This window comes from Pseudopipra pipra, chromosome 5 (assembly GCF_036250125.1).
Source record: "Pseudopipra pipra isolate bDixPip1 chromosome 5, bDixPip1.hap1, whole genome shotgun sequence".
NCBI classification, from domain to species: domain Eukaryota; kingdom Metazoa; phylum Chordata; class Aves; order Passeriformes; family Pipridae; genus Pseudopipra; species Pseudopipra pipra.
Genome location: NC_087553.1, coordinates 35,820,470 through 36,068,065, shown reverse-complemented (window position 1 = coordinate 36,068,065; position 247,596 = coordinate 35,820,470). Strand labels below are relative to the sequence as shown.

At 37.9% G+C, this 247,596-nt stretch overlaps 2 protein-coding genes across 9 annotated transcripts; both read right to left on the bottom strand.

Moving 5' to 3' along the window:
• Window positions 1–24,084: 24,084 nt before the first annotated feature.
• PAWR (pro-apoptotic WT1 regulator) lies at window positions 24,085–103,733 on the bottom strand. Its single transcript, XM_064655594.1, has 7 exons — window positions 103,579–103,733; window positions 102,605–103,229; window positions 65,205–65,333; window positions 44,298–44,332; window positions 34,948–35,095; window positions 33,459–33,563; window positions 24,085–28,975 (listed from the first exon to the last, which is right to left on the bottom strand). The coding sequence occupies exons 2-7, from the start codon at window positions 103,073–103,075 to the stop codon at window positions 28,889–28,891; spliced, it is 975 nt and encodes a 324-aa protein (XP_064511664.1). The 5' UTR covers window positions 103,076–103,229; window positions 103,579–103,733; the 3' UTR covers window positions 24,085–28,888.
• A 13,991-nt stretch (window positions 103,734–117,724) lies between these two features.
• On the bottom strand, window positions 117,725–229,273 carry PPP1R12A (protein phosphatase 1 regulatory subunit 12A). 8 transcript variants are annotated; one of them, XM_064655587.1, is made up of 26 exons: window positions 228,866–229,210; window positions 190,818–190,948; window positions 173,262–173,380; window positions 164,727–164,886; window positions 162,769–162,913; window positions 160,166–160,240; window positions 159,663–159,751; window positions 159,388–159,536; window positions 156,704–156,825; window positions 154,120–154,335; window positions 153,194–153,288; window positions 150,829–150,951; window positions 149,144–149,305; window positions 148,520–148,696; window positions 145,028–145,118; window positions 143,333–143,530; window positions 142,988–143,156; window positions 140,860–140,978; window positions 139,600–139,665; window positions 133,912–133,928; window positions 132,644–132,785; window positions 131,861–131,965; window positions 130,983–131,030; window positions 127,499–127,529; window positions 126,399–126,449; window positions 117,725–119,872 (listed from the first exon to the last, which is right to left on the bottom strand). In XM_064655587.1, exons 1-25 carry the CDS (start codon window positions 229,100–229,102, stop codon window positions 126,418–126,420), a joined length of 3,018 nt encoding a protein of 1,005 aa, XP_064511657.1. In that variant the 5' UTR covers window positions 229,103–229,210; the 3' UTR covers window positions 117,725–119,872; window positions 126,399–126,417. The 8 variants fall into 8 exon arrangements, with proteins under 8 accessions (XP_064511657.1, XP_064511661.1, XP_064511663.1 ...); XM_064655591.1 differs by having other exon boundaries at window positions 127,517–127,529; XM_064655585.1 differs by lacking the exon at window positions 127,499–127,529 and adding an exon at window positions 124,587–124,748 and having other exon boundaries at window positions 119,762–119,872; window positions 228,866–229,273.
• Window positions 229,274–247,596: the final 18,323 nt, after the last annotated feature.

Genomic DNA, 247,596 nt, shown 5'->3' with positions numbered 1-247,596 from the left:
TTACAGAACTGCTAGGGGTTGATTGTAAGACCCCAGGTTTGAGCTACAAGCTCATCGAAGAGGTTTTACTTTTAAAATGCACAAGGCTCCAAAAGTCCGCTCGCCAGATCTACTAAAAGAGCCTGCAGTTCCTTTAATACCATGAAAGAGTACACAGGAGAAGACACTGCACACGTTTCTCAGGAGGTCAAATAAGACACTTTTATGGCAAACTTTGGAAAATAAGAGAACTTGGCAAAAGTTTAAAGGGCAACATTCAACCAAAATAAAGCATTCCACAAAGTATTGACTTAGCACATGCTAACACATGCAACTTGGCAAAATCCAACCCATCCAGCTTTAAATTACTCAGAATATTAAGAGAGGAGATTAGGAGAAGAAGTAAAGAGAGAGAGAGAAAAGGAGATAATTATAGCTACCATCCCAGATCCAGCATAGATCCAGCTACCAGGAGTCCAGGAGATGGCAGAGCCACAGAATGGCCAAACAGTGCTGGTTTTATCTGCTCCGGCCCCCTGTGGCCACTGCCCCCCCAGGTGGTACCTCGGTGTTCCAGCTGATCTGGGGCTGGGTTAGGGCTCCAGGGGGTGGGATGTGGGCAGTGCTCCCGGTGTCCAGTGACTGATGGCTGCGCCCGGGCTGCCTAAGGAGGCTCCAAGGGGATGGAGTGGGGCAGGGCACCACCTCACCTTCGTGAAATTTGACCTGTCCCTTCCCTCCCCAACACGCACTTGAGTTGGTCCAAGCCAATAATTAATATAATAATCCAGGGTCTCACCGTGATGCCTGCTTGCTCTGCAGGAGCTGAGGTAACACTCCTGTGATGCACAGTAATTCTCCATAGATACAGGCAGGTACCATATTATGGAGGTATGAGGTGCTTCTGCTCCCTTCTTCACCATCTAAGCTGTTGCATGATCAGACCAAGCACACACTTCCATAAGAGGAGCAATTTGCTTAAGAGCAGACCCAAATCTATCAAAGACAATCAATAAAAATACATTGAGACAGGTTCTGTATGCACCAACATTTTTTGCAGATCTTGAGAATACCAAAGAGACACCTTTGTCAATCAAAACAGTTCTTTCAACAGAGTAATCAGTTGAAGTCAGTCATTACAACTAATGTAAGGAAAAATGCTAAATATGCTTCATATAATAGCTGTTACTAAGTGGGGAAAGCAGCAAAAATTACCAATTTTATTCAGCTCATTTAACCCCTAATCAGCTGTCAAAAAAAAACATTCTTCCCAACTGTCAGACTGTTACCCAAGCAAAGTATCTGTCTCTCCATCACTTTTCACATCATGAGTCAATGAAAGTTAATTGCCTGTTAGTTATGCAAAGCAAGAATTAAAACATTATATTTTTTGATTACTCTAACAGTCAGTTCCCTTATTTATTTATTTACGCTTTAACATTTTCACTCCAGGCTGCCAGTTCAGTTTGTTGTACGCATACTGACTTGTTTTCAGAACATAAACCTACCAAATTCATGTCCAGCCCCTATTTTCAGTGTCAGCTCAAGTGCTGCTGTTCATCCAGGCATTAAAGCATGGAAAAGGATTTTTCTTGACATACCACAAAAGGTTTTATGCAGCCTTCATGACATTTACCTTATACGTATTAAATCTTTATATTCAATACAGAGAATACTTTTAATACTGCACCAAAAAGTAGTTCCAAAAGCATGTGACAAACTGGTACAGAGAACACTTTATGTGGTACTTTGTGACTGATACCTGCAGCAACATTTTAAGACAAAAGGGCCACACAACGAGATCTACATCAAGATTATGCTGTATTCAAAATAAAGTCTACTAAGCAGGGGATGATACAGATGTCCTTAATGGAGCCTATAGAGGCCAAATAGCTTGGGGAAGTGAAGACAGTTCTTCAAGGCTTCTGGGCTAAAGGGGGAGGGTACAGCTAGTACAGTATTTTTGGTCTATGCATGCACTGTGTGATAACATGCTGAGATTTTGAACAGCCATTTAGACAAAAAAATCCCCAACCATACCAAAGAGTTTCATCTTCTGACAGAATCAATCTCATCAGTTTGACAGCTCACATTTAATTTCAGTCAACCATTTCATATCTTCGTACTCTGTCTTATTACTTACAACAAGGAGAGCACACCGTGGGCGATAATGCACTGATGTTATACACCAAATGGAGCTGACATCAGTTTTCCTCATAAACAAAAGACCAATGCACAAAAGTGGCAAAATATTCTCTGCTCCACTAATCAAGATTATCCCACAGTCCTGCACAGACCTAATTTTGCTTGCATTCTCCCTGAGCCCAGGGACAGTTCTTTTATCTATTGTGTTCACAAACACGTACCTTAGCCTAGAAGATTTCTCCTAAGAAGGATCAGTGCCCACTGGCATCAAGAAATTGTTCCAAAAACCTGACGTGGATCTGTCATTGAAGAGCTTAGGTTATATTTGTCTTCTCCCTTGGACCATTCATCACAAGGACGAGGATTCCTGGCTGAACATCCTGATTGAAAGCCTGACAGGTTGGAACCCAAAATGGAATGCTGAAGTCAATTATTTCACGCTTAGTCAGAAACATTCTCATCCACTTGTCCTGGTGAAAGACAGACTGAAGCTCAGTAACTTGCATCCTGCTCAAGATGGTTTTTTCCTTCATGAAACTGGCAATATTATTAAACTTTTTTTTTAAAGATAAGTCTGTGGTATTCAGACTTATATATTTTCTTCTTTCAAATGCAAGGTTGTTTCTATTGTTTAACTCAGTTTTAAGAATTTTAAAGCCAACTCGCCAAAGAAAGTAAGTGGCGGAATTGTTTAATTGGCTTTAACTCCCAGCTTTATCAAACCTCAGTTTCACTCACTCCTCTCCAGCCATACACCATGATCTGACACTGATTAATAGAAAAAAGCTCTGATGGAAGCCTATCAAGGAAATTTAGTAATCAGAGTGACTTAAAGAACCCTTTTCATAGATTAAATGAAGATTAAATGGTCAAATTTCAACATAATGTATTATTAAGGGTGAGGGGCTAAAGATGTTCATTGTTGCAGATGAACATTTATTAACGATCTAGAAAACAGATGAATGAGGTGCAAAATTTACCTGTGCTGTAAAATTGTTTTAGCTGGAACAGATCTAAATTATGAGGCCATCTCTAATTTCATAAATTGAGAATCCAGTACCCAGACAGGCACTTCAACTCGAATAATACCAAATATTGTGAAGAGATCTGTGAACAGCAGTACAAAAAATGTCATCTCAAATGAGAAGACAAGGTAAGAGAGCTAGTCAAGCCTCTATGGAAAATGAAGGCAGAACCTCTTTTTTGTACAAGAATTCCTTACAGAAAAATAGATTTGTCTTCTCAGTAGTCTCTAAGGACATAATGAAAGCTTATGATGAACTGGTAGTACACAAAGGATGTTCAAATTACAATCCTCATATATATATTTATATATATAGTCTTCATATATGTTATTTAGAATATGTTTATTTGTAGACACACTTCACACATCCAGAGAACATGCTCTGTGTCTCAGTGCAGCACATGTACAGATGCCAGGATGTTTCCTGACTTCAGTATGGGCATTTGTCCATTACAGTTCCTGCTGCCACTGAGACATAACACCCTCCATGCAAATGTCTCAAAGTACTTTTCGAAGATGAAACTAAACCTTGGAAAATACATACTGGAAAAGCTGAAAAATACTGCCCCATTAAGAGCTGTCATGTGGTCTGGTATAGAGTAAAAAGCTTCCATAGCAGCTGAATCAGGTAAGTCTTTGTAGTTGAAACACAGGGTATATAAAAAGGATTTAAGGGAGTCCTTAGCAGGAAGTTCTGAAAAGTAAATCTAAGAAAAGCCAATCTTGAGGGAAACAAAGACATTTATGGAGACTATATAAATGAACAGTAACAAGAAAAATGTAGGGTAAAGTAAATATGTATCCCAGACTTCTACTATACTACAGAAAAAGTATGCACCTAGAGATTTGTACCAGAGCAAAGATGAGTCCTACCTTGTGTTTGAGCCTTCCAAGTCTCCAGAATAAAAATCTGAGAAGGTTCAGGTTATTATTGTTGCTTTGCTGCATGCTTCCAAAAAGAGCCTTTTCCCCAACACAAAGAATCACCTCTCCCACTCCAGCCCAGTGATGAGGAGAACTGGTTAATGCTCTTATTCCTTGGATTTAACACAAATAGCTGCCTGAAAGGTTTGAGCACCATGACCATAATCAAATCTGCAGTAATTAGTAATGCAACAACAGCAAGCAAGAAAAGCAAGCAAACTTCAACTGACATTTTTTGAAGAACAGATAACAGAGAGGAACAAAGTGGCAAAAATGCAGGAAGAAAAAGAAATTGCTTGCAGACCAGAGGACCAAATCTCTATCTCTTGCCATATAGCCCCAACTCATGGTCATTACCTGTTTTTGTCTTTCCCCATGTCACTGTTCTGTCAATAGAGCCTAAAGATCTCTTCTGATCCCATATTTGCTACTGTTCATGTTATATTTACCGTGTTCCCTAATACAGCTGAGTACAAGCTGTTTCCTTGTTGATTCTTCTCATGCTTCCCTTGCTCCACTTCTGCCTAGCCAACTTTGTGAAGTTTTTTTCAACCACTCTACAACAATTGGTGCCTAATAATCTCTTAGGAACATGGGTTCAGGGAAAAACACCAAGTTGCAGAAGCCTTTGCAAGCAGTTAATACTTGTTTCAGAACATAAACTACGAAGATGCTACAGTGTTTAATCAGTTCCCACAGCATAATACCACTCTGTACATGTTCCTTGTAAAGTATACTTCTTTCATGATCTTATTCTATAACTTATTAGCAAGGATGAGTCACACCAGCACTTGAAAGAAGTGTAGTAGCACGTTTAATGGAGAAGAAATGTGATGGACTAGGAAAACCAAGGGCTATTTTTTCCCCCTTCATCAGAAATTCTAAATCAGTTCCCACCACGATTTTCATCATCTCAAGTGTCTTCATCAAACCTCCTGTCACGTCTTCCCTGAGAGAGAGAATACTCTCCCTGCCTAGCACCATAATGCAAGCCCACTGCATTATAACTAAGGCAGCTGAACAATCAATATGGACTGCACACGAGCCTCACCAGTCTCCTCCCAGTCTTTTTTGAGGTTGGCAGCACAAATACTTCTCTAATCACATGCTAAGAGGATTGTCTCTGCTCTTGACCTGACTTAGGCTGGTTTGACTTACATTCTCTTTTTAAGGCATCTCATGAGGAGCAAACTTGGTCAGGCCACTATCCTGTACCCACTCTCAGCTATCTTAAAGAAAAATTTACATGATGCAGAGTAGACAGCAAACATTAAACAATGTCAATACAGGTGACATGGAAGTGAGCTTCATGGAAGTGAATCTAGATTTTAAAATGCATTGAAAAGATCAGCAAGTTAAAAGCACTATTGAGAAAGTCCTTCATTTTCCTGCCAGCCAGGCTAAGGGTTTTATAGCATCTTCACTCTTTTGTATGTGTGTGCATTCATTATCTCCCAGGTGACAGCTCTATAAATCCTCTCGGACTCTTGATATGTTCAAGGATAGATGAGGAGCTTCTTCACGACAAAATATTTCACATCCCCACACAATTACAGAGCATGTTGCTTGACTAGCGGCTGTTAAACACAAGTATGCACTGGCACACTGTATTCCTCAGCATCTCAAATAGGGCAGGTCTCCACATGCAAGTAGTAACACACTATTCCTTGATGAGTATATTACATGGCATACATACCACATTCCTACTTCATTTACACTCACGTTGTTGCTATGTTTGCTTTTCCTAAGGTTTGTAGCACACAGACTTCTGGTCCACAATTTGGGCATCTGGGCACTACTGCATTGCAAATACCAGCTATTTAAATTCCAAAGCCACAGCAAAGGGCTTCAAGATCCATAGCTTTTAACATTGCAAATCTGAAATTACCATTGATGTAATTTGATAAACAATCATATTATCATCAACCAAATCATCTTACTCAAAAGTGTCTGGATTTGCATATCCTTAGAGATTGCTGTACTCTTCCTTAATTTTTTTTTTAAAAAAGAGAAGATTAATGTCATTTTCTGATCATCTCATTAACAATATGTTTCCCATATAGAACAGCCACTTACTGTGACGTGTTTTGTAGAGCTAGATAATTTTTAAAATCCTGCAAGAATTATATCCTTTTCATCTGAAGTATTTGGAACATAACGAAAACATTTGATCCTGTTAATTATCTAAAACAGTTATCCATAGAGTGAATTTGGTCTTATTAGCAGAAACACAGTCTCTTCCTTGTCGTGCAATATGATTCAACACGTCTGGTAACACAGACGTGATGAGTAGCCACAGGCTACTCATCAAGGGGGGGGGGAAATCCCTGCACTGGAAATTACTGATCTGGATAATACCATGAAATAACTGATTCCTAACACATGGCTCCCAGAAACTGCCTGGAGAATACTGTCCAGACTTAGCTCAAGGTGTAATATCAGAAACCAAGGACTTTGTAAGGAGCAGTGAGCTATTTCCTCAGTGTGCAGATACAGGCAAGAAGATTTCCCATGTTTAAAAAGTCCAGTGCTTAGCAAAGACATAAAGTCAGGTCTTCCTCTTCACCAGAAGTGCAGAACGAAACAAGGAAGGTCCTGATGAGGAGCAGCTGACTTCAGCTGGTGCAGAACTGGATTTTGCACCTCATTCCTCCCTACTTGGGCTAAAAGGCATACAAGAGAGTGAGATCAGAAGTTTACTGGTAAACGTAACAGCAAGAAGCCAGGGTATTTGTAGAGCAGAGATGTCCAGCATCCTTCTCTCTAAATTGAAGAGATACAGATTTGACGGATGGTCTGGTAGGAGGATGAGGAACTGGTTGGATGGTTGCATCCAGAGGGTAGTGGTCAACTGGCTCCAGCAGGAGATCAGTGACGAATGGTGTCTCTCAGGGGTCCATACTGGGACAAGTGCTGGTTAATATCAGACAGACAGTGGGATTTAGTGCACCTTCAGCAAGTGTTCAGATGACAACACGCTGAGCAATGCACTTGACACAACCAAGGGATGGGATGCTATCGAGAGGGATCTGGACAAGCTTGAAGAGTGGGCCCATGGGCACCTCATGAGGTTCAACAAGGCCAAGTAAAAGGTCCTGCACCTGGATTGGGGTAACCAACTCCCAGTATTAATACAGGCTGAGGGATGAGAGCAGCCCTGCTGAGAAGGGCTGGTGGATACTGGTGGATGAGAGGCTGGACATGAGCTGGCAATGTGTGCTCACAGCCCAGAAAGCCAAATACATCCTGGGCTGCATCGCAAGCAGCATGGTCAGCAGGTCAAGGGAGAGGATTCTGCTCCTCCACTTAACTGTTGTGAGAGACCCCACTTGCAGTACTGCATCCATCTCTGAGGTCCTCAGCACAGAAAGGACATCAACCTGTTGGAGTGAGTCCAGAGGATGGCCATGAAGATGATTAGAGGGATACAGCACCTCTTCTATGAGGAAAGGCTGAGAAAATTGGGATTGTTCTGCCTGGAAAAGAGAACACTACAGGGTGACCTAGTTGCGACTTCAACATTTAAGGGGGTTGTAAGAAAGATGAGGACAGCCTTCTTAGCAGGGTCTGTTGCAATAGGACAGGGCAGTGGTTTTACACTTAAAGAAGGCAGATTCAGACTAGACATAAAGAAGAAATTTTTTACTATGAGGGTGGTGAAAAACTGGAACTGGTTGTTCAGGGAGATGGTAGATATCCCATCCCTGTGAACATTCAGGGTCAGGTTGGATGGAGCTCTAAGCAACTTGATCTAGTTGAAGATGTTCCTGGTCATTGTGGGGCAGTTAGGTTAGATGACTTTTAAAGGTCTCTTCCAACCCAATCTATTCTAGGATTCTGTGTTTAGTCCCATCAGTCTCATGATCACATCACCCACCGTCTTTCACCCCCCAAGCTTCTTCCCTTCAAATCAATGAGCATCAGTTCATACCAAGATAGCCAACCCATCTTCTGTCTTATTTCTGCCGATAAAAAGTGGGGGAAACACTGCCTTTGCCTGTGCCTCACATTTGGATGTGCCCTGTATTCTCTCTTTGGCTTTACAGTCTGTGGCTGCATTTCCCAAACCTTCTCTGATTCCAATCACAGCTGCAGCTGGGTTTTGGTCAGGTTTACCATCCTGGTTAATTGAAGTTCTTGTGTGCCTAGGAGATAATTACGTACTTGATGGCCTGACTGGCAGAATGCTACATTGTGATGATCAGGTTTTACTTCTGACTGGCTTTTTTTCAAGGATTCTTATGTATTTTACTTAGCATGTCTGCTCCCTCTGATCCCATGTATGCAATCAGGAAACTAAAATCTTTCACTCTTTGAAAAGTTGAGGAAGAGAGTTTTGTAGATACTATGTAACGGAGTTGTATATTAACGATGCCATTAATTCCCTAATTAGGAACTCGTTTTCAATTTGCTGTATAAACCTTGCCCATCACATCTAAAGCATTATTTCAGTAATGAGTTGGTAAGCATTATTACACTTCTGTAGGCAGAAACCAAATGCCATTTATCTGACCTCAGGTCATCAGGGCCACACAGAGCTGCAGCAGTGATTAGAGTTTTGGTACTGACACAGCTCAAACCTCAAGAATATCTGGGCACTCTCACTCAGCTGTAAAGCATCACTGAGGAGTTCTTAGAGATTTCACACAGCTGCTTGCACAGTATCTTGAGGGTAGTTACAGTAGAAACTAGTCACCACTACTCAGTGTTGCAGTACGTGCCACCACACCTTTCCACCTGCAAATGAAATGAAAGTTTTGAAAATTAACCATTGTTTTCCACAAGAAACACATCCTACCACTCCCCAGTAAGGTTTGCGCCAAAGTAAAGAAAGGGTATGCCATGTGCAAGCTGTACGGGCACTTCACTGCTCACTCAAGATGGATTAAGATGAAAAGCCTTTATGATTTCTGGATCTAGAGCACTACAAAGCTAGACTGATGAATTATCTCTCCTTCACTTTCAGCTGTCATGCTTCAACTTTTTTTCACTGCAGAATATTATTTCCTGATGCTTAAATTGTTTTTCCACATTCCCTTCTCTCAGTGCAGCTGTAGCTCCACTTTGTGGAAGATGAGGAAAGCAGAGAGCAACCCAGGTGTGTTAACTGCAGAATGGTGCAGACTTTTTGAACCTAGCAGGTGTATAAAACATGTGGGTCTTCAGGATCAGCCAATAACAATTAGTGAGGACTAATAGCATTTCTCATTCAGTTCAAAAGTCACTCAAATCAACATCTTGCTGTATTACTTCCTCCTACCTAGTAGTAAACATACAAAAAACAACTGTAAAATACAGCATGCAAAAAACTGAAGGGAAATGTATTTCCTGTATATCTACATACGCAGCCATGGAAACTACCTGACCACAGATTCATTTTTCCTAAAGAAGGTGGAAAATTTTTCAACCTGTTCATGATGATGTTAAGTATTTTGAGAGAAATTAATGTACTACAACTCTCAGGAAATTCTCCAGTCCTACAGTTCACTTTGGAGTTGAACTGACATGGCTTTGAGTGTCCAGAAGCTACAGTTATGAATGTTTCAAAGGTACTAAATAATTATTAAAAATATTTCAATTACATTTACAAATTCTTTTTTAAATTTGTTTTTCATACAATGGAAGGGGGCTGGATTTCCAACAGGGCTACCTACTGACCACACAGAACTAAAATGATTTTTCAAGGAAGGCGATTTGGAACAGAATTTCTTTAGAAAATGCTGGTACTTCTGGATGCTGCAAAATGAAGATCACTTTGTAATGAAGATGGGGATTTGGCTTAAGACATCTGACTATAGATATCCACATATCTGCAAATGTAGCTGCTGCTTAATTCCAAGTAGAATTTTGGTCAATGAAACGACAATTCCATGCACAAGGTGTGTGCATTAGGGAGCAGCACCATTCTCTAAATGAGCTCCAGTGACTACACTGGACTTCAGGCATAAGAGACAAATTTTAAGTGGGCACCTCAGTTTAATGCCAGTTTTGAAATTAATCTCTCCCAAACCATTCAGACCTGCCCTCCAACAAGTTGGCCCTGCACAGGACAAAGCATTACTTTGGCACTTAGCTGGGAAGTGACTGTGAATGGGTTTAGGAACCCCTCTCACTGCTGCCGTGTTCTGCACTTCAGCACAGCATGCTCTCAATTTCAGGTTCATGTGATGTCAGACTGTGGAAAGAGCTGTAAAGTCTCACTAAGTGCTGGTCACATTAATCTGATCAAAACCGCATCAGAATAACACAAAGAGAGAGGAGATGGATTATCCTTTTACTAGGTGAGGGCATTATCTTAGCTTTGGATTTTAGGGCCAATGCTTTTAATGCTTTTTAGGTTGTACTCAAACCAGACCCAGCACAAAAAAAGTGAAAGCAGCCAAAATTATTCTTAATGTTCACCCATGACTCTGTTGCCTCAGTAATTAATTTCGTTTCAGGGAAGACCTTGTCTGAGAAGAAAGCCTCAGGTTTCTGTGAGGAGCAGAAGACAGGCTTGTTCTGAACAATCTTCACAAGGCATTTGAGGACTTTCAGGAAGGCAAACAGTAAGGGAGGAAAGTAACAAGATTTTTTTATATGACATGGAAAGTACTGAAAAGGGCATTTCAACTTCAACTATGTATGGAGCTCTGAAGACTACACTACACATAACATCAAGGGAAGGACACCTTGCAGCAGTGCAACAGGCAGCTCCCTCTGCTTGGGCTAACACATGCAGGGAGAACACTCAAAAATTAATGGTGGCTCAAAGGAAGAACATGAGGTTTAATACCTCACTTACTTACAGTCATGGAAAGCTCTTGCAGGACAGTGCCAGAAGGCCTGAAGCTTCCTTGTACTGCAGGACAGCAGAGGCACTGATGGAAACAGGGAACCACACAAAGTTCTGGTTGGGACTGCCTGCTCAAAAAGTCGGAGTTGGGAGGAGAAAGTGTTCTAAAATATTTAATTTACTTTAAAGAAATTCAAGGAATGAATACAGCTAGTGAGTGGCTATGGTGTGTCCCAGGCCCAAGGACACCATATCCTCAACCACATTAAGAACCAAGCAGTCATCTGGAGCCTGAGCAACAGCCCTTCTTTCAGGACTGCTTCCAAACACCCCACGCTAATGCTGGCAGTCTCAAGTTTTAAATTCCCACCAGCTCTCCACACAGACTATTCATCTGGGAGGGGGGTTTCCCATGCAGACCTCTCTGGAGAAATCATCTTTCTTTCCAGGGTTTAGCATAATGCCAGGGAAGCGGACCATGTAAACAGTCTGAGTTCCTGAATGAAAGGAATGCAGAAAGGAATGGAGATGAAGGACTAGAATGTAATTTCTGTAAACAAAACCATCAGCTTCTTTTAAATTAAACACATACCTATCTTCCCACTACTTTGTGCATATATGCATAGAAGCCCAGTAAATTCCTGCAAAATATCAGATGCAGTGGTCTAGCATCAAAAAAGCTTTACTTAAGGAAATTAATTTTTTGAGAGTCTAAAGCTTGTGCTGTTATGAGGCTCTGCTGTTACATGACAGAAGTCCCAAAGCTGCAAGTTAGATGCTGAATGCATTTTAGAAGTTCACTGGACTTCACAATACAGTTACAATGCATCTTATCTATTTCATACTTATTTTTAAAAATATGCCCCTTCCCCCCCTTTCTTTTAATGTCATCAATCTCAAGAATTCTGCATAGGAAGCCTCGAGGAATAACTACAAATACAGAATTTGTGTGAGACTTTGCATACATAAATAAGGGGATGAAGCAGAACGCAATGACAGTGATTCTGATGGTTATGAAAAAACCTTAGTATGACAATTTCACAGAAGTAGTTATGGGGGGGTTTTAAGCTCTGGGGCCCTATAAAGTTCCTCAATAATTGCCGTACAGGCTACTGTGCAGTACAGAAATGCAACCACAAGATGTCAGGCATGGACCATGAGCAGGGTGGGGGGCAGCAGGGGAGATGTCTGAGGAAGCCAAATCCACAGAAATAAACACTCATCTGAAAGGCACTGGCCAGGTACAGATGTCATTGCTACTACTGTGTCATTACTTCATATTTAGGGAAAATGCAAATTTGGGAGAAGTAGAACCCAAAATTTCTAATGTTATTGTATCTCAAAATTAAAAGTAAAAATAAGTTTCTCATTTACTCTTACTAGTTCTTTTAATACTTCAGAAGAGCAACTCCACTGAGACCTGAATGTAGATTCAAACCAACCTACCTGCACGCAGGCCTGTGTATACCCAGGCACGCACACACAGACCCACCCACAACTCTGGGATGAAGCATGGCATCTTTTTGGTATGTGCTACAACAATGTCCTGAAGCTAAAAGTTGTGTACTAGATATTACAAACTCCGTAACGACTGAAAAGGTTTTGATGCAATACATTAAAATGCAAGAAACATGGAGCAAACTCTGTTTCTGTTGCAGCTTTTACGTCAGCAGATTCCATTCAAGGTGCTCAAGAAAAGATATTGATTACGAAAAAGAGAACCAAGTTCAGTATATTGTAGACCTAAAATTTATGATTATAGTCCTTATCTACTCTTTGCCTTTTGCTCTTGCTACAATACGTTATAACTCTAGTAGATTTTTATGACTTCTATTTTCTTATACCCATCCATAATCTTTACTGAGTACTGGGATCACAAATGGAGCAATAACAACACACTGGTGTGGATTCTTTTCTGCCCAGTGGCTAGCACTAGGCAGGCAGCAGCCAGTCGTCTGTGTGAAGACATTCTGAAGAAATATAATCTGTCCATTTTCAAATACCAGATGGCAAGTCACATTTTTTATTTAATTTTACATCATAATTGGCGCTGCAGAAACAGCAGGTTTAGTCCCCTACAGATTTGAGAACATGTGATGGGAAGGACCCTCTTGCCTTCTAGCTGGCAATCCACAAATGGTTCAAGTTCACACAGAATCAAGAAACAGAACAGTCTGGATTTCAAATGAAGAGCCACTGCCCTTTTTCAGTTCCCCAGCACAGAAAAGTTTTGCTGTCTCAGTCTTCAGCAAAAGGCAGGATGGGGTGGAATTGATTTTTGGTTCAACTGTTCTTTATGAATGTAGATCTGAAGACCTCTACCTGCAGCATTAAAAACACAGAGTGTGCAGTAAAAAGGGATTGTCTTTAAAATGTTCACAGCCTTAGAAATAAGACACAGGTACTGTTTACCACTGAGTTATGAAAATTATTTACAAATGTATGCTAATTATCTTGGAAATCACTGTTCACTTAAAGGTTGAAAACTGATCCAGCTACAACACCAATTTCATTAATGTTTTAGCTTCCTGTAACCATAATTTTGGCACTGACTGTCCATACCTCACAATTACAATTATATTAGGATATTTCCCCATCATTTGTTTTACTTCAATTGAGTAAAATCAAGATAAACCACACCTAACTTGAGTATGATTCAATCACACACCCCTATCTACTCCCACAACAAACCAGCCTGGAATTACTTAAAACCTTTACGCCACCTACTGACCTGCAGCACTGGAATTTGTAATGGAGTTCACAAACTACCACTGAAGGTCAAGAGAAGAATGCTGAAAATGGGAGACAGTAAACAGATTGGTCAAGGGACGTGACTTCAACCAAACTCTGGCTCCTAAGGAATTTGGAGGCTGGGAGAGCAGCACGGTGTCCTTGCACATCTTCAGGACTCTGCCTCTAAGGACTCGGAAGAACTGTCCAACTTCTATTTTATAAAATATATTCTGTGAAATCAAGTTACATTAAAATGTTCTGTATAGGAGGAAAGACAGACAATTAATTTTTATTCCCCTTTGAACGGGCATGTGAGTCATCATCTGGGCAAAACAAGGCGAGTCCCACCTCTTCCTTCTCAGAAAAACTTGCAAGTTCCTCAATTAAAAAGCAGTCTGCTAACTTCTTTAGGTTTGGGTATTTTTGGTCATTGTTATTGTTTTGGTATCTTTTCTTTTGACATAGCTCTAGGAGCTCTATATATATGATGTAAAAATTAGAGTAGCTGTTATGACTGCAAAAATAAAGATGAGAGATACAACAAATTATCTTGAACAGCAATTCCAAGAGACACTGCAATATATGTAATGTGTGTGCAAGTAACTTTCCAACACCTAGTGCCAACACATACAAGTTTTCATTCAAGATGTTTTGGTCTCTTCGGGCCTTGTGAAATGGCCTGGCCTCCAGCCAAATAACTCTTTCTTTTCCCTTTCAGAATGAGAACACAGAAGGAAAACTTCCACTACAAATAGAGCTGGACACTTGGACCTCATCAGGTGCTTTAGTCTCTTACCCTTATCAATGTACAGAGGCCCTTTACACTCACTACACAGCTCCCGTTACCTCACCTTGTACCACGAGCAGTGACAAGGGTATTCTATTAGATCCCTTTTTCCTCATGTAGGGACAGGGCTTTTCACACCACCAACTCCATTTAGGTGTGTCCCCTTCAGCCTCAGCGGGGAAGAAAGCTTGGGACATTACGTGCAGGAAGCAGTTTGCCAGCGACTTTTCCTCCCTTTCCTTTTCTTGGCCTCTGCTTTGGCTCTCTCAGAAAGCTCTCAGCTGGCTCATTTGCTTTCTTTTGAAAAAGTGGATTGCTGAACTGGCTTCTGATTTCATTCCCCAGCTGGCTGCTTCCCACACTACAATTCTTTGATCCTAGCCTTTCCATGAATTTATCATTATGTGCTGCCCAGCACTTCTGCCTTCAGCGAGGCTCAGAGAGTCCTAGCAGCCCCAGCCCCATTCTGCACCTTAAAGAAGGTACAGGCAAGGTCTGCAAGGAGCAGTTGCCTCTAAGAAAACAGCTGACTGAAACATCTTGACCTGAGAGATCTAAATATCTCAATCTAACAAGTTACCAGGCTACTGAAAACAGAAATGTTGGTTCAAAATGAAGTTCATATCACCTGTTCCAGCAGGTATATAATCTAACAATAAATTGGATAGAGATCCTGTTTTCGTCACAGTAAGTTAGAGAGCGGGGCAAAGAGTTATCAGAAAGCATCTATAATTAAATGTCCAGGGAGATCAATGTTTCAACTAGAGTTTGAGAGATTTAAGCAGCCTGTAGTCAAGTGAGCTATAGGACTTCTCTCCCCTGCTCCTTAGCACTGCATCCAGCCTAGTCCCTCCTGAAGGCTGTCATCATGCTGCTGAAAAATATTTCATGAACAACTTAATACCAGTGGTTTCCCAACTATGGGCCACAAATCACATGCCCTTGATCTACAGAAATCTGGCTGGCTCTGTCGACTCCACTCATTTCACTCAGGAAGAGAAACAACAACTGAGAAAATGAGAAAAAACTGTACTGAAGAGAAAAATTAATTGTATAGTTGTATCTGTATTAGATTAACAGAAAAGGAAATGAAACCTTACAGAGAGACAAGCTAGAAACACAAATGCTTTCCTACTGTTGCTTTTCCATGTTTTTCAGTAATTGTTGCAGAATGAGTTATGCAATCCTGAAAAGATCCTCTATTTAACATGATTGTATCTGTGAAGAAACTTGGGAATTAGGTTTTGTTCTTGTAAAATTAAATTGCTTGTGGTGAGACTACCCTCTTCCTGTCTTTCTGGCATACAGCTCTCATAGGAAGACTACATGATGACAAGGGAAAGTACATGAAGACTAATTAATCTTGTGCTGCATCTGGTTTTAATTCCTAATTTTTGAATATATTAAAAACAGGTTCCAGAATGGCCATCCAAAGTATGGGCATGTTTTCCAAAATATCCAGCTCTCCAATAATACCAAATCCCATTAAACTACAATCTTAGTAATGACCATCAAATCCACCTCTCCCCTTCTAAGAACTATTTCAAATCCTTTCTCTACCATCTTACACTAATTGAAAGGGGAAGGAATGAGAAGTGTTTATCATATCTAGATAGCTAAAACATTAGTTCTCTTGAATACTAAACATGAGTTAAAAACCACAGAAAATTCCTGAGTTGAGGAGTTCTTGTGGAAAAACTTACACTAGCTGATCTATCCCCTTTATATGAAAAAAGTCTCTATTAAATAAAATCAAAGTTCTTCATCAGACCAGAGATGAGAAAGGTAAGCTCCACTTCCTACAAACACACCTGGTGCTATGAGTGTCACAATGGCATTTCTCTTTTCTTTTAAAGGATCTTTTCAAAGGATATTGCCCAGGTGTTCAGGTTTTGTTTGTTTGGTTTTTTTTACACTGAGCACAGAAACCACTCCATGCTAAGATCATTCTGTGCTATTCATTAGTTTCTTATTTTGCTAGGATTCAAAGAAACAGGTTATTACTGCTAGCAACACTGGTATGTAGGGTTCACAGTGCTCTGTCCTTACTACTGCTGCTCGTTGCCAAATTCCTCCTTTCCTCATGAAGGAAGTCCCATCACAGCCACTCTGGTATCTCTTCATGAACTTCTAAATTCTGTCTGGTTCTTGCAGAGCTTGCAAACTCCCAGATTTTTTGATGCTTCACTGAACCAACCTTGCTGTCTCTTAAGTATCAGAGACTCACCCACATGGCTACTCAAGAAAAGGCCTATCAGCACACAATGCACACACACACGCAGACAGCTCTTGCTCTGAAGTTGCTACTGCTTCTTCTGAGCCACCTTCATTGCCTACGCATACTTTCTTTTTCTTGCATATCACTGAGACAGCTGTAAAAACTATATATGTCAAATACACCTTCAAAATGTATCTGAAAATACATAGCAAGTTTTAAGCCTTTTCCTGTGATGTTTCCCAAAGATCATATAGGCTTAATAACAGCATATATATTTTTTTATCAGCTGAAAACTGACAAAAGCAGTAGCTTTTAAAACTTATCTGCCTAAAAAGGAAGAACCTCACAGCTCTCACCTTTCACAGCCCACAGTCTGGATGCCTTTCTGAGTTGACTGGATGCCTTTCTGGTTGACTGCTATTATTTTGCTGAGTGCTGGGACAGGCTGTCTGCTGGCAAGAGGATTCCAGCCACCTTCCTCTCGCATTTGACTTACTGTGCCCATTTTGTTTTTAAGCCTTTTTGCAGTGTCCTGCTCTTTTACACTCTGACCTCTCTTCTGTCCCTTTCTACTTCCTCTGCACCCCATAGTTATTGCTCTCTATTGCACAAAAAGGTAAAACTGAATCAATATGCATGAGGACTTACCTTTGAATAATACCATTTTCCACAGGTTCAGCACAGCCTAGCTACTGTGGTAACTATTTCATGTCAACATATCAACAAAAGAACATTGTCTTTTCCCCTCCCAAGCCACATATCATGATCTCACACAAACATACGCCTTGCAGGCATACTTACCAGCACCACAATCCAGCACCTGCCATCCAGCCTGACCTTTGCTTGCATTCTGACACACCCTAAATTCTTGCTGTGACGCACAAACAAAAAATACTGCAGCAAACCTCCAGTGAAGTCAAGTTTCATAAAACATGTAGTTGGAGGAAGGAGAAAAGACTAACAGAGTCAGCCATTTCCCCCATGACACCAAATTTGAAGCAGAGGCTTGCCTTCCTTGGCCTTGCAGCTTTCCATCTGGGCCTCGGATCCTAGAGCTGTGTTAGTAAGAAGTGTAGCATCACACGTGTTCAGTCTTTGCAACCCACCAGGCAGAACACAACTCTTTCAGAACTTGTGCTAAATAAAAGTGTTTCCCTTTTCTATTTTGGAAAAAGGCCAAATATTTAGTTAAATTCTATGCTCACTGGGATAGTATTCTATAGAGATCTCATTTCTTAAGTACCAAAAGAAATATTCTTCATTATGCCATGTCATCTCTTCTTACAAGTGCCAAGAATGCATAACAAACTAAATAATGTAACATAACGCTGGGGGGGAAAGTTCCTCCTATGATTTCAGATTTGGATGTTTTATTCAAAGTGATTTAATTATTTCTTTACTTAAGAGATTACTGAAGTCCATTAAAATCCACAGAAACACTTGCCAAGATCCCAAAACAGGTTACTAATTCTTGCATAATGATGAGAAAAAATATGTTTTGTTTCAATCTCTTTGGTGAGAAGATATGGCACTTTGCCAGATTACAAGGAGGAAAATTCTCCCAATGCCTAGTAAACCGCATCCTGTGTTTCACTGTTGCTGCCGAAGAAGGTTGCTGACAAATCCATCGGTGACTTGCTTTAAAACCTTCCTATTTCTGAATATCAGAACACACCATTATTTGCAAAAGAGCAGTGAGAAAGACAGGTATAAGTTTCATAAAGGAAGAGCAGAGGAAGAACATGACATTTTGCCAATTTGCAAATAAATGGAAGCTGATTCATCCTGTCCAGTGGGTTTTCATATCAGCACTCAGTTAATGACACTACCCTGAAATATGCTGGTTCAGCTGTCTAGCTGCAGCAGCTTAGTGGACAGCATGGCCCGAGAGAGGAAAAAACCAAACAGAAAGTGCTTACCTCTTGCTCCTTGCATAGGTACTTCAGTTGTTTACTTTCCGTAATCACACAGCTCTGACTGCAGCACAGTGCCAGAAAAAGAGTATTAACCCATTGTTAAATAATGGGTATTGGCACCATCATTACAGTCATTTCCTGAACCCTTCAGTTAAGTGGTTTTGCCTCCACGGTATTAAAAAATGAATAAAATACATAGAACACTCCAACTGCAGAGGTAAATAGTAATCTGCTAGGATAACCTTCCTTAGATTTAGAATGTAAACTGAACTACATTTCAGCTTAAGTCCTGAAAATCTCAAGAGGTATCAATAAGGCAAAGGATAACAGAAGAAAATTAAACCAAGAAAAAAGACAATTGCAGTCTTCTACTGTAGAATCCTCAAGTAGACAAATGAGATATACTTGTCTTTGTTTAAAGTATCACAAACAATAATTCAGTTGTGTTGAAGAAAAAAAAGATAGTTAAGTGACAGACTTGAAAAGCTAGTCTTTATTTACCTATATATTAGACGCACCAAAGTAAAACACCTTTGCTTACCTATAAAATAGACAGACCAAAGACATCCAGCTTTATTCATCCATTTCAATAACATACTTTTGGACACAGGAGTTAGTTTCTACTTTGAATACTTTGACCACTCATCTGGGGTCAATTTACCACCTTAAAGGTGGACCCCTTAACAAGCTTCAGAAGGGTGTATTGCTCAGTGTTACAGAGGCAGCCCTGTGAACACCTGCCAGTCACTGCTGCCTTTGAATCAGTGAACATTTCCACTTCTTACTACAAACCCCAAAGAGCAATCTACTTTCTTCTACTGCTGGAATAAGTTCTTGGCAGGAACAGTTTACAAATATTGGAATACACCAAGAAAGAAGGCAGTGCAATTCTTTCTGCTCTCAACTGCCTCAGCTTTTAATTTTTTAACAACATTTAAAAAGCCATGTAAACTCAGTGGATAGGGTTCCAAACAAAAACGATGTGGTTCCTAAACAAAGAATTTCTCAGTGGAGACTTGATTCAAAATAAAAACCTTTCTTGAGATCCATATCCAGTTCTGGGCTTTTACAATCCAGTGCACCCAGAAGAGTATCTTTCCCCTGATGCTATGCAGATGAACAAAAAATTAGACATATGAAATCTCAGTGAAACAGGAGAAGTTAAGAAAGTGAGTAATGAATGTTACTGAATAGTAAAGAAAGCAGTAAAATGTAAATCATCTTTTAACTCACTTTTAAGTGGTTTTAGGTATTAGTTACAATACAGTCAGTAATCATTGCAATTCTTGCAGGAACATGACTTTCAAGCCATAAATTTTTGTATTAAAACGTTCCATAGTAAAAAAAAATGATGCATCATTGCACCAGCAGCAAACTGCTAATTCTAGTTAACGTTTCTTGTAACAAAGCCGTCAATTTTTCAAACGAGTACAGTTATTTAAATGGATGTAAAGGAAGCACCTGAACACAGTTTTTCAACTACAAAAAATACCATTCTAACCTTATGAACATAAATCTATGATACATATATTTATAATTATTCTAAGCTTTTTTTAAAAAATTCATGCAAGCACCACCACTTTAAGACAGGCACAGTGAATTACATTAAAATGTACTAAATGACCTCTCTCGGTAACATTATATTCAATGTGCTTTTTAAAAGACTTTTTAAATTACTTTGTTCCACAACATCTGCACACACCTATCTGGCCCCTGCAAAAGCAGGGACTATTTTGTTTCAGGGTGTTTTTCATAATTATCTCAGCAGTTGTTGAAGTCAAGATTTTTTATATTTAAATCTGCAGGATGCAGCAGGAGGGCTCTCAGATACAGGCAAATCAGAAGTCCTCCATACAGTCCTGGCATTTTAGCAAGTGGCTCCCACCTTATCCTGAGAACCAGCTCTATTACATTTTTACTAGACCTAAACGTCTAGAGTTAGCCCTACACAATCCCCAAAATATCAGTCATACCAACCAATATTACTATAGTAGTATCACAAATTATGAAATATTTGAAAAGCAATGTCCAACATTTCTGCCCACTCATCTACAACCTAGCATAGTCTAGGAAAGATATGATCACAAGTCTGGGTTTAGATAGTTATTTGCATTTTTTTCAAGGCTAGAAAGTCATATTCATCTCCTTTTTAAGTATTTGTGCAAAGGTGAGCAAATGAAAAGCTGGAGATTATGTTTTTCTCCTAAAAACACTTAACTATACTGCAGTGATAACTAGAATCACTTTCAGATCCTTATAAAATACCCAGTTTGTCATCCTTTCCTTGTTGAAAACTATGTGAAAAAAATGCTGGAGAAAACCTAGATTTTCTTCATCTTTACACACCAATTTCCTCTCCCTAGTATCCAGTACTGCACAGTCTCAATGTTTTCTCCTTATTTTCTCTCTGCATTAAAGCATCTTTATGAATCCTAGAATCTTGAGAGTGAAAATTGAAAGTGACCAGTCATTTTTAAACATTGCTTATCATACAAATCCAAAGCAACACAATTACAGGGGAGTTTAAGTGATATTTTATTACAAACCATAGTGAGCAGAAGCAGCTAAATCCTAAGAGAGATTCATTTGGGAACAATTAGCATTTCCTCTGTAATTGCTTCACAGAAAAATATGAGAGTTATTTCTAGAGAGTTTCAACTTGCAAAGCTTCAGTAGTTTTATTATCCCCACCCATTAAATATATTTGGTAGCTGGCTGTAAACACACATACACTGTTGCAATCAAAATTTTAAACTTTCTAAAATATATAATTGTTATAACGAGCCTTCAGGCAAAAGCAGAGAATAACAATTCTGAGAGAAAAACAAAGATTTCATTCCACAGACTATCAGTCTACAAAATTTGATTTCCAGAGATAAATACTAATGGAGAAAGTGTCAAGATGCCAATTATCAAGCTCCAGATTTCTAAAATAGAATCTGGTGTAAGAGAAAAACATTACTTTTCTTTTAAACTTTGCTATAGGGTTCTTAGAAAATACTTTGATACAAAAGAAAGGCAATAGTTAATTTACTTTGTTGTATGAGATTATGCAATAGCTTGTTGAATGAGCCTGTAATACCTAAATATCTTCAGGTAAACCTATAAAAATTGCTCGAGTTCCCATTCTAAAATACTAAGAGGAGATTAAGTTCTCATTTTTGCTGCTGCCACATTTTAAGTGCGTCCTTTTGCTATTTCAGAAAGCACAGGTTTTATTAGCCGTAACACCTAAAGAGGTCAACAATGAGACAATCAATCATAAAACCTCTTCATTTTCAACAGCATTTCTGTTTACCAGAAAATATGCATACGTTTCCATTGCCTCCCTTATTAAAGAAATTCTAGATCTGAAAACACAGTTTGATTCCTATGTTATTTAATATTCTTTAACATTTATAGCATATTGATTAAAAATCAATGTAGACTTGGATTATCCCTGCAGTACAGATAAGGCTTTTATCTTTTGTTATCTGTAACAGAGCTTTACCACAAAACAATACCAAAGACTCAAAAGCATCAAAGATACCAAAGATGGCACTTAGTACCTCGAAGTTTCTTTCTAAAACTTACACACAATTATTGCCAAAGTTCACTGTTCAACCTCTCAACAATTATAATCACAGAAAGATTTCTTAACAGAAGTCTAAAACACAGATAAAAAAAGCAAAACTTCTCCCACTCCTTTATTAGCAACATCCACTATAATCCCATCACTAATTACTAACCATGTTTTACACCATTTGGCCCAAACTACTAGAAAATGCAAGTAAGACATTTCTACAACTTTGTTGCTATTCTTTGCTATACTTGCAGTACTTCAGCCTGCAGTGACAATTGTGTTCCCTAAGAAGCCCATCAATGACTACCAAGGCAGTCACTCCGAAACACTCCTGGGTGTTGTCTTTTTAGCCAGATTTTCTTCAATAAAGAATAACAGAATGGTTTGAGTTAGAAGGAACCTTAAAGGTTATCTAGTTCCACTCTCCCTTGTCATGCAAAGGGATGCCTTTCACTAGACCAGGCTTCTCAAAGCTCAAAAGAAAACAAGGAGTTACAGTTTTCTTTTTAAGTGCTTAACGTTCAAATCTGCTCCTAGAACTCTTCCAAAGACATTTTAACTTCCAGTGCTTGTAAAAAGATGGCCTGGATGTTTTGGGTTTGCTGAGGTGAGGACCCTTGTCAGACTATAAAATGAAACCAATTTAAAGGTGTTGAAAAAAGTCTTCTGGAGGCAGCAACTTTCACTTTAAGAAAAGGCCTGGGAGACTTGACATTGCTTAAGAAAATAAAACATTCTCTTTTTATGTGGTATGAAATGCTTTCCGTACATCAGCATTACTCTAACACGTGATATTCCTACAAGGTTTCACTTTTAACAGTTGGAGACTAACAGAACTTTTTATGGTACAACAAGTGCATCGGATTGTCTCAATATCCTGTCAATGTTCAATCCCTCTCAAACCCCTGGTAAGCTCTTGGTGTCCCAAAGCAACTTCCAGCAGCGGAATGCTTCTCAGTGTAATTCTTCACCGCATGAGAAAATTTTTTCACATAAATATTTGAGGTCTGTTTAAGAAAGGAGAAGTATCCAGCAAGTAGATTTATGGACATTGTTACACTTTACAGATACCACTTTAGGTTTCTAGAAGAATAAGGGAAAGAAGAAGACACCAAAATCACAAAAAAAGAAAGAGATGAGCTGCAAGAGAAAAATTAGAACATCCACAGGAAAACATACCAAGTGCTAAGATCAGGTAGCTATTGTATGGCAAATCCAATGACTAAAGGAAGAGCACAGAACAGACACATGCACTTGGAGCTAAAATTTCCCAGCAAGACTGAGAAATCTAAAATGCCAAAGCCAAAAACTGAGAAAGGACATAATTTTGTATTTTAAAGCAAAATCTAAAAGCCACCATGATTTCATAAAGGAAGTCAACTGAATTTAAATGAAATTCACCTAATATTTTAAATTTACTAAGTGAAAATGCTCATAATGTCTTATCCATAAAGTAACCATGGTGTTGAATGCATGGTTGCTTGTGGTATTCATGTTTCAAGTTGTTCTAAAACAACAACATTATAAACTTTAGGATGAACTGTGATATATACAGTAGTTATCTCTCTGATGTTTACCGATTATTCACTTGTCCTCTTTATGTGCAGTCTGCAGATACGAATGAAAAGGACGTTGTCTTTAATGATTCTGCTTGTGCAGGAGAAGAGAACATGTATTTATACAGAACTTTCAAAAGTTAAATCAAGTTAAATCAATTCACTTCATTTGTGCAGAAATTGCACTGTAGCATCCTTCCTTTTCCTGGGAAGGGTTATACTACTATGAAGTAGGGGAAAGGATCATTTCCATCTAACAGATGGAAGGATACTCACTACATTCCTGAAGCAGACAATTACTCTCATGTGTCTGCAAACACATTCACACTTGAAAACTCAAATGTGAACGTAAACTAATTCTAGCAGTTCAGGCTGGGAGCTTCCCAGTATGGGTGACAAATCCAGTCAGAATTTTAGACAGACAGTATTAATTCTCCTTTAAAGACAATAAGTAGTCAGCCTGGATTAAAAAGGATTTTGTTTTATTTGGAAAAAGGCACACACTCTTTATTATTAAACATGTATCTTTTACCTGCAATACTAAGAATCTCAACATCATTTTTAATTTGATACCACAAGTATCACCATAGCTAGTCAATGCTCAAAACTTAAATGGATATCATTTATTTATAGCTTAATTATGCTTAAACTTTCTAAACGCACAAAACGAATATTTTTTTTAAATTACTCCGCACTGTGAGACTATTTTCAGAGGAAAACTCAACTATCACAAGTCTTCCAGAATAGAAAAAATCACAACTAGCCCTGAACAAGAACAGTTACATTAGAAATACAGAAATAAAAGCAAAAAGATTAAATTACCAAGGTAATAAACATCTGCTACAGTACAAGGAGAAACAGTTGACAGAGATTTGCTGCAATAAGTCAACATACTTGGAAGATCATCAGTTATATACACACACCAATGCTCTTTTTGTCCTGGATATATTTAAGTAGTCCTAAAGAAATGCTTAATAACAGAAGTAGAAATGCTTCTAAAATTGCTGGTGTCAATACCTCTTGCAGGTACTTACGCCAGACAGACTGTCATGGAACAGATCCGTAGTGAACTTCTAGATCAAGTTAAATTACAAGATCCAGAACTAGTTTGTTTCCCTTTAAACAAAATTTTTAAGTATAATCCTCACCTCCCTAGTCTCAGCAGCTACGAGTACTTAAAAACGAAGTCATGGATTGCAGTGGCAATTTCTCCAACTAAAACAGTTGTTTCTTATTAAAAACCTCAGATGTTTATGATTGTTAATACTGACGCACACGAAGAGACTCAACCGACATCTTCATAAGAGGTCTGCAGTCCGAGAAATACTAACACTCAGTAATGGTATCCTTATTTATTAATTGGGTATTTGTTTTCCAGTAATTAATTACCTTTATTTTGGCAACTAATATTGATTTGTTGCAATTCAAGCTGAAAATAGCCATACAGAACATACAGAAAACCATAAAACGTCTGGAGGCATGTAACTCTGCTCTCCTAGTAAAATGTTAATAAGTAATTTGATCTCCAATACTACTTTTGGTATCCTTTAAGGTTGCAGGTTTCCAAGGTGTAATGATATGATACAAGTTGAAAAGAGCTTTGATGTAGGTTTATCAGTTGTTTTTGACATACAAAACCCACTATATCTTTTGTAGTGCTTATGCCAGTCACAAATTTTTCCACAGCTAATTCTCAGTACAGCTGGATAAGAAAAAAAAAAATCCTTAATTAGGTTGTACTTCCCACTTTGGAAGTCACTGATTTATTTCTTGTTATCCTCTTTTCTCATTCTACCGCTCAAAGTCAGAGCCAATATACAACAGAATTAATCTCCAATTGTGTCAATACAAATCTGGCAATTAACCATGCAAAGTTTTGCTTTAAAGACAGAAAAAACACTCAATTGTAAATATAGACTGTATATTAACTTTCAGTTAATATACATATCAAGAAACACTTGATATTATTTGAAAAATGAAGAGAGAGACATTTTAATTTCATTATAAAATTCACCAGTTTCTAAATATGGTTGAAATGCTTTTTTAGGGAATAAATCCCTCAACCATTAGTGCACATTATCAATGATAAAAATATTTCTGGACAATTTTAACCTTCAATTCTGCATGTAGTTCTGCTTTTCTGTACTACAGTATATGACCATAACAGAACCACCATTGTGCATTATCAAAATAGGAATTATGTGATGTTCATAGTAAAGTATCATGAAAATAATTTTCTCTTATTTGCTTTAGTCAATGAGAGTACTTTCCTGTTTAGATTTCCTAGATGACTCTGGTTACCCAGAAACACACATGGTTGACCTAAGCAGTTTGGCATGAATTTTAAGACATGAAAGTTCAGAAATCTCCAGAGGACTTACCCATTCACTTAATATTGCATAGTAACATCCTCCTCCCCTCACCCACCAAAAGAAGACCCCTAGTAAATTAACTTGGCCTAGGTATGTTAATACCAGAGTCATTCAGGAATCATATAACCTTCCCAAGAGACACGGGTTCCCACTTCCATCAGTCTCTCTGCTTTTAAATCACAGAATTGAGAACAACGGAGATGTTGGACTGGCCATGGGTTAGTGAATTGCTAGTAAGGTAGTAACTTAACACCTTTAAATCACCTGGGATAAAAACATATCCTATGTTTGAGCTTGACTCTAAAGGTACCCTACTGAAATAAAAGGACAATGGCAAGTAGCAACTAGACAATCACTAACACTCTATATAATACATAGTTTTTCCTAGAATCTACTAAATTTCTCACAAGAGTGATAATGAATTGTTATTGACACATTTTCTTCCAAAAAAAGCCCTCTAAATCTTCCAAACTGTCAGCAGAAGTGTTATGCTTCACGATACAATTTGTGGGAACTTTTAAAATAATGAAGAGTTTTAGACTTGTATAATAACACACAGCAATAATAAGGTCCCGAGGCACTTGATGTGTGAGTTCACAATGGTTTTGTTCACATGTTCTGCCAGAGAATTATACTGGTTTCAAATATTTGCAAACTTCCCTTGCTAGTGTCTCTTCAAGGCAGGGTATCAGAAGCATTTCTGCCAAATACTTCTGTCAGTTGTATGTCCAACGTAAAATAAATAATTCTAATTTTGGCATTACTGTTGCTAATTTTTAGTCAACACACATGCAAACCGAGATAATATGAAGACAAGTAACTCTTGTTTATGTTTTGTTGTTATTTTTCTTTGGTTTAAAATGTATATGAAACACAGTTCAGGAAATATCTCATTTACAACTTCATATTGCTATCTGTGTGTTCTGCAGTAAAACCTAAATGTTGCTTCAATATGTTTGACATCTTATGCTGTACATCAGTGTGTGTATTTCCTACCTAGTAAACAGAGAAGGAAATCAGATGTTCTTCCAGAGAAAGTTTCATATTTATTCAAAAGGCATACATCTCAACTGACTTTTTTATTACTTGAAATTTTCAATTTCATGAAACTTAAATTGAGGGACTTCTTACTGTTTCAGTAATATTACAAACAATACTCATTAGTGTATATTCTAGGGCCTATACAAACCCTCATACCATTTAACCGCCTGAGTAAAGGTTTCAAATGATGTCCCATGAGATCTCATCTACTGTGAAGGAAAACACCGAGGCATCCTGGACTCTACGTGTCTTGAAAAATATTTTAAAGCTTTGAAAAGTTCTTCCTCATCAGAATGCACAAATGCAAAATAACCTATCCTATATCCAAAACAATCCAAGGTGTAATAGCTGGATTTTAAATTTAAGAAACAGTCATTAAATACACAATATGAAAACAACTGGAAAATCTGAAAAGGTGATTGTTATATATATTATATATATAAAAATATAACAATATTGCTATATTGTTATATTTTAACATTGACTTTAAGTTTTAAAGTGACAAGAACTATATTCATGCAACTTTCTGACACCAAACTTCAGTACTGTAAGAAAAAGACTGGACTCTCTGAAATATTTTTATTTCTAGTGTCCTGACTCAAAGGACATGTACATTTAATCTGATCCAGAATGAAAAATACGCTGTATTAAGATGACAAAGTACAAAAAAAAATTCAGTGTAACAAAAATTTTAAGAAGAGAGTTGTTAATTGAGGTCTGTGGTTAAAGTCTAATGAAAATTTTGTCTGTTATCATGTTATAGAAGAATAAGTACAGTCATAACTGGATTGTAACATCTAACCAGGTACTTTTTAAACACCTTGTTTGTTTAAAATCAAGGATAAAAAGGGGGTCTTTATACCATTCGATGTTTCAGAAAGGCATGAATCACTAGTATGCCCCTCTACTTTTGTTATGTACAAAAATTTTCACTCAGCTTAAAAAAAATGAATCAAAAAACTCATATTGGTTATGATCACTACAAATTTTAAGATGTCAGCTTTAAGCAGGAGAGTATTGCAAAAGTGTCTGCTAAAATGAAAGCTCCAGGCTTTGTCTAAATTCTCAACACAGCAAACAAATTGTCTGACTGCAAACTTGCATTTCATTGCTAACGCAAAAGCTATAAAATAAACTGCAGTGCACAACTTCAATATGATTCTAAGAACTTATTAATGCTGATACCAGAGGTGATTTATTTGGCTTTTTGGTGTTTTGTGTTTGCTTTTTTTTTTTTTTCAATAAAACCTTCCCCTCCTGACAGAATACTGTTAAACACAGAAAAAAAATTGCTACTTTCTACTACTGTCAATCTTTCAGATACAGTAAAAAAAACTTCAACATACAAGAGTTCTAGAGCAAGTCATCAATCTGCAAAATGTTATACATCAGTAATAAGGCATCCACTTTACAGCTGTTTAAACAAAAAAGGAAGCTTTTCCCAAAATATATATTTTGGACCTCTGTAAACAAAGTTTATATGTATTGCTTCCATTCGTTTAAAAAATATACACCCACATGGATTGAAAGTGATCTTGGTGCTATGAATCTTAAATTATTGCAATTTATGCAGATGTAATCTGAAGATACAAAACCCAAATATTTTTGAACTTAATATTTTGAAATACATCAAAAAATTTAATTATGCTTATGTGAAAAGAAAGCTAAAAATATACCCCAAATTTTATGTCATTTCATTGAACAAGTACTATGAAAATAAACATTCATCTGGTTTCCTAACAATAAATATACAAACAGTTATTATAACATACTGCAACACACAGGAAGTATTACTACATTGACCTTAATGTTCACTCAGTAGTTTTTAAATCTTTCCTCATTGAGGTCTGAATCTTCTACCTTGTCAGCTGTCCAACAACTTTTAAGAGGGTTTTATTTTCTTGTTTCAACTGTTCATTTTCATCTTCTATATCATCTAGGTCCTGTGCAAAAAAAAAGAAGAAGAATCATTTCCCAGAACATAAACTCTCAATTAGTAGCAGTAGGAATTTAGCATCTTAGCTCTGACATGAAGAAGATGGGGTAGGGAAGAATTAGTGTCACAGTAGGTACCCTTACAACTGTTAAAACCGGCCAGTTTCCAAGTGTTACTGTAATTACAAAATATTAATATTATATTCCCACATACAAGTACCTTTAAATAGAAATACATTCAGACTAAAGCTACAGCAGGAATTAATGAATAAAGAAACCAAAATAGGATGGGTGTGATTATTTTTCTGGCATATACAGAGAGAGCATTACTCAGATATTGCCTCTGCTCTCCCAGACTGTGCTTGTCTGCAATTATCCCACTCACATATACACATCACTCATTATTACTGCAAGATCTGCTTTGTGTTTTAAATTAACTAACAATATTTTCAGAAACAGATCTGCCTGTCCATTTTTTGTTTTCTGTGAAAAAAATTAAAATGGATTCTGTAACTTCTGTCTAAACCGCTGAAAGACCCAACAGCACACACAATAATAATGAGCGCTCTAAATAGATTGCTTTCACCCCAAATGTTTGCCTCTTTTCCACAAATTACCATTTTTATCCAGTTCCCATTTTACTTCTTCACTTCCTACCAAGTCTTTTCAAGCCTTTAAACCGAAAACCAGTGAAAATGGCTGCTTAATGCAAGTATTACTTGAGCAAAAGTAGTTTTACTCTATAAAAAAACACATGGAAGAAACAGAACGTGAACAAAACAAAGAAAGAAAAACAGAAAAGTGGTATCAAGAACAGCACTCTAAGGAGAAAAATTAATGAAAGGCAAAGGAAAAAGAACCAGAATTCTCATTGGAAATCTTAATGTCTCTTGATTCAAGTCTGCAAAACTCTCCTGTTGCTTTAAGTAGTAAAAGATTTTCTTTCTCGTCTCTTTAAGTTGTTAAGTAGCATTTGACATATGAAGCCCAGTTTCTTATTTCTTTTTAGTGAGGTCACTCCAGAAGTGCATGCTAGAGATGATGTGTTTAATTGGTATAATCATTTTTAAAAGCCTCTTCAGTTTGTGAAGCCAAAATCCATACCACAATACCTCTGCAATGACTTTATTGTTTTTCTAATCGGAATCAAGAAATCGCTAGCAGAAATTCCTCTTTGCTTCACAGAAGTAATGCTGCGTCACAGTATGAATGACTTCCAGGAAAAGCATTTGACCACTCCAGCATAACAGATACAAGTGGCTTAAACAACAAAATATGCAAAGTTTTGATGCTATAAATACAGTTTAATATAAAGAAACACACTTTATATTTTCAATAAAATGTGTGTTTTGTTTTGGTTTGGTTTTTTAGTTTAATATACAGAATACTTTATTTGAACTTGTTAACCTAGCCATTGGATGCCTCAATTAAAGCTTACCTAAAGACCCTCCGTTTAAAATACCGCAACTGACTCAGAAAAAAAAAAAAATTACAAGTTTGTGAAATGCTTATGCTGCAAAAATAACATTCCAAAGATTACTACAAGTAAGAGACTCTTGAATATGAGCCAGGAAAAATAACTGTTGCAGTTTAAATATCTACAGAAACAATGGGCTGAGAGATGCAGGGGATTTTGCCACTTTGAAGTTTAAAGTTTCTTATTCAAAATTACACCGCTAATTTATGCTTATTAGCAAAAAAGATGCAATAGCAGGAAAGTTTGGACTTCACATACCAAAAGAACCAATAACTATACAACTGACACTAACTGGACTGTAAATCCTCATTGACAGACCCTCTCCAAACACACTTTTAACTACAATGACATCTTACTGAGGTCAGAGATGACTAAGTGTAAACTAGTCAACAGTTGAACTTTGCCTACAAATATTTAAATAGTTTGAGATGCCTTTCCCTTCAGACATTTGAAGTTTTAATGAAGCAATTACCCCTTTCTTACAAAGAACATGGCAGACATACTTTTAATGTCTAATGTCTAATGTAATGGAATGAGAGAATGCCATTTATGGCCTTTTCTGTTCCTCAATATAAATGCAGCTCAGGATTCTTGGAAAAACAGTTTTTCAGTTGCAACACAAGGTCTTAGACAATCAAGGATTCATCCATGGTCATCAACTGACTGAAACTTGTAGAAAGAGCATTTCTTTAATATGCACTGAGCAGTCAGAAAGCTATGCAGTAAAATGGCTTTTTAAGAAGTTATTTAGAGTCTTTGACATGAAATTCTTTCCATACCCATGCATCTCAACATGCAATAACTATATATTTTGATGAACAGAAAATCTGGAGAAATACCATGAACATGTAGATGTTCAAATTTAGACACCTCTATTTAGGTTGCCTACGAGCAAAATTTTTAAAAAGATCTCTGCATAAGGTCCCTAAGGTAAGTTTAGTCCTCAGAACATCCTTCTATCTGAACAGAAGGCTGAAGATCACAACTGTTCTTCCATGCAAAGCATCCAAACCTAGTGCTAGGTCTACAGACTAACACTCCCCAAAGAACATATGGATGTCCAAGTGCTGGCTCTTGTGTTCTCAGTTATGATAATAAACCTGAAGCAAATATAACTGCCCTATTAACTTCCATAACTTTCTATCATCAGAATGATGTAGTATTTCTACGGCTTTTCTCTTTCTAAATCCACATGGATAGCCAATATAGAAGAAAACATATATCCAAGAGTTAATAAACAAGAAAGTAAAGCTGAATCTGTTTTAATGGAAGCATCTCTTGAGACATGGGTTCAAACTTTTTAGAAAAGACAAACTATGCTGGTCACAAAGACAAAAGGCAGCTTTTTGATCATTAAGAAAAGCCCAAGAGACATGGACATAAATAACTTGCACTCAATGAAGCAAACAGACAGTGTTAAAGCTATGAAGAATGCTGATCTCATGGAGAAAAAAAAATTCCATCCTCTTCTGCGCTTAAAAGTATCTACCAAGAAAGCATCAATAAGATGGCTTTGTAGATCTCATGGAAAGGTACAGTTTTAGTCATAGTATAATAAAGTGGTTTTTGAAAGGACTATATTCTGTTCAATGTTTACTTTCCTGTAACAAGCAGAAATTGTCACTGTCCTTAACACAGGCAAGGCACAGACACTGCCTGACTTTACTACAAATGTTCAAAGATGGTTTCTAGCTAGACACTTCATGGATTTAATTTAGGACATCATACTTCAAATATAGCAGAAAAAAATAACATTGTTTCTGGAACAGCAAACCTCTGTCATAGTCCTAAACCACAAGATTTCAGTGATTTAGGTTACTTTGATTTGTTCTTTCTGACCTTTGAGGCAGGAAGTAGGACATGACTAATCATATTAAATAGCTTTGCCATCCATTATGTAGAAGGAATGAACACCTGCCTTGACTGTAATAATGTCATAATCTTAGATGTGACAGATTCTTTGCAGAATGAAAAACAGCATGAAGACCAATGCCTCACTTAAAATAGAAGTCTCTTCAAAACAGGCAATACCTCATTTATCCTCCAGACTCACTTGCAACTTTCTTCATAAAAAAATCAAAATATATGTTTCAGAATAATCTCCTTTCATTCTTAGATTAGTTTGCAAACCTGTGAATGCTGTCCTTCTTTGCCATAGATGAAGAGATGCAAAATGAGATTCTGACATTGTTCATGCAGAGTTATTGCCTCCCTTCACTGCTGCATTGACCAAAGCCATATCTGCACTGGACTAGAAGACGCATATATCCCTCGTACATCCAGGCTCCACACCTGAGCCAGGACATGCAAGATGAGGTCACTAATCCACTCTACAAAAGAATTTCTGTTAAAATTGGGGCAACTTTCTTCTATTAACTTTTAAATTTCTCATCCTGTTCCATTTCCAAGCATGTCTCATTCTTCTAACCCCCTCTTTTCCTGCCTTCATACCTTGCCTGAGTGATGCTACCTCAGCTGTCCTGCCTTCTGACTTGTTCTGCTTTTACTTGGGATCAACTATAAAGAGTATGAGAATATGTGTCAGAACATAAAAAACTTGCTCCCAAGTCTTTTTTAAGAGAATCTAAATTATTATTAGTAATTAAAAGCTGGCTAAAATGAAATTAAATTTCTAATTACTTTGAAAAAGTCCTGTGTAACAATTTATTGAGAAAATTGTCAAAACCCCAACTTAATTGTTTCTTGGTATTCTACATACTGAATCTGAAAAGGGACAGTCAAGTGCTTTTGCTTTTATAACCTTGCTCTATGAACACTTAGAGCAACAACAAAATCAGGCACTCCAATAACACAGAACTCAGAGAAGTTAATCATGACAAACACAAGTTACCTGGAAAAAAATATAACTTATGACATGCCTCTTGAGATCTATGCAATACAAAAGATCCCTCACACTCCACTCAGTGGATGCAGGTGTCTGAAGAACAGAACAGAGAATGCAGAGACTTTTATCCCCTCTTTCTAAAGAACCTCATAAGAAAGTATTTGCTTACTCTGTTTAATAAATCAATTTCTTCCTTCAGCTTTCCAATTAGTTCCTCTTTGTCCTGCGTCATCTTCATTAATCTTGCATTTTCCTGCCTTTCCTTTGCAAGTTCCTAAAACCAGAATATTCAATGAAGTTGAAAATGTTATTTTTAAGAGACAGTTTAAAGTTTAATACCATTTAAAACAAAGAAAGAAGAACCCACACACACTTAGTTATAATTCCTTTCCTACAGCAAGTCAAATCCACATCTTCAAGTCCTTTTACATTTTAAGTAGCTAAAGAAACGTTCAAGATAATATTTTACCCACAGCAAATCTGTGTGATACCTGATTCAAATGATAATGTTTTAATTAATATTTAACTTAAGCATGAACCCAAAATTGGATAGGGGCCCAGAACAGAAGAAGTAAATGTAAAGTATGAGCTTCCAAATTTCTTATACTGGGAGGCTTAATCTTATTTATGGTTGGTTTTTTGGTTTTTTGTTTGTTTAACTACCATTAGCAAGGAAGGAAGACTAAATGTTCGATCTATGGGCCTGAATGTGAGAAAAAATGAAAATGTTCATTAGGAATTCAGTAAGTCAGGATTCAGGATACTGAAAGACAGCCCTCAAATCTTCCTCTGTTTTTCATGTTAGTGGCAATTTAAGTATTTCAGAAAGAAGCTGATTTAGAAGGGAGGGTTATGGTGTACTTCACTCAAACCCAGGTTCCTCAAGTCTTAAAAAAACAGTAATTTCTACAAAATACGGTTTATTTTCACCCGTTCCAACACCTATTCAAATTGTGTTTACTTAGTAACTGATCCATACAATTAAAGAATATTTGGCAAGGTACCCACAAAAAAATCTACTTCAGAGGAAGACAGAAAAGCTAGTAATAAATTACACAGGTGACATTATTTAGCAAAATACTGGCTTACATGAAAAACTCAGCTTTAACATTATTACATTTTCCCAAAACTGTTTGTATGAAGTTAATCTGAAATAATGAAAACTGCTTTAAATATGTATTTTAAATGTTTAAAACTTTAACAACTGGATAGCAATAAATTTTATAATATTTTGATACATTAAAAAAATCCAAAACCATAAGTAGATCAGAAACAGGTTTGCTAATTTTCTGAACAGCCAGTGAGCCCCTTCTTCCCTCCCCCAAGATATTTGTTCTTTCTTGGTGTGTCATGAGGTACGAAAGAGAAATACACAGAGCACTGCTGGCTCTGTTATCTTTACCTCAACTACTTCTCACTTACATACCAAATGAAAACTAAACATCCATGATTTGAAAGTTCACATTCTTCTCAGTCAGCCTGACTCTTTATACATTTTTATAGACATAACTATCTGTACTTCAAGCATTTAGCATTTATCAATGCTACTCCAAGCATTCATAGCATTTATCTATGTATTTTACTTGTAAATTTCCCCACAGACTTTTGAAAGTACTTTATTTCAGACGTATGCCATGGAGAGGTTAGTTGGCACTTACCCTTTCAAGTTCCTCAATCCTCTTTTCCAAAGTGTTACTTGGTAGAGAACTGCCAGAAGAATTTGCATCCCTGCTGTATCTGCTGTAAGTTGTCCTCTCTGTTCGGGAATATCTATTTGGAGCGTCATCTTCTGGTGCATTAGCTGTGCTATGAAAGTCAAAGAGCAGACACACCTATTTATACATTTAACTAAATGGAAATGATAGCAGTAACAAAACTGTTTTCCAAAGCACTCAACGGGTCAGTCTAATAAACTGCAGAAAACGTGTGGCTGAGAACTCGCTAAATTCGCTGCCTCAAAGATTCGAATACCTGGATAATGCAGCTCTCATCCACATGGGTAATCGACTTTAAACACATGTTTATCCTATCTTACTTTTAAAATTTCATGAACTGTGCACATTAAAAACCAAGCTAAATAATTTTATTTCAAGGAGTAAAGTTTGAAACCAAGCATACATAAAGGATGAAAAACAAGTACATGTCCAAAACGTAAGAAGAATATCAACTGACTTTTCAGGAACTATGGATTTGGCCTGTACTCCACTATGGTTGCTATATACAAAACCAGTGCTAATTTAAAAATATATATAAGAAGTCAACCATTTTCACTCACAAAACTAACAGTGCTCTTCCCATAGCTGTTTTCTTCCTAATCGTAATATTACTTACCTTCAACACAGAACCTAATGAAAAATGAAGAACAACAGAACAGAGTGCCCTGGGAACAGGTAGAGATACTGATCTTTCCCTCTCCAATTCACTAAAACTATACTTCTTAGACTTTGAAAATAAACAGTCAAACTGCCAAAGACCAAAAAAAAAAAAAAAACCAACCCAAAAACAAACAATCCCCTCTTCTATCTTCACCAGGGAACTCAAAAGCCACATAGAGATTGTCCTCAAAAACCAGCTGTCCCTGTTTGAGCAGAGGACTGGACATGCTGGACATGGACGAGGTCCCTTCCAACTTCACTCAGCCTGTGATTCTGCAAAATCACACAGCTGAAGTATGTATACAATGGTTTTCTAGAACACTTAGGAAAAGAATGAAAAGAACTACAAGCATCCCTATAACATTTCCTTCAAAACAGAGAAGAGTATATGATTAATGCGTTCATTTAACAGTTTTGCATTTCATAACTTTAGAAAACCCTTGCTGACCACGTGCAGATTTAGATGGATATAGTGCAAATCAAAAGCAGGAGTATCTGGCAAAGGCATGTCTTTTCATGGATATAAATATTCTTTTGCTCTAGTACGTGTGAAGTTTCCAAGGCACACTGACACAATTGTAAGGAATTTTGTAGCTTAATGTTATTACCATATTTAGCACTGTTTATTCTTCATTCAGGAGATTTTTCAAAAAACGTTTCTAGGACCGGATATGCATGTTACAACACAACATAAGAGAAATATTTTAGCTTAACTCTATAAATTCTAGATTATTTAGCTTTCTGGAAGATGTGTAGTTGTATTCTGCTAATGTCTAAAGGATAGACCACACAAAAAAAAGGCTCAATTTTTCATCACTCAAAAATTGACCCTATTGTCAACATATTGGAGTACCTCAACTCAGCTCTAGCAAGTGATATTGGCAGAAGCTCCTACATGAAGATGAGAAGAAAGAATATCTAGACAGGAAGGGTTTCATTAATACAGAAAATGCCTTAATTTTTCAGTATTTTCCCTGAAATTTACACCCAGAAATTTCCTCGCCTATTCCACTGGGCAGCAGACCCTACTGAACACATTCTTTTTCACTGTTAGCATGTACAAATGACATATCAGGAAGAGTTCTAGGAAATGGGATTTAAAAAAACATTTAAGGAGGCATCAGCCCATAATCTAATATATGGAATGTGACAGATAAAAATTTCATTATTTGTGCTGTTATAACCAATGTCTAGTACACAGCAATGGAAAAAATGTACCATCCAGGACACAACAGGCGTATCTTTAACAAAGAATGGAATTTTAGTCTTCAGATATGTCACTTTATGAGCATTAAATGTGAAACAGTCATAAAATCATAGAATATGCTGCATTGGAAGAGACCCATCAGGACCGCTGACTCCAACTTCTGGCCCTGGATAGGACACCCTAAGGATCACACCATGTGCCTTAGAGTGTTGTCAAAATGCTTCTTGAACTCTGCCAGGCTTGGTGCTGTGACCACTGGCCTGGGGAACCTGTTCCAGTGCCCAAACACCCTTGGGGTGAAAAACCTCTTTCTAATATCCAATCTAAACCTCCCCTGACTCAGCTTCAGGCCATTCCCTTGGGTCCTGTCACTGGTCACCACAGAGAAGAGATCAGTGCCTGTCCCTGCTCTTCCCCTCATGAGGATGTTGAAGACCGCAGTGAGATCTCCCCTCAGTCTCCTCTTCTCCAGGCTGAACAGACCAAGTGACCTCAGCCACTCCTCATACGGCTTCCCCTCAAGGCCCTTCACCGTCCTCATGGCCCTCCTTTGGGACACTCTCTTATAGCTTAATGTCTGTTTTATATTCTGGCACCCCAAACTGCCACAATATTCAAAGGTGAGGCCACACTAGGTCAGAGCAGAGTAGGACAATCCCCCTCCTTGACTGGGTGGTGATGCTTTGCCTGATGCCCCCCAGGACATGGTTGGCCCTCCTGGCTGCCAGGGCACTGCTGACTAGAATAACAGTATCACTGAACTTGGTGTCTCTCTACTAAGAGAAAATACCTATTAAGCACCACCACCAAAGATGAGTCTGTGGAATTATACCTGTAGATTAGATACAGATATATAAACATATTTCTAAAAGATTTCTCCTGGCTGTACTTAAATAAAAACCATATAGCAAAATCAACTCTCATTGCAGTTTGACTACTCTTACAGGGAAACAGAAATTCTGTTTTGGAAAAATGTTTCTAGTTATTTCCTTTACAGTAAAATCAGTTATTCAGAGAGGCAGGTTCTAAAGCATTATTACAGAAAGGTGAAATAAATCTTGCTCCTTCCAATGCCTCTTTGATTCTCTCAATGTCTTCCTAAAGCACTGTCCAATTTGCCATTTCATCCAATTAAAATCACCCTATCAAAACTGTATTTCAACCACAACATGTTCAATTACTACAGGTTTATTTTCATTGCCAGAATCTTGTAACTATACTCGATTTGAAAATGCCTAATTACTTATTTCTCTGCAATCGAGTCAGTTGCTAACAGATTCTTTGGAAGAAACAGCAAAGGACAATTTTTTCTAAATAGGCCATCTTGGACTTTTGTTACTGCTTAAGCCAAATTTGTGGCTTTCAGAGTTGAGCTAAGGAAAAGAAGTCTTGTCTTCTCTAAAGCTGCATGTTCCTAGTCTGCTCCATTTTTCCCTTACTCTGGCCTTCAGGTGAGTGTGAAACCACTCAAGGAACTGATGCAGCAATCCAGCAGACAAGTAAAAGGAAGCCATCAACTTTCAGCCAAGTGGTTGGCTTCTTGAAGTGGTACCTTGTCCAGCTGCATGAGCACTGGCACAACAGGCAGTGAGAAGTTCAGCTAGTACAACTTCGACCATGAAAATCTTCTGCAGAAATAAAACCTAAGTCTTTAGCATTGATTCAAGAGGGGCTAGAAAAGTCAAGAAAAGCATCTTGAGTGATCCCTGTCTAAAATACACTGTTCGTATCTGCACAGTAGTGATTCTAATGTAACAAGCTAGATGAGACAATGCTTCCACAGCAAAATTCCCAAACACAGGAAGCAAGCAAGTCTGGGCATAGCTTTATGAAACAGTATTTTGCAGCTGTGGTTTTTCTGAATTAGTGAGACCAAGGTTAGTGTAATGGAATGTAAATTGTTATAGTTTAAGTCTTATAGTTACCTAAAAAACACTGAGCAAGATAATTTCAGCAGTGCTCAAACATTTCCTTCAGAGCCCCTTCGATTAACGCTCTGAAGCACTGGGTTCTTCTCTTCTTATGGTCTCTACTTCCCCATTTATTTTTCAACTCTTGCATGAATGCTAAACTTGAATACAATGTAGTCTTCTGAAATTAGTGCTAAATGGTTCTAGCTCTACGGATCCAGGTTAACATGTTGTACTATCCAAGAAGAAGGGGAAATAATCCTCTCTGACATTTTGACTGGAAGCCATAAAAGCATACTATATTGTATTCATTTCTGCTAATAAACAAACTTATAGAGGGAATACATCCCTGAACTACTAAGAGATTTTAATCTCTTTCTGTAAACTGATCCAGCTGATCTGTCTGATCCATGAACCATGCAAAAATCTTCTGAGTTATTTTAAATCCTGATCTGCAAGGTTTTTTTTACAATTTTTTAAAAAGAAACTAAACTGGTTCAAAAGCTAGTAGACAATCTTAAAAGTAAGCTGCTAAAACAAATTCTCTGTGCTTATAAAAATATTCCTCTGTCCACATACATATCTTGATTTACTGCTACTTGCAAACAAGCTTTTTGGTTCACAGAATGCAACAGAAACACAATTTATGTTTACATGTAGATTACACTCAAATATTTCAATAAACAGAATACACTTTGTCATTCTCCTGTTTGAGAAATCAGTGATAACACCAACTATACTGACAGCATCAGACCTAAATCAGAAAACCATTCTTACTAATGGCAATGTGCTTGGTGCTTTAAAATAACTCACAAAGCAAGGCAAAAACTGGCAGACCCAGTTTCAGGAACAGTAGTTTGGAATGGCCAAAATGAGGCATACCTCACTAAGAAAAGCTTAGAGAAAAATTAAAGAAAAGGAAGTTGATATGGGCCGTTACAACTGAAGTATAACTATACATTTTAACACGTGAAGCTCACAGTTAGGACACACAGCTCATCACAGCTCCCATGCACATCCTGTGGTCTTCGTGTCAGCATGACCTTGCAGATTCTGGTCATCCTTTTAATAGATCTCACAGTATCACTCCAGATCACAACAAAACCATCACTTTCTTTTGAAAATATTTTACATGGTTAATCATGCAACTACAAAGGAACCCCTCCACAAACTTTTAGGGTGTGTGAAAATTTCTGAAGTAAATTCAAAAGACAGACTACAATTATAGAGTAAGATCCTCATCACAAACTTTTATTTAAGTGCATGAGGAGACAAGTTCAGTTTGTCCACGTCAGCCAGAACAGAAGAATAACACACAGCAGCCAGCAGAATTCATATGTAAACAAGTCTTCCAGTCAATGGACACTCAGTGAAAAGGGTTTCCCAGCAATGTCATATAAATGTTCAACCATGGATTGCTGCATCCATATAAGGCAAAGTAGCCAGTGTGTCTGATTAAATAGGTAGTGTAAAATCTGTGCAATTCCTTGAGTCCTACAACATATTGAGAAAACAATGATTCTATGAGAACACACATCACAGAAACTTCTCTGCTCTTAAGTCTCTCTTCTGTTGCTAGGTACAGGAGGCTGGGTATCTCAATGTAGACACAATCATAGAACTATTGAGGTTGAAAAAAACCCTCCAGGATCATCAAGCCCAACTGTAAAAAATGAGAACAGCTATATGGAAAGGCAAAAGAAAGGTACTGGAAGCCAGGAATGGTATCAGTAACCCAGGACTGGAAGTCAGAAGAGGACAGAGACGAAACAGAAAAAAAAAACCCAAGTAATCAGAAAAATAACAAACAGAAGACTAGGACCTCAGTGATTAAATATAAGGATGTAAGAGAAAGGGGGAGAGAAGGGAAAGGGTATGTAACTAGCCTAGAAAATAGAAACCAGCAAAGTGAAGAAAAATGCTGAGATGAAGAAATGTCATGTTTGATGAGGAACAATAGGGGAAGAGGGCAAAAAATGAAGAAGCAGGAGTAGTAAAGATGGAAAAAACCAACCTGAAAATTTCTAACAAATAATTCATTCTTTCAATGGGAAAGAGAGTCTACAACAGAACACAGAATTTTAGGAAAACATATTTCTATTCTTGCTATCAAATGTCTATAAAGTCTAGAAACAACCTCTCTCCCACGAAGTACTGACCACCTGCTGTCAGAGTAATGCAAGTAACAGTTTCAAATGGGATTGTCCCTATGTGAGAACATGCTTTGCTCTCACAGTTTGCTTTGAAAACCTAAGGAAGTACACCCAAAACTGTTAAAAGCACATTAAGCTCATTTGAACCTTGAAGCAGCTTCTGATCTCCATTCAGCCTTCACACACCAACAGTCCAGTTCTAGGTGTAATCACAGAACAGCATTTTCTGTTTCCAAAGGACTTCTAACTGTATTTGGGACTTCAGTGGGGTCCGAGTGATTTGGATAAGAATTACTGGAGAGAAGGCTGCTTTCTGTAAGACCTTCACCTACTGCAGATGTTGGAAGTGGCAAACAAGCCCAGAACGACTCTGGTCCTGACTCCTTCAGCATTCACACCAGAAAGTGAAGTCACTGGGAGACACACTTTAAGTACCCTTAAGTGAAAAATTACTTCAGGGGAGGTAAAAATTTTCAAATATAGAGGAAAATTAAATAGATACTATAGACTCTAATCACAGCGGGCATTGTATGCCTCAGGAAGTACAATTAGAATAAAACCCACTGAGTATTTGTGAGCACTAGGCACTGTGCTGACAGTAGAAAATAATCCTTTGCTTTCAACATGAAGTTTTGAGACTGTGCAACAAGTAAGATAGATGGCAACATGCATAAAATATTGAACAGCAGCTTGCAGCAAGTCAGATTCCTCCTAAATGTGATGCCAGTCCTGATGGGGAAAGTTGACAGTGACCTTACATCCCACATATAACTAAAGCTGACTGAGGGAAGACTGCACAACCAAGTCTTATTTAGCATTTTCTAGCATTGGTGCTTCCTATTTTTGCAATGCCAATCAGATGAATTAGCTTATTTTCAAATAAGTTACGAATGTGGCTGTGCAAACTTCTATTTATTACTCCCCCACGCTGTAAGGGGGGTACTTTTGAATTAAATGATCAATGGAGCATAGAGGAGTGAGAAAGGAATCATATTAGGATGTGAAACCAGCTGGAGTATGGTACAATGTAACTTCATGGCACAAGATAATTGTAAGGTCCATTGTGCTTTTTAGCAAGTCAGCTTGATATCCCCTATTATCAGAGCTGAGTTCTTCCTTGGTTTTGCTACATATTGCAAGACAGATACATCCACCCTTGAAACACAATGGTAGAGGTCATACATGGGGATGAGAAAGATGATGATGGGAGGAAGATTATGTGGGCAGGGGTCGCTTGCCCCTTGCCCTACAAGTAGGGCATGCACAGACTGTTGCCATTAGGTAATGATTAGGTGGTGTTTGGCTGCCATTCAGGGATCACCTTATACTGCCTACTGGCCCTACGTAGTGTAATGTGGAACTGATAAAAATGGGGTGTCAGGACTGCTGAGTTTGAGCGATACTCATCCTACCACCGAGACTGTGTTGCTCCGCGGGGACGCCCGCTAAGCACGGGCACCGACCAGCTGCTGCAGATCCTGACAGCCCTGGCCTGTCTGTGTGGGTAAGCACAGTTTTTTGATAGGAAGCAACTGAGAGAACAAACTTTTTAATATCCTTTTAGTGTTCCTTTAATTCCCCTTTTATGTTTATAGTATTTTTCCTTTAGTTTCCCTTTTTACTAACCAATATCGTGTTATCCATAATATTGTGTTAAGATCCTTTTTTGGTATCCCTTTTCACTAGTCAATACTGTATTAAATGCTGTTCGTAGTATTTGCCACCTGATAAGGCAGTTATTTTGTATCCTTTTTTAGTTTTTAATTCCTCTTGCTAAGTTTATTACTATTATTATTATTCTCCCTGTAATAAAAGATATTTTGTGTGTTTGAATATTTCTGGCACTTGTCTTTATTCCGGATATGTATCCAAACGAACTGTTACACATGCACAACCAAGTTTTTGCAAGTGAGTATAGAGAGCATGTGAACAGAGATAAGGTTTATGAAAAGCCACAAAAGTATGACACACACCACTAAGTATTCAGCAGATACAAGAAGCAATACAAGTCTGCATGGGAACCAAAAAGGAAGTGAAGACTGAACTAAAACATGCTTGATTAATAAGAAATGAATCATGAAATTATACAGTTATTAAGGTTGTGACAATAAGTCCACCCATTCTGCAGTGACAAAGTGATTTTAAAAAAAACCCCTACAACAATAAAAAGCATCACTCAACTAAGTTTACAAGAACCCAGTAATATAAATATAAAAAACAGCAGCACCATGCTAGGAAAGCTAAAGCATAACAGGATCAGTAATTATTTTTTACAGTGAGGGAGGTGAGACTAGAGAACAGGTTACCCAGAGAAGCTGTGGATGCTCCCTTCCTCTAATTGTTCAAGGCCATGATGGATGGGGCTGTGAGCAATCTAATTTAGTGGAAAGTGTCCCTGCCCATGGCAGGGAGGCTGGACTAGATGTTCTTCAAGGTCCATTCCAATCCAACCCATTCCACGATTCTATAGGCGAACAAGTTTGAGGGTGGAAAATACACCAGTGATGACTAGATAATTGGTAGGTGCTCTTTGCACTTTCTTCTACAGCCATGAGATAGATATATGTATATATATACACACATCTAAAAGATAGATAGATAGATAGATAGATAGATAGATAGATAGATAGATAGATAGATAGATAGATAGATAGATATCTAAAAGAGAATGCATCCATGTATCAAATAAAAATATGTTTACAAAAATGTCTTGCTTCAGTTGACGTGTTTTAGACCCCGTGTTACCATAACATTTTCCTAATAGTTGTGATAGCTGTGTTGGTATTAATTCCACATGGGAAAATATTTCACACACTGGTCAGGTGCATCAAAGGCTTCTGAAATATTTTTCTGACTAAAGAACTGGAGTAATGACCAGAGTCATTACCTTCTTGACTCAAAGACAAACAAATAACAAACAGGACATGCTACATGTGGGCAGCATCTGCTACAACTGAGACAGTTGTATGGACAGTAGTATGACAAAACCATAGAAATTTCTTTCAGTATAACTGTGGAGAACAACAACATTATTTTCTTTTATTAAATTTCAGAATAAAGTGGTTCATGAACTAACTGTGAAAATACTGGCCCCTAGGCAATGTGCCAAGTTAGACATTTGCTTGGGAAAGTATTCTGCACTAGTAGGTCCCAGCAGAATACTAGCTGAATTTATTTGAAAATAGTAACATAATAGGGGGGTTTGGCTAAGTTTGCTGCACCTTTCAGGTCCTTACCCCAAAATCAAGCTATGTATCTACAGTAGCAGTACCATGATCTCTACTACAAACATCCATTTAATCAGCTTTATTTCTGGCAGAACTATACATGTAAAGAAATTTGCTGTGTACAATGATCTCATACCTTTTATACCTGCTTGAAACCATCCTGGAGGAGTCCTAAAAGAAACAAAAAGGAAAAACTAATTAATATTTTTTCTTATATTTATACTGCCAAAATACTTTACCACTCTGTAGAAAACTAAGTCTACAGTTAAGAGCAGTCCCATGCTGCCATACAACTCAGTTTTGCACTATTTTGCTGTCAAAGCGTAGACAACACCGGGATTATTGTCACCATGTTACTGCTTCTGAACACCACATCAGAAGCCTTAAATGTCTGCCTCTGGTTAGTTACACCTGAAAACTGGATACATTTACTCCATCCCCCAGCATGCACAACAGCACACAACCTGCCACCAGCATGCCTTCACTACCACTAACAGTATGGAAACACTTGTGCACTTTGATAGCTCTTCATCTACTTGTCTAACAGAGCAAAAATGTTCCAATTTCTCAGCACCACTGCTGTCTTTCTGGATGGGAACAAAAACTGAAGCTGGCAAGTAGAAAAATTTAAACATGTTTCAACTGCTCAGATTTGACAGAGTAGAGTCCACAAATATATTTTAGGATGTTGTAAGAAGAAGAGGAACCAATTATTTTATTACTCATAAACCAAACGCCCTCCAGCAAATACGTAAAAAGTCTGGAAAGAATATTTAAGGAGTTAATGAACTGAACAACTGCCTTTACCAGAAAAAAATAGAGGTAAAATATGAAATTCTGTCTATCTAGGATACTAACTGCAGGCAAAGAAATAAATGAGTTCTCAAAACAAGATGCAAGAGAAATTCCATCCATTCTGAAAATTCTTGAAGATATTACACTGCCTTCACTGATCAGCACATCAGTGAGTCTGTAAGTAAATAAATGAGCTAAAAATTAGGATACAAAGAATGTTTATTATTTTACTACAGAAAATGAAATTGACAAAAATATTTGTATTACTGAAAAAAAACTTGACCTGAAAGTGCATTTTATTTTATATAGCATTTTCAACTTCTGCCATATGTGCTACACATTCCCTAATATAAACAGAAGAACAAAATTCAACAAAGGGAAGTCAGGGGAACTATTTAAAGAAACCCACAAAGTGGAGAAAAATTGCTATTTTAACACTGATAACCATTTTATCATTGTTGACAGCATCTGAAAAGTAGCAATTCACAGCTGTAAAACAGTCACCTAAATTCACCTTTAAAAGGGCAAGGATATATAATTTGAAATGGTACCACCACTATTTTTCAAGTTTATTAAGGGTATGTTATCTTTGAAAGGTCACTGGCATCAGGCAGAGGTTTCTGAGGACTGGAAGGAAGTAAATGTCGGTCCTTTCTTCAAGAAGGATCATCCAGGGAACTACAGCACAGTCCTTAGCTCAGTCCCTGAGTAGGTAATGGATCAAATCCTCAAGGACAAGAAGGTGAAATCAGCATGGATATATGGAGAGAAATCACGCTTGACTGACCTCATAGCCTTCTATGACTAGATGGCTTAGTGAATGAAAGAAGAGCACGTAATGTTTATCTTGATTTTAGCAAAACTTTCAACACCTTCCCACATAACATACGTATAGGCAAACTGCTGCAATAAGGACCAGGTAAGTAGACTGTGAGATGCAATGAAAAGTGACTTGACTACTGGGCCCAAAGTATTATATACAGCAGCATTAATTCCAGCTGGATGACAGTCTTTGAAGGGGCCAATACTGTTTAACGACTTCATTAATGACCTGAATGATGGGACAAAGTACACTCCCAGCAAGTTTGCACACTACAAAGAACTTGGATGAGAGGTTAACAATATGTCAGGTGGCTCTGTCACCATGGAGAGAGACACTGATAGGCTAGACAATGGGCTTACAGAGAATCCATGAAGTTCAAAAAAAACTTGTGTTCAAGTTGAACACAAGCCATCACTGTGTCCTTGCAGCAAAGAAGGCCAATGGCACCCTCAGGATGCACTGCCAGCATGTTGAGGAACAGCATCCAAAGGAGAGCAACAAATATATGGAAGGGTCTACAGGGAAGCCACACGAGGAGCAAGTGAGGTCACTTGGCTTGTTCAGCCTGCAGGAGACTGACGGGAGACCTCTCTGCAGTCTTAAACATCCCCATGAGGGGAAGAAGAGGGATAAACACTGATCTCTTCTCTGTGGTGACCAGCGACAGGACCCAAGGGAATGGCCTGGAGTTGTGTCAGGGGAGGTTTAGGTTGGATATCAGAAAGAGGTTTTCACCCAGAGGATGGCTGGGTACTGGAAGAGGTTCCCCAGAGCAGCAGTCGTAACACCAAGCCTGACAGAGTTCAACAGATGTTTGGACAATGCTCTCAGGCTCATGCTGTGATCCTTGGGGTGTCCTGTGCAGGAACAGAATTTGGACTTGATGATTCTTGTGGATCCCTTCCAACTCAGGATATTCTATCATTACCCTCTTCTCTGCCCAAGTGAGACCACAGCTGGTGTACTTCGGCCAGTTCTGGGCTTCTCAGTATGAGAAAGATATACTGGAGAGACTCCAGCAAAGGGCCACACACATGATTAAAGGTTTGGAGCATCTGACACACACGGAAAAGCTGAAAGTGCTGGAAATGTCCAGCCTGGAGAAGAGAATGCTCAAGAGGTATCTTGCCAATTTGTATAAACACCTCATTGGGTAAGATATCAAGACATTTCTATCCTTGGAGATAACATAAAAACCCATTTACAGTCCTGAGCCATTTCCTATAATTGATCCTGTTTTGTCTGCAGGGCTTGGACTAGAGACTTCCCAAGATCCCTTACAGTGTTAATGATTTCTAGCTTTACGACAGTCAGCAATGACTGTCAAGGTGATTTGACTCTGATGTATGTGAAGAGATTCAAATTGTTCCATCTAATACATTAATCTAATATATTCACTGTATATGAAACTGAAATGCCACATCAGTAATATCAGACACAGGTCTTGGTGATGATGGTCTCAGAAACATCTCGGCTGTCCCATTAGCCATAGACAAATGGTTCAATTCCCTTTCTAAGCTTGGATGGAGGGAGTTACATAGATTACTGGGTCAAAATTTTGCCTGTCTGCAGAAACAATAAAGTAGGAACTCCAGGCTCTAAGCTTCCTCAGTTCTTATTTTTTTCACAACTTTTCCAAGGAAATGCTGAAGCCATAGACATTACGGCTATGCTTCTTAGTGAGCATAAGCCTCTGTTTACAGTGAAAGGCAGAAATTGCATGTAACATTGGAGTCCAATGAAGCACACGTACCTTTGTACGAAGAAATCTTTGGATCTCGGATGCTTGTTTTGTACTCTAGACGCTTAAGGGATGCAGCGAATGCACCATATAACCCCAAATTTGCTAAGACTTTTTCATACAAATTTGCAAATATAAGCTGTAAAGAAATTTATACACATAGACTTGTACATTTAACTCAATGGGACACTTAAAAGTTTGGCAGTACTATTAAAAAAAGCCAGTTCTTCAGAAAAAGCTGGTAAAGCCAACAAATGCTTAGAGACAAAGTGCATGGCAAATACACTCATTTGCTACAAATTACAGCTGTTAAAACAAAAAACCCCAAACCTTTAACCAATTAACTAGCCCTTTGTAACAGATGTTTCTACAACAAGTATTAATGGGTTTTATTTTTGTAGCTAAAACTAACTACAAGCAACAGTTAACAATGCACATCTGATGTATAAAAAATAAATTCTTCTGACCAACGAGTTAATACTGCAGATTTGGTAAATTATTACTTTTATCACTTTGAAATCTCTAACGTAAATGCAAACTAATCATTTTTTCAGGTGATGATGCAAGCACTTGAAAAATATATTATTTATCTCTGTTCTCACCTTATGAAATTTATTTTGTGTGCCTTCTTTGTCTGAAAGCTGCTGGTAACATGAATATATGTAGTTACACTGTAAACAGCATTATGTGTCTATTAATCAAAAATAATCTAGGCTTTCAAACTACGCAAAAGATCTTAAAATGAGGCAAATATCTATAATTTAAGCTCTTGTCTTCATCACCACTTTTGCAGAAGTGAAGGTTGGCAAAAAGTGAAGAATGGGAAGGAGAAAGGAAGGACATCCTTGTTCTGCAAAGAATTAATCTAAAAGCAGATGATTAGTCTTGTATATAAATATTAATTTACAAATCTTGTTTATATTCTTTAGTATTTTTTAACTTTGTCTTTTAACCCATGTTTAAAATACCTAGTCATTACTACAGAAATGAATGATTTGTCATGAGAAATGACAAGATCAGTTTATTTGACTTCCCTGTAAAACAGAATTCTTTTTACTGTCTGTGGAAATCCTGAATGAAAAAACAATCAATAAAGAAGTAATCCACAACAATTATGCTAATGATTCCTTTCATACTGGTGAAAAAATATTGCTGCCAAAGACATCTACTAACATTAGTTCTTCGTCTAAGGTTGAAACAAAACACTCATTTCAATGCAGTATTCTGAACACAGCTTTAAAATTATTTTTACTTCTTGCACATATCTCAGGCAGCTTGCATTACCTTTTAACAGTATATATTTTGCTAGTCATCTAATTATTATGTTAAAAAACACTGCAGACTGACATACATCAGCAGTGTGCCAGAAAAATGGTCATGCTACCTTTCTGTCTAGTGTACAAAAGTGATTGTGCGGACCAGTATTAACACAGGTGTGATCTGTGTGAAAATAACCAAGGAAAAAGCAAAGATTTGTCTCATTCCGCATGAGCTCCTTCATGTGATTCACTGAAAAGACTAACACAAAGACACACGTACCTGTTGCACAAGAGAATGTGTAAGGGCAGGAAATGCAGCTGAGACCATTTCAACTAATGCAACCGTTTACCGCCAATTAAATTTATGTCAAACTAGGATGCAAGGAACTTGGCTAATTCCCCTCTTCGGCCCTGGCTCATCTTGGCATTTCATCTGGCCAACAGAGAGATTAAATAAACAAGCTGGTCATTGGGCTTTAAATAAATAGTTGTCTGTGTTTACAAGTGTCTGACAAAGATTTCCAGATGTTAAACCACCCTACCATTACTAATTTGCTAGTTAAAATGCACTAACAAACACTGTTTTTAAACAACTACAAGCTCTGGAGTCAGCTGGACTATGAAAATGGTTCAGTGGAATCCCCTGAAACACTACTTAGAAGTTTTGTAAACAATTAAAGCAAACACCCTGGATCAAAGGCTGGTACGGCACACTGGTATATATACTGGCATGTAGAATACGTGCACTGTTTTGAAATTTGACCATACATCAGTGCAAATTATGACTACATAATGATATTCCTGCAACATGCCAGGTTAAATTTTTACTGAAATTAGGCCATCAAAACAATTTTTTTTTCATATGTAACTCAAATATAGGCTTCCTACAAAGTTTCCTATATGTTCTTCAAGATGTGAGCAAATACAACTGCACTACATGGAGGAAGGAGGTCTGGTTACTAGGGTTTCTTGCCTTTTTACATATCAAGGAACATGTAGATTCTATTCACATCCAGCAAATCAAGTTAATTCCAATTTCTTCATAAGTCACATCCTGATTAACTACAGCTACTTCTCACATTCAGTGCACCTTTGTTTTGAGATTTGTTTGGAAATGGCAATTGCATATCTTCTGCAACGCAGACGAAATTTCATTCAGATATAAAAGTGAGATAACATCTGAACGCTTAACAACTGAACTAACTGCAGGTGTGAAAATCAGCAGAGAGATTAAATAGCTTTCTTCTCCCTCTCATCAAAATTCCCCAAAAGCAAATGTCTCTTGGGAGTCAGTTTATCTTCCATTCCTGAATCAGAATATGCTGAGTTGGAAGGGACCCAAGAGGATCCTGGCCCTGCACAGGACACCCCAAGAATCACATCATGTGCCTGAGAGTATTGTCGAAATGCTTCTTGAATTCTATCAGGCTTGGTGCTGTGACCACTGCCCTGGGAAGTCCGTTCCAGTGCCCAACCACCCTCTGGGTGAAAAACGTTCTCCTAATATGAAACCTAAACCTCCCCTGACTCAGCTTCATGCTGTCTCCTCGGGTCATGTCACTGGTCACAAGAATGAAGAGATCAGTACCTGTCCCTCCATTTCCCCCAGTGAGGATGCTGTAGACTTTGATTAGGTCTTCCTTTAGTCTTCTCTCCTCCAGGCTGAACAGACCAAGTGACCTCAGCCACTCCTCATACGGTTTCCCTTCAAGGCCCTTCACTATCTTCACTGCCCTCCTTTGGACACTCTCCAATAGCTTAATACCTTTCTTATACTGTGGTGCCCAAAACTGCCACGATATTCAAGGTGAGGCCACCCCAGTGCAGAGCAGAGTGGGCCAATCCCCTCCCTTAACTGCTGGCGATGCTTTGCCTGATGCCCCCCAGGACACAGTTGGTCCTCCTGGCTGTCAGGGCACTGCTGAGTCACATTCAACTTGCTGTTAACCAAGACCCCCAGGTCCCCTTCCATGGCACTCATTCCCCAGTCTGTATGAACATTCAGGGTTGCCCCATCCCAGGAGAAAAATCCGGCACTTTCCCTTGTTGAACTTCACATGGTTGGTGATTGCCCAGTGCTCTAATTTGGTCGAGGTCTCTCTGCAGGGCCTCTCTGCCCTTGAGGGAGTTGACAGGTCCTCCCAATTTAGTGTTGTCCCTTTGAAAATTTCTAGAGATGTTTTTCATGGAATGCAACACAAATTCAACTTTGAACAAAAATGCTTTCACCACAGAGGAGGGGAAAAAAAATCTCCACTTGTTATCTCCACAGAAACCATTCTTTCCAGAAGCCCTCAAAAGTGCTTTCAATAAGTTTCAAGCAGCAATTCCGTCACTCAACTACTTGCACCTCTTGTAGCTATGCACTTTCTAGATCTCTTCTTGAATAGAATACTTGTACATACAAAACCACCCCAGGCTCCTTCCCCTCCTCTTATTCTCCCAGCTGCCAAGGTTTTACATCTGTTTCAAAGGTTCATTATATTTTGGGTTTTTCCTGGTGCGGATTTCCTAGGGATGACCTTAAACACTCTTTACTCACCCAATAAATCTCTTTTATAAGCAGACATTCTAAAAATGAGCTTTTATTTCTAAAACTGTTAAGAAAGCATGAAGTTATCACCACCTATTAATCAGTTACAAAATAAACTGAAACAGGAACCTGGTAAGATTAAACAAAAACAGAAGCTTTTAAATAGCTTTGCAACATTTTTCATATTTTGATCTTCCTTTGAATTGTACTCTTGGCAAGCTGGAACAACCACATATTTAAAGAGCCTTGTTTAATTTACATCCACCTGATCTTTTTTAAATATGCCATAACAAGTAAGACGTAACAGAAGAGAACTTTAAGCAGGGAAGAGACAATCCTGTATTCTGGATATTAAAATTCAACATGCACAGTCTCCTCATAGGTTGGTTTTGCTTTTCTAGAAATCAGAGCAATGAAGACAACCATGTAAAGAATGCCTCTTCCCAAAATCTGCCTGGATCCAAGGGTACCTATAAGGTCTGGCTCAGCAACAGCCTCATCCAGCTGCTGCAGAATGATTTAAATGTTCTTACTCAGAGCCTGCCTGGGCACCACACCAAGCAGGCACTGGCACACCCCATCTGAGCCCAGCCGGGCAGGAAGCACAGTGTGAAGGCACTTGAGTGCCACAGAGAAGAGCCAGCCAGGCTGCGGCATGGGCAGCAACATCGAGTCTGATGCAAAGTTTACATTCTATCCTGACCTCCCGAAATATATTTGCACCATGTTTCCAAAAGTATTCTATAGTGCACACATTATCTGTCACTAATTACTTCACAGGATGAAATCCAGCTATACCAACTATTTATTACCTGTCATGTTGTGAAGAAAAATGTCAAATATATTGGTACATCAATTATTAAACTGTGGCACAAACTAAGGTCAGACTTATTTAATATAATGGCAGTATAATTTAAAAATTTTAACATAAGGGGTTTTATCTGCTCTTACATAATTCCATAGTTGCAAAGGTATGAATGTTTTCTATAAAGAAAAAAATCAGACTACGTAAGTTCATGGTGGTTCTTTGCCTAAAAACTACTATGAGCTAAATCTAATGTCTTACATTTTGGGTTACTTCTTGGTCAATATGGTTTACAAACCTATCTATATTTTGACATAAACAAATGGAAGACTTTAAAGTTTATTAGTTTTTACAGTTTACCAGTACCTTTTAATCAGCTTTAAAATAGATGTCAATAACACAGAATCACAGAACTATTATAAGGCTGGAAGGGACATTATATTTACATTACATGTATTACAGACTTACGTACTTTCGTATAAGTATTTTTATATAATATCTTCTCCTGTTAAATTGTAGCATGTTATTTTATGTTGATTGATAAACACAGACATATGATTTAAGTAAGACTATAGTATGTTTACAATGTCCCAGAGATTTCAAAATTATTACCTATAACTTGTAAAGAAATATAAACCACATTATTACTTACAGATGAAAAAAAAGGAAACAAGAACATGGGAGGAAATAAAAGAAATGGTGAAAATATTATTTCCAGATAGTTATCAGCCTGTGCAGTGAGCTAAATCCCAAAGGCGGAGGGGGGGAGATGAAACAACAAAAAAATTAAAGAAAACCAGATTGGATAAATGTATTTCAGTCAGGAAAAAGTTCAGTGTCCTTGATTCAGTCCACTTATTTAAGTGAACCTTTTTTTTTACAGCCTCATCTATTACCTTCAATTCATATGTAATTAATAGGACTTCAAACAAGAACTAACAGACGTGCTAAAATGCCTGGGTGCAAGTGATACATATCATTCCTGCGAAGCCAAGGGAGTTATGATTCATCTGCCTGTTTAGATAGAGCCAGGAGGCCACTGAGAAACACTGCAAGAACACCTAGGGAATCAAATCAGACTTCTAAGAGGAAGGTAAGTATCCTCAATTCCTACCTATGAAGAAATCTATTAAGGACATAAGGTGAGAGAAAATAATTAAAGAAACACTTGCAGGTAGCACAAGCAACTCCCAGGCAAGTCAAGCATCATCCAGAAGAAAGCAACTCCCAAAAATAAGGAAAACAGAAACACTCACTAAAATATATGAACAGAGCTTTTCCTTTACTTGTTATTTTCCATTTCTATATCCAAGCAATATTTAATACCAAAGAGTCAGAAAAACAGTTCAGGACAAACAGCTGGGCACTCAGAACAAAAGCTGTGGAGGAATTGATTAGATCAGGCTGACAAAACCTGACTTAGATGACTCACAGAAAAAGCAGAGCTGGAAAAATTATCAGGAAGACAATGATTATAACCAACATATGACCTTCGTGGATCAGTGTTCAATAGTCATAAACTGAAAATGTAGGCTTCCTAAAACTCACAGAGAAGAAACACAACTTGGAAATTCTTGTACAGAGGTCCCAATATGTCAGTCGGTCATAAAAAAACAGAGAATCAATATGTTACCAGAAACCTATGGAACACCTCCAATACATAAGCAAACAGCACAGGATCTAAAACACACAACTTGATGCTGAAACGAAGGTATTTTAAAAGAAGAGAGAAATCAGGTGGACCTAAAACTTTATGGCTCAGAGAAATTGAGTTGTGTCAGTTCTTAAGGGTCTTTTCCAACCTAAATGATTCTATGATTCTAGGATCTCAAGTCACAGAAGAGCTAAGTCCCAATATGAAACCCACAGCAGAGATGATGACAGTGAAAACACAATAGAATTTGCAGAAGTAATTTATAGTGTAAATATAAAATCCTGCATGGAGCCATATGCATAGCTTCTTCACAAAACACTACTCTGTTTCCAGGCATACAAACCAAATACAATTTCCCAAAATTCTTTTAAATGACATTTGTCTAACATTTTATAGAGCATTATAACTTTTTCAATCTCATTTTAGAGTGCCAATTTGCTTGTTGACTTGTCAATACAGTGCTTTGCACGCCATGTACTAGAAACACAACCAGTGATTAAAACCAGCTTCTTCAGTGGAACCAGTTTAAAACAACCAACCATCCTGCCTATGGCTACTAAGTGCTGGTTCTCAGAAAAGAAAAGAGAGATTATTGACAGTGAGTTTACCAGCAAAATGGACTTGATAGCTCCTACTAACAAAACAGTAAATGGAGGCAGAGAAGTCATAGGCTACTCCATGGCTCCGAAGCCAAGTGACACAGAGTCGCCACATCCATACTCCAAAGCCCTTGATGATGGGTCTCTTCCATGTCCCATGTGGTGTACCTAAGAAATAATAATCTGTAGGTTCCCCTCAGTCAGAAGTATCTGAAGTAACACAAAGGCTGAACCAAAGCAGTGTTTTCAGAGTGTGAAACCAAGGTTTGCGTTGCACGCCCCTGTGTGTTAATTGAGGGTATGCAGTTGTTTTTGAGCTAGCAAAGCCTAATAATGTCCTTGTAGCACTAACCAGGCAGCCAAAACTGGTGTTGTGATGTTCATACTACATGTGAGGACTGGTTCCTAGCACACTATTCCTCAGACAGTCCCCAGGGTACGATATAGGAGAGCATTAGGTAGCATGAACAAAAACCATGCCAAAAAACGTTGCTAATAATTAAACCACAGGCTCTATCAGCAGCGCAGCAGTTGAGCTCACACCCAGGTCTTGCACTTTTTAACAGTATAAACATAGTCAGACTGTCTCCACCAAACAACTCTGAATTACAGATTCCTCCTCCCTCCTGAGCCATCAGAATAATTACACCAGACTACAAGGATGTAGAGACAGACTCCCCCACCCCTGCCATCCTCATACCATTATGGAACTGGAGTATGCAGCTTCCAAATGCACAAGCACATCTGAACAACTACTGCTACAACATTCTCTAACTTGGTATTAATAACATGAATGTATGATCCATGTTTTAAAATTACTACGTGTATTTGTGCAGAGCTGTATACATTACTGAGCAAGTTGCCTCCCCTCTCCACCTTGCACAACGACACTCAGCAGCAGGAATCCCCTTGGTCCACGTTGAAGTGTCCTCCCTTTCTGTACACATCGAGCAGGTACTCATAACTTTTATACACGCTTCAGACTTGTTCCTGGCATGAAAGCAGTAGAATACCAGAAAAGAGCAGGACTCAGCAGTACTACCATACCTTACAGAAGCTTTTGGTATCAGTCAGGCTGGATCATCTATTTGTTCAAGTACGTATGTCAGGACGACCTTCCTTTTTCAATACATTTGTACGTGCCCTAGGCACAAATACTCTTCCTCTCAAAGAAATCTCAACTATAGTGTACCATTCTCCTTCCAGGATTGCTTTTTCCACACACAAATAAATTTAAGACTGAGAGGAGATACCCACTGTAACCCAGCTGAGTTAAGTGATGCCAGTCCAAAAACAGAAAACATGTGGGAAATAAATTTCTTAGGCTCCTTTAGACTGCTCAAAACATTTGGGAAACTGCTTCCTATTCCTTACAGCTGTATAAAGGCTCCAAACCAGTGTAACAACAGCTAATGCACCAGCTTATGCAATTCTGGAGCACAGGTTCATGAACTCCACAGTGAAAGAAACAAACAAGGTAACAAGAAAACAAACTTAAGTTCATACAGGCTGAGTGGATAGCAGCAAGATATCTAGACAAGAAAAAATTATAATAACAGTAAACAAAGTCCCCTAGAAATTAAATCTTAGTTGAAGGATCACAACCAAACTTGAGAGAAACTACAAGGAAGAAATCATAACTTCCACGCTTTGCTTCACACTTGCTCTGCACAAGGATTTAGAAAGTACCTGAAAAGCAGGCTGTGCTGAAAACCCTGCAGTTCCTAGGCACAACTGTGAATTTAAAATAGGAACAAGACACCTTTACATTGCCTTGCCTTCACAGAGAGGGGCTTGATTCAGTTTTAGTTTTCATGCAGGTCCTGTGATGAATAGCTGTGCACATGAATAGGCACACAAAACCAAATATTCAATTTTAAGAGACTTCATGAATACACAACTATATTTACTGGAAGTAAATGCATTCTTGAAACAAAATTTTAAGCTTAAACCACTTGTCCACTAAATTAAACTTTACTGAATACAAAAGTTAAAAATGTTAGTAATTTTGCATTTCTTTCTAAGAAAAGCAAAGTTTGCTTGAAAATTTATGCTGACAATGATCAAGCACTGAACACAAATAATGTCCTCCACAAACAAATGGAACTATTTTTTTTTTTTGATCAGTTGTTATGAAGACAGATCTTGATACTCATGTATCAGTATTTTCCTCCAAGAGTAGAAGTCAGACAAAGCAAAGTAGGGACACTGAAGCCGCATCCTCAAGGCTACACATCGCTGGCCAAGCAACTGTATGTGGCTTGTAGGCAATTTGCAGCCCCCTGCCTTCCCTTTGCTCTCACATTGGTAACTGCTAGCCCTCAGCTTCCTGATTTCTTAGGGGTAAAGGGACTGTGATTTCACTTGTAAGCACTTTCCAAAAGCAGCAGTGTTGGATAGTGCACACACAATATAGATGAATTGGATTTGCTGAGCATGTGCAGATCCTTTGGGAAAGTAAAACCCACTGAAAATGCATGGATCAGCAGCACTACACCATGGGCATATATTTACTAAATTTGCTCACGTAAGAGAAGAGGATGATTTTGGCAGAGAAACCTATGCTGCTACATCGTCTCATTACATAGCCCATTCTGAAGAGAAATCCAGGCTCCACTGTTTTAAAACTTACGTTTGATTAAAAACACACATACATACATACCATGTAACTAAAAACTAGCAACCTCGATTTTTCAAAACACATAATTCCCTCCACTTAAAGCCTCCAGTTACACCAGACAAGACCACCATGCAACAGAATTCAACTTACCTTGCAGATTAATTAAAAAGTTACTACATGGAGTGGGTTTTTTTCCCAATCTTCAACAATATATAAAAAAAGCATTTAAGGAAAATTAAGACTTCAAAGTCAACCAATTCAGAACAGAATGTTGTTGACTTATGCAACTTGCATTAAAACTCATGATACTGCCCTTCCTGACATCACCTCAAAATGTATTTTTCCGCAAGATCTCTTAGGTGGAACACAAGGAACAGTACTCTGTGAGTAACATTCAGTATTTTGCATTTCCTTGTTCTTCACAAAGTGGCAACCAGTGCCTTCATTACTGCTATTAACATACTCAAACTGCTCTGAATACAGGCCTATATTACTAGAAATTACTTGAGTGATTGCCTGGTCATATATGATCACGAAAAGATGGAATTCCTGTGTTCCTGTTTCCCTTACACATATCACAGAAATGATCTGGGTCTCCCAAGCCACAGCAACCACGGCAGATGTTTATCTGAAGCCCTGGTTCATTTCATGAACTGTACAGGGCAGCAAATTCCCTGGAACTAGTGTCACTTCCTTTAAAACCATGGAACACACAAGACTGACTTAAAGTGCAAATATATTTATTAAAAAATAGCAATCTTTTAATACTTAACACTGAATTTGAATATTTTTAAATGCATTTTTATGGGAACATTTTTAAACATACAATAAGATTTCCTCATGAGTCGTCCTATTGCACTCACTATTATTACTTAAGTGCTTTGTGGATACTACTGACTCCTTTCGTATCATCTCTGTGAAGTGCATCACACTCCAAATCTGCAAACAGAAAACCTAAGATGAATATTATCTGGTAGTTAAGTCAAATTTTAGAGTCCCACAACCTGATCTGGCAGAATTATTTAGGACTTCACATATGCAAACACACCACCTTCTAATTTACATATTTCTATATTTTAATCACATTTTTATTCACTTTTTAAAACAATACCAATATTATAATCATGTTACTATGTACAATAATTCCTGGACTAACATCTAAAGAAATGTAGCACAGAAAAGAAAGCACATGTTTAACACATTCGGGCGTGCCTTGTATGTAGCACAACTGCATCTTCTCTACAGACAGAAATTAACACAAAGCAACATCATGGCAATATACTCATAAAAGATGAATTATTACCCTTGAATGCATGCACACAGTTCTTCTTTGTAAGAACTACCTGAAACCTAGATGCCAGATACCTTTGAAACACTGTGGTCAGGTATGAATGGATACGAATATTATTATCACATACTTTGGATAATGAGAGTAATTAAAATGATGTTGTATGATATAACACTGCTACACAAAGTGAAAAGCCAAAAAAGGCAAACTAGACAGGCAAAAACTGCAATGCATGATATTCAAGTATAAAACTCTGGAGAAGCTTGTGTCAGGCAGTTTTTCAGCTGTGTTTCCTAACAGAGATGCACGCAACAGTTCAGATCCCTGCATTTCTCGCAGTCTGCCACACAGCTAAGAAGTCACTAGGGAATTTTATTGCCTAACTTTATTTACTGCTTTCAGCATAGCTCATAAGCCTCTATTAAACATTTACAGCTTCATAACACTGACATATATCACTGCTTCCAAAAATTTCAATGTGCTAGGTCTCACTTAAGAAAAGGAATGGCACTGAAGCAATCAGAACTGCACTTCTATGGAAATATCTTTGGACTGCATTCCTTTCAGACAGTGTCTGCAATGTTCTAGTAAAACATTAAGCTTTTTTTGAACAAAAGGATAAAAAAATGACAGATACAGTTTTCCTTCAATTTCAAGAGATGACTTATGACTAAATGCACAAGGCATAACTAAAGGGTCACGTTAATAAACCAAGTTCAGATGACTTCACCAGCCACCTAACCTATTCACTACTGAAGTTAGTACGATGAATCCAATCTACTGTGAAACCATTTTGTAATTATGCCATTAGGTGAGTGCTGATTATGTAGACATTTCATCCTATCCTCGCCTCTAATCAACAAGGATTTTTTCAAAGGTACTGGGTAATTTCTACACTAAACTGAATGATCATCCAAGCATCTATCATAAACTAATCTCTTGCAGAGAACAAAAACCTGCATCACTGCTACAGAGAGGAGTGAAAGCAACCCAAGACATGGCAATGCTACTGTGTATATAAGTCAGTGCTGCAAGTTGAAAACTTGGGAAGTTTTGTCTTTCCTTGCCTTGGATTAACAGCTCCACAGCATTCAGTGCTAGGATCAAGCTAGTCTGTCTGCTAATGCACATAATTTGTGCTTACTACAAGAATATAATACAACTTACAGCCTAATGACAAGGTTCAGTACTACAAACGAAGTGACATTTTTTTGTCTAGCAAATCCATCCAGTGTCGTTGACTGTGATTCAGTGTGGATGTTTAACTGTATAAATGTATCTCACAAAGCTGCATCTTGTATAAAATAATTTGGTAAGATTCAATATCTTTAATTTCTTGAACTTCTTGTTGATGCACATTCTAAGAGCAACAGAGGGGCACCAAGAAATGTGCATTACAGTTGTAAACACAAAACAAATTAACGGTCAGAACAAAATGATCGCAATTTCTAACTTGAGTCCAAGGGTCTTGAATGAGGCCCTGGGCTTTGCAATAATATAAAATACACAATTAGGTACAGCAAAACAGTTAGTGTGGCTTAAAGAAAAAAAGGGTGAGTCATGTCTCCTACTGGGGTCCCAGACTTCAGAATGCTTGAGAAGCAAAATTCCCCTACCAGTTTCATGCCAGCGGTACAAACTCCAAAGCAGGTTTCCAGCAGATGACTGCAGAGAGATCTTTGGCAATCAGTACAGACACAAAAGGTATTGGTAACTGTGATAGTTATGATCTGTAATTTCTTAACATGGAATTAAGAAATACACTGGAAAAATTTTGCAATTTGTGTGGCAATAATAAAGATCGACATTCCCTTTTTACAGTAGGACACTCTAAATCAAACTAGTATTTTATAAATCATTACTGAATCCTGAATCTGAAGGATTCAGACTATTTACTTCAAAAAGGCTGAACCTCATTTTTTAAGTGACTCTGAGCTTCCCCTTTCCATGCTCACAGGCAAAAAACCCATTATCTCTCACTCTATTAATTCCTATTTTCAAGTTATGTTAGTAGCAAAAATCATTCTGACATGCTTCATTCAAGTTTGCCAGGGAGAGGAAAGTCCATCTAAGTTTATTCAACTATATCTGTTCTAGCAATGACAAATATTTTTAAGATCTCAAACATGTTGTTACTTGATGCTTTTGACAATACATATTGACTCAACTCCCATATCTTAAATGTCAATTGTTCACAGCTGACCAATTTTTTTGCAGCATGCTCATACAGTGCCCAGCACAGCTAGCATTCGCAGACACTACAACATTTGAAATACAACGCAAGCAGAAAGGAATCAAAGATAACATAAACCAAAGGATTTCAAAGCCCTTCCAAGGTATTGAGAATGATACTTTTGTGGTATTATAGCATAACTGCCAGAAAAAAGGCCAGTTGTGATTTGAAGGTTTTAATGGATGGAGGACATATACATATGTCTCCCACTGCAAGGCTTTATGTTAACTTTTAATTAATCCTCTCAGCCTTCCCAATTTACCCTCCCAATTTCCAGGAACATCATAAGGTGACATACAGACATCACAACATGCTACCATGTTCAGATATCACTTCTGTAACAATACAAAAGTTATGTCAACCCTACTGCCACAAGACTACCCAAAGAAGGGCACGTATTTGGGAAATATTTTAGGAGACCAGATACACAAACAACTGAATTCAAAGAGGTACCTGATGATGGTATCAACACAACTGGATGCTTTAATACAGAGCAAAAGCCTTGAATATGGCAGGGTCTGGTGGGGTTTTTTTGAGCAGTAGCCAATAATAGCATTTTTTTCATGTTCTGGAACTGAGCAAGTCTCCTAAAAGACTTAAAAATAAATCATCATTAAATTAATTGGGTTTTCCAGCCAAATTTTGTGGGTTTTTTGATGCGACTTATCTGTACAGTACGTACATACCAACACCTTCTTCAAATAAGAGATGTTCGCTACCCTGAATGTATCATTTCTCTCCAACTGCAAGAAAGACATTGCTATGTCTTACTATATCTTACTATATCTAAGTAGCAAGTTTTGTGCTACTTTCAGTTTTGCCATCTCTGCTAAGTAAGAGCTACATTTCTATAATGACTAGACTCTAAAGATTTCCATTTAAAATAGTAACTTTAGTTAACTTTGAAATAGTAGCTTTGACTACAATTGTCCTTAGCACGACAAATTTTTAGCTCATTTGTAAGGGTTCTAAGCTTCCTTACATATGACTTATCACTCTCAGTCTGCAATCCCTGTGGAGTAGTCCACAGCACTGTAACTCACAAGATGAAAACAACTGAATTGCAGCATTAAAAATAGGAGGAAAATCAAGCAAGAAATTCAGAGCCAGATACAGTACTTATATCTGGGAGTGGATTTAATGTTGATTCACCTCATGAGGTGTGGCTTTCCACACTATCTTTTGCTAAATTTAACAGTTCTGATTGGAATTGTTTTTCAATGCTTATAACATTGCCAGACTTACGTCTTTCATATTTCCAATATAAAACAATTCTGAAGACAATTTCAGTCAAACAAGTCTGCTTCATGGAAAACACTCCGAAGTCTGCTATATTTTTAGATCTATTCTTAAACAAATCTGGTATCTTTGTGCTTTGGATCAAGAACTTCAAGTTCAGCCAGAGTTTTCAAATAAATGTGTGTTTTGCCCACAAAAAGGAGAACAGCAACTTATGACAATGTTAAAACAGAACTGAAAAATCAGATTAGGGATTGGAAATAAAACGTTATTCAGCAACATATTTGCCCATCAAACATGAAATCAATACTGTCTTGTTTACTACAGTCGCAGGAATTAGAGATTTACAAATTTCATGAAACGATAATAAGAATGAATAAATCAGTGAAATGTCTGTAACTACTTAAATGTATTTATTCTGCTTAGTACACAGACGTAAAATGCATACTGGTCAATGGCAACTCAAATTCTTACATCTATAACATAAACTCTACTTTTAAAAACAGTATTATTCTTAACTAGCACAGTAGAATCAAAAGGCAGCTAAGCTATAAAAGCTGAAATAACACTGCTGTCAAATTCTGTTCAAACTAGGCAACTTCTAAGTCTTATAATAAAAAGCAAGTTGACAGAGACAGTAATAAACTGATTAAGTCTTAGCAGCTACAACTTTCTAAGGTTCCATCTGTTCTGTACATGTGCCACCCTGGGTCTTTGCCAGATTTGAGGCCTGAGTCTCTTATGCATTGTCTGTGACAGGACACTCCTGCTGTGCTCTGTCAACAAAGTAGTGCCTGTTGGAATACAGAGGTGACAAACTTGGAAACATGTAGGATACAATTAATACAGACAGTTTGGTAAATAAAAACTGAGATTGCTGGTCAAGAAGAATAGAAAATATGGATGAAAAGAAAGGGGCATGGGACTATAGCCAAAGCATTACATAATAATACCACTAGGGGAAACTAAAAGTGACAACTTCTGGAATATTTGCTGAAGAAGTGAAAACAGGGTGAACACTGTAAGAAAGAGTCTAACAAACAACTTGGAAAAAACATAAAAACATTTCAGAATGATGAATCCTGACAAATCTACAAAGACAAACAGATCCAGTTCTGTGAGGCATACTCAAAGGAGACAGTTTCTCTGCAGAAATATTTTTGTTGGTCTTCACCAAAAAAGCATGGTAAGAGTCTCACATCAGAGGACTCCCTCATGGAGGACTCAAAGGGTCTACTTCCAACAGAAGCATGTGTAGAACATGAAAACCAATTAATAAAATAAATTTTTAAAAAGTTACTTGCCAGAATGAGGCATTAATTTACTCCTTTAGCTTTGAAGAAACTGATGTTACTGAAAAATGTAACAGCTAAACTACGAGAGATCATATATAACCTCATTTAAAACTGTCCTAGTACCAATGGGTAACATAATCACCATCTTTAAGAAGATTCTAAAACAGATCAGACAACTACAGATGAGTAAACTTGATACTTATACTGGATAAAGTGGTGCTAGGAAGCCTAGAACAAGTATGGAATGAGTGAATAAATACAATATCATGTAGAAGAGTCACCAGAGCATTTGTAGAATAGCTATACTTCACAAAGCTAATACAGCTTTTTTAAGTTATAAAAATGTGTCGCGGAGAGAAATTCAACTGACAGCCTAGTGCATTTCAGAGACATTCCCCAAAGCCTCTTAAAGAGCTTAAACTACAGTTAGAGTAAGAGCTAATGTCCTTTTGTGAATAAATCACTGGAGAAAAGACAGAAAATAATGGTGGACTCTGATGGTCAGCTTTTACAGTGGATGGAGCACCCAGAAGAGTGTCATAGGAACCCCTGCTGGGACCTGTGCTTTTCAATATATTTAGGGAGGAACTGTCCAGAGATGCTATTCTGAACAGAAAAGATATGGGTCAACTGTGAAAACACGCAGGATTTCTTTACTGGGAGTGGCAGTGAGGTGAAACAGGAGATTAAATTTAGTGTACATAAGCATAGTGTACACAAGTGAGACAAAAGGCAAATATGTTTCTGAATTTACATATGCATCAGCCTCTAAGCTTGTTATTATCACTCACAGATAACTCCAAAATGTTAAGTTAGATTAGGCATACACAACATAAGCAGTAAATGCAGTACCCAGGAGACAAACGGGCAGATATCAGAAATTATCAGAAAAGAAACAGAACAAAACCAAACCCAACACTAAACCACTCTACAACTGCATGCTGTACTGAACACTTCATCGGTTCTGTTTCCAGGTACCAAACAAAATACAGTCAAACCGGAAAAGTATAGAACATTACTGAGTATCTCCTGTACACGGAACAACTAAATAAAACAGAATTCGTCAGCCTAAGGAACCAGCAGCTGAGAGGAGCCACACTCTCTCTGCAGCACTCAGTCATATAAAAAGGGAGCAGCTGTTCCCTGTATCTTTCACTGGGACAACTTGCTGAAATCACAAGGAAAAAGATTGCAAATGACAGATTCAACTTAAACAAAAGGAGACTGATCTCCACATTGCAGGCAATTAAGCTGTAGACTTCTTTTCTTAGGCTATTCTGAATGTTAAAAGCACTCATGAGCATATGAAAGACTGGGTAAAATTTTAGAAAGAAGGTTCATCCAGATCCAGCAAATCCAGCAATGCCCCCTCCGGTTATGGGTGGTGTGAAACCATGTGCCTGGTTTGTCTGCGTATTTTATTCCCTGTGCACGTGCTATTGACTCTGTTGGAGTCAAGGGGCAGAGCTGGATGGCCTCAGTTTGTACAGCTGGGTTTGGACATGCTGTTAGGTATCAGAAGAGGAGAAAAAAAAAAGACTCGCTTAAGAGACTAAGGGCACTATGTGGAAGAGACAGAATATTTGCCACAGGTAGTATAAGTATGGAGGGGTGTACTGGGCGTAGTTGGCAATGTTTTGATGTTGGGGGAGGGGGGCTGCAGGAATGAGTCTGATCAGGGGACTGGAGAGCAAAAAAAGGGAGAAAAGGTTTCACAGAGGCAAGGTGTTTTCCCTAGGAGGTTCTGTGTTGCTTAAATCCCAGAATCTATAATTATAAGTTTGTTAATTGGCAAAATAAATTAGGAAAGTCTGTCCTGATTTACAAGTCTACCTCCATCTAAATATTCTAAACCTGTCAGTATTTTTCACTTGAATCTCCCTGTTTTTCTTCCTCTCATTACACAGTAAGTTCTACCATGAACATCAACACCATTACCTTCAATGCCTCTACAGAAGAATAGGATTCTGTTGTCAGAACTGGGGCTCAGCAGTGCTGAGTTTGAGGAATGGAACCCAATGCTCCATTTTTAGTAATGTGTCAATTCCTAAACTTTTTTCATGTTGGGTATAATCTACTGTTAAGAAGTACAAAAAAGAAGGTGGTATGAGTTTTAAAACAGAGAAAAATATCAAAATGAACAAGTGTTAAGATCTCACCTGGAGTAAGTATGAGCTAGAGGTATCTGCAATGGAACTCTCATTTTGTATCGTATTCTGTTGGGTAATAGCATCCTCCTTCTTTCGTTCCTTCTGCCCTGCTTCGTCATCTTCGTACTCATCAAGGCTCTAAAATGAAAAATATTCACTTATCAAAAAGTCTTCCTATGTTGCTTCGCATACTTCCCATGTTTCACAAAAAATCATGCATTAGTGAATATTTTCAAAGATTAATTTCATATTTCAGAGAAGTTTAATTGTTTAACCGCTCTTCTTTCCAACTGCTTTTTCTTCAACACAAAAGTAAGAAATAATCAAAACAAGATCCAACTTGACAAGAGCTTCAGACAATGCTGTGTGAGTTCAGTGCTAATCCTTCTGTGAGTAGGAGCTTGGACTACACCTGAGGGTTCCTTCGTTAAAATGATTCTACAATCCTGTCTGTCACATACAATAGTATTATCTTTACAAGTAAGAGGTTTTGAGGCAGTACAGACAAGGAAAAAACAAGAATTAATCGTATTCTTCACTCAACCGCTAATCTTTTTTGACACAGCGGCATCTGCTGAAATTGAAGCGTCAATCTCAATCACCAATCGTAATTTTGCCCTCGTTTTTAGTTTTGTCTTTGAAAATTTACCATTGAAAATCATTTTTATTACTTGATTAGTCATTAATTACTAACAATTAACACCTATATAACATTTTGACTCTTGAACACAAATGTTTCATATTTGATTTGCTGAAATACTTGGTTTGAAATGATTAAGCTTTTAGAGCACTGACTGCTGACAGACAAGAGACAGGAAAAGTAAGTAGGTAAATAAATTAAAAAAATAAGTAATCGGTATAACTGCCTCTGTCTAGCTCAAAGTGATATTAAGGCCATGGCAGAAATGTAAGGACTCAGCTAGGTTTGGACTAAATCAACTATGTCTAGATCAGTCTATTAATTTAACATACGCAAGTTTACGGAACAAAAAACTCCCACTATCTTATGTTTAAGAGACCAACCTGAAGTAGACGAAGTTAATTAAAAAAAAAACAAAAAAAGTGACATCAGAAGCTGTTTGCCGACACTCTACATTAAAACAAGAGATGTGTGAAATATTGTTACAGAAACACAAGGAACTAACCAGCCTAGGACATCAGAAAAAGCTTCTAGATTAATGTAAAACACCTTAAGAAAAAGAGAACAGGCCTACCAGAGAACAAAGACGAATTATGAATTTTAAATTATTTCAGTTGACATTTCTAATGCACAAAAAACAAAGTCACCATTCTGAGGTTTACATACTGACAGTCTCTGGCATCAACTCACCCAAAGGGCACAAAACTAGTCAAAAGCATATAATGAGAATGCTGGAATACAGTAACTTTAAAAGTAAAACCAGTTTTATTTACTAGCTGAAAATAGTGCTAGTATATCAAAAATTAATTTCAGCTCCTCCAAAGCAAACACTATGGTGATACAAGTGCTGGAAAACTGACCAACTAGAAAGGTATATGTTTCAGAAAGTGAACGTAATAAAGTGAACAAAAGTGAACCTGAATAAAAGCCATTTAAACTCTCTACAGAGTGCTCATGACAGCAATACTAATGCAATTTCACCAGTCTACTTCTAACTAACCTGTCAATGCAACTGATGCAGACCTGTCTACTTCTATCACTAAGAAAAGACACACTTAAAAGATTTTTGAAGGTATAATGATTCAGCCATGATAATCTTTTAATAAGTCTTTTCTAATAAAATAATTATAAATATTTAATTTAGTTCTCCTGGATCCATTTTTAACAGAGCGTTTAAAAACACTGTCATGGCACATTCTAGGAAATGATCTTTAAATCAACATCCTCTACCTTTTATAAACTGTAAAGCTTAAAAATTTTGGTAACATAAACTTAAGTCCGTATCCTAATTTATCCCATTATCGTACTAATCCAGTATAAAGTGACACAATAAGAAATAATGAGCCCCTACCGCAACAAGAAATGGAGTGATCTTCAGCTCTTATGAAGCCAAAAAGAAGTTCTTTCTTGTTCAGAAAGAACTATAAGGTTCATATCATTTATATGATACTAGAAGGTATCATATAAATTATGACTAATGTCATGCAGATGAAGAATGACACTGTGTTAGAAAACAGGAAATGCAGAAAGAATCGTGCCTTGCAGAATATACCACCTAGGGAGTCCTTCTGCTGTGCCTTTTGCAACCGGACACGTCTTTCTCGTATTGGCCTTTTTAGCCACCAGTGCACTTGTAACAAACGTGGGTAGAGCCCTCCCCAAATCTTCGTTCGCGATGCCTAGCCACGATGATGAGAAAATAGGAAAACTCATATTCTTTTTCCAGTCTCCAAGTTGTTCATGTCAGAGAACAGAGACCCCAGATAAACTCAAAGAAAAGAGATCCTTTGAAATGAGTTTGGAAGAGCAGCCTCTAAAAAGCATAGGATAAATCCAACTCAAGACAGAAAACACTAGTAATCTTCACACACCTCAAAAAATCTTTGCATTTTCAAGGAACGACATCCTTTAAGGAGAAGAATGAAGCTAAAATATCAATACTCTAGGTAAAAAAATAAAGTCTTAGTAGTGACTAAGTGCTCCTTTCTTCACAAATTCTCTCCTTCTTCAGATACATGCTTCTCATAAGCTCTCCAGAGACCAGTAGAATTCCACAGAAATATTTTTCTCTGAATACAATTGCATCTGTGATGAAGAATGTTCTGTTTTAAAATAAGATCACCTGTCACTAAATGTTCTCTTAGCAATGTTGGACAGGAACAAAATGTCGTCATCTGATATAAAAGTTCTAGCCACAAAATTTTAAACTAAATACTTTCAGCTAGGATTTGCCAGCAATGTCCATTGCCATCCTTTCCCTTCTTCTCAGGAACGTCCAAGAGCCCAAAGTCTGCTGATCAGTACCAGTATTCAATCCCCCCAAATAATTTGTACTTCCAAAGTTAAAGGCCTTCTTCCTAAGCATAGAACAGTTAGAGTTTATGTAAATCTAACTGGGAGCCTATAAACCTGTTTTAAACATTACTGGGGTTTGCTCCCAACTCTAGTTCCCTTCACTGGAGCAGGCACCTCCACCAGCCAAGGCCAGCACAAGTTTGAATGGCAAGAAACACAGAAGCAGCAGGTTTTTACTACTTGTAACAGATGAGGTGGAAGAGTCAAGGTACAGGTTGATCCTCATCATTTGCAGCCAGTGTGGTACATTTTGCTTGGGGTTGCCAAAGCCTTCCTGCCCTAAAGCAGATTACAAGACAAAGACCTTCCGTGCTTTCCCTAACACAAAGGTTACATTCCCCTCCCAAACATGCAGATATGCATATACCCACACATCAATTTAAACCATGCCTATGAAATGCAGGCAGAGTACAAGTGAACATGATAACAACCACATAATGTAAACATTTTACCGCTTTTTACTAAAGTTATTAAGTTTTGCTTCAATAATGATTAAGCTTAACAAGGAAATCCATTTGACTCATGATCAAATAAGCTTTCCTATTGAAAATATCCTGTTTATGCACTTCATCTTCAGTTATTGATCACCAGTATTGCCATTTACATTCTAAGCTAACTTTTAGAGTAATAAAAATCAATAAACCCAAGTTTCAGTTGACACATTATTACTGAAAAAATTAAAAATATCCAAAGTTTTGTTACACACTTTAAAAACTGCTGTATTTTTTTTTTCAAACTGCCCTGCAGCTGAAACTGCCTCAGCCCATAGGACATTTCAATCAGATGGATTAATGTGTTGCTTACGTTGCAGGCTCTCTCACATACTACACTTCCCTTTAGAAACTAGTTTCACGTTATTGAAAAAGACATAAATGCAGCTATTACTTTCTCTGTCAGCACAGCAGAGAAATGGACTTATAACAACCAAGGTGTAATTCTGAGCCATTACATAATTCTCTCTGTCCGTTCCCTTTCCTTGCCTTTTTATTTTGCTGCTAGGCACATACCATTTCAGATCTTTATTTTCCATTAAAATCATCTGAGTTTTGTACAGCAGATATTCAATATGACATTCCCACATCTGATCTTAATATAAGGAATCCACAAAAATTCTTTAGGTTTTCTAGTGTTTCAGTATATGTTTGAAGCTGTAGTATAAACATTTTTCTGTAAACCTCTAGTATGGAAAATACAGAATAAAATGATTTCAAAAGAATCAGACTGATGAAAGAAACAGCCACAAAGATATCCCCACATTCCAGCACGCCACCAGCCTGCAGTTAAAGGAGACATTGTATGAAGAACACTTCTAATGATTCACTGGTTTGCTTTCTATAAACATTTGTGCATTGCTAAGAACAAGCAAAAACTGGGGAGGGACTGTCTTCTCCCTGAAAATACGGGGTATTCCTGCGTGCAGATGGTCAGTTCCTGAGCACACACAAGCTGTTCTCACCACAAGAAATGGTGCTGAGTCAAAATGTCACTATTCCAATCCCCCCTTCCCGCACAACCTGCTTCTGCCTTGCAGTTCTGCTGGCCGAGCACATAACTAAGAGCTTCCCAGTTCCTTTCATGAAAAGTCAATCAGGTTTGTTTCAGCAGTTTTAATTAGCTCAATTGATTATGCCTGGACCAGAGACGAGCCCATTCAAACTCTTTATTTTGCAGAACTCCAGGAATGGTTGTGCTAAGTCAGCTTTTTGAAAATGATGAGCACTTGAGATAAGAACATATTTAACCAGTACAGCAAGATGTGCAAGCAGATACACACTCTCAGCAAAACCCTGTGCTCAACTTCACACTGGGCAATAAAAGGAAACTGTACATCACAAGCACTGCCAGCTATCTTGACTTTTTTAACTTAACCATGTTAATAATCTAGGAGATGAAACAAAATCAAGGCTTCTTCTTACTTCCACAAAATTACTCTGAAAAATTAAGGAAAAAAAAATCAATTTTACAAGACACTTCCCATGTTTAGAAAAAGTTCAAAGTGCAGTATCACAACTTCATCTCAAGATGCTGTAAAACTGCAAATGTTTCTATTAAATGTAAACATTTCCTAAAAGCTTCCACAGTAGAAATACAAGACAAGAATTGCTTTTAACTCTGAAAAAAATGTACCTAGGCAATTAACTATGGCAATATAGATTTTGGGATTCAACAATATCTTTCCCTTGGTTGACCATTCAGAAAAGCCTAGAAAATTAACAGCAAATAAAAGATAACTATTTTACACATTTCTCTATCATCACTCTTCTTACTGCAACACTGAAAACCAAATGCTTCCTCACTTTATCACACACAGCTCTCTTACGCCTAAATATGATCTTCCTACCTCTTTGTCATCACTTCCAAAAATACCCAGCAAAACCAAGCAAAAAACCCAAACTTTAGTGATTTGAGATTATATAACCTTTCCCCCTTGGGAACATTGATTTTAATCATACTTTAACACACTTCTATTACAATGTCCAGATAGCACCCTAGATATTTAATTAAAACAGATTTAGAGTAATAAAACCTTTTATTAGAACAACAGTATAATTGGAAAATTTGCATCTTTTTCACTACGTAAGCCTTTCATCACATTTAACTTGCCTTGATGCTTTCCTTTACAAGATGAAAAACATCCTAATAAAGGTGAAAAGAGCTAATGCTATTCCTAGGAACTATCTAAAACCTACAAACAGTTTTATGGATTATCCAGTAAAGTATTTTATTTAAGAACACTTGACTTCAATTCTCACATTAAGACTGCCCAAAAAAGGATACTGAACTCCAACATCTTATCTGCATGATCTTTGTGCACTTCTAAAAGTCTATGTATCTAAATGGAACAGTCCAATATCAACAATTAGTATGATCACAAGCATGGATTTTTAACACAGAAGAAGAGGAAAGGCAGGAATCTTTGGTATCCAAGATCAAAAGAGACCAGAAGACAGTAATGGGTCAGTGACCAGCAGGTGGGCCAGCACACAGTTGACTGCAGCCATAGGATGCGCCCATCCTTGACCAATACTCCCACAAAGCAACCCAAAAAGACAAGCATCACTTAGAGATCAGTGAAGTGCACATCTCTTGCTCTATGAAATTCACAGCATTCCTGATTATAAGTCATATGTATATTTTGTTTGAACTCTACCCTTTTCTCACCCATAATGAGAATTTGTAAGTACCTACTTTGTACATTCAATTATATTCCAGAGCAAATGCAATTTGCCGTCTTAAAATCCTCTTAGAAATGCTTCTGGAAAAAAAACCAACATATTTGTCTGTATTAGAGCAAAATAACAAAGTATTTCAAATTCTTTTAAAGCTTTAAGTAAAACATCAACTAGATCAACACCAGAATGTCAATTATCCCTCATTATAATAACAAAAAGCAGCAGTGTTTGCAGTTTGTTTTTCAGCAAAATAAACTGTTTGGTCACCACTGTCTTCAAACATACCATAAGAATGAGTTCAAAAGTCAAATGTTTAACTTACGCTAATCACCAAAAAATCCTTTATCACAAGGCTTGTCAAGAATGATTGGTGGAACCGCTTAATTTAACTACTTAGTACACGATATTAAAGTCACAGAATAAAATTCCAGGGATACAAGAAGCTTGCAAAACACAAGCTATCTAGCATTATTAATAACCTTTCCAGAAAGAGAAAGACGGATTAAAATATATGGATTGGCAAGCTATCAGAATTAAGCACCAAACTATTCAATACCAAACTCAAGGTTAGCATTTTAGAGTTTCTTACTGATCACCATCTAAGAACAGAAGTACCAAACAGCACAACTGACTGAAGATCCTTTACAAAGACATCACACTGCTGATACCTGTTCCATGGGGAAATTCTTACATGATTATAACAATGATTCATCCAAAAGGAAGTCCCAATTCCTTGCTCTTAAAAAGAAAATATAAATCAACATCAAATAAAGGGGCCAAGATAAAAGCAGCCAAATCCTCTTTATGCTGAGTATGACCCACAGGCAGTTCCAGGCCACTTGACTTCCAGAATTATAGGGCCCTGATACAGCACATCTCTATGTATTAGAAATTAGACACCCCATCCCCATCCTCATTCAAATTTTGCATACTGCTCTTCTTACTTCTATTTTGCTAGTAACAACATGTCTTTTCCCTCCTCTGCTAATGGTTTACTTCTGGTACAGAGTTAATAAAGGCTATATTCTGTACACAGAAATCACTAATAGCATTTAACACCTGAATCTAAAAGTAACAGAAATGTTCCCAAACATCACGCATACATACAAAAGTGGAGTCAGTCTCTACAGCCTCCAAATCAACATTCTGAAATGATGCATCCTATCTGAAACAAATATCGCAAAACAGTGGTCGAGCAGAAGAAAGCTGGTAAAACCAAGTTTGCCTGTTTCAGCCAGGAGGAAAAAGAGAGAATTGTTGAAGATATTTGCACTGTTCACAGAAGAAATATTTCTCAGTTTGCATCATGCCACAGACATTAGGAAACAACCACCACAGACTGCAAGAGAAGAGAATTCATGTATAGAAAACAAGCGATGGTTTGTTTAGCATAAAACAAGCGATAGTTTATACACTTAATGCCCACCTACACTGTTTTCCTATTAAACTTGCTCCTGTGTTAGGTAAGATTCTGGGACATACTGGTATTAGAGGGCACGTAAACAATGGCTGAACAAAAGCCACGCAAACAACAGTTAGACAATGGAGTTAAAATGTCTCTAGCTGTCGGTGTAGAGTCGTGACGGCCGATAAAGATACAAGGAGTCAGTTATGTGCAGAAAAGATGTCTTTATTTTCTCATCTGCTTTTTTATACCCCTTGCTAGCAGCAAGCAGTATCCTTATTTTAGGTAAGCAAGCAACAGCGTTTTCATTGGCTAGGATCTATGGGCGATACATTTGGCAAAGCTCAAGGCCTTATTGCAGTTCCCACATCCTAGGCCTACTAACTTTACAGCCTGCCTTTGTTTTCTCCATTAGGGCTGCGCACTGACTTCCTTATCATCAAGGATACACCCGAAAGTTTTCCCAGTCGATATCTCCATCCTGGGAGCTCATAGCCACCACTATTTTGACTTTCATTGCCATGTATTTCTGCCAAAATTAACAAATACAAACAATATTCCGAAAGAGAAAAAGATGTATTGTCATGCAGAAATAGACATACAGACTAAGCACCCTTCTCTTTAAAGCCAGAAAAACAGGGAGAGAAACAAATCTTGGAGATTAGCACACTATTTTCAAATCAGAATTATCTCTTTTAATGTGACCATTTAATATATGTTTTCTTCCCTAGTACATCTATGGTGCTTCTAAAAGGAAATAAAGATGAGATCAGTACTTGAAGAATGTTCTAAAAGGAGATCAAACAGGTTAATTAGTGGAACTGTATTTCAACTGTCCTATCCTCTGAAGCATGCAGCTTGTAGCCATTTATATTGTCTGAATATCAAGTCGAATTTAATTTCTTTTAAAATGCAGTGCCTTCATAGGTTTCTGCTCTCTTGCTTAATAGGCTAATTGTCATTTTTCTTCTATTCACTGAATCTCATTCACTGTTTACACACAGTAGGTGTGGGATTGGTCAAACTAAACAAAGCCAAAGAGGTTGATGACAACCAAGCACAGACAAGCCAAGACAATATACTCAGAACCAATTCCAAGGGAAAAAGAAATCTATGGCACAATACTTTCTTGAGACTTGTACAACACTTCTCATTTCGGAGTGGGATATTCTGAATCCATAGAAAAGCTGATAAAAATATCAACCAGATTTTCAGCTCCACAGATGCTTCATTAGATTTCTAACATTAGTAAGTGTTCTAACCAGACAGACATAGACTACCTTCCACTGAGGGTCAGAAAGGGAGAAGCAGTACTGAAAAAGCACTTTAAACAGGATAGACTCATATTTGGATTAAAAAAAAAAGTTGAATTTGACTTCCAAGGCAATAAATAAGTACTTTTGAAGTGTTCAGCACTGATTTCAGGAATAGACAGCATTGATTAAAGCTGTGCAGGCAGGCAAAGCACAGACATGGTACTAAAGCCTGGTAGGACAGCAATAACCAGGTAAGATCAAAAAAGTTTAAAGTTGTTGCAGAAGTCAATATTGTAACTATTTCTTGGGAAAACATTTTGTAACTACAAATTAATCCTAGTGACAATTCTGAGAAGCTGTTTCCCAACCTAGACTTCTGAAATCACTCTTTAGTGCTGTACTTGGAGGGAAGTCCTCTTCCTCAGGAGCTTTTCCAACAATTTTATTTTGATAAATACATCAATGTCCAAGGCTCCTGATGGAAACCCAGCCTAGGTTCCCATAGTGCAATCTCACATATTAACAGCATCAAAGTCTTCCGTCACCATCACTTGTACTTCTGCTTCTTATGGAAACTGCTCAGAAATCACAGCTCTTTTGTATCCATATCTTTCCAAAGTCACTAGTGATGGGGGGGGATGAGTGTTGTGTTCCAGACAGTAATAAATACTTAATAATATATTAGTATCTTTAAAATATGAAGTTGCACAAGCGTGAGGGGGTTAATTCAAGTTTCCTAAAAGTGAAATATGCAGATTAGCTGCCACAGTAATTCAAGGGCTAGACAAAACAGGCAGTTACCCTTATACCTGAGCAGTCAGCACTGTACACAGACTTGAGCCAGCCCAGCAGGTGTTTGACTCTTCCCATTAAAAAGCTCAGTGAGGAACTGAGGGAACTATAGTATTGACTTAGGAGTGAGAAGGAGAAAGCGTGGGAGACAGAGCTGTGGGAAAGCTCACAGAAAGAACATGTAGCTGATGCCTGGTGAGAGAGCTACTCAAGTAAACAGAGATTACAGCAGCAAAAATAAGCAAGGAAGCAAAGGGGACATCTGTTTCAATCGGTCTGAGAAGTAAAACTACACATTGTACCTTTTTGCGGTCTTTCTGTCACTGTCGGAGCGAGCTGCCTAACTTCCCCCACAGCACGCATCCAAAAACTTTGACATTTTGATTACCAGGTCTAAGACAGAGCTGGACATACTCCACTTCCAGTAGGTAAGAAAAACTAGGACTTCAGGATGGGAACATGCAGACAGACAAGACTTTGCTGCTAAGGAGTATTTCATGACCACACTTTAAGTCCACAAAACAGTACCAGCAAGTTCAAGTAACTTACTACAAAACTAGCATTTGAATATGGTGACCTCAGAACATAGAACATGCACAGACACAAAACCAAATCAATCCAGGTGTGAGGAAATGTAGTATTGTATCGTAATGGGAGGAATTAGTCACGTCACACAGTTTGTTCAAAACAACTGCACTCACTGGAACCTTACATGACTGTAACTTTGCGTAAGAGAGCAATGGTATTCCTACAGAAATTCAAACCAGAATAAAGCAAGAATAAATAAAGCAGGGAAAATGCTGGATAAATAAAAGCTTATATTCACAAGTGCAGGAAGTGTTTGCCATCATCATCATCATGGCTAGGCTTCACGAACGAAGATTTAGGAAAGCTCTACCCACATTTGTTGCAAGCACGCTGGTGGCTTATGAGGTCAATACGAGATAGACATGCCCGATTGCAAAAGGCACAGAAGAAAGACTCCTTAGATGGTGTATTCTGCAAGACACACTTCTTTCTGCGTTGTCTTTTCTCCTCGAGAGTGATCCTGTGTGCGTTCTCAAAGGAGACAGCTGTGTTATAGATGGTGTGTCTCCAGGTCTCCCGATTGGAGGCCAGAATAGACCAGTTATGGTGATCAATATGGCCAAGGCTGAGATGTTGTTTCAGGGAGTCCTTGTATCTTCTCTTCGGGGCTCCTCTCTTGCGGCAGCCGGTGGCAAGTTCTCTATAAAGCAAGATCTTAGGGAGGCGGTGGTCCTTCATCCTGGAGACATCTGTTCTAGAACAAGCAGCAGTCACAAGTATTGAGGCCATATTGCTGAGAACACAGTTGCGATGGGCAGGGCAGGAAGTGTTAGTACAAAAAAGGTAATTTTCTATTACTGTTACTTTAATTGTTGAGTGACTCATCAAGTTTTGGGGTTTTTTTTTAGCTACAGAGTTACTTGCATACAATATAGTGCAAGTCTTGGCCAGGTCTTCCACAATCAATTATTTGTATTTCACCATATCTACCTTTTTAGACCAGACAGCTCAAGCAAATTAAGATTTCAGCTTATAAGGCATTTATTATCTTAATTCAAAACATCAACTGTAACACGCGTTTCTCAACAGTAAAACAGGAATACTGGGTAAAATTCTCTTTTCTGAAGTACTCCAGAATCTGCCCATTAATGATGATGGGGAAACTTTGCCACACGCTGACATGGATTTGCTCTGTGCTTCAGACCCAAGGCAAGGGTCTGCCTTGCTGAGGGATGGAAAAGGGCTATGACACCCCTTCCCCTTCATTTTCTACTGTGTAATGAAAGCATGAGGTCAAGGTTACAACTGATACACAAGTTAGCACACATCATCTACACCATGAAAACTGTTCATATGCATTGCCTTCTGTACACCAAACTGTGGTAAACACAAAGTAGTTCAAGTTTTACCATTCCCTGGCGAAAAGAAAGGTAAACAATTATATGCATACTGTAGGTACCACGGGTCAGGAGCATTCACTTCGTTACCATGGAGCAGCCCTGAGCCATTCCAGTGCCCAACTCGGCAGCCTGTCACAAGGAGAGGAATTCTTATGAGCTGACAACACTGGAAATGGGATTCAGAGCTCAATTCATCTCCTGTAATTACCTATCACAGCCAAATAATACTTAAAACCAGATTTGTTTCTCTTCATTTAAAGAATCTCAATGACAAAAAACCCTTTCAAAGATAAACTGATGCCCCAGTAGGGGTCTTCATGTTGTAAACAGGAGAACACACACATGCACAGATACGCACAAACCAAAACCAACAAAGTAAATCTCGCTGCCATTGCTACACTTGTACTCCAATCCAAGCCAGAGGAACACAAGTGAAGAAGTATCCAAGGAGGAGTCAGGAATGAGGATTCTGTTGTTCATGTTCATGTTATTAAAACGTGTTTTTAATTTCTCAGACTACAAGCTAAAGCCTGTAATAATGTCGCTTGGAAAACAGATGGCTGAGTGAGCATCTGAGGGTGAAAAGGAATGTTTTTACAGGCGCAGTTAGTAAATACCACTGGCTCCTGCAGACATTCTTCCTTAAATGGAAATTACCATTTCTTTAGGTTAGAAAAAAAATATCCCGATACAATAGAAGTCATAGACTAGCTATGAACCTTTTAGCACCTGCGCTAAGCAAAACAAAAATTAGCAGAAGGTTTTATATATATAGCTCTCTGTTCAGTAAATATTTAAAACTCTTCCCCTTCCCTGCCACATGATTCTTGTCTGTAGATTTGGAAGAGCAAGGAATCCTCAAAAACAATATTAACACTTTGTGGAAACACAAAGTCTCTCTGCATGTCTATGACTAACTGTATGAGGACACTAGACAATTTAAAGAAAGGAAACTACTGCAGATACAATCAGAACTGAACCTTCACCCTAAAGTTGAGCCAAACTTTATTTCAATACTGAAATTAAGTCTGCATTGCTTTGATTTTATTTTTATGTCCTATTTTTTGTTTTCACATGTCCCCCTGCAGTTGCTTTTTCCAGCCAAGAAAACAAGATTTCTCCCTCCCCCAGGGTTCCTAAACTTAACAACATGATGGGCAAGGGTCGAGGTTCTGCAACAGCTTAAATTAGCGTGTCCATTTAGCCATACTCCAACTCTCCCTCTTTTCCTGCTCCTGCCCATAGGCATCTACCAGCCCCTCTGCATCACCTCCCCTGACACCTGGGAGTCATGTCAGGGTAATTTACTAGCAGAAAGCTACTTCTATAAAAAGTGAATAGTATTTTGTACATCTTAGTTTAGCTAACTACAGGATCAGCACAGGCAAGACAGGTAAAAGCACAGATCTAAACTCTCACAAAATTAAAACTCCAGCAATTCAGACTGGACAAATAGTGAAGTACTCATCTAAAAGCACATACTAATATTTAACATTATTAATTATTTTGGAATATAAATAGTGTCCCTGATAATAGTAAACACCATCTATTTTTAAAGGGAAACAAACTGATTCAGATTCCAGAGCTCTGACACATGGCCAAGGTGACTTCTAGAATCTGCAGGCTGTAAGAGCTACAGAATCGTTTGCCCCTTGCAATCTGCACAGCTGCTATTACTCTGAAGTATAAACAAGAGGACTACTACAGAGCTGAAGAGCTCATCCATCCAACCACTGAGTTTCACCACCATGCCTCATGATGGCACAGCCCCATTCCTTAGGTAAAAAGGCCCATCAGGAGTCAAGGACAGTGGATTAACGTGCTCCTTCTTGCAGCTTGGCTTCTTGCAGCTGGGCTATTGCAACTGAAAGAAAACTGCAACATAAATATAAATAAGCAGAATGGAGAGACAAGACAAATTGGACTTAATGTGGCTTGTCCACCACAAACAGCATAAATTCAGAAATACCTACAGACAGCCCAGTGAAACAGCCCAATCTCATCTTCTACTCATCCTGGGGCCTGCACCGCCCATCCTTCTGTCTTGGCACAATGTTTGCCTTTGCAGGAACCAATCCTGCTGTAAATTAATTCAATAAATCCCAAAAAAGCCAATTTTCAGACTTGCCACTTCCCCTATTATTACAACAGGTGCATAAACACAACACAAGGGACAGCACAAGGACAGGAAACATTAGACCTGGCCGAATTCCTTGTGAAATTTGTATTGAATTACCCCCTCTTTTGGCACAGATATACAAAAATGCATTAAAATATGTATAAAGCATTCCTCACATTAGTAATTTCTCCTGCTAACATATGCAAGTAATTTTAGGATAAAATATCCACTGAAAACAAGACCACAAAGGATCATAACACAGCTATGTCCTATGTTACTAGGGCTTTGGTATTCTCTTATCACTGCTTTAAGCAAAATTTTCTACATTTTTTAAAAGGGAACTCCTTTTTATTAAAATAAGTAGAGCTCTGGATACACTTCCATGCCTTTTTTTGGTGTTTGTTTTTTTGTTGCTGTTGTTGTTGTTGTTGTTGTTTTGTTTTTTTAACTGTACTTCTGACATGGATTTGTAGTAAGATAAAAAGAAGGTACTGATAATTTAGCTGTAGTGGTTTATGCCCAGAATATAAGTATGGTCTAGGATCTTTTCTGGCTAACTTTTTTTCTATAAGTGGAATCTTATTAAATGGAGTTGGGATAATAAAAGGCTCTGACTCTCCTCTGTATCTCCTTTTCAACTTGGGGGTTGTGTTTGAAGACTTTTTAAAACGCGGAGAAAGGGAAGCAAGACATAAGTACATTCATGCATTGTCATTCTGAACACCCACAAAGGCTTTCACAGTCATACACTACTGATACAAAATGCTGTAAGAAAGGATTTCTCCCAGAATCTCAGTTCATATTATAAACTACCAAGTAGGTCAGTGACAACAAAAATCACTTTGCAAATAGGATGTAGACTGATTCACTTACACATTTCATTCAACCTAAGAAGATTTTGTTGCAAAAACAACAATTACATTACAGGAAAAAACCCAACAGCATACAAAAAAGCCAAAAGAACACAACAATAAACAGATAAACATCGAGAGTAACGCAGGTGCAAGGATCCTGTTGGAACAAGATGACAAACTACATGGTTCTTCAAGGCCCCCGGCAGCCTTATCTTCTAGGGTTTTGTAACAGCAAACTCTTTGCAGGAAGAGTTGCAGTGGCAACACAAACAACAAATAAGGATAAAAAAACTGCACTAAGGACATATTTCTCCCCACCAACCTTCATGCATACATTCCACAGAAACCGCCTGCAGTTGCACAGCAAACTGGAAGAAGGAAAATAAGCAGGAGGGCAATTCTGCTCTCACACCATCCAACATGTATGGGACTACAGCACTCTGGCTCTTCATCAGAAGACACAGCACATGCATCAAGAACTCCCCTAAGCAGAATATAGTTCAAATCTGGGAAAGTAACAGTAAAAAAAAAAAAAAAAAAAAAAAAGAGAAAGAAAAAGGTTCTTCCACACCTGCTTTGCTTTCAAACTTATTCCCACTCATCCCTGCCAAGAAAGGTTGTTGGGATGGTTGAAGTGTTTCCCATGAATGAGGACAACTTGCTCTTATGTCATTTCAATGTACAGGCTCTTTTTTTTTTTAAGCACAGAATATCAGTTCTTAAATTATACCTTTCCCCTCTTGACCTTATCCAATTATCTGCACCATAGTATTAACTTCAATTACTATTAGTCTATCATATCTACTAAAGAAGCTGTGATCCATATCCATTTTCCAGGCTAGTTAGTCAGAATTACTACCTTTCTTACAACCCCTGCCTTCCTATTAACACGAGCTATTCGTGAGATGACTACAATAGTCTTCTGTGATGGTTTTAGTTAAAATCCTAGGAAAAAAGATCAGCTAAATTACACTGCCTGTTTATTAGTCAAGAAAATTAAATAAAGTAGATCTCTCACTAATTCACCTGGAACTGACTCCTATCCTGCTAGCATCTACTGATCTAGATTTATGCTCCTGGAATTGTTTTAGTTATAATCATAATCTTATACTCAAATTTTCTGAAAACCTCTCTAGTATTCCAAGGTTTCTTAGAAATCAGTATTACCGGACCAGAGACTACTCTGGACAACTGCTTTAAGTTATCTGGACATGATCATTTTCAAATGTTTATCCTTGCTGAAAATGAATCAAATCCCTAGAAAAACCTTTTTTGACATGAATACTTACACTTTCCACAAGGCAGAAAACAGAAATATTCTGGAACATGTACTCCTAATGGCAAGCACTCATCTATGTAGCATAGTAACACCAATCTAACCAGAAAGACAAAACAACATGACTTAGATTATGACCAAAAAATTGTTTGAAGAAAAAAATGGCACATTTAAGTGAGATGGGATCCTCCAAATGAAATGTAGCACTTGGCCTGGTCATGCTACCACACCTCGGAACTGAAAGGATTCATTTGAAGTATCCAAACCGTTTGAAACAATCCCCTTAGTTTACACTGTAATGAGCTAACAGCACACCAGTAACTCTACCTTAAGTGAGATAGGCAAGCAAGAGGCATAAACCCACATCATCATAGCTGATGACTGACCATTACCCCGAGCCTAAAGCACTCAGTGCCTTGTGGATCTTATTTGGCAGATGAATCCAGCTTCTACTGGAAGCAGGACACGTCCACCCCAATCTGCAGTGGTCACAGTTCTGGGCAACAGATGCTGCTGAGCACTAACAGAGGAAAGATCTGAAAACTACTGATTGAGTCATCTATCTGTGTGTGGAAACAAGTGTTGGAAACACTGAGGATTTATATGACTATGCTGGCCTTGATACATGATTTATTTACAATCTTTTAAAAGAGAAAAGAATTGTAATTTTTTTGTTTTTCTTTATAGTCAATCCAATGGTTTGTTTTATTTATTACACTACTACAGCTCTTTAATTTGTGGTTTTCTTCACATGCCACCCTCCACTGAGCTGCAGTCCTGGCAAAGCTCACCATGCTGAGCTTTCAGTTATTCAACAGTGCAGACTAAACACTTACCTCTATTTGCCAAAAAAGCACATGCACTGTTATAGACTATTCTTAAAGAAAAAATTTTAATAGAAGTATTTGTAAAGAATGCCTATTTTGAAACACGGCTTTCAACTGCTTGGTGAAACCCTTTGGCAAGGATAGTCTGCATTCCTAGGAGGATTTAAATTAGTTTGCTGCAGAACAAAACCTGGGTTACGGATAGTAACTTGGATACAGTCACACACACACACAAAATAGTACATTCTCATTCCTCCTGATCTTTTTCCTTGAAAAAACACAACCATCAACATGCAAAGTCCGTTTTAATAAGATAATGTGAGAGGGGTTTTGGTAAGTGAAAAATACTGATTGCAATAAGGTCTCTAAACCAAATTAAACCTGTTTGTATTTCTCAAAACTACTATGGAATGCAAGTTTGTAAAATCCTACAATATTAAGTTGAAGTTGCTAGTTTTACATTTGAAAAGACAATTTTACATTAAGGACTAGAATTGTACATCTCAAATTGTGCGTTTGAAATTTGATTCCTGATTTGTTTTAAAAGGATTTGATACATGCTCGCTTATAATAATTTCTTAGTTGTTCAGTCAAATCTCACTTTTCTGCTCAGCTTATGAGTAGGGTATCAGAATAAACACATGCCTTAACATAAAAAAGAAACTTAAAACGGTACTATTAAAACAAATCTTCTCAACATTCAGTTCCCATCTTCTAGGGAATCTTAATATACATGATAATTAGTTTCCTGAAAGGCTAAAGCTTAAATGTCATTTGTGTTGTAAATTCTAATTACTCATCGTAAATAAATTAGAGATACTCTTTTATTGCTTAAAGCAAGGCAGAAGTGTGAAGTAATCGTACAACTGGCAAAAATTAGAAGTTCCCAAAAAGGGAAGTAAAACTTCATTCTTCACATTCCCGTACACTTAAAAAGGGCTCCATTAACACTAACAGGGAGAGGGCCAGTGACCTAGAACTTTACTTATGGTCTGAAACTATTAATGAAGTCTGAAGAATAAAGAGTAATGGGTATTCAAAATCCCAACTCCTGTGATGTAGCAGGAGAATGAATAAGCTGTGCTCTAATTTACTCTGACACGCAGCACATAGGGCTGTAGAAGCAGTATGTTAGAAGAGACCATCTTTCAGGAGTCGCTTTCTTGGGAAATGACTGATTCCTGGGAATTCTCACAAGATCTTTAGTTTAATAGCAAAATACTTGAAAAAACCCAAAACAACTATTTATCTTACATAGAAGTCATAAAGAAGAGTTGAGGGGGGAGGAACATGTTATGTAGCCTTATTTGAGGAGACAACCATAAAATCAAACAGACTTTATGACTACTCTAACGTTATTACTATTATTATTATAATTGTTGTTGTTATACACTACTGAGCCTTATCCCATCTGCAAATTTTAGATTATGGAAGTCACAATTGTACACTACTGGAAAATACAGCCAACTTGAGGATACCCCTTGAAAAATTCCCTCAAACTGTCAAAGGAGAAGACTTCTAACTATCAGCTCTTACTCCCTAGCACGTTTTACTGAAAAATAAACATAGAACATTAACAAGTATTAGGATGACAAAATTACTTTGAACTTTCCCCAATTGCTCAAATTTGGGCCCTAAAACTAAATCAAGCACTTTATTCACAAACAAGCCATTCCACACCGCTCTGATTAACAAAGCAAGAGCAGACTATATTTTTGTATTGCTCACGTTTAAGTTTCATATCAGAACAAATAAAGAGTCAAATCAAAATCAAGGGACAAACCTCATTTTCAATGTAGGAACAAAGAATTTCGTCACCAAAAAGTACATTTTGAGGATTAATATTGCCCATTAAGGGAAGCTTAAAAAACCCAATAAATTTCTCTGGACACACAATTGAGAATTTGGCTTTCTGAATGGAAACCAACAAAATAAAACACTATTCTTGGAAACGCTAAGCTAAGCGATACTTCACAAACAGAGTATCATTCAGCTTCCAAAGCCATCCTGTAAAAAACCCCACTATGTAATCTATTCTATCACTAAGCATGTCTTAACACTTTTAAGAAAGAATATATATTCTTCTTAAAGTAGTGGAGTAAGTATTTTTTTTTATCAGCATATAAGCAACAACTAACTTTTATCAAAACAAACACTATCAGAATGATTAAGATATGAAGATGGATTTGAAAAGTTATGAATTTTTTCTATTAGTCAGAATAAACATTTAATGCTGTCTTCAAATTTAAATTATCTGTAACAGATACATTTGTATGTGCATTCCATAATTCACCAAGATTATAAGTCTCCTAGAAGGCTGCTGTAAGCAACAGCAGACTTCTTTAAAATAACAGAAATATGTGAATACATATCTATTCAAATAAACATTGAGTATTTTTGTTACTAGAAATACTTCTGGTTCTGTTTGCAATTAAAATGCTTCAGTTTGAAGAATGAGGAACAACCTAAAAAAATATGCTTTACTTACAATTACTGTACTAGACATATCCTTTTTTAATTCATCTTGATTTCATTTTTGAAAGAGCAATTGAATTAATTAAGGTCCCTAGGCCCCTGAAATATCTGGAAAGAAAAGAATCTAAGAAAAATGTAAACTTTTACTAGCTTCTGAGAAAGAATGATCTATGTCTCCAGGTAACTTTTGTTTCTTTTTCTTTAAGTAAAAATGCAAACAAAAAACCAAAACAAACAAACAACACCCCCCCACCACCACACCAGCAGGCACTCTCTCTGATATGCCTCTGATGACCAGGAATTCCAGCAAGGAGAACCAACAGAAAGACACTTTTCTCAGGTATGCTTTATACTCCCCGTACTCATATTAAAACATGACTAAACTACAAAATCAGAGTAAATTCTGAAAATAGGAAAAGAAGTGAACAGGAGGAAAAGAAACTACAGAGGGTCTAAAGAGCAAGAGCACATGAAGAAGGGCTTGTTCAGTCTGCTGAAGAGGAAGTCAAGGAGCAATTTAATAGCATCCTAGAACTATTTCAAGGTTAGTTACAAGAATGAGGGAGCCAGGCTGCTCTCAGAAGCAGCAGATGATATACCAAAGGGTACAAAATGCACCAACTGGACACTAGGAACAATATTTCAGTAAGAGAGCAGCAGTGCAGCACTGGGTCAGACCACCCAGAGAGACACTGGAACCTCCATTCTTACAGTTTTTCCAACCTCAGCAAGACAAAGCCATGGTTGACCTGATCCAAGGTTGCTCAAAGTACTGCTCTGACATTTCCAAATACCCTATTCAATCAACATTTCCATGCATTTACAGAGCCAGTAGGGCTACTTTTTTTTTTTTTGTGCCCTGTCCCCCACTTCCTCCCAAACTGGAAATCTCAGGGTCCACTTGACTTTTATTTTTCTTACATTTGAGCAACAACTAAGATTAATACTTCCTTCCTAAGACAATTTGAGGCAAAACGTTCTGTGATTTAAAGCTCGGTGCAAAAAAGCACTCAAGCACAAGTCCAAAGATACATCTTAAAAAAGCATGCAGAAGTAAACATTTTTTGGGGGGGAGAGGGGGGAAATTCATGCAAACAAGTAATCAGATGCATTTGAAAGGTTCTCCTAAAATATGCAAAAGAAAAGCTTTAAAAAGCCAAAGTTTCTGGTTCTGAAACAGCCAATTGATTCTCTATTATTCACTAAGGGAATGAAGAAAGATGGACTGTTCAAAATTCACATACTTTATCTGGACAGAAGTATACTTGTTCTTGTAACATTTGCTTAAGTTACCCACCTCCAAAAAGTGAGCTGCCCTATCCAAACGTACCTTTACTGCTTCACTGTTCCAGCTGTTACTCTACTGGCCATACAGACAGATATACAGTCAAGTCACAACTCATATTACACACCACATGATAAAGACTGTATATCGAGCAAAGGTGTTCTGAATGCACCAAACTCAAGGAAGGTCATGCTCCAACAGATTTGCGATCTGATGGTTCACTGAAATCAAATCAAACTTGACAAAATCAGAAATCTCTCTCCTTTGCATGAATTATTTTCTGCTGTTTTCTGTCAGTGCATTCACTTACATTTCATTCTGTTGTATACTAATTGGATTTCTTCTTGGCCCTTCACTATGGAATTTGTAACAGCTTTGTTATTACTGAGAGCGGCAACTTTCTCAGATTTAAGGAAAAGAAGAAATGGGGACTCATGGGTTAAAAGCTGTAGAGGAAAACGAACTACAAAATATTACTTTTACCACTCCCTTCCCAGTAATGAAAGGAGTTATCAACCCATATAGCTGCTAACCCTGCTCATCTTCTAAGATAAGAGGCAATATGCATGGCTGTCATCCAGATACTCTACAAATCCTGTTCCTTGTGTACTGCTGCATGGTCTCAGTGAGAAGCCAAGGGACAGACAGGTGCAGCTTTTAACTGCATTATAAAGTAACTTCTCAAGATGATTTCCCCAAACGTCCCACTTCGATAGGAAAGGACTATCTGATGAAACCAAATTTCCAGTCAATAACTGCAGTAAGCAGTGGGTGTACTGACAAAGGCCATGCTGGAAATATTCAAGCAAAATTAGGAAACAAAGACAAAAATAATTAAAGTCTTTTACTAAATCATAGCAAAATATAATAAAGTCCGCCTTGGGAATTAAGGCTGCCTTCAAATTAAGCTCAAGTAAAAAAGCACACAGCTCAGTGTATTTTAATTTTATTCAGTTCTCAAAAAACCCTGCACTTAGCCCTCCTAACCGACATTAACATCTGGAAGGGATGTGCCCACTTCTGTTACAGTACTCCACCAGTCAATACAGAACAGTGATTTGCAGTGTCTAAGCTTCACAACAGCTTTTCTCCTTGCTATCTACTGTCAAGGGATCACTATCAAAGGACTTTTCATGGGGACTAACCAGGCAGCTGCCAAATACCTGAAATGCGTAAGCAGCCAACGACAATTCCTTCTGCCTCATTACAGGCACATTTAAGTATCTTGTAGCATGAACTAAAGCTTAAAACAAAAATCCTAAAGTCTTCACTTAGCTTTGTAGTTCTCTTTCCAAATACTTTAAAACAGCTGAGTGGAGATTGTTCCTTCTTGTTATCTTTTGTCCAGATTTTGGTGCTGTTGCTGATGACACACCTACAACATGTAAGTCGCTCCAACAGAGAAGCAAGTTGAAATATAACATGAGGGCTGAATTCCTGACAAGTTCTAATTGGATCAGCTGATTTCAACAGTGAACATCTAGCCATATTTCAGCAAGAACTGACTCAGCCACAGAACTATCTTCAAGTCCAGTATTCCCTAAAAATCAGGGAATTCAATCCAACTGCTGTATATAAAACACTCTGACTAACAGATTAAATATTTAGAGGACAGAACAATACATTCTGAACAATAAAAGCCTTCTGGAGATAAACAGCTTTTTACAAATCCACCTTTCAGGGACAGTTCTGTCTTTTGAAGAGGATTGGTCTTGAAAGTAAAAAGCTCTCATCTATAAACTCATTTAAATTATAAGCAGCAAATGCATTTAAGCAGAAAATAAGTACATTCTTGAAAAGCTTCCCAAATAATAAAAAAAAAACCTAAACATCCACAATTACACTTCCACTACTGCAGAATTTCAAAAGTGTTAAAAACATTTGAACAAAATTAAGAGCAACAAAAAAACCTGAGCAGCAGCAGCAAACACTAATTTTGTTCAAAACCAAACCATTCTGCAACTAATAAAACTGTTTTTTAATTTAAAAGCAAAATATACTTTTTCATCCCAACACCACCAGTTCTGTGGTCCCTTGTCTGTTCTGGGTGAAGAGCATTTAAATATCTGCAAAATATCCTCCTCCCTCTTGCCACATTCCCTTCTTCCCTTCCTCACATTTTCAACTAATACCTTGACATTACTGGCCTCAGTAAACTCAATCCTGCAAATTCCTGACATTCATGGCTTCTTAATCTGAAACGTAACTTGAGGAGATGGTTAACATTTGACCTTTGCTCTACCTCAGACATACCTGGAGACAAAAAAAGTCCAAGGCATGCAATATGCATTCACAGTCTGAAAGGATGTTTTATTTTAAAGTTCCCAGCACACAGTCTTTAAAAAAACCAACTCATTAAAACTTCAGAAGGTAATTTAATAAAAATTCCCCTACAAGCACAGCTTTGCATGAACATTACAAACTTGTACTAAGAATGAAGACATGAAGCAATAAAAAAGAAATAAATCCTAAAAGTATACACCCAAGAGTCATGGTGACTTTAAGGATTAAATAGGTACCATAACTAATGAAAACAGTCAGTCTCATATAATTAAATTGGATACTATGCTAGAAAATGAACAACAATAAATCATACATTGATTACAGAAGTGGACACAGTACCTAACAGGCTATTAAAAAAATTAGTCAGAAACAAATTACTAAGACAAATGGAGGATCAGGCTAAGAGATAAATCAGAAATAAAGTAGCCAGCTACTTTGCAAAATAGAAAATCTACCTGCTTGCTCTAAATGAAGCCAAGCAAAGGCTCAAATACAGTGTGAGCCTTTTTTCCTTCTACCTTTTTTCCCTCTTTAAGATAAAGTTTTACAACCAAACCTTAAAGATTATTCTGGCTTTTTATCCATCCTATTACTTTTCTCCATTAAACACGCACACAAAAAGAATACAGACTTTTGAAGCTTGCTAGCTGCGTTTTACACGGGTGCACTTTAAATTGGGTTTTTCATTGTTGTTCTATTTTGGGAAATAGATTTGCTACAAATTAAATACTCTCAATGATCAATGAGAAATGTTGTTTAAGGTAAAAACATGTGATACCAATACAAACTTGCTCAGGCATATAGGCTTCACATCCTTTCTCCTCTTAATTACTACAGCATATTACTGACAGTATCTGGCAGTGACAGAATTTTGAGGGAAGAAAGAAAAGAAAGGGTTGGAACACCAGGGATGAACATGACTGTTTAATGAGCCAGTGTCTCTTCGCTAGAAGACAGTCCCCATTTGCTGTTATCTCAATTGGCTTCAGGCATTTTGTTTGTCATACAGTTAAGGCATGACTGAACATGCCATTTTGAGAGTGTTCTCGTTAAATAAAACCTGTGGCTACAACTGATAAAGGGAATGTCCTCTTACAGACATGATGTATGACACTTAAAATTTTCATCAAGTTATGAAAAATAAAAAGTGAGAAAATAAAGGGATTAATTTTCCTTTGTTCTCAAAAAATTTTCTTTTCACTTACAATTGTGCCTTTCAACTCAACCTCTACCAGCAGCTGCTAATTCATGAAAACACTGATTAGAAAATTCATCATTTTCTCAAGAGTAAAATATTTCAAGGTACAGATTTCCATAGCTGCAAGCCAAGTAAACTGCAAAACCTTTGTTTTCAAACAAGCTTTCCCTATATGTAAAAAAAAGGAGTAGAAAGAAGATATTATTTGAAGTTTCCCTTGGAAGGGCTGTCTTGTCGCAGAGAAAACATGTCCTTCCTTGTACCCAAAGCTGATTCAAAGCCAAGGCCCTCCAAATCAAACTAACTGCACTTAGTTTGGTGCATGCCTAGATGCAGAGCTGATTTCAGAGTGAGGCAGCCATCTCCAGGCACAAACATCTGTGACCTGTCACCGAATTCTCTAAGCTTCTTTGTCTGGACAGGCAGCTTCCCAGTACACTCTTGCACATCCCATGCAGTGTATGTGGTTCCCCCAGCCAGTCCCGTTCCCTCTGGCTCACTTCTTACATCCCATCATCTCTGACACTCACAGCTGCTGGCTTACAAACAGCCCAGACACGTGAAGAGAGCTAGAGAAGTATGGTCCAGGCTACGTTCAGGTAGAAGGCAGCATCTGGAATCCCTGACAGCAGCCTCTTTACAGTGGTACACAAGCTCCCACTTCTATGCAATCTCTGAAGCTGTGTCCACATGCAAAGTTAGTCTTCCAAAGCATACAAAGTAAATCAAATAAAAAACAGGTATTTTGAGCTTTTATCAACTACAAGATCCAATATTAACTTAACAAGATCCATTTTAACTTAAAGAGAAGGTAGTCTTTGCTATGAATGCATGGCTAACAGAAAATGCATTTCATAATTCCCCTGTCAGATACTCCTCCAATATTTCCCTAGTCTCTACTTTTGTGTTGATGACTAAAGTCTACCTGCTTTTAAATAATATATTTGCAAAATTAACATCCTAAATTTATTATTTTAATACCAGTAATATCTAAGCTGCACTTAAAAACAAATGAAAATGTTTTCATTTATTTTTCAAGCTTTTCTTTAAATACAAACCCTAATAGTAAAAACATACAGTCCCTCTTCCCCACTATCCTGTGATATTTTAGGGGAATCACTCATGATTAATGCACCTTCCTAATAAACAGTGTTCAAGTGCAAGAACCATCCCTGCACAAAAGACAGAAAAATCTGAATTCCTTAAGGTGAATAAAAGCAGAGGATAATGGAAAAAATGCCACTTAACACGGTGGGAAAATATTTTACAGGCCCTACTTTGGTTTTGCTAATCAGTAACTTTTGATACTGACCAAATATTAGTGTAGCCACAGATTCTGGTTCAGACAGTCCCTCTGAAGTTCCACTGGAGTCCTGCTATGCAGAACCAATGACTGTGGTGAACAACCAAAAAGAAAAAAAAAGACTTCTTAGCTTTTACTTTCAGATATAGATCAGTATCCTGAACTATTGATTATGTAAATTATACCAGTTCGATTGTGTGGGGAAATAAAGAGGTATATTTAAAATTGTACATTTTAAATACTGGCTCATATAAACAAATATTTTGGTCACCTGCATTTCAAGAATGGTTGTAACATGCCTTCCATTTCAGAACCTATAACTAAAAAACATGGTATACCCAACTTGACTGGAATACACTTCTCTTTCTCCCTTTTCACGCTCAAATTGTGCCGCTCTACTTTCTCTTTGCCATGTGCTCGTCTCTGTTTTTCCAACACAAGTTTTGTCTACCCCATACTCATTTTGGAGGTGTTTTAGAAAATTAAGGGAGAATCCAGTCATGTAGTCATCACTGCAGATTTAAAACAGTTACTTACTGCAATGCTAGGGTTTTTTTCCCAGGATTCTAAAAAAAAGTTTATCTCAGTTTCAGTATATTACAAAGAAATGCAAAAGGCTCTACAAACACCATCTCACATGCAAATACAGGCACTGGATACAACATGGATTCAACAGACAAAGAGAACAAAATAAAATGCAGATAAAAATAAGCCAATGCATGGCACAAAAGAAAATCATACAGGAAACCACTATCAAAAAACCAAGTCTTCTATATGTTAGGTTATTGACTAAAGTTTTGATGGTCTAGCAGCAAAGGGAATTTAATATGAATTAATATGTTCTAATCTTACATTTCTTCACTTTACTTACTATGGTAAAGATTATGGCACTTGAATATTCAGTAGCTTTTAGTCTGCTTGTTAATAAAACTTTTTATAACTGAGGATGTTGATAGAATCACAGAGTTACAGAATGGTTAGGACTGGAAACAACCTTAAATATCATCTAGTTCCAACCCCTCTGCCGTGGTCAGGGAACCTTCCACTAGACCATGTTACTCAAAGCCCCATCCAGCCTGGTGTTGAATATTTCCAGGGATGAGGAGTCCCCAACCTCTCTGGGCAACCTGTTCCAGTGCCTCACCACCCTGATAGTAAACAAGTTCTTCCTAGTATCTAATCTAAACCTACCCTCCCCTCCAGTTTAAAACCATTCCCCGTTGTCCTATCCATACATGCCTTCATGAAAACTCCCCCTCCAGCCTTCTTGTAAGCCCCCAAATAAATAATCCATTCTTATACCTCTGCTTAGTGAGCCACTTTTTATTTATCATGTTCATCAGTTCTCTCCAGACAGTCCAACCTGTAGTACTAAACTAAACGAAAATCCACAAAATGGTCTCTAAGCTATGTCTATAGTTAGCTATCTTTCCTCATAATCTGCTTTTTCAAATATCAGGACATTTGTCATCTTTGTCAAAGTTCTGTTACATATCACTGGATAGCCACATCTTGAATTTATCCTTCAGTTTAGCCTCTTTTTGTTATTTACTACGACTTCAGTAAAAAATTCCTACTATTAAAATTTTAAAAAACCCAAGCATATTTAAAGAAGGTTTTTTCAGGTATATTTTAAAGGGACAAAAGCACATTCTTTTTAATATTGCTGCATCCAAACTAAGGTCTACAACATGCAGATCTCAGGCACATGAATCAGTGCAAAATCTGCACTGCTTTAAAAACAACTGTATTTAGGCAATGTAGTGGCAATCAAATACTCTTGGAAGTGGGAAGCAATATTGACATCCAAAGATCTGAGAGTCAGCTTGAACATCACTGAATCACATTTGCATACCCACATTTCCCAGTACTTCCAGACAGAGCCAGGTAAAATCAATGATTTATTAACCACAAGTTCAGCAGTGCACAAGCACCATCACACTGCTTCCAGATTGATCCAACCGGGATCTTAAAGCAAAACAGCCATTCTCAGTCTAAACTAGTAAGATGTACTACCTTATAAAAAGCTGTAAGGATGCCTACACTCATACATAATTTACTGATAGCTTGCATAATGAAGGTAATTCAGGCTTCAAATCTCATTTTCTGATCTGAGGAGGCCAACAATAAGTGCTGAAAGCTTTAGAATATATAAACATACAAACTCCAAATCATTCCAAATAAACAACACAAAAAATGTGTGAAAAATCAAAAAGAGAAGCAGAATAGTAGCTGAGAATATTTTACACATGCAAAAATACATCAATATAGCCATTTCGAAATTCTTGGTTTGATTCTCAAACTTTCTTGCATCTTATAAAAAATGTAACATGCTATGAGAAGTGTTTTTTAGTATTGAGCTGCTTAGCAACACCTGTGTTCAAATAGCCTCTGGTTAAGTTTGACAAAAACTGATTTGACATCTGAGGAGTCCCTTTTTTTTTAAATGAAAGGAAGAGGCAAACCCACAAAATCGGATTATATTAAAACACCCATTTATGTTTTAGACTAAAGAAGACTGTCAGATAATGAGATGTTCCTCAGTTTCTGCCTCAGGATAAATATAACTCCTACATTTTGCTGTAAAAGTCAACTGCCTGAGGCATCTTTATTTCATACAAGATAATTATAACACACATTATCTTCAAGAGGATACAAGTATCTCTATGTGCACTCACTGTACAAGCTTTTTTAATTTTTGGTTTATTTCCCATTTCAAAAAGAATTACCTTCAGTGTGCCTATGTCTTTCCAGCCACAGAAGTACTATAGACTCTGTCCTTTTTCAATTCTTACTAGCAGGAACAAATTAAAAGAGTAGAGAAATATTCTAAACAGGAAATTCTTTCACAGATGTGTTAGAACAAACTAAACTCTAGTTATGCTATTATTCAGAAGTGTCTGAATGCAGGTCCCTAAATATTGGGTTGTCAAGGACAGGTCCCTAATTTAGTTGTTAAGAATGCTGAAATGCCCGATTCCAATATACTTCACTGGAATGGTTCATCAGAGTACTTAATACACCAAATATATGCTACTTACTTAAACATTTAGCTGTAGAATTCCAAATCTGAAAAGCTATCACATTTCTGAGTTTACTATAGTATTTAATACCTTTGTGAAAGAAATGTGACAATTTTTTAGGCTCAAACATCTGGGAAAACAATGACAAATCTGTAAACTAATAATTTAAGCTCCAAACATATCCTTTATCTCTTCTCAGCATTCTACAGCAGAAATGAATATAATTTAAAATACGAAAAAATAAGGGGTTTGGCATCAAATATAATGTGGAGCATCTCAATTCACCCTATCTTCACCCTTTTTTCTTAAAGAACAAGCCCAAAGGACTGCTGTGCCAAATGTCTCTACATTCAGTTTTTAAATCTTTCAGCATGCCTCAGCATTTTACACGTTTGTAGCTTTTGTCTAATTGAAATGACAGTGTCATACAATTATCCTTTGAAGTACTGCATTACAACACACACACACAAATTCTTTCATCTTGGAGTTAGCACATTAATTTAAAGAGAACTTTTTACATAAGGACCTGAGAGCTTTTATAGGAAGGAAAAAAATCAGTAACCCTAAATATGGCTGTGTAACAGACTGAAGTTAAGCAACTCATTTAGTACAGGGCTAAACCACAATTTGCTGTAGGACCAAGCACTTCCATATTCTGCACCAACTCCCACATTCCAAAATCTTTACTCAAAACTATTCCTCCAAAGAGAACAGACAACAAAAAAATAAAGATCAGTTTTTGAGTTTTTGTTCTAGAGGCACCTCTAGCTGTTACCACCTTCAAGAAAAATTACTTATCATTAAATGGTAAAAGAGAAGATACAAAGACTCCCTGAAACAAAATCTCAGCCTTGGCCATATTGATCAACATAACTGGTCTACTCTGGCCTCCAACTGAGAGGTCTGGAGACACACCATCTATAACGCTGCTGATGCTTTTGAGAAAGCACGCAGGGCCACTGTTGAGAAAAGACAACACAGAAAGAATCATGCCTTGCAGAATATACCTCCTAAGGAGTCTTTCTGCTGTGCCTTCTGCAACCGGACTTGTCTATCCGTACTGGCCTCTTTAGCCACCAACGCGCTTGTAACAAACGTGGGTAGAGCCCTTCCCAAATCTTCGTTTGCAAAGCCCGGCCATGATGATGACCTCTGAAAAGATAATAGTTACTAAACCAGTATAAAGAACAGAACAGTCATGCATGGAATCTTTGCTGGGTAACTATTTTTCTACATTGTAAAGAATGTGTGCCATACGACACAGAATGAGGACTGTTCATCGGTTAACTAAGGTATGAGTAAGGTATTGCTAAGTACTATTGTCTGACCAGAGATCAATATGAATTTTGATACCTGACTTATTGAAAATATGAAGTTATGGTCCTATTTCAGATTGGATTTAGTCTACAAAATTTAATAAGCCACATCACGACAAAAGAAAAATATACACAGCACATCTCGATCTGTGATTAACAGTCCGGGACAAGGACTACCAGCACAACTGCTGCCCAGCTTCAAACAACTACAGCTAAAAAGGCACTGGCTGGGCAAAGCATTGCTTAATTGATTCATATTAATAATAATTCCTAGTTCAACCTGTAAAGACAAAAAAGCAAGTTTATGTAAGAAACTGAGATTACACTTCACATCATTCAACTACTCTGTTCATTGCACCTTGAAAGAATTATTAAGATTAACTTAGTTTTAAGACCTCTAAGAGCAGACTAAGAGTTCTTAGAGCTCTTTTGAAATGGCAACACATAACATTGTCAAGACCTTTTTGACATTCAGTTTGTTTAATAATCTGTGTTAGAGTACCAGAATATTAGTTAGCACCTAAACTTTGCAGTAAACTTTGCAGATCTTTCAGAATCTTGAGAAATATACAAAATAACTAGTGAACAAGAATCATTACATGCGACTTAATACCACACTAGATTTTTGCAGGGAAGAGGAGGAAATAAGAATCAAAAAGAGATCTAAGTACCATCATATATGAAGGTTCTTAGAAATGGGGACCTCGCTGCCAGATTTTTTGTATGCTAAAAGTTTACACAATCTGAAGAGGAGACTGAATGAGTATTTTGCACATAAATTCATTTCATTTCTATCTATTTAGCAACCTTCATCTGATGCTGAAAGTCTTCGAGATGAAAACTGACAAGTGGCTAGAGAACTATTTTACAGGAAACACTGGACAACATTTCTACATTCTTTATCCTGACTATGTGTCTGACTATGGCCATGGTAGAAGGACACTGAACTAGGTGGCTCCTTAGTGAGACCCACTACAATTAGTCTAATCTTACAGTAGAAAAATAAAAAGTTAATTACAGACTAATTTCCTCTTAGCTTTGTAAATAAGAACTAGAATACATTTTCATTAGAAACAGTCAAACCTAAGTCAAAATGAGAAAGTCTCAAACGTATACAGTTTAAAATTTTTTCCTTCTATTACAGAAACAAACCAAAAGTCTAATTTTATCATAAAATACATTTTTTATTTCATCATGTATTCCAATTGCCCCTTTTCTGATGTCTACAGTAAAGGAGTCTCTCAGTAATTAGTTCCAAATATTCATGTTTGAGATGAATCAGGATCCCAAAGTCACAAAGGCATCTTGAAGATATGACAATTCCAAACATTGAGTTATAAGAAGCAGGAGCTTTGGAGTGCTTCTCCATTTATTCTTTCATTTTTTCAACTTGCAGGGTTTACTCATGAAGTTATTATTTCTTCCACAACTAACTATATCAGTACTTAGTTTTGAAAACACTGTTACAAATACCCAAGATTGCTATTTAATCCCATTATCTTCAGAAGACAGTTCTAAATAAGTGTTATAAGAAATGAGATAGCAAAGGTGGATTCTACTGCAGAATGAAACCAAAGCAGCAACTCATTATTCATCCTAGTCTCAGTAAACCATTATCATTTTAAAGGTTTATAATATTAAATACTTAAATATAAAAATATCACAAATTTTCCACAGAATTACTCTTCAAAAATATCAATAGCTTCAACTACCTGAGACAATACTACAGAGCAACAAGGACTGACCCCTTCACAGAACGGGTAAGGTTGGAAGGGACCACAGTCGGTCGTCTGGTCCAACCTCCCCGCTCCTGCTGTTTTTCAAACTACTTGTTCTTTTGTTCTGCTGCTTTCGAAAAAGTTAAAGTTTTGCACCACTTCCACCACCAAGAAGAAACTAGAAAATGCTAAACTATTTCCCTCATATATACAATTTTAACAATTCAGCTTCAACAAATAGTGTATACAACTCTCATATTAGGGCCTTCTGTACCTCTAATCCCAGAAACACTGAAAGTTTCCTTCAAGGATGAGGAATTGTCTTTGACTTGGTCTCCCCATAGTATCCCTCAAGACAAACTGGTTAAATATGGCTCACAGAAGTGTACTATTAGGTGATGAAATACTGGCTGCATGTTCAGGCTCAAGAGGTTGAAATCAATATTACAAACTTCCACTGGCAGCCAGGTAAGTGGCAGCCCTCAGGGGCTGATATCAGTGCTGATAATATGCAACACCTTTATTAGCAACCTGAACAATGGGATGGGAGCAAGTCTGTGGCTGACAACAAAATGGCAAGGACTGGCTAAGAGGTTGGAAAGCAGAGCTATTTATACCAATCTCAACAGGCTGAATATATTCAAAATTTTATTAGCCAAGACCATAAGCAATGTGACCAAAACTGGCTCCACTTTGAGTAGGACATTGGACCAGACAACTTTTTCAGAGATCCCTTCCAATCTCTATCAGTGTTATGATTTTCAGCCTACTACATACTATACACCAATGCTGAAAATAACTTCAAGTTATTTTCACATTCATATGCCACTACATTCAAACAGCCAAGCAACACAAGTTTCTTTCTTAATTGTAGGAAACTATCATTTAGGCAGAGCATTTTCAATGTGAAGCTCACACTAAGGCATTTTTATAAAACAACAATCAAATATTTTCAGAGCACTTACTTGTTACAGTGAAGATACATACAAACTCTGGGAAAAAAAATTGTCAGATAAGTCATTTTAATGATACATAGCAGTGTGTTCATTTCAGTGAGATAACTGGTCATATCAACACTTCCCTTGCTATGCCCTTCAATGAGACTGGTCAACTGATTTCCACTGGAAGCAAGATGCTCGATGTGTTCATTTCAGTATAAAAGTAGACAAATGTACAGCTGACAGACTGTTTCTACTCTTTAACCTATAATACTTTTTCTTCTAGATTATCTTGTCTTTTAAGTGGGCTGTAGGAACAAACAACAATGGGACAGACAGTGCTTCAGTCTTAAGCACTAGAAATAGCCTAGAAGGCACACAAAGAAATATTTATCTTGAGTCAACTAGTGTCTACATTTATTTGGGGTTATGGCCTACATGACAGATTGGCAAGAAAAGGCAGTAACTGGCAAAGCCCAACAGTAACAACATTCAACCACCAACTACAACTTACACTAAATACTTCTCTTACTTGCTGTAGAATTCAGTACTTAACAGAAAATACTTTACTTACACTGCATTTCTTTTCCACGTAGTTAACTCTATCATCTCAGATGATTCATCCCAAAAAAAGGAGAATGAGAAAAACCAACCATACACTTATGTTTTCCAATTATCCCCAGGTACTAAAAGATCATTTTAAAAACCCACCTTCCCAAAACTGCACTTCGAGATAAATGCAGACTCAAAAGAATTAGAGAAGAGTCAAAAGAATTAGAGAAGAGTCAAAAGAATTAGAGAAGAAATTAATAGCATCTCCATCACCATCCTTCCCATTCCAGTAGAAACAAGGGCTGGAACTGAAAAGAATTAAGTATGTAAAAGAATTAGTACTTTCTAGTAGAGTCCTGTGGATTCAAGCTGCAGGTACTGGCCTACAATCTGTCCATATACAAAAACACCCCTGTTCAATTAAGTAAGAAGTGATTCTTATCGCCTCTTGAAGAAAAATTAACACAACTTCCGTGGGTCTTTTCCATTGGAAAGCTACTGCACTGCCCAGCCTTAGTAACAGGTCACCAGTCTGATGTTACCCCATTCACTGTTACCCTCTGTGCTCAACCTGTGAGCCAACTGCTCACCCATCACACGATGTGTTTATCCAGCTGTGCGCTGGACATGTGTACAGAAGGATCCCGTGAGAGACAATATTGAAAGCTGAAATCCAAAAAACCCACATCAGTTGGCTTCCCTTGATCAATTAGGTGGGTTACCTTGTCATAAAAGAAAATCAGGTTGAATAAGCAGGACTTTCCTCTTATGAACCTGTGCCGGCTGTGACTGATGACTACACTGTCCTTCAGCTGTTTCTCGGTAAGTCCCAACATAACCACCTCTGTAATTTTACCAGGCACCAAAGTGAGACTGACCTTCATTTTCCCAGGGGACCTTACTCACTAGTTCCCTAAGCAGCCTGAAGTCTGCTCTCCTCATGTCCAGGGTTCAAGGTACTGGCCATTCAGGCTGGCACTTTTCCTCTTGTCAACAGAGATTTTAAACTCGATTGCTTTGTGGTCACTGTGGCAAAGATGGCCACCAATCACTACTCCACTCACAAGACCCTCTCTATCAACAAGCAATAAATGAAGGAGGGCACGTTTCCTAGTCAGCATCCTCAGTACCTGTACCAAAAAGTTATCAACAAGACATTCTAGAAATCTTCTGCAAGTCTGTCTGTACCAGCTGTGCAGTGTTCCAAGTTAACATCTGTCAAGTTGAGGTCCCCCCTAAGAACAAGGATGGTCTATTTAGAGGTATCCCTTAGCTCCTTAAAGAATAATTCATCACTGTTGTCATCCTGCCTATAGCAGAACCCCCCAATGACACCTGTTTGTTTGTCCCTTAATCCTTACCCAGTGGCTCTCAACTGCGCCATTGCCAACTGCAAGCTTCGTATACTTCAGCCCCTCTGTTACATAAGTCACCCCTTCACCTCGCCTGCCATATTCATCCCTCCTCAAGAGCCTGTATTTGTCCATTGTATCATACCAGTCACAGGTCTCATCCCACCAGGTTTCACTTATGCCAATAATGTCACATCTCTAGGACTGGGCCAAGGCTCCTAGCTCCTCTTGCTTGCTCCTCCTGCTCTGTGCATCGATCTAGGAACATTTCAAGTGCAGTTCATTATAGCCAATACCTTATGGAGAGGACTGAAGGACCTCATTAGCGCGCAGTCCTTCCAACTTTGCCATGAAGTTCCATTGCTTACCACTGGCAAACCCGGTTTTCTCCCAGACTTGCCGGTGATAAGCAATGGGATGGCATGCCAGGTTTGGAAGGTGCTCATGCAATGACTTAGAAGCTCCCACATGGATTCTGGGACTTCAATTTTTCCAGATTTTCAAGGGGTTTTCGTGGTTTTTTTTTTTTTACTAAATAACTTCCATTACACAGCTAAGTGTCAGGATATTAAACCATACTCCTAAACAAAACAAAACAAAAAAAATAAGAAAAAAAAAGGCATAATCTTATGCGCTAAAAAAAGATGGAAAGAAGAAAATATGCTCTTTGAATGAGTATTGCCAGGAGATTTGGTGAAAATCAGAATTCACAAAGGCATTAATGGGAAAACAAACTGGATGTTAACAACCTCAAACAATTCTTTTCTCGGAATCTAAAAATGCTTGTATTCACCCTGTCACATCTGAAGGATGAACCATAATGTGATGTGTTCACTAGACAAAGCAAGCAGAAGGATGGTGTAACCTATCATGAATGGCTGTCCAGGTCTAATAAATGTATTTCAGATTTCCATTATAACAGTAATACATCTGCATGAATGTTAAGGGTATCACTGGTCAGAAATAGGGGTTTTTCCCTAGTACTTTGAACAAACACTTACTGAGGTTTTTTTCCCCCAACACATGCAAAAAGAAGCAAGTTGTTTTACAGTAAAATAGATGTTAAGACTATGCAAAGACATTACCTCATTAACCTCAAGATATAGCAAGAAGAAGGAAACTTAATCCTCAGGTAGGCAATCACTGAGAAAGATACTGCTGAAAGGCAAACTTCTCGTCAAGAGTAAGATACTGCTGAAAGGCAAACTTCTCATCAAGAGTCCAACAGCTAGTACAGGATTCCACTGCTCTCTCTAGTTTCCACCCATTCAGAGAAAGATTTCAATTCCTTTACAAGGCACCCAGTAATTGTTATGCTTGACACATTTAACACTTAAATTCTCTTAAAGTTTTTCCAACTGGAACACAGCAACTTTCTGTCAGTCTGCTCAATTCAGCATGCTGGACTTCTCTTGTAGCATGAACCCTTTCTTACCCCAGAGAAAGAAAGAGCTCATTGCTCTCTGCTTACTTCCAATGCTGTTGTTCAGTATGACACCTACCAAGTACCACACATGCAGTGCCTTCTAAAGAGACAGGCAGACTCTTGGAAGTAAGCCATCAATGGGGTTTCAAGATGTCATATCCTTACTGCTGTCCATAAGACAAGAGATGAATACTGACTGGCTGAACATCCTATGCAGATTCCATATTTTAATCACTTCTACCTTTCACTCCGGTATTTCCCACAAACAGGTCAGGAGACTGTTGTATCTCGAGTCTGGCAGCCTCAGGTGCAAAAGACACAGATCAGTGTTCCTTACATCTTTCTAAATCATTCATTACTCTGTTATTAACAGAAAAACACTTCTGAGTTTAGGAGACTCAGCAGTCCCGACACCCCATTTTTATCAGTTCCACATTACACTACGCAGGGTCAGTAAGCAGGATAAGGTGATGCCTGAATGGCAGCCAAACACCACCTAATCATTACCTAATGGCAACAGTCTGTGCATGCCCTACTTGTAGGGCAAGGGGCAAGCGACCCCTGCCCACATAATCTTCCTCCCATCATCATCTTTCTCATCCCCATGTATGACCTCTACCATTGTGTTTCAAGGGTGGATGTATCTGTCTTGCAATATGTAGCAAAACCAAGGAAGAACTCAGCTCTGATAATAGGGGATATTAAGCTGACTTGCTAAAAAGCACAATGGACCTTACAATTAGCTTGTGCCATGAAGTTACATTGTACCATACTCCAGCTGGTTTCACATCCTAATATGATTCCTTTCTCACGCCTCTATGCTCCACTGATCATCTAATTCAAAAGTACCCCCCTTACACTTGTTTTGCTTGGAGCAGGACAGAATTACTATAACAATATAAAAGATAACTTCACCTCAAACTAAAGGCTATGCAAGCAATTATTCTCAAAAAACACAGTTATAAAGACTTCTGCTGTTCCTAAAACTCATTCCTCCACCTTCCAAGACCTTCTCACGTGAAAGTGTGTGCTCTGAAAGTGCCTAGGATGTCACCAAAAAAAGTGTTAGTGATTTCATGTGTGGAGAACATGATTTTGTCTTCTCCTGCCATTTCAGAAAGAAAGATCTTACTTTCTAGTGTTACTTTAATAATCTATAATGTTAACCAAAAGAACTACAAGGGGTTTCCTACAAAAACATGGTGGTCATCATTATTAGTGCAAAACTGAAGACAAAAATCCATCTCTCTTCAAAGTTTCCTGTGGCCTGTCCTATTAATGGCAAAAAAAAGCTAAAAACTTAGTTATCATTCTTTTAAATTCCTCTAGGAGTATTACAAATCAATGCCAGATTTTTATACTAGTAGCAAACCGCAGAGGACAGTCGTGTTGGCTGATAAAAATATCTTCCTCTGCCCTCAAAAAAATGCTCTTTAAACCACTACATTTTTTCCAGTGCAGGAAATTCTTCCGGGTTCCAAACTGAATAATATTTACACCTGAACATCTATTCCGAGCTGATAAATCAATTTTCTTTCATTACTATTGTTTTGACCGTACTTTAACAGGCACATGTCTGAGTTTGATCCTCCAAAAGCCCTAGAACTTACTCTCTGTCGACAAGAAGACCTTAAAAGAATAAAAAAGGCGCGGGTCGTGACAGGTCTAATTGATTTAGGGTGAATGACACCTCATCTGCTCCTCTGTTTGGATGCCGCCCTGTAATGACCGCTGTGGTCGCTCCGCCCGGCGCGGGCCATCACGCTTCGCCCGCAGCGTGCGGAGAGCGCTTCGCCAGCGCAGCCCACGCGGGGAGCGCGGGCACGGCCGGAGCGCTCGGGAGAGCGGTCCCGGGGCTGCGCCCGGCGCCCCCAGCGGCTGCTCCGCGGCGGCCGCACCCCCCGTCCCCGCTCACCTCGGCGGCCGGGATGTTCACCACACCTGTCGACCTCCTCTTCTCCCTCAGCTTCCTCTTCTCGATCTGCCCCTTCCCCTTCCTGGCGCTGGGGCCTGAGCTCTTTCCCTTGGCAGCCAGCTTCTCCTCGTCCTCGGGGGAGTCCGGCGCGGCGGCGGTCTCGACCCCGCGGCCCCCGGCGAGGGCAGGCGGCGGCTCCTTGGCGGGGGCGGCGCGGCCCAGGGCGGCGCTGGCCAGGCTGACGCAGTTCACGGCCCCGCCGGCGGGGGGCGCCGCGCGGTCGGGGGGCAGGGTGTTGTTGTTGCTCAGCTCGGCGGAAGGGCCGCCCCCCGCGGGACGGGGCTCCCCTCCGGTCGGTGCGCCCGGGGCCGGCGGCGCCTGCTTTGCCCGCATCTTCTCCCGCTTGGCTTTCCACTCCTCCAGAAAGTCCGTGGTGCTGCCCCCGGCGCTGCGGTAGCCGCCGGTCGCCATGTTCCCAGCGGGCTGGACGGCGAGAGCGCCCCAGCAGCACCTCTGCCGTCGCCCGCCCTGAGGCGGCTCTGCTGCCGCCCGGAGAGGAGAGGTCCCGGCGGGGCGGGCGGGAGAGTCGGGGGCGGGGAGAGAGGCTCGGAGAAGCACAAACACCCTGGAGAGAAACAAAAGGGGGGACGTGAGCCGTCCCGCCGCACTGCCCATCCCCGTCCCGCTGCCCCGCCAACTCCCTGGGAAACCACCCGGGTACGGGTCTCCATCACTGCCCGCTCTCACACGCTCGGCTCCCACGGCTCGGACCGCGCCGCCCGAACCCGCCGCGGTGCCCCTCGCTCCCCGGGGCTCCCCTCATCCCTCGGCGCAGGGCCGCCCGGCGGCGCCCGCCTTCCCCACCGCCCGTCCGCCCACCGCGGCCACGACGACCGCACAGCGCCGTCCCTCGCTCCCAGCCCGGCGGGTGCTGTGTCCCCGATCCCGGTGCCATCCCCCCGACGCCCGCTTGCCTGCTCGGAGAGCCGCGTTCCCGCGCGGAGCGGGGCGGGGCGGGGCGAGCGCGGCAGGCGCTCACCTCCCGCCCGGCGGGGCCGCGGCTCGGGCGCTCCCCAGCGCCGGCGGCACCAGGTGAGCGGCACCGCCTCCCGCCGTCCCGGAAGGAGCGGCGCGCCCCCGAGGCTTTCCGAGCTCCCTCCCCTTTCCCCATCCCGGCGCGGACGCAGCCGAAGCCAGGGCGGAAACTGCCGAGATGGCCTCGACAAAGGGGTGAGGGCGGGGAGGCCCCGCCCGGGCCGGTGCGCGCCGCGACCCGACCGCCTCGGGTGCTGGCCCGCCTTGGGGCCGCGGCACCTGCCCCAGGCAGCGGGAGCGGACACAGACCTCGGCGCCTCCGATGAGCAGCAGCCAGGGCTGGAGAGGGCGAGGGGCGCCGCGGGAGAGCGGGATGAGCGGGACGGCCGCCGCCGCCAAACACTGCCAGCCCCGGCCCGCCCTCCACACCCCGGGCAACTTTAACGGGCGGCGGGCGGGGGCTGCGGGAGCACAGCGGGGAGGGGCCGGAGGAGGCGGTCTAGTGTCACCCCTCTCCGCAGGGAGCTCCGCCGAACCCGCCCCGCACCTGCCGCGAAGCCTCGGGTGAGGGGCCCCGACGTGCGGCCGCCTCCCGCGGGGCAGGTGCCGGGCTCGGCCCTCGGGCGGGGCGGCTCCCGGGCACCGCCGGCCGCTGTCGCCGGCGCCGAGGCAGGAGCAGCGTGTGAGCCCGGCTCGGTCAGCCCGCGGCCCCGCTCCCATCAGGGACACGCCGCTGGGACGGGAGCGCCCGCTTGGCCTGGAGGCGTGGTCCGCCGGACAGCGGGGCTGTGCCCGGGGGGAGGAGCCCGCGATTGGTGGCTGCCGCGGCATTAATGACTTCCCCGGGGCCGCTCCAGCGGTGGTCAGACCGCAGCAGCTGGTGGAGTTCGCTCCCGCGGGCGGAAGGTTGAGAAAGAGCTTATGTTTTCCTGATGTGACAAGAAACAAGAATTCAAGGGGTTTCCTTGAGTCACACTGCAAAGACTTGAAAGATGTCTCGTTTATAAATAATAACAGCTCTCAGTGGGGAAACTTGACTGCGTTAAATGTTGGGGAAAACGAACATGTAGGGATCGTGATGGGAGTGTGCGTATCTGTTAAACAGCTTGTGTAGGTGTTAAGATGGCTAAACTTGCACGGAAAACTCAGCTTTTTTTTTCGTTTGCCCGAACCCACCGTATCTTAATTGCACTCTGAAAACTGATTGTGGTACTTTTGGAAATCACTGATTTCAATAGACTTGTGGCTTGCCTAATCAGCTTTATAAGGTGTATGCTGAGGAAAATTAATGGATCGGTGCTACCTTTCCAGCATCAGGACAAGATAGAAGTTTACATCAGTCAGAGGAAATACACAGCCTGGGCTTACCTAGCTGAGGGGACGTGATCACCTTTTCATCACTTTTTTTCCCTTTTTGAGATTCAGTCTTGCTTTAGTCCACCTCGTTAATAAAATTCAGTATATAAACTTTGCAAAGGTTTTTGGTTTCTTTTTACAGAAAAAAAAAATTCTAGGTGCTACAGGTATGGGTAAAAAATATCCAGCAAAATGAGGCTCCACATCTGACGCTAGGCACTCTGCACAGTGTAAATAACAGGCTTAGCCCATGTAACCACTTTCACCTTAGGTCTCTACCTTGTTCTCTTTCACAGTAGTGGGCACAGTCTCACCCTACCAACCTTCTCTGCCCTTCTGGTGATCATTCATTTACTTGGACTTTTCACTGAACTCGTATCTGATTTCTGCTCTGGTTTGGGTTTAAGGGTGTTTTTGGTGTGGCAGTTGGTTTTGAAGGGGTGTTTAAATATTTGTATATGTGGAAGTTAAGGTACACTTTTATCACTGCAGATGAAATGTTTTATATTTCAGGCTAAGGGAAAATCCCCAAACAAAACTGGCTAGTTGTTCTGTGTTATGTTGGAAAGCTGTAAAGAGGAAGAAAAATAGATAGTGAAAACATAGTTTCGTACTCTTTACTACTCAGTAATACAAAATTAGTGAAGTTGGTTCCTAAAAAATATTTTGACTAAGCACTCTCCTAAAAAATAATTTTTACCTGCACTCTTATCTGTAGAGTTTTTGAGTTAGACAACTACTCAATTGTATTTCTAGAAAATATAATCTAGAAAAAGGATTCCTCATGTGAATTCTTGTCTGCCTTTCCCTCCTGTAATTTTTTTCCATTTATAAAATGAAGAGCTTTTCTTGAAAGAATCATGTAACCGTGACAATAATAGTATTTCGCCCTCACTTTTACACACCATGAGCAGCACAGCTGACCAAAAATAAGTAAAAAAAGTCAGGTTAGGAAGTTGTTACTTATACTATGTTATGAATATGGAGAAATACAACAATGTATTTTAGTGTTTAGGGCACCTTCAGTTCTCTGTTACCCCAGGTCTCGCCAGCTGCTCCCGGGGCCCCTCTCTCTGGCAGTGCTTAGCAGCTGGCAAGGCTTAGATGTGCATGCCCCACTTCACATCTGATCTGCCCACCTTTCTTATGTGTGGGAGGTGATGTGTCCAGGCTTTAGCTGCATCTACCAGTGCTGTTGGATTTACTTTTTTTCTGATGTAAAATACATTGTGCGGTTTGAGATTTTTGGTTTGGGATTTTTTTAGTGCCAAAAAGGCTTTGTGTGCCTTACAGTCTGTTATATATTAACAGAAGTTATGTTGTGGTGAGTGAGGTTGGGTTTAAGTGCCCAATACAAAAATGCTGACTATCAGATGTTTGCATCTCAATAAGGTTGTCTGTGCTGGAGAGCTTTCAGGGATAAAGTCCCAAATAGTTTAAGTATCATGCTGCATGTTTTCCTCTGCCACAAGGGAGTACAGCTTAATAGCTTGCGAACGTTTTTAGAACAGCACTTTTTTCTTAGAAAGAAAAAAAAATCTTCAGGATATCCTTAAGGCCTAGAAATACAATTCATTTTATTAGCTATGGCATAATGACAAGGGACCTTAAGCCTTAAGATACTGCTTTTTATATATTCAATATTATGGAATAAGATTCTCCCCTAGAGGTAAAATTACCACCAGGACTGGGTAGGATGATCTTGATCTCCTTTGCTATGCAAAAAATACTTCATTTTTCAATTTAGACTAAAACCCATAATTCATTCCTAAAATATCAAGGAAATGAAGTGTGTTTTGGGGTTGGGCACTTCAAAGCTCCTTCCTTTGTAAAGGGTTGCAAGCTGCTTGAGTTCTTTTAATTTATTCTAGAGATTCAACCAAATTATCCAGCCTTTTTAAGGTTCTGCTTACAAGTTTATCTGAGCCATAATCTTCTCTGAAGTGGCAATTTTCAAGGGCTGGAAAATAAACCAGTGAATATAATAACATATTACTTGCTGAAAAATTAAGGACAACATCCAAATTCCTGCCCAATATCTGTTTGCTTGTTACTATTGTGCTCTGAGCTTACACTCTGCTTTTTACACCCATTGATGCCTGTATGTTCTGTACTGAAATTCCCTCCCTCTCACCCTCTTCAGCAGCTCTGGAAGTTCTCCCCAAAGCCTCTGTTGAGCTTACTGTATTCTCCTCCCTGTTTCCCAAACACACATACTCCTCCTTCTGCTCATATTTCTTTAGGCCCCTGCTTGTCTTACCTGAACTTCCATGAAACTCTTTCACTTTGTGCACCTATCTACTGCTTCCCATATCTGATCCGCTTTGAAGTCCATTTAGTCAGCAGTCTTCATGTTTCTTCTCCCAATACAAATTTTTTCAGTCACATACTTGTTCTACCTGCTTTATTAAACTAGGTTTATTAAGCTTGCTCTGGTGATGTCCCATTAAATTTTCCCTCTCTGCTGCTTTAAATTTTCCCTGCTGGATAATCCTCACCCACATCACTGTACCATAACTAACCTACCTACCTGCTTATTTCTGCACTATCTATCCAATAATGCTGTTGCTTAAAATTGCTATGACTTAGTGAAATCTTACTGCCATCTTTTTGTAGAAATCTCTGTCCCTCCTTTTATCCATAAAATTTCAAAAACCTCTCTTTAAATCTTTCACTTTAAATCTCTGGCTGTAACTTCCATCTAATCTTCCTGTAAACTTCCCACCTATGCTCCATGACATTTCTAATGTTAAATCTCCCCTGAAAGTAAAATAATCCTTAAGCATAGCACCATTATCCCTCTTGATTCCTCTTCTTTAACCTTTCATTACTAATGGTTGGGTATTTTGGTGGTTTTGTCTAAATAGAGATGAACTGCTACACTTTTCAATTTAACACTGCTTTCTGCTACTTCTGAGCTATGCATGCCGTTCTGAGAGGCTTAGCCTATTATCATGGATTTTTTTTATTTCCTAAACTTTTCTTGCAGAAATTAATTAAATTATTCTTTTTCTCCCCCCTCATTGGAGCTTTGTGTCACAGCACTTAACTTTCTGGCAAGATTTTCCTCTGTAAGGTTCTAACAACTGATTATGTTCTAATGATGACTGGATTGCTTTCTTACGGTTTGTGCCTGCAAACTCATACAAAGCTGACAATCCCACTTTTACTGAAATGCGAATTTTATCATATTTGTTGTGCTACTGAATTGGATGCTTAAACCTTTTTTTTCAATTGCTAGGGCCTGATTTAAAATCTTGTATGTAAATACAGCAGAGCTTTGTGAAATAGCTGGATTTATCAGGAGGCATTAGCTTTCAAGATCAATCCTAGAATGCATCTTCTAGTCTGGTTTCTGTATTTGTTTTACTATTCTTGAACTCTGGTATAATTTAACCAAAAATAACTAGTTTCTTTGACTGGTTTGTTTTGACAGACAAACTAGTGTTGTTTCTTGCAGCAAAGTTCATTCATCTGGCTGATGGAGGAATGCAGTATGAAAAGGCAAAAAACAAACTTACAGAAAGAAGTTTGCTTGATTTTTTTAAGTATTTCATCTTACAGTATGAAAAATGAATGCAGAGATTGCCATCTGTCTCCAGCTGGCAGTTGTTGGATAAGAATGACAGTGGGGATGGGAATGCATTCAGTATCTGTGCAGATGACTTCAAAGGCATGATGGAAACATTTTCTGCCACAGTTTACAGTCTGACTCTGTAAGATGGTCTGTTGCTGCTGCTCATGTCCTGCACAGTAGGAGGGTACAGAGCCATGACTTAGCTTGTCTTACTACTCTTTGCTATTTGTGATGAGGTTCAGTCAGCATAGCTTTGAAAGAGTTCATTGAGCAACCTCTTTTTTTGTCCAAACAGGTCCTTTGTAGGGCCAGATTTGAACAGTGAACCAGGCGAGTGTGCCCTGGAGCAACTCGTTGAGAAGTGGGGAAGGAAAAGTAGACACAGAGTCAAAATGTTACACAGTGAGGTATAAGGAGGTAGAGAAAATCTGGTGCTGATGGGAAAGAAGGGAGGAGAAGGTGGATGCTGTGAGACAGGCTATAAATATGCTTGAGGACCAGTGTGCAAAAGGCATAGAAGCAAATCCCCTCATGGTGGATCAGTAGCACCAGGATGTACCGTACAAAAGAAGCACTTGGAAGAGACAGTTTTTCCCTACTTTTGGTATCACTGTCAATGAGCCTAGGGAGCATTTCACACCAGAGCACTTCGTTATGGAGGATCCCTCAAAATCACAGTATTGGAAAGAAATGCAACAAATTGAGAAACTGAAAAATAACAAATTGCCAAACTGAATGGCAGTGATAAAGTAGCAGATGGAACTCAGTGCAGATAAAAGTGAAGTGACTTATGTTGGGACAAATTTTCCAAGGTATGATACTACCTAGTTGAGCAGCACTGAGTCTGTCAAACTTAAATGCTCCTTCAGAATGCCCATGCGTCCTTGCCTTAAGGGAGCATTACATAGAGGCATTGGATTTGGCTATATACTGGCTTATTAGTCCAGCTCCACTCTTGCCCTTTTGGGAACAAACTGCTTAGAAAACAGCTTTGCATTCCTCCACAAGAGAGAGCTCTTCTAGTCTTATGGACATAAGCTAGTCTTAGGTGTTTTCTAGGGCATGTCTTTGTGTCATGTTGTCCTCTAGAGTCCTGAGTTCTTGGGAATACACCACATGGGCACCTGTGCTGCCACCATCTTCATTAGTGGAGAGGCTGCCAGGTTACCTTGCTGCTGTGCCATCTAAGATACTGTCTATCACCTTGGTAACAAAGAGCTGCCTGTAATTATCCATATGACAGAAATAATATCATAGATGTAAGCTACCCTTAAAAGATAACCTTAAGTTATCTGAATAACACTACCCTTGTTGCTTTTTTTATGTTTCCAGCACCTATGGAGCCTATTCATTCTTCTTAAAGACAGCATCCTCTGACCATATGCCTGGACCCTTAGTCGTATGGTTTAGTTTTAGGTAGTCCTGCAAGGATCAGAGAGTTGGACTCAATGATCCTTGTGGGTCCCTTCCAACTCAAGATACTTCTATGACCTCTATACATCTAAATCATTATAATTTTAAAACATTGTTAAACAGATTTTGGTCTACACCACCGACAATTCTGTTTCTGTCTTTCTGTATCTCCAAATATAAGTACACAAATGAATAATTAGAAACCAAATCAAGTGGTTACTGGCTCACTGTCATTTGTCTTGTTGGTACTGGTTACAATTCATAATCCTTCAGGGCTGTTGTGTTGTGGGTTTGTTTTGTTTTAATTAACAGCCCTCTGCCTCATAAAAATTATTTTGATTTTTTGATGAACCAGTACAAAGTCAGTAAAAATTAATTAGGCCTCTTGATTCTCACTGTGTACCTCTTGGTTAAACTGTTATACCTCATCCTTTTGATCTAACCTCAGGCAGGTGATGAGCTGCACACTGTAGGAAAGCGCAGCGGGCGCAAAACTATGCCCCAAAAGAATCATAGTTAAGGCTGAGGGATCTCCTCAGAGAGCTGACTAAGAAACTTGGCCTTCACTGAAATGCAGCAGATGATGCATGCAGAATTTAGTGTGATGGCTTTTTACAATGCTTTGTTTGAGCTACCCATTCATTTGGAGATTATTTTTCTCCTGCACCACAGTATTTCTAGGGCCTACTGTGCTTCATATGATGGACCATAACGAAGTTGCCTTGGAAAAAGAAACAGGCAGATATTTCAGGAATTTAGTACTGGTTATTAGTAGCAATCATCTGGAAGTGTCCAAAGCAAACACAAACAACAATCAATCAATGGCAGTGTGGTGTCAGTGAATGTAAGCAAAGGGGGGGAAGCACTTGGAAGAATTCGGAGTGAGCGTGTATGAAACCAAACAGACTACAAAGGAAGTGAAAGAACATAAAAAATAAAATATGCTTCCTATTGTTAAAATTTTGTTGATATTTTATATTACAAAATTTATTTCAGTGATACATGGCCGTACTGTAAACATCTTGGACAAAAGTTTGAGACTCTGAACAATTGGAAAAAAAAAATCTATGTGCCACTGTAATGATTTTACATAAACAAATGTGGACATGCTTAAAAAAAAATTTGTGATTTGCTCATAATATATATGATTTGTTCTTTCAAGATGACAAGCTTTAAATACATATTAAAAAGAAGTTTTAAATTAAAAAGTGACTTGAAAGAGGACAAGCTGCATACTTCACCCTGCCCAGCAGCAAACCCACAGCCAATGCTAAGTTTATTTATTCCCAAGCATTAGGACCCAACAGCCATCCCCTTATGGGTTTGCTTTATTGTTAGACACTCAAAAAGAGAGGAAACAAAACTAAAAAATAGTCAATTATGGTTTGCCTGCAAACACTTCAATAGGTTGAAAACAAGAAAGAAGTGTAAAAGCTTTCACTGCTTTCCCCCTGGAAACTGTTTTGAGGTATGGTGGAGAAAAATAGGAAAGGGGCCTATGAAAAATAGTGATGATTCCTGAGGAGGGGAATAATTGGATTGAGTGGGAACAGGTGACTTTTAGGAGTGGGTTTAGCTTATGGTAAAACCAAACCCTTGCATTAGAGATAACCAAGAGTATGTGGGAACTCAGTGGCTGGGTAGAGACACTCCTGCTGAGCAAAGATTAGATTATCAGTGAAAAACAAAGACCCAGTGGTCAAGAAAAGACTAATGGGGTCTTTGAAACAAGTAGGGATCTGAAAATCTCAAGATAAAGCAGTGTGAGGAAAGGGGGAGCAGGAGGTGAGGAACAGAGATGGAGGGAGAGCACACAGTGTTGTGGCTGCTGGACTTGTGGAGTGAGGAATTGTGGACAGCAGAGGATTCAACAACAGATACAACTGTGGAGCAATGAGCTCTGGCAGAAATGACCAGTGATGAGTCTGCAGGGGGAATGAAACAAGAGAGAGAAGTGGCAAATGATTAGAAAGTGCAAGAAGCAAGCAGAAGCATGGGAGGTGGTCTGAGGGGCCAGAAACAGGCAGCAAGTACGAGAAGGACTGAATGAGAGTGCTGGGAACTGAATGGTCAAGGCAGGGTCTCGATGATCAGGGTGGCACACAGGAGTGAGTGAGAAGACTGACAGCTGAGATGAGCGGAAGATGGAGGAGAGGCTGCTCTCTCCAGCAGCTGTGGCATGTTGGTAAGCTTGTAGTGACTTGTTAGTAAAATATGAAGGGAGTTATTGTACTCAGTGTCTGCATGTAGCAACTCTGAGTGCCACTCCCCATACAAAGGGAAATTCAGACAGTGCTCAAGGTCCCAGGGGAAGTGGCTTCTGAGATCTTTTGGTTATTATGGCTATCAGCAGGGTTAACAGGGAATGTAATTAGACCTCAAAGCTTTTTCTGGCACAGAAAATAATTGTACGTGGTAGATTGGAAACAGGGGCAGAACCCTATGCATGCAGAGCTGAGAAGAAGAAAAGGCTGAGGAGATGAGGAGAATATGAGTGCCTGTGGTGTGCTGCACCAGAGGAGAGACTGAAGGCAGCAAAGGGAGAACTACAAGGACCTCACAGTGTACAGAGCACTCTGGTTACAAAAAGAAGCAACACATATCGTGATCATACTGAAAGGGGGTTGAGCAAGAGGGAGTTATTCAGTCTTTTGGCATTTCAGCCAAGTGCAATGCTACTATGAACTGCTGGCTTGACAACTTTTGATACAGAGGATTTTTTTTTTTTTGCTGTCCCTCTTAGCTGTAGCAGAGCCATCCCATGGTGCTAGGTGTCCAGTCCTAGTCTGTCTCTTCACACAGTATGGGAGTACTCACTGTGCAATGGGTCCCTACCTGCGCTCACAGAGGGATCCATCCTGCCAGACCCACTGGCCCTCCTTGTATTACAGTTTCTGCCTCCTAATGGGATCGATTTCAGCTCACCAGCTGAGCCAAGAGAGCTCTGCCCTTCCCAGAGTGTTAACAATCCTTTCTCAGGCTTTCAGTATAAGATATTTAGAAGTAGTCCTTGCCACCTTCAGACTAACTCAGTGCATTCCTTGTGTCAATGAATTTGAGGTTGCTGTTCTCTGCCACACTTCATCGGTCATACTAGACCTGGCTCAACTTTCAGCAGTTTCCTCGAGCCACTGTCGTTTGAGCCATTCCCACGTACTGGTGTCACAGGGAGTGCAGAAGCCATGCTGCCCTCCCTCCCAGACCCACACGGACCGGGGCACGGCGGCAGCTCGCCTACGGGGATGCGGCGGGAGCCCGGGAGGAGCCCAAGGGGAGCCCAGACGGAGCCGCGGACGAGCCTCGGAGCAGCCCAGGAAAAGAGAAGCCGTCTGGTGCCACCTCCCGGCTCCGCCGCCCGCCAGCGGCCCTTCCCCGCTCGGGGCTCCTCCACGGGCTGAAAACTGATCTGGGTGTCATTATTTCTAGGCAGAAACTGGTGAAATAATATTAGCGCTTCAGCGGCATTGCTTCCGCTCCTTCCCCCTTATAGTTTTAAGTAGAGTTGTGCCTTCTTTTTACACATTGGACTAAAGAAGCATCATAAAAACCTGTAGTGAAAGCTCTCTTATTTTCATAGAGAATCGGCATTTTATACAAGGGGAGCTGAGGATGAGTTACTGGGCAATTTACTTACCATAACTCATCACCTATAGCCATGGGTTAAGTGGGAGGAAAGAACTTAGTCTAATTTGCTGCATTTCATACAGCTGAAAGTAGAGAGGCGAGCTGATAACAGCTGAAGAATCACACCCACTGCATCAGCAGTTGTAAATGTGGATTTTTATCTTTAAACAAATTTTTTCATTAAATCTTCTTTCCAAGCAGTGACTAGACTGTGTGGCAAGATGTGTATACTGTGTAAATTTTGTGTAAATGTGTATTTTGTACCAGCTGATGTAAAAAGTCATGCTCTTTTCTGTCAGTATAGACTCGTGACGGCCGATAAAGATACAAGGAGTCAGTTATGTGCAGAAAAGATGTCTCCTTCTCTTTTATTTTCTCATCTGCTTTTTTATACCCCTTGCTAGCAGCAAGCAGTATCCTTATTCTAGGTAGGCAAGCAACAGCGTTTTCATTGGCTAGGATCTATGGGCGATACATTTGGCAAAGCTCAAGGCCTTATTGCAGTTCCCACATCCTAGGCCTACCGACTTTACAGCCTGCCTTTGTTTTCTCCATTAGGGCTGCGCACTGACTTCCTTATCATCAAGGATACACTCGAAAGTTTTCCCAGTCAATATCTCCATCCTGGGAGCTAACAGACCCGCTATTAACCCCTTCACTTTTCTTTGGCAGACTTGGGGTACAGGCCTAGGTAACCACGCACAGAAAGCAGTAGCTTTATTTTAGCTGCAGTGTAGCAACTCCCTCAGATCAGGCCTGTCCTTTCGGGAGCTAGAGACATTTCACTAAAACAGGGGTATATGTAAAGCAGCCACAAACAAGGGGAACAGGACTATTTTCTGCTTGGGGGGAGATGGGGATCCCACTCCAGGGAGCGCAGCAGGCACTGGTTTGCTAAAAGAGGAATTCAGCCCAGTGAGTCTCTGCTCCAAGGACTCTGTAGTAAAACAGGAGGAGTGCAGAAAGACGCTGGAAGAAGACCAAGGAAATAAACAGGTTCTTTCCCACCACCACCGTACTTTGGCTTTTGTTGTTTTTTTTCTCCAGCAAGTAAAGGGAAAAGACCACACTGGGAGATGAATTGGATGGTCTTGGCTAACCATTTCTGCTAAGCTTTAATAAGCTTGCAAAACAGACGTGTAGAACCCAAGGAAGAAGGGTGAAATAATTAAGAGTTGGAATGTGGGGCTTTTGTTCCTGCTGTAATTGTCCCTGGGCCAGATGAGAAACATTAGACATCCAACAGGTGATATTTTCAGCTGAAAGAACTGAACAGTTCCTCCTTTTTCTAAAGGCTACATACTTTTCCTATCTAATCAGTGATACAAAATGGGGAGGTGCTGACACAAGCAGGAATAGCTCATTACCTCATCAGTGTGGCAGCAGCTCTCCCTTTAAAGTGTGAGCAATTCATTGTGGGTTTGGGAGGTTTTGTTTTTTGTTTTGCTTTTTAATTCTGTGCAAGAACCTGTAGTCACCTTTAGGACTGTTCCAGCCTTACTTTACATCTATGCTGAGGCCGACCGAGCACAATGCTACTTGCTGTTAGTCTCTAACCAACTCCACTGCTGCTCCTGCAATCAAAACAGATGTAAAGCAAGTAACTGCAGTTGCCAGCATTTTTTTACTCATGTTATTAGTGCCTTTGACCTAAGAACCTGAGGAAGCTGAATCACCACATCTAAATGTAAGTGTGTACATAACCATGAACAAGAGCTTCTTCTGAAAAACTTCAGAGCATTTGTTCTGTTCCCCAACAGACTGGCTATCCCTATGTGGGAAAAAACCCTGTAGTTTCACAGAGGTGACCAGAAGACCTGCAACAGAACTATTCAATGATTTAAAGCAAGTGGGAAAGCAACCCTCTACAATACAGTGACAATTGTTTCTTCCCCCTCTTTAAAGTAGGCCCACAAAAAAATCTGTAATGTTTGTATGGCTGTGGAGTTTGTTGGTTTTTTTAACTGTATATTATGTAGTGAATTTGTGTAGCGTTTTGCTGTGACACTCCTCTAGATTGTAACTGGCAATTAAATTTCATCTATAAAACATTATTAATCTCACAGATGCACAATTAAAGCATCAACATTATCTCGTGGCCACACTGCACCATGTAAAGGTAGAGAAGCTGAAGCTACCACTAAAAGGGGAAGAGCCCTTGCCCACCCTTCTTTCTGGGGAGGCTCAGGCGGAGGCTGCACCACAGTCCAGCATGGCAGATTTGGCCACCTTCAGTTATACTTCTGCCACAAGACCACAAGCAATACAGCAGAGACAAAAGGGTGCATGTACCTTTCTGGAGGAGCTGATGTGTTACACAGATGAGTAAAACCTCAAGATGGCCATAAAAGAAAGGTAAAGAGCCAGCTGCAGAAAGTCAAGCCACTTCCAGGATCACCCAGATGAAGTACAAGTCAGTGTAATAATCAATTTAAAAATAAATTAATACCTTCTCTGAGCAGTGTTATGAGCCAGCAGCAAATACTGTTGGCAGCACTGGACAACTTTTTCTGTCCAGGAGTTGGGATGTGATGGGGCCCTGAACTCTTGACTTGGGACCAGTTTTGTTCTGATGCCAACCCATGCCTTTCTCCATGTGAACCATTCATTTTCTGACATGTTGTTGCCTTTCCAAGTGTGACATCATGGCATACTTCCTTCTCACCACCTCCTCTTTTTTTTAGTGCAGATTTCCAGTCTACCACCATACAGATGTTTGTGGCATTCTGTGGTGCCATCTGTAAACCTCCTGGTTATGTCAAGCAGCAGGGGTAGGAGCCATCTCATAAGGAGCCCATTTGTGTATGACAGGGGTGAAATAATTAAAATTTCTCCCTCAATGCACATCTCCTAGAGCAGGTATCTTCAGCAACCCAAAAGCTCGCATTTTTCCTTGTCTAGAAAATGTAAATAGCTACTCTTTCTAAAATAGAAATGAGAGGACACGTATGGGAACACATTTGCTCTTATGGCAGCTGACAGACAGTGGCTAGGAATTCTGGACAGGTAGGATTAATACCCACCAGTTTGATGTTCATCTGAGCCCAACCCAAAGTTTAGAATGGAAGATATTTCTAAATGAGGGAAATCTGAGATTCACATTTTGTACTTTGTGCAGAGCAAAGAAATGCACCAACCTGCACAATATGAATCGTAACTGCTCATTTTGGGATCTGGCAAGGAAATAGCAGAAGTCTGAAAGTGGTGTAGGAATTAGGGAGGCTCAGAGGGAATTGTTTATAGTAAAGGAGACAACATGGGCAAAGATGAAATTCCAGCTCCTGAGTCTTTTCTTCTAGGTAACTACTACTGTTTGGAGCCATTAAGATCAGGCAGACCTTATGCAGCCACGCTGCCCCCACTCTCCCTTGCTCTCTGCTGCCTGTGCTGCTACCCCAGCTGTGGTCACTCCACCCCAGGTTATGGCTCCCTTCACGGTTGGAGGTGATTCTGGGCAGGCCCTTTTTCTCTTCACTCTCCACACCAGCTAATTCCATGCCTCTGTGTGTATTTGATGTTAATTCTGGACTTAGGAGATCCCTTTCCACACTGTGACAAGTCCCCTGAAAATCTAAGTTGTTGTTTTGAGCAACCATTGAAGCCATTAGGAAGCTTGTCAGAGTCAGCAGCCAGCAATAATATATTCCTTGAATGCAGACTGTCTCCTAAATAATAATAGTTGTCCATAACCCATTTTTCTCTCTGCGGTAGCCGGATTTTCTGGGGATGTGTTGGATCTTCAACACAATCAAGAACAATGAGACAGCGACACAAGTTTAGCAATTGCTTTGTGAGATTCGGTTAACATCACGTAAAAAATGGTTCTCAGATTCCGCACACAGACAGGTTTATGTAAAATATATAAACATTTGTCCAAGTTGTTACAGATTGCATAAATATGGCATTTTTACTGTTGCATTTACAGATGTGCATGTACAATGATATGCAAATAATCACAATCTGATTACAATCTTTGAAAGGTACTTGAACTTTGCATCCAAGTAATGCAATGAATGAAAAATGCCCACCAAAGAATTTAAATAGCAACTTATAACATGGTTTAAATTCATAACAAATTTCAATGTCTTCTCAGTAAAACTTTCACACATTTAAAATAGTTTGTATTCCTTTTATTTGTATATGTCAAAATACAATTTTTTTTTCCAAAATAGTGGGTTTTGCAACTAGTTTCATGCAGATACAAGGTCTGCTCAGTACTACCAATAAAATCAATATAGCACAGTAGCCATTCATTTTTTAGATATAAAGAATAAATAACCTAAATATAAAACACTAAAATATTAGAAACATGTATTTAATCATTCACAGGCACCCAAACTTTACCAAATATAATCCAAAATATGCCTAACTGTCTTGTAACAGAACTCAATACGTTGCAGCCATTCAATTCTTTATGTTAGCGTAAGACAATGGAAGTCCCTACGGTTCAGACCCACCTCTCATACAGATCAATAACAATAAGATATCTCAAACTATCCGTGTACCTTTAAAATCAAGAATCCTGAGCTTGGTAGTAAGAGCATAACCTTACATCTTCAAAAAACCAATCAACAGAGAGAGGACATCATGTCTTCCTTACCAAAACATATCCCACCCCCATAAAATTAACCCCCCCTCCCACAAGTAGGCAGTAGAACACCATGACCTTTTTAAATGAAGGGGTACAAATTCACATTTAATATAGTATACAGTATAATCAATAATACAATAGCTACTACAAGCTTTACAATGTACAATTTGTTTTAATGGCTGATCTGTTCAGTGGTTTTAGGCAATAAACTATGTGCCAATAGGATGTCATATTTTGAATGGTTTAGTGAAAATATAAAAGCTGTTTCTAGCAAAAACGATCTTCACTTAAGTACTTTTTTTGTTTGTTTTTAAAGGCCACTGAAATGTATAAAATGGTCTGACATGATGGTGTTATTAAACTGGATGCCTTCTCACATGGCAACAACAGTGCATATAAACATTATTGTGAGTGTAATGGGTTATACTTCTCAAATGTTTTAGTACGTTACTTTGGCTAGCACAACAGTTTTGGACAGCACTCAGATAAATACAGGTATGTGAAATGTAGTGAAGCAGTTATATTTATGCATTTTTTATTATGGTGAACACTATCAAATGAAAAAAAATGGGAGAAAAAGATAATAAAGTATTTTATATAGTTTAGACCTTTTGTAAAGATAGGGCTCCATACCATGTACAATGTCTAAATTCTTTATACCATAAAAATTAACGAACTTTGTTAAACACACTATTCTGGATAGCCTAATTTGCAATAACAAACATTTGCAATAGGGAAATATATTCAAGCATGCCACGTGGTGGTCTGAAAAATCAAACCAGTACACATTTATATATACAGCATCACTCAGTACCTGCTCAAATGAATGTGACGATTACAGGATCTAACATCTTTCACTACAAACTTCTTTTTTTTTCTTTTTTTTAAAGTGACCAATAAAGGCAGAAAACAGGACTCTTAAAATATTTCTAATTTCAACTGACTTTAAAGCATTTTGTATAGGAAATAAATGCATATTGCACAAACAGTGAAAGCAAATGTTCCACCAAACATCTCTGTTCCAGGTGGTTGGACAATACAACTCTAGTTAGCTACACAAATATGTAATTCAAAAGGGCGTGTGGTCTCTGCAAATGGTAAAGCTGTGAAAACACTGTACAAGAAAATCTGGTACATGAAAATTTAGAAGGAAAAAAAAATCCAAACTTAAATCTTAAAGAAAAACTGAGTATAGGAAAAAAACTGGGAATTGTGGCACAACAAAAACATTATTGAGTAACTGTCTTCTGTGAGAGCTGAAAGCTTTTGTTGATGTAAAAGTGTTTATGTACAACTAAGGCTTACTGGTTAAATATCTGAGGCGTATCTGGCCTTGAACACTTTCCTTATTATGCTGTGGCTGTAAACAAGATTTCTCAGTCATTTTATCTTCTCAGCAGCTGCATTTTAACAGAAACAATGATCTTGATACAAAAAAAACACACAGGTAAGAGGGTGTTTGGCAGGATATCTGAAAATGACAGTCTCCGAGGGATCTTCTCACACTTCCAGTGACTGCCATACCATGGTCCACTGGAGTTACTAGTGATGTGCAATACCATTATTTGCTGCTGCAGTAAACCCTTTATTTTGAAAGTTTGCTTATAACTCTGATCAAGGCCCCATTTTCATCTTTTAGCCTCTGGTTGTCTGCCTTCAGGTCTGGTAGCATCTATGAAAAAACAAAACATGATGGTTATTTGCTGTTACGCCCCAAGTAAAAGCAGCAAGACTTCACTAGCACTGAGGGTAAAAATCTTTATTCAGCTTAGGTATCTTGGCAGTCCTTGCCCTTCATATCAGCAGTTCAAAAAAATCTACCTTTTAGCATGATACATTTAAGAGTTAGAGATTAGGAGTTTTCATTTGCTTGGACACGATGCACTAAAACTCAGCAGTGCAGATGACCAGCCTCTGACAAAAGCATTTATAGCATGAGGAAAGTAATGAAATACTTCAAATTCCAGGGGGGGGGAGTTAATTACCAACAATTTGAAGAGGCTTGTCTGCACTGCACTTGCACAGTTTCAAAAAAACATGCTGTGGCTAAGCATCTCTACCACTTGGATGATTTCATCCTGATCAGATAGAGTGTGATTCAGCTTGTTAGCTCATAGCATTTATCTTCCAATCACTTCCAAACTCATGTTGAAGCGCATATCCTGTAATTTGAGATCATGTCCCTGAATAGCATGGTTCACACAAGATCAGATCACTGAAAGAGATCACAGAACACCAGGCTGCATACTCAGGCATACAAGTTAGGAGATGGCAAGTTACGGTTGCCACAGGAGATGGATGACACACAAGCACAAAAGCTGAAAGGCAGAAGCCGAGTGAGGTGAGAGTTGGGACAGGGTCAGACAGGAAAGGAGGACAAGTCAGTGCACAGAGGTTGGTACTGAGAGAATTTAACTTGCCAGAGGAACCAGAATTAATCTCAGTAGTTCTCCATAGCTACATTCACACACTGATAACAAAGCACGTATCATAGTCATGGCTAAATTACGTGTACGGATTCTAGCAGCAGGTTTACACAGGAGGTAACAGCCTATTCCTGCACAGTGGTTACTCAGTAACCTCAAGTGCAAGTGTATGCAGGAGGTCCAAGTCCAGCTGCTGACCTATGTAACAACTGTTACACAACTTTTGGTGATGAAATTTTCTTGGCACTAGTTTGTTTTCATTTTATTCAAGCAAATTGTACTTCCAATCCCATTATATTCAAAACATTACTATGGAACAGAAAGAACTGAGAAGTTTAAAAATGCTGGGTTAATTAACTGTGCACTACACCAGAGGCTTCATTTATACCTGTCCTTGAAAGGATTCCTGTCCACACTCAGTTCATGGAACTGCAGACCCTCTCACAGAGTGAAACACGATGGTGCACTGAAAATGACTGAGGTTACAGACTGAGGTTTATCTCCCTGCAAATATCAAAGTATGTGAAAGGAAGATGACAGGTGATCATAAAAAGAAAAAAGGTGGTCTCTACAAGAATATAGGTAAAAATTATTCTGCTGCCTTGGATTCCAACTCTGCTCCATTCTGGAGGTTAGGGGAAGCCACCTAAATTGAGCTGTTCAGAGAGTCAGAGGGAAGCTTCCATTATAGTTAAGTGAGAGCTGTGCTCTGAACAGAAAGTGGTGTGAAAACGCTGATGACTTTCAAAAACCACGTCAAGATGTTAGAAATTGGGCAACACAAGCGATCATTTGGCAATATTGAAGTACTACTTGTGTTAAGTTTTCTGAGCTGTAAAAAATAACCACTGTTGTCCAAGATAGGGGTCATATCCAGATCATATGCACATGTACCACATTTGTGTTTGCACCTGTAATATTAGGATAAACTTGGGGTGTTCTATGGCACGTATCAGCAAACAATGGAACAGCCATTTGTTCAAGCAAACCAATTAAAACCTTTCCCTCCTCTTTTTCATTCTGTTATGGATTTCATACCAAAGGTACTGGGTGAAACCACAACAGCCTTCATCTAGCCATGCACAGGGAAGCAAGGGAGTCTGGCTTTGTTCTGGTTAAATAGGTATCTCAACAAGTAGTGTTGTGTATGCATTCCAATGAAACCTCAAAGTAAATCCAGGAATGTCGCAATCCTCTTTCAACTCACTGAGTAGGGAGCTGCAGCCCATAATGCTTAATTATGCACAGACAGACCCACAGAGTGGCATATTTTCTGGTGAATTATTTTAACAAAATAGCTTTAACATAATCTGGTACCACTATATATCTGCAAATCTCTGTAGATAGATTTTAACCCTGATTAATAGGTAGAATTAAGAAAATATTTTCCCTTTCGTTCTGAATCTGCTAAAGAATAGGGGAAGACTGGTAGGAGACAAAAGAGTTATATGGCAAGAGGAAACTTGCGCCAGGAGAGGTTTAGATTGGATAGCAGGAAAAATTTCTTCACCAAAACAGTTGTCAAGCACCTGAATAGGCTGTCCAGGGAAGTGGTGGAGTCACCATCCCTGGAGGTATTTAGAAGACCTCCAGGCAGATGTGGCACTCAGGGACGTGTTTTAGGGGTGGCTGTGCTGGGCTAATGATTGGACTTAATGATCTCAAGAGGTTTTTTCCTACCTAAATGATTCTATGAATAACAGGAGAGTCATCGGGAAGGATAAGCACAACTAACCTAAAATATTTACGCTTCTTATCTATAGTAATCCCCACATACTTTAAACCTAGCAAAATCACATAATTTTCTTGGAGCAGTGCATTTCTATGGTACTCAAACTTCTAATGAGATGACAAGATACACTTTTAATGTCAAGAGGCAGGAAACAGTCCCCTTTGCAGTAAATTCAGTAAAATTATAGGTATATACTGCACTTAACACTCTGAATTCCAATGTGTTACTCACTAAAATTGTGAAGTGTCTTCCTGTGATGAGATTCTTGACTAAGATTAAAAATGCACTATTTTGCCTACCTGTATCGTATGACTAGCTAGTAACTTTGCAGTGCTGTCATTGAGCAAATGATTATTCAATAATCGCTTGACATACGTGGAGCCAACTCAGATCTACACAGTAATAATAACGTCTGTGTTTGCTGGAGGATTTAACAGTTTTTACATACAAAACAGTTTGGTGAATAAAAATTACAAAAAACTCATGAACTGTGAAGGTACCTGCTTAGATTACTCAGACACGCTGCTGTGGTTAAGCTACTATCATATTGTCAAACCTTCCTCCTATGTTTCCATTGCTTTTCTTTTACTACCCAGGCTCCTCAAGCTCTACAATGATCTGCCATTGAAAACTCGCTCTACAGAAGGGAATACTGAATATTTTTCTGTGGTTAACACCCTGAACTGGCTTACCATGGTTAAAGGAATGCCAGTGCTAGTAAAAAAGGATGGTATGGATGTGGACAGCAGACATTAGATTAGCTCAACTGTGTTGAAAAACCACATTGTTAGCTGAGGCTGATGTAAGACAGGCTGCCCTAAAGGGACAGCTCTCCCTCCTCATGCAGCAGCATGACCCTGTTGCTTTCTGCATGTTAGTTTAGTGATTCAACAATGCTGGGGTAAGATGGATCAAGTATTATAAAGAATAAAGGGATTTGTTTTCAGTCAGGTCAGTGAGCTAACTTGCTCAGCAAGGGTTAACACAAGGAGACATTAAGGAATGCAGGGCCTGGACCAGGAACAACTTTTCTATCCATATCCTATTGTTAGTCCAATTCCAGGAATACACCAAGCCAAAGGAAAAAACCTCTTTATTTCATGCCTTTTAGTGGGGAAAACCTGAGATCAGATTCTGAGCAGAATGTACACTCATTGCCTTCCTTGTAAAGTGGGAAGGTAGGTAGATGAGAGGAAGCAGTTTAGCAAGAGGCGTTTTATTTTTTTCAACTATACATCTTAAAAACTCACTGAAACCTCCAGTCTAGACATTGTTATATAAGAGGAGGAAGAAAGGTATATAGATTTGGTGTAGAATAAAATGACATTTTGTTCCTCAAAGAAGTTTTGAACCTTCAGTGGGTTTCTGTAACAGCCCTGCAATAACACTAAGAACAACAGACTAGAATTTTTTTCCAAGATGAAACTCAAAACAATTGGTACCTTTAACAGAAGGGGACTGAACCAATCTGACACACTAGGCAGGTTTTTTTGTGTCTGTGTTTTTAAAGCCCATGCATTGTAGGACTCTCATCTATGACTGGAATGCCTACATATATAGCAATATAAATCAATAACTTAACAGTGCTAAAAACTGGATGTTTTAAGCTGTCTAGGTGTATATAAGTATTGGCAAGAACCACACGGGAAGTTAATATGTGTAACTAATAACTGACTTGAAATTCCAACACATTTCTGAAACAAAACACTTTGATTCGCCCCTAAACACTAAAACACACAAATGTAAGAAATAAGGTTGCTAATGCAACTGTTCATGAATGCACAGTACTGAAACCAGTTCTCAAACATTCTTCCCTCAAGACTAGATTTGTATCAATTCTATGCACTTCACTTAAACTGCAGTAAGAAAGCTCAAATCTTAATTTCAATTTGTTGGAAACTAGAGGCAAAGCTATTTGAGCATTTACTCAAACATCAAAATAAGGGACTGACTTCAGTGTATGCTCATGCAAACTCAAATCCTTTCAATTTAGCCAAGGTTTTAATGTCAAAGGTCTGGATCATTGCCAATTCATCTTCAAGGACAAGGTTCAGTGCTAATAAGGGCAATACCACACCATAGCAACACATCTGCAACACCTGTAGTTGGTACACTGGACATCATGCTTTAGCCACACTTCCAGAACTGAGAAGCAGAAAGCCAGTTTTTGACACACAGGTGTTAATAGTAAAATTCTGCCCAAGCACAAACTGAATGTCAACACCTGCCTGGCTACACAAAGGAGAAGGAAGAAATTACAAGTCCACAGAGCGCAGTTGCCTACAGGACCCTGACAACTTGGCAAGCACTCGGGTCAAGGCCCTATTCTCTGTCACCAGTCGCTCATTTATGTGTCTCAAAGACTGAATCTGCTTTATTTGTTGCAGGGTCTGCAGGAATCAAAGAAAAAGGGGTGAAAGCAAGAAAAAAATCCACATATATATTATGTTTAAAAGAATTAAAGACGAGCAAAATTGAAAGAAAACTTAGAAGAGACAGCCCTGTTTAAAGTAGATAAGTTGCTGTGAAAGGAAAGTATCAAAGTGGCACATTCCTGAAAAGCAATCTAAGAACCAGCAGTGATTAGTCACAGTTTTCCAAAACAGTTCAGGATGCCTTAACAATGAGAGCTATTCCTGGAATTCTTCACTTAACATCCTAATTGCACAAACTAAATCCCCTATTCAAAAGTCTGTAAATAATGACACATTTAACATATACTTTTACACAACTATGCGACAAACAATAGGAATAGTATTTAATCTCTAATTCAAAACTTTCACATACTGCTTATTGAAAGTAAGCTTTTGAAGAAAGCAATATATTCACATTCTTTATTTTTATCAGAAACCCAACCTTCCCTAAGAGGAATTTACGAAGCTTGCATCCTGTCTTCCACTCTTTGACAGACAATTATTGTCCTCTGGTATAGTTTGCTTTCTAAGTATTTAACTTCTGAAGACCCCTGAAGGAACCACAGACATGGTGTCCTCCCTTACAATAAATTATCTTGGTCTGAATCCAAGGTTGCTAGAGGCATCACGGTTGCCTTCTGCCTACATCTGCCTGTCAGCTTCAATTATTTCAGCAGAACTTGGTGCATGTATTTTAATGAAAAGTATTTGAAAGTTAATGCTGTTTCCAAGCACCAGAGGGAGCTAAAAATGAGCTTGAAAGGAAACTTCTTATTAATCAATGACAAATATCAAATGTCAAAATAATGTTGCTTTCACATTTCACTTTAATTCCATCAGTTTGGTTGACTGTGCCCAATATTTATATCAAAGGACATAATAAAAAACAAACCTGCCAACTTTCTCATCCTTCTTAATCATATCAGAGAGTTTAACATTGCTAATGAGGATTGGTTGAAAAAAAAAACAAACCAGAAATGAAATTTATTTTAAGTATTTTAGTATTTTGCTTCTGGGATTCACTTTACACATAGGTGAAAAAACCAGAAATCAATATGGTAAATGTTACTTATTGGTCAACATCTGAAATCTATCTGCTGTTTTTTGTTAACTAAAACCTGATTTTTGTTCACAGTATACAAATGGAAGTTTTTCTTTTGATATTGTAACATGCTGTCTAATATATAATTTATAGAAGATGAGATAAAGATTGAAGCAAGATTTAATGCTTAAGTATCTATGGAATTATAGGCTACCATTATTTAATAATAATAATGGCATTTAATAACAGTAATTAATAAGCTAATAAAACTTATATCACATGAAAATTACAGACTGCAATTCCATCTTGAACAGAGTCAAGATATATTTCACTCCAACCATCTCTGAATGTTTCTTGTTAACCAACATGTTACAGAAGCCTAGGACTCAGCACCTTCTCAATCTTACACGTCTGACTGCTTATGCCAGCTTCACTACAACCTCTATGACTTATGTATGACATGCAGCTGGAACTTTGTCATTTTCTAATGACATTGTAGAAACCAGTAATACTGCCAGACTACGTCTCACTGATATAATAATACACTTTGTTATTAATAGTTTAATGTGTAATAATTTACTTACTTTCAGTTCCTCTTCCATTTCAGATATCCTTCTTTCTAGCGCTCTTCTTTCCTAAATCAGAAGGTATGTATTAACACTGAACAATACAAGTTTTTAAAAATTACAGCTTCTAAGTACTGTGGTAACAGTGAAATACTTCAAGTTTCAAAGATCATACAACCAAAAGCATAGTGTGGACAGGAAACTTGTGGTGGCAGTGATATATAGAAATTTTGTCAATATGGAATTTTAATATCTAAGGAGGAAGAGATATAGAAATTTATATCAAGTCCTGCATAATATACCCCTTTTCCTTTTCAAAAATTTAGACAGGTTGTAAGAACCACTTGTTTGGATTTATTTTTCATAAGCTAGGCTTTTTTAAGAGCTTAATATCCAAGAAATGCAGAAAATGATCAGAAACAAACAAGAATATTAAAAGATACCAGCACAAAATTGTAAGCTTTCATAGACAAACAAATATAGCTGAAACATCTGTCTCAGCCCGGTGGGATCTGTCCACACCCCAAACTGCAACCTAGTGCTGATACACCCAATTTACATTATAGGACTTAGCTGAGTACCAAAGAAATCTAGCTACGTAAGATCACCTGTTTCTTGAGTAAATGTTTCCTGAATATTTTCTGCGTTTCCCATATAGTTTTATTTTGTTTTTATTTTCCTTTTTACCTGAGAAGCAGGAGAAATTATCCTGTCTATAGAACCTGATTATACTAATTACACAACCAAGCTAGCTTATTGAAAGCTAGCTTAGTGTTTTCTATACTACACTGTAGTCTGCAGTGCAGACACACATCCATATTTCTAAATGATATTATTTTGTTTAAACCTATTTTTCGACACATCTAATAGATGAGCAGTTAATGCAATAGAATTTGGGATTTATAGCTTGATTGCTTGCTTTCCTGTGTCAGACAATGCAGTGTTTCTCATTTAAAAGCAGCTGCAGTTATCAGTACTCTACATTCAGATTTTTCCAGAGTGTGAAAGGCAAAAGCAACAGATTATTGCGAAGTGGACATATGCATCTGCATACAACAGTGTTATGCAAACAGCAAGCAGCATTGACTGAGGTGTGTAAAACTTTGGTTAGATCATACCGCCCAGTAGATACTGACTCTTGCCGGCCACCTTTCAGATATAAATCATTTGAATTTAGTTTAATCACAGTGCAGTTATACCCCAACATTTTCCCATTATAGCAAACAACTTTAATTTTTATCAAAGTTATGTATTACTGCAGTTTTTAGTACATAATGTACTTAACTCCTTTGAGTTAAGACCTTTCTGACAATGATAGTAACGGGTATAATAAATACCAGCAAGTTAACTGATGTAAGTAACTAACATAAACCCCACACCATCTTACAGTACTTAGAATTGTATCTAGCTTTATGGAATATCATGTATTATGTCTTCTTATATTAAGAAATATTCAACAATTCCTGCAATTACCAAGAGATGAATGGATGAATGATCAGATAAATTTCAAAATTTCAGGTAGCTAGAAATTTTTAAGCCTTATGATGCATTTTCTTAACTATGTTGAGGTTGTCTAAGAACAACTATTAGCAATAAAAGCCAATTCAATAAAATCTTTATTTCATTAACTTTTTTTATACTTCACATTATGTAAAAGAAACAAATGGACTGGTCTAGATATAAGATTCTTTGTAGAACCATACTGTTCCAATTAGCTGAAGCTATGCTCCTCTTTTTCCTGAACTGCTTACTCTCTTAGGAACTGGCTTGAAGAATGCCAACACATTGCAGTTTTACTGGGAAGATTTGCCAGTATTATTTGATTAGTTCCTGGACTCAAAGGAAGGGTTTGAAATCTATGCAGTCTAAAATTTTATGAGAAACTTCCACAACTCTGCAAGGTATGCCAAGGAACATTTATAACTTGTAAATAAGAAAAATACATGCTAGTCTCTCAGCTTATAAAACACAATAGCTTGTTTGTATTTATCAAAGCAACTAGGAGCTATAGGCTTGTGCAGTGAGATTGAGGTACAGGGATACACACAGCGAAAAATTGACCCCAGAGTTATACAATTTTAAAAAAGTAAACCCAAACATATATGCCTACATATATTCATGTATTCAGTAATACAAATAAACCCCCAAAAACACACATCTCCAAAACCCAAATTCCCAGCTTAGTAATTCTAAGTTTGGGGAAAATTGGTTAAAGGGACCTGCAGTTTTCTAAATTCTAATCCAGACTGAAACTTGGCAGTTTAAGTTTTATTACCATATCATACAAAATTCTGCAAAGGACTTTTAGCATATTTGTCAGAGTGACAGGTTGTTAATGAAACTCTTATTTTTCCCCGTCTATTGCTAGGACCTTGCATCTGTGATCCAATCTGTACCCCCATCCCCAAAGAAATAGCCCCTTTCTGGTAAAAAGTTCTCAAATGAACAATATTGACAATGCATCACCAAGTCCCATCATGGAAACCCACTTCTGAAGGCTCAGTCCAAATAAAATTCAAAGCCAGTATTTTTTAAATATTACTACTGTGCAAATACAGGTTTAATACATATTACCATTTTCTTTACTGAAAAGGTATGTTTCAGCTTGAAAATGTCATAGTTCAAAGATGCCTTCAGGTTTTTCTCTGCTGGCCTTTTATTTGTTCCAATTTCCCCTTCCCCTTTCTCTATGTAATTTATATAAACATCTCTAGTTTTATATTTTATTTAGTGAATTCATATACTTGGATAAGTATACTTACAAACATTCTACAATTTCTTTCTATTTGTTTACATTTATATTGTTACATTACACATTATAAAGGTGTATTCAAAATTATTCTTACATTCTGAATTTTATAAGCTTTTTTCTAGAGATCAGCTATTGATGACTAGCAGCTGAGAATCCTGCTTCAGTCACTTTCAAAGTAAAAGAAACTCCAGATTTTAACAATACAGGAAATACAATCCCAAATATATTCCTGATTTAAATTCTTGTCCAAAAAGAAATTTGTAATTATAAAGTACAAAGAACATCTAAATCTTGTGTAAATCATGTTTCAGCAATACAGCATTATCATTATTTTTTTTTACCTGCTAGCTTTATTACTAATATATCTAGGAAGAATAACACTTCTGAAAGACATTTTCCTGTTGGACTAAATGTCTTTTTGAAAAAAAAAAGGTGCAAGAATTTCTAATACAGCCAATTGTTTTAATGAAATAGCCTGTTTTGGGAAAAAAGTAAAGCAGTAATTTAAAACTGAAATAAAGTCTATCTATGCAGTACTCCATACATTACTATGGAACCTACATAATAATGGATGCAGCTAAATCTATTAAATAATTAAATGTGCACTTGTGTGGCCATGATAGCAAGCAAGAAACTAATTAAAGCTGATGATGAAACTTTTCTAACTGTTTACAGTAGGATGCTCAAAAAATCAAGGAGAAATACGTGCTAAAAGGCTGTTGCAATTAACTGGAAAGACTATCAAGGTAAAGATAATGAAACTTCAGGAAGTGCCTGAGAGTATTTCTACATCTTCATGTGCTCCTATAAAATCTACCAATTGTTTGTTTATACCCCAGACAGGCTTGTAGAACTAAAACTTGTTTTCCAAACCTAAAATACTGAAAGCAAATACAAAAGGCTAATGAATGTAAAGTTTACCAGGGATAAACAAATGTTTACCATATCACTTATAACTGTCAAAGTCCACTTGGTTTTTTTCCTGTTTAAGTTTCTAATGTGTCACTCCAGGATCAAGGGAGAAGAAAAGAACAAGTGGTCACAGTCATGAAGGAAGCCAAGACCACCACAAAACCAATATAGTTTGCTTTACATTGCTGTGAAACTAAACTTTTATAGGGTTGGATTTTAAACTAGCATGAAACTACAGCCTAAAATTATCATATGCCCAACTTCCAAAATAATTCCTGTAGTCTATCTCACATATGAATTTATTACATGACTTCTTTCCCATTCAGTTTAGGGTTGTCTGACCCTGATGCCCCTCTTCTCACACTGCTTACTCCTTCTTCTCCTCTCCCTCCCTGCCGTACTATCATACTCCCTCTGGAAAAAGTTATAGTGTGAGAAAAGAGACAGATAAAGATTAATTTTATATCATTTGCAGGTTTAAGGTCTCATGTCTGTGAGATACAAACAGCTATTTCATTACCAGCAATAACTGGTGAAAGAACACAGGTGCCTCTGGAAAGCTCTGAGGAAATTAAATTCACTGAATCTTGGAAATGCATTATAAGATGAGACACTCTGAATCTGCTTAACCCTCTGGAATGCCAATATTGTTTTGGATGAAAAGGAACAAGCAGCAGGTCCCTGGAGGGCAGTGGGGTTTAGAACCTGGTTATCATGAATGAACAGGCAACATGAAGGCAATTCTTAAGAGTAATTCCATCTCACAGTATCTCACATTCATTGCCACTTTAAAACCTAAAATCCCAAAATCCTCTAAAAAATGCAAGTTATAAGGAAGTCTTCTGTTCCCATTAAACTATATCCAAGCCGTGGGTTACAAAACAAACTAAACTAAAGCCTGAATTGGAGTACTTAAAAATTCTTTGGCAGAAACTCACCCTTTTCTCCATTTCCAAGAGTGATCTGTCAGCAAATCTTTCTTGTCTCTGAAACACAAAATTAATAAAGACATTGATATGTGTTCTTAAACAACACAGAAATGAGGAAAAACAATTAGACATTTTTGTATTCTGTCTGAAGTATGTCTTCAAAAGCATTTTAAAATGTGTTCAAGGAAGTAACACTGAAATAAAGAATGAAATGGATTTATTATGAACTTCCTCTGTAACCATTCCTTTATTTAATCACTATACAGCCTCAAAACAAATATCTTTTAAATGACATTTATGTGGTACACATGGAAGACACTTAAGAACAGGTAAATTGTGGTAAGCATGATCTAAGAACATGAAATACTCTTTCAACAGCAATTTAAGACAAATCTAACTTCTGTTACATGTTTAGTATTACTGTATGCAGCAGTGTTATCGACAGCAGTTATCCATAATTGGAATGCACTATTTGCTCTTCATTTCCAAGATAAAACTATCCAACCAGCCAGGAAGAACTGGTAGTTATGCCAATCTGCTAGCAGGTTTATGAATTAATCAATCAATCCTGACTGTCAGTTTGAATATAAGCTTAACAGTATAGAAAGTGTTTATTCCTACCCTGCAAACAAGCTGCATGCAGACACATGCTGGCAAGAACCACTACTACTTAACTAGGCAGGAGGCAGTCTCACAGATTTTGTTCACACCTGAAGAAGAGAATCCTGCACTTTTTTCTCCTTAGAAACAGAAGTACTCTTCTCCATTCCCATCTTTGGATAAAAAACAAAGCCGATGACTAGTAAAGAGTGGCCCATAACCTGGGGTGCTTCTGGTTTACTATCTACTTTGCCAGCTCAGTACATACTTTTTTGTTTTATACAAACCTGAGTGGTCTTCTCCAGCTGTAGCTTAAGATCTGTGAGTTCCATGTTGGTGTCATGTAACTGTGCTTTCAGTTTTTCATTTTCAGCTAGAATCTGTTCATAAAGCTAAAAGAAAATATTCATTAAAAAATACCAGATAATAATTCAGTGAGATTAGCTGAAAAACTTTAAAAGCATGATTGAACTGCATGTAAAATTAACAAATACATTAATAGTGTAAAAAGTAAAATAAAGGTGTTTAGCAAGCACTGTAAAGAACTGTTACCAAATATTTCTAGGAACAAGTAGCTTTTGCATAGGGAGCACACAACTTACCTTACACATAGTAAAAAAATACTTGCCACCTTTTTTTCTTTGACTTTACAGATTACACCACCACAGTAAACTTTTCAACAAATTCTTCCTCTATTTTAAAGCAAGATCTAAACATATTTCTACCTTATACATATGTAAGCTAGCAAACATATAAAATAAAAGGCTTCACATATGTGCAAATCAGGTTTAATGACACAATCAAATAAAAAAATAATATGATAGTATTTGTCATTAAAAAAAGGATCTTGGCTCCTCTGGATTTCTCCCTTTCCTTAAAGAGAAAAGTGCAAAAGCCAGCAGCTGTTTTGTAAATGTGCATTTTTCCCCACTGTAGTGGTTGCTCTGCTTCTCCATTCATCTTAGTTGCTTTAAGTAGCGTTTGTGATGCAATGGGAGATTATTTGCAAACAGTTTATGAAAAACAGTAATAACGTTCTACTTCTGCACCAAAATTATTGGATCAGATACCTTCTTAAAATCAGGACTATCTTCTTTTTCTAGTCTACTGGAGTACGGTTTTCGATCTTCAAGATAACTCTGTGATCCCGATCGTCCCTGTGCTGACTCGTAGCGATCCCCTGCAGACATGCTGAGGGAGCCCGTATCATATCTGTAAAAGGAAAGTTCTCATTTAAATTTGCCCTCACGCTCAAACTGAGACCACTCACTGTATCAAACACTGGGTTTGCTGCTACCCAGCTAAAAACAACCCAATGCAATTATGTATTTTATTTAGACCACTACCTTCTAACCTGATGCAAATTTAATTTTTACATTCCCTCAGTACTGCAAGATTCTCTGTGGATGTGTTTTCAAATTGCTCAGTCTGTAGAGCAACGTATATAGAGAAATATTTTCAATTAAATCATTTAATTCAAGCAAAAATCCTTCTTTATTTATAAACAGGACATATTCTTTAAAAAATGTATTAGTTTAATTGAAGAGTTTTAAAAAAGTAATCTCTAAAATACTGGCATACATGAATTCTCAAAGTTTTATTACAGAAACCAAGATTTCAGAACTTTGTTGTGAACTCTAGTATTTCAGTAGAAGTAGTTTATGAAACAAATCTTCAGCAGTCTTTATCCTAGTAATCACTAAATTACAACTGCTATTAATAAAGTTTAGACTAATTTCACACTATTCCTTCTTCACTAATCATATGCTAAAGCAGTTTTATTTAACAGATTTTCAGCAGAGACAGAACATAATAAAATCCAATAATTAATTCTAAAGGTCTAAAAAGAAATCAAACCCTTTTAAAAAATACTATTTCAGCATTTACTTATTAACAAGTCCTAAGGAAATACGATTTTCAGAGGCTGTAGTACTTTTCTTGAGGTTACATAAGAAATTTTCAGTAGATATTCTAAAAGAGGGGCAACAAGAACCTCTTGTCTTCTTTGTAAAAGCTGACTCCATGCTGATAAATCCGTGGGGAATAGCACTGTATCCGTTAAGTTCTACAAAATGCCTGCCTTCAATGCACTATAAATACAGAGTTCAATATATTCCCCCAAATTCAATATTCCATCCACACATAGAAAAAAAAAATGTCAATACTGTAGCTTTACAATCATATTTTATACAAAATTTAAGTATCATTACAGCCCTTTAAAGCTCAAACCAGCTTAACTAGTGGGGTTATGCTGAATTTATACATAAAGAACTTAAAATGACAATACGTGGAGAAAAAGTGTAACAGTTCTAAATTAATTTGTTTAAACTGCACATACCTTGAAATGCTATCACTCTGAGGTGAGAAGAGGTAAAAAAAAGAGAAAAAGAATAATTCAATAATAGTTAATATAAATATATTAGTCATATATATATTATATAAATATAATAATCAAATAAAAGTCAGTAATTTAATTCAATACAATATATAATAATCTGTGAACAAGTACAGCTAAACAACTATATTAAATGCACACGCTATCCACCAGTAGGTATTGTCTGAACATTTCCGAGCTTCAATTTTGTTATGTCTGGAAAAGAAAAGAAGTATGTGCTACAATGTGCTTGCCAAAATATGATTTACAAGGATGTTAACATCACACTCTAAAAGTCCTGAGTGCCCTAAACACTGCAGTAATTTCAGCAGTCAGTGCATTCTGTTATTTGCCTGCCTGTTATTAAAGGCATCAGAACTGTGTTCCCTGAATTCACTATTCCTTCTTCCTCTTCTCTAACATATCTATAATAACTTCAGCTCAAACTAACGATATAAATTAAGCTACAGGATAACTGTTTCAACACAGCATGACTGGAAACAAGTTACTACACCACCAACATAAGGAAGTACTTATTATTTATTTAAATAACAGTTTCATTTTTTATATTATTTTCATTCATTCATTCCAGGTGAATCCACAGGCACAAAATTCAATCACTTTATTTGACAAGTGAAATTTAATTAGAAGTGATGACTTAAGAGTGAGGGAGTGCCCTTTAAGCATTACATCAGTCATACAAACCTTTTTCCCCTCTGGGTGGTCAATACAGGTTTATAATTTATTCCAATTATAGTAACAATCTTGAGTGCAGGCATTTCAGTCAAGACACTCTACTGCTGTATCATCACCTGGACATCCTCTGATGTTATTCCCCCAGCAGTGGCTGAAGCCTTCCCATAGGGTGTTTTTTTGGAAGGTGATGTGCCTTGCTTGGTTTTCTTTTACAGAAGTAAATGGTAGTTTTTTAATATGTAGAGGAAAACAGCCACATTCTCCACAATATACTCAATTTCCCCTTTGACACCTTGAAGTACATTTACTGCACAGAGGATATCAAAAGTACATGCTATAGCCTAACCACTCCTAATAAAACATTGCTATTTTCTGTTAAGAGCATGAATAATGCTGAGAATTAAGAGATTTTGTAGAATATGTCACAGTTAGGTGGCACGCACCTATACAGAGATAGTTTTTAGGCTACTAGCCAAAAGAAAACTAACTCTCATCTAAGCAGGAGTCTTACCTTGCATCATCCATCCTACGTGTAAGCATGATCAGTGTGAGATTACAGAATTCCACCATGTAATCAACAACCTAGAAAAATCCCTTTTCCATTGACTCCTTCTCTGGAGGAGAGGAATTTTTGTCCATAAAAACTTTAGTTTTCTATTTTTACAAGGACTGTTGCCTGCAAAAAAATGCTAAGCTGGTCCTTTTAACCTTTAACTACAATGTAGGACAGCCACTATGAGAAGTAAACTATTCTTAAATATTTCTTAGCAAACACGCTTCCTAAAGGCTGTTTTTCTTTGCTTCTAGTGGACTCCCTATGGTGCTGTGGTAATGTGAAAACTTTCCAGATCTCCATTCCCATGCTGCACTATAGCTTCCCAAACAGAAAGGCAAGTTATTAAGTCACATAGAGACCACTTTAGAAACAAAATTTTCCAGCTACACAGGGGGACAAAAAACGAACTGCTGAGGCAAGAGAGCAGTAATTACTAGAGGCAGGCAAACACAAATGCAGCCCATTCCTGCTTTCCTGGCTGAGGCTGGGAACCTGAGAAGTCAGACAAGGATGCTGTAATCTTCAAAAAACTGTCCTTCAGCAATTTCTGTTCCCCAAAAGCTGTGAATCCCTGCTCCTGTTGCTCCAGCACCATCCTGCCTCCATACCTCACTGAAAGAGCCTCATATTTCTCAAGTACATGCCTGTTCTTGCTCCCCTCACTTTTCATAGAATGTGTTTGGGTTTGGTTTGGAGGTTTTTTTGGTGGGGGTAGTGGTCTAGCAGTCTTAGCTGTTTTCACTATTTTCTCCTTCAAAATCAGTCAGTTCTGCTTAGTTCAATTTTTGACATTTGATAAAAATCTGTGAAAAAGTGTAACTGAGAATCTGCAAACTTTGCATAAAGCTTGTCTGAGGACAAATGATGCCAACAAAGATATGCCTGTGCATCCATATCACATGAGATGCGTGTTCTTTGTACAGTCATAGAACTGAGCAGACTCAGCAGCCACAGTTACACTGGCAGCACAAAAGCCGTAACAAAAAATTAAAACATACATATCCATACCTACACAACCTGACCCTGCACTATCACTCTATACAGACCCTGGAGACCTAAATAAACTGCATATTTGAAAAAGTACACTAAGCTTCTAGACAAGCACATTACATTTTAGTGAGGTTACAATAATTACTGAAAACAAAATATTAAATATTATTACATGAAAACAAAATATTAAATTCAGGTGGAATTTTCTGTACTGTTATAAATGAGTGTTTCTGTAAAAGTGCCACAGCAGTGAAATCAAAAAACAAAATTTGAATACAACATTTAACCAACACTATTAATCCAGTTTCTCATGTTTACTTCCACAAAACTGGAAGACCTAATGACATTTATTATCCTAACATCACTAGCTCCCACCTTTCAGAAATCACGTATCTGATCTCTGGCTAAGATAAAATTTCGGTCCATTTCATTATAACCTAACCACAGTTGTAGTATCTAGTCAAATTACTAAGTTTTTGGGGTTTATTTTTTTTAATGCATCATTATGAAAAATAAGCTTCACAGAAAGACATTTTGACTTAGAATCCTTCATCTACCAAAGTAATCTTCCGACTTCCTTATTTTTAAATGGCTATCCTAAAACTTAGTTCTAAGACTGTCCTTAAGAACACCACTTTCCTTTAAGTAACATGGCATTTTTTGTGCTAATTGAAGAAATTTTATGCCCTTAATATTAAAAAGCCTAAGCAAAATTTCATGAGAACAACATCCAGCTGTAAAAGTGCTTAGCAGTCTAACTTTTTTTTAATAGCTCTCCTTTATGGACAAATGATCAGCTAAGGAGACAAAAGACAGTTCTGAAGTACTGAAAAACAAGAAATTCAAATTGAAATCTTACAAGACAGTTCCTTCAAAGACCTCCAACATGAATAAAATAATGATTTTTCTGATTCCTTAAAAAATTCAGGCTAGAAACTATTTTGTCTGAGGTCCTTTAATTTTCTCTGTTGCATGCACACAAGACCTCCTCTCTTTAGTTAGTTTAAATTCCTGAGTTACCACCAAAGCCTTTGGAAGTTTACAGTTACCACTTTCCACCTCTGGCTTCTAGCTTCACCAACCAATAAAAAAATCAGCAAACAAAAGCAACAATAGCATCATTTAAGGAAGTAATACAGATTTTCAGCATTTCCAAACTCTGTCTTCCAAATAACAGTACATCAAAGAATCAGCAGAATTGAATGAGTTAACTATTTTCTGAACATCTGACACTGTAATTCTAACTTACTCATATCTCTTTCCTCTCTTTTAGTATTTCCTGCAGCTGATGTGACAAAAAAGCTTATATCAACTTAGCAAAATCAATTTATGTGACAGGGAACTGGTTCATACATTCAATTTGTTTCAGAGCTCTCCATACACTCCTATCTGATATAATATTGATTTATAATGAAACCAATTACCAACATCTTCTTAGGAAGTATACAGCCTAGGAGAATGTTTGGACTCCTAAGTCAAGCCATGATTATCACAGAATCATTAAGATTGGAAAAGATCCAAGATCATCGAGACCAACCTTTGACTGAACACCACCATGTCAACTAAACCATAGCACCAAGTGCCACATCCAGTCGTTTCTTCAACACTTCCAGAAATGGTGACTCCACCACCTCCCTGGGCAGCCCATTCCAATGCTTAACCACCCTTTCAGTGAAGAAATTCTTCCTGATGTCCAACCTGAACCTCCCCCAGAGCAGCTTGAGGCCATTTTCTCTTCCTCTGTTGTTGGTTGCCTGGGAGGAGAGGCCAATCCCTTGCTGGCTACAACCTCCTTTCAGGTAGCTGTAGAGAGTGATAAGGTCTCCCCTGAGCCTCCTTTTCTCCAGACTAAACAATCCCAGCTCCCTCAGCTGCTCCTCATAGGAATTGTGCTCCAGACCCTTCACCAGCTCCGCTGCCCTTTTCTGGACAAGCTCCAGCAGCTTCAATGTCCTTCCTGCAGTGAGGAACCCAGAGTTGGACACAGCACTCAAGGTGTGGCCTCACCAGTGCCAAGTACAGGGGGACAATCATTTCCCTGATCCTGCTGTCCACACTCAGGATGCCATTGGTCTTCTGGGCCACCCGGGCACACTGTTCATTCATGTTCAGCCAGCTGATGACCAGCACCCCCAGGTCATTTTCCCCTGGGCCACTTTTCAATCACTTTTCCTCAAACCTGCAGGACTGCAGGCAGTTGTTGTGACCCAAGTGCACGACCCGGCACTTTGCCTTATTGAACCTCATAAAACTTGTGCTGGCCCATCGATCCAGCCTGTCCAGATCCCTCTATAGAGAGTGCACTCAATCCCCTCATCCCAGGTCATTGATAAAGACATTAAACAGGACTGGCCCCAATACTGAGCCCTGAAGAACCCCACTCGTGACCAGCCTCCAGCTGGATGTAGCCCCACCACTCTCTGGGCCACTTTTTAACTCAGAAAAAAGTGCACCTGTCCAAGCACTCTCAGTCAGCCATTTCTACACAGAAGCACCACATGCACATTCTACGAAAATTAATTTCTACAGAACAGAATATGGTATAATTACAGATTTAAGAATAATAGGTACTACTGGGAGGAAATGAAACAGGACGGTGCATTTACATTAATGTGACACAGAAATAAAAAATACAGTAAACCAAAACAACACAGAATGAATCTCTTAACTACAGTATTTAAGAAATGTGCAGTGGAAGCTTTTACAAAAAAGAGAGAAATATCAGTTGAGTTTTATTCTTCAGTAATGAACCTGATTCTATAATTCTGTAGTGTGTTACTCCAGGTTTTAGGTTCAAAGAAATACATTCTGCTATACCATGTTATAGTACAGCTTATGTTACTAATTCCTTTTTAGCACTTCTTCATCCCACTGTCACACACCATTCAGTTTTTAAGGATGTCTCCCATCAGATCAAGCCTATTATACTGTCTTCTACCGACATTTTAACAAGACCAATAATACTAAATCAGGATGTTCAGAAATAATTTTCATCAAATGGAGAAATTACATACATTGTGCTCTTCAACTCTCTATGCTTCATTAAATTAACTTGTCATATTATTTTTTAATTATAATAATGACAGCACTGGGTTTAATTTTAAAAGGTTTTAATTAGTGCGCATAAGTTATTGGACGTAATTTACCTGAAAATAAAAGTATAGATGAAATAAAGATTTTTGCAGGGTAGAAACTGAAAGCTCCCTCCAATAACTTGCTGCATTATGTCCCTGACCTGGCTGTCAGAAATTTAATCTACATTGTCTGGATGACAATTCTATATAATCAGAATGGCAGTCAAAAACTATCAGTTTTGGCCACTGTTGATATGAATCCAACTTCAACAGAAATTTTACAATAAAAACGTATCTGTTAGAAAGTTAATGAACAAATTAACTTCCTTCAATTACCTGACTTTCTCTCTTATTTGTTCCTTCTTCTGAATCGGATTGGTGATCCTGTTCATTTTCATCACTCTGGTGAAAGAGGTGGGAGAGGAAAAATAATTAAACTGTTGAAAGCATAGTGAGATTTTAAGGCATTCTAGACTTTTAATATGAAAACGTAAGACCAGCAGAATACTCTACGGAGAATATACAGGATACATGAAGAAAATTCTCAAAGAGATATCTGTTTTCAGTACCAGAAGGAGACAAAACCTAACTTTGCATTTGGCACATGAAAATCTTGCTTTTACATTACATATTGATCCTATGACAAAGAAAAGGGAAGAGGAGCCCAAAACATCAACTATTACCTTTCTATTCTGATAGCAGTACATGGCTACTTGTAATGTGCCAAATAACGACTCTCCTTGTTACAGCTTTGGTATGTATGCAAAATATTGCATTGTCAAAAGTAATAGACATAGTTCTCAGCTGATCATTGATAAACGCTAAATGGTTGTTTATCAAAGAAAGGAAGTTACTTGAAATCCACATAATGCTTTAAATCTCTGAGAAACCATTTGTATGCAAAGGAAAAAAGCACCTTACAAAGAAAAAAATTCTTATGCACAAATTTTGAGATACCTTGTAATTAACAGTATTATAATAATTACATGGCTAGGACTTCTCCTCTCTCCTCCTCCCCACAATTTTGATAACATACTGGAAATTCCATATTAGGTTTGACAAAATTTGAAAAGAAAACTTAAACACACATGAAATACTTATTTTGATATTCAACTGACAATCTCTTTTAATATTTTCTGCAGTTGATGTGACAAAAGAGCTTATACCAACTTAGCAAAATCAATTTATATAGCTATGTGACAGGGAACTGGCTCATATATTCCATTTATTTCAGAGCTTATTATAAAAAATTCTTATACACAACTTTTAAGATATCTCATAATTAACAGGATTATAATAAACAACATAATAAATAAAACATTTGTTCAGTAATTAATGTTTTCTTTTTAGATTACAAGTAATTCCTATTAAGTTATGGTTACTACAGTGTTCTAGTTAGCACTGTCAACCAAACAAAGACCTAATTTTGATTCTGCTCCTGAAAGCATCAAAACAAAGAAAAAGAGAATATATAAATAGAAGAGCATTTTTTTCCTAGAACAATTAGTTATATACTGTATTACTCTAAAGTATTCTCTCTTTAAAGGGTACACTATGCATGAAGAGTGTACTTTGCTATAAGTGAAGTTCACTTACATCTTGAGTCCAAAAAGAAACTCCCGTAGGTCTTCGTTTTTCTCTTGGTCTCCGTCTTTCCCTTATAGACTTAGGCTGGGACTTATCTTCTTCCTTTTCTTCTTCATTTTTGCCTCCTTCTGTTAATAACAGCTTTCTTATTCATTGAATTATGACACAATCTAATTTGCTGAAAATTTTCTGAAGTAATACTTCTCAGTCTTTAATGTGCTTGCAATGTTTTTTTTTACCTGAAATAAATCTGCTATAGAGCTTCTTACCACATACAGGGTTTTCTGTAATATACACTGCCCAGTATATAGCTCTAAAATACTGTAAATACTAATTCCACCTCAGCCACCTAGACAAAATGTTTCAATTTAACAACAATCCTAATAATTCAAACATCTGTGTCAGCAGATGTATAAGAGTACAAAGGAAGAAAAGATAATTCTTCACCATTCTTCATCAAACAAGCTTTTTTTGCTTGTATCAAGAATTCAGTATCAAAAAAAATCCCAACTTTTAAAAGTCTGTTAAGTCCTCCTTGGAGTCCTTCGTTTCATCAGAGTCATCTCAATTTTTGCTCTAAGGAAGAATAAAATGGGATCTGCTACATTAGATTATTACTGTATTACAGATGGCCTTTTTCTTTAAAACTAATGCAACTGCAATTTGAAAAAGACATAATACCTCAGGATTATCTTTCTTCACTGTATGTTTACAAGTAATTTGTAAAAAAAAATAAATTTAAACAAACCTGGCCAAACCAAAGTTATTTACTTATTATCACATGGTCTATTCAGTCTGATGTTCTTTTATTAAATAAAGCAACTACAGATTTGAGTTCAGATAGAAACATCACTAATCACTAAAAATTAAAAACTACCATCAAAAGACTTCAGAGGTAAATAAACATTTTAGTGTGAAGCAAAAATTAAATAGGAAAGAAGGGAAACACAAATATTTGTGGTGATCATATACCTTTTGTAATTAAATAACTTAGGACTTGACTGCTGGGATTTCAGATGGTAATGTAGTTCTCTGAAGTCATAATGTGAAAAAATATAAAACCTGCTGTAGCTAATATTTACCCATGAAAATCTTTTCCACAGAACAGTGTAGAAAGAGCTTCCTAGAGTGAGAATGCATTACTGAAGAATCTTAATCCAAATTTCAGTTCATGTTAAGAAAAAGGGAAAAAATTCAGAATGCATATCCCCGCAGCTTAGCCCCAACAATTTCCTCAGAAAATACCATTTTAAGGAACATTGCAAGACTGCTATACAGTTCACGGAGATTTCATCAATAGATCATTTTATTTGACCCTCTGTAGAACAAAATTATCGATGTCAATCAGTAACCCTATTAAAGCCACTGAATAATAACTTGAATTAAAGTATTTCTCTCAAGTCAACTGTGTCAAGCCTCCAAGGGGGACTAGGAGATTGCACTGCAAAGGCTCCTCCCTTGACAGGCAAAGTATCAGGCACAACATCTCTCAGAATTATTGCAGGTGATTCACATTTTAAATGAGGGCAAAAAGTGTGACAGAGAAAAGCTTTTTTGTGATCTCTGTATCATGCATCTAATCCTCAGTTTAAGATTACATAAACCAGTTAAAGTATCCAGAACTATGATTCCATTAAACATTCTGAACTATCATGGGAAGCATTGCCCTTCCCTTTGTTTTCAGCTGCTCATGAAACCCTGAGATGTCCTTAAAGCAGTAAAGCATCGTTCCAGTCCTTCAGTGTAGAAGGACTGAAACAAAATCCCTGTCATTTACCAATTATTTAATCAAGTAAAATTCCTTTTTAATACCTGCAAGTATTTAGACTCTGAAATATGGTATTTTATTATAGTTGCTGTGTTAAAGCAAAAATGAAAGCATTATGTGGATACTTACTGCAGTATATTTGACATTTCTATGACCCAATAATGCAAAAATACTAAACAGTTGCAAACCACCACCAATTCCAGAAAATCTTCTTTCCTCTCTATATGCAAGTTACAGAAGATGGGAACAAGGTACATCCCCAGTGGTCTTACATATCGCACCTCATTTTGAACTATCTCTAGAAACATAAGTTACCCTTCGTGAACTAAAACAACAAAAAAAAACCCCTTCACAAAAAAGTACTCCTACCTCTCTCGCTTTCCTTTGTTCCACTCCGAGAATAGGCAGAAGTTATACCTATAAGGCTGTTTGGTCTGTTTAGTTGACTTGAAGTTGATAAAGAGCTAGTGGAGGTGGAGAGTGAAGAGGTGGATGATGAAGAAGTTGAAGTTGACGTTGGTCTATAGCGATGATATGGCTATTCAGTAGAAAAACGTGAAAATTAATTTACACAGATTAACAAATACAAACCATGGGATATTAAAACATTTAACTATGTAAATAATTCTCATAGTAGTATCAAAATTAAATTATTAAAGTTGGAGTTGAGATTCACATAATTTCTCTACCTAAAGAGACTCATCATGAAAATACCTCTTCGACAGTTCGGGAATATCTTTGTCTATAATCATCATCTTTAGTTTCGGATTCTTTCTTTTCTTCTTGTTTTTCTTTGTCTTGCTTTTCTTTCTCTTCTTTTTCTTTTTCTTCATTTTCCTGTTCTCTGGTTCGTGTGGGACGACTTCTTCCTATAGTTTTTTCAGCTTCTTGAAGATCTGTCAGTGTTACACCCTGTGAAAACAGCAGTCAGCAAACATCATTTTAATATATAATTGATATTAATGCAAGTGATCACATTACATAAATATTTTAAACAAAAAATTCAACTTAAGAAAATTAAATCTATCTAGTAAGAAATAAATTTCTTACTATTATACCTATAAGCTTTCCTCTCGAATGTTGGAACCAAACATCCCTCTGATAAGTGGCAAGTGTTTGCTGTAATGTGATCTACCACAGATTCTCCAGCAAGACAATTTTTAGTTGAACTAACAGATACAGATTGCATAGAAGATCCTATAGAGATAATTTAAGAACCCACTAGATGCTTCTGATGCTTCCAACATGACCATAAGCATACTAAATATTTCTGAAAGAACCCTAAAAACATAACACATCATATTTTCAGAAATGTCGATACTTTGTAATTCACTCTCTGAAACTGGATTTTTAGGCCAGCAAGACATAAAAAATTGCACTGACAGCACTAGAGAAAGTTGTATCTCATTTCTTAGTTCGTTGTTATTCTGAGGCTAAAAACTAGTCTTGAAGTAAGCTCAGAAAGCAAATAATTTTTTGAAGACAGCTTTTCTCTACTACACTTTTCAGCTGATGCATCTGACTGAGCCATTGCTCAAAACACTTCGTAATCTATTCTTTAAAGCCAACTTTGCAGCTTATCAGTTATTTAATTGTTTTTTGTGTTGATAAAGTTTTAATAGAGTAATTCCTGGTAGCTTGTTTACTGTAAAGATTCAACAATAGTTGGCCTGTAGTTTAACCATCATTCAGGGCTCTGAATTAGTATTAGGAAGCAAAAATAACTCTGATAAGATAAAGTCGTATCAACAGTGGATCTCTCACTACAAAAGGTAACCAGAAATATTTGAGAAGTTTAAAACTGCAAAGATTTGAAAGTAACATCAGCAAACAATGTAGATAGAGACTTGGTCTTAAAACAGGTAAGGACAATGGCTACAGTATTTTTGTGCTGTTTTTCAGGGACTATATGCTAATTATTCTCAGTTTGTCAGCAGACAGGGGTTGGTAGTTGCCCCACTGCCCAAAGAGCATTCAAGTACCATTAGAGATACTCCCTCTATTTTGCTATTGCCATATCCTTCCCTATGTTAGGATTGTGCTAGTTGCAACTCACTGTAAGGAAGTTCTGACAGAAACTGCAAAGAACCACCAAATATATTAGTATGTAAACTAAGAGAGAGCAATGCTGCAAGGAGACATGCAGTTAGATACTACATTATTAGCAAGTAAACAAAAAACTCTCTCCTAGTACTTTCCTGTCTCCACAGACGCTAGACTGAATGTATTTTTTCTGTGTCATGGATCCTGTTAGCTATGTTGGTCAGCTCAATCACATTATTTACAATAGGCCTTGCACAGAAGAAAAAGAATTAGAAATGGATGCAAATGCAGTATGCTATGCTTGTTTCCCAAGTATTACGTTATGGGTATGATTCCATAAATGTAGAAGCTTTAATACTACTATACCTGCGTAGATCTTCTAGACTGTCTTGCTTGCCTGGATCTAGCTTTTCTTTGGGACTCTGACTCTTCATCCCGTACTGGAGTGAGGTATGATCTAAAGAGTTAATTACAAACAAAATTGGCAAATGATAGTTTTTGTACAAATGTATTAAAAGGTCAGAATAAACCCCCACAACATGATACGACTGAAAACCAAAGCAGTCAGAAGAAAATCTTTAACTATATAAACCAGGTTACATTTTAGACATTTCATCCATATCATAATAATCTATTCATCAAGACAGCAGTCTTAGAACTCAAATAAAATACATAGTGTTTTCTTACTTAATTTAGATTTCCTTTTTCCATTTTCTCTAAATATAACTTCAGCTTTTTTGGTATTTCACTAGCCTACTAAGTACTTCTTCAGGGATAGAAGAACTCAGAGATTCAGCCATATAGACATTTATACATCAAATATCTGTGTGTATTAACTTTTAACATTATTTGTAAGCTTTTAGAAAAAGCTAAATGTACAGCTAATGCAGAAAACCTAATTATATCACTTACTGCACCAGAAATTAAAAGTCCTTGAGGAGGTGGTTACTACATTTTCATATGAATCATTTATGCTTTGAGTAAACCAACTCCCTTTTAAAAAAATAAGCTTGAAAATAAATCCTCATGAAACCCACAAAAATCCTGCAGAGTAAGCAGGTAATTGTAATTAAAGCCAAAAGGCTACTGGAGTAGACACACAAAGCCTGGACTCTTTAAGAAAAGTCTCCAATGCAGGTAACTAGAGTAAAAAAAAACCCAACCAAGATATAAATATCTTTACATGCATAAATACATATATTTGTACGTATGTAAAACCATAATTAAAGAATTTAGAAGTTTTTAATGCATTTGTTGATTTTCTATTACAGAATATTCTGGGGATGCTGCTGTAATTTCACACTGTTTTGAAATCCTTAGATTAGCTAAAAATTAGAAAAAATAAAAAAAATTTTGGAAAAGCAAAATCAGAAGGTTGCTAAAAGGTTGCTTAAAACACAAAGCCTCTCTGAGCTTCTTTAGATCAGATTCTGCAATATTTTCTGATTGTCTCTTTTTATATGTCATTAGTTAAGAATAATTGGCTAATGATTCAATAGTTGGCTAGTGATTATGCCATCATCTATTAACACTTAAATAATTTATGTATAGAAAGAGTTGATCATCTAATAATACATTTGTTAGCCTTAGCACATACTAAAAACAGTATTGAAACAATTCTAACACTTAAAAATAAACTTCATTTATACAGACCTACATATCACTACCTGTGTTCTAACTCTATTAAACTAAGTACCCCTAAAACACAGGAAAATACTTATACTTATCTGCTATACTTAAAAATGTTCAAACAACACCCATTGTATGACACATCTCAAAAAACCCACACTATGTTAATTTGATTTCCCTATCCTGTTCTCTTGCAAATAGCATTTTTCATTGACTTTCCATTTTCCTAGAGCTCTGGGCCCTATGTACATCAGGAAAAGGGTGGCTGCTGGCTGCTTTAGCTAAAATGACCTGAAACATTACCCACCTAGAAGGTTTTGACTGCAGAGCAGGTATAATCTTTAGGGCTTGAAAATTGCTACAGATTCTCCCACTTAAATTGGTTTTTGGTAACTGTCATACCTACACCTACCTTCCAATAAATCTGAAATACTTTAAATCTCACTGAGAGAAAATGAAAACTTTCAACTTGCCAGGTGCACACTGCAGCTACTGTCAGAGTAGAAAGTGCCCTTCCCTAGCATCCCTTATGGATGCCACACAGGTTCCCTATACAGTATTATTCATGATAAAAAGATTTAAAGATTCAAGTTTGTAATTTTCTTCCCTGTTTCTCCAAACCAAACCTAAAAATCATACAAAGACTATAGCTTCAGCTATTCCGAAAGGATGTGCCATTACCTGCTTCATTACTAAAAAGTTTATAGTGTTCTTTATTTATTTAATATCTTTGAAATACTCTTGTTGGTTATCAAGATTTAATAGATATCCTAATATACCATGAAGAATGCATCTGCAACAATATATTACACAATCATCCTAGTCAGACAAAACCAAGGAATTTCAGGCCAACTGCAGGTATCTAAAGCATGTGTAGTTATGTGCACATCAGTATAAACACACTAATGAGAGTCAATAAGACTGCAAAATCCTTAATTCTACAGTCCTTGCCTTTCCAACTGATACAAGACCGAAACAGTATTTGCATTTTAAAATCTGAACTATTTTTGAAAAAAAGATGCATTTTGTTGGTTTTGCTTTTCGTTTGTTGGGTTCAGTCAAATTTCACTTTGGAAAATGCCTGTTCTGACCATGGTTGTTATTGAAATTTGTCATTAGCACATGTGGGCGCTTCCTGAATCATGGTGGGAAAGAATCAAAACATAATCCACATTTTTGTAGAAGTTATTTCATTTCAGTTTTGGGTATGAGGGAAGATTATGGAAAACAGGCTACCCTAATTAGGCCTAAAGCTTTAAATGTTGTTGCCTTAAGTGAACCAAAAGAATGCAGGTTTCTTGTGTAATAAGGAACAGTTTCATTACCTCCGTGAACATACAGAGATACACACTGATACAGGAGCTACATTTCAAAACTATTACAGGAGCAACACAGAAATCTGAACTTGCACTTCAGCAGAAGGGTTAAAGGATAAACATTTATAAATATCCAGAAGAAGAAGAACCTGGGGAAAGCTAACAGGAATTAACAATCTTTTGAAATCTTATTTTTGCTTCCATAAATAGCAGGAAACAACTCTTTATGGAAACATAAACATGCACCAGTCTTAACTCATCCTCCATATAACTGTAAACAGAAAAACACAGCATGTTCTTAAAATAAGATTTACATCGGCTTCTTACTCATTCTTCATATTGCCTTGACAATTGTATAATTATGTTTCAAGTAGAAGAGACCCTAAATGATGCAATGAAATAAACAGAATGTGTTGGGTTCAATACTCTCTTCTCAGAATTGCCAGCCATACAAAATAGTTGAAAAAATGCTATGCTCTAACTTATTAGCATACTGCCAGCGGCACACTAGCTCAATCAGCAGCAATGTACTTGTAGCAATTAATAATTACTCATTATTTTTAATTCAGTGTTTTTACATAGTTCCATTATGGGTATTTTTAAGAGGATTCATTTAACCTATTAACAGAAATATAAATATTAAAATACCACATACTGAATGAGAACCCAAGGCCAGTCAAAAACATACAGTATTGAAGTTTAAATTTCACGAATGGTCTCTACTAGTACTCTTAGACTTTAGCTCTTAGATAAATCAAGACATGTTACTTGTTGTTTCAATACACAGAAAGAAAACAACACTGCTTTACATACTGTACTGTCCAAATTTGTGGTAACCAACACATTCCTTTAAGTAAGAAAAAAATTACGACTTTTGTGTAAGAGCAACATTACTCTTAGGACCTTTACACACCTCCGTCTCTCCCTGACCTCTGATGTTGAGGACACAGTGCCAGAAGTAGCTGTAGTCATGGCTGTGGTAGTGGCTGTAGCATTTACAACAGATGGTGCAACAGGAACGGTCACTGCTGTAGGAACACTGTCCTTTTCTTTCTCAGTACTATCCTCAGCCCACAAACGATTTGAGGTACTACAGCATAACAAGCAGCAACACAAAAAAAGAGAAAAGGAAACAGCTAAACAATGAAAGCACTTTACTAAACAACTAATAACATGTAAATTGAGGGATGGATTTTTTTTTAAGAAAGGTAGACTTTGAAATGTCTCTACTATGAAAGCTCAACTTGAGCTATTAAATTGAATAAATTAAGAATTAGCAGTTCACAATGACTGAACTTTTATTCTTCACGCCTTTCTAACATTGGATTTATTCTTTTATACCAATATGGCTGTCACTTCACAGTAGAAAGCCATTCGCAATTTTTGAGCCAAATTGTACAAAATCAAAACAAATTTAACAGGAGAGTGAAAAAATCCAGAGCCCCAGAATCTACTAAACAAGAACGCATGCACATACATAAGCACACAGTAGACCTGACAAAAAAAACAAGAAAAAAAAGTGTGCTGGTGCCATTACCTGCTTTGTACACCTGCTGAAGTAGAACCCGTTGTACTCTTCGTAGTAGTGTTTGTGCTGGCAGGCAGTGTTTTCTGAAGACCAGCAGAAGAGGTAACTGTTGATGCAGTACTTGGAACATTAGAACTTATCAAATCATCTTGTCTTCTACCAAAGGAGCCACTGAAGGAAAGACAAGTACAATGTCTGCATTTATTACTTATCTTTGCTCATTAAAATATCACCAAGCAGGAATGATCCATTAAATTCCTGCCCATGCATTCTGTGCCTCAGATGAGTCTTGGAAACTTCTGGGACAAAAGAAGCATTTTCTTAAACTGTTTCCTTGATTAGAACTTTTAATTTATGACTTCACAGGGCAGCAGAAGTCTCTTAGTCCTGACCATTTCTTCACACAACAAGGAGATAAAAAATGGAATCTCACTTGTTTATGTAAGACTGTCTTGATCACATCTACTAAAGTATTCATATAGGGCCCCCAATGTCCCATTTTTAAATTGCTGTTTCACCCACACTGAATACCTCAGAAAATGCAGAACTTCACTGCACAGCTTGTCAGAAAAGAAAATGTCACTCCTCTTATAATTTGAAACCAATTAAATGTACTGCCTTTAAAAAAAAAAAAACACTTAAATCATTCCCAGCAAGAATAACCTCCCACTCAGGTTATTCCCTTGCTCTTCAAGTTATAAAGAACTCAGTGGCTTCCACATTTTTATGCACTGGTTCTGGCTGAATAAATTTTGCGCTAGCAGGTCAGAATGTTTGCCCATGACTAAATCACAGAATCCACAGTTAGGACAGACAGAGCATCGTTGTTACTAATTGCAAAAGATTTAAGGATAAAGATGCTTCTTTGTCATTCTACAATTGATATTTTTTTCTATCAACTTTAGAATGACAAAAAATAATGGTAAAAGAACAACCAAAGAAATACACTGTTAAAGCACAACATGCAATTTAAAAGTGGTGAGCACATTTTGTTTGAAGACTGGAGTGTAAATACTGGTAAAAGCTAACATGCAAAGATTGTTCTTATATATTGTTCTTATATAACTGTGGATATTTTCCATCCAGAACAGGAAATCTGTGCAACATCTTTCCTAAACTTAAAGTTAGGAAAATTGACAAGGCTTTTTTTAAGGCAGGAGGTTATCAAGGAATTAAGATTATGCTGTGTGAAACAGCCTGATTACATGCCACTGATAATACCAATGTCAAGACTCAGAAAAATGTTGAGTATCCATCACCATGTACATCAGCAGCACATATCAATATGCAGCTTAGTTACTTGACTTTTTTTTTATTTATTCATTTGAGCTATTTATTGCTCCACTAATTACAATGAAGAACTTGACTTAAATAGCTACACTGAAACTACACAATGAAGGAAAATTAATCATGCATATATTTGCAGGATATGATTCCTCCTGAGAAAATCCTGTAAGTTAGGAACTTGCACACCTGAAAATTATTTTCATATTTTCATCATTTACTTCACATTCAAGTTAATTTTATGTATGCATTCTATGATACTGATACTCAACAGAGGTATGGCTATAATTTACCATTAAGGAGAACAGCCCAAGACTTCTGGGACTGTCATGCAAGAACCAAAATTCAGAGACAATATTTTCCCTCTTTTAAGCCTACTTTGAAAAAAAAAAAAAAAGAAAATTCCACACCTTCTTTGATAACTTGTGTTTAATGATGTAGGACCTTCATTCAAACTGTTTTTCTTGACATCTTCCTCCCATTTTCTCCTGGTGTAGGAGCTGCCACCACGTATTGAACTAGCAGATGAGTCTCTGAAAAATGATTTTAGTTTAGCAAGCTCACATTAAAGATATTAAAGAAGGCTGTTCTTGATGTGAGCTGAACAGCAGCTTCAAACTAAAACCCTGGATAACACACTTAAAATAAACATAACCAAACAGGAATAAAATTACCTTTATGGACAATCATTTTCAAGCCCCTGTGGAAAAATACTATATTCCTACTAACGCCATTAGAAATATCAGAAAAAAGCAGCATCAAAAGAAAACTGCTAAAGAGGATTTAACCAGATAAAATCAACTGTTGGCTTTTATCTGTGATCATTGGTGGCTTTGTTTTTCCCAGAAAAGGAACAAAATATCTACCTGTTTGTCCCTGAGATTATCCAGTGTAATAAGGGGAAAACTACTTGGGTTTTTTAGTAGCTGATTTAATGGGATTTTTCATTCTTTGATATTATAAGAAGTTGAAAAGCTGACAAACCTTCAGAACTCATGATACTGTAGACTAGTGTAAACAGGCTTACAGTAGCCATTCCTGAGTGGCCTGCCGTGCATCACTAGCTGACATGACTTTAGTCATAAGGAATTTCCAGACTGTTGTTGCAGTTTATAGCAGCAAGAAACAACCTTGCAAAAATCTACTTAGAAAAACTATCCTGAAAATTGACACTGAGATGCAAAAACTGTATTTCTACATACACCAGGCAAAGTATTGGTGCCTAAACAGTCTGGCCTAAAAGCAGGCTTCATCTCTGGTACCCCCAGGCATACAGAAAGTTCTCAGAAAAATCAATTGTTTGGCGAGCACTAGGACTAATGAGACTGGTGACTGCAGTTAACCCAGTCCACATGAGAAAAACTGTGCTATTGCTCACAACCACCTTTGGAACTGTGTCTGTGAATGACATGATGGTTAAGACTGGCACATCCAGGACACAAATAAACCTCAACACTGAAGCAAAACTTAATCCTTTTGTTACAACCAGTAACAGCTTCTAAGAAATAAAACTGTAAAGAAATGTTTGTCCAAATCCTAAGGTATCTTCTACTTCAGACACTTTTAGAGAACAAGAGTTTTTGAAAAGATCTCAGAGAATAAAAACTGAATAATAATAATCCCTGTATAAAGAAATGAAAACTGGCAAATTCCATCTCAAAGAATATAGTGCTCCAGAGAATGACAGCACAAACAGAAACTCCAAACCGCCCCATTATAGAAATACAGATTAAAATGCATCTGGCCAAGAAAAATGAGAGATGCTAACAAATTACACTGCACTTTAGGGGAGCATGAGATCTGGGATATTCCTCTTCCAAAACAGAATTTGTCACCTAGAGACTAAACTTCAGCAATTTCCTGCAAACATAAGAAAAAGCAGTATTTATCTTGTGTTTGCACCGAAACAAACCATTCTCACGAGTAGCAACAAAGACACTCCTCTTCAGGCATAAAGAAATTATCACTCTTACACACAAGGATTACAATAGCACATTTTGAGCAACTACAGGCTTTTCAGTTCAGGTCATTCAACGTTCGGCTATCCAGACACGATCCAACAAAATGCATGACATTAGGAAGACCTCTAAGTTTTGTACTATGCATTCTACAGTAATTCAAGAAAATGTCCCAGGAGAAGTGAAAAATGGGAAAGTTAAGTTATGGTTATGTTAAGGTAAGATCATGTTACATTCTGACAATGTAAATATGACATGAAAGTATCCCTAATCCTAACAGGTAGGAAGCCTATGCACCTTTTGTTTTTTTTTTGTACTGAAAACTATAGAAGTATCAGCAAAGAAAATAAAAATCTACAAAAGAAGATGAAAGGTCAACATGTAAACAAGAACGATAGAAGAATGGCTTTTCTAAGCTAACTATGATCACTGTACTGCTGCTGCAGAACATGGTTTTAAGCAAAGACTATAAGAAACACATCGTTTTATCGTTATCAAAAGTAATAATGGAGCCCAGTAGAAGCATTTTGCAACTCGAGATAAAGCAGAAAAAAATAAATTTTGAATTTTATTTTTTCCCCAGGAGGCAACACTCATTGCGCAGTTCTGGTCTTGTCACAGAATAATTTGGACTTTAAAAAGGGTCATTATAATTTACAAGACCAAAAACCTTCAGGAACTGGATTACCATATGGATTAGCATAATCTATGCAGCAGGATGGTATAAATTAGCATTGTCTTAAAATACATGAAGTTTGTCAGTCACTCTAATATCAAGTAATTTTATATTTAAAAGAAATTATAACTTCAGAATCACCTGTTTTCTTTTTCATCAATGTCAGAGGTACTGGCCAGTCGTCTTGGTATTGTAGGTGCAACATATGCAAGTCGAGTTCCTTTTCCATCTTTCTCCTGAAAGATACGTATTTTCTATTAAGTGTTACTATTATTGATTATACTACTAATTGTTTGGAAAATCATCATCCTTGACAGCTCCAGACATATTCACTGTGACCAGATTATATAAATGAGTTTTATGCTTTAGTAAAATATTATGAAGACTGCAGTAGTGAAAGGAAACTGTTAGTGTTTTCATTCTAGTGAGGTAAATGACTCAATTTCTCTTTTTTCTGCTTTGTGGCAGTACAATTCCAACACTAATAACTGAAAGCAACTGGTTCAGTATTTTTATATGGTAGAGTACATTAATATTCCTAATTTTAAAACATAGAAACACTTGTACTTGAAACAGAACCACAAGTTCTGTGTTGTTCAGTTACCTAAACAATACTTGTTCCAGTGGTTCAGTGTATACACTGGATCACTTGGTTCAGTGTATCCATGCCTCATTACAGAACCAGTTTTTGTAAATAAAAAATCACTACGAAATGAAAACAAACACAAAAGAGACTTCTTTTGTTTATAAGATTCTTTCAACATCACTCTCCAAGTGAGGCCAAAACCATCAAACCTCTATTGCCCCCAAAGTGTAAAAACTACTACTAGCACTGCAAGTCCTAAAAAGGGGTTAAATGCCAGACTTGTACTCCAGATCGCCAGGCAATGAAGGTGCATATTACACTTTAAGAAATACTACACAGAAGCTCCATAATTTAACTTTCTGGAATTTTAGTAAAGAAGAGCTGTGTACTACAATCTTACCTCTATAATACATTATAAACATCTATACTAAGAAAGGTATATAAATTCCTTGAAATGTTGTTTTACACTTAATATTACTACCTTTTCTTTGTTGTCCAATGAAGAGGAAAGTCTAGGACTTGAAGCAGAACGCATAACACCTGCAGAGTCCTTTTCTTTCTGAGCTTCTTTGGAAGCAGTAATCTCTGCAAGTGCACCATAACTACCAGTTTTTCTAAGACCCAACCTCCATGAAGCAGGAGATTCATCTTTCCTCTCTTCATCTTTGGGAGAAACCTTGGTTGTAGATGTTGGAAACTGTAACACACATGAAATGTACATTACCTGTGGTAATTCATGCTCCTTGCAGAGATTTGAGAACACAATTGCTTTTAATAATCGTAAGTGCCAAAGTCGTAGGGGAGTTGTAATGAGAGGCAACCTATTTTTCTCTTAAATTAGTCAATGAGATAAGAAATGTCAGACTGGTCAAGGTACACTACTCCTCTAAAAGTTAGCTTAGGAAAACCCACACTTTGTAATACACACTGTGAACTTGAGATGCAAACTTAGAAACATGCAAATCTGGTATTAACATTTTGATTAAATATGTTATTTTGCAACCTGTACATAAACCTGTGCACACAAGAACCTCACCATAGATTTTTCACCCTTATTGGGCACAAGAACAATGCCAGTTTTGCGCAAGCCCTGCCTCCATGATGCAGGATCTACTGACTCCACGACAGGCATGATAGGAGGAATGAAATCATACTAAAGCCAATTAAGACAAGACAAAGATGAAGATCGAAAGAATGGAAAACAGAAACAAAAGGTTGTTTTAACACTACGTAGTTTGCACCTATGTTTATGTTACGTAGGTCTTTGTTACAGCACAAAATACCAAAAGCAGTAAGACACTTAAAAACTTAGTAACAGATTCCTACTAAACACAGCAAGTTTATCTCATTCAGAGGCAGAATTACAGTTTGCACAGAAGAGAACAACAAAGCCTATGATCTAACAAGGTCCATGGCCTAAATCCTCACACTGTTGAGAATACTGAAGATTCACACTAACATACCCCTTATCTTCTAATCCTATATCATTCATATCCTTTAATCACATCCCATGCTGGCTTAGCTACCCTCCCAAACCTGCTTTACTTCAGTATTCACAGTCAGAGAGCAGCACTATTGAATGCCATGTAGACTGAAGAAAACCCAAATTCAAGCTTAGTACTGTATCTGCACCGCCTGTGTGTAACATATGGTTTGGCCATCTATGGTGCAAGAGCAGAAGAGCAGCTGCAGTAGCACAGACAGTATAAACCTGAAAAGGCACGTGCAAGAGTAGGTGAAAGATCACTCATACAGTGCTGCTTTACCTTCATTAGTAAAAACAGTTTAAAAACTTTTTGTTCATTGACACGAGCTTAAACTACTCCTCTAGATCACATGTACCTCCTATGTTACAAGATAATCAGTCTTGATATAAATGTGCATTTATTTTGTTGCTACAGAAGGCCCTGAGCTTTTCATACAATATTAGGAAGATAACTACAGTTTACTTTTAAACTGCACCTTTTACCTTTGAGATTAAAACATAAACCATTAATTACTGCATAATAAAATTACAATAGTGTATTAACAACTTTTAAAAGGTTATAATTCAGGTTAAAATCAAATTTATTTCTTCCTATAAAAATAACCCCCCTTGTCATTTAATCATACAATTGCATCTGTTACATTGAAGGATATTCTGTAAGATGAATCATCATTAGATTCTATTTTGAGTAGGAAAATATAACCCCAATAAGCTCCCAGGAGCTAAATACACTACATATTATTCCCCCAGCAGTATGTCTTTTCTCTCTACTGTGGCTTCATTATATCCTGAACACACTTTTCAGAAGCATCAGTAGTGGGTTACACTTTCATTATGATGCATACAGAAAAGTTGTAATGATTGACAAATGAAGACTTACCAGTTTACTATCCAGTCTGCTTTGATATTCTAAAAGTTTGACTTGGGTACCATCTTCTGACTATGCATTATTATCTACTGTAATTTTTCCCCCAGGCATACCTATCTTCCTTTGACAAGCCAAATTAAAGTTCATTCAAATTAACTTGTCATGTAAAGTTACAAGCTGTAAAAAGCATCAAGCACGCAATATGGCTTTACTAGGTGTGTTTTTTGAGCTGTCCATTGAAAAAATGTGTCCTAATTATATAGCTCTTCCATGAGGTCCTAACCATATTGAAACAGGGATGAGACCTACAGTACTTTTTACTGCACAAATACAGACACAGAGAGACACTAGAACTGCGGCTTCTAGAAATTTTGGAGGAGTCCAACATAGAAAAGACTTTCAAAGATGAAGTTTAGCTTCAGAAAAAACAAGAACTCCACTCACTGTGCAACAATTTTTTTTTTTTAAGAGGATCTTACATTCAGCTACTTTGTTTAGAATTAAGCTACAGTTTAGAATGAAAACCATTCAAAATTTAAAAAAAAATGAACACAGTTTCTGGAGACGAATACAAAATATTTTAAGAATCTGTGCATAATTTCATCAATTCACTTTGGTTAACCCAATCCACTTTTTATACTAGAATCAAAAAATATATGCTTACCCAGAAGAAAAGAAATGGAAAATCACAAAAAAGGTATTTTATTTTACCTTCTTAACAGGCGATGTAGGTGGCCCTTGGCCACCAGCTACTGAAGGCGCCGTCACAGCTACCGATGCTGATTGTGTACTTGTGGTATTTGCATTATTAGCTGACAACGTTTTGGTCTTATCTGCAAAATATTTACAAGATTTTAATTTTCATTTTTCTTTCACAATTTCTTCACCTCTACAACACAGAGCAGAATTTCTATTGAACAAATTTGACAGTCAATTTTACAAACAGCATTTTATTATTTATTCCTCAGTGTTGCACATTATTTGGGATGGGATGCTACCTCCTATCAGTGCAGTATGGAGCAACATGGGGTTCAATCCCCACTGGTTTTGGCCTTACTATAAACACACCTTTACATCTACACTACCCATATAGCATAGGAGCAGTTAACTTGGAAAGTATGCAGTGTTTCATACAGTGTTCTCACAACTACATTCAAATTCAACAAAAGTACCAATCTTCAACCAGAAATTGTATAATTGATAGTATTGCTGTTACATACTTGTTTTAGTTATGGACATAGTTGAACAAATGTTTCAAAAGTGACTTATGCAGTAAACAAATACAAATACAAAAAACCAGCTTACACGACTAACTACTTAATGGAAAGTACTTTCTAAACACAACTGAAAAAAAATGGTGGTGAAATTCCAGATGATAAAAAGCTGAACAGGACAATGTGGACTGACAGTACAATTTGAGATGATGCACAGGCAGATCTGATGGAAAATTGTGAACGATTAAAATGATTTAAAATATAGAAAAAAGTTATCTGGAGCAAAAGCATGGAAGCATGGAAGGAGAAAAATGGATTTTTCACAACTGTATTCTGAAATTATTTCTAGGACACCAAGAACATAGTTGTATTCATGACTGAGCTAATACTAACTTTCAAAAAACATTAAAGTACCCCAAAGTAAGTTACAAAACCTGAACTGCTGAAAAATTTTGTTTTTCATCATGTTTCTCTGCCCTTTGCAAGATGCTAGCTTTGTATTCATAATTCCCCTCTTGGTCTTACAGACAGAATTGTATTTATTTTGAAACTATATTCTCACATAACTAATGTAACAAAATATAAGTTTTAGGAAAACGTTTAAAATATCCCGAGAGATTAGAAATCACAGTTTCCAGTACTTCAGAAAAAGGAACACTTTACAACCAGATTGCTCCTTAAAATATTAAGATTTTTCACTAAAAAAATCTTTCACTACCTTAAGCCGCATAATGGGAAAAGAAAGGGAAAGTACAATCTTGGAACTCAGAGATGCAGCTCTACAGGGAAAAGCCTAAAGTCTATCTTGCCAAATAAAGTATGATAAAGCCTTGTTGATATTAAAACCCCCGAAGTTTACATAAATTAATTCTTGTGTCAGAGTCAAATTTTCCTGGCACAAACTACATACTGGCAATGAAGAGAACACAATTACCAGAATCATAAAGCTCAGCAGACATTACAGTCAGCTCAATGACAGAGAAATTACTACATGTTATATATTATAAGTGGTTTGAATTTAGCAAAGCTCAGTAAATAACTGATGCAAGTATACTAAGGTAAAAGACTAATTACAAAGCTTGACAGACATTTTTCCAGCTTAATAGTGAAATGCTGGCTTATTTCAAAATACAAAAAAATAATTAAACCATAATAGACAGCTTGGTTCAGCAACTTGTTTTTACTTCTAACTACATTAAAAGCTCACGATAGATTGGTTCTAAAATACCTTCTTAGTCTTACCTTTCAGGTGAAGAAATTAGAATGTATTAAAATGAAAACTGACAGCTCACCAAAAATGGTCACTTATTTTTAAAAGTGTAAGTATAAAATATTAACAAGTTATTTCTAATGACATCCTTGTCTATGTATTTTATTGCTGCATTGAAATTTTAAAATTCTTTATTAGGATCGAACATACATCTTTAAATACTAATTGGCTGACATTTGTTTTCTGGTTTGAAAGAAAATGATACTATGCTGTTCTTATATCACTATTGGCTATTCTGAAAATAGTTCAAGAAAAAACCAACCCATAAATTCCATAGAAGAGCAAATTACAGGGTAATATGCACACAACTTTGCATACAATCCGAAACTTTTCAAAGAACATTCCTCTTTAACTCAAGTTGCATATGAAGTAACTGTTAACATTAAAATAACACCTTTAAAAGTTTATCTCAGTACACACTGAAAATATATGCACTATTACTCTATCAATACCTGAGTCATGATTGCCAGATTAATTGATAATTACTTCAGGATGGAAAGACCAAATAAGAATGTTTGTACTTTTACTGATCCAATCTCTAAACCAGTTCCACAAGCAAATAGTGCTACAAAACTTTCATTTCTCATTTGATCTTCTTTTTCAATGTTTCTGACATGCCACTTAAGGCTTATATTATTCTATTTAATTAAAAGTATCAATTGTTAAGTAGCCAATCAAGTAAACTGGTTAATAGCTTTAACCTAAGTAGACACCAGTAACCACATCCGTTTGATGTATCTGTTATGACTTGACTTCAGACTTGTATAAACTTGCTTTAAAATGACTGGAAGCTTAGTGAAATGCAGAAGAATAAGTGAAACGTACTATACTTAACTCTCTATCGTGTGATATTAAATAAGTGAATTCATAAAGTAAAAACTTGAAGAAAGGCAATGCTCCAAATAACGTACCAGTCTCTGCTTCAGATTCTGAGTCATCCTCCTCTTCCTCTTCACTAGAACAACTGGATTCATCCTTCTTTCCCTCTTCTTCCTCATCTGCTTTTTCTTGCTCCAGAGACTCTGCATTCTTCTCTTGCTCCATAATCAATGTCTCCTTACTGAGTTTAAAAAGAAAAGTACTTACTAAATTCCAAAAAATTTACTAAAGCCTCTTAAGTAGGACTTTGTGACAGCTTGTAAAGTCATCTTTTTTAAGAGCTTATAATTTTTCCTATTTTACTTACTTTTTGAATGTTTTCTGTGTCTGATTATTATCCAGGTTGGCTGTGGATTCAATTAGGGGAGATTTCTTTTCGCGCTTCTCACTATGAAGCTTCAAAAAATAGAATGATGCAGTTTAATTGATAGAATGGTATCACTGTGATAAAATTACAAATGGAGGGAAATCTTCTCTAACTATTACAAATACTGGAGTGTGTGTGTATAAGCTTTCAAAGTTCAAAATTCTAAAATCTCAGAAACTGTTATTCCAATTGTTGATACTTCAGATCATAAAATGACACTGGACGAGGCAAGTAGTAGAGCACTTTTCTTCTTCCAAGGCTCTTTGGTTACCACAACTGACCAAGTAAGGGCATAAAAGATCTTGTGAGATGGCTGTAGGATTACCTGAATTGAAGCGCCAAATCAAAACTTTGGTTTTAATCTTTATGCTTCTCTTGAGCTGAATACCATAATCCTACCTACAATAAACACATATATATATATACATATGCATAAGGCCTACCAGATTCTGCTTCTTTTGCAATTCTTCTAAATATCCTAGAATATCTTCATCTGCTACATCAAACGCTGTCTGACCCTGGAGAAGGGGAAGAAGTAAAACATCGTAATTGTGCAAGAAAATTTAAATACAACAGACTACAATGTCTTCTCATATGATGATGCAGGTAAAGGAGCACATTCAGAGAGAGAAACTGAAAAATATAAGTCAAGCTCTATTGCAAACTGTTAGTCTGTCAGTATTTGAAAACAATTTTGCAATATTACTTTTTTGGGGGGGTAATTGAAACAAAATCACTATACCTGTTGAGTAAACACATTTTTTAAGCGATAAAGACATAACAAAAACATTTTCCTGTCCTTTGAAGCGAACAAAAACCCACTATGAAGGAAAAGAAAAGTAGATTGATGAATATAATTCTCACAATATTAGTTCCAAACAAACAACTGTTCCCAATGGCAGTTGTACGGATGGATCCTGAGCAGTTCAGTATCCTTCTCATTGTAGACTACCACATCAACCACAGATTGATTTTTTTAAAGATTATAATATTTAAACAAGCTATACTAAATTTAAGTAGTCATGCTTTCACATTTTACAGCAAAACTCTATTTTACAATTTACATTCCATTTTAGAGAAGATCTGCTACAACCACTTGTTCTTATTTATCTTTAGTGTATGACTTCCATGGGCCATGAACTTGAAGGCTGGAACCTAGGCAAATTCCTAGATCCACTGGTATATATGCAGCTGCATCAACATAATGGGTGGATTTCATGAGATGTTGGGAAGATCATGACAAGATCAGTCTAGTAAGTTCTTCTGTACAATAATCAGCAATAAAGACAGAGCTGTCATTTAAATGCAGTCACAGCAGCTTATAAAAACAATGAAAGGTGTTCCTATTTGCGCTTATTTCAGTTTCTCAAAATGTTAACTAAAGGTAAATATATCCCTAATTACACTGTGAAGGCTATCTTAACTGGTTAGACAGGAAACCACTAATTTTCACATCCATAAAGCTTCTGACCATACAGAAGCATGTGCACTTTTCAACAAGGCTTACCCAAAAGAGCTTGACATTTGAACTGTTATCTCAAGTTTATATTTGCATTATGATTACAGTTTTTTAAAGTGGCCTTCTATTTTTAGGTAGCTGCTAAGTGGGAGTTAGACCTACCTTGACCACAAAGAGTCACTTCACAAAAAACTGCTGTAGTTGGAAGGTTACATTTAAACCCAAATCCACAACAATCGATACCTGAAGTGCCTAAACAATAAAGGCTGAGTTCTCCAAGGTGCTAAGCACATCAACTGTAACCAAATCCAGAGGAGTTTTCAATCTTCTTATCTCCAAAACCAAAAATGTTTACTAGCTTACTTAAGAACACAACAGGCAAATCTTTCCTAGCTTGCAGAGACAAGCCCATATACCAAAAAAAAACCAGCTGACATATTTCTATGACTCCTTCTTTCTTATTCTTGCCTAGGTGAAGTTGAACATACTTGTACGAAAGTGCTCTCTAGCGTATTATATCCGCATTGTCACAGTCCCAGTAAAAAGTCTAACACATAATTTGAAAAACTAGCTTTGATTAATTACATCTCCATCTGACTACCTGATACAAAATACAATTATGCAGCTGACATTTTTAAGTTCTGTAAGCATTATACAGAAAGAATTGAAGCTATCTGGAATTTAATTTCAGAATTCACTAATTTTATTATAAGTATCCTCCATTTGTAAGGAATAAAAATTCAACAAAGTCTAAAAATGTTAAGCAGCAGTAATTTTACCCTTACACAGAGTAAATATTTGCTAATTCATTGTCTGCATCTGCATTATTTTCCTAATTCATTTTTAAAAGTTTATGAAAAAATTCAATGAAGAATCCATCTTAAGATGGCAGGTAATTTACATATATAATATTGACAGAAACTGGAAGCAGATTAGAACACACTGCAAAGAAAAGAATGGGAGCTCAGCATTTACACAGTTGAATGAAAAGGTTTGGATCCTTCTGATGCCTGTGTGAATCATGAATGTATTTGTACTTATTGGGAGCAAGATCTTGCAAAGCCAGCAAGCTACACAGGCATAGAAGTCCAGGAAATACAGCTTAGGAAGCATTCAAATTATGTCTAGTGAGTCCAGAGATGCCTAAAAGTTTCTTCCAGCACACCCGAATCAGCATAATATAGTGGTAACTCTTCAGTATGGCAGCACAAGCTTATTTTAAGAGTTCAAACACTACCAAAGGCATCATCATCTTTAGAGATCAAATGAAAGCCTGTATGCAATCCATCAAGTCACTAATTTTGCATCACTGAAATGCCAACAAACCCTTTTGATTTTGAATTTCCATGTGAAAGACTGCATGGACCATTTAATATAGAACTAAGCATCATGTCGGCCTAGAAATTAATTTAGACAATCAGAGAATTTAGTTTTGAACACAAACATGCTGTTTTGACAAAACATGCATTATATAAAGCTCCACGTACAGTAAACAGCAGTTTATCATCACTTTTCTTACCCTGGCTTCTAAAGTCACTTTAGAGACCAGAACTTTGTATCTTGACAAGGATTACATAAAAATCCTACCACTTTGTTGACAGCCTCCATATCACATAGGTTTTCCACTAAAATGCGACATGCTTCTTCTTTACCCCAGTGAGCAGCAGCATGAAGTGGTGTCCAGCCATCGTAATCTTTAATATTTACATCATAGTGAGCCTGTATTAAAAGCCTAAAGAAATTAAAAGAAACAGATCTTGACACTGCTGACAGGGATAAATAAATTGTCATAAAAATCATGAAATTATTCTATGATAATATTCTTCTCCTTTTTCATCATAGATATTTTGGTTGGGCTATTGACGATTGATTTTTACTTCTCACAGAAACATTTGCCTTTTCATTGTTCAGTGGATATATATTTATAAGGAAAATTCAGGAAAAACAGTCTTTTCCATTTCCTTCTCTATTCACTTTCTCTTCAAAGTATTGCCTCTATTAGCAATAGAAAAAAGTTAGATAATTTTCTCTGTACATGTAGTAATAGAGAACAGCCCTTTTAAGGAAAAGAAAGTTGTAAAACGTAAAAAATTTTGTTCTTATTAGTGAACTCTTAAAACCGCCTCCCATTCTAATATTAGTTGCTTGAAATTTGCATCTCCTTCTGTCATGAGCATTTTTGCAACAATCCAGTGTTTAGGTGCTTCAATTTCTCTCTGAGAGGGAACAGAGCTCCTCAAATAGAGGACCTGTCATTCAGCCTGCATTCAATACTCAAATTCAGCATGGTTCTGAGGTGAGCGTCCAAGTGACAAAGGACACTTAACCTAACAAACACTTCTAGGTAAAGGGCTAACAGCTCTCTGTACCACTGTCCATAACTGTTAAAAATCACATAACCACAAAGTATTCTTCTCAAAAAATTCCCCCAGTTTCTCAAGAGCCAATATACTTATAGTAGTATCCTCCAATAAGGCAACCTTCACATATGCTTAGCTGTAAAGTCTTGCAATCTGGCATCCTATACAAAGTACATGTTTTTGATAATTTGAAGTAATCACAAAAATTGCCTGCACATATATTTTTCCCCTCCTAGGAAAAGTATATGGACTGGACTGCAAAAAACTACAATAACTCAGAGAGCTAGAAAACCATGGAACAAGTATAGGTAAAACTCCCTTAAAGACACATACTACTCTAAAATTAAAATTACTCTTTTCCAACAGAATAATTTATCTTTGTCATGTTGAAGCATCAGGGTTTTTTGAAGTAGAACTCCCATTCAGTAAATTGCTCTGCAGACCTTAAAGGCAGCAATACTCACAGAGTCAGGATGTGTGCTCATTTTCATTCATGTTACAATACCTAAGTGCTCCTAGCACTGGTAAAGCAGTCAAATAAATCTATAATCACAGCAAAGCAATGTATTACTAATTATGCTTTACTGAAATAAAGCAGAGCTTTTATGGAAAAAACAATTAAATTTCTGTTGGGGTATATATTGGTATTATATTAATGAAAAACTACCTGTCAATTAGGGGACACCACAATCCTGAAGCTTTCCAGGAAAGTCATGATTTTCAACAATATCAAAATGCAAAATTACCTAGTTTTCAGGTGTAAAAACTTTTAGTCTGAATTACAAACTGTGCTTTAGGTCTGTAAATAAATATGTTGTCTTGAAAATATGTACAAACTGGAAGGCTAACTGGCATTATAAAAAGGTCTTAAGCTTGTTTACATAGTTGGTTTTAGAAACAGGAGAGGTTTTTTATCAACTTCCTTCTCTTAAATAAGTATTCAGGATAAATGTGTACACTGCATTCATATTTTGAATGATTTAAAATAAAAGCTAACAGCATCGTGATTTATGAGTGCTTGAAAACATAAAATCAAGCTTTGAGAAAAGATTGTTTCAGAGACTGATTTTTTCAAGATACAACTCCTAAAAGTTAGAAGTGTCTAGAAGTGTCCAATTCTATCAATTCCAAGCAGCATAACATGAAAATGAGAAAATATGAAGTTTCCATTTAAACCACACTTACTTTAAGACTTCTGTATAGCCCTTAGCAGCAGCTACATGAAGTGCTGTACCACCAGATTTTGCATGCCTGACATCATTTATATGGCCACTGTTGAGCCACTGTCTTGCATCTCTTAGCATTATTCTTTCTTCTTCTTTTCGAGCTGATTCTATATCAACCCCTAATTCAGATAGGGACGGGAATAGGGTAAGAGAGGACACAAAATATTTTAGTTCAAATACTTCATTTTAATTATGTAACAAATCTTATACCATGTTTAGGTGATACAATAAAATAACCACTAAACAATATGAATAATGTTTGGAGTTAGAGATGAATATCTTTTTGAAGATGAATCCTAACAGGTTATAGAAACGTCCAGTGTTATACGACAGTTTGCATGCATAATGCATTTTTTAACAAAAGGGTTTATAAATAGGATTATAAATAAATAATAACCGTAAAAATCAATCTACTAAAACTGGCTCTTCCATTTTAAGAATGTCTACTATCACAGTAATAACCACCGAACTGACCTGTTAAAAAAAGAGGAAAATTCTATTTTAACTTTCTAAGCACTAAAATATAAGCCTTATATATACATATAAGTTGATGTATCTGTACAAAGTAGAAAACAACTAAAATTGTTTTACAAAGAGCTATCTATGGGAAGAGAAACAGCCTCACTTTTCAACACTGATGACAAGATGGAGGTGTATTTTTTATACTTTCTACAGCATTTCTGGTTTGTCTTCTATCACTGTGAATCATAAACCTTATACTCAAACAGCCAACCCTTTGGATATGTCACTTCATAGCTTAAGTAAAAAAACCAAAAACAGTGAAAACTTTTTACAGTATGTCTCACAAAAAATTATCACACACTGATGAAAAGGGAGAAAGGCAGTCCAACATTATAACATTATAACATCAACAAGTATATACAAGTGTTAAACAGATGAAAATGAATTACAGACCCTGAATGGGCAAAGCAATCACATATTTGTAAACATTTTTTAATTACTACTACATGGAGCAATCTTAGGAACATAGCAGGAAAGGGGTCTTGAAGAGAACTATGCGTAAGCATAGTTCTATCTACGATGCCTGAATGGTGACAACTTGTAAGGAGAAGCATTTTAGTAACTGTGATCATCAAGATTACAAACTGTATCTGAGTTGACCTTTAACAGAAAAATCAGTGGGCCAACCTTCAGCAAAACAATTTTATTTGGATGATTTCTCTAATCTGAGACACTGGTATGCATGGACTTGGGAGATGTATACTGTTCTTCTGTCTTCTGGACTTCTAATTTCTTGTAGAGCAAATCATTAACTTGGATATAATAAAAACATATCTAGAAACAGGTACTGATCTGCTCAACAATAGTCCATATAGCCTATTAAATCAAAGATTCAAAACCCTTAAAAGATAGATGCCCCTTGACTCAGATCTAATTCTACATTCTCTCAGTAATTCCCGCCAAAACTTCATCTCTCCCTAAACTGTTTTTCTCCAGCACACTTGTTTCTATCACACAGCTCTCCTAACTGTCCAACTAGTAAAAGCACAACATCAAGCAGACCCCAAACAAGAGTATGCAAAGCTAGAACATCTCTTTTCAAAACTACTCCAAATAATTAATAATTTTGATTAATTTTCACAGTCTTTAAAATGAATGGCAATTTCAAGCCATTCAAATGTCTTCAAAGGAACTGCAAGCTACTAATCTTTTACAGGATGAATGAATCCCCAGAGAATGGAAACCAAATGAAATCCAACTTGACTGTTGCCCATTTAGACATGCAGCAGAAATTGAGGTATGCAGCAAAGTGGCCATCATTAAAGAAATTATTAGTATCACAAAATGAAAACACACAGATAATATAGAGATGATTATATGTAATGGAAAGCATCATTCTAGTGTGTAAAATATGGTAAAACAGAGTATAATAAAACAGATTCATCAAGCTCTTATCAATCCACTGGCAACTAGAAAGTCAAAGCAGTGAACTGATTGAAATTGAAAGCAATTATATGGACATTGCTGAAACACCCTTAAGGCAGTGGATAGCAGAGTGATATATCTTGCTATGTATGAATTAGTATTCCATAGTTGCTGCAATTCTCCAACTATAGAGCAGCCAAACCCTTGAAAATGACATGCCTATATCAAAATTCCCTGAAATGTAGGAATATACAAATATGTAAAAAGAAAAAACAAAACCCCACAAAACTACAAAATCCCCCCCAAAATAACAAAAAAATCACCCCCCAAAGGCCAAGAAACTAAAACAAAGAAACAAACAAACAAACAAATGCAGAACACAAAGAAAGATCAGTTGGAGAAGAGAGTCTCTTGACTAAGTAAATCTGGTAAAACTTTATTCTAAGGACAATCAAAAGATAAAAGTTTACAAAGTATCATAAAATAATTGAAGCAGGTTAAACATTCAGTGTTCTAAGCAGTTGACCAAACTCCTAGACTCATTCACTTAATTGACTAAAAAAATCATTTTATTCTTGACAATTTAATAAAAACTAACAGAATTACATTTTATCAGAAAATCATGAAGAACCATAATCTGGAGGCTGAGTCTGCAAGATGCAGGAAGATATACAAGAAGCACTCAGCAGAGGAAAAAGCTAAAAAATTTTATGACCAATATGAAGAATGAGGACCAGGAACTCTGAATCAATAATGCATTGATAATCCTGTATTCTCATTCCTCCAGAAGGCTCCTACATATTGAAGTGTGAATTACTGCAAACTGTAACTTCCTGGGCCTTGGCATCTGCTTGTCTTTCAGAATGACACAGCAGTGCAAATCAGCAGATCCTGGGACAATAATGCTCTAGACTGCAGTTATTTACATATCAGTGTGGCCTGCAAAACACTACTGCGCTAATAAATAGTTTATATCTCATCCTCTGTTCGTCATATTTATGTCCATTCCTTTTTGCATTCCTTCCCATTCCCGAAGTCCAACTGTGAATCCTTATCAGCATGAGTAACCTTTTCCACCTGAAGAATACGATGCAAATTCCTATCAGTGTAAAACTGTCCATCTATGTGGCTGGTTGTTTTGAGGCAATTTTGTATAAAGGTAGAACAGAGAAAAAACTCCTTCCAAACCCTGATCTTGAGTCTCCAATGGGTCATGTCTAAGCACACTTCCCAGATACGCCTGCAGACTCAGGGATTTATGTCAAAATAGCAATGCTTCTGGAGAAAAAGCAACTAATACTGAATATTGACTTCTATCAGTATCACAAACAAAGCCCAAACAAGCTATAATGGTTGCAGAGGAGTAATGGCTGCATCAATACATTATTTGACAAGACAGTAATTTTCTGGTCATATTTCAACAGAAGAAAGTACCACAATCTTGCCAATCTAAATAAAACATTCCACATTAATAACTGGCATGAAAACGGGAATTGAACTTTGTGTCATAGAAAAAGAGCTCTGAGATTAGCTAAATAAAATTCCCATTATTAACTACAGAAAACAGAATGCAAACAGCCCTTATTATACCTTGTACAGGCTTTCTCTTTCCTGCTGTTTTCCAGACTCTATTAAGATACCAAGAGAAAAGAAAACGCTTCATCATAGGTTTCCAACCCTTTCTCCCTACGGCCCATAGATGGCAATGCGCTGCCTCCCAGCTCAACCTCAGCCACAGCACTCGCTCACACCACCAGCACGATTAACCTCTCTGGCAGCCTAACAACTTCTTAGATCATTAATAATTTATTACTAAATGTTTTCACTTTTTTTCTGATCAACAAGTGGTACTCAACAGGTTTGAAAACAGTGTGCCACTCAGTGAGCATTTCATGAAATTCAGCATAAGTTTAACTGCTGAATCATTGTTTCAGGACAACTCAGCCATATAAAGGCATGTTTTATAGATACTGCAGGGAAGATCAACCCACTTTTTACTTCATGAAGTGAATGTTTATATAAAAATGTAATAGTTCACATTTTATCCACATAAATAGAGCTGAGTTAAGCAATAATTCTGAGAGAGTCCTGTTACATTACCTATAATTAAGAATGGGGAACATGTGCTTCTTTCCTTGAAACAAAAGTAGTGATTGACTTCAAGTTACTGAATAAATAGCTACCACGGTGTATGATGAACTCCTGATTCACCTCACATCACCTCTCCCTACTAATTCACCTCCTGAGAATGTTTCCTATAATTCAAAATAACTCCTTAAGCAGTTAAAAATAGTTTTAAGAGGACATCTGATGATAAACAGCTAAAAAAAAATACCTTCAAACCATTATAGTTAATCCTACTGAAGACCTGAGGAGAGACGACATTTAAAATTGGCCAGGGCTGGCCAAGACTAAAGCCACATCTCTTTCAAGTCTGCTGGTTTTCACTAGTGCAAATGAAAAGTTTACACTACTGGTAAAAGATAAGGTAAAAGATAACTTCCACAACTCTGTGTTGAAACACTGTAGAGTAGAAACATGAGGGATCATTTTGAAAAACTAAATAATATTTTTGATGAAGCTAAAGCATTTTGAGGATTGCAAGGGCACCTACATACATGGGATTGGCCAATGGTAAAGGCATCAGCCATAAGCAGAAACAACAAAACAAGTCCTAAAAGAAGGGTTTTTTAATAATACACAAACCAGTTAAACCATATGGAGTGAAAAAGGAATAGTTGTTCAGCATTATTCAGAATAATTTCCATAAAAAACTTGATTTTGCTTTCTGTGAAGTGTTTGTATCAAAAAATCTTTATATCTTACCTAAGCATGTAAGGTATCTTCTCACAAAATATAAAACTAAACTAGGTTTTTAGCTTAAAAAATAATTAAGCCAATAATTCCCCTTTGAAGATTAAGGCAAAAAAAATGTTTTCCTTACTATCAGACTGGTACGGCTTTAGTTACAGGATATCTATTTCATTAGTTCACAATCACTGCAGAGTTCATTGTATCAACAGTCATGTTATTTGCCCAGCAGAACACAAGAGGACACATGAAAATGCACCCAACCCTTTGTGCAATTTAGAGGTGTCACATATGGAGATCAGCATGACTGAAGAAAAACAGACACTGGATAATAATACTAGAAAAGCTCTCTTCTTTCACATCCAATGCTCTTTACAACAACACAATTTGTAAAACAACAAGATTATTTTGGATCACTGACCATCTCCTCTCTAGTCAGATCTGATTCTGGAGTCTGAATGCTAAAATAGGATGAGCAAACATTGCAGATCCTTCCTCTTATTAAGCCTGTTATGTCACATAGAAATTAACTGCATTGTATTCTGTGATCTACTTTTTGTGAATTTAGTGTCTTCAGAGGCTCCCACATTTTGTCCTGTAGTAAGACATGTCTTTAAAATACAATTTTTGCAATTACCCGCAAAAATTTGGGCATCTGTACATCAGTGCACCACTGATCAGTTTGCCCACTGAATAGCTGCACAACTGGAAGGGTTTGTTTGTACTTTTCCTACAAAGAAAGAAGGCCTGCAAAAGCAGTAAAAAGGGTGATCTAACACGGTGGGTTTCCTCAGATTTCTAACAGAAACAAACATCAAATGTCATCAGTTAAACATATCTGAAATCACAATGAACCTGACGGATCTTTCCAGGCAATCTTTCGCCACCAAGCAACTCTGACTGCCAATACCTAGGGAGCCGTACTTGCAGCATTAACAAGGCAACACGAAAATGAAACTAATTAATGTAGGAATAAACACATGAAAAGGTTGGAAGGCAAAAATGTTACAGAAAATGTCAACTTACTTTTCACACTGCATGTTTTACCTATGCAGAGGTAGGATATTTTGGCACCCAGGTTTATTTGTTTATTTTCAAAATAAATAGGATGATCTTCCATTACCCATAACATGAGCCAGACTGACCTCACTGGTAACTTGCATTATCGAAACTGGCATTGCTTTATATGATATGAAACAGTGCATTACATGGAAGGAATAGGAATTATCCCACTGCTGGAGGAATAATTATATTCTGCTACAAGTACAGTCAAAGATGAAACTGTGACAATGCATCACTGTTAATTCCACATTAGGAGAAACAATTAAGTTCCTATTTAAGCTCTGAACTTCTCTAGCCACAACATATACACAATTAGGTACTTCTCTAAGTGATCATTATAATGACTGAATAATCATTTTGTATTTAATATTAAGTTTACATTCAAGTTAAGGATGCCATCAAAAGCACATAATTAAAACCTTATTGCTGAGACAACTGTCTCATGATTTCGTAAGATATACACAAGTTCATATCCAGATTCATACCCTTTCTATTCTATTCTCATGCACAACCATGAAATATTTCCTCTGATTTCATCTCTGCAGGCAAAAGCCCTGAGTTCTTACAGCTTCAGACACAAATTCAGAAGGAGGGATACTGCATGCCTTCTTCCCTGCTTCTGTGAAAGAAGCAAGCAAACCAACTGACAAAAATGTCAGAGGAATACTTGGAAAATAGGTTTTCCATAGCAAGTGAAATTTAGAATTTTAAACCAACCTAAATTATTACTTTAGAAGCTAATAGCTACAGTGTGGGAACATGTACCTTCTTCTCAGATTTTTAAAGACAGTACAGTAGACAGTTTATAGTACATTTAACTACAAAATACGTAAACCTCACTGAAATTTTCAGTGATTTGTGGCATTTAGTTTAGGTTGCAAATATTAACATTACAATTGGGATGTTCAAAATAATTTACATAAACTTGCAAAAGACTAAACATTACTGTGTAATGTTGAATATATGCATTGTAAAAATGTATGTAAAATCCAATATAACAAATAATTTCTTTTTAAAAAAGCAACAAAATATAAAAGAGATTTTGGAAAAGTTGGTTCCCCAAATAATTCCAATTTTACAAACAGCTATTGCAGTCAATTAGTATTGCACATCAGTGAAGTCAAACACTTAAAAAACAACCTTAAAGAATCTAGTCTGAGGCACATTCCAGAAACAACTCTTGAGCAAAGATTGACAGTACTGTTAGAAAAGAGAACAAGTAATTAAAATGGAGAAATGATAATACAGACAAAAAAATACTTGCAACTATCTAATCTGATGCTCTTTGTGTGTTAAGTATAAAAACTGCTAATCAAATTCCTGTTAACACTATCAATTAATTGAATCAAAGCCTTTGCAAATCTATTGTCTACTTCTGTGTATTAGTAGGTATCACTTATTTCACATATCATGTCTTCCAGTTTCTTTTTACCATTTGCTTTGGGCATTAAATGGGTTTAAGCATACAAATTAAATCAGGGCAAAGCCTAAAGCAATTACTAGTTTACTGTTAAATTATGTAAATCTGTCTTTAGACATGGAAACTCAACATTATAAAAAAAAAGAACCATCTTCAAGCAGGAAGAAGCCTTTTAAGAGGCAGGCAGGGGTTTAGAAGTTACGGAGATGCAGCCCCCTAGTACACCCCCTTCAAAGGCTCCATCTTCACTCTGAATGTCATCTCCCTTCAATATGTAACTCAGACCACAGCACCCTAGTTCTTGTAATCGAAGTTCTGGGATAGCAGCACAATTCTATCAGACTCAAGAACGGTCAGTCAACAACAACTGAATATTCTTTTCTCTGTGGAGCAGAAACCCCAGAAATTTTCAAAGACCTTTCATCAAAAAACCCATTTGAGGATTGGAATATGGAATACAGGAGTGTAAGGAGAGGGGAAAAAAGCAGGGAAAAATAAATTGGTATGCTTTTTCAAAGTCCAATTTCTCTTGTAAAGACACTACTGCCAGTACTAGCCATTTTCTAGGAGCAAGGTGCATAAATTTAGGGTGTATGTTATCAAACAATAATGTCAAAACTTGATATCTCTCCTTTAAGTTTTATATGAATGTTCACCTGCATACTGTTTTCAGAAGAGCACACAAAAAAAACCCAGGAGGAACTTAAAAGCTCATGACAGGTTCTCAGGCCTAAGGTAATTGCAGTCTAAGACTCCTTATCCCAAGGAGTAGTTTTAGATATTTGTCGCTGTAGAAAGGCATTAAAAAGGTCAGAACTAGACACAAAGGTAAATTTATGGCATACAGGATAGTTGTTTATTCTTGGTTTAGTTATTCTAGGCTTTCTTGTAGTCAACTGAAACAGTTACCTTTGTTACCGTGGGAGTGCATTAGGACCTCATCCTGAATCTGCCTGCCTATTTCTCTTTTCTCCAAGGCAGGAATCTCTTCAGACCTAGTCTGAAGCTGGGATATAGAAGTCCATGTCCCAAATGCACTGAATACCATCCATAGCATCTGAATGACACCTACATTCTGGCTGAGTTAAATGAATTCAGGAATCCACTGACCACCTGGGTTCAATTCTTCTGACCTCTTTCTTCACAAGAGGCTGGGCTGAGCAAAAACACTTAAAGACAGCTTAAACACTATACACTGTATCAACAATTCTCTTCAGAAAATAAACTGACTTTATAAGTCCCAATTTAGCTTAAGTTTTCAAAAATATATTTAGTGTCCAGTAAACACAACCATCCTTCCATTTTCAAAATTACCTTGTCTATTTACTTCATTCTGAAGCAGCTCCTCCATTGCCTCTTCTTCAGCAATATCTAATGGAGTGTCTCCTTCACTATTTACAGCTCCTACATGTGCTCCTTGACTAATTAAATACCTGCCAATAGACAAAGAAATAAAACTTGTAAATAACATAGCAAAGCTGATGCAAAAAAAATTAGCAGCCATTAGCATATCATATGCACACACATAATTAATAGAAACAATTATATTAGGTATAAGTAAAAACCCTTGTAACTGTCTGCAACCCCTGAATACCTGTATGTCTTTTCAAGATAACAACCATTAATACAAATAGCCCTCTGGTCTTTGGTTTGTCTCCTGACATGTTTAATACATACTTGGAAGAACTGAAATAATGGATTACAAACAGAAGTGAACACAAGGTAAACAGGGGTGGAACCACCAATTCCCATGACCTCCTCTTATTTAGTCACTTACCCTAGAGCTCACAAATTCAGTGTCAGGAAGTTTCTATACTTTATCAGAATGATGACTCCCGATCTCTTAGGCAGCTTCATGAAGTTAATAAAAACAGAACCACCTCTTCTCCTAAGTATTTGTAAGGACAGCTTTTGGTGGGGAAGGAGGCAAGGGGGAGAAAGCAAGCAGTACTTTACACATTCCAACCTCTCTATATGTTTTCTTATTTAATGTGCTGCTGCCTCAGAAGTCAACAATCCAAAATTCTGAATTTCCAATGAAGTCAAATGGATCAATTCCAACAATAATTCATACAAGAATTATATTACTTAATTGTATTAAACCATTGGCCTATTGAAGTTATTGAGAACGTACAGCTTAATAAACAATTAAAACATCAATACAGATCAGTCTTGCAACTTAATATTTCCACTTCCCTAACAAATTAAATACTTTAAGCCATGACAGGAGTCAACATAAGCAAAAAACATACTTCCTCCATATGCAAACATACCTCCTGCTTTGCAGAGCTTAATTTATATTTTCCATATATTTGAGAAAAAAAAATCAGGAAATAGTGAAGAATTACTCATCCATTTGTGGATGAAATGAAGAGTGTTTTTTTACTTTCACTATTACAGAATGCCAAATTACACAAGAGACAATCACAAAATTTATTCAACACTAATACAAATTACTTGAAGTACTTAATTGATGCTTAACTTTTCCCAATTAATTATGGTCCTAGATCCGGAATCAGTTATATTTTCCTTATCTTTATTCAATAACTCAGAATCAAGTACTTTCATATATTTCTATTTTTTACTGTATGACTTAAATAGTACATGTTATTAAACCTCTGTAATTACTTTAAGCAGAGGTAAGAATGAACAGATTAAAAAATGAAAATTAATTCCCAGAAATGTAACCATATCTCTTGGGATATGCATCATCAGTTGCCACCAACAACTTTGATGCTGGTATGTGGTGCCGGTTTTATACTATTCCTCTTGAAAGAGTGCAGTGCTGTAACTCTTACCTCTCTCCAGTTACAAAATTTAACTTCTGTGGGAATGAAAATTAATACAGTGTAACAACAGTTCTCAACAATACCAGTTGTGTTGTTTCAAAATCGAAACACCCTCCTGGTCACAGATCAGGTAATTGCTATGCAGTTGTCTGCTAAACAGGCAGAAACAGCAGTGGGGAAACCAACTTTCTTACAAGGTCAAAACAAAGCCAACCACTGACAAAAATACCTTTTTTAAACAATTCCAAGTGAACAGTCATGTTCTTTCAACGTGTATGTTCTAATATAGACAAGGAAAAAGTGATGTTTAAAAAAACTGATTTTTACCTGTTTCCACATAATACCTCTAGCAGAAAACTACTTCTGTAAGCAAATACATATCTCATTGAAGCAGTTGTGTTGGCTCAGTTGAGCCAACAACTTATAGACATGATAAAATAAAGAATGCATAAGAAAATGTAGGGAATTAATAAAAAGCCAGCATAGCATTTCAGAAAGTAATTATTTCTATACATGGACAACTTCATGATCAATTGCTCCTTTAAAGCAGACTCCAAAAATGAAGCTGCTTACAGATCAACATCAGATCAGCAGAGCTAGGGAGATTAGTAAGGCTGGAGAAGTAGAGTTATCTGATTTTCCTTTTGCAGGCGCTTACAGGGCTTTGGTTTTCCTGGATCAGCAAAAGAAGGATGAGTGAAAATGCCCAGAGTCCACGGGATTTAAAGGGATGGAAGAAACAGAACAAAGATGAAAGGCAGCACACTACTCACCGAAGAAGTGTTAACTGTCCTTTACAAACGCTCCTTCACACACTCCAACTAGGCCTCTCCTCTGCTATCCCTCTCAAAAAATTAACAGTGACCCCCTCAACTAAACTAAATGAAAGAGCATTACTCATGATAAATCAAACTATTCCAAATCCAATGATTTTAAAGACACCTTTTAAGCCTGGTAATGAAATCTACATTTTTTTCTATTTCCAACATCATCCAGATGACCCCATATGCATTTGTTTATCTTTATTTACAGTAGAAGTAGTTTCAGCAAAGCAATGACAGGGTTCAGACAGTGCATGAAGTCAACCTGGTACCTACAGCATAGAAGCTTTTATTAGGAAACCTAGCACTACCAATGGAAAGGAGAGCAATCACTGCAGGTGTGCAGATAACCGAGTTCTGCATCACATACAGAAACGAAACGGACTTGGTAAACATGACCAAGTGCATGATGTCCTGAGTTTGTAAAGCATAACTGAGCAGAAACTAGTACCAGAATAATCCTAAAAATCAGAAGATTTTGGGGTTTATGTAAATAAATTAATTTTTGAATGAACTGTATTTCAATCTAAATGTTAATTAAAACTTATAGTGTAACTTATGAGTGTATTTGACATTTCAGTTATTCTGGTACCATACCACCAAAATCTTCAAACACAACAGCGTGTGTAGGTATGTATGTATGCATATTTTAAAAGTCTTCCATCTTTTGGGAAAAAAAAACAAACAATGTACAGAAACAATTGCTTGTATTTTACCTTTTTTAAGTAGGTGTTACCTTCATCTTGAAATTTCATCTTTCTAAAGTACGTAAAAATAATATAACTTCATTTCCTCAGCCGATACCTAACTGATACAGCTACATGTATGCAAGGAAAAGGAAACTGAAGCTGTGTAACACAAAGTCCAGAACCATGTCTTTTGATACCACATCTAGAAAAAGGTGTTTTTCACAAACGTGGATGCAGTGAAAAAGTAAAACCAAATAAGATTTCTATCATCACCTACTAATACTTTTGGTGTAGCACTTAAATTTGTATCTTCTTAAATTCACTTGTTGAAAAATGGTCACTTTCAACAGACAGCTACACAAGAATAACAATCTATATAATACACTGGTAGGTGCTCATTCTAAATCTAAACAGATAAGAAGGAAACAGTAACTTGATTCATGCCATGCTTTTTTTTGGAGCTAAAACTTTAAAGTGTTAACACAGAAGTTAAAGGTACCACTTTTAGATGCTCTTGTGGTCTAAGTATAGAGAACTGCAAGTATCCCAGGAATACTAGGAAAGACAAAAGCAGGAAAAGAAAATAAAATCATTCCTGATACTTAAGCCCTGATATTTCCATGACAAGCATTATGCAGTCTCAGTAAGACTGAAAGAACAAGTTTGCTTTCCAATACCATATTTTTATGAAGGCAAAAATATTTCTAGTTGAAATTTTTGTTTTAGGAATCACTGCTGTATATTCCTCAATAGCTACTGAGGACTGAAACTAACAACCTGGGGAAAAAAAGAAACATTTATTTTCTAGAATTACTATGAAACCGAGATTCTCTCCCATCCTTTTACGAAAAATACATTTCAATATCATCCATAGAGGGTTGGAATCTCAGTATATCTGAGACAATAAACAACAAACCTCTGAGATTACTGTAAAAATTCAAATATTCCACAGGAAAACCAAACTCAGGAACTAGAAGTTAAAAATTTTAACTAGCAACGTGGCCTGCATTCTGAATTTAAAAAAAACCCAAACCCCTTATAGCTGATTTTTGTGTTTATCTCTATTAACAAAACGCATATATAGACACAAAGTAATCAGAGGAAAACACCTCTCTGAAAACACTTTATATACGAAGTTGAGTCTTACCTGTGAATTTAGAACTTAAGAATCTAGAGATGCTCAAACTTGGATTTACTAAAAATTATCAGCTGCAGACAAGAAACACTGCAGATAACATTTTCATATTATTTATCACAGCACCAGAAAGAGGGACATATGTTTACAGTCGAACCTTGGCTCATTTCACAACATCTGGGAACAAGTTTGCAAAGTCATTAGGGACATAATTAACTTTAAGTACTCGCTGAATCTGAAGGTCACCAGAAGGGTGGTAAGCCCAGGGAAGGGAGAGAAGTATTTGCTGAATTGATTCAGTTCATTACAAACTGCCTACTGATCTCACTGGGCAAACGAGTGGCCCCTTCAGACTGGTCAGAAGACCGGAGAGCAGTCCCTGACTCCTAAAATCTGATGAGGGACCCTCCTAAAAAATATTGAAATAAGCATGTCCAATGTGGTCTTCCCAGTAAACATGGCCTAATGGCAAGTGGGGGCACCAACTGTGAGCACAACTGATCTGCCAAGAACTTCTAACTAATTAGCCATTTCAGCTAAACCCAGCTGGTTTTAAAAAAATCCATAGATGGTGGAGTTCAAATTAATTCCAAGAGTCTCTTTACTGAATAATAATAGGGAGCCAGAGACAGAAAGTGTCACTGTGTTCATGCAGCTGTGTAAGCCCTCATCTGAAGAAACCAACAATGAAAAAAATTCGGCACACAGTCCACAGGATGTAAAAACAAATTAAAAACTCTAACATCTTTGGAATATGAATTTAAATTGCCTTCTTTTAAAATGCCTTTCAGAATTGTTTCATTCTTCATTTTTTAAAATATAAAGTATCAATAGACTTCTAAAAGTACACCTTTGTAAATCACTCAAATAACTTATAAAAATATATCTAACATATCTGACCAAACAATCAACTTCAGGAGATATTTATCAAATAAAAAATATAAAATTTTCATACTGCTATTTCCAATTTTTTTTAAAGTCAAAGATACACTAAAACTGTAAAACCTGACTCTTTTCAGACCTCCTATTGGTTTAAGTGTCTGTAAATGTTTCTTTAAATATTTTCTAACTGTAGAAGAGTTTCACTTTCGATCTGAATTCCTAACAATGTTGTTATTAAGTCAGACAGAAGCAAAAATGCTACCTCAAGCTCATTGTACTTTGTCTTTCTCAAATGTGGTTTTGTTTTGGGTCTAGGTTTGTTGGTTTGGGTTTTTTTGTTTTTTAACCTGCAGCAAAAATAACACCTAAAGGCCAGGCAAGCAAAGGTATACCTACCTGCATATACAACATATTGAGAGATAGAATTATAGTTTCTTTGTGATTTTTGCATTAATAAGATGTACTTCTCAAAATAAGATATTGAAGAAAGGCCTAGTCTTTTTATTTTTCTTGAATGTCTTGAATAATATAAACCTGAAGCAAATCCAGTAGCATTAGCATAACATTATGCTAAATTCTGCTGTGGTACACAGTACACATATGCCCTGCATCAGCAAGGCAAGTTTCAAGGAAAATGCTCAGCTGGCTGAATAGGAATGAACAGCCAGTGTCCAGCTATCCCTCAAAGACTCTCTCATTCACTCTCACACTGTTACAATCGCTTTTAAACACATAATTCAAAGTCCATATAAATGTAATGATAAAAAAATCACGACTTCACTGTTTTGGCCATGTATGTTGTAACCCCTGTAATCACCCGGTGGAGGGTGTTAAAATGTGTGCTACACGGGGCAGGCAGCTGGCAGGTCTTGCAAGGCGTGGAGGAGTCCTGCTTGCCTGGGCAGGGGCACCTCGCACAGCACCCTTGCTCTGCACAGCGGGGAATCTCCTCACCCCCTTCTGAGAAAACTGACAGATCATTTCCCTCGACCTCCTTTCTCCACAGCTGAAATATTCCTGCAGTTGTCTTTTTTCCTGAATTTATGATTTACAGAAGGAAATCATCTACATTCAGTATCAGAATCAAAACTGTAGAAATTCAGTTGGGCCAAGAATCCTTTCTCCTGCATGATTTTATGACCGAAGTAGAACGAATTAAATGACGTGAAAAACAATTAAGTCAGACTCATAGGGGTGCCTTATTTAGGCACTCTGCAAAATGCCATCCCACGCTGTCAGTTACTGTTGTGCCTCAACCTTCTGCCTCTGAACATTTACAACTGAATAGAGACTGACACAGGAAGATGGGCTTCTGCAATGGCATTTAAATTAAAATCAAATCATTAGAAAACTCAGGCACTTTTAAGGTTATGATGCTTCACAAAGTCCAGAAGATTTTCACTCATAACTCTCTCTCTTGAAAAAAAAATGCTGCAGCACTTTCTAAATAGGAATGTTCCCACCATGAGCAGTATCAAGCCAGCAACTATGCAAAACACCAAGTTAAATAAGACTAATTAGGGTTATTTGGCATAACTAGACAACTATTTATCCTGAAATACAGGACAGCTGATATCAGCAAGAGACCTGAGGTAAATTTATGATTTCCTCTTGCAGAACACAAAACCTGACAATTTCAGATAGCTAGAGATGTTTAAAAAAAGAATAACAAAGAATAGTTGAGAAACAAATGGCCAAATGATTCTGAGCAAATGCAAAGGGACATTTTCTATTTTCACCAGTATAATCCAAATTTCAGCATGTGCCTTTTTTCTAAACTATTAACCAGTTTGCAAAGACTTTTTTTATGTCCTTCAATATGCAGTATCTCTTTCAGATAGCATTGAGTCCAGCTTCTGATCTTCCCTCGTGCAGCTGTTACGAAAGGCATCCTGGACAGAAACACATCTTTGCTTCAAAATTGTCAACTACTCCCAAAGCTATCAAAGTAGTAAAAAACCAAAAAAATATCTTCCTATGTAAACAGCACTGTCAATTCTAAATACTGTCTGTATGAAAAACATATTTATGATTATGAAGCCAACATTCCATAGCATACCAACACATCACTGCACATAGGAGGTTGTACCTAGCCTCCACTACAACTTCTAGGTCCAAGGAAGCACAGTAACTAGAATGAGATCTGTCTTCCTTCTTGGTATGCAGGAGCATAAAAGAAACAGTGTAGATAACAGCATCTGGTTAGTCTTAGTCTTCTTGTGTCTCTGAAGAAAGCCAGCAATAAGCTCTAGAAATATTTGTACGTAGGTGGCCACCTAAACATTAATGTTGTAAAGATGGAACAGGAAAAATTCCTACTTGCAGCATTTGAAAAGCAACTAAGCCTTCATATTTCACCGTATCCATACAGAGGAAAGACATATGAGAGGTGGCAGAGCAATGTGCAGGTGAAAGTAAACAGTGAGCGAGGAAAGCAAAAGTAGAAAACATGAAGAAAGCCATATAGGGAAACACATGGTGTAAACCTGCGTACAAAAAAAAAGACAAGAATAAAAAAGACAGAACTTGAGCCTGGCAATGCCAGGATGAATACCAGGCAAAAACTTCAGCAGGAATGATACAAAGCAAAACAAAAAGTGTTTTTAAAGTGCATATCAGATGTTAATTTCACTTTGTGAACAAGTGTTCTCTCCTTTAAAGTTTGCACCCTATTGTGCAAAAATGAGGGTTGAGTTTGAAAAATATTGAAAAATTTGAAAATATCTCGTTGCAGCTACAGAGTGCATACAGTAACTCCAGCTCACAACACTCTCTGTGCTTGGAACACTTGGTTTTGAGTTACACTAATTGAAAAGAAGAGGTAACAGCAGCATGGAGACAGAAAAGGAGGAGAAAGAGGGAAAACTATGCTGCTGCCCACCTTCCTCAGCTAATTCTCCACTAACAAGAGGCGATCGCACCAGTAGCTCACCATCCCTCCTGCCTTGTGCCAAAAGCAGAATTGCTAAATTTGGGTATATTAGCACCACAAACAACAATTTGTAATTGTTGATTCCTATTTCTGTGGAAGTTATGAGTATGGACTTAACAAGCTTACAGCCGCTTGTTGGCATTTATATCAGAAAAATTTAAACCGAGATCAATTCTTTTATTGTACTAAACAGGTATTAGTGTATACATAACTACTACATCACAGAACTTACCTTCTTTGTAATTATATTATGTAATAATATAGTGAGCATATCTCTCTACAAGGCAACATTACCACCACGGTGAAGGTTTTAGCCTTGCTCAGTAGTATTGAACTTGGTATGACCACTAGTTAGATATCAACAATCTGCACTTCATAGCAGTTGTTACATGTCCAGTCCACTTTATTTTTCCTTGAAATCACATTTCTTCCAAAAGAAATTCCTACTCTTTATTCAAATTTGATAAGCAGTACCTCATCTGTAATAAAGAGGTTTCAAATAATTCCTTTTTTATACTTTTTTTCTGTCATATCTGCTGTTATTGAAAACCCCCACACTTCTGTGTCTTAGTATCTGAATTGTATCCAAATAACTCACTCTCATCAATGCACAGCAGTACTGTATGTTTAGAGATACCACATTTATTTACATGCATTTCAGAAGAATTCAAACAGCTTTTATGCTGCCTCAGTCAGGGATAACGCTAGAGAAACACACACAGATTAGGATCATTTGCAATGAAATGACGCAGTTTAGGATAGCCAACAAAAGACATGGCTTTAAGAAAGGACAAATAGGTCATAAATTGCTTTGGAGTCATTAGAAAGTCTACTCTATGTGCCCGAATAGGGTCAAACTCACAACAAAGAAAACCACTCAAGTAAAAGCTGAAAGAAAGTAAAAACTGAGATGCATAGGAGTGACAATCTATACACATCCTTGTTTTCTCCTAAACATCAATATTCAAACCCAACTTTACTGTGAATTAACTTATTTTTATACCAGATAACTGAATAAATACTACATTCAACAGTCAACGGCACTAACAATTCCATAGATTCACCTCTCTCTCAAACAGTAAGTTTGAATTAGTTGATGAGGCACTCACATGTGACAGTATGCCATACTCACCAAGCATTTGTGCAATTCAAAACTTGGTTGCTCATGTATCTAGAGCTGTTCTCTCATGTTCCAGTCATACCTAGAAAATAGGAGTTTATCTGTGGCAATGGGCCACAAGACACCAGCCAGGAAGGAACTGAGTGTTACATTTCTTGGGAGTCTATCCAAGCTCCCAGATTTCCATATCTATCACTCTTATGTATGTCTTCTCTTCCATATGTATCACATTCTACTTCAGAATTCAGAGGTAAGGTATTTACTCTAAATTGTTCTCAGAATACCAATAAAACCATTGTTTTATGATAAGTAAGATCTTTCTATGTACATGACTTCTCAAAGCAGGATGGTTTTTTGAGACATGAGCTGCACTTTCAAATTCTTCTTCAGTGCTCTGAGCTTTACACTGGACATCAGTCCCTTGACTTTCCATTATGTCATATGTCCCTGAGGAACATATCTCTGAACTTAAATTCCAGTACATTTAGCTTTAGAAGAACAGAAACACAATATACTTACTAAAAAATAGTTACGGTCACAAGTAGAGATGCACACAGTAACCCAATCTGATAGAAAGCAGCTACAGAGCACACACTGCCTTTGTGCATTCTAGAGTGACCAGGTCTCCTACACTCAGTTGAACAAACAGGTAACAAATTTGTTGGGTCCTATAGTTTCCTCTAACCCATTAACTAGATCTTACTGTGTATTTCTGTCAAGTGGGTTTTATCCACACATCAGATCACAGCTACACAGTAGAAAAGAGTAAATTCTACCACATAGTGACATGATTTTAAAAAGGGAATCTCACCATCAACCATAACAACTTCATCAGTATTTAATTATTCACAGGATGTACATATATGTGGCAAAAACATGCTGGTAACAGTACACAGCCCAGTACATCCTCAGAAAAAAAATGCCAACTGATATTAGCTCACTGATCTTCTCCAAGTTTCCCCATTATTTTATCTAACAGAATTTAGCTTTATCCTTGCAGATATCCAATACAAGCTTGGAGAAGGAGAAACTTTTATGTTGCCAATAAAGAACAAGCATCACACTTTTGACTGGCGGGGAGGGGACACTACACAGATGACTACCATACTGGCATATTTTCTCTCCCATTAGTGTTTTTTCCCAATCTATTCTTCCAGAAAGATGGCAGCAGATGGAAATTAATTACCTGAAACAATCTTCCAAAGCCTGCAGTGACCTTTTCACAGCTCTCAAAACAAACACTGTGTCTTTATCAGTATCAACTTGTAAGAGCTGTTTTTCTCTGGGTGGGAATAAATCTTCTTTCCCTGCTTTTATTTTGTCACATGGCTTGTTTTATAACACATCCTTCTGAAGTACTCGTTTTCTGAATGGGTTGTATCAAGTTTCATATTTGGTTCTTTTTCCTTTTAATTCTACTCCTCCAGTTAACATTTCCTAGTGTCATTTAAAGAAACGTCTTGAATCCTGACAAAACCACTCGTTCACCTTGCAGCATCTCTATCAGACCAAACCCCATACCAGCCTGCATAATCAGCTTCCATGTGGTTTATATCAAACCACGAACTTCACCTTGCCATTCACAAATCCAAATTTCTGATTATCCTTCAAAGATCCATTTCTGAAGGTATCATTAATAATATCACTTCAGTTATTTGCAACCATAACTGGGAACAAAGCTGAAGGAACAGAAGCCATCCCTAGCATTTTTATAGGCCTGCTCTGCCTAAATAATGTTTTGCTCTTTAGGATTAAAGTGTTTAATCCTAAAGATTTAGATTAAAAGAGTTGAGATTAAAAATCCTCAGTGAGTAAGAAACAGCTTCAGGTGATAAAGTGATTAAAACTTTGAGAGAAATGGATTAAAAACAACTGCTCTGAAATATACTTTCTGACACCAACACTCTCACTTGTCGTCAAAGAACATTCAACAGTACCAACTGCTTCAGGTTCATGAAGTGGGAGATGAAACATAGCACTCTACCACTGCACAGGCACCTCTACACAGCCATGCTTCTGATCAGAAGTACTAGGTATGTCTGAAAAGCAGCTCAGATATTTTTTTTACCTGCGTATCTATGCCAACTGCTGCTGGCAAGCAGGTCAGCTCACTGCTCTGAAAGAGAATAAATCCTCCAAACTCTGTGAAGGTTAGTCTTATGCTAATAATTCCCACATTGTGTGATAATTAGATAATGCAAGAGAGGAGGCAAGAGTAAAACCGAGGACGGAAGAAAGTATCTCCTTGTTTCCGCAGTAGTTTCAAGTTAGATCTCATTAAGCATATTGTGAAACTGCAGTGGATTCTCTTTACTAGCTGTTGTCAGAAGAGCACAAGCAGGAATCATTACCAGCCAGCACCCACAGCAGTCCCCACAAGCCAACTAGAGCTGTAAGCAAACCACCCTATCACTGAACATCCAGGTATCCAACTACAGGTTTGCAGGACTGTCTCTGAGTCCTCTGTATATCAAACAGTGATCACTCATTTAGTCTTAATGGCCTGTTACTAAAATAGGGACAATCTGGGACAATGGTTTGCCGAGGCTTCAGCAAACAAGTTTGTCTGGGTTCACTTTCAGGCGTCTGGAGTCTGGAAGAACAGTTGGGCGTCAGCAACAAGCAAGTGGTTACACACAAACCTCTTAAAGTCTGCTTTAAATATTAGGGGAAGGAGAGGATACAACATAGGTATACTGCAGGAAGGAAGGAAAGTGGGTGAGCTGGGTTTTAGAGCAGCAGAGTTGGTCAAGCTGCTATTCTCCTAAATAAACTGAGTGAGAAGGTTCTGAACTTTACAAGATTTTCTCTTTATGACTGTAATCACACGCTTCACCCTTTAAAACCTCTAAAATAATGAAGGTGTATTTTGAAAATGTGCTAAGTCTTAGGGTCTGTATATGTAACTGTGTATCAAACATGGCTCTCAAACATACAGATTTAGTTCAAGCATTCATTCAACAACTAGCCTATATCCAGAAATTAGATCTTCACAGAGAATAAAAATGGAGCAAATATATGCTATTTTTCCCGTAATACCTTTCCAGTTTCCATCTACTTTCATGAACTTCCTGAACCAGATCCCATTTGTACATATATATTCTGCATTTGTATTCTTTTTATATATCCACCCTCCATGGACTTCTCAACCCTTGAATCCATGAGGAATTTTAGTATCTACAGCAACATTGGGCAAACTGTTGTAATACCTACTACATGAAGGTATTCTGCCCTCAGCAGACATGTCTCTCCTCCTTCAGTTTTTGTTTTGTGGGTTTTTTTTGCACAAAAGTGTAACTGTCACTGACTTCTAAGTTGATTTTGAAAAACACTTTTCTTACACTTGCTGGAAGATGCACCTTCTTTCATTTTGGGTAAAATGAAAAAGCATTCATATTTAAGTAGTATAACTGTACAGTTGCAAACAAGGTTCGAAATACATCAACTAGACACTGACAACTAGGCAGCCAACAAAACCCACAGGAGAAAAAATTTTTAACACAAACTTTAATTCTTGACCAGAAATTTCTATAATTTCAGTTTTATTTTACATTAATCTTGTGCAATACAAAGCAGAGAGAAATAAAAAAGAAGCATTTTAGAATTGTTTTCTAAATGCTACTATTTTTCCCTCTTCCATTACATTTTTTACATTCTAAAATGGAATTTGTCTATTCCTTGACACTGAAAAAATATACATGCTTTTAAACTGTAGAATAGATCTATCAAATGAAATAATTCATTATATACAAAAATAGTTTTACAGAAGTCTTACAAAGGTAAATTTAATCCTACCCATTAAATACCATCTTAAAGAATGTACACAAAATTTCTGTTCAAGTCCTCCTGCATAAAAGTTTTTATCCACATAACTAAAATTTTACAAAGCATTTGATGCTGACTTTTTAGTTCATACTAGCACATTAGAGAAAAAAAGGCTCCTTTGTGTAAAGTTTTGTGTAATGAAAAAAATGGAGATGAAAATCCACCTGTTTTGGCAATTTTGAAGAATTATAATTGAAAACATGTTCATATTACAATTACTTGTAAGGTAATTCACATAATCATAAACTAGATGAACAGCAACTTAAGCAGGCAATTCTAAAATTAAAAGTATTCAAAGAATTTCCAGTAAGCTGAAACACTCCTAGCACTTACAGATAGCAGAAACTACAAAAAGAACAGGAGCAGTTGCACTCCACACCAGAATTTTTGCTTTTACAGCACAACTGCCCATGTGCAACCAGCTGACGCTTTATTTCACACTCTACTATGTTCTCTTGCTGTATATTTCACTTGGAGTGGCCTTCCGTAAGACTAACATTTCTTAAACTGGAAGATTCGCTTTTTTAGAAGAGACAGGAAGCATACTCAAGAGAATACAGCTGTTCTGAAGGGCAGAAAACTCAAATGGGACAGGAGATACTGCTGGGAGAAGATGCCATAGGACTGGTGAACACAGTGGAGGATAATAGTGACAGGGAATATACCTGCAATGACAAGCCCACTGACCAGACAGCACAGTTAGTAAAAGCAAAATAAAACCCCAACAAGTGGAGGCCATGCCATGAATTCATTCAGCCCCTTCGCAATCAGCATGGGACCAGTGCCCAAACATGGTTGAAGTGGTGGCTCCCTGAGATATCCAGAGTTTTTTTTGAAGAAGCTCCATACCACCTACATATTTGGTACTTCTCACACATCTCCAGCATATGAGTGCCCTCACTCGGGAACATCTGAGTACCAGTAGGTACTACTTAGGAAGAATGTGTACATTATGGGACATACATCATAGCAGCCTTCCTGTACCTAAAAGAGCCTACATGAAAGCTGGAGAGGGACTTCTTACAAGGGCATGTAGTGACAGGACAAGGGGGAACGGCTTCAAACTGAAAGAGGGCTGGTTTAGATTAGGTACTAAAAAGAAATTCTTCTACAGGACAATCAGGGGATCAGGTGCAGACAGCACAGGTTGACCAACCTGATCTCCTTTTATGACCAGGTGCCCCACCTAGTGGATGAGAAAGACTGTGGATAAAGTCTACCTGGATTTCAGCAAAGCTTTTGATAAGGTTTCCCACAGCACTCTCATGGATAAACTGGTGTCTCATGGCTTGGACTCTTTATTCATTCTTCACTGAGTAAAATACTGGCTGGATGGCCAGGCCCAGACAGTGATGGTGAATGGTGAATTCAGCTGGTGGTTGGTGTTCCCCAGGGTTCTGTTTTGGGGTCAGTCCTGTTTAATATTAATCTTTATCGATGATCTGGACGAGTGGGTTGAGTGTACCCTCAGTAAGTTCACAGATGACACAAAGTTGGGCAGGAGTGTTAATCTGCTCTACCCTTCTGGTAGGAAGGCTCTGCAGAGAGATCTGGACAGACCAGACTGATGGGCTGAGGACAACTGTTCGAGGTTCAATAAGGCAAAGTGCCAGGTCCTACACTTGGGTCACAACAACTGCCTGCAGTCCTGCAGCCTTGGGGAAAAGTGACTGGAAAGCTGCCCAAGGGAAAAAGAACCCAAGGGTGCTGGTCATCAGCTGGCTGAACATGAACGAACAGTGTGCCTGGGTGGCCAAGAAGACCAATGGCATCCTGGCCTGTATCAAAAAGAGTGTGGACAGTAGGATCAGGGAAATGATTGTCCTATGAGGAGCAGCTGAGGGAGCTGGGATTGTTTAGTCTGGAGAAAAGGAAGCTCAGGGGAGACCTTATCACTCTCTACAACTGCCTGAAAGGAGGTTGTAGCCAGCAAGGGATTGGCCTCTCCTCCCAGGCAACCAACAACAGAGGAAGAGAAAATGGCTTCAAGTTGCTCTGGGGGAGGTTCAGGTTGGACATCAGGAAGAATTTCTTCACTGAAAGGGTGGTTAAGCATTGGAATGGGCTGCCCAGGGAGGTGGTGGAGTCACCATTTCTGGAAGTGTTGAAGAAATGACTGGATGTGGCACTTGGTGCTATGGTTTAGTTGACATGGTGGTGTTCAGTCAAAAGTTGGACTCGATGATCTTGGATCTTTTCCAACTTACATGATTCTATGATGAAACACCAGAACAGGTTGCCCAGAGAAGTTGTGGATGCCCCATTCCTGGAATTGTTCAAGGCCAAGTTGAATGGAACTGAGTAACCTGGTCTAGTTTTAGATGTCTCTGCTCATTGCAGGGGGGTTGGACTAGATGACCTTTGAAAGGCCCCTTCAGACCCAAACTATTCTATGATTCTAAGATTTTAAACATAAAAATGCATTTCGTAACAGAAAATATCCTCATCTCCTAGCTCAGTTTCTTTCTTAGACATAATTTTTGATTTTGAAACATGCGAACCTGAAATAATGAAAGTATGCTATCGTGCAATATTTTTCTTATGAATTGTAAAAATATAAGCATTGTAAACAAATTCTATATATTAAGTAATTTTGCATATTTGGAGAACTTAAAAGATTGTGCTATTTCAAGAGAAATAAATTGCGGCTATTTACATCCGAAGGAAACCCTAAGAAGACTTAAGATGCCAGCAGAGGAAGCAGAAATAAGATTGCTGAGTCTCCAATTTGAGAAGCTCTACAAAGCTGGCAATAGGCAGTTCCACAGGAGGATGAGAAAGGGAAGCACAGGTCAGACGCTCCCAGCCTTTCATTAACAAAGTCAGGGAACACCAGAACTCATTCCCTGACTTTCTTCTCTCTTGCACGAAAATAGGAAAAGAACAGAAGATGTTCTTTACAAAAATGCTAAATCATAAAGAACTGAAAGATGACAAGCTATTAGCTGTAATCTTTTCAGAACTATGTACATAAGATCCATAATTTACCCAAATTAAAAGTTCCTTTCATCTTCTCCCAATTTTGCTTCATCTGCAAATTATGCTTTGTAGAATTCAGTTTTGTACATTATTTGAAGCTGAGCTCTTGGAGAAGCAGTTTCAAGAAAATCTAAACTCCATGGGCCTCATCAGATCTAAGTATTGCCACATCCATGTCAAGTTACTCTTCTCAGCTGTATATGGAAATTTGTTTCAACAGCTTATCTTCAAAACTCCATGCACCTTAAAAACACTGCTCTTCCAACAGCTTAGATGTCCCACATCCCACAGGATTATACCCCAATGACCTCATTTCTCGAAAAGCTATCTATAGAAAATATGCACACAGGTTCTGTTCCACTCTGAGATAAAAAAAAAAAGGTGATAGATTTCAGATACTCAAGTCAACAGGAAAAAACTGTCTTGTGGACATGGAACATTGCTGTCTCTTTCCTGAACACGTGCCTACATTAAGCTGCAATGCCAAATCAAGAACGCTTATTCAACTTTTTCTTATTGTGGAAAAAAGGCAGGTATTTTATCTCCACTAAACTGAAGAGAGGCTTTATTATCTCGGTTTGTAGGGAAATTCTTGTCGTAGTATGGTCATCAAGTAAACACTTCCAATACACATGCAAGACGGATTACAGCATCCAACATCTGCACAGCATAGAAATGCGGATTACAGAGGCTGTGGTCACACAGTGTCCCAGTTATACCAAGGACATACAAGGCACTTCACCGTATGAACACCCCAAAAAAAAAATTCCCAGTGAAAATTGTATACGAGTCCCCAGAATTTTTCATTTTCCTTTAGACTGAGGCAATTAAAACTCTCAAACTCACAGAACAAACTCACCATTTCCATTTTTTGCCACCGTAATTAGTATATAATTACATGAGAAAATACTGCTTTATATTTTATACAAATCTTACACTGGATCAGACATCACAGTGAATTTAGTAGAATTAACGAAGTTTGTGTTTACCCAAAGTGTCTTTAGAAAGACACTGTTACCTGCTTAGCTGCAGCAACAGTGTGCTGAACCACGTACACCACACATTTTCTCAAATCAATCATTATTTCAGGCTCAAAGAGACAACCTTTAGAAAAATCTGATTTTAGCATATCTTCAGTGGCCTTGAACAGACTTCAAGAATAATAAAACCACTCCTGGAATTCAGTAGTGAGTAAGCTTTAATACCGTAACAGGCATCTAACTTGAACTCTAAGATTTTGCTCCACAACCAAAATAACTAACAAAAGTCACTGTTCTAGACCACAGCTGAAAAACAAATGTTTCAAGACTGCAAATACAACTGCAAAATGTATCTCCTACACAGACTACTAATAAATGTAAATTTGAATTTTCTCCATATGCCTCCCCCCAAAAAAACCTTTCTACGGAAGAAAATAATTTAAAAAATGATCTGACAGTCATAAACAGTCTTATGTTTTGTTTATGTTTGTATGTACCTAAGATGCAATGTAAGAAAGCTAGAAAGAGAAAATGCAATGCACAAAGTTATGGACAGAGCACACTTCACAACCAACACACAATATAAAAGCATTCTTTTTCACTACACATCCCAGAGGCAACTAAAAAGACAATTTATGAATACCATCTGCTTCTAGTGCCTCTCCAACAATGTATTAGCAAAATATATTGATTTCAAAAATAGAGGAAAAAGTCTTACTCTGCTATATCAAGATATCCACAGGAAGCAGCTGCATGTAGAGGGATCCAGCCTTCATTATCTGGTTGATTAATATTTGCTCCATTTTCCACCAGAAATTTCACCATATCTACGTTATCATCTATACAAGCCTACAAAGAAAGAAAGAGTTAAGAAGTAAGTTCATATTAAAGCTGTTCTACAATACTGTGCATCTTTAAGCAACATCTTCAGGAGAGAAGGTAAGTATTTCCAGGTTTGATGAGGAAGGATGGTTTATTTGTTGGGGTCTGACAGCAAGACAGGAAAAATTTGAGAGATAAACAGCAGGTGTTTCAAATTTGCAAAACTTTAAATAAATGAATGTAAATAGAGTTTAACAAAACAAGTTTAACAGAGTTTAACAAACATTTTCTCAGGTACATGCATTCCGATTTTCTGAGAAGCCATTTACCAACCTTGTTCTCCAGTACAAAGAGGTTCCTTTTATAAAGCCCCCAGGTCCTCACTCCATCCCAGGCCCAGCTCAGCCACTGGAGTAGATATTAAAATTGAATAAACCATGCTAACCATGAAGTAGAATTGTGACTAAGAGACAGGGAGTAGTTTGGAAACAATACCATAATGTGGTTTCAACTGTAATACAGTTGAGACTAAGGAGTATGAAGGGGATGCTACATTGTATTTCAACATCCCCCTGCTGTTTTCTAATGCAGCATATTCTATACCACCATAAATCTTTTAGCAGTCTATTAATCTCCCTGTTTATAAAACTTACTTGAGTATCAATTTGGCAATTGCAAAAATATTATCATATCTGCACATCTCTTAATTACCAAGCAAACAGTGTTGCCCAGATGCAGAACTACAGCCATTCTGCAGACCTCCATCTTAACTGACTCCTATTTTGCATTTCTTCTCTGTGTTCAAGTATTTTTCTCACAGGGTGCTCAGTGAGTTTTCTTGCCAACTTCCATAATGCTGCCCTTAAAAGGGCAGAGCAACTGAGAGAAAAGTCCCTCTGCATCTCAGGACAGCAAGAACTCCAAACAGCTAGACCCCACAAGACTGGTATTAACTTTTTAGCTTAATAAATCAACAATCTTACATAGCCAGAAGGCTGAAATAAGAACTTTACTCCTGGGCTCCTAAATCCTTCTAGAGAATTATGCCTCTAATTAAATGCAATTAAGGTATAAATTTTACTTTCCAGTATACTTCTAAGAAGACAAAAAATTACATACTGCCTTACTAAGGAAAAAAAACCCTTCAGATTTCTTTATTTAAGCAATTGGACATTCCAAGATGAATCCTGAAGCTTTCCTTCATTCTGCAATGTTGAGGCAACAGCTACACTGATGTATTGCTGCCCAGTTTAACCAGCCAAACAAAAACAGCAACAAATCATCCCTCTTTGACCCCATTTGTTTCAGTTAGGTATGAACTTCAGGCTTTGTTTAGAATGTAACATAGAACTGTTTTAACGAGTCTCATCTGGACTTTTTCACTCAGAAATGTGCAGCTCGACTGCAGTACATCGCTTGCATTATTTGTTTTTCGGTTAAACACAAAACCACATTCTGGAGTGAAAACATTCAGAAACCTTCCTACCTTTTCAGGTATTTTTGAAAACTGTCTTGGAAACGTTTTAGTCATATCCATCCGTAAATCAGCAATTCTTTTAATAAAATAATTTCTTAACATAGTCCAACAATAAAGACTACAAATTCATCAACCATATTCTCTTTAATTTCTTCCACTTATCAGTGTACAATGCTTATACACTAATAACAAGCTTGAAAGAAGAGAATCACCTCTCATTGTAGACATTGGGTTACTTAAATGAAAGGGAATCAAATGCAAGACCATAAATCAGTTCAGAAAGAAAACAAATTCAAGAAGCTCAGATGTTTACACTTAACAGAAACACTAACCGAGCCATATGTCACACATGCCACATGTCCATATTTTTCTGGATATCCAGTTTGCCTGACCACTGATATTCTATATCTATAATAATATTCACTAGTTAATTATAAGGAAAAATAAATTTCTATCAGAAACATTTTTAAATTTAGATATTTTAATATGCTGCATACTTGTGTATCTTAAAATCCTCTAGAATTCATCATCTGTGAAAACAAGGATATCTTAGAATTGATTAGCACTACTAAAAAAAAAAAACAAAACCAAAAACCAACCAACCAACCAAACAAAAACAACCCCAAACCAACTAATTGTGACACAACCCAACACAGAAGAATCTTTGCCTGTTTTTTCAAATATACATAAGAAAACCTGGTAAGATATACTCATAAAAATGCTGTTGCTAAGTGAATCAAAAGCTTACATATGCAGCACATTAAAAGACATATGACTAAGTGGCTAAAAATATTTGACCAAATTTGGGCAGTTTATTGTGCCATACATGGCAAGAATCAGAAGAGCTCAAATACACTTCTCATGTATTATCAGATAGCACATTCATAACAAGAAAAATATTTTACTGAAAACTTACTGAGGCCTCCAAAAAGGTAATATCTATCTTAAGATGAAGAAAAGCAAATACAACTGATTCTGTTGCTGAAGAACACGTATATAATGTATCCTTTTCTTCATGTCCCCTTTTTCTCCTTAACAGCATCCCAGGCAGGTGGTTTGGCAGCCCCTATCAGTCTCAGCACTTTCCATATGAAAGGCACCTCTGACTATCAGTAGGTATCTTAAGTCAGAAAGCCAAGAAACAAATGTTATAAAAGAAATTTTATCTCAATCTTTTTCCATTTCTACTGCACTGCTCACTTCTAAAAGCAATATTTATCAAGTGTCAGAAGTGCCTCTTGTTAAAGACTGACACCTCAGCCACAAAAGGAAAGTTTGTCAGAGCAGCATGATAAACTTAAAGCAACAGCCTCCAAATAGTCTGCCCTTCTAGACCTCAGCTTCAAAGATATTACAAAGGAAAAAGTAACGTACATGCAAGATGTAAATAACAAGTGTTCCACTGATGTTAGAGTGATTCAAAAAGATAAATTCCCACCATTATTTGTCCCAGAATCTGCACAGAGGACAGACAACTGTGGGCTTTCCTCTTCCACATCTGTTACAATCCTTTCAGGATTCATCTCATTTCTTAGAGCTCATCTCCCCTCATTCCCAGTCTCTCCTTTCATGGTCAATAGTTCCCACTTCGAGCCTCAATTACCACTTAGCAGAACAACAGGTCACCCTAAAGCTCTTTTTGAGTACTTGCAAACCACATCTCTAGAGCTCCTGGGGCAAGCAGAACATGGGAGCTCACACACAAGATACCCTTCATCCCATGCACTGGTTTCTGTCTCTCATCCCCAGCCTCCACCAGCTGGTAGAAAGGCAGCATTTCTGCATGAAGCACTCATTCCCCTGCCAAATTTGATCTAAGTTAGCCAGTGATACCCAAATACAATGACAGTTGCACAATGCAATCATATAAACCTTTTTTCATTTGGGAACCAATTTAGAAACTAAGCTACTCAGTCCTTAAGGAAGCAAAACAAAGCAAGGTTGAGAATACAAAGTCCAGTTACCTTTTCTGGTAAGAACAGAGATGAAATGTCAAAAGAAATATATTAAAGTCCAGGAAAAAAACCCACTTTCCATTTGTACAATAACATGAAACCTGGACTGCAAATACCAGCAAAGATCAGCAGCTCCTGGCTCCCACACAGACCAGTCCTAGATAGGTCCAATTTATGCTGGGGACAACATTTTAACCTTTTCCCATAAATAGGGGATAACCAGATACCTGTTAAACACACTAGACTTTTAAGTGTATTCACCATGACTTCATATCCCAGTGCAAGTGGCACATGATACAACTGGCTCTCATCACAATCAGGTGTTAAGAACACAGGTGAAGGGTAGACATAACTGAGTAACTTTAAAAATAAACAGCTTTATAAGAATACCAAAAGGGCTTGGTTCTGCAGCCAAAGAATACAGCAGATAGCACTCCTCCCCAACAGACAGGAAAAACAAGTCTGTAATTATTTTTTAGAAATCAGGAACCTTGTAGGGAAGGAGACCATCAATCAGTTAGGCTACTGTCCCACACACACGCAGCAGAGCTATACAGTATGTACCTTATGTGGGGCTACAGTTTTTACTGCTTTTCATTACTGGTAACATCTAATGAGGTAATGGCATCTAATGAGGTCAGGACATTTGAGTTTTTTACCAACAAATTAGGTCACGAAATATTAGGATTATTACACTTATTTACTATTCAAGTAACAATACAAAAGCAGGTATTTTAAAATGGCCAGGTATTCTATTTAATATAGTACATACAGGGTAGAAAGGCTGCTGTTGATGTTCACATTTACGAGTAGAAACAGGAGAGTTTTGGTGTTGTAACAGAACTTCAGGTACTAATTTAATATTACAGATGACAAATGTTGCTTAATAATGAAATTAAGTGTTCATTTAGACAAACCACAAGTCAGAGCTTCTATTTTTCAGTGAGCTGGGGTAATACCTGATACCTCGCCTACTGCCAAAATCTAGTTTTAGGATTGAATATTTTACTTTATTAAAGCATGCTTTCTAATAAAAATGGAACAGTTTACAGTGCAAATATTCTTGTTAAACTAGTAATATTACTGTTTAGCTAGACTAGTATTATTTTAATTAACTTCTTTGTAAATATTTTGTGTATGTTGCACTTGTGTGTTATTTTCATCTAAGAATGGCCTACTATTTAAAATACTGGAGAGTTGGTCCATAAAAAGGAGTTAAAATTATAGTTGCCATACCAAATAACTCAAGCTCCCAAATCATTTCAAGAGCATCTCATGGCCTCTGCCAGTTCCAGCACTTCAAGTTTACTGTTTGTATTTCTCTCACCCCAGAACGTGAGTCAGTCTTGGCATAACTTTCAATGTCAAAGGCTTTCCTCCACTGCAGGGCAGCAAACTCTTCTCCAGAGAAATTTCTCAAAATATTTCACTTTAAAGTGTAGAAAATGAGAATCATTTTAGACACCAGCAAAAGCAGGTGAAAAAGACACTTTCTCCTAAGGAGAAAACACTACTTGAGCCTGATGCAATGTTTCATGCCCATTCAAGTCTCATGGGGAAGGCATGCAGAGACTATGAAACTGAGCACCCATTAACCACCGTTACTTAATTAGAATGCTGCAGAACTGTCAAACATTGCCAAAAATAGACAAATCATTCCAGAACTCAAACTTCTCTAGCTATTATTTCCACTTCATGTAAACAACTTGTCATACTCATATGTCAATAGAAATTCACTTAGATTTTATTTTATCTCCAAGAGGTGGATAAAACCAGGTGCTACATGAAATCAATAATTGTATAGCCCCAATATGCAGTAAGAGCATAATGTAATTTCCATACTACAATTTTGCCTTGTTTACTTTGCTACACTGAATTACTAAATTAATTACATGCTCTAAAGCTTTGCTATTTTGTAATTTATAGTTAAATCCATAAGTTTAATTATGGGCACAATTCATGAAAAATACTAAAATCTATCGCTGTTTAGACTGATATAATCTACATATTATAAAATTGATCTCATAGGGACTTTCCACTATTTAAATCCTAATGAATGCCTAATCATAGTTCTTAATCAGGACTGTAATAGGATACATATATTTAAGTGGTTTTAGAGTGTTTCAAGTAAAGATAGAGCTATTCTTCCCCTCTAACCTCCTGCCAAGACAAATAAGAGGAAGAGGAGCGTTGGCTGCAACGTGTTATTTACTATAACCAGAGATGCTACCCTTACTGTTCCCAATCCCAGTAATGGCTCAAGACTCATTCTGACAGACATAATATGGAAAAATGACCTAGTCTAATGCCTGCTTTCCTATTCTTGCTGAAACAACCCCAGCTATTCCAGGCTACCTAGTATTACATGCAAATGTATTTTCAAATAAATACTTGTTTTCTTTTTAGCTGTGTGCAAATCTATTTTCAGGAGTGCTTGAGATCCGCACACTAAAATTTATCTCCTAATTAAAACCACCAAACTAAATGTTAAGTATTAAACTTTAATAGTACTCATGTATTTCAACTCAAAGAAAATTCTCAAGACCACTTGCCAAAAACCCCCCTGCCCTAAATCCCCCAGACAATCCTGGGAAAATGAGACGCCATGGAAAAAAATTATTTTGGAAAAGACAGCATTGAAAAACTAAGATACTGACGCTGGCACAGATCTATTTGCCTGAATGCTCTTTTTCTCCTGGCTCAATATATTGACCAAGTTGGTGAGGAGCACCTTGGTCTATGAAGCAAACTCTGTCTGAAGTTCACACAATCCTTGGGCTCACACAAATGAGGCTCTCCCTTAAACTCGTGGTATTAAGCACCTGATAAACAACTTCTGCTGTTCCCTCTTGTTTCTTTGAATTTAAAAACAAAACTAGTACATTATGTGGAACTTGCTTTTAAATTCACATTCAGGTTTCTTAGTCAACGTGGTGAAAGATCATGAGTTTCTCGGGTGAAATACAGAAAAGAAAATGTGACTGACAGCATGGTATTATAGCTCATACAATGTGCAAATTACAAGCTGTCTTGAACCCTGAAGGCTTAGACAGGTAGGTATGTACAAATTACATATGACAGATTCTCATTTTAGCTACATGTTGTTGAAACCTATCAAATCATTGAATTTGGGAGTCACATCCAGAAACGAATTTCAGGCTCATTTGTTTCACAAGTGGCTTTCTCTTTCTTCTAGCCCATGCCTTTGCACATTGCTTTCTGAGGCAATTTCCACAAATCAGAGAATCACGGAATGGGTGAAGTTGGAAGGGACCACAGTGTGTCATCTGGTCCAACCTCTCTGCTCAAGCAGGGTCATCCCAGAGCACATGGCACAGGATTGTGTCCAGACAGTTCTTGAGTATCTCCCGTGAGGGAGACTCCGTAGTCTGTCAAGGCAATCTGTTCCAGTGTACAGTAAAGAAGTTCCTGTGCATCAGTTTCTGCCTGTTGTCTCTTGTCCTATTGCTTGGCACCACCAAGCAGAGCCTGGATCCGTGCTCTTGATACTCTCCCTTCAGATACTTACAGACATTGATCAGGTCCCCACTCAGATGTCTCTTCTCAAGGCTGAACAGGCCCTGTGGCTGATGCACCATGCTCAGTAGGACAGAGACATACAATCCTCTACCCACATCTACCTCCTGACAGGTATGGAAGCACTCTTTCTTCATAGAAAAGAAACAGGGTTTAGGAGTAAACAAAATTATCATACTGTAAAAATATAGTGCTATTATACAATTATGCTTTCATTAAGCATTTATTGTTATAACTTTGGCAGATAGCGATTACTTTTCATGGTCACACAATGTGTAAGTATTACATCTGAGAAGGAGAAAGCAGCATTATATTGGACATGTATTTCTGTCCCAGTCAAATTTAATAATATGCCAATCATATTTCAAAGTTATTTTTTTCAATGAGTAAACAAATTGTTTTTAGCATATGGGCAACTAACTGAGTTCATGAGCCAGTTCAAGCACCTTTTCAATCTAAAATACCTAACATCCTGATATGCCCTAATACACTTTCTTAACAAAAAGTCATCAAGAAAATTTACTAGAAGAATCCATTTACATAAACAAATAGGTTTGTTTGCCTCTATGTTCCTTGTATTAAATTTAAACCACACGTGCCAAGTTTTTGGTTTTTTTCCCTCTGCTTCTGACTATCACCTTTATACAGTTCTGAGTTCTTCAGAGCGGAAAACTGCACTGCTTTGAAAGAAAGCAAACCTGACCACATCTATCAGCACTCCTCTGTTAACTCTTACAGGCTGCATCAGTATTGTAGTCATCAACTGACGTTTAATCTTCTGCTTTAGCAGGATCTAGGGGAAGTTCTCACTGCTTTCTAATTTTAGCTAAATGAAGTGGCAGTGCTGAACAGAAGTAATAACACTGAATTTAGTAAAAACAATGATAACCCTTCACCCCATCAAGGGAAAAAACATACATCTTGATAGAGCATACCAGAGAAACCAAGACAGACTTTCTGTGTACTCACTTTCCTAATACACATTACATTTGACAATAAAAAGCACATTTAGCAGAAGAAACCAAGATTACAGGTACAAAAAGGCTGTAAGATACTCATTCAATTAGCACTTGCCATGTGTGGTTTTATCCTTAGCATTATACAACATATGAGCAGTAAAAGCAGATGTAGTAAGCTGATGAGGTTGGTACCAGCCAGGACTTTTTTACCCCCTAAGCAGGAGAATCTATCCAAATAAATGACTAATTTGTATAATTCAATTTAACATAATAGAATAAACTAGTACATATGATGTATGAATTACGCATCAGTTATATTTATACGCATTTTATATGTAAAAAGTTAATATAATCATGTCATATATGGAATGAAGAATTATATTAGAAGTGACAATGGCACTTCAAATTGCTTAAACATTAATCAGATAATCTTAAATGTGGTAAATATATTTGTTTATCAAAAGTGCATTTTGTACACAAACCCACTTAAACAAAGGTAGGACTACACCTAAACAGGAAACTTGACTAATTGTTTCCCATAATTTTCCATTTTTAAGGAAAGAGCATCTTGCCACTGCTACCTTCTCCTCCTAGACTGAGACAATAAAAGCTATTCTTCTCTTATGTAAATCCCAGTACATTTTTCAATTTATGATCAAATTTATGATCCACTGAATTGACTGGATAAATAGCAAAGCATTTCAACTCTTCAAAAATCCTATTAAGTCTTGAAGCTGATATTGGTTGCAAATCAGCAGTTTCAGGATGAAAGTATTCTAAGAGTCTCAGTAAAATTTTAACAAAAAAAGAAGGATCTTCTAAAAAAAACCCAATTAAATACAGTTTAAGTTAAATTCTCCAAAAGCAAATTATCCGAACCTCTTAGAGTAAATATCAAACACTGCTCTTTCTTAAAACTAGATTTAATATGGATTTTGTCTATTCAGATGGTAATAAGGTGAGAAACCTACAGCTTCCGGTGCCCACAATCCTGCAGGTGTCAGACAACACTTGTGCCAGGTGTACCAGCAGTAACACCTCAATGCTCCTCAGGACAGACCTATGCTCCTGGCACAGTGTGCTTTACACATAGCAGTGGCACATATGCATTTTAACTTCACTTTTCAACAAACAAAAAAACCCAAGCAAGTAGCAGCTCTCCACTTTTCCTGTTTAGAGAAGACTGGCTGTGGTACACACATAACTTAATTTTAAAATAGCTCAGTTCATTTCTGACTTCATATTCAGAACAAAATCAGAAGAAACTGGGACCTGGTATGCTTTCTGTTCTGAGTAATTCCTTCAAACTTCCAACAGGGGAGCACATAACATATAGACAATGCTAAAAAATTCAGTGTCAGGTAATTTCCATATACATTTTCATATTTCCACATTGTAGGTACACACAGAACATTGTTTGGAACAACCTGTCCAAAGCCTTTTTTCTCATTTAATCTGCACAAAGAAATGTCCCTGTGGTCTCCAAAAGGAAAGGTACTTGCAACAGAGTAAGGTAACCAAAACTCAAATCCTCTGCAAGGATAAGATCAACTCAGGATATACCTAAAGCCCAAATTCAAGTCAGTCTAGGCACTTAAGGAATCCCTTCAAAGTTAATAGCGTGTATTCATGCTGTGCCTTTGCTAAATTTGCTAAACAATCTTCTAAAATAACCTACATGAAATACATTGCATGTTTCAGAATAATAAACAAAACTGTTCGTGCAAACAAATAAGGAGATAATAATCAAATGCACTACAAGCCTCTGTCAATTATAAAGAATAAAAAAAGTATTCAAGATCCATCTCCTTCTCTCTCAAAGGCCAGCTATGCAGCTGTTCATCTGCACAGATATGGCCTGCAATTTCTAAAAAAGGCATTTTTGCCACAGTGTAACTTAACACCCTTTTCAATAGGCTTGCCACACGGTGAACTTGCTGAGCAAAGCCTCACTCGAGCAAAGATGAAACCTGCACTCGCATGTGTGTGCTTCCTTTGCCCCAGCAGCAACCCCAGTCCCACCTCCAACAACTGTCTTTTGACTGTACTCAAATTTGTCACTAGCACAAGAAAACAGTCACGAGTACTTCCCAACAGAGACAGAAGCCTAACGACTCAGCTCCAGCCACAAAATTAACAACAACATCCACTTTGGAACTTTCTCTCTCCCAAAAGAGCAGGACAGAAGTACCAGTTTTGACATTGGACTCCTTCTGGTCTATATAAAAAGGAAATTTTTTGGTACAGTTGTCCCATTAGAAACTCGTTACGACGGATTAAAAGAAGAAACTGCAAGTAATCACAAGTTCCTAAGAAACCACTTACATCCCAATTACACTGAAAAACGGACAGGAAGACAAGAGACAACAAGTAAAATAATCTGTTTATTTAGATCCATCCACGACAGTATGTATCACCATATATACACAATACATGGCATTTTAAAAGGGCAGATTTTCAAGTCTTTTTTTTGTCCTCTGAATGGGTATCACATGGACCAGAAGTCATTATTCGACAAAGCAATTTGATAAGGAAGTTACAACAGTAGAGAAATAAAGCAAAAGTATGGCAGCAACTAAAAAAAACAAACAAAATACCCCCAAAAAATAAAAGTCCTGAAAAATCAAGATAAAATCAGATTTAAAACCGGGTATAAATAGTGCAAGCTTTAAGTAACAGAGTAGAAATTTGGATACAAAAGTTATGAACTTCAGTGAAAAAACACGGCTGGCAGGGGCAGGAATACTAAAGCAGTTCTCAAATATGTTAAGAATGGGAAAAAAATAGCAACAAGATATAGATATAAAAAATATAGAAAATTGGTCAACAAATACTTCTACTTTGTGTTTTGAAAGAATCAGAAAGTTTTCTCTTGTGTAATGAGGCTTATATAGCTTCTCGTCTACTAGTAATTAAGAAAAACACTAAAACCGTATTTTAAACACTATTTTAACTCAGTAGATCTTGGTAATACAAATCACAAGTGTGCTTAGGCAGCTCTCTAGCCACTATTCAAGAACTTAATGCAGCTTCAAGTCTGCCAATGTTTGTTTTCTAAACAGATCTTGAAATACCTGGGAAACAGCAAAGGACTGTTTACACTGTACCAGCGCTGCAAAGCAGTAACACAAATGCCTGAAAGTGTTAGCTGTGCTGGATAAAATAAATAAAAAACAAACAAACAAATAAAAAATAATTCATGTGACAGATACCAAGATAACTGAGGTTCATTAGGCTTATAAGCAGGAAGGCAATAACGTGTCAACAGTTACACTATTCCAAAAGGTTCATTACCTTCACCAACAGTACCATTGCTTTTTTTGCACCATGGAGCCAGACCTGATCAACACTGAACCCACTTGACATTCACTACTATGGCCTGGGGCACCAGGAAACAGTTTTGAACCAACATGGGTCCATTGAGGGTTTTTAAGCCAGTAGCCTTGCCAGATAAAAGTTGACCCCACACAGAACAACTGTTCATAAATGCTCAGGTGCAGAACCTGAACCTAAGAGGTTCAGAGGACACACTTAAATATGTCTCCTCAAATCTGAGTTAAACAATTTCTCTTTTTTTGACCACAGCAGACCCTGATTACATCACGTATCTAAGACTCAGTCTGCTGTTTTGGCACACAATGCATGAAAACCCATCACAAATTGAGTATTTTTGAGAAGCAGTTCTCTAGAGTGCATCTGCAACTACCATTTCTGTTCTCCTCACAGCATTAAAGAGAAAAGCAAGCCTGACTCCATATTTACTCTGATACAAAGGGAAAGAACAATATATGCTGACTTTTGGTCACTATATTAAAAGCATCAGTATACTAAGAATGTTATAATTTTCATCAGTATATTACAAAATTAGCTTCTTTTTCTTCAAACTGCTGTGTGTGCTCCAGTACCGAGATCATCTCAAGCCTCATTCAGGCAAATCAGTTTGTATACTCTGATTCATGCTACACCACCTTCACCACTGCCACCAAACACTTAAGACGGCAGATCTGCAGCACCTCACATGGCATTACTTTAGGACTCTCCAGCCACAGTCTGGTTACTGCTTATTCTATGTGGCACAACCTGCACTACTAAGAGGTCAAGCCTGCCATCCCCTTATTCTCTACAAGTTCTAGGGAAGAGCTGACAAAAAAGCAAGGATACAGCTGTATTTTCCCCACCCTCTACAGCGCCTTTGGTCCTCACAAACCAAGTTATCTCTATAAAGGCAAACCTGTAGTCTAGTAAATTCTAAGTTTTCCATTTCTTGCTAACCTTCCGAGCAGCAATTTTATCCAAGCAGGCAAGCAAGCAAGAGAAATATACTGTGCCTGGATGAGCAATTGTAACTCCTAATAGCATACATGCCAAAATTAGCATGGCAAAATCATGGTGTACTCTGCTCTTTTGCCAGAGCACAAGGAATTCATGCATTCTTACACAGGCTGCAGCAGTTCATCTCTAGCTTCTCAGTCCCGCATGCCAGATTTTGGAAGCTCAGACATGAGTTCCAAGGAGAAAAGGCATTAAAGAAACCTGTCAGAAAGCCAAAGTATTTCTTAAAAAAGGTTAAGTTCTTATGCTCATTACTTCATCAACAATGTCATTTTACAGGAAGCTTTCACCTGAGTGAAAGAAAGACACTGATGCATTTTTTCCATGCTCTTTAGCAGCACATAATATCACTTTAGGAGGTTAGGAGAATATAGCTTTGGTAAAAGCTCTTGTAGTCAAATGCTGATAAAAACACATACTTTAGGAAAGCATTTTAAGTGAGTTTATTACATGATTCTTTCCCTGCCACACTTGATTTTAGGCAGTTATATGAAAACAATATTCTAGTTGATAATAATTAGACCCTTGTTTGAATATTCTGCTTTAGAGTCTATGACATTCAGATGATGATAATGTTTCAAAGTACTCATAAATACCACCCTATTGGATAATTTGCCTTTTTCTATGTTTCAAGATGAGTTTAAGAAATATTCTGTTCCCTGCAGGAGGTAGCACTATAGAACTAGCAAACCCTAACTCATTTGAGCTAACATACACTAATCACTCAGGGCATGATTCTACACGAGCTCACTGTTGACAAACAGGGAGGTCCCAGTCTCTCTCCTCATTCTCAACTGAACACTCCCAAAAGCATTTGTCAGACTCTCCATTAGCCAATTCAACTAACCAGCAAGGCAGAAACAACCCTTTCTCCCTCCCCACCCATTGAATTAAAGAAAAAAGGAGGAGGGAAAGAAAACAGCACAGTGGTAGGAAGAAGCAAGAGCACACCCTTTCAAGGCAACAAAGTACAGTACTGCTTTAATTGTACCTGGAGCTGCAGCCATTTCTGACTTTCTTTCAAAAAAGAATTATGGAGAAAGGGATAAAAGCCTAAATTTCTAATTATGCAGTAACTCATTTGTATTGACTTCTAGCTTCTGAGAGGCTGCTGACATATTTGAACTGCACCAGGGTGGAAAACACACTGGTCTTCTCTTCACCAGGACTGTGTCAGCATGAAAGAAATAACAAGTACCCAGAAGTCTGTTGTTTACCTGACCTTAGCAGTATGCACATCATCACAAAATTAATCATGAATGTTTTAAAGTCTGCTTCTTGTACATCAGACTGCTACTTAAAGATGACTATTATTAAAGAGCACAAAAATGAAAGCCTAGTTGAAAAGCACATTGGCTTCAAGGTCAGTCACAGGAATGGGGACTGGTTTTACTGACTGCATTTCCCCCGTAAATACCTAAGAACAAGTGTTAAAACACAAAAAATGAAACTGATTTGATTATATGGAGAAAGTACACAAAATACACACGCTGCCTGAGCGTGGGGAATGCTGCAGAGTTTTGGTGGGTAACCACTCAGTGGTGAGGGTGGAGCAGTGGCAAGGGCAGGGGCAGGGTTTGATAGGGAAGACTTCCAAGTTTCCTCATTTCAGACAAATGGATAAAGGCTCATCCGACTTTCTCTACTACTCAACAGTTCATGCTGTAAACTGAGAGTTCCTGCAATGCAAACTGTTTTGAAAACTGGTTCTCGATTTATTTTCAAGAAAGCTCTATCCATCACTCTAAGGGCTGTGCTTCAAATACCTCAGAGTGCACGGTAAGAGACTGCCTCCATGTTGAACAGAAAAGAGAAACCTGCTCCATGACATGCTGCAAGACTACCTTTGCTGCTTTGAGCTTGCTTTTTCTGCTCTACAGGGCACACCTACACAAAAAAATTCCTAGAGGGGAAAGCTGTTCTGCCAGCTGAATTTACACTATTAAATTAGGCAAAATGTGCTAAAGTTTTATGCTTCTCTAAGGACTCTGCTTTGACTTTAAATATTCATTTATGCACAGACCTATATATAAGCAATAGTAAGGCTCAACAGTCAAATATTCCAGGCCTAGTAAATGCTTTAATTAATGCTATCTAAGCCAAAGCAATTGGCCCCACAAACCTATGACCTATTCCTACATGACCTCTACTTCCCTGTGGCTAAAGGAACTTGATCCATTCGATCTATTAGATGATCAGTGCTTTCATAATGTGCAGCTATTCAAATTTATGGATTTTTCTTCACTGTTCAGAGTTCAGCCTGCACTACTCAAATCCTGTTCCAAACACAACTCACGTTCTCATGCATTCTTCCACTATCAGCACTTACCAACCATTTAGGGACATAAGAAGGATTCATAAAGTGTCTACCACAAAAGCTATCATTTTACAGACGGTAAACAAACAAAAAGGTTATCATAAGCCATATCCCCTAATTTAACCATACAATTTGGAATACCGTGGAACTGAGGTTTTGGGATGTATACCATTTCGTATCTCTAAAGGAAAGTTTTCTTTCATTACACAGTCACAAGCACACAATGTTCCTACAGATTTCCCTGCAGTCTTCTACCCCAGATGCCAATCTCATCTTTTCCCCCTCACTGACAAAGCAGAAGTTCCATGACCAACAGCATCTTTTTCAGATGTCCTGAACTACCCCAAGAGCAAATCCTCTATGAGGCCCTATAATCTAGGTATGATGACATAATAGAGTATTAAAAGGTTAATGCATGTTAAGTCCAAGTACAGATTTCACATTAATTACCCAATATATATAATATACCAACACCTGAGTTCCATTATTTCAGTATTCCCAGTATGAGCATTTCTTTCCCACTTCCTTTTCCACATATTAATTTTCCCAACTCTCAGTTTCATCGTGACAGCCAGCCCACATCTGACAGCTTGCTTTTGCCTCCACTCTTCTGACTCATTCCTACACCCCTACTCTATTTTTGCATCTTACAGCTTCCTCCTCTGTGCTAATGGAGGCAAAGGGGTCACAGCACAGATAGTACTAGCATACCTCTAAATGAATTTTACAAGCCCACAGCAGCCTGACATCTGTACTGCTTCTGTGCTCTGAATTACCATACTCAAAATTAAATTAGATATATCACCGTACGGTACTGTGGGTTTTCTTTAGGTCTTGGTAAATTCTGTCAGATATCAGCTTTTCTCTGAAGCACTCTTCTGGTAAATCTGAAAAAGCTTGAATAAAGGATTTCTTCTGAAAAATCCTATCACCCTCCAAAATGCTAGAATAGTAAAACACAGATTCATCCAAGGAAACCTTCTGCTTGCTTCTCCCAATCTGATTCTGTATTAAAAAAAAAAATCCATCATCCTTTACAGCTTCGTAACCAAAAATAGTAAGAGTTTGTAGAAGATCCATGTTTTGACCAAAGGGATGGACTATCTTCCTGAAAAAGAAGAACTCACTAGGCCAGAACTCTTCAGCCTAGAACAAAATGATGCTGATGACCATGCAATACATGACTACAAAATCATTAATAATACAGAGAAAGTAAATAGGAATCAGCTGTTCACAGTTTCTGCTAATACAATAAGTTGAAGTCATTACATCAAGACAGCAGAAGCTGCAACCAAAAGACAAAGAAGCAAAAGCTGCTTTTCTGAAAACTGATTGGAATGCCCCATATCAGCCCAAGCAGAGATAGCTTATTACTGATCTCAGTAGACTGGCCTTTCCTTTTCATACAAACCAGGCACTGGAGCTATATGATTAACTGAAAGAATCCTAAAGGCCTTAGACAGCCAGATATAGAAAAAACCCTCTTCACTACAAGTAAAATTAACATTATAGCATTTTTACTGATACTACTCTCATCACAGGAGGTAAGTGACAAAGTGCTCCATTTTTCTTTTCCGCAATAGAAAATATGTTGTGTTTCTGTGAGGACTCCAAGGAAAGGTGCTGACATTCTTGCATTCTCGATTTATCATACTTCTTGTAAAACAGGATCCTGTGTACCTGAATAAAGAGATATGACTAAGTTTAACAGTCTAGCCTCTCATTCAGGAGGGTTTTTTTAAAGTACAGGTGTACAAATTACCACAAGGAGCATTACAGTAAAGCTTATGTGCATCCTAATACTTGAGAGTAAATGCAGGGTAGCTTACCTCAACTACAAACTTGTCATTTTCAATGACTGGTGCTACTCTACTGAGATGCTCTTTCCATAGGAACCTGAAGCAGATTCCTCTGAAGCAATCCCTTAATATGCAAGCCTCAAAAGGCATTTATTTAAACTCTTAGCATCTGGCAGGGTTACAGCATTGGTGGACAGGGGCAGAGCAACTGACATCATCTACCTGGATTTATGCAAAGCATTTGACACTGTTCCACCAATATTCTTATCTCTGAATTGGAGAGACACGGATTTGATGGATGGACCACTCAGTGGATAAAGAACTTTAAGGTCCACTCCAACCCTTAACACGCTAGGATTCAAGCAGTTAACAAACAGGCCAAACACACAGAAAAAAGCATGCTGGATTCTGTTGGCTAAACTTTGTCTGTAACAGCTACAGGAATTATCACCACTTTACAACAAGCTTGAGTAAAGGCACAACAACTTACATGATGGCAATAGTACATTATGCAACAAAGCTGTATCATCAATATACTACTACTCTTTACTAAATTAACATTAAATCTTAAGTATAAAGTCACAACTACAAAAGAAATCTCTTCTACTTGTTACATAGGCTCTTGCACACTTTTAGTTTTAATAATTAGCTACTGTACTACTGAAGGAGGCCAAGAAACAGAGTATTATAGACAGAGCTAAAGCCAGCCAGGCTGGCTTTTTTTTCCCCTGTTGTTGGATGGCTGCCTTCATTTCACTGGAACTACAAAGCAAGTTGACCATATAAGGTACTGGGATTCCCAAGGAAAATGCCTACACAAATCAGATCCATGCAGTCTATTTAGTTTATATATTATAGTTAAGTTGAACATTTGCAGTACATTTTTAAGACACTTTACAATTAAACCTTACAGATACAGCACTACTTTCGCCTTAACCGAGTTCATGTAAGTATGCTTCCAGAAGAATCTACTGCTTAACATTCAACTGAATACATTTCTTTACATAATATTAAGACCAGATCAATTTCCAAACTGCAGGCAGCATTCATAAACACAATGCCCTTGATTTGGGTGCACATGAAAAGTACCAGAAAAGCCTAATTCAGGGGTCTGACAGCAAATGAATCTCCCTGCCAGCCACTGGCTGCAGCCTGCATACATCTGAGACAGCAACTTGCTGCATGGAAAGATTATTTGTAGCCCAGATTCCAACAAGAATAACTCTAACGAGCAAGTGCTTATAAGGAGATGGTAATACACAGCCTACAGAGAAAGGACAGGGAGAACTAGAGAAAGCACCATTCTTGAACAGACAGTGGTGCAAAATAAAGAGGACTGCAGGGCTTCCACTTGAGAAGGGCAAGGGAGCTTTCAAGACAATGGAAGGAAACATCAGTCTCAAAGAAGGAGCAAGAAAGAGATATATACCAACTTTAGGATTAGACTGACAAATACAGGAATACAAAAAGCCTAAGTTAGAGGTATGTGCCAGCATGAAAATATAAAAATACACACAAAGAGGAGAGATGACAACTACATTTGTGTAAAAGATGAAATTTTAGTTTAATCTTAAATTTGCCCTCAGTACTAAACACCTTTGAAACCTATGTCCTCCACTGTGAATCTAGAACCACCTCTACTCAAGTTTGGAATTCATTTGACTAGCATTCCCCCAAATTAAAAAGATCCCATAAGAAGCTGTAGATTTATGTGATTTTATCCACAGAGGAGAGCTAAGACTCCACTTCTCAAGATCTTATGTTGAGTTGTCCTAAGCAGTAATTTAATGGACTGCTCAATTAGTTCATATACCAGTATTTTAGAAGTTACTGCACTCCAACTGCAAGTTCATCTACCACATGACTTGCCAAGTGAACAAATTAAACTTCTCTACAGAAGAGTGAATGAGCATGGGAATGTACAGGAGCTGTCAATGAGTAAGTAGGCATTTAGGCTATAACAACGACAGCACTGTAGTTCAGTATCTACATCCCTAAGTATCTAAAGTAAATGCATGCTTATTTCAGAAAAATATATCATTATACCAAGATACTTCAGATAACTTTATAGTAGCTACAACTATATTTTTGCTCTGCAGGGTATCAACTTGCTAAAAGCACATTTTATGTGAGCTTGGACTCAAAAAGCCAAATATATTGGCTCTATTTAGAAGAAATCTTCAAGGGTAGAGATTGCCTCTGTGGGATGCCTCAGCTGGGATGGTGAGCTTTCGTTTGGAAGGGCTCAATACTGAGACACTTGTAGAATCAAACTTATTCTCTATCAATCCCATACTAAATATGAAGTGCCAACACTGAAGCAACATAACATTAACACACTCCTGGCCTTAGGAATGGCACAGAAAATACCTATTACTGCTCTGCTGAGGACTTACTCATTAGACTAAATCAGGTTAGGCAAAAGACTCAACACAACTGTAGCATGCTGCAGACCTAATAACATGAGCACACCAAAGTCCTCTGTAATGTGCTAGTAGGCAAAAGGGAGAAGGAAATGAGATGGCAAGTAAGTCTTCTCCCTATCCAAGTTAGTCTGGGCTATAGACTACTTTCTTCCCAAGGAAATCACTAACGTCTAAGACAGAATAGGCTGCTAAAACAGCCACATACTTTACATTTACACATCCTGAGCCACAGTGTGCAAGGAGTGGGGTTCTATACAGGCATCAGCTGATGCTGCACAGTCACTCTGGACCTTGTATCCAGTCACTAGCAGTCATTAGCTAAAAATTTTAGAATCAGTTCATCTCTTTCCTTTTCCTCATACCACTCCTGCTGCACTAGGAACTGTGAGAGGAGAAGGTAACTGATTATCAACAAAACTCAGCCCACCAGCCTTTCCGATCATTTAGGAGAAGAATGAAAATCCAGGTCAGGGCAAATTAAAAGCTTTAATAAGAGACAGCTTAGAAGTTTTAAGCCTTGTAAGGTCACAAAGGAAAACAAGCACTCTTCTTTCAAAACCTAACAACAGCTGACCTTGATCACATGCTGGGGCAGTGCTCATCCTCACTCTAATCACAAAATTGCATCTCAACTGCAGAGTACACAGTTGTGAAAGCAGAATGCAACCCCAGCTTTCCAAGCTCAAAGTGAAGAAAAGTTCAGATCCAGACTAGCTGTCACTTTCTGGACAGGAAGCTTCCAGTAACTTTGCGGGTGTTCTTTGTTTTTTCTACAACACCATTTTGTTAATATATTTAACAATAAAATATGTATAAATTTGCCTTAAAATCAAAGTAGATGTTGAGTTTCAGAAAAAAGGGCTTTAAGATGGTTATGCAAATCTTTTCCCATAGCCCTAATGAAAAATAGGACACCAGTACGTCTGTGAATGGATGAGGTAATTAACCAAGTTGAAGAAAGAGCTGAGTTGTATCAAAGTTGCCCCACAAGAAGATGGCAAGTAAAAACAGCGGTGAGACAAAATACAATCACACCACCTTGCTGCTCTGGAAGTTTGCATTTAACCACACTATTCCAAAAGCAGAGTATATAATTATCCAAGAGACCAGAAACAGCACTTTGATAAGTACTGCAGTAGAACAGGTTTAGTTATTACCACAGATAATTCCTTTTGCTAAGCAATTTATTTACCTAAAACAGATACTAACTGTGTGCATGGATAGGAGTTGTTTATTGTTCTAGAGATAGGGAAAAACTGGAAAGATCCATTGAAGTTACAGCTACAGTTTAGGAGAATCTAGAATATATGATTTTAAATGTGAGCACTGAAAAAGAACACTCCAAGTACACCAATACAGGGCTGTAGAGCTGAGCCACAGATGGGCAAGCCTTATGGATAATTCTTCTGAAGTTGTGGTATTTAGAGGAGTATAAGTGTTTCCAGGTGTAGAAGCAACATCCAGTTCTTGAGTCTGTGCTCACTACTGTCCGCACTAGAAGCCTATAAAGACTTGCAAATAAATTAATCACTGTTTCTTAGACAAGCATTGATAACTGAGGTTTCCCGATGAAGGTGTCAGACATGGATTAACAACATTCTTAAAAGAAGGATTAGCAACAGCTGATTAAGAAGTTATCAAGTGTAACTTAAATCAATTTTATCACAAATAGGACAACAAAAAAGAGTGAATTGTGTTTATTTTCCTGATGTTTTAAATCACTGTGTTCAGGTGGACTCCAACAATGAAACTAGAAAACACTGATGGACTGAAATGTGGCCAATGCCTTACAGGTAAGCCAAAGCCCTTGCTCCAGAATTTCCCCATTCTTATTTGGAGAGCTAATGCTATCTAGGGATGAAGTCTATGCAAGCTTGTGCTTTAAACCATCTGCATAACAGAGACACCATTCACACAGGAGCCAACATCGTCAAAGAGTGAATGTGGGAAGGTAAAATGAGTGTAAAACTGAGAATTATCGCCTTGAAAAAAGTTAAGAACTTTAAGAATAAGCTATGTTTAATTTTCACTTCCTCTTAAGAAACCAAATGACAAAGCCAGTTTTCAGTAATCTGGAGCTCATTTGGATGCCATAAAATCAGGAGTTAGTTCCTGTCATGTTATTTATAAGCATATTTAGGGAGCACTGAGGTAACAAAAGAGGTGTCTGTAAAATAAACATTACCCAATTGCTGTGTTCCAGGTATTTTTTTGGTAGGTACCTGCTACACATCTACCAAGAGTAGATGCAGAATATGACTCGGTAATTTAAGACAAATATTCTATTTATTAGTTTTACTTTGGGCAAAGGTACAGATAGAACAGCTTGAATTAAATAACAATCCAAGGAAAGAAGCACCTTATTGTTAATTTGATCAACATCGATTCTTATATCAGACATCTATGACCTAGTGTCACTCACAACTATGAAGCAATGACTCCCTAATTACAACAGTCTTCCCTATTGATGCTTAATATTTAAAATTACCCTGTACTTAACATCTTGAACTGAAGATATGAGGTCTAAATGAAGGTTAAATATAGAACTGCAATACATGATTTGTCTTGCTCACAAGGAAATGGGTTATTTCTTTCATTTGAAAATTGATCTACATCTCAGAACTCTGGCATGCAGACTAGTACCAGAGAAGCTGAACAGCTGATGGCCCTTTTGTCACCAGCAACCTCCTTGTTACTCCAAAGAAATATGCAGCTATTGGCAGAAGACGAACTGGCAGCACCCTTATGCTTCAGGTGTCATTTTGAAGTATGTGGTATAAGTCTCCTCAGTTAAATTATACCTTAATCTCAGATTACTGTATTGTGTTGGGTTATGGTCCTCAAATAAGGTAGTAGATCAATCCTAGTACACCCAAGTATGAAATCGGTTTGGCAAAACTGGGAAATTTTAGTAAAAATAACACACGAACTACGACTGAAGTGCTCGTGTAACTGGAAAACCAGAAGAACAGAATGATCTTAAATCTAGTTTATGGAGTGCTTAAACTTAGCTGCTGTTTTAAGGATTACTGTTTGCCTTTTGGCTAATTTCTGTTCTCAACTTGTACTGAGTCATTTTTTCCATTACTGCAAGCTACCTTTATTTTTATTGGATGCTTTCAGTCTAAGTATGTTCAGAACATCACAACTACAGAACTATGGTTAAAGCAAGATAAAATTTGCTGAAATTCACAATTACAATGAGCTTGAAGCAAGAGTCTATCTACTTTAAAAAAAAAAAACCAAACCAAAAACTTTACAATACTTTAAATACCAATATACAAAACTTAACCCATGCCTTCTTTGCCATCAAGTAACACATAGCAACAGTTTAACACCTTTTGGATGGATTTCAAGGACTTTTTTTTTTGCCACCAGGTGTCTCAATTTATACCATCACAACTTCTAGAAGGTAACCAACCATTTAATTTTAATTTATTACTTTAGGAACTTGGCTCTACATAAATGAAAACTTATTTAAAACTATAGACTGTTGAAAGATACTCTATCACATTCAAAAGAAATTTTGAGTAGTTATGTCTACCCAACTACTCTAAGTTCATCAGATAAGGAAAAAAACAAACAAAACACCACAAAGCAAACATCAAACAGCCCAGGAACTGTGGACAATTTCCCCCTCCCCCCCCAGTATTACTATAGTGCCCCTCAATTCACCAGGTACAGAAGAAGTACAGATACAGAAGTAGTACAACCTATGTCTGACAAAATGATATAATAAGTAATAAAATTTATGTTTCTTCAACAAGAATTCAACATTAAAATGCAAGCAAGCACATTTTATATATTTGGTTGTATTCTTCCTTGCCAAACTTCATACATATCTTCCAGTCTGATGCACTGCAGAGCAGGAACGATGTCTCCACGGGTCTATACGGAGCCTAGGACAAGTGAAGCCACTGTTTCATCAGGAATTACTCCTGTATCTGTATGTCAGGCACACCATGAGAGAAAAGCTATTGAGTACAGCAGTTACCACTTAAGTTCCTCTATTACTGTAACACCCAGGAGCTCTAAACATGCACCAGGACCTCCAGAAATATCTATAACCACATCTGTGAAGCAATTCAAGTTTTCTGGAAAAGATTTCAGCTTCAGTAGCCAAAAAGATGCCTGAGTGTAGTAAAAACCAGCAGTCTTCAAAAAGGAAAAAAAAAAACCCCACACCAAAAAACCCCAAAACAGGCAGACAAGCATTAGTTAGCACACCAGTAAAAGTCCCCATCTCCCCAAACAATACTCCTGGAAGAACTATACTGAGCATCTAAATTTCTGCATTCAATTCTAAGAATCATTATTCAAAGCAGTCAATCTAAACCATACTTTCATTAAAAAAAAACAAACCAAACAAACTTCCTTTTCAAACTCATTTCTCATCAAGCCAGTGCCCCCACCTCTTCTCTTACTCACCTGTTCACATGTCCTTTTTTAAAAAAAAAGTCAAGACAATCTAAGATAAGATTTCTGAAAACTCTAGGAAAGTAATGCAAGATAACACATGTATTAAATAAATATTTGCTTGCTTATACAGCATTGAAAGTTAGCAACTGCATTTTACATTTCTGCTTTGCAGAACAAAGAATACTTTGCTATAACAAAACTTGTTACTTTCTTTCCATAACAAACCTTTTCTGTTTGGTATGCTGCTGCCATTCCTCCTCTCCAGTAGTTTCCCTGCTTCCATATCACACTTTTCAGGAACTAAGACCACACAGCATCTGTCCAGACTAACTTTGCAGTAGGTGGAAAGATTACAACACAACACATGCCTACCTACCTGCCAAAAAAAGTAAGCTCTTACATCCAGAAATAGATTGAGCAAAGCCATCCCTGCTCAGCACACTGAAGCCTGCATACTTGCATTTAGACTGGAGAGAAAATACTTGCCTGGACTGACTAAAACAAGAAAGACCACACTACAAGCTATCAAGGCCAATATAATATCAAACAGCATTCTAAAACTGTTGGCTAAATGTACAAAGCTAAAAGAGGTGCAGAGCAAAAATCATTCTACTCCTTTGGGTAGCCTTGGGAAGGGGGGAAAAAAAAAAAAAAAAAAAAAAAAAGAGGCCAACCAGAATAGAAGAAACAGAAGACTGTTTGGTACACTACTGTAGTAAGTATCCTGTCTCCAAATATTTAGCCAAGGACTTGAAGTCAGAATTCCTTAGGCCCTATAAATCAAAAGCCACATAACTCAGATGTAAAAAAAAAAAAAAAGTCTTTAAAGTAAAAGAAAACCCTCTCATTTCTGTTTCACTTGTCAGGTAAAGGGACAAAGGTTAAACAAATATCTTCCAGATACTTCAGTGGTAGAAGTAGTAGAGCCTTCCACTAGGTACTCAACAGCCAGTATCTAAAGGTACTTTATATACTTTAAATACAGCCCACCTCATAACAAAGTAGTACCACGCTCAGTGTCTACTCCTTGAGAGATAAATTAGAAAGGTTGTGAAACCTGTGCAACAGCAGGTTTTTGTCTTCAAGGACCAGTAGAGGTACTTTTTTTTAGTAATTTTCATCAAACCACAGCTCTACTTTGTCTTTCACCTTTTTAACTGTCCTCCAAAAAAGCACTTCTCATCAAAAAGAATTTATAGTGTGACCTGCCTATTGGGAAAAGATCCTTACCATTTTGCCTATTTATGCCACTGTATTAGGTTTTTTGCAGCCTTAGGGCACAACACAATATCCTTCTTTCTTCAAAGACAAGGTTTCAATATGGCTACCAGGATTGCAGTTTAAGGAGGCTGCATAATTTTTCTTCCAGTTTACATAGGACCCTTGGGAATAAGTTGGCAGAATTGTTTGGTAGTTTGCCTGCATATATTTCCAGCTCTGCCTTTGCCTGTAAGTCAGATTTTTGTCAAAAACTAAACCTGAAGTAGTGCTAGTTGGAAGCCTCCATGAAAATCTGAAATATACAGCAAACTTCAACACAAGACTAAAGATTTCTACAACAGTTAGATTATGGTTTTCTAAATTTAAATAAGTAGTTCCCTGGGAACACCACAGAACAGTAGCATAGCACTAATACAAATTCACCCAGGTTTTGTCTTATTTCCAAAGCTAAACTGCACATGGAACAGTAAACCTTTCACCTAGACAGTACAGTTATACTGAGCCACAGCAGAGCACAGATTCGTGGAATTACCATCTGTAAGCATGTAGTTTGCAACTTTTAATAGACCTTTTATATCAGCAGTTCTACACCAACTTCTACAACTGCAGGTAATCAGCATCACTGCTGCATGAAAATGTGCACACATATTTGGCAATCTATCCTACTTTCCTGCCATTCATCTGTAAAAGTGACTAAATGCAAATTCACAAAACTCCCTGTAACAGCAGCCACAGAAGTGAGGGTAGAGGAATAGCAAGAATTTGTTGTTTTAGAGGAAGGAGCTAGGGAAAGTGAGGATTTTGAAAAAAAGACTTATTTAAACAAACTAACAAAAAAACCTTTGGATATTAAGCACTGTCTTCATACAAATATTTGCTGACTTTACAGAAAAGATCTTTGAATCACAGACTGAAAACAAGTGGCAAATAACTGTCATTTGGTTGTTGAACAGAAGAACAAAGTTATGAATTTGCTTTGGTATTCGTCTCCCGGAATTCAGAGCTGCTTGGCTCCAATTTCCATCTGCAAAATGAATAATTTCCATTTTAGGAGACCAACTTGCAGGAGGTCAGAGCAATCTGGCTATACTTGATTACACATCATAGCTGGTTACAAGCTGAAGGAGCTGCTTGTGCCAGTCCCTGCACAAAATAAAATCTAAGTTCATCAAAGCAAGTGCATTAGAGCTTCCTCAGCTGGGGCAAAAGTTGCACTGAACTTTACTACTGAGATTCAGCTATTACTGGAGAATTTTATATCTACTTCTAGCAGTTTTAGCTCAAGTGTTGGATGAAGTTATAAATTAAATAATCCCATATCACAGTAATGTAGAGTCAGGACTTTGGCTTCACGCAGTCGAAGACTTCTCTGTCTCCAAATTGAGTGGCCTGTACAACTCAACGTATGTTTGCCAACTAGCAAGTGCAGAATATCCACAGTCCTTTGAAAGAACTCAGGAAAAAAAGGATTACTGATTTATGGCACTTGGTGGAAGAACAAGTTGTTACAACTACGGGCATAATATATGACTGAATTATGACTATACAAAAAATTCTGAATTCTTTCATTGTATGTGGGACATATTTTGAAATCACAGGTCAAACTCAATGCAAAAATGAAGAGTACAAAGTTAAAGCTTGCCAATTTGAACATTCTTCTAAAAAAAAAAATAAATAAAAATACTGCTGACATTCACTTGAATTCCCAAGCTCAAAAAGAATGCTGTAGAAGTTTACTGCAAAGATTCAGAGACAATTAAAGCTGAAATTTTAACTCTTTCTTTTATGGCTGAAGAGCACTATTAACAACCTAAGCACCTGTACTATTCATACAGTAACTCTAGCAGCTGTAAACTCTAGTAAAAACAGTATGAAGACATGGTGATATTACAGGTTTATTACATCACTACAATACATCTAGGTTCTACAGCCTTCATATTTGATCCTTAACACAAGAGATACCACAACAGTCAATAAACTATATGGCATGAAAACATTTCCTCCTAATAGCTGCAAAGATACTCAAGATGTTAAGAACTATTAACCATAGAATGTAACTTACACTTGAAGTAGGAGGGGAGGAAAATATATACACTTACACCATAACCATCACAACAGCCTGTTTTAAAAATACACTACCACTCTTCAGGATAGAATCAAAAAGTTCTTTAAGTGAAACAGATCAAAGAGTTTGACATCTCCAAATGCTTCTAAAGCTAAGTAAACAATCAAAATCACTATGAGTTTGCTCTAATCTATAACCCCCTGATACCTGCTGATAAGGGATATCTATTTCCATTGCAAAAATGTAACTTTTCTTGACTATAGCTGCTTGTAACTATAGCATCTTCTGCACGAGTATTTCAGTGAGCTTTACTTCATATTGCAGCTCCTACAGCTTTTACCGTAACCAGTCCAATCTGACCTTTTCCACTCATTCAGTGAGATGCAGCACTTCCCTTTGATTCGTGCTTTTCTGGACATTACATGTGACAGAGACACCTGATGACAAGTCAAATCCTCCAGGTTAAACAAGCATCAGAACACACAATTCAAATCCAAGATAGCAAAGTAGCCAGAACCACCGGCTCAACTACAGAAACACATGCCTTGATGGCTAAAGAGAGGATTTTCTCAGCATGACAGACCAACCCATTTAGCCAGTAGCTTGTGGCCCTATTGTAATTTTCAGTTTAGACACTGTGCCAGGTGTAATTTTCAAATTAGTTGCTGCTCTCATCCCCTCCACTCACCCAAAGAAAGTGGGGCAGACACATTACCTTCGCCTAGTTATTCCAGCAGACCACCATCACTCTGCTACTCATCGTGTATTAGCATAGTCCTGTAAGCAAGAACTTCCCTCCACTCTGCATTCTCTGCTCAACTGGCAACAGTATTGTTCTTGTATGAATACAGTGTTTCAAGCAAGGAGGGAATCGTACTCTCCCCATGCCCAACTTCCTCTAGGTAGTAGAACTTCTTAAAAGAGAAACTCATGGAACTGTACGATGTCATATGGGTCTCATGAATCACAGACAAAGATAAGCACAGAAGTAATAAAAAGTTAGTGATGTCACTCCTACTTAAGTGACACTCCTCAGTTTTACAGCCTATGATGCATGAGCTCAACTGCCAAACATCTGAAGCCAGATTTAAACCATATTTGTTTTAGAAATTGAAGGTTTTGACCTAAAGTTTAATACCCAAGTAATATTTGCAGTTTAAGCTGCAATAAAGCAGTCCAAATCAGTTGATTGAGGCTGTTACTTAAGTTCTGCATAAGCACCCTCCAAGTATTAATAGAATGCAAAGCATGTTACCAAATACATTATCAGCAAAACATGACAAAGCAAAATGAAGAGGGGAAAAAAACCCCAAGAAAATTCTCACATATTTAAGTCATTTATCTTGGCAATAGAAAGTAATATTAGGTAATTACAGAGAACAAATGAGAAGTGCTCAAAATCCTAGAAGAAATTAAGAGAAAGCCTTCCAAATGCAGTCATGAGATTTTCTGTCTTGAAAACACTAAGTACTTGTGCAGGTAAGCAAACAGCTGCTCAGATACTAAGTCCTTGGAGGATCTCCAAAAAGGGGGAAGTTACACATCAGCTCTTCAAGTCATATCTCTGAGTAGTTGATGATGAATGATGTCACTGAAGAAACTATGGCTCTGATGCCAGTGCTCCTTAACAGAAAGTTACATTTAAGTGCTCTTTGGTTTTTCACTTTGAATCCCCATAGCTTGCATGCCTTCAACTTTTACTAATGCTTTTTAATTTATATGTTGTTTAAAACAACAGAAAAAAAACCCCCTCAAATTTTAAAAAAAATCAAATTAAAAAAAAAACAAACACGTACAAACCAACTTAAAAGCAAAATGTCTTTAACAAGAATATTATCATGCAAGCTTTTCCATGCCACAGCTTTTGTGGTTTTATGTTTTAATCCAGCATATGCACCTGACATGGCAGGTCACTTACTCTAAAAAAGGATGCCAAACCGCTAATAGCATCAACAGCTTTTAAAATCCACCATCTTATTAATCACACATTTTGCTTTAGTAGGCTTTTCTGGCTTTTGTAAAGTTTTTATAGGTCAAACTGAAGCTGACACCCAACAGTTGATCTTCTCTCAGGAACTGCTCCATATACATCCAGAAAAACTCCCATTTCCATGTTCCCTATGCCATAGAACCTACTAATGATCATGCTTCAGAAAGCTATGGTAACTTGTTCACCAGTACACTGATTCTCACACAAGTAGGCTTTTTGCAGAAAAAATTCTAAAAATATTTATTTGCAGCAGTCAAGTCCTAACAGCCACTTGAGCTTTCAAATGCTATTGTTATAGTTACAATCAACACTTTTCTACTGTATTATAGAGTACAGCAATCTCTTCAACTGCTGAGAAAACAATCGAGACAGAGCTCCCCACCCCCACATCTTACATGGCTAACTGATAAAACATAAAATATATAATGTATCTTCTGGCATTCACACCAAGTTGTTCTGTATTTTCCTTAAAAATAGTAGTTTTAAAATCACCGCTGCTATATTTACGTACAGCTATAGGTAAAACTTGGTTTATACAGTAACTTCATAAGCCTTCTTCAGAGTCATATTTGATAGATGAGGCCAAAGCCCACCTTCAGTATTTTACAAGTATTTTAGAAGTGTTAAGCACAAGAGCCACTAGATCTGTTAGGTTACTCTTTTACAGAGGTGGAGGAAAGCTGCTTCTCTTCCTAAGCCTACCAATACCCAATAAGCACTGCACCATCCAAGTGCTAGTATTCAGTACCACTGTTACACATATCCAGGCATAGCTATAGGGACACACAAGTGCCAAGCATTTTGCTGGGCTGTCTGCAAGCAAGCAGAAAATGAGTGACCAGAAAGCCATGCCCAGAGAAATTCATCCACAAAAAGCCACTGCCAGTCCGTGTTAGCACAGCTCACCCTCTCTGCTCTGCTACACTCAGAAGCTGAGAAAGTGACATTACACAAAAATTCTTCTTTCAGAGGTAACACACTTTACTTTCATTTTCTACTGAGTAGGAGACAAAGTACAGACTCCTCATGAAAAAAAATCTTTATTGTTAGGACTTAAAATAATTCAACTTGCTACAGTAATTGAACACAGTAAAAGTGGTAGCAAATTGTGAAATTTGGCAAGCTTTCTAAAGACATTGTTTTATACAATTTCATAGAAATGAGACTGTGCCTTAATAACAAGAGTCCAAATTTGGCCCACAGACATAATGCTGTCACCGTAACTTTCACTTTTCACTTCGACTAAAACCTAAGGTCAATAATTTTTGCCCAAATTTGCAGCAAGTTCAGAACCTAAAGCACCAGGTTTAAAAGCATTTTCAAATAACAGGTTAACAAAACAAGCTTAAAAGCACTGACTTCTCATAACTAGCTAAAAAATAATTTAATGATGCAACGACAATAAGCAGTGTTACTTATATTGTATAGAACACAGGGAAGGTAATAAAAATTCAAATTGATTGAGGAGATAATACAAGTAGTTTTGGATTGTTTCATTGTTGGGATGGGGAGGCACTCTTTTGGAAAACTAATTGATTTCATTAAGATTATTCATTTAATTAAGCCTACTTATTCAAGTATAATTGCATATATTTGTGAACATACTACAAAAACAGTACTTTTGTTAAAACTTGGGACAGCCCCAGGAAACTGAAATTCATGTGAAAATATATATATTTCAGATCCACAACACAGGCCAAGACTCGCACATAATTCTCTGATGTACAGGAAACCTCAAATACTCAAGTATGTATACAGAAAACTCTGGATACTCTTCTAGCTTCACTGTCAGTATGGCAAAACAGAAACTGCAAAACTAAATAAATAATCACCCCAGAACTAAAACTTGCATAGTAATCACCACTGGCTGGCTTACTAGTCACATTAAAGCAAGCTGTCATAGTTTGAACTCAAGAGCCTGAAGTACAATCGTAACATAGGAAAATAAATCAAAGGATATTTCAGACTGATTTAAAAATAAAAGATAAAAAAACATCAGTGAGATAGAAGGTTTTAGGGGCTAGAACCATTTCCAACAACCACAGCTTACAGATAATTTAGTATCAAAATAGATGGTTATGTGCCAGTTACAGACCAAATGTAAATATTCAGAAATTAAGGTAGTATAGGAACTATTTACTTGCAGTCTTGAAGACAAACCTAAGTTTGTGTGCAGCCCCAAAGTGAGGCTACATGTAGTGGTTAAGATTTTCTCAGGGGTTTCACCCTCTTCATAAAGCCAACTCCACTCTTCACTCTGTTTAACAGACCTTTAGAAGCCATTAGTCTAACAAATATATTGTTAATTGTTATTGTTAAGTGCTAACACAGGCATAAATGGGAAACAGTCTTGTTCAAAAACTTCATCATATTGCTCTAATTTTGGTTTTGTGAGAGAGCCATCAAAAGATTCAGTGTTTCCAGGATAAGTACAGAGGCTGATTCAGTGAGCTCAAAAAACAACTAAAACAGAAAAGCTGGGTACCAGGTCTTGCCAAAAAAAAAAAAAAAAAATAATCCAACAATGCTTCCCCCATACCCTCAAGTACCCTGACCATCTTTTGCCTACTTGTTTTATCTTACAGTTTTGAAACTACTAGAAAGGAAACAGCTGAGGAATGCTGCCACTCTTATGCCATGCTTTCCATTGACTGTCATTTCAAGAATGCATATAGGAAAGTAAAGGAGCTTGGAATGTCACCACCCATCCAGCAGCACTAGAAGCTGCCCAGCTTATGGATGGCTCCACTGCCTTGCAGCTGAACTCCAGTCTGCATTTCACCATTGCCCAGATCAATGAAGAAAAATATATTGTTGAGCACTGATATAATATTTGTTAGGCAAATGTCCTCATATGCTGCATGTCTTACATGTTATAAACTATATTTATATTACAATACAGCAGTAAAGATATCATTTACAATTTATTGGTTGCAAGAATTCCAGAAAAGGTATACTCCTGCTACAGTTGTCCAAAACTACCACCACGTTCCTTTCAGAGCATATTAGTTGGTCTAAATCCAACTCATCTGAATATATCCCTGGATAAAATTTCAGTATTTGCCAGAATATGTGCATGTTCCTCAATTTCACATGGTGTGAGTCCAGCCTTTGGAGACACAATCACACAGAGAGAGGTTATCAATTATTGGGCTCTCAAGTTTTGAGAAGATTGCAGCAAGTGTCTAACTAGGCTAAGTAATAACTTTGAGAGAGTGAGAGTATGAGGAAAACGATAAATAAAGAACTGGACAGGACCCTGTCAAATTATCTGTTCCAACTAAAATTTAATATATATTCTTAAACCTGGAATACAGGTCCCTCAGAAGACTTAAGTGGTATCTCTACTAGTGATTTATACAGACTGCTTCTTGTCTCCTAGCCTCAGATTTAGCTAACGAACTGAAATTCAGTAATTTGGTAAAAAATAGCATTATTGCTACTACAAAGTTAATATCAAAAAGGCCTTGACTCAACCATGTTCCCATTAGTTTGATTCTTACATAAAAGAGCACATCTCATCTACTCTTACAAGGTGCTTTTTGATGACTTATCATGAAAATGTGTTCTAAAAATACCAAAACCAGACCAGAACATGTAGAAAATCATAGACAAAGCTCTACTATAAAAGCAGCAATAATGCTACGGTAAAATTCATATCTATAGACCAGCAGAAACTGTCCCTGAACATTAGCTTCAGTAAACACCAAAGCCCTACCAGCTGAATTCATCCTTACACTGGAATGTAGAACTCTTCCCCCATGACTAGCAAGTTTAAGAATTCTGTCAGTTATGCTGACATGGAAACTGGCTTTAAATACTTTAATAATTTCTATATGCTAGAATTCACTTGGGTTATTCTATCTGTGTACAAGAAATATCCATAGCAATGAGAAGAAAACATAGAAATCCCAGGTTCAGACTTGACAGACCACTCAGAAATAATACACTTAAAAAGGTGAAGAGATGGTTATTTGTTTCTTTTATAAAACACCAAAAAGAACACAATTCTTTTGAATGCATTTAAGATTTTCACTATTATACTTACAGTATATTATGAAAAATCACACCTTTTTTTTCCTCCTCTTCTTACCTCCATTTCAAAGAGAAAAAAAAAAAAATCTTACATGGCAAAATCAGTAGAAAGTTAACAAGTATTTATTGTACAGTCTGAACCTAGCTACTGTAACTACAGAGAGAAAGATCCATGGCCCACACAAGAACCAACTCCTATTACAAAAGGGATTTTAAACAAATATGCCTCTGTAGTCTAATCACCAAGTGAAGGCAATATTACCATTATTTCAGGACTCTTTTTCTCTGTGCTTTGTTGCACAGACAGAAAACTTAAAAAAAAAAAGCCAGGATAAAATAATACAAGGTTAGCAAATTTCTCCAAAATTCTCAGTTGTAGAACATCTACAATGAGAGCGTTAGGAGATTTGGTGATTGCAAGGTTGCTTGCCCTCCAAAAGAGTACAACTTTACTAGGATAGCTCTGAGCTATTTCCATACCTTCCTTACCCTTGGTTGTTGGGGTGCTGCTGCTATGATGCAAACACCTTACAAATTTAAGACTGTAACAACCTGTTCTTTGCTCTTACGACTTGACATGCTGTGGCCCCAGCTCAAACACATGACCCGTGTTATCATTCATCAAAAAGGATCCCAACAGTATGACTTAATGCCCTCTTCTCAAGTTTTAAGGCAAATGGATCCAGTGCTGGTAGATTTTATGTACCTTTGGTATCACTCGGTGTTTGAAAGGGTGTTGTAACAAGGACAGTTGATGCCAACTGTAACAATGCTCATTACTATATCAAGTACTAAGAATATGCCAACAGAAGTCCTGACAGAACTTTTCAAGGAAATATTAAGACAGCAACACCTGTCCTTACTCAGTTAGAAAAGGGAAGATTTCAGTGAAACACATAACACCTTAATTACTACCAAAGGATCAATGCAGCAGAGTCCTACAACAATGGCATCAAATCAAAACTTGTACTTAACACTGCAGACTGCTCTGCCTGCAAACTGATATGTAGCTATGTAAATGTTGGTAAAACACTCTGACCTTCATATTCAGCTTAGTAGTTGAAGAATTGCAGAAAACCACTATTTGATACAGAGAGACAGACTTTTAAGGAATATTGCTTAAGTAAACTGTACTTGTCCCAGACGAAAAGAGAGCACATGAATCCTTCATCAAGGAGCAGGGGCCTTCACCAGTAACACTCCCTACAGGTACTCGATGATCCCCACACATAAACAGACAAGACAATTTCCCTTATCTTAGCTCCAAAGCAGTACCCTCCCTAGGAAGGAGTAAGATCAGGACATATTCTTTTCATGCTATGTAGTGGAATTAGGCTGCAGCACTCACCTTCTCACCAGAGAGAATGAGGCCAAAAACCAGGTTACTATCTCCTAAGTCTGAGCAGCCTCAAAGAATAAAGGCAGTCAAAAAGCAGACTGCATAAATTGTCATACCTAAGCACAGCCTAATCTCAGCCACTTTATCAGGAGAGTGCAGGTACTCCACAGTGCACATCCCATACTCCCAGTGGAGCAGCGTGCACAGGAAATCCAGGCTTCCAGGAAACTGGCCACATCGTGGTCCCTCCCTACTACACACAGCCTTCCCATGTGCTGCCCAGAAAGGGAGGGCTCCTCTTTCCTGTACAAAGCTCTACATAACTTCTAGATAAACTACTTTCAGCCACCTAAGCAATAAATTCCACTCAGAGCTAGTGAAACAAGTCCTCTTTCATGGAAGCCAGGGAAAGCAGAAGAGAGTCTAAACTCTGAGGAAGGATAGGTGTTAAGCTTTCAGGATGACAGAACTGAACATCGCTTTGAAGAAATACGTCTGCCCTCGAAGGGACCAGGTTTTATTGAAAATATTATATTATCTCTTCTTAACATTATTTCAGAATATGACACTTTTACCCCCCACACACTGCAGAAACTAATACCCTGCAAGGTCACAACTCACCTTTGGGCTTCTTTTTTGTCTCAAGTTCCCGTTACATTCAATTGTTAAGGAGATTACAAAAGCTGCACTTATCTTTAAGTTAGATCTCATCCTACATGACAACTGTCTGCCAATGCAACACTGAAAACCAACTTCTAGTAAAGTAATGCATTGTAAACATTGACATCTGATTGTAAATTTAAGGTCTAATCTAAAAGTAAGTTTTCTGATCTTCCAGACACATGCACACAATATAAATGCAGGTTATGCAGCAGAGTACATATTATCCTGCTGCAATATCCTACATTGCACATATCTCTGAGACAGAAAAATGGTACACACAGTTTGGTCCTTTGTGCTAAAGGCCTAATCTGAGAACTTGTGCTAGAACAAGTTCTTAAAGTAAGTGACATTTGACACCATTACATACAGGAATAATAATAATCACATAATGACAAGTTTTTCCCCTTCTGCAAGATCTCAAAAAAATTTAATTGACCTATCCTCAGATACGATGCACTCAAGTCCCCTCATTTATGCACATGCAAATATAAATCAAAATTACTCATTGGCAGTGTCAGGACATGAAGCAGGTACCTACAAATATAATCCCCCCCTTCCACAACTGAGTTACCAAGTCAACTGTAATTTTTTCTTTCCCATATGCAGAAAGAGAAACAATTCCACATAAAGCTTTCTGATGGTGATGGCATTCTACCCCATTGATAAAGGAAAAGCTTAGCTAATGGCTTTAGTAAAAGCTTGATGCTCCACTAAAGACCAGATCTGAAGTCTATCAGAATCTCAGGATTAATGGTACTTCCCTCTCAGCACTTCCAACTACCTGGGCCATGGAAAAGAAAACACAGCTGAAGTCTCTTCCTATAACTGCCATATGCATCAGGAAAATCAGAAGCTAAACAGCATATTAAATATTTAACTCTATTGCTATTTCAGACACATGCATTTGCCCTCCATAACTGCAAAAAAAAAAATTGATAGAAGCAAAAAAAAAAGACACAACCCAAAGAGGTACAATCATTTTCTCTTTGCTATGATAAATTTATTCCTGTGAAGCAGTAACATCTACATGGGATCTGACAGATGACACAAAACAAAAAAACCAACCAACCAAAAACTCACAAAGCAACAGCAAACCATAGCGGTCTGAAACACAACAACATGGACTTTGACACAACTGACATCAGTCAGTCAAAACTGTGAGGAAGAATGACAAGCTTCTGAAGTTTCCTTTGAGAACAGACACAGCTTTGTTCATGCCGCAGCCAAATCTGATTAAATGAATCCATGTTGTAGACTGCATCATGTTTGACTTGCACCTTTCATATGGCATACTAGAGGAAAATAAGATTTATTGATAATAATGAAGTGAAACCATTCAGAGTTGGTTATAGGCAGGGATTTGTTATATGCCTTTTTTTTAAATAGCAACAGGCAACATTCATTTATGGGACTGCCTCAAGAGGATTATAACTTTACAAGCGATCTTCTTATTTGCTTTCAATATCATAAAAGCAGAAAAGACCCTTTGGTATCACTAAAGGGGGGGTGGGAGAGTAAGAATTTTAGAAGTGATGTAAATCTTTGCCTCTGTTCCCTTCAACTTTTACCTTCCAAATGGCAAGCTGACTACAGGTAAAAAGGAGAGAATAAGTGCAGAATTATCCTGATGAAAGCTTTGTTGTATATAGTATCAAAGACATTTTGAAAATGCCATCTGGACTTCGTAAAGAGAGATAACACCATCTCTTATTCTAACAATAGAGTTCAGCCAAACGTCATCCTTTCCTACGAATCACTACCAATCACTGGAGTACAGTAACTTGCAGACCCAAGGATCTAACCAGTTAAGGTATGACTTCTAGTACAGAGCTCCCTGGAAGCATGAAGCAATCATAACTTGATTAGAGGAGGATAAATACATAAAACTCATACTGAAGTGACGGGCTAGCCTGCAGTCAGGTAACTGTGCTGTAGTAACATGCTGACAGGCTTAACCACAACACACATTCATTCTTCCAGTTCAGTTCACAACTGAAAGTAAACCAACACCCTTTACAGGGGAGCAAGTGACAACTCATACACAGGAAGCAGAGCAAAGAGTGATAGAAACTTTTATCTTCAGGAGGGGATAATTGCAGGGCAATTTATGTATTTCTAGAGTCTCACACCCTTGAAAAATCTATATGGAATGCAGAAAATAAACTAACCATCTCGTTTTTGGTTTATGCGAGAAAAGTGCTGCATAAAAACAATATCCTAACTACCTCACCTAATCATTTTGGGAAAATTTCTACTTGATCAACCTACACCTCATAATCACTAAAATTTTTTTTTTTTAAACTACTGAAGAACTTCTAAAATTAAGAATGAGAAGCTAGCCTGTCAAAGATAATTTCTTGCTTTCCAAATATTCAGTGAATCTAATATTGTGTGGAAGCTTTTGGCCTTCTAGAGAAAAAAAACTATTCAGGCAAACCCGCATTATCTCCGGATTGCCACAGTCTTTCCTTATTTGGCTAACGTTTTGAGATTCCAATCAGACTGCTATGAAGTTCAACATGCACAAAGCATCCATTTTGAGGAAACTCCATAGCCAGTTTCCCTTCCATTCCCCCCCTGCCCCAAGTGAAAGTTATCTCCCTCGGCACCAACCCCCTCCCACATACTCACAACCAGAACAAAGCGAGATGAATTGGGTTTTTTACTACTTTCCAACGGAAGAAAAATGTAAGAGCCCTGCTTCCCTTGAAGTTCAGCTTTCCCACTGCGGCGGGAGCCATCGGTAACGAAAACAAGCAGCCTCTTATTGATACGCGTTTCTATATAAGGAACAAAACACTGGTTCCCCATAGAAACCGGAGAGAAATAGATGATCCGTCTCTCCCCACTCCTGCTCGCACACACGAGCGGGGTTTAATCGGCTCAAGTGCTGCGGAACCGTGGAGACGGGGGACGCAGGGAACTGCTACCGGGATCCCAGGCAAGGGGCAGCGGGGAAAGCGAGTCCGCCTTCCTCACCTGCAATCACGCCCCCGCGCCGGGGAGCAGCTGCCCCCGACCCCGCAACCCCCTCAGGGCAGGGCCTGCTGCCCCCGGCCCTCCAAGGGAGGCGCTGCCAACAGGGGAAAGCGAGAGGGGTCAGCGGCACCTCCTCCCCGCCTGAGGAGAGGCCCAGCCGCCCCTTCCGACGCCCGGCCCGCGGGGAGGGGGTGCAGCCTCCCGCCCTTGCAGCCCCGCCGGCCCCGGGGCTCGGCTCCGGCCCCTCCGGCCTGTCCCAGCCCGACCCCGCCGCCGCCTCCCCGCCCCGACACCCCCCAGCGGAGGGAGCGCGGCCGCCTCCGGCCCCTTCCTCCTCCACCTCCGCCGAGGGAAACATTCAGCCGGCCTCGCCCCCCCCTTCCCCGCCCGCCTGACCCGGCCAGGCCCCCCTCGATCAGCCCCGCACCGACCTGGTGGAGCGCGGTCAGCCCGTCCACATTGGCGTAGTTGATGTCGGCGCCCCGCTCCAGCAACCGCAGCACCTCCTCAGTGTCCCCGCTGGAGCAGGCGGCCAGGAACACAGCGCCGTCGTCGAACTTCACCTTGGTCTTCTTGCGCTTGACCACGGGCGGCTCCAGGTCGGTCTCGGAGCCGATCCAGCGCTTCAGCTGCTCGTTCCGCTTCTGCTTGGCGTCCGCCATCTTCATGCCCCGCTCGCGCCAGCCCCCTCAGCCCCGGCCGCGCCGAGCGTACACTTTATACCGCCACTATCCCACAGCGCACCGCGGCCGCGCGCGCTCACCCGCCCAGCCGGAGGGCGCGGGGCGGGCGGGGACCGGAGGGGCGGGGCGGTGGCTGCTCGTTAGCATAACCTCGCGAGAGCTCCAGGGGGCGGGGCGCGTGCGCGAGCGGCGCGGGATGGGCGGTGCCGGAGTGGGAGTGGGAGAGGAGGTGGGAGTGGAGGTGGGGGAGTTGGTGGGATTGCGGCTGCGTCGGGCAGCTCAGGTGAAGATGCTGCCAGCCCTTGCGTGCGACCTCTCTGTCACCTGTAGCAACACCCGCGTTTCTGCCTGTAATGACAAACGGGGCACGTGCAGACACTTGGAGGGAAAAGAGGAAAGAAATGGGACAGCTCCTGAGGGTCCTTTGTTTTGAGAGGTTACACATGACTACGTCAGGCCGGCGTGACATACAAAAGCACCAGCTGCCATTTGCCCCTACACTTCCTTCCACATTTGCGCCTATCCTTTAGGGGGCCCACAGGGAAGCCGGAGAGAGACTCTTCATCGGGAACCATAGTGACAGCACAAGGAGTAATGGGTACAAACTGAAAGACGGGAAATTCAGACTAGATATGAGAAAGAAATTCTTTACTGCCACAGTGGTGAGACACTGGAACAGGTTGCCCAGGGAAGCTGTAGATGCCCCAACCCTGGTGGTGTTCAAGGCCAGGCTGGATAAGGCTTTGAGCAACCCAGTCTAGTGGGAGGTGATCCTGCACATGGAGGACTTGAGACTAGATAATCTTTAAGGTACATACATTCCTCAGCATTCTGTGATTCCGTGTGACAGTGAACAAAGCCTTGTGCTTATTGTCCATTTTGCCTAAAGTTCACTTCCTTGATGTGAAAACCTGGGGTAGCACAACATCCTTCCTCTTGGGAGAAAACAAGTGCAGCATTTGAAGATACAAAGACTAAAATTTTTTTGTTCAGAGTTGCAACTTCTAGGAACCAAGCTATTACAGATAATAAACTATTTTCCATGGTTTCTTTAGCTAAAGGCAATATGTATTTTGCTTTAAATGGAATAATCTTTTGGGATAAAATGTGGGGTTTATTTTCAACTAATTATAGGAAACAAAACATAGTTTGAGAGGGTCACCAAACCTCATGCACTTCAAATTTTGCATGATTTGCACTTTTCTAATTGTAATGTCTCCTTCTTATGGTGGGCGGTCTCACAGCCAACTCAGGGTTCTTATTTCCATTTTTATTGATAAAGATGTCAGCAGCATTTCACAAGAAGTAATAGCTGTAAGGTGCCTGCAGCAATGTGCCGTTCTTAATATCTTTCAGAACAGATTTCCATCGGAGATATTTGCATAGTATCTGTCAGATTTACTCATACAGCAGTGCATGAGATACATGCAATGACAATTTGCAGGCGCAATGTGATTGAGAACAAAAGACAACATCTGGTAGTCAAGATGAAAGATTTGCCAGAGAAAGATTTGCAGTTAAGTAGGTGGATGACTGATTACCTGGCACCTAATTTATACCTTCCTATTGACAGCCTGTGTGACTATCCAGGGTACATTTTAGGTTCCTGGATTTGAAAATATGGCTGACTCTTCAGAGTGCACTTCAAAAGCAGTCTTTGAGTTTTTATTACTCACACAAGTGATTCAGTTGTGCTTTGGTGTAGTGCTGGTACCATCAGCCCTGTATGGATAGTTACCATGTGGGAGCTTGGCTGGATCACCTGACTCATGTCTAAGGAGGGGATTTGCATGGGCTCCAGCCGCCTGCTGTGGTCTTGTCCTCATGGGCAAACTTCCTTGGGGACAGACTCTCCATCCATTTCCTAAGGACCTGAAAACTATAAGCCAGAAAAAAGTAAAGCAAGATAAAAGCTGCATTCTCCTTCCCTGGATGTCTCTGATATTGTACGACTACCCTCCTCTCCAACATGCTGCTTCTATCTCTCTCAGTTGACTGTCTGACAATTTGACTCTTCAAGAAACCATATAGCTGCAGAATGTAATACACTGATTTAAGCAAGCAATATTTAAGTCAGTTCTTTATTAGCAACAAAGTAGTTCTAGGCAAATTGATAGACTCCAGTCTCCTCTTCTTGATTTAAATTTTCCTGCTCAGCATTTTCTTTCTGGTCATGGATCCCCCTTTAACTTTCTCTTCTTGGCCTCTTAGTGAAATGCAGAGGTTTTACAGTTCAGTTCTGCTCTTAAGTATCACGCAGTCTGGTTTTAAAGATCAGATCTAATACTTTCCTTTTATTCCTTTTTCCAGGGCATTTTTCACTGATTCATCTACAGCTTTTTCAGAAAATCTCAGCAAATATGTTTCCATACACTGCAGCTATTTGTATGTTCCACATTCTTGACTTTATTTTTCCTTGACTTTTAAATTTTTTCGGGTTGCACCTCATGGTTGGATGTTATGTTTGAGGCTTTTTGCAGACTCTACAGACAACATATAATTCAGCTGTACAGCCAGCTGAAATTCAGATATTCCATGTATGTAGAATATATATGTCGTTCTGAGATAGCTGTGTGCTCTGGAGAAAATTATATGGGGCTCTTAAATCTAGCAAAGCATATGGTCTTCCTTAAGCAAAAAGTAGAGCTGTCATTCATGTAAACTAGTTAATCTCTGCAGTTCATATTTTCTGTATTCAACAAAATTGAAAAAAGTAAGAAAAAATAATAAAATTATTATTACTAATAACAACAACTTTTTTTAATTTTTGTATTTTTATTTTTCCTATGTCATATCTCTCATAAAAGTTTGTAACTTCAATAGCAAAGGCCTATGGGCCGTATTCTTTACCTCATCCTACCATTCTAATGTCATTCAATTTCACTGTAAAATCAGTGTAGCTGAGAGGAGATGAGACTGTCTACAGATTCTAATTCAGTACTAATTGAGATAAACATATGTAACTACCAGTAATAATTGCTGTAGAAATCTAATATTCTTTTCCAATTATCTACGTAAGCATGGAGGGTGAAATTCATCTGTGCAGAGGGCTAAAGCAAACTCTCTTTGAAGGCCATATTGAAAGTGAGTATAAAATTGATTCTGAAAGAGTCACTACTACTGCAAGAGAATACCACAAGAGTGAATTAGATGACTGCATAAGTGTGCATGTGTGTTTACAATAATCACAGTATGCTAAAAGGAGACACAACCATTTGAGCTACCTGATGTGCCCAACTTAAGGACACAGTAAGTAGATCTATTTTTATTGGGCTGTTTTGATGCTACCAGACTACCCAACACACTAGATGTGCTCTTAAATCCTTTGTTTGTATGTATATACATAGCACTAAAGCTGATTGAATATGTAATTTTTCACATGCAAATACTAAGATTGAATTCAGTAGGACTACTTTCATCTAGAGGTAACCATGTAAACATCTGCAGAGATAACATCAATGTGGGTATGTATTTCCAGTTAATTAAATGTCAGGCTTCAAGTGATCAATACAATGATTTAGCAATGAGATTCTTATCAGTGTGCTCTCTGGTTTTCCATTTTTTCTCAAAAGTGTTACAACCATTGTTCAAAGCTATTTCCCATAGGCTTTTAGACCACAGAACTATGCAGATGAAGCTTTTGCACTACCCAAAGTAGTCAGCTTTTGAGATGTAGAATTTTTGTTCTGACCTCCAACATGATAATTATTGTCTTGTCTTTCATTTTGAACAGCATTAGACACAGTGTAGCTTCTAAAAATTTTGTCCTAACATTTTTCTCTCCCCGTTGAAGAAAAACTAATATATCACAGTTAATTTCATCAAACCCAGCTCTGGTAAAAAAAGGGTAATTTGAAAGGATAGTGACAAATATTGTATATATATTGACACAAAACTTTCTATCTGATAAATCTAACAGAATTTTTAAATAATCATGGATGGTAAAAGGAGAGATAGGATAAGAAAATATAAAAATCTTTTTTCACATGAAAAGGCCATGGCAGAGATACTTATCATAAGAATAAGGCATTTCTTTCATTGTTTCACTCGATAGTCTTTTCTATCTTTAAATCTGGTGTATTCTCTATTCTTATTGTGTGACACACCTACAAAAGTAACAGTGAAAACTCTGGTAGATACATTCCTTATAAAAAGAAAAAAAAAGACTATGCACAAATTGCTATCAAAATTTTCAAGTAAACTATGTACGAAGCAGATTTCTTGCTCTTTGATTTTGTCAGTTCTGAGTAAGATTCTTACACAGAAACCCCACATTTCAAAGTGAGTTACTTTTTGATGCTGCATAATCCTGAGTCACCAAAACCAAAACTAACACTACCATAGCAACCAGAGCACAGATTTATAAACTGTGCAGTTCAGAATCAGATTTACAATGGTGTATTCTACCAGCATCTTCTATGAGCTTTACACAGATTGGTATCTCTCTGTTCCTGAATGGCAATGCAAGATAACATTTAAACTTTAGTCACCTAGAGATGCTCTCACGTATTTCTGTGTGTACCCATCTCTCTCTATACTCGCTCAGTTAGACATATGTTCAGTGGACAATTTCAACAGTACATAGGTTAAGCTAAAAATAATTGTCTTGGCTAGTAAAAAGTATATCCTTCAGAAATAGGAAAATATACTTTTTTATAACATTGACTTTATAAAACCACTCCTACTTTTAATTAAGTTTTGTCTAGTCACTTCATGAAAAAAAAAAGAACTGGGCCATATGTTGTGTAACAGAAATATGTATGCTCTGTTTCTCTTCAGTATTTGCAGTACTGGGAATACTGCATGTGTGTGGATGTAGACAGAGTGTCAAACACTCTGCCATGACAGTTGTCCATTTTGGCCTCTTGGTCTTGAGAACAAGGATCTTTGCTTTATTTTGCTGTCCAAAAGGCCATGCAATCCTACAGTAGCTTTTATGAACCTTTGCTCAGCATTTCTGAGGTTAAAATGTTTCTTTCCCACTTTTGTGTGTGTCTTGAGTCAAGGAGTTTACTGTTGAAACACACGATTTAAATGCTGAGGGGAAATGGAATGACCTGTCCCTCTGAAATGCATGCAAGATGTTCCCTGTGAGCTGCATTCTGAACATATCACAGCTGAGAAATATACTTCCAGGGCTGCAGGAAGATGTTTTGGACAAATAGAAATGAAAGACATCCTGTTCTAGATTCTCACTCACAATGCATATATACATACACTCAAGGGTTATTGACAGCCATGACACTTAGATTTCTGCCTTTCTGCTACCAGAAGGTAATATGAATTTCCTTTTTAAGTATTTTTGGGGTATATAAATATGTTATTTCTCTAAATTAAAAATACTAAAATTTCTATGTGGCTGAACAGTTGGCTTGGCTTGGATTTTGGGCATCTAGGAGTATGCCCTGCTGCTCGTGGTGCCTACAGGCTCTATTTTTGTGAGCCAGCAGAGCATATGGCATAACTGTGCTCTCACATCATGATTAGTCTTAGCAATGCAGTAACATAGTGACACACCTATATCACCGCAAAAATAATGTCATCCTTTAGTCTATTCAGCCATTACAGTGAAAACCAAGTAGTTTCTTAAGAAAGAGAATTGGCTGTTAAAGTACAGCAATGCTTATTATAAGAATATTCATAAAGAGCTGTGTCTCTGAATACAACAGAAACAAGCAACTGAAAGCAGTTTCCTTGCTCAGAAATCACTTTTTTTCTAGTAGTTCAGTGTCCTAATAAACACTTCTACTACAGCTTTTCTCTCCCCTGAATTTGTTACAAGCCCTTTGTTTGCTATGGAAAGCTGCTGCTTCTGTAACTCCTCAGGCTACAGCTCAACTGAGCTACAGCTTCATCCCAAACCATCAGGTGACTCCTTTGGTGGCCTCCTATTGTTCTTTAGCACAAGGCCGTAAAGAAATAAGATGCTGGAAAGCAGTGCCATGGAAAGGGACCTGGGGGACCTGGTCAACAGCAAGTTGAATATGAGTCAGCAGTGTCCTGGCAGCCAGGAGGGCCAACCCTGTCCTGGGGGCATCAGGCAAAGCATCGCCAGCGGGTTGAGGGAGGCAATTGTGCCCCTCTCCTCTGCACTGGGGCGGCCTCACCTTGAATATTGTGTGCAGTTTTGGGCACTGCAATATAAGAAAGATAATAAGCTATTAGAGAGCATCCAAAGGAGGGCAACAAAGATGGTGAAGGGCTTTGAGGAGAAGCCGTATGAGGAGTAGCTGAGGTCACTTGGTCTGTTCAGTCTGGAGAAGAGGAGACTGAGGGGAGACCTCGTTGTAGTCTACAACTTCCTTGTGAGGGGAAGAGGAGGGGTGGGCACTGATCTCTTCTCTGTGGTGACCAATGACAGGACCTGAGGGAATGGCCTGAAGTTGAGTCAGGGAGGGTTTAGGTTGGATATCAGAAAAGGTTCTTCACCCAGAGGGTGGTTGGGCACTGGAACAGGCTCCCCAGGGAAGTGGTCACAGCACCAAGCCTGACAGAGTTCAAGAAATGTTTGCATGATACTCTCAAGCACCATAGTATGACTCTTGGGGATTGTCCTGTGCAGGGCTAAGGGTTGGACTCAATGATTCTTGTCCTGTCCAACTCAGAATATTCTGTGATTCTGTGAAATAGAATTGCTTCATCTTGTCAGTTCAAAAGAAGAGTGACTTAATTGAGATAATTAATCTGAGGCAACATTAATCTCCAGCAACCACTAATATAACACCAACGTACTCCAGAAACTTTAATATCCGTATCGTTAATGCTCAGAGATGAACACTTCAGAATCTTCTTAAATGGCTTCTGGTTTGATAAGCTTATGACTTTCAACCCTCATCTGATGAAATTATGCTTCCCAACCATTCCTAAATTGGCTTACTAGCCTGCAACTTCTGCAACTCCTCCTTCATCATGATAACTCAAAACACCTTGTTGAGAAGGGACATGTAAAATTAATTTTCCTTTTAGCAGATGCTTAAGTAACTCAAAACCAGCTTCTTCTCACCAAAGCATTATTTAATCACTTAGTATAAGATGAGGAAAAGGCTGTAACCTCTAGATCTTGGACAATTTTTTTTTTATTTCTCTAAACATTTTGGATATATGACTCAGCCTTCTCTTTGCCTAAGAGAAAGCATGTCTTCCAGCATTTTCTCAGAGACCTAGGCTAAGGTTTCGCTAGATAATGGAGACATTCAGATAGGTAACTGCCACAGAAGGGGGCAGTCCTCCTTTCTTTGTACTGCCCCTTCCCTACCCCTGGATGCACAAATGCCACTACCAATCTTTTCCCTGGCTTTGGTGTTCATTTAACACCTACTTGAGTGAGTTGTCTGCACTGGCAGACTATTTACTTCTTGGCCCAGCTAGTTTTCTGCTGGTCTAGCAAGCTGAGCAGACTTATCAGAGGGTGACAGGGGGCTTCCAAAAGACTTGAGAATGTGTGACCAGGCCTGAGGAAGGACAGAGTCACTCTGCAAAAGCAGGAACGCATTATATAGGCTCAACCATCACAAGAAATCTCACCCGTAGTTTTAGCTGTGACCTTTAAATCAGTATTTTTTCCTGATTAAATCAGTATTTAAATCAGTCTGGGAAGATTTCTTTAATGTTTTGGTGTCCTTTGGACGTGGATTCTGGCATGTAGAAAATAAATCTTCTAACTAGAGTAAACGAGCACTGCCTTTGTCTTCTCTGTAGAGGTTATGTATCTGTCTTCATTTCACTTTCTGTTTGCTTTCATGTGGCAGCTAGCAAATAGGATTCTGGGCAAACATGATAGGGAGTGGAGGGATAGATAATTTTCATATTAAATTATAAAAAAACTTTCTCATTCTTGGCAGTGATAATTTTAGAAACTGGCAGTCTCGAGGGGACACACTTAGCACACTCTCAGTCCTAGGAGTACAGCAACAGTGGCATGAAGTGAGGCAGGAACCCAACTGAAACTCACCCTCTCATCCACAGCCAGGCAGTGCTGGTGCTGTCCTTCATCTCCCATGCCCACCTGCCTCTTCCTCCCTGGCAGGTTTGGGTCATGGTCACTTCCCTGTTGCAACAGTGGTATAGCTACTTCTTTATAATTATGTATATTTTTATTTCAAGTACTAACTGAGATCTAAACCATGGATTTTACTGAGATCAGGCACTTGACTCCAGGTTGCATTAAGCATTCCTTGATTTCTATTTATGTGCATTTTTTTGCTCTCTCCCTCTAATGGAACTGGCTCAAGAAAGTAAAGACTGATCCTAGGAAAGTTCTACATTACACTTATTTTAAGACAAATAGGTGGATAGATAGATATGAAATTACATTATTTCAACTAGATTAATAACAGTAAAATTAACTACTTGTGTATATAATTAGACTTGGAAGATACAATTTTAAAATGTAATTGTTTTGATTATTTTTAACATTTTGATTACTTATTTAGGACTGTGGGCTGATAAGTAGAATAACTAACAGGAAGTTGGAACATTCCCGTTTGTGCATCTGAATCTTGATTTTCATGGCTAGGCTTCATGAACGAAGATTTGGGAAAGGCTCTATCCTCATTTGTTACAAGCACACTGGTGGCTAATAAGGCCAATGCGAGATAGACATTGCAAAAGGCACAGCAGAAAGACTCCTTAGGTGGTATATTCTGCAAGGCACGATTCTTTCTGCGTTGTCTTGATTTTACACAGGATAAATAATTCAAAGTTCTTAATTTTGCATTTCTGACCTCAGTTTGTATTTAACCCTCAGGAGCTAAATAAAGAATTTTGGTCACATTAATTAGAATCTTCCCACTCCCACTGTTCACAATTTAAGATCTCAAATATTTAAATGAAAGCTTTAATAAAGAAATGAAAGGCTACTGGAGATGAAGCACCCAATGCTGCAGCTTCTTTTGCAGTGGGAACTTTAATTGAGCAAGGAGTGTTCTGAAAAAACACAAACACTCTTGTATGTTAAAAAACACAAAAGTGATTTTTGTGCTAAAATATCTGTGGGCTCCCATATTTAAAAAATTTAGAGTTTTCATAATTTTGAATTTGTGCATAATATGAAATGTTACTATCTTTATAAAATCACAGTGTTAGTCCAAGGAAAATAAATGCCAAATGATTACTTCAAAAAGAGAAGGATCTTGTCCTACTCTGTCATTTTGCATTTAGATAAGATTAGAGGTCTAACTACTAAAGAAAAGGAAACAGTGTAAAAAAATATTGGCTTAAAGTACAATTCTGATGTCTTTTTTCTGTAAAAAGGAGCTAATCCATACTTAAAATTCAAAATCTATGTCACTGCTTTTCTGCCTTGCATATTTCCAAAGATTTTTACTTTGAAAGAGGCGCCAGGCAGATCCCTGCACAAAACAGGAATATCCTGCAACTGTATCGTGCATACAATCACTGTCATATAACACTCACACTTCTCTGCAGCAGCACAAAGGAAAAAACATTTCTTAGCCTTTTATACCCCAAATATTACAGTATTTTTAATGACATTTTCTTCTAGAAATGTAATAATTGTATAGGTGATACATACATAGAGGTCACATTAGACCTCTTGCTCTATCTAGAGAGTGTCTAGATGCATTAATTTGTTTTTACTTAAAACAGTCAAGGCTCAGTTTAGAAACTCCTGCTTGTTTTAGTGAGTTTGTATTAGCTCCCAATAATATCACATTGAATCCCACTGGAGTTTCTTATGCAAGTAAATGATTTCCAGTATAAATTCCAAAATCTGTAATTTAATTATATGTTAACTTATGAGGGGATTATACAACACAATTTCCAGCCTGGCTATTTAGTCAGGTTAAACATATTATAGCAGATCTGGAATTTCATTCCCCTGTTATATAATGTTCCCACAGATTCACACTTTAACTTTAGTAGAGAGATGAGGATCAGCCCTCAAAGAAGCAATTACCCCACGCGGCCCTCATCAGTAGAGAGATAAAGCTATACATAATATAAAGCATGCCATTTGCCCATACAGTGTTTAGTGAAGTCCATACCATAATCAAAACATTGTTAAACAAAACCAGGCAGTTACCTAGAAACAAAAGCACAAAAGTATTTGTCTCTGTCACACGCCTGAAAGCATTTATGGGCAGATCCTGCTCACATCATACAGTACTTAGGAGCAGTCTCATTGAGGTACTCAGGTATTAGAAAAAATTTGGAAGTTAATAAATGCTTCATTTGCTTCTAAAGCTGCCATAAAGTAGGCACCCTTTAGATTCAGTATTTGCTTTAATGATTCCAGTGTACAGTGGCTTTGTTAGTTTTGGGTTGCCTGGATTGGGTGCAAACTATGTAAGCACAGAGCTCAGCCTAAGCTGCAAAATTCCGTTAGTCTAAATTAAATCTAGCCTAACTTAGTGTACACTTGAGCTTTATGCAGCTCTGTGTATGCTGCCAACAGTAGCCAAACTAGTTAGCTTTAAGGTAGCTCAAGCAAGTCTTTTTGGCATTGTCTATATCTGTTGATGTTTCATTTGCTGGTGTGGAAGTTACGCAGGATCAAGTCATCAGCTGGTGTGAACTTATTTTAACTACCCTGGATAAAGTCCTGAACTTCAAGTTTTAGTACTTTAGGAATCAGATTTGGGTTCCACTTGCAGAAATACATATTTTGAGAAAGTTCAGACTAGATCTACTGAAACAAATAGAGACACCTAATTCACTGTATCGGCTCTGGCTGAGCTGGAGTTCATTTCCCCACAGCAGCCCTCACAGTGCTGTGCTTTGCATTGGTAGCTAGAAAGGTGTTGATAACACACCAGTGTTTTGGCTACTGTTGAGCAGCGCTGGCACAACATCAGCACTGTCTCTTAGCATTCCACCCCTCATCTATAGACTGGGATGGGCGAGATCCTGGGAGGGGACACAACTAGGTCAGCTGACCCAAATTGACCAGAGGGATATTTCATACCATATGACATCAGCTCAGATATAAAAGCTAAGGAAAGGAGGAGGAAGAGGAGGGTGTTCATTATTTACAATGTTTGCCTTCCAGAACAACTGTGTGCTGAAGCCCTGCTTTCTGAGAATTGGTCAGACATCACTTGCTGATGGGAAGTAGAGAATAAATTTTTTTTCCTCTTTGCTTGTGCGTGCACAAACTTTTGCTTTTGCTTTAGTAAACTGCCTTATCTCAACTTACAAGTTGTTCTCTATCTTATTTTCTCTCCCCTGTCCAGCTAAGAATGGGGAGTGATAGAGTGGCTTGATGGGCACCTGGCATCTAGCCAAGGTCAACCCACCATGTTCAAAAAAGTGCACTTGAGACTAGAATTTGGTTGATACCCAAATTAATGAAATGAAGTTGCTACACTTCACCTGAATGGCATGGTGAACATAGATAATGTTTGCAAGCAAGCTACAACCAGTTTTTTGAAAGTTTAGTAGAAATTTTTCTGTCTTGGTCCTCTCTGAACCACACAGTAGATTCCTGTCTGTGTCTACCTGTGTGTCACAAGGGATACTTCTCAACATCTGGGCAAACATTTGAGACATGTAAACAGTCTGTCTCTACTTAGTATTTAAATTTAATCTGTACCCTAAAAGTTAGTATAGGTTTACACATTATGTCTAACTGAGCAAGTATAGACAGAGATGGATTCAATTTGTCTGTGCTCCAAGCCTCTGTGTATCTTGTCTGGAAATAAAAGAGCTCTTCCTTTCAGGTAATGTAGGTGTATGCTTCCGAGACCAAAGCTGGTTCGTTTCTGCTGGGCTTGGAGCACCAGTGAAACAAGCTGCCATCTGTCTGCACCTGTCTGTGAAGACTGTTATGACGGGACATGGGTGTTGCAAGCCTCACAGTGAGGCCCCAGGGTTGGAGTCTGGGTGGAGGAAGGAGCCAGCTGATGTAATTAAAGCAATCTGAAATCAAGAACCAGAGACATATAATAGTCATTAGGCTAACCGAGTAAGGCAGGCATATGGTTGGAAGTAGGGCTTGGCACCAGGAAGCTTGCATGCACCTTGACAAGAGCAGAGCTGGACTTCAAATGGAGCCAGGAAACCAGGGAGTGCAATTCGTGAGGTGAGTCCAGGAGAAGGAGCAGACAGAGCAGCAGCAAGGACATATGGCTTGGGCCAGAACTACACATGAACAGGTGGCAAATGCCAGCTGGATCTTGATCAGCGAAGCCAAAGACAACAACAGAGACCTCGAGGCAAGGCGGAGAACAGAATTCAAGCCACTGCACTTGTTCTCAGGACATCTTTTGTGTACGCCCTATCTACCAACATCTAATCACATCTGTCTGCTGGCTATAACACCTGTTTTGGAAGCCAAGTCCACTTCCTGAGGGCACAGCACCCAATGACTGGCTGCATGAAGGAAGAGTCATCTTCTTTGCCTAGTCGTTGCATATTCATACCTAGAAGAGAATGCATTTATTAATTTTAGTAAAGTTAGGGAAAGACTGTAAAGAAATCTGTGGAACATTTGTTTTCACACAATATTAATCAATATAATGAGGCGCAATCATGTAATCAGTCCCATTGAAACCTTGAAGGCCTAGTAGGTATGCATATGCTTACATGTACACTAATTAAGTAAGCGTATACTTATTAAGGATTCTACTTCAATATAAGCAGAAGCCTTAATTTTTAAGGGGATGAAAAGACGTAATAAACTGGAACTAGGCATTTCAATACCTGAAGGGCTGAAGGTGGTGCAAGAAGATGGGTTAGCTCTCTGGGATGTGTGTCAGTCACTATAATAAAACATTTTGCTACAGAGTTGTGTACATCTTTGCACAGTTCCTGTGAAATGACTGCCAGGATATTAATTATGGTATTTGCATTAATCTAACCAGATACATATAACAACAATTTTGTCTGTAGCACCCATTGCTCTTGTGCAGTGCAACAGAACTGGATGTGTGTCTTTTTCCCTTGGTGCATCTGCTTCTAGCTGGAAAGATGCTAAGCTTGCATATATATTTATGTTTATGTGTATATATATGTATGTATACAGGTGTATATATATCTATGAGATGCTGGACTTCTGCCGAAGTGCCATTTGACACTATGCCAGCTTTTGGTCCTTCAAAACCAAAAAGCTTTTGGCCTTTGCCATTTAAACAGTGCATCAGTTCATTCCCAGCTCACCTTTAGACTTATAAACTATTAGCAAGACTAATTATTGTCAGCAGTCAGATGGGTTTTTCAGGATGGGATGTTCTTACATAATATAAATATACACGAGAAAGTCTACGTAAAGGGAACTAGCCTGCATGCTGAATTATCCAGATTGGCTTGTTTCTATCAGATACTTTCTTTAAACAGAATTTCTTTCTTCCACTAACATACATAAGGTTGTAAAATGCACTCACAGTAACATCTGAATTTATTGACAGTGATCTTTGTTTATCCCAGGATTAAAAAAATAAAGTGCAACAATTTAAAATAATTTTCATATTCTTTACATGTTTTATAAGGAAATGGAAAAGGTAATGTCATATTTTGCATTATGTTTAGGATATGTATCCAAAGCAAATGTGAGGTTTCCAGTGGTTTTTGTTTTCTCAAATGACTTTATCATGTTCCAGTAAACACATTGTAATCATGTCTTATCCTTGCTCTAGCTGGAAGCTTTGCTGGATCTTTTCTTTTTAAAGCAAGGGCTCTCCTGGTTGCTGTTTATCTCGTAGTTTAAAAGGGAAATAATCATAAAGCTTTAGGATTATTTTCCTCTGGTTCTACAACCAAAAATTCTGTTGAATCAGATTTAAGAATTACATGGGTTTCTCATGAAATAACTGTGTTTGTTTTCAATCTAATGCTGTGCTAAAGTCATTGATTCTCCATAATTTTTATTGCATTAAAATGCATTAATTCACTATTTTAATGCACTTTTACATTTTATTATTTAATTATTTATTATTACAATTCTATTTCTATGTGCAAGAGATTGTTTACAGAGTCTGAGTTCAGTGATCAAAGATAGGTGATCTGAGTCGCTTTCCAGAAAGGTTTTTCTCTTTCCAGTGACCACAGAGTCCAGGGAGACTGCTCTCCTAAGATGGGTGTCTGAAGTCAGGCAGCATTAATATCCCCTGCTTCACAATCATTTAAACTAACAAAATGCAAGTGCAAAGTGAAATGAAAGGTCTGGGCTTCTAGTGGGGTGATTTTAAACATTCCCATTACATTTTCTTTGGACACGTGTAAATGGCTGGACAGTGAATCAAGCCCTTTCAATTTTATGTCAGCCTGCAACTGATACGAGCAGAGGAAGCAAAATCCAAATACTCACCTTGCAGAGAAACACCTGAAAGTGGTTATTATTCACAACTTTAGGTACAGTTCTTGGATTTTCGCAGCTTTCACTGTTGATCCCATGCTTTATAGATCTGTTTTTGGAAATGTGTGTCGTTACACAGCCTGACTCCACGTTCAATGTTTTGTAGTAGGCTGCATGCTGCTGTGTGTTAGCAGCATGGTCACATGTACATCAGCAATTCCATGCAATACGAGCAGCTGGAAATGGCTGGTACTGAGTCTGACTTTTGTAGAACCATAGGATCGTAGAATAATTTGGATTGGAAAAGCCTTCTGAGTCATTTAGTCCAACCATTAACCCAGCACTGCCAAGTCCACCACTAAACCATGTCCCACTTCCATAGTGACTAAACCACTTCCCTGGTATATATATGGATGGGCATCTTACCTTGGACAGATTTACTGTGATGCTTGAACTATTTCTAGGTTTATATTGTGGGTGGTGCCTACCATACATGTGGTTCAAAATCCTTCTGCTCTAATTAGGCTTGGAGCGCAGCTGGTATACTTTTGGAATGAAAGTTACAGTTTCATTTCCCCCAGAAAGTATATCTTATGTTTGCACCAAACCAAGCCAATACACAGTGAGTGAGAATGATTAGAGCATTCACTTCAAAACCTCACTACTTTTCTGAATAAAATCCCTGCTGGAGGGAAATATCCCATTGCACAAATCCTTGATCCATTTCAATTTATTCCACTGATCCCTTGGCATCCTGATAAGCCAAATATCAGTCAGAATCACAAGTATAGTCGGTTATCTCATCACTGTTGACATCCGGCAGTCCATTGGTCACGTCCTTCATGTATTCATTATAAAGGGATTTGCTGAACTGTCCTGAATGAACCATCTAAAGCAAATTAAATATTTCTAATAATATCCTTACGGAAAAACTTTAAAGAGTTTTCTCATTTGCAGTCTTCTCCCTGCTCATCAGACACTTCTCAGTGGCCTTCCTGTGCTATGCTTGAAAAGCAAGTATAGAAACTTAACTGGAAGAAAGAAGAAACAGAAAAAAAGGACATGATCTCTAACTTGGTCAAGAGTGTGCAGAAGCTAAGAAATGAAGGCAGTAACTTTTCAAGAGAGGGCAGAATAACTAGAAGGTGATTCAGGAAGCATACAAAATGTTCGCACCCTTCAAATACCAAAAGACTGTGTTATAAAGAGTTATGACACAGAAGAACCTAAAACTTACTTGACAAGAGCTACTGTACTGTATGGATGTTTTTGTGATCTAAGTTACAGGCATTTCCTGCCACGTGATAACATATTATGGCTAAACTAGGTCTTCTCACTTGTGTATACACTTTGTACTCACTGCCTATTAACCACATTGTACCCTAAGGGTAATGGTACTCTAATCTGTGATTCATATAAGAATGGTCAGTACCTTGAATCTTCTTTGTTTGTGGCTCAAATCTTCATAGAAATGTCTCTGTTTGCTATGATTTCTTACGTAGACAATGATTTATTCAAGCTCTCAAAACTGGCATATTCATTTAAAATCAGCAGTTCATTTAAAGTCTATATGCAAGCCAACTACAGTGACACAAATTAGCACAAAGCAGATATTCCTCTGGTTCTGATGTAACGTCAAAGCATGCCCTCAAGGCCTCCTTCAGGTGCATATTTCTACAGTCTGCTGTGATAATTGCCTTTGTGTCTGGCAGTTCAAAATCAGCAGAGGTATTTTTGTCCCTACCCTCTTTTCTGGTAACATTTTCCTTCTTGTTTTACAAATAATCTGTAAAATGCAATATTCAAATATCAGAACAAAAATATTTTGGCTTAATTAGACACAGTCTAATTATGTGGTGTTTCCAGCATCAGCCTACAAATACACATTAAACAGTCATTTTGCATGGAAATGCAAAACATTCAAGCTACGCTCACATCTGCCTTCAGATCCCAGCAGCTCCATGAAGAACAGGAAAAGTAGCTGGTTCCTCAGGTATAGGTTAGTCTGGCAACAGCACCAATGTGAATGTGCTAGTCTAGGAAGATGTCCCCCCTTTGGACTTAAAAAAAATAGTTTTGTTTTTTCCTTTAAAGATTTTAAAAAGTTCATTTTTTTAAACAAAAAACATTTCATTCTGAAGACTTATCATGTATCTCCCTAACCAGTTGTATTACAGTAATGATATGTCCCCAATGTTTCCCTGGTAAATTAACTCTTTCTTTTCCATTGGTAAAGTAGGGAGGAGGCTGTGGATGGCAAAATTGTGATATTATTTCCTTCTAAATCACAGGGAGGCAAAAGGAAGCAAGTTTATTGTGTTCCTCTGTTACTGACCCTGTATCGCCCATGGTCACAATTCTGTGCTGACTTGGTAGCTTTGCAGTCTTAGATGAAATGCCTTAGGTCTTCCAGCTTCCACATAGTTGCTGAAAAGCCAAATAAGTCTGCATCAGCGTCATCTCTTTTTTCTTCATCAGAGCTTTCCTCATTCAGTAGATGTCAAGTTGGAGGCTGGGGCTGAACTCTCCAAAGGTTGTTTTCCATAATCTCACTTCCCCTGGTGATTGTCAAGGATTATATGAATACTCAGCCTCACTTCTTGTGACTTGTCTCACAATCCCTGTAGCTTTACCTTACCAAGTGCAGGTGTTACTTAAATGCCAATAACATTCAGAAACTAATTTATTGTCCACTGGAGTTATTCTCACTGCTTTCATAGAATCATAGAATGTGCTAAGTTGGAAGGGACCCACCAGGATAATTGAGTCCAACTCCTGGCCCTGCACAGGATATCCCATTTTAGTAATTGTTGAAATTCTGCAAATAATAACAATAATAATAAAAAAACACAAACAAAACACAACCCCCTCATGTTATACATCTCTAACAGAGAAACATCTGTTGACCTGCATACCACCTGTATTTCTATGAAAATTAATGAAGAGAATGAACTGTGACATGAAAATGAATATGGATGTTACAGAGGAAATGCAAAATAAAATACAGTAGAAGAGAAGACTATAGGAAGTGTAAGCTGGTATGTAAGAACTTTTCCCCTTAAGTCCCATTACAAACCTAAAGAAGGGATTTTGGACTTACAGCACAGTGCTAAGCTGCCCCTGGCACAGTGCCACACCAGGAAATGCAGTGCAGAACTCTGGGGCATATCACCCTGGGGAGGCACTCGCTGTTCCCTTGGTCTAGCCAAGCTACAATGCCAGAAGTAACCCCAGTGGGTAAATGTCCTCGTGCCAACATGATGATCCCAAGTATTTGAGAATCAGCCATCTATTTGTGTCTCCTGTTCACTGTGTCTGAGAAGTTGAGCTCTGCCATAGCAAAGAGAAGGTGTTACTGCAACTACTTTACTACAATGTTCGTATAGTTTCTCTCCAAGATGCATCTGCAACTGCAGCTTGGTGGTGCATGCAGAGCTGTCCTTGCTGGCCTCCGGGCAGAGCTAAGGCCGCATGTAAGAAGTGGATGTATTTTACCTCTATTTCCTACAGCTTAGAGAGCGAGTTTCTGCCATTTTAGTTATTCATTTCCCATTTTTGAGAGACTCAATTTCTGCAAAGAAAAAGCTGATGGGTATTGTTCAGCTTGGAGAAGAGAAGATTGAGAAGAAAGCTCACAGAGAGGAGTGCAAGCAGAGGGGCGGGCACTGATCTCAAGCCAGCCAAAGTCCAAGAAGCATTTGGACAACGCTCTCAGGTACATGGAGTGACCCTTGGGGTAGTCCTGCTCAGGACCCGGAGTTTGACTTGATGATCCTTGTGGGTCCTTTCCAATACGGGATATTCTGTGATTCTATGATCTCAGGGAGTGATCCTTTCCCTATCCAGGAGCTGTACAGCTATACAAATGGCTACCACAGTCCATCTTCACCACTTGGAAATGTGAATTCTTCTGTGGCTTAAGATAAATTTTTATTGTAACATTTTCTTCTAATGTAGTTTCTCTATGTGCTAAGTCTGAAGTATATGTGATCCACACAGGAACTCTCTGAGCCTCAGTCTGAGTTCTTATGTGCTTGTTAGCAAAAACATAGTGATTTTCTAAACATATATTTTGGGTTAGAAAATAAAACTAAACTTGGCCATTTAAGCTTCTACAGCATTAGCCACATCAAATTTCAAGAGCAACAGGAATGAGTAAAGCTTATTTCACTCAAAAATGCCATTTTGAACAGTAAGTACCGTTCTGTCTTTAGAGAGATTATCAGTG

Bases quoted from the DNA above. Each gene is read 5' to 3' on its own strand.
- PPP1R12A (XM_064655585.1), bottom strand. From the start codon at position 229,102: ATGAAGATGGCGGACGCCAAGCAGAAGCGGAACGAGCAGCTGAAGCGC. The intron at 150,952-153,193 runs GTGATTCTGAAG...ATCATTTTTCAG, and splicing joins ATTGATGAAAAAGAAAACAG to AGACTCATCTGCTAGTTCAA. The intron at 145,119-148,519 runs GTGTGTAAAGGT...TTAACTCTTTAG, and splicing joins GAGGTCAGGGAGAGACGGAG to ATCATACCTCACTCCAGTAC.
- PAWR (XM_064655594.1), bottom strand. From the start codon at position 103,075: ATGGCGACCGGCGGCTACCGCAGCGCCGGGGGCAGCACCACGGACTTT. The intron at 65,334-102,604 runs GTGAGCGGGGAC...TTTTCATTTTAG, and splicing joins TGAACATCCCGGCCGCCGAG to AGCCTTGATGAGTACGAAGA. The intron at 35,096-44,297 runs GTATGAGATCAT...TGACTTTCATAG, and splicing joins GTTTCAAGCAGGTATAAAAG to CACAGCTAATGCACCAGAAG.